The 288,358-nt window shown below is 49.0% G+C and overlaps 1 protein-coding gene and 1 gene segment (V, D, J or C); one reads left to right on the top strand and one right to left on the bottom strand.

The window, feature by feature from the left end:
• Nucleotides 1-49,274: 49,274 nt before the first annotated feature.
• On the bottom strand, nt 49,275-147,391 carry LOC140428510 (cell adhesion molecule CEACAM1-like). Its single transcript, XM_072515067.1, has 7 exons — nt 147,047-147,391; nt 143,336-143,683; nt 87,650-87,994; nt 82,578-82,719; nt 80,058-80,110; nt 75,335-75,378; nt 49,275-50,786 (listed from the first exon to the last, which is right to left on the bottom strand). The coding sequence occupies exons 1-7, from the start codon at nt 147,309-147,311 to the stop codon at nt 50,670-50,672; spliced, it is 1,314 nt and encodes a 437-aa protein (XP_072371168.1). The 5' UTR covers nt 147,312-147,391; the 3' UTR covers nt 49,275-50,669.
• Nucleotides 146,217-286,457, top strand: LOC140428516 (immunoglobulin kappa light chain-like). The segment is given in 5 exon segments: nt 146,217-146,495; nt 279,593-279,943; nt 282,567-282,911; nt 283,864-284,205; nt 286,349-286,457. Coding segments are annotated over 3 exon segments (714 nt in total).
• Nucleotides 286,458-288,358: the final 1,901 nt, after the last annotated feature.

Below are 288,358 nucleotides of genomic sequence, written 5' to 3'. Positions count from 1 at the left end.
ACTGTTGCCAAGTCTGCAGATGATACAAAGATATGTCGAGGGACAGGTCGTATTGAGGAAGCAGGGGGGCTGCTGATGGACTTGGACAGGCTGGGAGAGTGGGCAAAGAAGTGGCAGGTGGAAAACAATCTGGAAAAGAGGTTATGCATTTTGGTAGGAAGAATGGAGGCATAGACTATTTCGAAATAGGGAGATGCTTCGGAAATCAGAAGCACAAAGGGACTTGGGAGTCCTTGTTCACGATTCCCTTAAGGTCAATGTGCATCTTCAGTTGGCAGTTAAGAAGGCAAATGAAATGTGAGCATTCATGTCAAGAGGGCTAGAATACAAGACCAGGGATGTTCTTCTGAGGCTATCTCAGGCTCTGGTCAGACCCCATTTGGAGTATTGTGAGCAGTTTTGGGCCCCGTATCTAAGGAAGGATGTGCTGGTCTTGGAAAGGGTCCAGCGGAGGTTCATAAGAATGTTCCCGGGAATGAAGAGCTTGTCATATGAAGAATGGTTGAGGACTCTCGGTCTACACTCAGAGTTTAGAAGGATGAGGGAGGATCTCATTGAAACTTACAAGATACTGCGGGGCCTGGATAGAGTGGACTTGGAGAGGATGGTTCCACTCGAGGAGTTTCCACGTGGAGAGGAGTTTCAAAATAGCGACAGCGATTGCTTATTCAGTCAAAGAGAGATAATGGCTTCCCAGCCAGGGATTTTCCTGCCCGGCTTGGGCATGCTCCAAAGCATACTTCCCCATCTCATTTCATTTTCATTTCATTTCATTTTCATTTCATTCATTTCATTTCAAGCATACTTCCCCATGGTGAGAAGTAGAATATCGGGACTGAGTTTCGGGTGAGTTCAGGTTGATGAAGGGTGGAAGATGTGAGGCTGGCTTGGAGAGCATTAGGGGCGTTCTATTTGAAAGTGAGCAATGACGAGGGTTTCAGATGGATGGGGGTTGTTGGGGGATTCGGGGGAGGCAGCCAAAGTATGTCCTCAGTTTACAACATCACATTTTCCTTTGCACCACAATTGGGACAATCTGTAAATAAAAAGAGGATCTCTGTCAAGCCTATTTGTCCTTGTATTTCTCTTCAGGAGGCAGTGGTGTAGTGGTATTGTCACTGGACTAGTAAACCAGACACCCAGAGTAATACTGTGGAGACACAGGTTCAAATCCCACCAGATGGAGAAATTTGAATTGAAGGAAATAAATCTGGAATTAAAAATTGAAAGATGTCCATGAAACCATTGTCGATTATCATAAAAACCCATTGGGTTCACTAATGTCCTCGAGGGAAGGAAATCTGCCATCCTTACCTGGTCTGGCCTACATGTGACTCCAGACCCACAGTACTATGGTTGATTCTTTACTGCCCCCTCAAGGGCAATTAATCAATAAATGCTGGCCTGGCCTGCCCCGCCCACATCCTGTGGAATAAAAAAACCTGTTGCCAGACAGACTGCAATGATTGTATATTTTTTAAATGACTTCCTTAAATGTTTCAACGCAGACTTCAGTGGAGAAGTGACAAGGCCAGCAGCATTGTGCACCTTGCTATTGGACAGTCAAATGTGCAGAGGCCACAACTCCACAACCAAAAGCGCGCATTCAGACATGTTCAATCCGAGGAGGTCACAAGGATGATTGATGCAGGTAGGGCAGTGGATGTTGTCTATATGGACTTCAGTAAGGCCTTTGACAAGGTCCCTCATGGCAGACTAGTACAAAAGGTGAAGTCACACGGGTCAGAGGTGAGCTGGTAAGATGGGTACAGAACTGGTTAGGTCATAGAAGGCAGAGAGTAGCAATGGAAGGGTGCTTTTCTGATTGGAGGGCTGTGACGAGTGGTGTTTCGCAGGGATCAGTGCTGGGAACTTTGCTGTTCGTAGCATATATAAATGATTTAGAGGAAAATGTAACTGGTCTGATTAGTAAGTTTGCAGACGACACAAAGTTTGGTGCAATTGCGGATAGCGATGAGGACTTTCAGAGGATACAGCAGGATTTAAATCGTTTGGAGACTTGGGCGGAGAGATGACAGGTGGAGTTTCATCAGGGCAAATGTGAGGCCTGTTCCTGTGCTGTACTTTTCTTTGTTCTTTGTTCAAAAATAAACTCCTGTGGTATTGTTTAAAGTTCAACTTCCCCTTTTACAGCTTCCTCAGTGACATTTCCATCAAGAAGGGGTTTGTGTCCTTTCCATATACGGCCAGCACTGAAAACTGAGTCAGCAACAAACTCGGATGTATTTCTTATCAAAGTTGCTATTCTGGAAGGAAGGTACCTGAATAAAGAGCCAAAAAAAGAACAGTTACATTTCTGTAGCACCTTTCACATCAGCTGGACTTGTCCCAGTACATCACAGCCGCTGTCTGCCGAGTAAAGTAGGAAATTCAGCCGCTCATTTTCACCCAACGGTATCACAATGGCAGGTTTTAAATTGTCATAGAATTGCTACAGTGCACAAGGAGACCATTCGGCCCATCGAGTCTGCACCTAGCCTCTGACTGATCACTCTACCTAGGCCCACTCCCCGCCCTATCCCGTTTTGGGTGAATTGGTTCCACAGCCTGAAGTTTACACAGTGCCTGTGGACCTGGACTTGAGTGGGAGTCACTGGATTCAATAAAAGAGACATTGAAGGGTGATTGGTGCCAATGTGTTTGCCCTCTTGTTCCTGATTTGTGAATTGTATATCAGAGCGCAGTCCCTCTTTCTCTTGTTATTCCTTCCTCTTTCTGTGACTGGTATTCGAGTTACGTGAACAGTAGTGAGAGTCGGTTACATCTGAAACTTCAGCATATCAGATTATACTCGGTGTGAAAGATCAGGGGCGAAATTCTCCCGAAACGGGGCGATGTCCGCCGACTGGCGCACAAAACGGCGCCAATCAGACGGGCATCGCGCCGCCCCAAAGGTGCGGAATGCTCTGCATCTTTGGGGGCCGAGCCCCAACATTGAGGGGCTAGGCCGACGCCGGAGGAATTTCCAACCCGCCAGCTGGCGGAAACTGCCTTTGTTGCCCCGCCAGCTGGCGCGGAAATGACATCCACGGGCAGCGCATGCGCGGGAGTGTCAGCGGCCGCTGACAGTTTCCCACGCATGCGCAGTGGAGGGAGTCTCTTCCGCCTCCGCCATGGTGGAGGCGGAAGGGAAAGAGTGCCCCCACGGCACAGGCCCGCCCGCGGATCGGTGGGCCCCGATCGCGGGCCAGGCCACCGTGGGGGCACCCCCCGGGGCCAGATCGCCCCGCGCTCCCCACAGGACCCCGGAGCCCTCCCACGCCGCCTTGTCCCGCCGTTCAAAAGGTGGTTTAATCCACGCCGGCGGGACAGGCAATTTATCGGCGGGACTTCGGCCCATCCGGGCCGGAGAATCGAGCGGGGGGGCCCGCCAACCGGCGCGGCCCGATTCCCGCCCCCACCAAATATCCGGTGCCGGAGACTTCGGCAACCGGCGGGGGCGGGATTCACGGCAGCCCCCGGCTATTCTCCAACCCGGAGGGGGGATCAGAGAATGACGCCCCAGGAATTTCACCTTTGAAAAATCAGCTTGTTTGAAATGTTTGACTGGATTCTCTCAGCGCTGACTCTGGCCCTCGGTCTCACAATCAGTAAGTAAACACCCAGGGTTGACTTTGTTTGGTGTGGTTATGTTTTGGAATTCGATTTGCTGGTTATTGGTGGGCGACGTGTATTTTGGGTCAGATATTTCTGTTTTGGAAGGTGATAGTTTGGCATTCCTCGCGGTTCGATGGGAAAGTCGGAGATAAGACTGAGTCCCCAGCCCAGTTATCGGCGTGTGTCAGACTGCTGGACTTTGTCACGATATGCAGACATGCACATAATGAGATACAGACAGGCAGCTAATGAACACAGAGAACAGGACATAACTAATCAGCAGGCAGAACACTTGGGGGTGGTTTCCCACTATAAAAGGCACGAGGCACTCACACTCCACCTCTTTCAACTGGGGACATCTACAGAGTGAGTCAGGTGTATATATCACATAACACCTACAGCACATGGCTAAGAGCCAGTCTGGTTCAGTCAGACAGAGTAATCACATTTAGGTTAGCAGAGAGTTGAACTCACAGAGAACTGAGCTAACTGTGTGACAGGTTCAATAAATCAAATTGAACTAACTTCAAGGTCTGGAGTATATTTCAGTTACAGCTGCACCAGTTGCAGCCCGTGTTACCTCAGTGTGCTTAACACGACATGGTACCAGAAGACTGCTATCCCTAGGTTGTTTACCTCAATCTGTTCCGTGACGACCAGCAAATGTATCCCGGTACCATGGAGAAGATCCAGGCTCCTCAACAGCTGCGGACCTCCAGCAATCTCAGTGCCAATTGACGGAATTTCAAGCAAAGGTTTCTGCTGTACATCGAAGCCTCAGACCTCGAGGGTGCGCCTGATACAAGAAAGATCGCGCTTCTCCTCTCAACTGCGGGGGATCAAGCCATCCAACTCTTTAACTTGTTTAACTTCACCGAAGGCCAGTACAAGACAAAGTTTCAGACCATCCTGGACAAGTTTGATAGTCATTGTGAAGTGGACTCCAATGAAATCTTCGAGCGCTAGAGATTCAAACAACGCCTACAAGGTAAAGATGAATCTTTCATCTCCTTCTTAACTAATTTCCGTCTACTAGCGCTGTCCTGCAACTTTGGTGATATTGCTGACTCCATGATCAGAGACCAAATCGTGTTTGGAGTTCACTCTGATCCTCAGAGAGCAGCTCTTGAAAATCAAGCATTTGACCCTGTCGGTCGCGATTGAAACATATACAGTGCATGAGCATGCCAAAAATCGGTATTCCCAATACAAATCGGCTGAAAATGAGAAACTTGCCTCCCACGAGGCAGAGAGTGTACAGGTCATCGCCCGGATGCAGCACCTCAGCATTGAAGACAGCGGCCATCTCGCGCGCTTTTCCTGCAGCCCCACGCATGCGTGATGCGAACGGGTTAACGAAGCGGCCGACACCCACACTGCGCAGGTGCTGATGTCTGCCGACCGCACTGCGCATGTGCGACGACGCAGGGAGCTTAACAACGTCATGACGTGCCCGAACTGCAGCACCGCCCACTTAAAGAAACACTGCCCTGCAAGAGGCAGGTGCTGTTTAAATTGCGGAGAGCCTGGACACTATGCAGCCTTGTGCAGGTCTGCACCACCAGTCAAGGGCCAGCGCTCCCAATTCCAACGCAGGCGCGTTCGGAGTGTCCAGCAAGGTTTACAGGATTCTGATCCTGGCAGTCCAACGCATCCAGAGGACGATTGCCTGGAGTTCCCCTGCCATGTGGGCATCATTACCACACGTGAACATGCCTGACCGACATCATCACGGTGCCTGCCCATCCTCACTGCGGATTCTGCAGACCAATGGCGAGCGGTGATGCAAGTAAATCAATGCTCTATCCAGTTACAGCTGGACACAGGTGCTTCTGCCAATCTCCTTTCACAGGCAGATTTCAACCGCATCAAGAAGCCACCCAAGCTCCTTCCAGCAGCCTGCCAGCTCCTGGATTATAATGGCAATGCCACCACAGCACTGGGATCCTGCCATCTGCTCGTCTCCAACAGGAGCATTCGCGCAAGGTTAAGGTTTGAAATCATCAAGCCAGACATGGCCTCCCTGCCCGACGCATGTGCATGCAAGCAGCTAAACCTTGTGCAGCGGGTCCACACAATGACCTCCCCCAACGTGGATCTTCAAGCCGGCATTGACGACATCCTCACTCAGTATCTGGATGTGTTTGACGGGATGGGCATTCTGCCATATCGGTACAAGATCCTGCTACGGCCTGATGCCACGCCTGTGGTCCACGCACCACGCCGGGTCCCGGCTCCACTGAAGGAGCGTCTGAAGGCTCAGCTAAAGGATCTTCAGGACCAGGGCGGCATCTCCAAAGTTACAGAACCGACTGACTGAGTCAGCTCGATGGTATGTGTAAAAAAGCCTTCGGGGGAGCTGCGCATCTGCATTGATCCCAAGGATCTCAATCAGAATATAATGCGGGAACACTACCCCATCCCGGAGCGGGAGGACACTGACAAGTGAGATGCACACGCCCAGTTTTTCACAAAGTTAGATGCGTCACATGGATTCTGGCAAATCCAGCTGGCTGAGTCCAGCAGAAGGTGTCATAATATAAACCAGTATATCATGGTGCAGACACACACTGATGGACACACAGTGGGACCAATCAACACACACAACACCGCAGCCAATCACCAGTGAGAGCACACGCACTATAAAGACAGGGGCCATCAGAGTTCCCGCTCATTCGAGTTGCAGCTAGCTAGGAGGACAGAGCTCACAGCCTGCAACACAGACATGCACCAGGTGCTGAGTGCATCGACTGCTTAGGACAAGGCAAAGGTCTTTAGTTAAAGCTAGTATCGTATTAACCCACAGTCTAAGTATGTTTGAACATTTAATGATACAATGAAATAGTGTTGCACTATTTCAAGTGTTGGTGACCTGTATGTGATCCAGAACACCCAACACATCAGAAGGCTCTGCACCTTCAACACACCGTTTGGCAGGTACTGCTATAATCGTATGCTGTTCAGCATTGTCTCGGCCTCGGAGATCTTCCATAGAATCATGGAGCAGATGATGGAGGGCATTGAAGGGGTTCGTGTGTATGTGGACAACGTTATCATATGGTCCACAACCCCCGAAGAGCACATCTCTCGTCTCCAGCAGGTATTCCGCCGTGTCCATGCCAATGGCCTCAAGCTGAACAGGGCCAAGTGTTGCTTTGGCATGTCGACACTTAAGTTCTTAAGTGACCAGTTATCACCTCGCCAATGGCTGGGTAAAGCGCAGTGCCCTAAATTCTTCAATGTGAAGGACGGCCTGACGGTGGTTGATGGTATCCTCCTCAAGCTGGACCGCATTGTCATTCCATTCAGTCTCCAGAGCTTGGTGATCCGGCAAATCCACGAGGGACATCTGGGTGTCGAGGAGTGCAGGCGCAGAGCCAGGCAAGCTGCTACTGGCCTGGGATTAGTCAGGACATCTCAATATGGTCCTCAACTGACCGACCTGTCAATGCTTCCAGACAGCACAGAGCAAGGAGACGCTTCAGCAGCACGGAATCGTGACCTCCCCGTGGTCCAAGGTGGGCATCGACCTCTTTCACGCCAATGGTCGTGATTATGTGTTAATCATTGATTAATTTTCCAACTACCCAGAAGCTCTCGGACCTCACATCCAAGACCGTCATCAAGGCCTGTAAGGAGACGTTCTCCAGGTATGGTATTCCACTCACTGTCATGAGTGACAACGGTTCTTACTTCAGCAGCCAAGAGTCGTCAAGATTTGCCCAGTTATATCAGTTTCATCACGTCACTTCCAGCCCACATTCCCCGCAGTCCAACGGGAAGGTTGAGAAAGGGGTGCACATAGTGAAGCAGCTCACCTGCAAGGCCGCGGATTCTGTTTCTGACATCACCCTTGCGCTGCTTGCGTACAGTGCAACCCCTCTGTCTACCAGCATGTCGCCGGCTCAACTCCTGATGAACAGGGACCTGCGGACGACTCTTCCAGCCATCCACTTGCCTGACCTGGATCCCGGTGCTGCAGAAGGTGCAGAAACTCAGGGACCGGCAAAAGCAGGGCTCTGATGCTCATGCCACCGATTTGCCTGTGCTATGCCCGGCGGATGCTGTTCGGATCAAGCTACCTGATGGAGGCTGGTGAGTTCCAGCTGTTGTTGTTCGACAGGCGTATGTTGTGCATGTGGCTGATGGCTCTGTTGTGCGGCGAAACAGACGGGCACTGCGCACAGCTGCCCGCCCGCAACCACATTCTTCGTTGTTTCCATCTGTTATTGTGCCACCTCCTGATACCTCGAACCACGAGGCCACCAGTCAGGCTTCAATCCCGCCTATCAAGGGGCCGTAGTTCCCACCACCACCTCTCCAGCGGTCGACGAGGATCAGACGCAAGTCCCAGAGACTGGACTTATGAACATTTGTTTTGTTTGCTATGTTCTGTTTTCGCACATTGGACACCTGTTTTCACATTTACATATGATCCCATCTGCCATTGTATGTAAATAAGTTTGTTTTTCGGCCGACACATGTAAATACTTTTGTATATGCTACAGAAAAACTTTTCAAACGGGGGGATGTCACGATATGCAGACATGCACAGAATGAGATACAGACAGGCAGCTAATGAACACAGAGAACAGGACATAACCAATCAGCAGGCAGAATTCTTGGGGATGGTTTCCCACTATAAAAGGCACGGGGCACTCACACTCCGCCTCTTTCCACTGGGGACACCTACAGAGTGAGTCAGGTGTATATATCCCATAACACCTGCAGCATGTGGCTAAGAGCTAGTCTGGTTCAGTCAGACAGGGTAATCACACTTAGGTTAGCAGAGAGTCGAACTCACAGAGAACTGAACTAACTGTTAGACAGACTCAATAAATCAAATTGAACTAACTTCAAGGTCTGGAGTATATTTCAGTTATAGCTGCATCCAGTTGCAGCCCGTGATATCTCAGTGTGGTTCACACGACAGACTTGGAGGCCAATCAGCTGCTTTTCAAGCTCGAGAAGCCACCCAAACATTTTCCTGCAGCCTCCCAGAGAACAATCATTTCCACACCAGGGCTGACATCACCTGTCAGCTCAAGCTGATATTAAACTAAAAGGCAGATCCAATCAAAAATGTGAAAAGGAAAGAGATACAGAGCGAGTGAGAGAGAATAGTGAGGAAAGGAATGCAGGAGAAGACTGTGAAGAATGATCGATGAGAAGGAAATGGCAGGTTTGTTCACTGAGAATGTTGCAGTCCTTCAGGAAAACAAATTGGATTTGATACGGGTAAAGGCAGTGACTGTGGAGTAAGTGTTGGGATTTAAGATCGATAAATCTCAAGGACCTGATGGTTTCCATGTCAAGTTATCAAAAGAACAGGTGAGAAAATTGTAAACGTGTTCCTCAGAAGTTTCCAAAGCTCGGGAGACCCAGGGGTAGTATTTGCACTGGAGAGTAACAAATGTCACTCTGGGTGGCATGGTGGCACAGTGGTCAGCACTGCTGCCTCACAGTGCCAGGAACACGGATTCGATTCCGACCTCGGTGACTGTGTGGAGTTTGCACGTTCTCCCCGTGTCTGCGTGGGTTTCCTCCGTGTGCTCCGGTTTCCTCCCATATCCAAAGATGTGGAGGTTAGGTGGATTGGCCATGATCACTGCACGGGCTTGCGGGGGAGTGGGCCAAAGGAAACAATTGGAAGTTGTTCAAACTCTCCTCATTTCCTCTGTTCAGGAGGTTCTTCTTTCACAATCCGTATTCCCCGGATCTGCTCCAAAGCTCAGCTTCTCAGCGATTGCCGGGAAATGTAACTGTGAAGCAATTCTTTAGCAAGAGGAAGTTGTGAAACTGAAGCAAGGAGGATATTGTGAATTCCGGCATAACCACAATATACAACCTGGCCAGCACTCAATTTCCTCTCCCGAGCTCAGGTAGCGGTTGGTCGGGTCGATATCAGAGGGTGTTGGGTGTGGGGCTGGGGGTGCTGGAGAGCAGAGTTGACCATTTCACACTACGATATGTGTTAGTTACTAACCCTGCCCTCCCCACCTCTCCCAGGGGTTAAATACATTTTACATTGGTACCGCTCACAAAGTAAGGAATGGATATTGAGTCATGATGTAAATGGCCAAGTTTCCCGGGCGACAGGTCTGTCTGATCGGTTTCAGCCTTCCAGAGATGTTCCCGGAAACAGCTGTGAGAACAGCTGGTGAGTCAGTTTCAGCGGGAGCATTGCGGAAGGAGGTTGCTGGGAGGTAAGTCAACCTTTAAAAGCACTTGTCTTTGCAGGGGCAGGCCAGTCGATTTCGGCGGGAGAACAGCTGGTGAGTCAGTTTCAGCGGGAGCATTGCGGAAGGAGGTTGCTGGGAGGTAAGTCAACCTTTAAAAGCACTTGTCTTTGCAGGGGCAGGCCAGTCGATTTGGGCGGGAGTGGAGCTGGCTGGTTAGTCAATTTCAGCAGGAGCTGAGAATTTTTCTTTTTTTTTAAATTAGTTTTTTAGGCGGGAACAGGAAGTCGACCCGCGGACGTCTGGGAAGACCCTCACCAATAAATTCTGGTGGAGAGGAAACCCGAGACACTACACGTGTAGTGTCTCCCACCCGCCCTCCTCCTCTGACCTAATAATAAAACCCATTGGTCTGAGGTACCATATTTTATTATATTATTATTATTTTTTATAAAAATTTAATTTAGTTGTTAGCCAGATCTTGGTAGAAAGTTGGAGGAATGGCAGAGAAGGGAGTGCAATGTTCCTCCTGCAGGATGTTTGAGGTGAGGGATGCAGTTAGTGTCCCTGCTGATTTTACCTGCAGGAAGTGCTGCCATCTCCAGCTCCTCCAAGACCGAGTTAGGGAACTGGAGCTGGAGTTGGAAGAACTTCGGATCATTCGGGAGGCAGAAGGGGTCATAGATAGCAGCTTCAGGGAATTAGTTACACCAAAGATTGGAGATAGGTGGGTAACTGTAAGAGGGACTGGGAAGAAGCAGTCAGTGCAGGGATCCCCTGCGGTCGTTCCCCTGAGAAACAAGTATACCGCTTTGGATACTTGTGGGGGGGACGACTTACCAGGGGTAAGCCATGGGGTACGGGCCTCTGGCACGGAGTCTGTCCCTGTTGCTCAGAAGGGAAGGGGGGAGAGGAGCAGAGCATTAGTAATTGGGGACTCTATAGTCAGGGGCACAGATAGGAGATTTTGTGCGAGCGTGAGAGACTCACGTTTGGTATGTTGCCTCCCAGGTGCAAGGGTACGTGATGTCTAGGATCGTGTTTTCCGGGTCCTTAAGGGGGAGGGGGAGCAGCCCCAAGTCGTGGTCCACATTGGCACTAACGACATAGGTAGGAAAGGGGACAAGGATGTCAGGCAGGCTTTCAGGGAGCTAGGATGGAAGCTCAGAACTAGAACAAACAGAGTTGTTATCTCTGGGTTGTTGCCCGTGCCACGTGATAGTGAGATGAGGAATAGGGAGAGAGAGCATTTAAACACGTGGCTACAGGGATGGTGCAGGCGGGAGGGATTCAGATTTCTGGATAACTGGGGCTCTTTCTGGGGAAGGTGGGACCTCTACAGACAGGATGGTCTACATCTGAACCTGAGGGGCACAAATATCCTGGGGGGGAGATTTGTTAGTGCTCTTTGGGGGGGTTTAAACTAATGCAGCAGGGGCATGGGAACCTGGATTGTAGTTTTAGGGTAAGGGAGAATGAGAGTATAGAGGTCAGGAGCACAGATTTGACGTCGCAAGAGGGGGCCAGTGTTCAGGTAGGTGGTTTGAAGTGTGTCTACTTCAATGCCAGGAGTATACGAAACAAGGTAGGGGAACTGGCAGCATGGGTTGGTACCTGGGACTTCGATGTTGTGGCCATTTCGGAGACATGGATAGAGCAGGGACAGGAATGGATATTGCAGGTTCCGGGGTTTAGGTGTTTTAGTAAGCTCAGAGAAGGAGGCAAAAGAAGGGGAGGTGTGGCGCTGCTAGTCAAGAGCAGTATTACGGTGGCGGAGAGGATGCTAGATGGGGACTCTTCTGCCGAGGTAGTATGGGCTGAAGTTAGAAACAGGAAAGGAGAGGTCACCCTGTTGGGAGTTTTTTTATAGGCCTCCTAATAGTTCTAGGGATGTAGAGGGAAGGATGGCGAAGATGATTCTGGATATGAGCGAAAGTAACAGGGTAGTAATTATGGGAGACTTTAACTTTCCAAATATTGACTGGAAAAGATATAGTTCGAGTACAATAGATGGGTCGTTTTTTGTACAGTGTGTGCAGGAGGGTTTCCTGAAACAATATGTTGACAGGCCAACAAGAGGCGAGGCCACGTTGGATTTGGTTTTGGGTAATGAACCAGGCCAGGTGTTGGATTTGGAGGTAGGAGAGCACTTTGGGGACAGTGACCACAATTCAGTGACGTTTACGTTAATGATGGAAAGGGATAAGTATACACTGCAGGGCAAGAGTTATAGCTGGGGGAAGGGCAATTATGATGCCATTAGACGTGACTTGGGGGGGATAAGGTGGAGAAGTAGGCTGCAAGTGTTGGGCACACTGGATAAGTGGGGCTTGTTCAAGGATCAGCTACTGCGTGTTCTTGATAAGTATGTACCGGTCAGACAGGGAGGAAGGCGTCGAGCGAGGGAACCGTGGTTTACCAAGGAAGTGGAATCTCTTGTTAAGAGGAAGAAGGAGGCCTATGTGAAGATGAAGTGTGAAGTTTCGGTTGGGGCGATGGATAGTTACAAGGTAGCGAGGAAGGATCTAAAGAGAGAGCTAAGACGAGCAAGGAGGGGACATGAGAAGTATTTGGCAGGAAGGATCAAGGAAAACCCAAAAGCTTTCTATAGATATGTCAGGAATAAGAGAATGACTAGGGAAAGAGTAGGACCAGTCAAGGACAGGGATGGGAAATTGTGTGTGGAGTCTGAAGAGATAGGCGAGATACTAAATGAATATTTTTCGTCAGTATTCACTCAGGAAAAAGATAATGTTGTGGAGGAGAAGGCTGAGCCCCAGGCTAATAGAATAGATGGCATTGAGGTACGTAGGGAAGAGGTGTTGGCAATTCTGGACAGGCTGAAAATAGATAAGTCCCCGGGACCTGATGGGATTTATCCTAGGATTCTCTGGGAGGCCAGGGAAGAGATTGCTGGACCTTTGGCTTTGATTTTTATGTCATCATTGGCTACAGGAATAGTGCCAGAGGACTGGAGGATAGCAAATGTGGTCCCTTTGTTCAAAAAGGGGAGCAGAGACAACCCCGGCAACTATAGACCGGTGAGCCTCACGTCTGTAGTGGGTAAAATCTTGGAGGGGATTATAAGAGACAAGATTTATAATCATCTAGATAGGAATAATATGATCAGGGATAGTCAGCATGGTTTTGTGAAGGGTAGGTCATGCCTCACAAACCTTATCGAGTTCTTTGAGAAGGTGACTGAACAGGTAGACGAGGGTAGAGCAGTTGATGTGGTGTATATGGATTTCAGCAAAGCGTTTGATAAGGTTCCCCACGGTAGGCTATTGCAAAAAATACGGAGGCTGGGGATTGAGGGTGATTTAGAGATGTGGATCAGAAATTGGCTAGCTGAAAGAAGACAGAGGGTGGTGGTTGATGGGAAATGTTCAGAATGGAGTACAGTCACAAGTGGAGTACCACAAGGATCTGTTCTGGGGCCGTTGCTGTTTGTCATTTTTATCAATGACCTAGAGGAAGGCGCAGAAGGGTGGGTGAGTAAATTTGCAGACGATACTAAAGTCGGTGGTGTTGTCGATAGTGTGGAAGGATGTAGCAGGTTACAGAGGGATATAGATAAGCTGCAGAGCTGGGCTGAGAGGTGGCAAATGGAGTTTAATGTAGAGAAGTGTGAGGTGATTCACTTTGGAAGGAATAACAGGAATGCGGAATATTTGGCTAATGGTAAAGTTCTTGGAAGTGTGGATGAGCAGAGGGATCTAGGTGTCCATGTACATAGATCCCTGAAAGTTGCCACCCAGGTTGATAGGGTTGTGAAGAAGGCCTATGGAGTGTTAGCCTTTATTGGTAGAGGGATTGAGTTCCGGAGTCGGGAGGTCATGTTGCAGCTGTACAGAACTCTGGTACGGCCGCATTTGGAGTATTGCGTACAGTTCTGGTCACCGCATTATAGGAAGGACGTGGAGGCTTTGGAGCGGGTGCAGAGGAGATTTACCAGGATGTTGCCTGGTATGGAGGGAAAATCTTATGAGGAAAGGCTGATGGACTTGAGGTTGTTTTCGTTGGAGAGAAGAAGGTTAAGAAGAGACTTAATAGAGGCATACAAAATGATCAGGGGGTTGGATAGGGTGGACAGTGAGAGCCTTCTCCCGCGGATGGATATGGCTGGCACGAGGGGACATAACTTTAAACTGAGGGGTAATAGATATAGGACAGAGGTCTGAGGTAGGTTCTTTACGCAAGGAGTAGTGAGGCCGTGGAATGCCCTACCTGCTACAGTAGTGAACTCGCCAACATTGAGGGCATTTAAAAGTTTATTGGATAAACATATGGATGATAATGGCATAGTGTAGGTTAGATGGCTTTTGTTTCGGTGCAACATCGTGGGCCGAAGGGCCTGTACTGCGCTGTATTGTTCTATGTTCTATGTTCTATGTACATTCTGACAGTCAGAGATGTGAAGCTCGGTGACTCCGCTGTCTATATCTGTGGGATTTGGGGGAAAATCTTTGGGAAAGGAACCCGGCTGAATGTAACCAGTGAGTAATGTCTATCTTATATTGCTTTTATTCCATATTTGACCATATATTTGAGGAATATGATGGAACATTGCCAGCCTCGGAGGCTGTGACCCAGAGGGAGGAACGATCTGGGAAGAAGCCTGAAGTCTGTGAAGTAAAAATGTACAATTTAAACACACACACAGACGTAAAGCGTCAGCGTGAGTGTAAAGGTGCGACATCAAAGTTTCACCCCTGAAATCTCTCAGAGCTCCAGGGGGTGTTGTCCGGGTCTTTCCCGTTCAGATTCCTGGTGGGGATTCGGTGTGGATTTTGACAGAACTGAAAGTGTGAATTTCTGTCCTCTCTCTCTCTCTGCCTTTCCCCAGCTGATTGGAATTAAACTTTACCGTGCGGGCAGTGTGGGCACTCTGCTGGGCTATGGGCAGGGAAGCTGCTGATGTGGCACCGACAGGTGGGCTACAGAACCTCTGGTCAAACAGGGAAGCTCTTCCACAATGTCCTCCCTGGATGGTTACATCCTGGCCAGCCTCTCTGCCGCTGCCATTGCAAACTCTCTTGTTGACCAGCGTCACACCCCCGCCTCCTGCTCCTGAGGTTACGGGCATATTGGGTGTCTGAGATCCAGAGGTGTTCCAGTGGCCAAACTGTGTCTAGAGTGAAGGCCGTGATTGTCACTGTCTACAGAGGCTGCTGCGTCTCCTGAGCATTCATTCCCAGCATTTTCTGAAATCCTCATTGTCAAAACCTGCAGCACTTTTCTTGCGGTTTATTGTAACAAGTTAGTGCGGATAATACACAATATCCAGGCATCAATACACAGGAACTGGACACAATATTCCAAGTGTGGTCTAACCAAGGTTTTATAAAGTTGCAGCAAAACCTCGCGGCTCTTAAACTCAATCCCCCTGTTAATGAAAGCCAACACACCATACGCCTTCTTCACAACCCTATTAACCTGGGTGGCAACTTTGAGGGAGCTCTGTACGTGGAACCCAAGATCCCTCTCTTCCTCCACGCTTCCAAGAATCCTGCCTTTAACCCTTATTCAGCATTCAAATTTGACCTTCCAAAATGAGTCAAAGGGCCGAATGGCCTCCTTCTGCACTGTAAATTCAGTGATAATCTATGATTAATCTAGGACAAAGGTTCGGCACAACATCGTGGGCCGAAGGGCCTGTTCTGTGCCGTATTTTCTATGTTCTATGTTCTATGAATCACTCCACATTTATCTAGGTTGAACTCCATCTCAGCCCAGCTCTGCATCCTGTCAATGTCCTGTTGTAACCTGCAACCACCCTCAACACTATCTACAACTCCCCCAACCTTCGTGTCGTCGGCAAACTTACTAACCCACCCTTCCACTTCCTCATCCAAGTCATTTATAGAAACCACAAAGAGGTGAGGTCCCAGTACATATCCCAACACTTAGCCTCAGGATCAGAGAATCCCGCCCCCTATCTCTCAGAATCCTGAAGCAAAAATACTGAAGCAAAATATTTATTCAGGGCCTCCGCTATTTCCTCTGACTCTAGGCACAAGTAATAATAATAATAATCGCTTATTGTCACAAGTAGGCTTCAGTGAAGTTACTGTGAAAAGCCCCTAGTCGCCATATTCCGGTGCCTGTTTGGGGAGGCCGGTATGGGAATTGAACCCGCGTTGCTGACATTGTTCTGCATTACAAGCCAGCAGTTTAGCCCACGCTGCTAAACAGCCTCTGTTTCCTCCACTATCCCTGTTCGGCCCTAATCTCACTTTGATCATCCTCTTATTTCTCCGAGTCATGTCCTTGCTTGCTCAACCTCACGTAAATTTCCTTCTTCCTCTTGACTAGAAGCTCCACTTCTCTTGTTATCCAAGGCTCCTTCACCTTTCCATTCCTTCCTCGTCTCAGTGGGACAAAACTATTCAGCACTCGCAGCAAGTGCTCCTTAAACAACCCCCACATTACTGTTGTGCATTTCCCAAGAACAACTGTTCCCACTTTATGCTCCTCAGCTCCTGCCTAATAGCAGTATAATTTCCCCTCCCCCAATTAAATACCTTCCCATACTGTCTGTCCCTATCCCTCTCCATGTCTGGGGTAAAGGTCAAGGAGTTGTGGTCACTGTCACCGAAATGCTCTCCCACCGAGACATCTGACATCTGTCCTGGTTGTCAAATGTTGGGGTCTGGTCCGGATCCTAACAAATGTTGCGGTTTGCTCCGGGATTCTAACAAATGTTGGGGTCTGCTCTGGGATCCTAACAAATGTTGCGGTTTGCTCCGGGATCCTAACAAATGTTGGGGTCTGCTCCGGGATCCTAACAAATGTTGGGGTCTGCTCCGTGATCCTAACAAATGTTGGGGTTTGCTCCAGGATCCTAACAAATGTTGGGGTCTGCTCCGGGATCCTAACAAATGTTGGAGTCTGCTCCGGGATCCTAACAAATGTTGGGGTCGGGTCCGGGATCCTGACGCTGGATGGATTTGACCAGGTGGATTTGAGGTGGTTTATGGATTGAGATTAGATGAAGAGTCAGCAGTCGGGGGCAGATATGTCTGGATGGTTTCTATGAAGAGAGGATTGATGACAATGGTTTTGAATATTTGAGGAAAGCCCCCAGTGTGTGACCCGAGAGTAAACAATGACAAAGTGTCAGGGGAGGTAAGAAATAGAAATTAACGGGGGAGGGGGGCATTTAGGAAATATGGAGAGAGGGATTGGGAGGGAGAATGGGAAGATTCTGCAGTGATAGGGATCACGGAGGAGGAATAGGGAAGTTGGGAATGGTGGGGGGAGTGGCAGAGACAGCTGAACATGTGACCTTAAACAAATAAATCTTTAGCTTTTTCAGATCAGAGCGTTTGATAATTTCTTCACTTTGTCCCCAAGGTAACATCAGCGGATACATTTCTCATTGAAACATTTGCAGATATTTGCAACCTTCAGACTGGTTATAACTTGTTGATATTTTTGTCTCAAAGAGGTGAATGCTCCAGTCCTTATCCAGTCTCCGAGTCTGGAACATGTCACAGAGGGTCAGACTGCACGGTTACACTGCACCATGCGGAACGCCGCAGAGACACACACCGATGTTCACTGGAACCGGGAGCTGCCAGGGAAAGATATGGAGAGGGTTTTAACACATGATATAAAGAACAACACACGACGGAGTCCAGGTTTCACTGAGCGTTTCCATCCTTCCCGAGACACGTCCAATAAAACCTTCACCCTGACAATCAGCAACGTGCAGCCCAGTGACACTGCCGTCTATTACTGCTCCGTGTGGGGAGATATCAGTGGGAATGGATCACAGCTGAATGTAACCAGTAAGTGCATTCACAATGACATCACTCCATAGAGGGGAATCCTGTAACCAAACATTCCCAGTGAAGAGGAGAATGGGCTGGGGAATTGCCATTGTGATGTTATAACCCAATATTCCATGGGACTGTGACTCCTCCCTGGGAGCATGGCATTGTCAAATCTTTCTCCTGTCCCCATATCAGCTCTGAATAGAGGTGGTAACCCCAAAACATTATTTCTGTTATTCAGGTCGGCTTTGCGAATTCCAAAAAAGTTACAAATTGGACATTGCAAAACATTAATACATGAGTGACCATCGCTGATGCAGGTACCATAACCTCCCCGAATACATCACCAGTTCACCCCCAACAACATCAGGTCTGTGTACGTTATGAAACAGCCTTCTTCACTTGTCCTACAGGTTTGAAGGAATGTGCCCGTACCGACCGAGCTCTCTCAGCCCCTGCACCCTGTTTAAAATTGTACCAACTCATTCACATTGCCTCTCCTCATCTTTACCAAACTGAGTCACTTTCCACTTCTTTGTGATAAATTTCATCTGTCCCGACTCTACCTATTTCACCGTTCTGTCAATATTCCCCGGAACCTGACACTGTTCATCTCACTCTTCCCGACATTCCTGAACTTGGAGGGAGCTGTTCACTGGGAAATTCTGCCTCCTCTACTCAAGCCCATTTTAAACATTGAAAAATCTTGCTCATGTCCCCTCTTGCTGAAAATTAACCAGTGTGACAAAATCTGATTGTGTCATCACACCGAGCCTCCCCCATTGTCTGCCTGTCTCTCTGAGGACATGGTGCTGGGCACAGCCCTCTGCACACACTGCTGCCATCACTTTAGTCAGGGTGCATGCGGGAGCTGGACATTACTCTCAGATTCGGGTTGCCTTGTCCCAGCCTTGCCTTGTTATTTTAGGACAATTACATTGAGCAGAAAATGAATGAAACAATTGTTTATAAATCACCTATCACAACTTCAGGGTGTCCAAACACGATTCGCAGACAATTAAATATATTTACACAGGAAAATAGGAATGTAGTTTTGCCACCCCCTGAGCTAGTGTGCGGTCAATTCCAGCCCCACTGGACCCGGAGTCGCAACACAATTGAAATTAACCAATAATTCTTCGAAAAACTCCCAAATTTTTGATTGCCCAATGATTACAATCACCAGGTTTGTAAATCCCAAAACATTAATTTTTATCAATGACAATAACTATAATTAAATATGCAGCAAGTACAACAGGCTAACAAATATATAATTCCTCATCCCCCCCACTTTAATTCACCCCACCCTCTACACACACATACACAAGACAAACAAAAACAGAGGGAAAAGAGGGGTGTATAAATAATGGTGACAGTTATAGGATAAGAGTCCTTGTTGCAGATGGTTGTCTTCTAGCCCACCTTCCTTCACTCCAGGCTTTCAGTTCGAGGTTTCTGCTTTCAGTCTCTAAGGGTTTGCACTGCAGATTCATCCAGGTTCTCTGTAGATTCAGAAATACAGCAGCTGTGCAGCATTTCTGGGGAAAGAGAGAGAGAGAGACTTACACAGTTTCTTCTCTGATTGTTCACAGCCTGACTGTCCTTTCCTTGGTTCTCTGGGAACCATCTCTCTCGGATAGGATCCAATCGCCACCTGTCGCCGGGCAGAATACAGCCTTTTGCCAATTCCTTGGCCACCAAGCAACCAATCGAGCTGAATCCCTCCAATCTCCCTTGGGTGCCAAAATGCCGACTGTTCAAAGGTTAACACAACGCACTAGATTGCAAGCACTTCATCTGCGCGGTTTAAAGGTACATGTCCATTAAACATCCATGGATCGAAAATGATAGTGGCAAAATAAATGAAATGGAAAATAAGGGAATCAACAGGAGTGGCCCTTACAATATGAACAGTAGTAGGCCATTCAGCCCCTCGAGCCTATCCCGCCATTCAATGAGATCATGGCTGATCCGTGCTAACTCCATATACCTACCTTTGGCCCATATCCCTTAATAACTTTGCTGAACAGAAATCTATCTCGGATTTAAATTTCACAACTGAGCTAGCTTCAGCTGCTGTGTGTGGGAGAGAGTTCCAAATCTCGACCACACTTTGAGTGAAGAAATGCTTCCTGACATCTCTCCTGAACGGTCTGGCCCGAATGTCTAGACCATGCTCCCTAATTTTAGAGTCTCCAAACGGTGGGAATAGTTTATCTGTCTTTCCCTGCTTTCTCCTGCTATCGGAATCACTGCTGTAGGGAACACACAAATCCCACACAAACGGCAATGATAGACATGGGCATATAATCTGGTTTAGGGATCTTTAAATAATGGTGTGGGGTATTTCATCTCGAGCTGCAAGGATGGACTTGGCTGAACCCCTCAGTTCAGTGATGGCTCCTCCTAAAGAGCAGCTTCAATACTGTACAGATTGTCTCGATATCTGTGGAACTCTCTGCACTGGAACCAAATCCATGACCTCCTAACTCGGAGGTGTGGTCACTTCCACTAAGTCACACCTGACACACTTCTTCATGTCCATTGCAATCTGTTTGGAAACTCATATATTAAACAACAAGTCATCATATAACTTTATTTAATGAATCGTTAAACTTTAAATGATGGAAAATCGATTTCTTTGCATTGAACTCCATCTGTTTGCTATGCACAGGTCGATTGGCTGACCCAGTCCTTATTCAGTATCCAAACATCAGCAAGGTGCCAGAGGGTGAGACTGTGGAGTTACAATGTGCCATGTGCAATGCCAGTGTGAATGACACTGATGTCCACTGGTATCACCAGAGACCCGGGTACGAGAGGCAATGGACGATGAGCTGGTTTGTAAATGGCACCATCAGCAAGTCCCGGGATTTCCAGGACCGTTTTCAGCATTCCCAGGATTTCAGCAGTAACAGCTACATTCTGGCCATTGTGAATGTGACCCTCAATGATACAGCTGTCTATAGCTGCAGTGTGTGGAGCTACATCCATGGAGCAGGGAGCCAGCTCTATGTCACAGGTAAGTCAATACTGACACACACTGACCGAGTGACAGTAACAATAAGCGGATTGGGAACCTGTTTTACCTCCCACAGCAGAGTAGACACGTGCAAACATACACAGCCACACACAATACTGTAGTGGGCACAGAATGCAGAGTGGCAATGTGGTTTGGAGAGTGAAAGATGCAGGAATTGAACAATGGAGATATGAGAATGGATCAATAACTTTTCAATGATCCATGGGAGTGTCTGTCACTGACTAGGTCAGCGTTTATTGCCCATCCCTAAATGCCCTTGAGAAGATGGTGGTGAACTGCTTTGTTGAACTTCTGCAATCAGAGACGTTTGATACATCTGAGTGTCCTGTTGGGCTATTTCAGAGAGCAGTTACTATCAACAACATTGCTGTGGGTCTGGAGTCACCTACAGGCCAGACAGGGTAAGGATGGCAGATTTACTTCACTGCAGGATATCAGCAAACCAGATGGGTCTTTATAACAATCTGGCAATTTCATTATCACCATTACTGGGAATAACATTTTTATTGTAAATGTATTTAATTAACTGTATTGAAAATCCTCGGGTGCCGTGGTGGGATTTGACCAATGGAAGAAACAAGGACGAGTGTTGGACATACGATGTTCGAAGCTGCTCCAGTATTTAATCTGCTCTTGTCAATCCACTCCATTCCCCCATCCTCTCCCCAACTCCTTTGATTCACTCAGTGAACACAAATTGATCAAATTCAGTCCTGAAAACACCCAACAACAGGACAGAGCTTCCTGTGCTCGAGAATTCCAAAGGTGCACAACTATTTTCCTCCTTATCTCATAATTCTCCTTATTCTGAGATGGTGATTCTCCCATTCGAAACTCCCCAGCCAGGGGAAGCAGCTTCCCAGTTCTCCCCTGCCAAATCCCTCAAGGATTTTCAATGTTTCAATGAGTTTATCTTTAATTTTTCTCAACTCCAGAGATGATAGGCCCTGTCTACTCAATGATAGGCCCTGTCTACTCAATGATAGGCCCTGTCTACTCAATGATAGGCCCTGTCTACTCAATGATAGGCCCTGTCTACTCAATGATAGGCCCTGTCGACTCAATGATAGGCCCTGTCGACTCAATGATAGGCCCTGTCTACACAATGATAGGCCCTGAAACTCAATGATAGGTCCTGTCTACTCAATGATAGGCTCTGTCTACACAATTATAGGCCCTGTCTACACAATGATAGGCCTTGTCTACTCAATGATAGACTCTGTCTACTCAATGATAGGCCCTGTCTACACAATGATAGGCCCTGTCTACACAATGATAGGCCCTGTCTACACAATGATAGGCCTTGTCTACTCAATGATAGACCCTGTCTACACAATGATAGGCCCTGTCTACACAATGATAGGCCCTGTCTACTCAATGATAGGCCCTGTCTACACAATGATAGGCTCTGTCTACACAATGATTGGCCCTGTCTACTCAATGATAGACCCTGTCGACTCAACGATAAGCTCTGTCTACACAATGATAGGCTCTGTCTACACAATGATAGGCCTTGTCTACACAATGATAGGCCCTGTCTACACAATGATAGGCCCTGTCTACACAATGATAGGCCGTGTCTACTCAACGATAGGCTCTGTCTACACAATGATCGTCCCTGTCTACTCAATGATAGGCCCTGTCTACTCAATGATAGGCTCTGTCTACTCAATGATCAGCCCTGTCTACTCAATGATCAGCCCTGTCTACTCAATGATCGGCCCTGTCTACTCAATGATAGGCTCTGTCTCCACAATGATAGGCTCTGTCTCCACAATGATAGGCTCTGTCTCCACAATGATAGGCTCTGTCTCCACAATGGTAGGCTCTGTCTACTCAATGATAGGCCCTGTCTACTCAATGATAGGCTCTGTCTACACAATGAACAAGAACTTACGATGATTGTTTACTTTCCGCTGTGAGGACCTTTTCCAGGATCTGATCCATGCGGAGCTGTATTTCACACTCCAGCAACATCTTTTGGGCAGCGTTACTGATGTAGTTTACATTGATTTTAGTAAGACACATGACAGATCGATCAGTAAATTAGAAAGACCCAAGATAACGTATCATAGAATCGTCGAATCCCTCCAGCGCAGAAGGAGGCCATTTCGCCCATCGAGTCTGCACCGACCCTTCAAATGGGCACTCTATCCCTGTCCAATCCTATCCCCATAAACTAATTGTACTTCCATAATTGTCCTTGTGGAGGTGGTGGTGAGCTGCCTTCTTGAACCGCTGCTGTCCCTGTAATGTAGGTACATCCACAGAGCAGTTAGAGAGGAAGCTCCGGGATTTTGACCCAGCGACAGTGAAGGAACGGATATATTTCCAATCAGGATGGTGAGTGACTTGGAGGGGGGCTTGCAGATGGTGGTGTTCCCAAATGCCTGCTGCCTTTGTCCTTCTGGATGGTAGAGTTTTGAAATTACTGCCAAAGGAGGCTTGATGAGTTTCTGCAGTGTATCTTCTATTGCGATCCTGGACCAGACTGTAACAGTGGCTGGGATATGGGACAGAACCCCCAATATTTTATTTTATTTGTGTAAGAGTTTGAGGAAAGGAGACCTCACTCCAGGAAGGATTTCATGAAGAAATAGGGACATGGTAAACAAACCTCAGAACTAACACAGTATTAAAGTATCTTTCACATCAGACCTGAAAATAGTTTACAATTACGCCTTCAACAATACTACTCAATACAGTGAATACAGTAACCCTTAACTGCTATCTTTGTTCCCACTCAAACTACAAGAAAATACATCTCAGCTCTCAGTCTACCTTCAGTACCTTTAGCTCTCAGGAATACCTGCTCGACAGGGATGCCTGGCTAATCTACTTTGATAAAGAAAGGTGGCTTGACACTGCTTTCAAGGAAAGATCTGACTCCTGTCAGACCCATGCAGAAACTCTGGCTGTATCGCCTTAGAAGCTGTTTCAGCTGGTTTGTTCACCCTTCCAGCCACACAGCTCTCTGACTGCAGACAGAGCTTTTAACTGAACTGCAGAGAACAAACTGCTTAACTTCTGGTCACAGCTTCAGTTAGAACTCCACTGCCCTGCATTCCCTGCAAAATGTCAGATACCCTAGGTCCACCCAGTAATGACATCATCTTACCAAGCTGAAATCTAATTAACTCCACAGGGAATCGCCTTAGTCCAAACAAAACTACATTAGCCCAAGCTTTTTACAATAATTTCATCATTGGGAGCGCTGGCTCCCAATCCTGTGTTGCCTTTCAAACTAGGATTTATTTTGAAACACGCTTACAGCAGTCACACATTCTATCCCAGGTTTATAACCCTTACCCCACCAAGTACATATAATACAATATATCAGAAATTCCAACATTCATCACACTTGTAGATGGTACACACAGCTGTTACTTGCTTTGATGGTGGGGGGACTGAATGTTTAAGGAGGTGGATGGGGTGCCGATCAAGTGGGCTGTTTTCTCCTGGATGGTGTTGAGCTTCTTTTGTGTTGTTGGAGCTGCAGTCATTCAGGCAAGTGGAGAGCATTTCTCACCTGACTGGATGGTGGACTGGCTTTGGAGAGTCAGGAGGTGAGTTACTTACCGCAGGTTTCCTCACCTCTGACCTGCTCTCGTAGCCACACTGTTTATATATTTAATGCAGTTCAGTTTCTGGTTAAGGGTAACCCCCAGGATGGTGATACTGAAGGATTCAGCGATGGTAATGTCCTTGACTGTCAAAGGATGATGGTTAGATTCTCTTTGGTTGGAGATGACCATTGCCTGGCACTTGAGTATCATGAATGTTGCTTTCCACTTGTGAAGCGAGCCTGAATGTTGTGCAGGTCTTGATGCACAGGGACTCAAACTGCTTCAGTATCTGAGGAGTTGTGAATGGTGTTGAACATTGTGCATTCATTGGTGAACATCCGCATTTCTGACCTTACGATGGAAGGAAGGTCATTGATGAAGTAGCTGGAGATGGTTGGGCCGAGGACACTGCCCTGAGGAATTCCTACAGTGATGTCCCGGCACTGAGATGATTGACCTCCAACAACCACAACCATCTTCCTTTGTGCCGGGTTTGAGCCCAACCAATGGAGATGGAGAGTTTTTGACACCAAGAGAACATTTGACTGAGTTTGGCCTCAATGAACCCGAGCAAAACTGGAATCAATCAGAATCAGGAAGAAACGGGTGAGGTGAAAAGTCTGTGATAGATTCATTATGCACGGGCTGTGGAAAGTGATTAACTGAAATGAAAATTGCTTATTGTCACAAGTAGGCTTCAAATGAAGTTACTGTGAAAAGCCCCTAGTCGCCACGTTCGGGGAGGCTGGTACGGGAATTGAACCGTGCTGCTGGCCTGCCTTGGTCTGCTTTAAAAGCCAGTGATTTAGCCCAGTCTGCTAAACCAGTCCCTGGCTAGGTGGAGTCAGATTTGGAGGAGAGTGTACATAGGCTGTGGAAGGATGGGTGTGGTAGTATGCATTAGGGGTCATGTGGGACTGTGAAGCCGTGATGCCATTGGCTAACAGATCCCGGGTCCTGGTTGGCTGTTGATCTCTAGCTCCGCCCTGAAGGCGGAGTATAAGAACCAGGAGTTCTCCCCGCAGCTCCAGTCTGTTGCTGAACTGCGGGGAACAAGTCACGCTTAATAAAGCCTCATCGACTTCATCTCTATTCATCTCTCGTAAGTCATTGTGCGCTACAATGTGTAAATTCCATGATAGATTCTAACCATTGTCGACAGCCCCAGCAGCCCCGGACACACCCATACCCACCGTCACAGCTTCCGAAGTCAGATGGGCTTCGTGAAAGTGAACCCTCGGAAAGCGACGGTTTGGGTCGGGGTCCCTGGTCATGCAGTCACATGCTGCGCGGACTAATGTATTCACAAACATCTTCAACCTCGCCCTACTCCGTTCCAAGGTTCCCACCTGCTTCAAGAAGACCATCACCATACTGGTGTCAAAGAAGAACCAGGCAACGTGCCTCAACAACACGCGAACCCGCCTCTCATCCATTGACCCCCGCTGCCTTGGGAAAGCGGGGAGCATAATCAAAGACCCCTCCCATCCCGCTTATTCACTCTTCCAACTTCTTCCATCGGGCAGGAGATGCAAAGTCTGAGAACACTCACTAACAGATTCAAAGACAGCTTCTTCCCCACTCATACCAGACTCCTAAACGACTCTCTTATGGACTGATCTGACCGCTTCACACATCTTCACTACTGAGTAGTACTGCGCTCCTGTATGCTTCACCCGATGCCTGAGTCTATGTATTTACATTGCGTATTTATACATAGAACAAGAAAATTACAGTAGAGGAGCAGGCCCTTCAGCCCTCCAAGCCTGCACCGACCATGCTGCCCATCTGAACTAAATCCCCCCACTGCTCCGGGGACCAAATCCCTCTCTTCCAATCCAATTCATGTATTTGTCAAGACGCCTCTTAAAAGTCGCTATCGTATCTGCTTCCACTACCTCCCCCAACAGCGAGTTCCAGGCTCCCACCACCCTCTGTGTAAAAAAACCTGCCTCATACATCTCCTTTAAACCTTGCCCCTCGCACCTTAAACCTATGCCCCCTAGTAATTGACTCTTCCACCCTGGGAAAAAGCTTCTGACTATCCACTCTGTCCATGCCCCTCATAATCTTGTAGTCTTCTATCAGGTCACCCCTCAATCTCTGTCGTTCCAATGAGATCAAACCAAGTTTCTCCAACCTCTCCTCATAACTAATGCCCTCCATACCAGGCAACATCCTGGTCAACCACTTCTGTACCACCTCCAAACCTCCACATCCTTATGGTAGTGTGGCGACCAGAATTGAACACCATATTCTCAGTTCAGCCTACCTAAGGTTCTGTAAAGCTGCAACACGGCTTGCCAATTTTTAAACTCAATTCCACGGCCAATGAAGGCAAGCATGCCGTATGCCTTCTTGACTACCTTCTGCACCTGCGTTGCCCCTTTCAGTGACCAATCTACCTGAACACCCAGATCTCTCAGCCTGTCAACACTCTTAAGGATTCTGCCATTTACTGTATATTTCCCATCTGTATTCGTTCTTCCAAACTGCATTACCTCACATTTGTCTGGATTAAACACCATCTGCCATCTCTCCGCCCAAGTCTCCAGCAATCTATATCCTGCTGTATCCTCTGACGGTCCGGTCCTCATCGCTGTCCGCAATTCCACCAACATTGTGTCATCTGCAAACTTACTAATCAGACCAGTTACATTTTCCTCCAAATCATTTATATACATTCCAAATACATGTATGGCCTTTGTATTTTTCATGTACGGAATGATATGTCTGGACTGTAAGCAGAATAATACGTTTCACTGTACCTCGGCACACGTGACAATAAACAAATCCAATCCAATCCAATCCAGTCCAAGATTGGGTCCAGTTTTGCAAAGGAATATAATAGTGGGGTGATCCATAATGGAGTCAACAGGAAATGAATGGCCTCATGTTGTTCAGTGTTTTTATTTCTCTGCTTATCAATGGTCATTTTTTTCAAAATCACCATTGCACGGTTACAGTGCACCATGCGGAACGCCGCAGTGACACACACCGATGTTCACTGGAACCGGGAGCTGCCAGGGAAAGATATGGAGAGGGTTTTAACACATGATATAAAGAACAACACACAACGGAGTCCAGGTTTCACTGAGCGTTTCCATCCTTCCCGAGAGACGTCCAATAAAACCTTCATCCTGACAATCAGCAACGTGCAGCCCAGTGACACTGCCGTCTATTACTGCTCCGTGTGGGGAGATATCAGTGGGAATGGATCACAGCTGAGTGTAACCAGTAAGTGCAGTTTTCATGATTCTAATTGATCCCCATTGGTGTGAGTGGTGGACAGGCTGGGATTCGGGAAACAGGTTTGTGTGTTTATATTTTGTATTGATGACTTAATCAACAGGTCCCTGACTCTGAACACCAGCCCCCCGAGGTCCTACAAGCTGAATTTAGGGAGCTAGGAGTTAAACTAAAAAGTAGGACCTCAAAGGTAGTAATCTCAGGATTGCTACCAGTGCCACGAGCTAGTCAGAGTAGGAATGTCAGGATAGAGAGGATGAATACGTGGCTCGAGAGATGGTGCAAGAGGGAGGGAATCAAATTCCTGGGACGTTGGAACCGATTCTGGGGGAGGTGGGACCAGTACAAACCGGACGGTCTGCACCTGGGCAGGACTGGAACCGATGTCCTAGGGGGGTGTTTGCTAGAGCTGTTGTGGAGAGTTTAAACTAATGTGGCAGGGGGATGGGAACCAATGCAGGAAGTTGGAAGGTAGTAAAACAGGAACAGAAATAAAAGGCAATAAGGGGGAAAGTGTAAGGCAGAGAAGCCATAGTCAAAAATCAAAAAGGGCGACAGTACAAGGTACAGTGACTGAGGGGAGCTCAGTGAATAGGACCAGGAATACTAAAAGGAATAAAACGGGAAGGGAAAACATTAATGGTAAGCGGCGCAGCAGGTTGTTACAGGAAGATATGGGTTCGATGATCAGGAAAATTAGGAGAAAGGTTAAGAGGAAATATAACTTAGGAGAGGTTACTGATCGAGGTGTTAAGATTAAGAACAGAGGTAAAAAAGCCAACATAAGTGCACTTTACCTGAATGCTCGTAGTATTCGGAATAAGGTAAATGAGTTGATGGCGCAAATCATCGTGAATGACTATGATTTAATGGTCATTACTGAAACATGGTTAAAGGATGGTCACGACTGGGAGTTAAATATCCGAGGGTATCAAACTTTTCGGAAGGACAGAGTGGATGGTAAGGGAGGTGGTGTAGCTCTGTTATTTAAGGATGACATCCGGGCAACAGTAAGGGATGACATCGGTGCTATGGAGGATAAGGTTGAATCCATTTGGGTGGAAATCAGGAATAGTAAGACGAAAAAGTCACTGATGGGAGTAATCTATAGGCCACCAAATAGTAACATTATGGTGGGGCAGGCAATAAACAAAGAAATAACAGATGCATGTAGAAATGGTACAGCAGTTATCATGGGGGATTTTAATCTACATGTTGATTGGTTTAACCTGGTCGGTCAAGGCAGCCTTGAGGAGGAGTTTATAGAATGTATCCGCGATAGTTTCCTCGAACAGTATGCAATGGAACCTACGAGGGAACAAGCGGTCCTAGATCTGGTCCTGTGTAATGAGACAGGATTGATTCAGGATCTCATCGTTAGGGAGCCTCTCGGGAGGAGCGATCACAATATGGTGGAATTTAAAATACAGATGGAGGGTGAGAAGGTAAAATCAAGCACTAGTGTTTTGTGCTTAAACAAAGGAGATTACAATGGGATGAGAGAAGAACTAGCTAAGGTAGACTGGGAGCAAAGACTTTATGGTGAAACAGTTGAGGAACAGTGGAGAACCTTCTAAGTGATTTTTCACAGTGCCCAGCAAAGGTTTATACCAACAAAATGGAAGGACGGTAAAAAGAGGGAAAATCGACCGTGGATATCTGAGGAAATAAGGGAGAGTATCAAATTGAAGGAAAAAACATACAAAGTAGCAAAGATCAGTGGGAGACGAGAGGACTGGGAAATCTTTAGGGGGCAACAGAAAGCTACTAAAAAAGCTATAAAGAAGAGTAAGGTAGATTATGAGAGTAAACTTGCTCAGAATATAAAAACAGATAGTAAAAGTTTCTACAAATACATAAAACAAAAAAGAGTGGCTAAGGTAAATATTGGTCCTTTAGAGGATGAGAAGGGAGATTTAATAATGGGAGATGAGGAAATGGCTGAGGAACTGAACAGGTTTTTTGGGTCGGTCTTCACAGTGGAAGACACAAATAACATGCCAGTGACTGATGGAAATGAGGCTATGACAGGTGAGGACCTTGAGAGGATTGATATCACCAAGGAGGTAGTGATGGGCAAGCTAATGGGGCTAAAGGTAGACCAGTCTCCTGGCCCTGATGCAATGCATCCCAGAGTACTAAAAGAGATGGCTAGGGAAATTGCAAATGCACTAGTGATAATTTACCAAAATTCACTAGACTCTGGGGTGGTCCCGGCGGATTGGAAATTAGCAAACGTGACACCACTGTTTAAAAAAGGAGGTAGGCAGAAAGTGGGTAATTATAGGCCAGTGAGCTTAACTTAGGTAGTAGGGAAGATGCTGGAATCTATCATCAAGGAAGAAATAGCGAGGAATCTGGATGGAAATTGTCTCAATGGACAGACGCAGCATGGGTTCATAAAGGGGCAGGTCGTGCCTAACTAATTTAGTGGAATTTTTTGAGGACATTAACAGTGCGGTAGATAACGGGGAGCCAATGGATGTGGTATATCTGGATTTCCAGAAAGCCTTTGACAAGGTGCCACACAAAAGGTTGTTGCATAAGTTAAAGATGCATGGCATTAAGGGGAAAGTAGTAGCATGGATAGAGGATTGGTTAATTAATAGAAAGCAAAGAGTGGGGATTAATGGGTGTTTCTCTGGTTGGCAATCAGTATCTAGTGGTGTCCCTCAGGGATCAGTGTTGGACCCACAACTGTTCACAATTTACATCGATGATTTGGAGTTGCGGACCAAGGGCAATGTGTCCAAGTTTGCAGACGACACTAAGATAAGTGGTAAAGCAAAAAGTGCAGAGGATACTGGAAGTCTGCAGAGGGATTTGGATAGGCTAAGTGAATGGGCTAGGGTCTGGCAGATGGAATACAATGTTGACAAATGTGAGGTTATCCATTTTGGTAGGAATAACAGCAAAAGGGATTATTATTTATATGATAAAATATTAAAACATGCTGCTGTGCAGAGAGACCTGGGTGTGCTAGTGCATGAGTCGCAGAAAGTTGATTTTCAGGTGCAACAGGTGATGAAGAAGGCAAATGGAATTTTGTCCTTCATTGCTAGAGGGATGGAGTTTAAGACTAGGGAGGTTATGCAGCAATTGTATAAGGTGTTAGTGAGGCCACACCTGGAGTATTGTGTTCAGTTTTGGTCTCCTTACTTGAGAAAGGACGTACTGGCACTGGAGGGTGTGCAGAGGAGATTCACTAGGTTAATCCCAGAGCTGAAGGGTTTGGATTACGAGGAGAGGTTGAGTAGACTGGGACTGTACTCGTTGGAATTTAGAAGGATGAGGGGGGATCTTATAGAAACAGATAAGACTATGAAGGTAATAGATAGAATAGATGCGGGCAGGTTGTTTCCACTGGCGGGTGAAAGCAGAACTAGGGGACATAGCCCCACAATAAGGGGAAGTAGATTTAGGACTGAGTTTAGGAGGAACTTCTTCACCCAAAGGGTTGTGAATCTATGGAATTCCTTGCCCAGTGAAGCAGTAGAGGCTCCTTCATTAAATGTTTTTAAGATCAAGATAGACAGTTTTTTGAAGAATAAAGGAATTAAGGGTTATGGTGTTCTGGCCGGAAAGTGGAGCTGAGTCCACAAAAGATCAGCCATGATCTCATTGAATGGTGGAGCAGGCTCGAGGGGCCAGATGGCCTACTCCTGCTCCTAGTTTTATGTTCTTCTGTTCTTATGTCTTACAGAAACATACCATTGAGATCACAGTATATGGACAGAGTCCGTGGCTGGCTTGTCTAACAGAAAATAGAGAGGTTTTAGTGAGCAGAATCTAGTCACATGTGCAGAATGAAATATTGTTTGAAATCTTTTATTATCCTGAAATTAGAATTCCTTACCATGTACATGGCATTGGAATCTCCCAGCTGACCTCCCAGAATACTGCAATAAATTGAAACAAGTGTCCAAAATATTGATATTGTCAGTTGAAGAATTCACTGCCATGACTGTTCCAGCATCAGCTATCACCTCAGTAATTTTCACATTTTGCTGAAATCATTCTTCGAAAAATAATCAGTGTAATGATATGCAAAGTATAGGGAGTGTAAAGGGTTAACAAGATGATGTTCATGTATCTCAACCCTAGGTGGCACCACAGTGTAGTCATATAAATATAATGTGGCTCCTGGGATTCTGGGAGAAGGTGTTAGCAAAAGGTTGAGATCGGGTGTTCATTGTGTGAGAGATAAGAGAACGTAGTTAGATGTTCTAGATTTCTGTAGCAAATATTAAATACTGTTATTCACTTAGAAAGGTGTGCGAATCATTTGAAGTAGTGTAAATAAACTAGCTTTGTTTGTAATACACAGCTTGATGTTCTTTGTCAGCACTACGACTTCTAACCATTTTGAGAGACTCACAGGGAACATCACAGTCAGAGCAAATCAATCAAAGCTTATGTTAAAAAACACAAGATCAAGGACAATCCTGAACTTGATGAAACACAGTCCTGTCACTGGGAACATGTCAAAACGCAGCTGAGAAAGAAGGGTGCTCACATCTGCAGATAAAACCCAGTCAGCAGAGAGAGGGAGGAGCAGTCTGGGAGCAGATTTCACTTTCCCAGTCTGTGACCCACACCACAACAGGAAACGTCAGTCATTTCAAATGTGTCAGAACTGTGGATGTGACGGATTAGATTGGAGACCTTTGCAAACCACCTCATACAGGTGAAGAAATTCAACACATTGTGAGACATGGGGTTCGGGGCCTTTGTTTTTCATGAACCCGTTTGTCAAAACCTTCACTGGTTATGTTTCGTAAAACCAAAAAGTCTCGTTATTGTAATCTCCAAACTGAGCCAGGCGTTGCGGCAATCTGGGTGGGAGCAACATGTGGATGGAGTCCAGGTTCTATCAGAGTGCTTCTCAGCAAAGTTGTGAAGACTGGTTTTATGAAGTGAAATGATTGGAAATAAACACCCACATAGCAGCCAATTAAATGTGGAGTTAGAAACACAGGATTGGGAAATGGGACTGCTGTTTGCCTGGCTGAAATATCCATTATTCCCAGAACTCCAGAGGTACGCCCACTCCTCTCTTCTGTCCTCTGAAGCGGCCCAATTTTAATAACTCCACCACTGGGGACTTTGCCTCAATGGATGAGGCTGAAGTCTACAATTCCCTCCCTACACCCCTCTACATCTTGACCTATCGCTCCGTTTTAAGATGCTGTGTATTACCTACGCTTGTTGACCAAGGTTATGGTCACCGGGAGAATATTTCCTTGTGTGGTGCAGTGTCAGACATTTTTTGATCAAGCTCTTACTGAATCTCTTTGTGTTGTTTACCATGGCAAAGGCGCTATGTAAATGAAAGTCATTGTTTTAATTGTTAGGCTGTTAGATATCACAGCGGCCTTCAGTCCTGCTTCTCCAAAGTACAGCTCACTCCCTCCTCTCAACCCAACAACTTTGGTCGATGTTTGATAGACTTCTAAAACCCAGCAAGTAAGACAGCTTGTGAACCTGGAGGGAAACCTGACGAGGAGCCAGAGACATTCTGACAGGGAGGAATCAAATGGTTTGATGGCTTCAGGTGTTCTTGCTAGGTGCTGAATTGCAGGGTAGATGTGTTTTTACTGAAGTGATTGAAAATGGGAGTCTGATTTGCAAACGGAAGCTTACCATTACCTTGAACAACATTTTATAAGTATTGAGATGCTTTAGAGTACTTTGACCATTTGGAAAAATGCTAGATTGCAATCAAAACTGAAGAAAATGCTGTTTTTGATCCCAGGCACCATGATATGAAGTTATTTAAATGTCCAGAGCCCTTTTGAATTGAAAAGAAAAACCTTAAGGTTTCCTTTGGATTGTCCTGATTTTTGTAAATGTCCATTTTAAAGACGTGGTTCCTGAGGAAGCCCCTTATGGATACTGGAGTGTGTGGCTACATATGAGAATATAGGTAGAGATATAGGGATATAAATTATATAAATGACATGGAGGGGGCAGGTAGGGTGTGGAAGGTGACCAGGGGGTTGATGGGGTCAGGATGAGATGGTATAAAATCATTCTTGGAGAGCTGGCCTGATATCCCAGTGAACTGACACTGGCTTTCTAACCAGCCGGCATCACCAGCTGCCCTGGGCCTCAGGAAACCTGGGCCTTACCAACAGCACCTCCACAAGGTGAAATTCTGTATCTCTGGGCAGAGGTGAGGGGCTCAGGTTTCCAAAGGCAGGAATTGGCCTGGATCACGTTGTCCATCCCAACATGAAAACCCAGTCGATGGTGTCAGGAAACTCAAACCCACCCTCAGATCCATCACATGAGAGAAAGTAACATCCTCAAAAACCAACTGAACTCAGCCGAGTGAGTCCAACTTTCTCATAATCTGCAGCCGTGTTCTGACCATCAGCTGCTCCCGGGGCTGCTGGGAAATGAATTATAAAATCACACCAACATCAGCCACAATATTCATCACATTTATCAGCGGACAACAACATTTCTGTCCTCACCAATTACTTTCCTTTTATAATGGGGTGGGGGATGCACTGACACAGCGATGAGTCATTGCTGAGGCCCAGGCTCATTCTCTGGTGATAAGGTTTCAAATTCCACCATGGCTTCCGGTGAGATTTAAATTCAAGTTTTTAATTAATACAGACTCTGGAATATAAAGCTATTCTCCTCAATGGCGACCTTGAAACCATCTGTGACTGTTGTAAAATCCATTTGATTCTCTGATGTCCTTTAGGGAAGGAAGTCTGCCATCCTTACCTGGTCTGGCCGACATGTGACTGCAGTGTGGTGAATGTAGGAATTTCAGACATGTTGTACTGTGGGTATTTGGTGCAATAAGGGTTAAAATCCGGAGTTAGTGTGTGTGACTGCTGCAGTCATGTTTTTATAAATCCTGGTTTTGGAGCCATGAGTGCAATTAAAGCATCGTAAAAATCTTGGGCGAATGGAGTTTTGTTTGGATTAAGGGGATTCCCTGTGGAGTTCATTAGATTTTAGCTTGGTAAAATAATGTCATTTCTGGGAGGAGCCAAGATATCAGGCATTTTGCGGAGCAGCCGAGTTCAGTTGAGTTTCAGATGGAGATGTGAGCAGGGAGCAAGCATCTCAGTTCAGTTCAAAGATTTGTGTCTGTGACGAGATGAGCACTTTCTTTCCAAGCAGTTCAGAAGGGTGTAATCAGAAGGTGAGCTAAAACAAGCTGAAGTTACTTCTGAAGAAATACAGCCAGACTTTCTGCACGGTTCTGACAGGGTTCTGATCTTGTCTTCAAAGGATCTCACTTCTTCAAAGAACATCTCTGTGAAGCAGGTATTCTTGAGGGCTAACTGTATTTAACAGTGGAGTGCCAGTGCCAGTGAGACAGAGGAGACAGCCAGAGTGAGACAGCAAAGAGTGAGTTTGGGAATTTGAATCGAGGTGGGAATTGAATTGAATTAAATTGAATCAGTAAGGCAGCTCCTTTTAAATTTCAGGAGTTTAAATTAATTTAAATTAAGCGAGTATTGTGCAGTGTAGGTTAACAAGGGCTGCCCCACCCACTCACATAACTGGTTAGCAGTTAAGTGTCAGTCACTTTAATCTACTTTGATCTAAAAGCAGGTGGGGGAGGGGAGTCAATTCAGGACAGTTTAAAAAGAGCCACTTGTAAACTCACTCCCAGTGAGTTCTCCCAGTGAGACAGAGAAGACAGCCAGGAGTGAGACAGCCAAGAGTGAGTTTGGGAATTTGAATCGAGGTGGGAATTCAAAGCTGGGTGGGGAGGAAGTGCTTTTTGTGACTGGTAAGTAGTGTTTCTGTTTTTCTGTTTCTTTTCATTGGCATTTTTTTTTTTTTTTCTTCATTGTTTATTTATTTATTTAAATTTTTTAGGGGGGGAAATTGAAATTGTTGAAGTTAACCAAAGGTTTAAGACATGGCAGGAGATCTCAGACTCGTGTCATGCTCCTCGTGTGCGATGTGGGAGCTAAGGGACACGTCCACTGTCCCTGGCTCCTTCACATGCATGAAGTGTGTCCAGTTGCAGCTCCTGTTAGACCGTTTGACGGCTCTGGAGCTGCGGATGGACTCACTTTGGAGCATCCGCGATGCTGAGGACGTCGTGGATAGCACGTTTAGCGAGTTGGTCACACCGCAGGTGAAAGGTACTGAGGGAGATAGTAAATGGGTGACCAAAAGACAGAGCAAGAGTAGGAAGGCAGTGCAGGTGTCTTCTGCGGTCATCTCCCTGCAAAACAGATATACCGCTTTGGATACTGTTGGGGGAGATGGCTCACCAGGGGAAGGCAGCAGCAGCCAGGTTCATGGCACCGTGGCTGGCTCTGCTGCGCAGCTGGGCAGGAAGAAGAATGGCAGGGCTATAGTGATAGGGGACTCAATTGTAAGGGGAATAGACAGGCGGTTCTGCGGACGCAATCGAGACTCCAGGATGGTATGTTGCCTTCCTGGTGCAAGGGTCAAGGGTGTCTCGGAGCGGCTGCAGGACATTCTGGGGGGGGGGGGGGGAGGGTGAACAGCCAGCTGTTGTGGTGCACATAGGCACCAACGATATAGGTAAAAAACGGGATGAGGTCCTACAAGCTGAATTTAGGGAACTAGGAGTTAAACTAAAAAGTAGGACCTCAAAGGTAGTAATCTCAGGATTGCTACCAGTGCCACGAGCTAGTCAGAGTAGGAATGTCAGGATAGAGAGGATGAATACATGGCTCGAGAGATGGTGCAAGAGGGAGGGATTCAAATTCCTGGGACATTGGAACCGATTCTGGGGGAGGTGGGACCAGTACAAACCGGACGGTCTGCACCTGGGCAGGACTGGAACCGATGTCCTTGGGGGGGGGGGTTTGCTAGAGCTGTTGGGGAGAGTTTAAACTAATGTGGCAGGGGGATGGGAACCAATGCAGGAAGTTGGAAGGTAGTAAAACAGGGACAGAAATAAAAGGCAGTCAGGGGGAAAGTGTAAGGCAGAGAAGCCATAGTCAAAAATCAAAAAGGGCGACAGTACAAGGTACAGTGACTGAGGGGAGCTCCGTGAATAGGACCTGGAATACAAAAAGGAATAAAACGGGAAGTGAAAACATTAATGGTAAGCGGCGCAGCAGGTTGTTACAGGAAGATATGGGTTCGATGACCAGGAAAATTAGGAGAAAGGTTAAGAGCAAATATAACTTGGGAGAGGTTACTGATCGAGGTGTTAAGATTAAGAACAGAGGTAAAAAAGCCAACATAAGTGTACTTTACCTGAATGCTCGTTGTATTCGGAATAAGGTAAATGAGTTGATGGCGTAAATCATCGTGAATGACTATGATTTAGTGGCCATTACTTAAACATGGTTAAAGGATGGTCACGACTGGGAGTTAAATATCCGAGGGTATCAAACTTTTCAGAGGGACAGAGTGGATGGTAAGGGAGGTGGTGTAGCTCTGTTATTTAAGGATGACATCCGGGCAACAGTAAGGGATGACATCGGTGCTATGGAGGATAAGGTTGAATCCATTTGGGTGGAAATCAGGAATAGTAAGGCGAAAAAGTCACTGATAGGAGTAATCTACAGGCCACCAAATAGTAACATTATGGTGGGGCAGGCAATAAACAAAGAAATAACAGATGCATGTAGAAATGGTACAGCAGTTATCATGGGGGATTTTAATCTACATGTTGATTGGTTTAACCAGGTCGGTCAAGGCAGCCTTGAGGAGGAGTTTATAGAATGTATCCGCGATAGTTTCTTCGAACAGTATGTAATGGAACCTACGAGGGAACAAGCGGTCCTAGATCTGGTCCTCTGTAATGAGACAGGATTGATTCAGGATCTCATCGTTACGGATCCTCTCGGAAGGAGCGATCACAATATGGTGGAATTTAAAATACAGATGGCGGGTGAGAAGGTAAAATCAAGCACTAGTGTTTTGTGCTTAAACAAAGGAGATTACAATGGGATGAGAGAAGAACTAGCTGAGGTAGACTGGGAGCAAAGACTTTATGGTGAAACAGTTGAGGAACAGTGGAGAACCTTCCAAGTGATTTTTCACAGTGCCCAGCAAAGGTTTATACCAACAAAAAGGAAAGATGGTAAAAAGAGGGAAAATTGACCGTGGATATCTAAGGAAATAAGGGAGAGTATCAAATTGAAGGAAAAAACATACAAAGTAGCAAAGATCAGTGGGAGACTAGAGGACTGGGAAATCTTTAGGGGGCAACAGAAAGCTACTAAAAAAGCTATAAAGAAGAGTAAGATAGATTATGAGAGTAAACTTGCTCAGAATATAAAAACAGATAGTAAAGGTTTCTACAAATACATAAAACAAAAAAGAGTGGCTAAGGTAAATATTGGTCCTTTAGAGGGTGAGAAGGGAGATTTAATAATGGGAGATGAGGAAATGGCTGAGGAACTGAACAGGTTTTTTGGGTCGGTCTTCACAGTGGAAGACACAAATACCATGCCAGTGACTGGTGGAAATGAGGCTATGACAGGTGAGGACCTTGAGAGGATTGTTATCACTAAGGAGGTAGTGATGGGCAAGCGAATGGGGCTAAAGGTAGACCAGTCTCCTGGCCCTGATGCAATGCATCCCAGAGTGCTAAAAGAGATGGCTAGGGAAATTGCAAATGCACTAGTGATAATTTACCAAAATTCACTAGACTCTGGGGTGGTCCCGGCGGATTGGAAATTAGCAAACGTGACACCACTGTTTAAAAAAGGAGGTCGGCAGAAAGTGGGTAATTATAGGCCAGTGAGCTTAACTTAGGTAGTAGGGAAGATGCTGGAATAGAACATAGAAAATCTATCATCAAGGAAGAAATAGCGAGGCATCTGGATGGAAATTGTCTCATTGGACAGACGCAGCAGGCCCCTTTCAGACCCTGATATTACTGGACACTCCGACCCTGATATTATTGGACACTCAGACCCTGATATTAGTGGTCACTCAGGCCCTGATATTACTGGACACTCACGCCCTGATATTACTGGACACTCAGACCCTGATATTACTGGATACTCAGACCCTGATAGTACTGGACACTCAGATCCTGATGAATGAAATGAAAATCGCTTATTGTCACAAGTAGGCTTCAAATGAAGTTCCTGTGAAAAGCCCCTAGTCGCCACATTCCGGCGACTGTTCGGGGAGGCTGTTACGGGAATCAAACCGTGCTGCTGGCCTGATTTGGTCTGCTTTCAAAGCCAGCGATTTAGCCCTATGCTAAACAGCCCCTGATATTACTGGGCACTCAGACCCTGATATTACTGGACACTCAGACCCTGATATTACTGGACACTCAGACCCTGATATTACTGGACACTCAGACCCTGATATTACTGGACACTCAGACCCTGATATTACTGGACACTCAGACCCTGATATTACTGGACACTCAGACCCTGATATTACTGGACACTCAGACCCTGATATTACTGGACACTCACACCCTGATATTACTGGACACTCACACCCTGATATTACTGGACACTCAGACCCTGATATTACTGGACACTCAGACCCTGATATTACTGGACACTCACACCCTGATATTACTGGACACTCACACCCTGATATTACTGTACACTCACACCCTGATATTACTGGACACTCACACCCTGATATTACTGGACACTCACACCCTGATATTACTGGACATTCAGACCCTGATATTACTGGACACTCAGACCCTGATATTACTGGACACTCAGACTCTGATATTACTGGACACTCAGACCCTGATATTACTGGACACTCACACCCTGATATTACTGGACACTCACACCCTGATATTACTGGACACTCACACCCTGATATTACTGGACACTCACAGCCTGATATTACTGGAGAGACTGAAATTGCCCAAATGCGACACTGTGTTGAGAACATTGTTCATGAAATGAAGTCTGTGATTTGCCTAAGAAGATATTATTTGCTTTGTGAATATTGCTACAACCATTTCTGTCATAAAAGCACATTGCATTTATCATGTCCTTTCATTGAGGGAAGTATTTGTAACGGTTGGTTTTGCCTTGTAGTATTAAGGACTAATAATTGTGAAATATTGGCCAGTGACTAATCCTTTCTACTGGGTGTCAGTGTGGATTGTGGAGAGATTGTTGAGGTATGGATTAGTCTGGGCTCAATTCTAGAGGCCCCGGTGATGGAGAGAAACCTGTGCTCTGCCTCCTCCTGGATCCCTGGGAAGGGGTTTGAATGGGACACGGTGCTGTGGCGAGTGGCCAGAGATCACTGGAGATTTCGGAGCCGGACTGGGGTTGGTGACCAATTTGAAATCAGCTGATGATAGCGCCAAGGAGCGTTTGCAGAACGGAATTCAAATGTGGTCAAAGGGCCAATGACCACAACCCCAGGACATCAGAGTTGTCTCCTAGGCTCAGCCATCTTCCGCTGCTTCAATAATCTCCTGGATCTGTGTCAAATAGGAGGGTATTTGCTAATGATTTCACACTCTCCCTCCACCCCTGCTCATGATGAAGCTGATGCTGGTCTACAATTAGACCTGGTTAACAGCCATTCATCTGGGACAACTGGTTCACCTTCTAACCCCTCACAGCTTCCTCACAATCTAAAAGGCATGTTAGATGTTCACTTGAACACTTGCTCCTTGCCTGGATGGGTCAGCCTGCAGCAACATTTGAGAATCTGGGCACCGGTGGGGACAGAGCAGTTCACTGGGGGTTGGTGGTGTTTCCCATTTCCACCAGCAGCGCACTCTGGTGGCTGGTCTACATGATGCACCGCAGCAGCTCGCTGAAGGTTATTTGGGCCACACTGCCCTCCCCTGGTTTCTCTCCCACCAAGAAACACAGCAGCAGCATCATTGTGGCAACATCTTCAATTCCAAGTTAGCTCCCAGTCACACACCATCCAGATTGTTTATATCAGCCATTCCTTCATCATCCATTCATTGGAATGTGTCACCTATCGGAACATTGGGAATACTGTCAGTACACAGCCTGCAGTGGGCCCAGTGTCACAGATTCACTAGGATTAGGAAAGAAATAAATTCCAGGAATAAAAATACTTGGGATAAATTTATCCACATTATTGGAGAAATATTTTTGAGAGTTTGATATTAAAATGTTGATTGTATACACAGGAAATATTATATACTGATAAATAAAATGGTGGAGAAACTGTTTTGTGTGATTGGCTGGGTTTATTTTTAATTGTTTATTCTTGGCTGGTCTGCAGTGTGAGATGTTTCTGGAAGTTTTTGCCGGTAATTTCCGATTGTTTCTCTCACTTTTGTTTGAAGTGTTACTACATCTCCAACCAGCCAATCAGCAGGATGCGACCATGCAAATAAGGGCCTGGCTTTCACACTGGGGCATTTTTAGTTGAGGGGTGAATGTGAAACAGCACAAATGGACTTCCCGTTGGGTTCCCGCGCACCCTGACCTCTCGGCCATTTTACACTGGGACCGGGGAGGCCGCTCACCCTTTCCCCAAGTCAGGCCCTTAAGTAGCCAATTATTGACCACAAGGGCCATTTAATGCCCAGCTTCAATTGGAGGGTTTCGCACCAATGGGAGAAGCCCAAATATGTTTGGGTCTCGGTAGAAAATGGGGGTTTGGGGGGTGGGTCCCGCGGTGAGGAGGGGCCTCGATCAGAAGCCAACTGTAACTTTGTGTGCCCTCCCCTTAAGGACCGGTTGCTGCTGAATATTCCTGTACCTCCCCCATCCCCACGTCTCACTCAACACCCCAATCCCCCACTCTCCACTCTACAAAATTATGAGAGGTATGGACAGGGTGGATAGCAACAAGCGTTTTCCAAGAGTGGTGGTGTCAATTACAAGGGGTCACGATTTCAAGGTGAGAGGGGGAAAGTTTAAGGGAGATGTGCGTGGAAAGTTTTTACGCAGAGGGTGGTGGGTGTCTGGAACGCTTTGCCAGAGGAGGTGGTAGAGGCGGGCTCGATAGCATCATTTAAGATGCATCTAGACAGATATATGAACGGGCGGGGAACAGAGGGAAGAAGATCCTTGGAAAATAGAAGACAGGTTTAGATAAAGGATCTGGATCGGCGCAGGCTGGGAGGGCCGAAGGGTTCCTGTGCTGTAATTTTCTTTGTTCTTTGTTCTCCCCTCCACCTTCCCTACTCTCCCCACCTTAATTCTCTGAAAATGTCCCTTTACCTGTTTTCCCAGGACCTCGTCCCCAGGGACTGCATGCAATTCCACTTCTGTCCACCGCAGCCTCTGGCGCTGCAGGCATCTGGGCCCAGCCAGCAGATTAGCCAGCAGCTGTCTAAGGCGGGACTTCTTCCCGGGTGAGGGGCGGAGGTCCCACCTCCAGCCAATCAGTGCTCAATGGAGTGTGAAATGGGTGTGGTGTTGGTGGGGATGTGATACCCACCTACACTTTGGATGGCAGAATGGGAAATGTCGCTATTTGAAAACCCCCGTCTAGATCAGAAACTAGAACAATAGAAGTTAGTGTGACATCAGGAAACGTGTGTTACTCACACATTAGTAACAGAACAGTTAATGAGCTCATCACAAAACAATATAGGGTATGAGCTGTACCTTACTGTCTGTGTGAGCTCCTTATCACTGGCACTATCTCTGTCGCTTCCCTGTTATTTGATGTGGAGATGCCGGCGTTGGACTGGGATGAGCACTGGAATGAACCTCTTCATTCACCTGAGGAAGGAGCAGCGCTCCGAAAGCTAGTGACATCGAAACAAACCTGTTGGACTTTAACCTGGTGTTGTAAAACTTCTTACTGTTGTTATTTGATGTTTATATTCTAGATGTTTTCTGTTTTCTCTTCCTTCACTTCCTGTGTTTCTATGGATGGGTTAATGGGAGAATCCATTAAATATTCTTTCTTCCTCTCTCTCATTCATACCCCTCCATCCTTGGATTTCCAGTCCTCTCCCTCACCCTCTCCCCTTCCCGTATTCTGGGCACTCCCAGCAAAGAAGGACCAAGGGATTGATTACGAAGGGGAAAATAAAGTACACGGGGGAACATAAAAACTGACTGTGAAAGTTTCTATAGGTGTGTGAAGAGAAAAATATTGGTGAAGACAAATGTAGGTCCATTACAGTCAGAACCAGGAGAATTTACAACAGGGGCAAAGAAATGGCTGAGCAACTAAACACATACTTTTGTTCTGTCTTCACAAATGAGGACACAAATCAGATACCAGGAATGTTGGGGAATGCAGAGTTTAGTAATAGGGAGGAACTGAAGGACATCAATATGAGTAGAGAAATAGTGTTGGAGAAATTGATGGGATTGAAGGCTGATAAATCCCCTGGGCCTGAGAATCTACATCCCAGAGAACTTAAGGAAGCGGCTCTAGAAATAGTGGATGCATTGGTGGTCATCTTCCGGGATTCTATAGACTCCCCAATAGTTCCTGCAGGTTGGAGGGTAGCTCATGTAACTCCCCTATTTAAAAAAGGAGATAGGGAGAAAACAGGGAATTATAGACCAGGAAGCCTGATGTCAGTAGTGGGGAAATTTCAAGGATCCATAATCAAAGATTTTATAGCAGAGCACTTAGAAAACTGTGGCAGGGTCGGACGGAGTCAGCATGGATTTACGAAAGAGAAATCGTGCTTGACAAATCTACCAGAATTTTTCGAGGATGTAGCTAGTAGAGATGACAAGGGGGAGCCTGTGGATGTGGTTTATTCGGACTTACAGAAGGCTGTTGGCGAAGTCCCGCATAAGAGATTAGTGTAAAATTAAGTGCATGGGATTAGGGATAGAGTATCGAGATGGATACAAAACTGGTTGGCAGACGGGAAACAAAGGCTAGGAATGAACGGGTCTTTATCAAATTGGCAAGTAGTGACTCATGGGGTGTCGCAGGGATCAGTGCTGGGACCCCAGCTATTCACAATATATATCAATGATTTAGATGAAGGAACAAAATGTCAGATCTACAGATTTGCAGCTGACACCAAGTTGGGTGGGAGGGTGAGCTGTGAGGAGGATGCAGAGATACGTCAGTGTGATTTGGACAGGCTGAGTGAGTGGGCAAATGAATGGCAGATGCTGTATAATTTGGAGAAATGCGAGGTTATCCACTTCGGTAGCAAAAACAAGAAGGCAGACTATTATCTGAATGGCCATAAATGAGGAGAGGGGAATGTGCAATGAGACTTGGATGTCCTCATACACCAGTCATTGAAGGTAAGCATGCAGGTATAATAATCTTTATTATTGTCACCAGTAAGCTTACATTAACACTGCATTGAAGTTACTTTGAAAATCCCCTCGTCGCCACATTCCGGTGCCTGTTCGGGTACACCGAGGGAGAATTCAGAATGTCCAATTCACCTAACAGCAAGTCTTTCGGGACTTGTGGGAGAAAACTGGACCACCCTGAGGAACCCCATGCAGACATGGAGAGAGCATGCAGACTCCCCCAGACAGTGACTCACACCAGGAATCAAACCTGGGACCCTGGCACTGTGAAGCAACAGTGCTAACCACTCTGCTGTACCGACTACACAAACGGAACAAACAACAGAAAACGTCTCTGACACTGAAAGGGCATTAAGGAGATTGAAAAGAATAAGGAAACCACACAATAGATTTAATTTGGAGAAACACTAACGACGGCAACTCTGAAAGTGAAATAATGATATGCAAAATGAGTTGAAAGCATTAACTGTATGAAAGCATTCTCAAATATGTCTGTAAAAATTAATGTTATGAAGGATTTCACCCATTTATTTTCTCAAAGAAAGGGGGATGTGACATTATGGAAATGTTCATAATACAAAGGGTTATTGCCATATCACAATTAACCATTAGGTGGAGCTAGATGCAGAACTATATAAAGCACTGACTCTCAGATTTCTGGAGAGGGCTGGGAGAGAGCTGGAGGATAGCGAGAGAGAGCAGTGATGGGGAGGACGGTACAGTTATAGATAGAGTGGAGAGACTAGTGTTAGTTGAGTGCAGATTGTAGATTAATAGACTATTGTTTACTACAGGAGTAAATGGTCAAGCTTAATTAAGTAGTGTAAATAAATGTTAGCTTTGTTAATGAACTTAGCTTCTGTGATCTTTGTGAACATTACAACATCCATCCTCAGAACAAGAATCACAGAGAACACCGCATTCCTCTGGGCCCTTTCCAAGGCCACCACATCCTTCCTTAGATATGGGGCCCAAACCTGCTCGCAATACTCCAAATGGGGTCTGACAAGAGCCTTATACAGCCTCAGAAGTACATCTCTGCTCTTGTATTCTTGCCCTCTTGACATGAATGTGAACATTGCATTTGCCTTCTCAACTGCTGACTGAAGCTGCCCATTAAACTTAGCTCATTTTACACTTGGCTCCTGAGTCCCTTTGTGCTTCTGATTTCCCATTGATAAAATAGTCTCTACCTCCCTCCTTCCTATCAAAGTGCATAACCTCACACTTCCCCACATTATATTCCATCTGCCCCTGCTTCCACAATGCTACCTGTCCCTCTGCATATCATTGTATCATCTGTGGGCAGCACGGTGGTGCAGTGGTTAGCACTGCTGCCTCACGGTGCTGAGGTCCCAGGTTCAATCCCAGCTCTGGGTCACTGTCCGTGTGGAGTTTTCACTTTCTCCCCGTGTTTACGTGGGTTTCACCCCCACAACCCAACGATGTGCAGGGTAGGTGGATTGGCCACGCTAAATTGCCCCTTAATTGGAAAAAATGAATTGGATACTTGAAATTATAAAAACAAATCTTTGTATCAACTGCAAACTTAGCAACAGTTCCTTCAGTTCCTTCTTCCAGATCATTAATGTAAATTGTGAAAAGTTGTGGTCCCAGCACCGACCCCTGAGGCACACCACTAGTCACCGGCTGGCATCCTGAAAAAGACCCCTTTATTCCCACTCTCTGCCTTCTGCCAGTCAGCCAATCCTCTGTCCCTGGCAGTATCTTACCCTGAACACCATGGGCTCTTAAAGATTATTTTTAAAAATAATAAGTTATTATCACAAGTAGGCTTCCATTGCAATGACGTTACTGTGAAAAGCCCTAATCGCCACAATTCAACACCTGTTCGGGTACACAGAGGGAGAATTGAGAATGTCCAAATTACCGAACAGCACGTCTTTCGGGGCAAGTGGGAGGAAACCGGAGAACCCGGAAGAAACCCATGCAGACATGATGAGAGCGTGCAGACTCCGCACAGCCCGTGACCCAAGCCGGGAATCAAACCTGGAACCCTGACGCTGTGAATCAACAGTACTAACCACTGTGCTACCGTGCTGCCCTCAACAGCATCCTATATGGCAACTTGTCAAAGATCTTCTGGAAATGAAAATAGATCACGTCCAATGGTTCTCCTTTGTCTAACTTCCCTGTTATATCCTCAAAGCACTCTAACAGATTTGTCAGACACGACCTCCCCTTGACGAAGCCGTGCCGACTCAGTCCTATTTTATCATGCACTTCCCAATACTCCGCGATCTCATCTTTAATAATGGATCCTGTCACTGGGGTTGAAACAGGGCTGGGGGGTGATTCTGTTCGGGTGGGCAGTGGGACACAGGAGCCACATTTTACTGGAGGGCAGCCACTTAATGTGGTCGTTGCCAGGATGGTGATTCTATTAAAGTTAGCAGCCTGCTCGAAAGAGCGACTGACCAATCAGAGGGTGGCAGCTCAGCAGTGGCTATTTTTTGGGCCTGTGCCTGGAGGATGAGGGCACATCGAAGGGCGCCTGCCTTCAACCTCTGAGGACGCGTGGGCTGGGAAGACAAGCGCCAACGAGAAGGGGGCTGGTTACCAACAGGAGGCAACACCGTTGTTGTGGGGCGGCCGATTCCCCAGACGACGCTCCGCAGGATGCTGGAATTCCCAAAAGGGAAAGCACCTCACATATCCCGCTGGGCGAGCACCAGGGCTGATCTGCCCGTCTCCCCAGGCGATGGTGTGCCCTCCGCACACAGGCAGGAAGTGGCCCTTCATTGGCCACTGAAGTGGTTCAACTGGGCTCAAGGAGTAGTCTCCACCAGCTCCCTTTCCTCCCATTGGGAACGGGGCGCGACAACAGGAAGACATCAGACCCACCAGCGGAACCCAGCGGCAGGCTTTTGCCGGCCTTTCCACCTTGAAGCCAAAGGGCCTGGAAAATTCCAGCCTGGGAGAGTAAACTGCTGGGATCTGCTTTTCCCGCTGCGCTCTTGCAGAAGGCCTTGAATCTTTGAGCTGCTAACTCGAGGCCTGAAGCTGGGGCATGGAGCACTCTGCACTTTGCTCCTTGACACTCACATCTAATCTGGTCACAGCATTCACTTCACAAAAGTATTTTCAGAATTGCACTAACATTTATAAAAACAGGAATTTAAATGGTGGGGAAGAGGCTGAAACACACAAATGTTGGAAGAATTGGAGGTGGTGAGCACGAACTGTTTAATAGCTCACCACAAGAGGAAGTGTTTTATTGCAGAAATGTATCGCTGCAGTTCTCTCTCCGTGTTTATTTTATTCTCTCACAGGATGTGGGCATTGCTGGCGAGGGCAGCATTTATTGCCCATCACTAATTGTCCCTGAGAAGGGGGTGGAGAGCTGCCCACTTGAATCACTGCGGTCCCTGTTGTGTCGGTACACCCAGCACCGAATCACCTGGCTGCCTTTGATCTGTCCCAAATACCTCACACGGTCTTGGATATTGATCCATGTCAAAAGGGAGATGCCAAATTATCACCAGTCTATTGGGAGAGGGAACTGCAGGAAGCCAATCCCAAAGGAAGAGTATTAAGTTCAGGAATTAAAAAAGGAATCTGGAACAGATCCTGTTCAGTGAAGTTAAGAGTGAGGAGCCGAGGGAAGCTCCAGGTTTAAAGTGAGAAGCAGATTTAAAGCAAATGAGTCTGTGAGAAGCCCGGGGGCCAAGGAGACAACTGAAGGTCTGTAACTCCTGACTATTGCCTGTGGAGCAGTGGTGTTCTGTTGGTACAGCTGAGTACCTGAGAGTGTGTGTGGAAGGCAAAGCCTGAATGCACATGGTGATCCAGGGGAGAGGAACATCAGTTATAATTAGCCTTCCCCCAATTTAGCACATTCATCCTAGGACCACTCTTATCCTTGTCCACCAGCACTTTAAAACTTGCTGGATTGTGGTCACTGTTCCCGAAATGCTCCCCTACTGAAACGTCTACCACCTGGCCGGGCTCACTCCCCAATACCAGGTACAGTACCGCCCCTTCCCTAGTTGGACTGTCTACATATTGTTTTAAGAAGCCCTCCTGGATGCTCCTTACAAACTCCGCCCCGTCTAAGCCCCTGGCACTAAGTGAGTCCCAGTCAATATTGGGGAAGTTGAAGTCTCCCATCACCACAACCCTGTTGTTTTTATCTTTTCCAAAATCTGTCTACCTCTCTGCTCCTCTATCTCCCGCGGGCTGTTGGGAGGCCTGTAGTAAACACCCAACATTGTGACTGCACCCTTCTTTATTCCTGATCTCTACCCATATAGCCTCACTGCCCTCTGAGGTGTCCTCCTGCAGGACAGCTGTGATATTCTTCCTAACCAGTAGCGCAACTCCACCACCCCTTTTACATCCCCCTCTATCCTGCCTGAAACATCTAAATCCTGGAACGTTTAGCTGCCAATCCTGCCCTTCCCTCAACCAGGTCTCTGTAATGGCACATTTCAGGTGGAGTATTGTCTAAATCTGGGCATCACACTTGAGGACGACCACCAGGCTCTTGGAGAGGGTGCACAGATGGTTCACCCGAAAGATGCCCGGGATGAGGGACGTCAGTGATGGGCGGAGAGACTGGATGAGTTTGGATTCTTCTCCTTTGGGCAGAGCAGGTATTGAGAATCATGATGTGTTTTCCATGCAGAGGGAGGAACTGTTTCCAATGGCAGGAGGATCAATAACCAGAGAGACACTGATTTAAAATGATTGTCAATTTGGGTTGTGATCTGGAACAGGCAGCCTGGATGGGGCATGGAGCCAGATTCAATAGTGAGTTTCAAAAAGGTGTTTGGAAAACTTCCCCAGGGGGGGAAATTACAGAGCTACGGAAAGAGATCAGGAGCTGGTGTTAATTATTGATCAATTATCCTTCATTGTAGGTGAGTGGAGAGCATCAATTGGGTTTCATTTGGGCACATACAAACTGGAACTGTGCTGGGATTGAGTTAGGAGATGTGTCCTTGTAATGCTTTACTCTGTAAATAAATGCAAGATTGAAAAGAAGTTCGCTTCCGTTTCAGCCCTCGCCAACTCACTTTCAGAGTTAGAGCAGTGGGACTCCATGGATAGCTCTTTCCCAGAGCTCACAGCAGCATCATTGACTGAATGGCCTCTTTGTGCTTTACATTGTCCATCGGTTTATCATGTTCTTTAGTTTATCTGACAGTTTCCGCCAACATTGTCACCGCTCTTTATTTTGCTTCAGTGTATTCAGAACTTTCATACCAAAGTTTGAAATTTGGAACACACACAGGCTATTTATGTGGCCACTGAAAATCATGTGACTTTTGGCATTCTGCGCCAAGCAGTCCTGAATATCAAGCAAATACCTAATTAAATGTGGACATTCACAGGCGTCCGGGAAACACACACATCCCTTTGTTTAAGGATGGACCGTCAACAAAAAGAACTACACCATTTCAGCCGATTCACCTTTCTGGTTCACCATAGACAAAAGACACATCAAAACTCACTGTGGGTCAGATAATGTGAATGGGTCCCCGTCAACCTATCATTTTTGTCCCTCATCCATACCGAAGCTGGATACATTTCAAAGTGTCAAATGAAGATCAGTTGCTCGGATACCGCACAGAACTCCAAACGCTTCTGTTTAAAGTTGTAAAATTGTGAACAAAGAGTATTTCACCCCAGGAGTGGTTCCACTGACAAATAGGGATATATTTAGTTAAAATAAACTTTATTATTAAACAACATTAACATCACAGAAAATAAATTACAGTTAACAGCAAATCAATTCTTAATAAAATAGGGAAACATTTTAACTTCTAACTGATACCTTCTTCATCGCCAATTAAGCAAAGCCCATTACAGGTCAAAAGCCACTTGTAAATAAAGTAAGCAAACAATGGGGACACTTGCTGTCCTCTATGCAGAGATTTGCTTCCAGCAAAGGAGAGACCCTTTCAGTTGAAAGCTGCAAGTCCTTCTGTCTTTTGAGAACCAAAGCTAAATTGCCTGCTGCAGACCTGGCTCCTCCCCTTAATTACATCATCTCTCTCCCACTGACTGTGTTACGACCATCTCACCAAAGCTAATCACCACCACTCAATTATCTAAACCCGAGGGAAACTTATTTCTATGTACTAAAATCCACTAGCCCCATATAGGTAAATAATTAAACAGTTATAATCAACGAATATACCACTTTTACAACATCTTAATTGCACCATTTGCAGAGACAGAGTCTGCATATAAGTTAAACCAGTATTTGTTAAAAATATTATTGCAACAGAATAATATATACCTTAACCCAGGCTTTTAATAGCATTACGCTGACATATATAAAATACGGTCAATATTAAAAATTGTTGCAGTTGTCACACAATTCAGTTTTAAACTTTAAAAAAGTATTAACTTTCTCCCAAGTGCTTCAAACAAATCCCTGATTTAAATCCTCTCTCCAAATTGATTTTTTTCTTCGACCTGGTCACTGACCATTAGAAACATTGAATTGACCGAGGGGCAGTATTCAGGTCATTGTTTCTCTGGTATGTACAGGACCTGAGTCAGCAGGACCCAGCAAATCTATAGCAGCCTAACTGAATCTATCAGTGTAATTAAACACACTAAGGGCCCAGGCTCATGGCCTGGATTTCTAATCAATGATCACATTCTTGTGTTCCAGGACAGATTTATCACATTCACTTTTATTAATTCACCGGCAATAATAGCGGATCTCCGGTGATATTTACGTGGGAAATCAAGTCAAAGAAAGTTGGGAGGACCCAGTGCTGTGCACTCGCCTAACTAGCCCGGGGACAGGGTCCCAGTGCTGTGCTAGCCTCACTATGCCGGGGACAGGGTCCCAGTGCTGTGCACGGGCCTCACTATCCCGGGGACGGGGGCCCAGTGCTGTGCACTGGCCTCAATGTCCTTGGTCTACAGTCCAAGAGGAATCGGCCCCATTGGGGGAATTCAATAATAACTGATGTAAAATGATGCAGACACTGTTGTGAAGATTTGCAGACCGTCACTTGCTGTTGGAGGTGTTAACGACGGCAAACACTGCCTGGCAGCAAAGCAGTTTGAGTTGTTATAGAATTGATTTCAAGTTACTAGGCCCGTTTGACAGCAGCGTACACAGTCGCCTCCTCGACGATCGGTGACATTGGGCGGCTGTTATTCTGACGGAAGAACTGAATATCGGCGTAAAATAATTCTGCCTCTTCCGGCTGCAACAAAATCAGATGCACAGGATATAATGTCACGAGAAAAGACACTTGTCCCCCAACCTAAACACAGAACAAACTAACCCCCAAACTAAACACAGAGCAAACCCACCCCCAAACTCAACACAGAACAAACTAAACACAGAACAAACACCCCCCCAAACTCAACACAGAACAAACCCACCCCAAACTAAACACAGAACAAACCCACCCCAAACTAAACACAGAACAAACCCACCCCCAAACTAAACACAGAATAAACCCACCCCCAAACTAAACACAGAACAAACCCACCCCCAAACTAAACACAGAACAAACCCACCCCCAAACTAAAAACAGAACAAACCCCCAAAACTAAACACAGAACTAACCCACCCCCAAACTAAACACAGAACAAACCCACCCCCAAACTAAACACAGAACAAACCCACCCCCAAACTAAACACAGAACTAACCCACCCCCAAACTAAACACAGAACAAACCCACCCCCAAACTAAACACAGAACAAACCCACCCCCAAACTAAACACAGAACAAACACCCCCCAAACTAAACATGGAACAAACCCACATAAAACTAAACACAGAACAAACCCAACACCAAACTAAACACAGAACAAACCCACCCCTAAACTATACACAGAACAAACACCCCCCCAATCTAAACACAGAACAAACCCACCCCCAAACTAAACACAGAATAAACCCCATCAAACTAAACACAGAACAAACCCACCCCCAAACTAAACACAGAACAAACCCACCCCCAAACTAAACACAGAACTAACCCACCCCCAAACTAAACACAGAACTAACCCACCCCCAAACTAAACACAGAACAAACCCACCCCCAAACTAAACACAGAACAAACCCACCCCCAATCTAAACACAGAACAAACCCACCCCCCAAACTAAACACAGAACAAACCCACCCCTAAACTAAACACAGAACAACCCACCCCCGAACTAAACACAGAACAAACCCACCCCCAAACTAAACACAGAACAAACCCACCCCCAAACTAAACACAGAACAAACCCACCCCCAAACTAAACACAGAACAAACCCACCCCCAAACTAAACACTGAACAAACCCACCCCCAAACAAAACACAGAACAAACCCACCCCCAAACTAAACACAGAACAAACCCACCCCCAAACTAAACACAGAACCAACCCACCCCCAAACTAAACACAGAACAAAACCCCCAAACTAAACGCAGAACAAACCCACCCCAAACTAAACGCAGAACAAACCCACCCCAAACTAAACCCAGAACAAACCCACCCCCAAACTAAACCCAGAACAAACCCACCCCAAACTAAACACAGAACAAACCCCTCCAAACTAAACACAGAACAAACCCACCCAAAACTAAACACAGAACAAACCCACCCCCAAACTAAACACTGAACAAACCCACCCCCAAACTAAACACAGAACCAACCCACCCCCAAACTAAACACAGAACAAACCCGCCCAAACTAAACACAGAACAAACCCACCCCCAAACAAAACACAGAACAAACCCACCTCCAAACTGTACACAGAACAAACCCACCCCCAAACTAAACACTGAACAAACCCACCCCCAAACTAAACACAGAACAAACCCACCCCCAAACTAAACACAGAACTAACGCACCCCCAATATAAACACAGAACAAACCCAACCCAAATAATACACAGAACAAACCCACCCCCAAACTAAACACAGAACAAACCCACCCCCAAACTAAACACAGAACAAACCCACCCCCAAACTAAACACTGAACATACCCACCCCCAAACTAAACACAGAACCAACCCACTCCAAACTAAACACAGAACCAACCCACCCCCAAACTAAACACAGAACAAACCAGCCCAAACTAAACACAGAACAAACCCACCCCCAAACAAAACAGAACAAACCCACCCCGAACTAAAGACAGAACAAACCCACCCCCAAACTAAAGACAGAACAAACCCACCCCCAAACTAAACACAGAACAAACCCACCCATGAACTATACACAGAACAAACACCCCCCCAATCTAAACACAGAACAAACCCACCCCCAAACTAAACAAAGAACAAACCCCATCAAACTAAACACAGAACAAACCCACCCCCAAACTAAACACAGAACAAACCCACCCCCAATCTAAACACAGTACAAACCCTCCCCAAACAAAACACAGAACAAACCCACCCCTAAACTAAACACAGAACAACCCACCCCCGAACTAAACACAGAACAAACCCACCCCCAAACTAAACACAGAACTAACCCAACCCCAAACTAAACACAGAACAAACCCACCCCCAAACTAAACACAGAACAAACCCACCCCCAATCTAAACACAGAACAAACCCACCCCCAAACTAAACACAGAACAAACCCACCCCTAAACTAAACACAAAACAACCCACCCCCGAACTAAACACAGAACAAACCCACCCCCAAACTAAACACAGAACTAACCCACCCCCAAACTAAACACAGAACCAACCCACCCCCAAACTAAACACAGAACAAACCCACCCCCAAACTAAACACAGAACAAACCCAACCCCAAACTAAACACTGAACAATCCCACCCCCAAACAAAACACAGAACAAACCCACCCCCAAACTAAACACAGAACAAACCCACCCCCAAACTAAACACAGAACAAACCCACCCCCAAACTGAACACAGACAAACCCACCCCCAAACTAAACACAGAACAAAACCCCCAAACTAAACGCAGAACAAACCCACCCCAAACTAAACGCAGAACAAACCCACCCGAAACTAAACCCAGAACAAACCCACCCCCAAACAAAACCCAGAACAAACCCACCCCAAACTAAACACAGAACAAACCCCTCCAAACTAAACACAGAACAAACCCCTCCAAACTAAACACAGAACAAACCCACCCAAAACTAAACAAAGAACAAACCCACCCCCAAACTAAACACAGAACAAACCCACCCCCAAACTAAACACAGAACAAACCCACCCCCAAACTAAACACTGAACATACCCACCCCCAAACTAAACACAGAACCAACCCACCCCCAAACTAAACACAGAACAAACCCGCCCAAACTAAACACAGAACAAATCCACCCCCAAACAAAACACAGAACAAACCCACCCCAATCTAAAGACAGAACAAACACACCCCCAAACTAAACACAGAACAAACCCACCCCAAACTAAACAAAGAACAAACCCATCCCCAAACGAAACACTGAACAAAGCCACCCCCAATATAAACACTGAACTAATCCACCGCCAAACTAAACACAAAACAAACCCACCCCCAAACTAAACACAGAACAAACCCACCCCCAAACTAAACACAGAACTAACCCACTCCCAAACTAAACACAGAACAAACCCACCCCCAAACTAAACACAGAACAAACCCACTCAAACTAAACACAGAACAAACCCACCCCTAAACTAAACACAGAACAAACCCTCCCCCAAACTAAACACAGAACAAACCCACCCCCAAACTATACACAGAACAAACACCCCCCCAATCTAAACACAGAACAAACCCACCCCCAAACTAAACACAGAACAAACCCCCCCAAACTAAACACAGAACAAACATCCCCCCAAACTAAACACAGAACAAACACCCCCCCAAACTAAACACAGAACAAACCCACCCTCAAACTAAACACAGAACAAACACTCCCCCAAACTAAACACAGAACAAACCCACCCCCAAACGAAACACATAACAAACCCACTCCAAACTAAACACAGAACAAACCCTCCACCAAACTAAACACAGAACAAACCCACACCCAAACTAAACACAGAACAAACCCACCCCACTCTAAAGACAGAACAAACCCACCCCCAAACTAAACACTGAACAAACCCACCCCCAAACTAAACACTGAACAATCCCACCCCCAAACTAAACACAGAACAAACACACCACCAAACTAAACACAGAACAAACCCACCCCAAACTAAACAAAGAACATACCCATCCCCAAACTAAACACTGAACAAAGCCACCCCCAATATAAACACTGAACTAATCCACCGCCAAACTAAACACAAAACAAACCCACCCCCACACTAAACACAGAATAAACCCACCCCAAACTAAACACAGAACAAACCCACCCCCAAACTAAACACAGAACAAACCCACCCCCAAACTAAACACAGAACTAACCCACCCCCAAACTAAACACAGAACAAACCCACCCCAAACTAAACACAGAACAAACCCACACCCAAACTAAACACAGAACAAACCCACCCCTAAACTAAACACAGAACAAACCCTCCCCCAAACTAAACACAGAACAAACCCACCCCCAAACTATACACAGAACAAACACCCCCCCCAATCTAAACACAGAACAAACCCACCCCCAAACTAAACACAGAACAAACCCCCCAAAACTAACCACAGAACAAACATCCCCCCAAACTAAGCACAGAACAAACACCCCCCCAAACTAAACACAGAACAAACCCACCCTCGAACTAAACACAGAACAAACACTCCCCCAAACTAAACACAGAACAAACCCACCCCCAAACTAAACACATAACAAACCCACTCCAAACTAAACACAGAACAAACCCTCCCCCAAACTAAACACAGAACAAACCCACACCCAAACTAAACACAGAACAAACCCACCCCCAAACAAAACACAGAACAAACCCCCCAAACTAAACACAGAACTAACCCACCCCCAAACTAAACACAGAACAAACCCACCCACAAACTAAACACAGAACAAACCCAACCCAAACTAAACACAGAACAACCCCCCCCTCCAAAACTAAACACAGAACATACACCCCCAAACTAAACACAGAACAAACACCCCCCAAACTAAACATGGAACAAACCCACATAAAACTAAACACAGAACAAACCCAACACCAAACTAAACACAGACCAAACCCACCCCCAAACTAAACACAGAACAAACCCACCCAAACTAAACACAGAACAAACCCACCCTCAGACTAAACACAGAACAAACCCACCCCAAATATAAACACTGAACAAACCCACCCCCAATCTGAACACAGAACAAACCCTCCCCCAAATTAAACACAGAACAAACACACCCCCAAACTAAACACTGAACAAACACCCCCCCAAACTAAACACAGAACAAACCCACCCCAAACTAAACAATGAACAAACCCATCCCCAAACTAAACACTGAACAAAGCCACCCCCAATATAAACACTGAACTAATCCACCGCCAAACTAAACACAAAACAAACCCACCCCCAAACTAAACACAGAACAAACCCACCCCCAAACTAAACACAGAACTAACCCACCCCCAAACTAAACACAGAACAAACCCACCCCTAAACTAAACACAGAACAAACCCACCCCTAAACTAAACACAGAACAAACCCACCCCTAAACTAAAGGCAGAACAAACCCACACCCAAACTAAACACAGAACAAACCCACCCCTAAACTAAACACAGAACAAACCCTCCCCCAAACTAAACACAGAACAAACCCACCCCCAAACTAAACACAGAACAAACACCCCCCCCAAACTAAACACAGAACAAACCCACCCTCAAACTAAACACAGAACAAACACTCCCCCAAACTAAACACAGAACAAACCCACCCCCAAACTAAACACATAACAAACCCACTCCAAACTAAACACAGAACAAACCCTCCCCCAAACTAAACACAGAACAAACCCACACCCAAACTAAACACAGAACAAACCCACCCCCAAACTAAACACAGAACAAACCCCCCAAACTAAACACAGAACAAACCCCCAAACTAAACACAGAACTAACCCACCCCCAAACTAAACACAGAACAAACCCACCCCCAAACTAAACACAGAACAAACCCACCCCCAAACTAAACACAGAACAACCCCCCCCCAAAACTAAACACAGAACAACCCCCCCCCAAAACTAAACACAGAACATACACCCCCAAACTAAACACAGAACAAACACCCCCCAAACTAAACATGGAACAAACCCACATAAAACTAAACACAGAACAAACCCACCCCCAAGCTAAACACAGAACAAACCCACCCCCAAACTAAACACAGAACAAACCCACCCCAAACTAAACACAGAACAAACCCACCCCCAAACTAAACACAGAACAAACCCTCCCCCAAACTAAACACAGAACAAACCCACCCCCAAACTATACACAGAACAAACACCCCCCCAATCTAAACACAGAAAAAACCCACCCGCAAACTAAACACAGAACAAACCCCCCCAAACTAAACACAGAACAAACATCCCCCCAAACTAAACACAGAACAAACCCACCCCCAATCTAAACACAGAACAAACCCACCCCAAACTAAACACAGAACAAACCCATCCCTAAACTAAACACAGAACAAACCCACCCCCAAACTAAACACAGAACAAACCCACCCCCAAACTAAACACTGAACATACCCACCCCCAAACTAAACACTGAACATACCCACCCCCAAACTAAACACAGAACCAACCCACCCCCAAACTAAACACAGAACAAACCCCCCAAACTAAACACAGAACAAACCCACCCCCAAACTAAACACAGAACAAACCCACCCCCAAACTAAACACAGAACAAACCCACCCCCAAACTAAACACAGAACAAACCCACCCCCAAACTAAACACAGAACAAACCCACCCCCAAACTAAACACAGAACAAACCCCCCCAAACTAATCACAGAACAAACCCACCCCCAAACTAAACACAGAACAAACCCACCCCCAATCTAAACACAGAACAAACCCTCCGCAAACTAAACACAGAACAAACCCACGCACAAATTAAACACAGAACAACCCCCCCCCCAAGTTAAACACAGAACAAACCCACCCCCAATCTAAGCACAGAACAAACCCACCCCCAAACTAAACACAGAACAAACATCCCCCCAAACTAAACACAGAACAAACACCCCCCCAAACTAAACATATAACAAACCCACCCCAAACTAAACACAGAACAAACACCCCCCCCCCAAACTAAACACAGAACAAACACACCCCCAAACTAAACACAGAACAAACCCACCCCAAACTAATCGTTCGGAGGAGGAGGAGCAGTCTCTGTCAGGGATAGAACCTGAGAACATCTGAGACACTCAGAAGGTAAGAAGGTAAGTAAGTGATTTTTACTCATTTTTACTTTTATACCTTTTTCAAATTGTGTGTGTCGGGGGGAAACTGAAGTGACATCACAGAAAAGCTGTGACCTGAGTGGCTGGTTGGGAATCTACACAACATTTTAAAAATTAAGCATTGGTAACTAATTAAACATAATTACTTAATTATAATTTAGAGGGGTATCTAAGCCAGAGATCGGAGAGTACTATATTTAGCTTTCGCATTCATATTAGAAATCTAGTGCTAGGAAACAGATCGTTAACAGTAACTTTAAAAAATATATATATATTAAAAAAAAAATTTAAATTTAAATTTTAATTAATTGACGCAACACCAGTTAGAGGTGTGCAGTTCTCTGACTGTGAGATGTGGCAGGTCCGGGAGGCTTCCAGCGTCCCGGATGGCTTCATCTGCATAAAGTGCACCCAACTGGAGCTCCTCACAGACCGCATGGTTTGGTTGGAGCAGCAATTGGATGAACTTAGGAGCATGCAGGTGGAGGAAAGCGTCATAGTTATAAAAATGTGGTCACACCCAAGGTGCAGGCAGAGAAATGGGTGACCACCAGAAAGGGCAGGCAGTCAGTGCAGGAATCCCCTATGGTTGTCCCCCTCTCGAACAGGTATACCCCTTTGGATACTGTCGGGGGGGATAGCCTATTAGGGGAAAACAACAGCAGCAGCCAGAGCAGTGGCACCACGGCTGGCTCTGATGTTCAGAAGGGAGGGTCAAAGCGCAGAAGAGTAATAGTAATAGGGGACTCTATAGTCAGGGGCACAGATAGGTGCTTCTGTGGACGTGAAAGAGACTCCAGGATGGTATGTTGCCTCCCTGGTGCCAGGGTCCAGGATGTCTCCGAACGGGTAGAGGGCATCCTGAAGGGGGAGGGCAAACAGGCAGAGGTTGTTGTACATATTGGTACTAACGACATAGGAAGGAAGGGGCATGAGGTCCTGCAGCAGGAGTTCAGGGAGCTAGGCAGAAAGTTAAAAGACAGGACCTCTAGGGTTGTAATCTCGGGATTACTCCCTGTGCCACATGCCATTGAGGCTAGAAAGAGGAAGATAGAGCAGCTAAACACGTGGCTAAACAGCTGTTGTAGGAGGGAGGGTTTCCATTATCTGGACCACTGGGAGCTCTTCCGGGGCAGGTGTGACCTATATAAGAAGGACGGGTTGCATCTAAACTGGAGAGGCATAAATATCCTGGCCGTGAGGTTTGCTCGTGTCACACGGGAGGGTTTAAACTAATATGGCAGGGGGGTGGGCATGGGAGCAATAGGTCAGAAGGTGAGAGCATTGAGGGAGAACTAGGGAATAGGGACAGTGGGGCTCTGAGGCAGAGCAGACCGGGAGAAGTTGCTGAACACAGCGGGTCTGGTGGCCTGAAGTGCATATGTTTTAATGAAAGAAGTATTATGGGTAAGGCAGATGAACCTAGAGCTTGGATTAGTACTTGGAACTATGATGTTGTTGCCATTACAGAGACCTGGTTGAGGGAAGGGCAGGATTGGCAGCTAAACTTTCCAGGATTTAGATGTTTTAGGCAGGATAGAGGGGGATGTAAAAGGGGTGGCGGAGTTGCGCTACTGGTCAGGGAGAATATCACAGCTGTACTGCGGGAGGACACCTCAGAGGGCAGTGAGGCTATATGGGTAGAGATCAGGAATAAGAAGGGTGCAGTCACAATGTTGGGGGTTTACTACAGGCCTCCCAACAGCCAGCGGGAGATAGAGGAGCAGAGAGGTAGACAGATTTTGGAAAAGAGTAAAAACAACAGGGTTGTGGCGATGGGAGACTTCAACTTCCCCAATATTGACTAGGACTCACTTAGTGCCAGGGGCTTAGACGGGGCGGAGTTTGTAAGGAGCATCTTAAGGAGGACTTCTTAAAACAACACGTAGACAGTCCAACTAGGGAAGGGGCGGTACTGGACCTGGTATTGGGGAATGAGCCCGTCCAGGTGGTAGATGTTTCAGTAGGGGAGCATTTCGGGAACAGTGACCACAATTCAGTAAGTTTTAAAGTGCTGGTGGACAAGGATAAGAGTGGTCTGAGGATGAATGTGCTAAATTGGGGGAAGGCTAATTATAACAATATTAGGGGGGAACTGAAGAACATAGATTGGGGGTGGATGTTTGAGGGCAAATCAACATCTGACATGTGGGAGGCTTTCAAGTGTCAGTTGAAAGGAATTCAGGACCGGCATGTTCCTGTGAGGAAGAAAGATAAATACGGCAATTTTCGGGAACCTTGGATAATGAGAGATATTGTAGGCCTCGTCAAAAAGAAAAAGGAGGCATTTGTCAGGGCTAAAAGGCTGGGAACAGACGAAACCTGTGTGGAATATAAGGAAAGTAGGAAGGAACTTAAGCAAGGAGTCAGGAGGGCTAGAAGGGGTCACGAAAAGTCATTAGCAAATAGGGTTAAGGAAAATCCCAAGGCGTTTTACACGTACATAAAAAGCAAGAGAGTAGCCAGGGAAAGGGTTGGCCCACTGAAGGACAGGCAAGGGAATCTATGTGTGGAGCCAGAGGAAATGGACGAGGTACTAAATGAATACTTTGCATCAGTATTCACCAAAGAGAAGAAATTGGTGGATGTTGAGTCTGGAGAAGTGTGTGTAGATAGCCTGGGTCACATTGTGATCCAAAGAGACGAGGTGTTGGGTGGCTTAAAAAATATTAAGGTAGATAAGTCCCCAGGGCCTGATGGGATCTGCCCCAGAATACTGAAGGAGGCTGGAGAGGAAATTGCTGAGGACTTGACAGAAATCTTTGGATCCTCACTGTCTTCAGGTGCTGTCCCGGAGGACTGGAGAATAGCCAATGTTGTTCCTCTGTTTAAGAAGGGTAGCAAGGATAATCCAGGGAACTACAGGCCGGTGACCCTTACTTCAGTGGTAGGGAAATTACTGGAGAGAATTCTTCAAGACAGGATCTACCCCCATTTGGAAGCAAATGGACGTATTAGTGAGAGGCAGCATGGTTTTGTGAAGGGGAGGTCGTGTCTCACTAACTTGATAGAGTTTTTCGAGGAGGTCACTAAGATGATTGATGCAGGTAGGGCAGTGGATGTTGTCGAAATGGACTTTAGTAAGGCCTTTGACAAGGTCCCGTGTGGTAGACTAGTACAAAAGGTGAAGTCACACGGGATCAGGGGTGAGCTGGCAAGGTGGATACAGAACTGGCTAGGTCATAGAAGGCAGAGAGTAGCAATGGAAGGATGCTTTTCTAATTGGAGGGTTGTGACTAGTGGTGTTCCACAGGGATCAGTGCTGGGACCTTTGCTCTTTGTAGTATATATAAATGATTTAGAGGAAAATGTAACTGGTCTGATTAGTAAGTTTGCAGACGACACAAAGGTTGGTGGAATTGCGGATAGCGATGAGGACTGTCAGAGGATACAGCAGGATTTAGATTGTTTGGAGACTTGGGCCGAGAGATGGCTGATGGAGTTTAATCCGGAAAAATGTGAGGTAATGCATTTTGGAAGGTCTAATGCAGGTAGAGAATGTACAGTGAATGGTAGAACCCTCAAGAGTATTGAAAGTCAAAGAGATCTAGGAGTACAGGTCCACAGGTCACTGAAGGGGGCAACACAGGTGGAGAAGGTAGTCAAGAAGGCATACGGCATGCTTGCCTTCATTGGCCGGGGCATTGAGTATAAGAATTGGCAAGTCATGTTGCAGCTGTACAGAACCTTAGTTAGGCCACACTTGGAGTATAGTGTTCAATTCTGGTCGCCACACTACCAGAAGGATGCGGAGGCTTTAGAGAGGGTGCAGAAGAGATTTACCAGAATGTTGCATGGTATGGAGGGCATTAGCTATGAGAAGCGGTTGAAAAAACTCGGTTAGTTCTCACTGGAACGAAGGAGGTTGAGGGGCGACCTGATAGAGGTCTACAAAATTATGAGGGGCATGGACAGAGTGGATAGTCAGAGGCTTTTCCCCGGGTTAGAGGGGTCAATTACTGGGGAGCATAGGTTTACGGTGAGAGGGGCAAGGTGTAGAGTAGATGTATGAGGCAAGTTCTTTACGCAGAGGGTAGTGGGTGCCTGGAACTCGCTACCGGAGGAGGGGGTGGAAGCAGGGACGATAGTGACATTTAAGGGGCATCTTGACAAATACATGAATAGGATGGGAATAGAGGGATACGGACCCAGGAAGTGTAGAAGATTGTAGTTTAGTCGGGCAGCATGGTCGGCACGGGATTGGAGGGCCGAAGGGCCTGTTCCTGTGCCGTACATTTCTTTGTTCTTTGTAAACACAGAAGAAACCCACCCCCAAACTAAACAAGAACAAACCCACCCCCAAACTAAACACAGAACAAACACCCCCCAAACTAAACACTGAAAAAACCCACCCCCAAACTAAACATAGAACAAACACCCCCCCAAACTAAACACAGAACAAACACCCCCCAAACAAAACACAGAACAAACACCCTCCAAACTAAACACAGAACAAACCCACCCCCAAGCTAAACACAGAACAGACACCCCCAAACAAAACACAGAACAAATCAACCCCCAACTAAACACAGAACACCCCCCCCCCCAAACTAAACACAGAACAAACCCACCCCCAAACGAAACACAGAACAAACCCACCCTCAAACTAAACACAGAACAAACCCACCCCCAAGCTAAACACAGAACAAACCCACCCCCAAAACAAAACACAGAACAAACACCCCTCAAACTAAACACAGAACAAACACCCGAAACTAAACACAGAACAGACCAGCCCCCCAAACTAAACACAGAACAAACACCCTCCAAAGAGAACACAGAACAAACACCCTCCAAACTAAACACAGATCAAACCCAGCCCCAAGCTAAACACAGAACAAACACCTAAAACTTAACACAGAACAAACCCACCCCCAAGCTAAGCACAGAACAAACCCAATCCCAAACTAAAGACAGAACAAACCCACCCCCAAACTAAACACAGAACAAACCCCCACCCAAACTAAACACAGAAAAAACCCACCCCCAAACTAAACACAGAACAAACCCCCCAAGCTAAACACAGAACCAACCCACCCTCAAACTAAACACAGAACAAACCCAGCCCCAAACTAAACACAGAACAAACCCACCCCCAAACTAAACACAGAACAAACCCACCCCCAAACTAAACACAGGACAAACCCACCCCCAAACTAAACACAGGTCAAACCCACCCCAAACTAAACACAGGAAAAACCCACCCCCAAACTAAACACAGTACAAACCCACCCCCAAACTAAACACAGGACAAACCCACCCCCAAACTAAACACAGGACAAACTCGCCCCAAACTCAACACAGGACAAGCCCACCCCCAAACTAAACACAGAATAAACCCACCCCAAACTAAACACAGAACAAACCCACCCCCAAACTAAACACAGAACAAACCCACCCCCAAACTAAACACAGAACAAACCCACCCCCAAACTAAACACAGAACAAACCCCACAAACTAAACACAGAACAAACCCACCCCCAAACTAAACACAGAACAAACACCCTCCAAAGTGAACACAGAACAAACACCCTCCAAACTAAACACAGAACAAACACCCTCCAAAGTGAACACAGAACAAACACCCTCCAAACTAAACACAGAACAAACCCACCCCCAAGCTATGCGCAGAACAAACTCACCCCCAAAGTGAACACAGAACAAACCCACCCCCAAACTAAACACAGAACAAACACCCTCCAAAGTGAACACAGAACAAACACCCTCCAAACTAAACACAGAACAAACCCACCCCCAAGGTAAGCGCAGAACAAACTCACCCCCAAACTAAACACAGAACAAACCTACCCCCAAACTAAACACAGAACAAACCCACCCCCAAACTAAACACAGAACAAACCCGCCCCCCCAAACTAAACACAGAACAAACCTACCCCCAAACTAAACACAGAACAAACACCCTCCAAAGTAAAAACAGAACAAACCCCCTCCAAACTAAACACAGAACAAACCCGCTCCCCAAACTAAACACAGATCAAACCCACCCCCAAGCTAAACACAGAACAAACACCCCAAACTTAACACAGAACAAACCCACCCCCAAGCTAAACACAGAACAAACCGACCCTCAAACTAAACACAGAACAAACCCACCTGCAAACTAAACACAGAACAAACCCACCCCCAAACTAAACACAGGACAAAACCACCCCCAAACTAAACACAGGACAAACCCACCACAAACTAAACACAGGACAAACCCACCCCCAAACTAAACACAGGACAAACACACCCCCAAACTAAACACAGGACAAACACACCCCCAAACTAAACACAGGACAAACCCACCCCCAAACTAAACACAGGACAAACCCACCCCCAAACTAAACACAGGACAAACCCACCCCCAAACTAAACACAGTACAAACCCACCCCCAAACTAAACACAGAACAAATCCACCCCCAAACTCAACACAGGACAAACACACCCCCAAACTCAACACAGGACAAACCCACCCCCAAACTCAACACAGGACAAACCCAACCCCAAACTAAACACAGGACAAACCCACCCCCAAACTAAACACAGGACAAACCCACCCCCAAACTAAACACAGAACAAACCTACCCCCAAAGTAAACACAGAACAAACACCCTCCAAAGTAAACACAGAACAAACCCCCTCCAAACTAAACACAGATCAAACCCACCCCCAAGCTAAACACAGAACAAACACCCCAAACTTAACACAGAACAAACCCACCCCCAAACTAAACAAAGAACAAACCCACCCCCAAACTAAACACAGAACAAACCCACCCCCAAACTAAACACAGAACAAACCCACCCCCAAACTAAACACAGAACAAACCCCCCAAACAAAACACAGAACAAACCCACCCCCAAACTAAACACAGAACAAACCCACCCCCAAACTAAACACAGGACAAACCCACCCCCAAACTAAACACAGGACAAACCCACCCCCAAACTAAACACAGGACAAACTCACCCCCAAACTCAACACAGGACAAACCCACCCCCAAACTAAACACAGAACAAACCCACCCCCAAACTAAACACAGAACAAACCCACCCCCAAACTAAACACAGAACAAACCCCCCAAACAAAACACAGAACAAACCCACCCCCAAACTAAACACAGGACAAACCCACCCCCAAACTAAACACAGGACAAACCCACCCCCAAACTAAACACAGGACAAACTCACCCCCAAACTCAACACAGGACAAACCCACCCCCAAACTAAACACAGAACAAACCCACCCCCAAACTAAACACAGAACAAACCCACCCCCAAACTAAACACAGAACAAACCCCCCAAACAAAACACAGAACAAACCCACACCCAAACTAAACACGGAACAACCCCCCCCCCAAACTAAACACAGAACAAACCCACCCCCAAACTAAACACAGATCAAACCCCCCAAACTAAACACAGAACAAACCCACCCCCAAACTAAACACAGAACAAACCCCCCAAACTAAACACAGAACAAACCCCCCAAACTAAACCCAGAACAACCCCCCCCCCCCCCAAACTCACAGTGTTCAGTTGGGTGGTTGTTTCTGACCGGTGTGGGTGTGATGGGCCGAAGGGCCTTCTCTGTGCTTTGGGCGTCTGTGACTCTCACTGATCTGGGACTTCATACATCCGAGTGAGTGAAGTGCGGGAGGGACAGAGGGCCACCCGGTTAATGGGGAACTGGAGAGGGATTGAGCTCCGCATTTTCCATCCTCACAATTAGCTTTTGTTCAGCAAGAGAATGTTCGAGAACCACCTTGTGTACACAGAGTGGAGACACATATCGACACGGTCTCCGATTGGGACAATTGAAAGGACTGTGCGGCCTGCTGCAGTTCCGATGTTACACCCCCTCCCCCACCTGCCAAATTTAGGGTGCGACCTATTGACCTCGCCGTGCCCGACCCGGGACCTGACAAATCTGGTGAGGAGCCTCTTGTGAGATTTACCGGCCTTGTCACGCCTCACGAGATCTCACGGGGCATTGCGACCGGGTTCCCCCGCATTGAGGTCGGGATTCAGATTTGGATATCCAAGTGAGCAGTTAGTCTCACTGGAATCTGTCCCCGCTGGATCGACCCAGTGCCCGGCATCGAACAACATCGCCTCGGAGACCCGGAGCGGGGCCGTTTAGCACTGGTTTCCACAAACGTGGACAGGCGTATCGGCACTTGGAGAAGGGGGGGTCTCCCAGGCGATCCGGGGACCCTCGGTGGCTGTTCTCTGGGCAGGGTGTTACCCTGGCACCCCCAATTGTACCCAGCACCAAGGCACTGCCAGCCTGTCACCTTGGCAATTCCACCCGGTTGCCACTTTGGCAATGTCACCTGGGAGTCACGCTGGCAGTGACACCTGGGAGCCACTCTGGCAGTGACACCTGGGAGTCACTCTGGCAATGACACCTGGGAGTCACTCTGGCAATACCACCTGGGAGCCACTCTGGCAGTGACACCTGGGAGTCACTCTGGCAGTGACACCTGGGAGTCACTCTGGCAGTGACACCTGGGAGTCACTCTGGCAGTGACACCTGGGAGTCACTCTGGCAGTGACACCTGGGAGCCACTCTGGCAATACCACCTGGGAGCCACTCTGGCAGTGACACCTGGGAGTCACTCTGGCAGTGACACCTGGGAGTCACTCTGGCAGTGACACCTGGGAGTCACTCTGGCAGTGACACCTGGGAGTCACTCTGGCAGTGACACCTGGGAGTCACTCTGGCAATGCCACCTGGGAGCCACTCTGGCAGTGACACCAGGGAGTCACTCTGGCAGTGATACCTGGGAGTCACTCTGGCAATGACACCTGGGAGTCACTCTGCCAATGCCACCTGGGAGTCACTCTGGCAGTGACACCTGGGAGTCACTCTGGCAGTGCCACCTGGGAGTCACTCTGGCAGTGACACCAGGGAGTCACTCTGGCAGTGACACCTGGGAGTCACTCTGGCAATGACACCTGGGAGTCACTCTGGCAATGCCACCTGGGAGCCACTCTGGCAGTGACACCTGGGAGCCACTCTGGCAGTGCCACCTGGGAGCCACTCTGGCAGTGACACCAGGGAGTCACTCTGGCAGTGACACCTGGGAGTCACTCTGGCAGTGACACCTGGGAGTCACTCTGGCAATGCCACCTGGGAGTCACTCTGGCAGTGAGACCTGGGAGTCACTCTGGCAGTGACACCTGGGAGTCACTCTGGCAGTGACACCAGGGAGTCACTCTGGCAGTGACACCTGGGAGTCACTCTGGCAATGACACCTGGGAGTCACTCTGCCAATGCCACCTGGGAGTCACTCTGGCAGTGACACCTGGGAGTCACTCTGGCAGTGCCACCTGGGAGTCACTCTGGCAGTGACACCTGGGAGTCACTCTGGCAGTGACACCTGGGAGTCACTCTGGCAATGACACCTGGGAGTCACTCTGGCAGTAACACCTGGGAGTCACTCTGGCAGTGACACCTGGGAGTCACTCTGGCAATGCCACCTGGGAGCCACTCTGGCAGTGACACCTGGGAGTCACTCTGGCAATGACACCTGGGAGTCACTCTGGCAGTAACACCTGGGAGTCACTCTGGCAGTGACACCTGGGAGTCACTCTGGCAATGCCACCTGGGAGCCACTCTGGCAGTGACACCTGGGAGTCATTCTGGCAATGCCACCTGGGAGTCACTCTGGCAGTGACACCAGGGAGTCACTCTGGCAATGCCACCTGGGAGCCACTCTGGCAGTGACACCAGGGAGTCACTCTGACAGTGACACCTGGGAGTCACTCTGGCAATGCCACCTGGGAGCCACTCTGGCAGTGACACCAGGGAGTCACTCTGGCAGTGACACCTGCTAGTCACTCTGGCAATGACACCTGGGAGTCACTCTGGCAATGCCACCTGTGAGTCACTCTGCCAATGCCACCTGGGAGTCACTCTGGCAGTGACACCTGGGAGTCACTCTGGCAGTGACACCTGGGAGTCACTTTGGCAATGCCACCTGGGAGCCACACTGGCAGTGCCACCTGGGAGTCACTCTGGCAGTGACACCTGTGAGTCACTCTGCCAATGCCACCTGAGAGTCACTCTGGCAGTGACACCTGGGAGTCACTCTAGCAATGACACCTGGGAGTGACTCTGGCAGTGACACCTGGGAGTGACTCTGGCAATGCCACCTGGGAGTCATTCTGGCAATGACACCTGGGAGTCACTCTGGCAATGACACCTGGGAGTGACTCTGGCAATGCCACCTGGGAGTCACTCTGGCAGTGCCACCTGGGAGTGACTCTGGCAATGCCACCTGGGAGTCACTCTGGCACTGCCACCTGGGGGTGACTCTGGCAATGACACCTGGGAGTCACTCTGGCAATGACACCTGGGAGTGACTCTGGCAATGCCACCTGGGAGTCACTCTGGCAGTGCCACCTGGGAGTGACTCTGGCAATGCCACCTGGGAGTCACTCTGGCACTGCCACCTGGGGGTGACTCTGGCAATGCCACCTGGGAGTCACTCTGGCAGTGCCACCTGAGAGTCACTCTGGCAGTGACACCTTGGAGTCACTCTGGCAATGCCACCTGGGGGTCACTCTGGCAGTGACACCTGGGAGTCACTCTGGCAGTGACACCAGGGAGTCACTCTGGCACTGACACCTGGGAGTCACTCTGGCAATGACACCTGGGGGTCACACTGGCAGTAACACCTGGGAGTCACTCTGGCAGTGACACCTGGGAGTCACTCTGGCAATGCCACCTGGGAGGCACTCTGACAGGGACACATGGGAGTCATTCTGGCAGTGACACCTGGGAGTCACTCCGGCAGTGACACCTGGGAGTCACTCTGGCAGTGACACCTGGGGGTCACTCTGGCAGTGACACCTGGGAGTCACTCTGGCAGTGACACCTGGGGGTCACTCTGGCAGTGACACCTGGGAGTCACTCTGGCACTGCCACCTGGGAGTCACTCTGGCAGTGCCACCTGGGAGTCACTCTGTTAGTGACACCTGGGAGTCACTCTGGCAGTGACACCTGGGAGTCACTCTGGCAGTGACACCTGGGAGTCACTCTGGCAGTGACACCTGGGGGTCACTCTGGCAGTGACACCTGGGAGTCACTCTGGCACTGCCACCTGGGAGTCACTCTGGCAGTGCCACCTGGGAGTCACTCTGTTAGTGACACCTGGGAGTCACTCTGGCAGTGACACCTGGGGGTCACTCTGGCAGTGACACCTGGGAGTCACTCTGGCACTGCCACCTGGGAGTCACTCTGGCAGTGCCACCTGGGAGTCACTCTGGCAATGCCACCTGGGAGTCACTCTGGCAATGCCACCTGCGAGTCACTCTGGCAATGCCACCTGGGAGTCATTCTGGCAGTGACACCTGGGAGTCACTCTGGCAGTGACACCTGGGAGTCACTCTGGCAATGCCACCTGGGTGTCACTCTGGCAGTGCCACCTGCGAGTCACTCTGGCAATGCCACCTGGGAGCCACTCTGGCAGTGACACCAGGGAGTCACTCTGACAGTGACACCTGGGAGTCACTCTGGCAATGCCACCTGGGAGCCACTCTGGCAGTGACACCAGGGAGTCACTCTGGCAGTGACACCTGCTAGTCACTCTGGCAATGACACCTGGGAGTCACTCTGGCAATGCCACCTGTGAGTCACTCTGCCAATGCCACCTGGGAGTCACTCTGGCAGTGACACCTGGGAGTCACTCTGGCAGTGACACCTGGGAGTCACTTTGGCAATGCCACCTGGGAGCCACACTGGCAGTGCCACCTGGGAGTCACTCTGGCAGTGACACCTGTGAGTCACTCTGCCAATGCCACCTGAGAGTCACTCTGGCAGTGACACCTGGGAGTCACTCTAGCAATGACACCTGGGAGTGACTCTGGCAGTGACACCTGGGAGTGACTCTGGCAATGCCACCTGGGAGTCATTCTGGCAATGACACCTGGGAGTCACTCTGGCAATGACACCTGGGAGTGACTCCTGCAATGCCACCTGGGAGTCACTCTGGCAGTGCCACCTGGGAGTGACTCTGGCAATGCCACCTGGGAGTCACTCTGGCACTGCCACCTGGGGGTGACTCTGGCAATGACACCTGGGAGTCACTCTGGCAATGACACCTGGGAGTGACTCTGGCAATGCCACCTGGGAGTCACTCTGGCAGTGCCACCTGGGAGTGACTCTGGCAATGCCACCTGGGAGTCACTCTGGCACTGCCACCTGGGGGTGACTCTGGCAATGCCACCTGGGGGTCACTCTGGCAGTGACACCTGGGAGTCACTCTGGCAGTGACACCAGGGAGTCACTCTGGCACTGACACCTGGGAGTCACTCTGGCAATGACACCTGGGGGTCACACTGGCAGTAACACCTGGGAGTCACTCTGGCAGTGACACCTGGGAGTCACTCTGGCAATGCCACCTGGGAGGCACTCTGACAGGGACACATGGGAGTCATTCTGGCGGTGCCACCTGGGAGTCACTCTGTTAGTGACACCTGGGAGTCACTCTGGCAGTGACACCTGGGGGTCACTCTGGCAGTGACACCTGGGAGTCACTCTGGCACTGCCACCTGGGAGTCACTCTGGCAGTGCCACCTGGGAGTCACTCTGGCAATGCCACCTGGGAGTCACTCTGGCAATGCCACCTGGGAGTCACTCTGGCAATGCCACCTGGGAGTCATTCTGGCAGTGACACCTGGGAGTCACTCTGGCAGTGACACCTGGGAGTCACTCTGGCAATGCCACCTGGGTGTCACTCTGGCAGTGCCACCTGCGAGTCACTCTGGCAATGACACCTGGGAGTCACTCTGGCAGTGACACCTGGGAGTCACTCTGGCAGTGCCACCTGGGAGTCACTCTGGCAGTGACACCTGGGAGTCACTCTGGCAGTGACACCTGGGAGTCACTCTGGCACTGCCACCTGGGAGTCACTCTGGCAGTGCCACCTGGGAGTCACTCTGGCACTGCCACCTGGGAGTCACTCTGGCAATGCCACCTGGGAGTCACTCTGGCAGTGCCACCTGGGAGTCACTCTGGCACTGCCACCTGGGAGTCACTCTGGCAGTGCCACCTGCGAGTCACTCTGGCAATGCCACCTGGGAGTCACTCTGGCAGTGACACCTGGGAGTGACTCTGGCAATGTCACCTGGGAGTCACTCTGGCATGCCACCTGGGAGTCACTCTGGCAATGCCACCTGGGAGTCACTCTGGCAGTGCCACCTGGGAGTCACTCTGGCAGTGCCACCTGGGAGTCACTCTGGCAATGCCACCTGGGAGTCACTCTGGCTATGCGACCTGGGAGTCACTCTGGCAATGCCACCTGGGAGTCACTCTGGCTATGCCACCTGGGAGTCACTCTGGCAATGCCACCTGGGAGTCACTCTGGCAGTGCCACCTGGGAGTCACTCTGGCTATGCCACCTGGGAGTCACTCTGGCAATGACACCTGGGAGTCACTCTGGCAGTGCCACCTGGGAGTCACTCTGGCAGTGCCACCTGGGAGTCACACTGGCAGTGCCACCTGGGAGTCACTCTGGCTATGCCACCTGGGAGTCACTCTGGCAATGCCACCTGGGAGTCACTCTGGCAGTGCCACCTGGGAGACACTCTGGCTATGCCACCTGGGAGTCACTCTGGCAGTGACACCTGGGAGTCACTCTGGCAATGCCACCTGGGAGTCACTCTGGCTATGCCACCTGGGAGTCACTCTGGCAGTGCCACCTGGGAGTCACTCTGGCAGTGACACCAGGGAGTCACTCTGGCACTGACACCTGGGAGTCACTCTGGCAATGACACCTGGGGGTCACACTGGCAGTAACACCTGGGAGTCACTCTGGCAGTGACACCTGGGAGTCACTCTGGCAATGCCACCTGGGAGGCACTCTGACAGGGACACATGGGAGTCATTCTGGCGGTGCCACCTGGGAGTCACTCTGTTAGTGACACCTGGGAGTCACTCTGGCAGTTACACCTGGGGGTCACTCTGGCAGTGACACCTGGGAGTCACTCTGGCACTGCCACCTGGGAGTCACTCTGGCAGTGCCACCTGGGAGTCACTCTGGCAATGCCACCTGGGAGTCACTCTGGCAATGCCACCTGCGAGTCACTCTGGCAATGCCACCTGGGAGTCATTCTGGCAGTGACACCTGGGAGTCACTCTGGCAGTGGCACCTGGGAGTCAATCTGGCAATGCCACCTGGGTGTCACTCTGGCAGTGCCACCTGCGAGTCACTCTGGCAATGACACCTGGGAGTCACTCTGGCAGTGACACCTGGGAGTCACTCTGGCAGTGCCACCTGGGAGTCACTCTGGCAGTGACACCTGGGAGTCACTCTGGCAGTGACACCTGGGAGTCACTCTGGCAGTGACACCTGGGAGTCACTCTGGCACTGCCACCTGGGAGTCACTCTGGCAGTACCACCTGGGAGTCACTCTGGCACTGCCACCTGGGAGTCACTCTGGCAATGCCACCTGGGAGTCACTCTGGCAGTGCCACCTGGGAGTCACTCTGGCACTGCCACCTGGGAGTCACTCTGGCAGTGCCACCTGCGAGTCACTCTGGCAATGCCACCTGGGAGTCACTCTGGCAGTGACACCTGGGAGTGACTCTGGCAATGTCACCTGGGAGTCACTCTGGCATGCCACCTGGGAGTCACTCTGGCAATGCCACCTGGGAGTCACTCTGGCAGTGCCACCTGGGAGTCACTCTGGCAGTGCCACCTGGGAGTCACTCTGGCAATGCCACCTGGGAGTCACTCTGGCTATGCGACCTGGGAGTCACTCTGGCAATGCCACCTGGGAGTCACTCTGGCTATGCCACCTGGGAGTCACTCTGGCAATGCCACCTGGGAGTCACTCTGGCAGTGCCACCTGGGAGTCACTCTGGCTATGCCACCTGGGAGTCACTCTGGCAATGACACCTGGGAGTCACTCTGGCAGTGCCACCTGGGAGTCACTCTGGCAGTGCCACCTGGGAGTCACACTGGCAGTGCCACCTGGGAGTCACTCTGGCTATGCCACCTGGGAGTCACTCTGGCAATGCCACCTGGGAGTCACTCTGGCAGTGCCACCTGGGAGACACTCTGGCTATGCCACCTGGGAGTCACTCTGGCAGTGACACCTGGGAGTCACTCTGGCAATGCCACCTGGGAGTCACTCTGGCTATGCCACCTGGGAGTCACTCTGGCAGTGCCACCTGGGAGTCACTCTGGCAGTGCCACCTGGGAGACACTCTGGCTATGCCACCTGGGAGTCACTCTGGCTATGCCACCTGGGTGTCACTCTGGCAATGCCACCTGGGAGTCACTCTGGCAGTGACACCTGGGAGTCACTCTGGCAGTGCCACCTGGGAGTCACTCTGGCAGTGCCACCTGGGAGTCACACTGGCAGTGCTACCTGGGAGTCACTCTGGCAATGCTACCTGGGAGTCACTCTGGCAATGCCACCTGGGAGTCACTCTGGCAGTGACACCTGGGTGTCACTCTGGCAGTAACACCTGGGAGTGACTCTGGCAATGCCACCTGGGAGTCACTCTGGTAGTGACACCTGGGAGTCACTCTGGCAGTGACACCTGGGAGTCACTCTGGCAATGCCACCTGGGAGTCACTCTGGCAGTGACACCTGGGAGTCACACTGGCAGTGCTACCTGGGAGTCACTCTGGCAATGCTACCTGGGAGTCACTCTGGCAATGCCACCTGGGAGTCACTCTGGCAGTGACACCTGGGTGTCACTCTGGCAGTAACACCTGGGAGTGACTCTGGCAATGCCACCTGGGAGTCACTCTGGCAGTGACACCTGGGAGTCACTCTGGCAGTAACACCTGGGAGTGACTCTGGCAATGCCACCTGGGAGTCACTCTGGCAATGCCACCTGGGAGTCACTCTGGCAGTGCCACCTGGGAGTCACTCTGGCAGTGGCACCTGGGAGTCACTCTGGCAATGCCACCTGGGAATCACTCTGGCAGTGACACCTGGGAGTCACACTGGCAGTAACACCTGGGAGTCACTCTGGCAATGCCACCTGGGGGTCACTCTGGCAGTGACACCTGGGAGTCACTCTGGCAGTGACACCAGGGAGTCACTCTGGCACTGACACCTGGGAGTCACTCTGGCAATGACACCTGGGGGTAACACTGGCAGTAATACCTGGGAGTCACTCTGGCAGTGACACCTGGGAGTCATTCTGGCAGTGCCACCTGGGAGTCACTCTGGCAGTGACACCTGGGAGTCACTCTGGCAGTGACACCTGGGAGTCATTATGGCAGTGACACCTGGGAGTCACTCTGGCAGTGCCACCTGGGAGTCATTCTGGCAATGACACCTGGGTGTCACTCTGGCAGTGCCCCAGAGGCATGGCGAGGCTGGCAGGGGTGCTGCCAGGGAGCCAGACCTGCAGTGCCAAGGTGCCCAGGTGGCATCTTACCCATGCTGGGTATCAGGCCCGGGGGTCACGTCCCAGGGTCCCGTTTAATAGCAGGGTCACGTCCCATGGTCCCGTTTAATAGTGGGGTCACGTCCCAGGGTCCCGTTTAATAGCGGGGTCACGTTCCAGGGTCCCGTTTAATAGCGGGGCCACGTCCCAGGGTCCCGTTTAATAGCGGGGTCACGTCCCAGGGTCCCGTTTAATAGCGGGGTCACGCCCCAGGGTCCCGTTTAATAGCGGGGTCACGCCCCAGGGTCCCGTTTAATAGCGGGGTCACGTCCCAGGGTCCCGTTTAATAGCGGGGTCACGCCCCAGGGTCCCGTTTAATAGCGGGGTCACGTCCCAGGGTCCCGTTTAATAGCGGGGTCACGCCCCAGGGTCCCGTTTAATAGCGGGGTCACGTCCCAGGGTCCCGTTTAATAGCGGGGTCATATCCCAGGGTTTAATAACTGGCAGAGCAGAGAAATCCCCGGCTGAATGAGCCCGACACGGGGCTCTGTTTCATTTCCATTAAATCCCATCTTAATGATTCTCTCCGCCCGACACACCTTAAACTGGAACAAGAACAGGAAATGCTGGAAAACCTCAGCAGGTCTGGCAGCAGCTGTGGAGAGAGAGACGGAATTAACGTTCGATTTCTTCAGAATCATTGTGAATTTGAAACGTTAATTCCGTTTCTCTGTCCACAGATGCTGCCAGACCTGCTGAGTTTCTGCAGCATTTAACGTTCTTATTTCAGATTTGCAGCGTCTGTCCTGTTTTGTTTTTAGTTCCAGGGGGAAGAGTGGTGGGATGTGGCTACAGGAAGCTGTGCTGATATTTGGGATCTGTTCCCCAGTGAGAGTCAGCTCCTTCAGAATGGGGACGGCAGATATGTAACTGATCAAACTCTGGTGTGTGGAGTTAAAGAGAAAGAAAGATCTCCAATCAGCAGCATGAGATCTGTGGAAAAGTCCTTACCTCAGCAGAGGTTGAAGCTTCCTCTTTGTTATTCGGCATTTTACCTGGAATAAAACAAGAATTTTGAGGTGATTCTCGCTGCTGATGTGATTGATAATTAGAGAGAAAGTGGAGTGTGTGGGAAGCGTGGAGATGTGTGGCCTCCTATAGCAGCTGGCGAAATGGCTACTGTACAGGGAGCACACATATTTATACTCCGCCTACTGGGTGGAGCCAGCAGGCAGGGACTATCCTCGTACCTGTAGTGCAGGGCCTTACCACACATCAACTAATATATACATCAGTGGTGACTACCACAAGAACTCTAACAGATTTGTCAGACATGACCTCCCCTTGACGAAGCCATCCTCACTCAGCCCTATTCTATCATGTGCATCCAAGTACTCCATGATCTCATCTTTAATAATGGACTCTAAAAGCTTACCAATGACCGAAGTCAGGCAAACCGGCCAATAATTTCCCGCTTTTGCCTCCCTACCTTCTTAGTTATGGAGTGCCGCACTGTCAGAGGGTCAGCCCTGAGGGAGTGTGCACTGTCTGAGGGTCAGTACTGAGGGAGTGCTGCACTGTCAGAGGGCCAGTACAGAGGGAGCGCTGCACTGTCAAAGGGTCAGTACAGAGGGAGCGCTGCCCTGTCAGAGGTTCAGAACTGAGGGAGCGCTGCGCTGTCAGAGGGTCAGTACTGAGGGAGTGCTGCACTGTCAGAGGGTCAGTACTGAGGGAGTGCTGCGCTGTCAGAGGGTCAGTGCTGAGGGAGTGCTGCATAGTCAGAGGGTCAGTACTGAGGGAGTGCTGCATTGTCAGAGGGTCAGTACTGAGGGAGTGCCGCACTGTCAGAGGGTCAGTACTGAGGGAGTGCTGCGCTGTCAGAGGGTCAGTGCTGAGGGAGTGCTGCATAGCCAGAGGGTCAGTACTGAGGGAGCGCTGCATTGTCAGAGGGTCAGTACTGAGGGAGTGCTGCGCTGTCAGAGGGTCAGGACTGAGGGAGCGCTGCACTGTCAGAGGGTCAGTACTGAGGGAGTGCTGCGCTGTCAGAGGGTCAGTACTGAGGGAGTGCTGCATTGTCAGAGGGTCAGTACTGAGGGAGTGCTGCATTGTCAGAGGGTCAGTGCTGAGGGAGTGCTGCATTGTCAGAGGGTCAGTACTGAGGGAGTGCGGCGCTGTGAGTTGGAGCATTACTCTGTGGCTCAACGTCCCTGCAGGAGAGAGGGAGCATTACTCTGCAGGAGAGGGGGAGCATTACTCTGCAGGAGAGAGGGAGCATTACTCTGCAGGAGAGAGGGAGTATGACTCTGCAGGCGAGGGTCAGTACTGAGGGAGTGCTGCATTGTCAGAGGGTCAGTACTGAGGGAGTGCTGCACTATCAGAGGGTCAGTACTGAGGGAGTGCTGCGCTGTCAGAGGGTCAGTGCTGAGGGAGTGCTGCATTGTCAGAGGGTCAGTACTGAGGGAGTGCAGCGCTGTGAGTTGGAGCATTACTCTGTGGCTCAACGTCCCTGCAGGAGAGAGGGAGCATTACTCTGCAGGAGAGGGGGAGCATTACTCTGCAGGAGAGAGGGAGCATTACTCTGCAGGAGAGAGGGAGCATTACTCTGCAGGAGAGGGGGAGCATTACTCTGCAGGAGAGGGGGAGCATTACTCTGCAGGAGAGAGGGAGCATTACTCTGCAGGAGAGAGGGAGCATTACTCAGCAGGAGAGAGGGAGTATTACTCTGCAGGAGAGAGGGAGTATTACTCTGCAGGAGAGAGGGAGTATTACTCTGCAGGAGAGGGGGAGCATTACTCTGCAGGAGAGTGGGAGCATTACTCTGCAGAAGAGAGGGAGCATTACTCTGCAGGAGAGAGGGAGTATTATTCTGCAGGAGAGAGGGAGCATTACTCTGCAGGAGAGAGGGAGCATTACTCTGCAGGAGAGAGGGAGCATTACTCTGCAGGAGAGAGGGAGCATTATTCTGCAGGAGAGAGGGAGCATTACTCTGCAGGAGTGAGGGAGCATTACTCTGCAGGAGAGAGGGAGCATTACTCTGCAGGAGAGAGGGAGCATTACTCTGCAGGAGAGAGGGAGCATTACTCTGCAGGAGAGAGGGAGCATTACTCTGCAGGAGAGAGGGAGTATTACTCTGCAGGAGAGGGGGAGCATTACTCTGCAGGAGAGAGGGAACATTACTCTGCAGGAGAGAGGGAGTATTACTCTGCAGGAGAGAGGGAATATTACTCTGCAGGATAGAGGGAGCATTACTCTGCAGGAGAGAGGGAGTATTACTCTGCAGGAGAGAGGGAGCATTACTCTGCAGGAGAGAGGGAATATTACGCTGCAGGAGAGAGGGAGTATTACTCTGCAGGAGTGAGGGAGCATTACTCTGCAGGAGAGAGGGAGCATTACTCTGCAGGAGAGTGGGAGCATTGCTCTGCAGGAGAGAGGGAGCATTACTCTGCAGGAGAGAGGGAGTATTACTCTGCAGGAGAGAGGGAGCATTACTCTGCAGGAGAGAGGGAATATTACGCTGCAGGAGAGAGGGAGTATTACTCTCCAGGAGTGAGGGAGCATTACTCTGCAGGAGAGAGGAAGCATTACTCTGCAGGAGAGTGGGAGTATTACTCTGCAGGAGAGAGGGAGTATTACTCTGCAGGAGAGAGGGAGCATTACTCTGCAGGAGAGAGGGAGCATTACTCTGCAGGAGTGAGGGAGCATTACTCTGCAGGAGAGAGGGAGCATTACTCTGCAGGAGAGAGGGAGCATTACTCTGCAGGAGAGAGGGAGCATTACTCTGCAGGAGAGAGGGAGCATTACTCTGCAGGAGAGAGGGAGTATTACTCTGCAGGCGAGGGGGAGCATTACTCTGCAGGAGAGAGGGAACATTACTCTGCAGGAGAGAGGGAGTATTACTCTGCAGGAGAGAGGGAATATTACTCTGCAGGATAGAGGGAGCATTACTCTGCAGGAGAGAGGGAGTATTACTCTGCAGGAGAGAGGGAGCATTACTCTGCAGGAGAGAGGGAATATTACGCTGCAGGAGAGAGGGAGTATTACTCTGCAGGAGTGAGGGAGCATTACTCTGCAGGAGAGAGGGAGAATTACTCTGCAGGAGAGTGGGAGCATTGCTCTGCAGGAGAGAGGGAGCATTACTCTGCAGTAGAGAGGGAGTATTACTCTGCAGGAGAGAGGGAGCATTACTCTGCAGGAGAGAGGGAATATTACGCTGCAGGAGAGAGGGAGTATTACTCTGCAGGAGTGAGTGAGCATTACTCTGCAGGAGAGAGGAAGCATTACTCTGCAGGAGAGTGGGAGTATTACTCTGCAGGAGAGAGGGAGTATTACTCTGCAGGAGAGAGGGAGCATTACTCTGCAGGAAAGAGGGAGCATTACTCTGCAGGAGTGAGGGAGCATTACTCTGCAGGAGAGAGGGAGCATTACTCTGCAGGAGAGAGGGAGCATTACTCTGCAGGAGAGAGGGAGCATTACTCTGCAGGAGAGAGGGAGCATTACTCTGCAGAAGAGAGGGAGCATTACTCTGCAGGAGAGAGGGAGTATTACTCTGCAGGCGAGGGGGAGCATTACTCTGCAGGAGAGAGGGAACATTACTCTGCAGGAGAGAGGGAGTATTACTCTGCAGGAGAGAGGGAATATTACTCTGCAGGAGAGAGGGAGCATTACTCTGCAGGAGAGAGGGAGTATTACTCTGCAAGAGAGAGGGAGCATTACTCTGCAGGAGAGAGGGAATATTACGCTGCAGGAGAGAGGGAGTATTACTCTGCAGGATTGAGGGAGCATTACTCTGCAGGAGAGAGAGAGCATTACTCTGCAGGAGAGTGGGAGCATTGCTCTGCAGGAGAGAGGGAGCATTACTCTGCAGGAGAGAGGGAGTATTACTCTGCAGGAGAGAGGGAGCATTACTCTGCAGGAGAGAGGGAATATTACGCTGCAGGAGAGAGGGAGTATTACTCTGCAGGAGTGAGGGAGCATTACTCTGCAGGAGAGAGGGAGCATTACTCTGCAGGAGAGTGGGAGCATTGCTCTGCAGGAGAGAGGGAGCATTACTCTGCAGGAGAGAGGGAGCATTACTCTGCAGGAGTGAGGGAGCATTACTCTGCAGGAGAGTGGGAGCATTGCTCTGCAGGAGAGGGGGAGCATTACTCTGCAGGAGAGTGGGAGTATTACTCTGCAGGAGAGAGGGAGTATTACTCTGCAGGAGAGAGGGAGCATTACTCTGCAGGAGAGAGGGAGTATTACTCTGCAGGAGAGAGGGAGCATCACTCTGCAGGAGAGTGCGAGCATTACTCTGCAGGAGAGAGCGAGAATTACTCTGCAGGAAAGAGGGAGCATTACTCTGCAGGAGAGAGGGAGTATTACTCTGCAGGAGAGAGGGAGTATTACTCTGCAGGAGAGAGGGAGCATCACTCTGCAGGAGAGTGGGAGCATTACTCTGCAGGAGAGAGGGAGCATTACTCTTCAGGAGAGAGGGAGCATTACTCTGCAGGAGAGAGGGTGCATTACTCTGCAGGAGAGAGGGAGTATTACTCTGCAGGAGAGAGGGAGTATTACTCTGCAGCTCACTGTCCAATACCGTGATGTCGGTGTTAAGTGATTGAAACAGGAAAGTCTCCATTTTTCTGGGATAACAATGGTGAGGACAACATTCATCCAACTGATGTTTAGAAACAATCCTGAACAATAAATATGATTTAGAATGGTGAGTTTGTGACATACTTCAATGGTTTCTTACCACAGACACTTGCGTATACTGTGTTCAGTTCACCTTCAGGGGTTCTCGGCAAACTGTACAGAAAAAAGTCAGTGATTTATTACAGCAGAAATATCAGGTGACCATCTCAATAAAACAATTAACACCGGGTCTGCATTGAGGAAAGAACATCGACTCCTGTTCCTTGTTCGTGTGTTTGTAACTGCAAAGAATATCTCTTACTCGTCACAATAAAACTCTACACGTTATCATTGGTCGGTTGGTTTGATATCAGCTCTTTGAGGTGACTTTGACAGGTTTGGATAAGACAAGGAACAGCTTTCCCCATTGGCGGACGGCACCAGGACTGGGAGACAGATTTAAGATATTAGGGAAGAGACGTACGGATGGTGGGGAGAGGGCGATATGGCCGGGGTGGGGGGGAGCTGGGGTTGGGGGGGGTGAGTGGGGGAGATGGGGGTCAATGAGCTGGAACTTGCTGCCCACGAGGGTGGTGGAAGCAGAGACGATGATTGATTTCAAAAGGAAATTGAATGAGCACTTGAGGAAATTAAATTTCCGACCTCAGTGAATAAGTAAGTAGAATTCGACGAACTGAATTCCTCTGCAGAGTGCTAGCATAGTCACAACGGGCAGAATGGCCTCCATCTGTGTTGTAATTTGCTGATGGCACCACTGTTGTGGGTCGGATTTCAAACAATGACGAGACAGAGTATAAGAATGAGATAGAGAATCTGGTGAACTGGTGCGACGACAATAATCTCTCCCTCAATGTCAACAAAATGAAGGAGATTGTCATCGACTTCAGGAAGCGTCTTGGAGAACATGCCCCTGTCTACATCAATGGGAACGAAGTAGAAAGGGTCGAGAGCTTCAAGTTTTAAGGTGTACAGATCACCAAAGCCTGTCCTGATCCCCCCATGCCGACACTCTCGTTAAGAAAGCCCACCAACGACTCTACTTTCTCAGAAGACTAAGGAAATTTGGCATGTTAACTACGACCCACAACAACTTCTACAGATGCACCATAGAAAGCATTCTTTCTGGTTGTATCACAGCTTGGTATGGAGCCTGCTCTGCCCAAGACCGCAGGAAACTACAAAAGGTTGTGAATGTCGCCCAGTCCATCACGCAAACCAGCCTCCCATCCATTGACTCTGTCTATAATTCCCGCTGCCTCAGAAAGGCAGCCAGCATAATTAAGGACCCCACGCACCCTGGGCATACTCTCTTCCACCTTCTTCCGTCAGGAAACAGATACCAAAGTTTGAGGTCACGTACCAACCGACTCAAGAACAGCTTCTTCCCGACTGCCATCAGACTTTTGAATGGACCTGCCTTGTATTAAGTTGATCTTTTCTCTACACCTTGCTATAACTGTAACATTATATTCTGCAGTCTCTCCTTCCTTCCCCATGTACGGTCTGCATTGTTTGTACAGCATGCCAGAAACAATACTTTTCACTGGAGACTAATATGAGGGATTCAACCAATTGTGACCAAGTTTCCTTAAAGATGAAGCAGAGTTCGATATTCACAGATAAGAGAGCAGCAATCTCTGGCAGCTGAGTTAGTGCAGGAGTCAGTGATGTTCAGAGTTTATTTTCGGGATGGGGGCCAGGATTGTAAATTAATTGCTGCATCTTGTGCCGTCTCTGTTGCTGACAGTTACAATGAGCTGAGGGAACAGGACTCCAAGGCTGGTGTGTGTCTCTCAGGAGCCACCATCCTCGGCTGGCTTCACCGTCATGAGTGTCGGCTTGGTGAACTGGCTGGAAATGTAGCAATGTGGACATTCAGCTGCGTGGTTTGCTGGTCACTGACCCCCGCACCGAGGATTTGGGAACCCCTGGCAGGCCAGGAGAAAGTGCGGAGGGTCCAAGATGGGCCCGTGGCTGCCAAAAGTAATGCCTGAACTTTGACCAACTCTGTGATGGGGAAACTGGCAGAATTAATAAATCACAATAAGGTCACAGTATGATGACGAAGAGCGACATGTTAGGAACACAGGAATGATAGCGCGACCGGCACCATTGAACCATTTCTACCCGGTGAAGATAAACCTTTCCTGACAACTAATTTTCCTCCCACATTGTCCTATTTTTCTTCCTCGTGCATTATCTATCTTCCCTGAATTATCAATTCCCTTTTGCAATGTCTTCATCAGCACTCGTGTCGCGGTGTTCTGCTGTGATAGCTGTCTCCCCAATCTCAGGCTGGGGTTTACGTTGTGATCAGGGCCGCGTGTCTTTGGTGTCCCTGCCAGTGGAAACTGTCTGTCTGCGTCCATCTGATTTCTCAGTGCGTCCCTTCCACTAACTCTTACAAAAGGGCTGTGGGGGGGGGGAGCACCCCGCCCCCTCCCTCCCCCCCTCCGTAAACTCCAGCCCACTCTTTATGCTTCTCTCTGTACCTGTGCAGGAAGGGAGAATCATTTCAATCAAAGCTTCCTCACCCTGACCCATTGGCTGATTGCATCCCTCCACATAACCTCAATGTGACATGATCATCACAACAGACAGGAAATTCAATTCCATTTACCTTTCTGGCTTTAACCTGCTTTGAAAACATGCCCATTTTTTCACACACAGTATTGTGATGCTCAATATGCTGAGCAAGAGGGCGAATGCCAGGGTGCCGGTTATAATACCCGTGAGAGGCGGCAACTGGTTTTCAGGAAGTTCTGCAAAATATCAAGAATTTTTGTGAAGTTTAACATGAGTAAAATGAAGAAGAAGAATTGACTTCCTGTCCTTCATAAACGAGGTTAGCTGCACGATTGAGAGCGACAGAGAGGGGGGGGGCAGTCCACCCGGGGATCAACCAATCCCCATTTAAGGGTCTTTTCCCGTCACTGCTGGGAACAATGTCAGGAATTGTAGTCGGGTCGGCTGCGGGAGCCACTGGGCTTTTCCTGGATATTTGTAACCAGCCCATCCCTGGCATCACCATCACTCACTCCCCCCACTATCACCATTCTGGGGGTTACCATTGACCACAATCTGAACTGGGCCAGCCATATCAGTGAGCTTTCTGCTTGAGCTGTAGAGAACCCCTCCTGAGTCAGACACAGCCCGAGTGAATGGGGTTCTGGGGAATTCAGTGCAGAGTGGAAACTCGGTGCACAGGGCCAAGACGTCCCCTTTTGCTTTCAAACTTTTTCACTCTTCAGAGAGTGGACTTACCCCACTGCAGCAGTAAAGGCTACAAGGGAGAGAGCTGATTGGTAAGTAGAGGGGAGGGCCGGGTAAGTATTGACTACTTTTATCACCTATAGCTTGTCCAGTACTATTTTGTGGTCTATAGTTTGTAAGGGCTCCATTCCATAGTAACGAGGACCAGCAAAGAAGGGCTCCAGAATAATTGATATTATCTGATATTAAGCATCTTCCAAAGGTTTAATTTAAAGGCACGAGAGCTCAAAGCCGTGCTTTGCTCCTCTTGCTCCATGTGGGAAGCTGGGAACAGTTCCAGTGCCCGAGGTCAGCACGTGTGCGGGACGTGTCTCCAGCTGGAGCTCCTGGAAGCCCGGGTTTCTGAGCTGGAGCGGCGGCTGGGGACCCTCTGTAGCATCCGCGAGTCGAAGAGCATCGTAGATAGCACGTATAGAGAGGTGGTCACACCGCAGGCTCAGAGCCCGCAGGTAGGAAGGGAATGGGCGACCACCTGGCAGAGTAAGAGAGTGAGGCAGGCAGTGCAGGAATCTCCTGTGGCCATGCCCCTGCAAAACAGATATACCGTTTTGGATACTGTTGAGGGGAATGGCCTCTCAGGGGAAAGCAGCAGCAGCCAAACTCGTGGCACCGCGGTTAGTTCTGCTGCAGAGGGGAGGAGTAACAAGTGTGCCAGTGCAATAGTTATCGGGGATTCACTTGTCAGGGGAATAGACAGGTGTTTCTGTGGCTGCAAACGAGACTGCAGGATGGTATGTTGCCTCCCTGGTGCTTGGGTCAAAGTCTCGGAGCGGGTACAGGACATTCTGGAGGGGGAGGGTGAACAGCCGGTGGTCGTGGTCACATCGGTACCACAGACATCGGTAAAAAAAGGGGATGAAGTCCTGAGAGCAGAATCCAGGGAGTTAGGAAGGAAGATGAGAACTCGGACCTCAAATGTAGTGATCTCAGAACGACTCCCAGCGCCACCTGCTGGTCAGAGTAGAAATAGCAGGATGTATCGGATAAATACGGAGCGGAAGGGTTGGGGTGAGAGGGAGGGTTTCAGATTCCTGGGGCATTGGGACCGGTTCTGGGGGAGGTGGGACGGGTTACACCTGGGCAGGACCGGGACTGATTTCCTCGGGACAGATGTTGGGGAGGGTTTAAACTAAAATGGCAGCGGGATTGGAACCTATGCAAGGAGTCAGAGGAGGAGGAATCAAGAACGAGAACAACAGACAGAAAGAGGAATAAGAAAAGTGATAGGCAGAGAAATCAGTGGTCAGAATCATACAGGGCCACAGGGGCATGAGAACCTAAGGAGGGTGATAAGGGAAAGAGAAACGAGGGTGTAACAAAATAAAGAACAGTAAAATGGAAAGCAGGAGTCAGGGTAATCAAGGGCCAGGGGAAATAGGGCCACAGAACAAAGAAAAGTTAGGGTGATCAAAAATGTCAAAGAGGCAAGTCTAAAGGCTTTGTATCTTAATGAGCGAAGCATTGGGAATAAGGTAGACAAACTGACGGAGCAAATCGAGGTAAATGGATATGATCTCATAGTCATTCCGGAGACATGGTCACAAGGAGATCAACACTGGGAACTTTATTTACAGGAATGTTTGACCTTTCGGTGATACAATAGTATTAGACAAACTCATGGGGCTAAAGACAGATAAATCCCCTCACCCGAATGGCTTTCATCCTAGGATCCGAAAAGAAGTAGCCACAGAGATAGTGGAGACATTGGTTGTAACTTTCCAAAAATGTTTACATTCTGGGGAAGTATCAGAGGATTGGGAATCTGCCAATGTGACACCTCGATTCAAAAAGGGAGGAAAGCACAAATCAGGAACTATCGGCCAATTAGCCTGACGTTGATTGTTGGAGAAATGTTGGAATCAATTATTAAGGAAGTAATAGCAGCACATTTGTAAAATCATAATCTAATGGAGCAGAGCCAGCATGGCTTCAGGAAAGGGAATCGGCTCTGACTCATTCCTTAGAGCTTTTTGAGGAAGTCTCAATCAGAGTGGAGAGAATGGAATCAGTGGATGTTTTATATTCGAAATTCCAGAATGTACTTGACAAGATACCTCACAAAGGGGCAGCAGGTAATCAGGAAGGGTAATGGAATGTTGGCCCTGATTTCACTGGGGTGCAGTATAAGAGTCGGGAGGTCTTGCTGCAACTGTACAAGGTGCTGGTGAGACCACATCTGGAGAGCTGTGAATAGTTTTGGTCCCTTATTTAAGATGAGATATTATTCCATTGGAGGCGGTTCAGGGAAGGTTGACACGGGTTGGAGGGATTGTCTTTGCAGCAAAGGTTAATCTGGTTGTTGGGACACTACTTGTTGGAAGTTGGAAGAATGAAAGGTGATCTCAGTGAATCTTATTCTGAATGGGCTTGACAAGGACAATGGTGAGAGGCTGTCCGCAGCCAGCACGCCAGCTTCCTGATCGCTGGGACCACACGCGGCCCGCTCCGTCAGGAACTCGGCCCATCGGAGGCGGAGCATCGCGGGTGGGCCGGCTGATGACATGGCAACGGCGTTCTGACTGCGCGCGGCATGCGTCCTGATGAAGCCGATTCGGAGGGGGAGGAGCATAGCGAGCCGGAGTCAAACCGGCGCCTGCCCCGATTCTGCCGACGGGGGTCATTCTCCGCCCAATCGCCATTCTCGATTTCAGCGTCGGGAAATTCCGGAGAATTCCGCCCATGGAATAGATTCTGTGGAACAGGAGATGGATTTAAGCAGAGACAAGTGGTTACTCGGGAAGTGCATGGATCCAATGGGAAAGTGAAAATGAAAGCAAATTACTGCGGATGCTGGAATCTGAGACAAAAACAGGAAATACTGGACAATCTCAGCAGGTCTGGCAGCATCTGTGGAGAGAGAAGGGAGCGAACGTTTCCAGTCTGAGTGACTCTCTCCCAATGGGAAGCTTGTTGACCACAACAGCTGTTCCTGAAAAGTCTGATGATCTGATTGAACCACAATCATTAACGTGATACCAGGAAACAGAAATTGGCCGAGGTTTGAACACACACAAAAAAACAAATCCACACGGATATTGTATGGTACTGCTGGAATATATTTAGAGATTAATGAGCTTCATTTTGCAGAACCTGTCTTTCGCAGAATAAAGGTAAATCAAGTGCACGTTAAGAAAGGTGGTTTACGAACGGTGAAGGTTTAACTGTGTGGGTAGCAGGGCTGACAGAGTCGAGGGTTTATTAACCTCTCTGTCAGGGCCAGTGGGGGGGGGGGAGGGGCTGTTCAGAGTCAGGGGCCTGTTGTACAACGGTCCCCACACTGTGTCAGTGAAATATTCTTCATTGTCAGTGATCGGGGGGCTCTGTCAATTGAGAACAAGACACTGTTGCAAACCTATCATCCACCTTCACAGTCTGAGCCACGATCAATTTGACTGGAGACAAAGTTGAATCCAAACTGAGGCTTTATTAGTATCAGATGTGAGGCCTCCCACAGCAGCTGGTGAAATGGCTGCGAGCTGGAGGCCACGCATATTTATAACCCGGCTCCTGGGCGGAGCTAGCATGCAGGGGCCCAGGTGAACCTGTAGTGCAGGTTCTACCGTACAACCTCTAATATCAGAACAGTGGTTTACCACACAGTCACAGCCAATCCTCCATTGGAGGGTTTTGTTGTGGTCAGACTGAGAGGCGGTGGGCAGGGTGGGCAGGGGTTACATGCGGGGGTACAGTTCTCCATTGGAGGGTTTTGTTGTGGGCAGACTGAGAGGCGGTGGGCAGGGTGGGCAGGGGTTAGATGCGGGGGTACAGTTGGTGAGAGGGTAGAGTGGTCCCTAAAATATCACAGGTTTTACAGAAGGTTCAATGACAGGTTTTAAACAAATGCAGAGGGAGGAGGGGGGAGGGTGCTTGGTGGGGGTGGGGCAGAGAACAATTGGGAATGTTTGGGACAGTCTGGGGGACAGGGGAGGTGAATGGACAACAGACCCATTCCCAGCACTGACTGTCGGAGGAAATGGGAGCAGTGAAGTTGATCTGAAATCACTGAGCTCAGCATGAGTTTGGAACGCTGGAACATTCTGAAGCACACGATGAGATGCTTTTCCTCACGTTTACATTGAAACAGTGTGTGAGGCTGAGGGCAGAGGGCAGAGGGCAGAGTGCGAGAGGGAATTCAAATGCGAAGTGACGGGGTGTGGCGGGAATGAATGGAGGAAGTCGGGAAATCTGTCTCCCTGTCAGAATTGTCTGTCCAATGAGGAGGGGGCAACATTGACAAATATTGGTTTCAGCGTCAGTCTGAAGCCCTGAAAAGCTGGTGAAAAGTAGATGGTTCAATTTGTTTGAGATGTTTTAAGTCATCAATACAAAATATAAACACACAAACCTGCTTCCCGAATCCCAGCCTGTCCACCACTCACACCAATGGGGATCAATTAGAATCATGAAAACTGTACTTACTGGTTACACTCAGCTGTGATCCATTCCCACTGATATCTCCCCACACGGAGCAGTAATAGACGGCAGTGTCACTGGGCTGCACGTTGCTGATTGTCAGGATGAAGGTTTTATTGGACGTGTCTCGGGAAGGATGGAAGCGCTCAGTGAAACCTGGACTCCATTGTGTGTTGTTCTTTATATCATGTGTTAAAACCCTCTCCATATCTTTCCCTGGCAGCTCCCGGTTCCAGTGAACATCGGTGTGTGTCACTGCGGCGTTCCGCATGGTGCACTGTAACCGTGCAGTCTGACCCTCTGTGACACGTTCCAGACTCGGAGACTGGATAAGGACTGGAGTATTCGCATCTAGAAAAAGATGTTGACAGTACAATAATAATAATAATCGCTTATTGTCACAAATAGGCTTCAATTAAGTTACTGTGAAAAGCCCCTAGTCGCCACATTCTGGAACCTGTTCGGGGAGGCCGGTACGGGAATTGAACCCGCGCTGCTGGCATTGTTCTGCATTAGAAGCCAGCTGTTTAGCCCACTGTGCTAAACCAGCCCCGATGTATGTGAACCAATCTGCAAACTTCAAATTGTCCTGAATGTTTCAGTGGAAAGATCGTACAGCATAGATTATATCAGTAAAGGATTCCAATAATACATCAGCAGCATTGACATAATATCTTAGATTGAAGCATGGGATCATTTTCTAATGCTCTGCACCCTGACCTTTCCATTCAGAGTTCAGCAGTGTGGGAATATTTCTATTATCTTCCCTCACATTAGAAATCTGTCATGACTTCCAAACGGCCTTTGATAAGGTGCCTCACGGGAGACTGCTGAGTAAAATAAGGGCCCATGGTATTCGAGGCAGGGTACTAACATGGATTGACGACTGGCTGTCAGGCAGAAGGCAGAGAGTTGGGATAAAAGGTTCTTTTTCGGAATGGCAACCGGTGACGAGTGGTGTCCCGCAGGGTTCAGTGTTGGGGCCACAGCTGTTCTCTTTATATATTAACGATCTAGATGACGGGACTTTGGGCATTCTGGCTAAGTTTGCCGATGATACAAAGATAGGTGGAGGGGCAGGTAGTATGGAGGAGGTGGGGAGGCTGCAGAAAGATTTAGACAGTTTAGGAGAGTGGTCCAAGAAATGGCTGATGAAATTCAACGTGGGCAAGTGCGAGGTCTTGCACTTTGGAAAAAAGAATAGAGGCATGGACTATTTTCTAAACGGTGACAAAATTCATAATGCTGAAGTGCAAAGGGACTTGGGAGTCCTAGTCCAGGATTCTCTGAAGGTAAACTTGCAGGTTGAGTCCGTAATTAAGAAAGCAAATGCAATGTTGTCATTAATCTCAAGAGGCTTGGAATATAAAAGCAGGGATGTACTTCTGAAGCTTTATAAAGCATTAGTTAGGCCCCATTTAGAATACTGTGAGCAATTTTGGGCCCCACACCTCAGGAAGGACATACTGGCACTGGAGCGGGTCCAGCGGAGATTCACACGGATGATCCCAGGAATGGTAGGCCTAACATACGATGAACGTCTGAGGATCCTGGGATTATATTCATTGGAGTTTAGGAGGTTGAGGGGAGATCTAATAGAAACTTACAAGATAATGAATGGCTTAGATAGGGTGGATGTAGGGAAGTTGTTTCCATTAGCAGGGGAGACGAGGACCCGGGGGCACAGCCTTAGAATAAAAGGGAGTCACTTTAGAACAGAGATGAGGAGAAATTTCTTCAGCCAGAGAGTAGTGGGTCTGTGGAATTCATTGCCACAGAGGGCGGTGGAGGCCACGACGTTGAGTGTCTTTAAGACAGAAGTTGATAAATTCTTGATTTCTCGAGGAATTAAGGGCTATGGAGAGAGAGAGAGGGTAAATGGAGTTGAAATCAGCCATGATTGAATGGTGGAGTGGACTCGATGGGCCGAATGGCCTTACTTCCGCTCCTATGTCTTATGGTCTTATGGTACTGTTGATTGAGATGAAATATATATAAAAATACTTCAAGTTAGGTCATCATTCTCAGATAGAAAATGTGTTTGAAAAAAATTCCCATTGATAAGCAGAGAAATAAAAACACTGAACAACAGGAGGACAGATCATTCCATATATGAAAAAAACAAAGGGCATACATATATTTGTAATATATATAAATGATTTGGAGGAAAATGTAACTGGTCTGATTACTAAGTTTGCAGACGACACAAAGTTTGATGGAATTGCAGACAGCGGTGAGGATTGTCAGAGGATACAGCAGGAAATAGATCATTTGGAGACTTGGGCGGAGAGATGGCAGATGGAGTTTAATCCAGACAAATGTGAGGTAATGCAGTTTGGAAGAACGAATACAGATGGGAAATATACAGTAAATGTCATAATGCTTAAGAGTTTTGACAGGCTGAGAGATCTGGGTGTTCAGGTAGATAGGTCACTGAAAGTGGCAACGCAGGTGGAGAAGGTAGTCAAGAAGGCATACGGCATGCTTGCCTTCATTGGCCAGGGCATTAAGTTTAAAAATTGGCAAGCTGTGTTGCAGCTTTACAGAACCTTAGGTAGGCTGAACTTGGAATATGGTTTTCAATTCTGATCACCGCACCTCCAGAAGGATGTGGGGGCTTTGGAGAGGGCACAGAAAAGATTTACCAGGATGTTGCCGGGTATGGAAGGCATTAGTTACGAGGAGGGGTTGATTAAACTCGGTTTGTTCCCACTGGAACGGCGGAGGTTGTGGGGCGACCTGATAGAAGACGACAAGATTATGAGGGGCATAGACAGAGTGAATAGGCAGAAGCTTTTTCCCAGGGTGGATGAGTCAATAACTAGGGGGCATAGGTTTAAGGTGCGAGGGGCAAGGAGTAAAGGAGATGTATGAGGCAGGTTTTTTACACAGAGGGTGGTGGGAGCCTGGAACTCGCTGTTGGGGGAGGTAGTGGAAGCAGATACGATAGTGACTTTTAAGGGGCATCTTGACAAATACATGTATAGGATGGGAACAGAGGGATACGGACCCAGGAAGTGTAGAAGATTTTAGTTTGGATGGGCAGCTTGGTGGCACAGCCTTGGAGGGCCGAAGGGCCTGTTCCTGTCCTGTACTTTTCTTTGTTCTTTGTTCTTTGGTGTAAAAACTGTTACTCTCCATCTCCATTGGTTGGGCTCAAACCCGGCACAAAGGAAGATGGTTTTGGTAGTTGGAGGTCAATCATCTCAGTCCCAGGACATCACTGTAGGAATTCCTCAGGGCAGTGTCCTCGGCCCAACCATCTCCAGCTACTTCATCAATGACCTTCCTTCCATCGTAAGGTCAGAAGTGCGGATGTTCACCAATGAATGCACAATGTTCAACACCATTCACAATTCCTCAGATACTGGAGCAGTTTGAGTCCCTGTGCATCAAGACCTGCACAACATTCAGGCTCGCTTCACAAGTGGAAAGCAACATTCATGATACTCAAGTGCCAGGCAATGGTCATCTCCAACCAAAGAGAATCTAACCATCATCCCTTGACAGTCAAGGACATTGCCATCGCTGAATCCTTCAGTATCACCATCCTGGGGGTTACCCTTAATCAGAAACTGAACTGCATTCATATAGAAACAGTGTGGCTACGAGAGCAGGTCAGAGGCGAGGAAACCTGCGGCAAGTAACTCACCTCCTGACTCACCAAAGCCCGTCCACCATTCAGTCAGGTGAGAAATGCTCTCCACTTGCCTGAATGACCGCAGCTCCAACAACACAAAAGAAGCTCAACACCATCCAGGAGAAAACAGCCCACTTGATCGGCACCCCATCCACCTCCTTAAACATTCAGTCCCCCCACCATCAAAGCAAGTAACAGCTGTGTGTACCATCTACAAGTGTGATGAATGTAGGAATTTCTGATATATTGTATTATATGTACTTGGTGGGGTAAGGGTTATAAGCCTGGGATAGAATGTGTGACTGCTGTAAGCATGTTTCAAAATAAATCCTAGTTTGAAAGGCAACACAGGTTTGGGAGCCAGCGCTCCCAATGATGAAATTATTGTAAAAAGCTTGGGCTAATGCAGCTTTGTTTGGATTAAGGAGATTCCCTGTGGAGTTAATTAGATTTCAGCTTGGTAAGATGATGTCATCACTGGGTGGACCTAGGGTATCTGACATTTTGCAGGGAATGCAGGTCAGTGGAGTTCTAACTGAAGTTGTGACCAGAAGTTAAGCAGTTTGTTCTCTGCAGTTCAGTTAAAAGCTCTGTCTGCAGACAGAGAGCTGTGTGGTTGGAAGGGTGAACAAACCAGCTGAAACAGCTTCTGAAGAGATAGAGCCAGAGTTTCAGCATGTGTCTGACAGGAGTCAGATCGTTTCTTTAAAGCAGTGTCAAGAGATCTTTCTTTATCAAAGTAGATTAGCCAGGCATCCCTGTCGAGCAGGTATTCCTGAGAGCTAAAGGTACTGAAGGTAGACTGAGAGCTGAGATGTGTTTCTTGTAGTTAGAGTGGGAACAAAGATAGCAGTTAAGGGTTACTGTATTCACTGTATTGAGTAGTATTGTTTGAGGGGTAATTGTAAACTATTTTCTGGTCTGATGTGAAAGATATTTTCTGGTCTGATGTGCTAGTAATGAGTTTGTTTACTGTGTCCCTATTTCTTCATGAAATCCCTCCTGGAGTGAGGTCTCCTTTCCTCACACTCTTACACAATTAAAATAAAACATAAGGAGCAAGAGGGTAACGAGAGAAAGGGTTGGCCCACTCAAGGACAAAGGAGGAAAGTTATGCGTGGAGTCAGAGAAAATGGGTGAGATTCTTAACGAGTACTTTGCATCGGTATTCACCGAGGACTTGGGGCTTGTTTAGCACAGGTCTCAAGAACTGGCTTTTAAAGCAGACCAAGGCAGGCCAAAAGCGCGGGTTCAGTTCCTGTACCAGCCTCCCCGAACAAGCGCCGGAATGTGGCGACTAGGGGCTTTTCTCAGTAACTTCATTTGAAACCTACTTGTGACAATAAACGATTTTCATTTTTCAGGAGAGTGACATGACGGATGTTGAGGTTAGGGATAGATGTTTGATTACTCTAGGTCAAGTCGGCATAAGGAGGGAGGACGTGTTGGGTATTCTAAAAGGCATTAAAGTGGACAAGTCTCCAGGTCCAGATGGGATCTATCCCAGGTTACTGAGGGAAGTGAGAGAGGAAATAGCTGGGGCCTTAACAGATATCTTTGCAGCATCCTTGAACACAGGTGAGGTACCGGAGGACTGGAGAATTGCCAATGTTGTCCCCTTGTTTCAGAAAGGTAGCAGGGATAATCCAGGTAACTTGATTATCATGGAGATATCCCAGTGAGCCTGACGTCAGTGGTAGGGAAGCTGCTGGAGAAGATACTGAGGGATAGGATCTATTCACATTTGGAAGAAAATGGGCTTATCAGTGGTAGGCAACATAGTTTTGTGCAGGTAAGGTCAATCTTACTAACTTAATAGAATTCTTTGAGGAAGTGACAAAGGTGATTGATGAGGGAAGGACTGTAGATGTCATATACATGGCCTTCAGTAAGGCATTTGATAAGGTTCCCCATGGTAGGCTGATGGAGAAAGTGAAGTCTCATGGGGTCCAGGGTGTACCAGCTAGATGGATAAAGAACTGGCTGGGCAACAGGAGACAGAGAGTAGTAGTGGAAGGGAGTTTCTCAAAATGGAGAACTGTGACTAGTGGTGTTCCACAGGGATCCGTGCTGGGACCATTGTTGTTTGTGATATACATAAATGATCTGGAGGAATGTATAGGTGGTCTGATTAGAAAGTTTTCAGATGACACTAAGATTGGTGGAGTAGAAGATAGGGAAGGGGACTGTCAGAGAATACAACAGAATATAGATAGATTGGAGAGTTGGGCGGAGAAATGGCAGATAGAGTTCAATCCAGGCAAATGCGAGGTGATGCATTTTGGAAGGTCCAATTCAAGGGCGAACTATACGGTAAATGAAAAAGCCCTGGGGAAAATTGATGTACAGAGAGATCTGAGTGTTCAGGTCCATTGTTCCCTGAAGGTGGCTCTGCAGGTCGATAGAGTGGTCAAGAAGGCATACGGCATGCTTTCCTTCATCGGAAGGGGTATTGAGGACAAGAGTTGGCAGGTCATGTTACAGTTGTATAAGACTTTGGTTCATCCACATTTGGAATACTGTGTACAGTTCTGCTTGCCACATTACCAAAAGGATGTGGATGCTTTGGAGAAGGTGCAGAGGAGGTTCATCAGGATGTTGCCTGGTATGGAGGGCACTAGCTATGAAGAGAGGTTGAGTAGATTAGGATTATTTTCATTAGAAAGACGGAGGTTGAGGGGGGACCTCATTGAGGTCTAAAACATCATGAGGTATAGACAGGGTGGCTAGCAAGAAGCTTTTTCCCAGAGTGGGGGACTCAATTACTAGGGGTCACGAGATCAAGGTGAGAGGGGAAAGGTTTCACGGAGATATACGTGGAACGTTCTTTACACAGAGGGTGGTGGGTGCCTGAAACGCATTGCTAGCGAAGGTGCTGGAGGCAGGCACGATAGCGTCATTTAAGATGTATGTAGACAGATACATGAATGGGCAGGGAGCAGAGGGAAACAGATCCTTAGAAAATAGGCAACCGTTTTAGATAGAGGATCCGGATCGGCGCAGGCTTGGAGGGCTGAAGGGCCTGTTCCTGTGCTGTAATTTTTCTTTGTTCTTCTTCTACTTCTTTGTTCTGTCCCATATCCCAGCCACTGTTACAGTCTGGTCCAGGATCGCAATAGAAGATACACTGCAGAAACTCATCAAGCCTCCTTTGGCAGTAATTTCATAACTCTACCATCTAGAAGGACAAAGGCAGCAGACATTTGGGAACACCACCATCTGCAAGTTCCCCTGCAAGTCACTCACCATCCTGATTGGAAATATATCCGTTCCTTCACTGTCGCTGGGTCAAAATCCTGGAGCTTCCTCTCTAACTACTCTGTGGATGTACCTACATTACAGGGACGGCAGCGGTTCAAGAAGGCAGCTCACCACCACTTCCACAAGGACAAATATGGAAGGACAATTAAGTTATGGGAATAGGATTGGACAGGGGTGGAAACATAGATCTAGGAAAAACAGAGTTATTGGGCGCGATTCTTTGACCCCCCCACCGGGTCGGAGAATCGCGGGGGGCTGGCATGAATCCCGCCCCCGCCGTGTCCCAAATTCTCTGCCACCAGAGATTCGGTGGGGGCGGGAATTGGGCCCGCCAGTCGGCGGGCCCACCCCCGGCGATTCTCCGGCCTGCGATGGGCCGAAGTACCGCCGCTGTCAGTCCTCTCCCGCCGGCGTAGATGAAACCACCTTTTGAACGGTGGGACAAGGCGGAGCGGGCAGGCTCCGGGGTCCTGGGGGGGGGGGGGGCGCGGGGCGATCTGGCCCCGAGGGGTGCCCCCACGGTGGCCTGGCCCGTGATCGCGGCCCATCGGTCCGCGGGCGGGCCTGTGCCGTGGGGGCACTCTTTTTCTTCCGCCTTCGCCATGGTCTGCACTGTGGCGGTGGCGGAAGAGACCTCTTCCACTGCGCATGCGCGGGGATGACGTCAGCAGCCGCTGACGCTCCCGCGCATGCGTCGCCTCGGCGCTGGCTGGCGTGGCGCCAAAGGCCTTTCCCGCCAGCCGGCGGAGCGGAAACCACTCAAGGTGTGGGCTTGGCCCCTAAAGGTGCGGAAGTGGGCGGACCGACGCCGGAGTGGTTCCCGCCACTCCATTACGCCGGAACCCCCCACCCAACCGGGTAGGGGAGAATCCCGCCCCAGATCTCTGGGTTGTTACCCGTGCCACGTGCGAGTGAGACGAGGAATAGGGAGAGAGAGGAGTTGAACACATGGCTACAGGGATGGTGCAGGAGGGAGGGTTTCAGATTTCTGGATAATTGGGGCTCATTCTGGGGTCGGTGCGACCACTACAAATGGGATGGTCTACACCTGGACCAGAGGGGTACCAATATCCTGGGGGGGGCGGAATTTGCTAATGCTCTTCGGGAGGGTTTAAACTAGTTCAGCAGGGGATTGGGAACCTGAATTGTAGCTCCAGTATACAGGAGGTTGAGAGTAGTGAGATCATGAGTAAGGTTTCAAAGTTGCAGGAGTGTACCGGCAGGCAGGAAGGTGGTTTAAAGTGTGTCTTCTTCAATGCCAGGAGCATCCGGAATAGGGTGGGTGAACTTGCGGCATGGGTTGGTACCTGGGACTTCGATGTTGTGGCCATTTCGGAGACATGGATAGAGCAGGGACAGGAATGGTTGTTGCAGGTGCCGGGGTTTAGATATTTCTGTAAGCTCAGGGAAGTTGGTAAAAGAGGGGGAGGGGTGGCATTGTTAGTCAAGGACAGTATTACGGTGGCAAAAAGGACGTTTGATGAGGACCCGTCTACTGAGGTAATATGGGCTGAGGTTAGAGACAGGAAAGGAGAGGTCACCCTGTTGGGAGTTTTCTATAGGCCTCCGAAAAGTTCCAGAGATGTAGAGGAAAGCATTGCAAAGATGATTCTGGATAGGAGCGAAAGCAGCAGGATAGTTGTTATGGGGGACTTTAACTTTCCAAATATTGACTGTTTTTGTCCAATGTGTGCAGGAAGGTTTCCTGACACAGGATGTAGATAGGCCAACGAGAAGCGAGGCCATATTGGATTTGGTACTGGGTAATGAACCAGGACAGATGTTAGATTTGGAGGTACGTGAGCACTTTGGTGATAGTGACCACAATTCGATTACATTTACTTTAATGATGGAAAGGGATAGGTATATACCGCAGGGCAAGGGTTATATCTGGGGGAAAGGCAATTATGATGCGATGAGGCAAGACTTAGGATGCATCGGATGGAGAGGAAAACTGCAGAGGAGATGGGCACTATGGAAATGAGGAGTTTGTTCAAGGAACAGCTACTGCGTGTCCTTGATAAGTATGTACCTGTCAGGCAGGGAGGAAGTGGTCGAGCAAGGGAACCGTGGTTTACTAAAGCAGTCGAAACACTTGTTAAGAGGAAGAAGGAGGCTTATGTAAAGATGAGACATGAAGGTTCAGTTAGGGCGCTCAAGAGTTACAAGTTCGCTAGGAAGGACCTAAAGAGAGAGCTAAGAAGATCCAGGAGTGGACATGAGAAGTCTTTGGCAGGTAGGATCAAGGATAACCCTAAAGCTTTCTATCGATATGTCAGGAATAAACGAATGACTAGGGTAGGAGTAGGGCCAGTCAAGGACAGTAGTGGGAGGTTGTGCGTGGAGTCCGAGGAGATAGGAGAGGTGCTAAATGAATATTTTTCGTCAGTATTCACACAGGAAAAAGGAGAATACTGAGATTCAGGCTACTAGACTAGAAGGGCTTGAGGTTCATAAGGACGAGGTGTTAGCAATTCTGGAAAGTGTGAAAATAGATAAGTCCCCATCGGCCAGATGGGATTTATCCTAGGATTCTCTGGGAAGCTAGGGAGGAGATGGTTGAGCCTTTGGCTTTGATCTTTACGTCATCTTTGTCTACAGGAATAGAACCAGAAGACTGGAGGATAGCAAATGTTGTCCACTTGTTCAAGAAGGGGAGTAGAGACAACCCCGGTAACTATAGACCAGTGAGCCTTACTTCTGTTGTGGGCAAAATCTTGGAAAGGTTTATAAGAGATCGGATGTATAAACATCTGGAAAGGAATAATTTGATTAGAGATAGTCAACACGGTTTTGTGAAGGGTAGATCACGCCTCACAAACCTTATAGAGTTCTTTGAGAAGGTGACCAAACAGGTGGATGAGGGTAAAGCAGTTGATGTGGTGAATATGGATTTCAGTAAAGCATTTGATAAGGTTCCCCATGGTAGGCTACTGCAGAAAATACAGAGGCATGGAATTCAGGGTGATTTAGCAGTTTGGATCAGAAATTGGCTAGCTGGAAGAAGACAAAGTGTGGTGGTTGATGGGAAATGTTCAGACTGGAGTCCAGTTACTAGTGGTGTACCACAAGGCTCTGTCTTGGGGCCATTGCTGTTTGTCATTTTTTTAAATGACCTGGAGGAGGGCGTAGAAGGATGGGTGAGTAAATTTGCAGATGGCACTCAAGTCGGTGGAGTTGTGGACAGTGCGGAAGGATGTTACAAGTTACAGAGGGACATAGATAAGCTGCAGCGCTGGGCTGAGAGGTGGCAAGTGGAGTTTAATGCAGAAAAGTGTGAGGTGATTCATTTTGGAAGGAATAACAGGAAGACAGAGTACTGGGCTAATGGTAAGATTCTTGGCAGTGTGGATGAGCAGAGGGATCTCGGTGTCCATGTACATAGATCCCTGAAAGTTGCCACCCAGGTTGAGAGGGTTGATAAGAAGGCATACGGTGTGTTAGCTTACACAGAAGGGTGTTTCTGGAACAGACCTCTTCATTCACCTGAGGAAGGAGCAGCGCTCCGAAAGCTAGTGACATCGAAACAAACCTGTTGGACTTTAACCTGGTGTTGTAAGACTTCGTACTGTGCTCACCTCAGTCCAACGCCGGCATCTCCATATCATTAGCTTTTATTGATCGAGGGATTGCGTTTCGGAGCCATGAAGTCATGTTGCAGCTGTACAAAACTCTGGTGCGGCCGCATTTGGAGTATTGCGTGTAATTCTGGTCGCCGCATTATAGGAAGGATGTGGAAGCATTGGAAAGGGTGCAGAGGAGATTTACCAGAATGTTGCCTGGTTATGGAAGGAAGATCTTATGAGGAAAGGCTGAGGGACTTGAGGCTGTTTTCATTAGCGAGAAGAAGGTTAAGAGGTGACGTAATTGAGGCATACAAGATGATCAGAGTATTGGATAGGGTGGACAGTGAGAGTCTTTTTCCTCGGATGGTGATGTCTAGCATGAGGGGACATACCTTTAAATTGAGGGGAGATAGATATAAGACAGATGTCAGAGGTAGGTTCTTTACTCAGAGAGTAGTGAGGGCGTGGAATGCCCTGCCTGCAACAGTCGTGGACTCGACAACACTAAAGACATTCAAATGGTCATTGGATAGACATATGGATGATAAGGGATTAGTGTAGATGGGTTTTAGAGTGGTTTCACAGGTCGGTGCAACATCGAGGGCCGAAGGGCCTGTACTGCTCTGAAATGTTCTATGTTCTATGTTCTATGCTCATTTGAAGGGTCGGTGCAGACTCGCTGGGCGAAATGGCCTCCTTCTGCGTGATGTCCCGGAGGACTGGAGAATAGCCAATGTTGTTCCTCTGTTTAAGAAGGGTAGCAAGGATAATCCAGGGAACTACAGGCCGGTGAGCCTTACTTCAGTGGTAGGGTAATTACAGGAGAGAATTCTTCAAGACAGGATCTACTCTCATTTGGAAGCAAATGGACGTATTAGTGAGAGGCAGCATGGTTTTGTGAAGGGGAGGTCGTGTCTCACTAACTTGATAGAGTTTTTCGAGGAGGTCACTCAGATGATTGATGCAGGTAGGGCAGTGGATGTTGTCTATATGGACTTCAGTAAGGCCTTTGACAAGGTCCCTCATGGTAGACTAGTACAAAAGGTGAAGTCACACGGGATCAGGGGTGAGCTGGCAAGGTGGATACAGAACTGGCTAGGTCATAGAAGGCAGAGAGTAGCAATGGAAGGATGCTTTTCTAATTGGAGGGCTGTGACCAGTGGTGTTCCGCAGGGATCAGTGCTGGGACCTTTGCTGTTTGTAGTATAGAAATGATTTGGAGGAAAATATAACTGGTCTGATTAGTAAATTTGCAGACGACACAAAGGTGAGTGGAATTGCGGATAGCGATGAGGACTGTCAGAGGATACAACAGGATTTAGATTGTTTGGAGACTTGGGCGGAGAGATGGGAGATGGAGTTTAATCCGGACAAATGTGAGGTAATGCATTTTGGAAGGTCTAATGCATGTCGGGAATATAAAGTGAATGGTAGAACCCTCAAGAGTATTGAAAGTCAGAGAGATCTCGGAGTACGGGTCCACAGGTCACTGAAAGGGGCAACACAGGTGGAGAAGATAGTCAAGAAGGCATACGGCATGCTTGCATTCATTGGCCGGGGCATTGAGTATAAGAATTGGCAAGTCATGTTGCAGCTGTATAGAACCTTAGTTAGGCCACATTTGGAGTATAGTGTTCAATTCTGGTCGCCACACTACCAGAAGGATGTGGAGGATTTAGAGAGGGTGCAGAAGAGATTTACCAGAATGTTGCCTGGTATGGAGGCAATTAGATATGATGAGCGGTTGAATAAACTCGGTTTGTTCTCACTGGAACGACGGAGGTTGAGGGGCGACCTGATAGAGGTCTACAAAATTATGAGGGGCATAGACAGAGTGGATAGTCAGAGGCTTTTCCCCAGGGTAGAGGGGTCAATTACTAGGGGGCATAGGTTTAAGGCGAGAGGGGCAAGGTTTAGAGTAGATGTACGAGGCAAGTTTTTTACACAGAGGGTAGTGGGTGCCTGGAACTCGCTACCGGAGGAGGTGGTGGAAGCAGGGACGATAGTGACATTTAAGGGGCATCTTGACAAATACATGAATAGGATGGGAATAGGGAGATACGGACCCAGGAAGTGTAGAAGATTGTATTTTAGTCGGGCAGCATGGTCGTCACGGGCTTGGAGGGCAGAAGGGCCTGTTCCTGTGCTGTACATTTCTTTGTTCTTTGTTCTTTGTTTGCGTTGGAGGGATTCTATGATTCTATGATACGTTATCTTGGGTCTTTCTAATTTACTGATCGGTCTGTCATGTGACTTGCTAAAATAAACGTAAACTACATCAATAGCGCTGCCCAAAAGATGTTGCTGGAGTGTGAAATATAGCTACGCATGGATGAGAGCCTGGAAAAGGTCCTCACAGCGGAAATTAATCAATCACCATAAGTTCCTGTTCATTGTGTAGACAGGGCCTATCATTGAGCAGACAGGGCCTATCATTGTGTAGACAGGGCCTTTCATTGTGCAGACAGGGCCTATCATTGTGTAGACAGGGCCTATCATTGAGCAGACAGGAACTCTCATTGTGCAGACAGGGCCTATCATTGAGTAGTCAGGACCTATCATTGAGCAGACAGGGACTCTCATTGTGCAGACAGGGCCTATCATTGAGTAGACAGGACCTATTATTGAGCAGAAAGGGCCTATCATTGAGTAGACAGGGCCTTTCATTGAGTAGACAGGGTCTACTATTGTGTAGCCAGGGCCCATCATTGAGTAGACAGGGTATATTCTTGTGGAGACAGTCCTATCATTGTGTAGACAGGGCCTACCATTGAGTAGACAGGACCTATCATTGTGTAGACAGGGCCTATCATTGTATAGACAGGGCCTATTATTATGTAGACTGGGCCTATCAATGTGTAGACAGGGTCTATCATTGAGTAGACAGGGCCTATCATTGCGAAGGCAGGGCTGAACATTGAGTAGACATGGCCTATCATTGAGTAGACTGGGCCTATCATTCAGTAGACAGGGCCTATCATTTTGTAGAAAGGGCCTATTAATGAGTAGAAAGGGCCTATCATTGAGTAGACAGGCCCTATCGTTGAGAAGACAGGGCCTATCATTGAGTAGACAGAGCCTATCATTGTGTAGACAGGGCCTACCATTGAGTTGACAGGGCCCATCATTGAGTAGACAGGGCCTACCATTGAGTAGACAGGGCCTATCATTGAGTAGACAGGGCCCATCATTGAGTAGACAGGGCCCATCATTGAGTAGACAGGGCCTATCATTGTGTAGACAGGGCCTACCATTGAGTAGACAGGGCCTATCATTGTGTAGACAGTGCCTATCATTTTGTAGAGAGGGCCTATCACTTTGTAGACAGGGCCTATCGTTGTATTGACAGGACATATCATTGTATAGACAGGGCCTATCATTGAGTTGACAGGGCCTATCATTGCGTAGACAGGGCCTATCATTGAGTAGACATGGCCTATCATTGAGTAGACAGGGTCTTTCGTTGTGTAGACAGGGCCTATCATTTTGTAGAGAGGGCCTATCATTGAGTAGACAGGGCCTACCATTGAGTAGACAGGGCCTTTCATTGCGTAGACAGGGCCTATCATTGAGTAGACAGGGTCTTTCGTTGTGTAGAGAGGGCCTATCATTTTGTAGAGAGGGCCTATCATTGAGTAGACAGGGCCTACCATTGAGTAGACAGGGCCTTTCATTGCGTAGACAGGGCCTATCATTTTGTAGAGAGGGCCTATCATTTTGTAGACAGGGCGTATCATTAAGTAGACAGGGCCTATCATTGTGTAGACAGGGCCTATCATTGAGCAGACAGGAACTCTCATTGTGCAGACAGGGCCTATCATTGAGTAGTCAGGACCTATCATTGAGCAGACAGGGACTCTCATTGTGCACACAGGGCCTATCATTGAGTAGACAGGACCTATTATTGAGCAGAAAGGGCCTATCATTTAGTAGACAGGGCCTTTCATTGAGTAGACAGGGTCTACTATTGTGTAGCCAGGGCCTATCATTGAGTAGACAGGGTATATTCTTGTGGAGACAGTCCTATCATTGTGTAGACAGGGCCTACCATTGAGTAGACAGGACCTATCATTGTGTAAACAGGGCCTATCATTGTATAGACAGGGCCTATTATTATGTAGACTGGGCCTATCATTGTGTAGACAGGGTCTATCATTGAGTAGACAGGGCCTATCATTGCGAAGGCAGGGCTGAACATTGAGTAGACATGGCCTATCATTGAGTAGACGCGGCCTATCATTCAGTAGACAGGGCCGATCATTTTGTAGAAAGGGCCTATTAATGAGTAGAAAGGGCCTATCATTGAGTAGACAGGGCCTATCGTTGAGAAGACAGGGCCTATCATTGAGTAGACAGAGCCTATCATTGTGTAGACAGGGCCTACCATTGAGTTGACAGGGCCCATCATTGAGTAGACAGGGCCTACCATTGAGTAGACAGGGCCTATCATTGAGTAGACAGGGCCCATCATTGAGTAGACAGGGCCCATCATTGAGTAGACAGGGCCTATCATTGTGTAGACAGGGCCTACCATTGAGTAGACAGGGCCTATCATTGTGTAGACAGTGCCTATCATTTTGTAGAGAGGGCCTATCACTTTGTAGACAGGGCCTATCGTTGTATTGACAGGACCTATCATTGTATAGACAGGGCCTATCATTGAGTTGACAGGGCCTATCATTGAGTAGACAGGGCCTATCATTGAGTAGACATGGCCTATCATTGAGTAGACAGGGTCTTTCGTTGTGTAGACAGGGCCTATCATTTTGTAGAGAGGGCCTATCATTGAGTAGACAGGGCCTACCATTGAGTAGACAGGGCCTTTCATTGCGTAGACAGGGCCTATCATTGAGTAGACAGGGTCTTTCGTTGTGTAGAGAGGGCCTATCATTTTGTAGAGAGGGCCTATCATTGAGTAGACAGGGCCTACCATTGAGTAGACAGGACCTTTCATTGCGTAGACAGGGCCTATCATTTCGTAGAGAGGGCCTATCATTTTGTAGACAGGGCGTATCATTAAGTAGACAGGGCCTAACATTGAGTAGACAGGGCCTCGCGTTGTATACACAGGGCCTATCATAGTGTAGACAGGTCCTGTCATTGAGTAGACAGGGCCTATCATTTTGTAGACAGGGCCAATCATTGAGTAGACAGGGTCTATCATTGAGTAGACAGGGCCTATCATTGAGTAGACAGGGCCTATCATTGAGTAGACAGGGTCGACCATTGAGTAGACAGGGCCTATCATTGAGTAGACAGGGTCGATCATTGGGTAGACAGGGCCTATCATTGAGTAGACAGGGCTTATCATTGAGTAGACAGGGCCTATCATTGTGTAGACAAGGCCTATCATTGAGTAGACAGGGCCTATCATTTTGCAGACAGGGTCTATCATTGAGTAGACAGGGCCTATCATTGTTTAGACAGGGTCTATCATTGAGTTGACAGGGCCCATCATTGAGTAGACAGGGTCTATCATTGAATAGACAGGGCCTATCATTGTGTTGACAAGGCCTATCATTGAGTAGACAGTGCCTATCGTTTTGCAGACAGGGTCTATCATTGAGTAGACAGGGCCTATCATTGTTTAGACAGGGTCTATCATTGAGTTGACAGTGCCTATCATTGTTTAGACAGGGTCTATGATTGAGTAGACAGGGTGTATGATTGAGTAGACAGGGCCTATCATTGAGTAGACAGGGTCGACCATTGTGTAGACAGGGCCTATCATTGAGTAGAGAGGGCCTATCATTGTGTAGACAAAGCCTATCATTGAGTAGACAGGGCCTATCATTTTGTAGACAGGGTCTATCATTGAGTACACAGGGCCTATCGTTGTGTAGACAGGGCCTATCATTGTGTAGACAGGGCCGATCATTGTGTAGGCAGAGCCTATCATTGTGTAGACAAGGTCTATCATTGAGTAGACAGTGCCTACATTGTGTAGACAGCGTCTATCATTTTGTACACAGAGCCTATCATTGTGTAGACAAGGCCTATCATTGAGTAGACAGTGCCTATCATTGTGTAGACAGCGTCTATCATTTTGTAGACAGGGCCTATCGTTGTGTAGACAGGGCCTATCATTTTGTAGACAGGGCCTATCGTTGTGTAGACATGGCCTATCATTTTGTAGACAGTGCCTATCATTGTGTAGACATGGAATATCATTTTGTAGACAGGGCCTATCATTCTGTAGACAGGGCCTATCATTGAGTAGACAGGGCCGACTATTGTGTAGATAGGGCCGATCATTGTGTAGACAGGGCCTATCATTGTGTAGACAGGACCGATCATTGTGTAGACAGGGCCTATCGTTGTGTAGACAGGGCCTATCGTTGTGTAGACAGGGCCTATCGTTGTGTAGACAGGGCCTATCATTTTGTAGACAGTGCCTATCATTGTGTAGACAGGGCCTATTATTGAGGGGAAAGGGCCTATCATTAAGTAGACAGGGCCTATCATTGTGTAGACAGGGTCTATCATTGAGTTGACAGGGCCTATCATTTTGTAGACAGGGCCTATCATTGAGTAGGCAGAGCCTATCATTGAGTAGACAGGGCGTATCATTGATTAGACATGGCCTATCATTTTTGTTTATAATTTTAAAGTACCAAATTTATTTTTTCCAATTAAGTGGCTATTTAGCGCGGCCAATCCACCTATCCTGCACATCATTTGGGCTGTGGGGGCGAAATCCACGCAAACACTGAGAGAATGTGCAAACTCCACATAGACAGTGACCCAGAGCTGGGATCGAACCTGGGACCTCGGCGCCATGAGGCAGCAATGCTAACCACTGTGCACCATGCTGCCCAACAGGGCCTATCGTTGAGTAGACAGGGCCTATAATTGAGTAGGCAGACCCTATTATTGAGTAGACAGGGCCTGTCATTGTTTGGAAGGTGTCTATCATTGTGTAGGCAGCGTCTATCATTGAGTAGACAGGGCCTACCATTATGTAGACAGGTTCTATCATTGAGTAGACAGGGCCTATCATTGAGTAGACAGGGCCTATCATTGTGTAGACATGGCCTATCATGGAGTAGACAGGGCCTATCATTGTGTAGACAGGGCCTGTCAGTGTGTAGGGAGAGCCTATCATTCGGTATAGAGGGCCTATCATTGAGTAGACATGGCCTATCATTGTGTAGATAAGGCTTATCATTGTGAAGGCTGGGCCTATCATTGTGTAGACAGGGCCTATTATTGAGTAGACAGGGCCTATCGTTGAGTAGACAGGGCCTATCATTGTGTAGAAAGGGCCTATTAATGATTAGAAAGGGCCTATCATTTTATAGACAGGGCCTATCATTGAGTAGGCAGGGCCTATCGTTGTGTAGACAGGGCCTATCATTGTGTAGACAAAGCCTATCATTGAGTAGACAGGGCCTATCATTTTGTAGACAGGGTCTATGATTGAGTAGACAGGGCCTATCATTGTTTAGACAGGGTCTATCATTGAGTAGACAGGGTGTATCATTGAGTAGACAGGGCCTATCTTTGAGTAGACAGGGCCTATCATTGAGTAGACAGGGTTGATCATTGAGTAGACAGGGACTATCGTTGAGTAGACAGGGCCTATTGTTGTGTAGACAGGGCCTATCCTTCAGTAGACAGGGCCTACCATTATGTAGACAGGCTCTATCCTTGAGTAGACAGGGCCTATCCTTGAGTAGGCAGGGCCAATCATTGTGTTGACATGGCCTATCATGGAGTAGACAGGGCCTATCATTGTGTAGACAGGGCCTATCGTTGAGTAGACAGGGTCTATCATTGTTTAGAGAGTGTCTATCATTGTCTAGGCAGCGTCTATCATTGAGTAGACAGGGCCGATCATTGTGTAGACAGGGCCTATTATTGGGGGGAAAGGGCGTATCATTGAGAAGACAGGGCCCATCATTGAGTAGACAGGGTCTATCATTGAGTAGACAGGGCCTATCGTTGAGTAGACAGGGCCTATCATTGTGTAGAAAGGGCCTATTAATGATTAGAAAGGGCCTATCATTTTATAGACAGGGCCTATCATTGAGTAGACAGGGCCTATCGTTGTGTAGACAGGGCCGATCATTGTTTAGAGAGTGTCCATCATTGTCTAGGCAGCGTCTATCATTGAGTAGACAGGGCCGATCATTGTGTAGACAGGACCTATCATTGAGTAGACAGGGCCTATCATTGTGTAGACAGGGCCTATCATTGTGTAGAAAGGGCCTATTAATGATTAGAAAGGGCCTATCATTTTATAGACAGGGCCTATCATTGAGTAGACAGGGCCTATCGTTGTGTAGACAGGGCCGATCATTGTTTAGAGAGTGTCTATCATTGTCTAGGCAGCGTCTATCATTGAGTAGACAGGGCCGATCATTGTGTGGACAGGACCTATCATTGAGTAGACAGGGCCTATCATTGTGTAGACAGGGCCTATCATTGTTTAGACAGGGCCTATCGTTGTGTAGACAGGGTCTATGATTGTTTAGAGAGTGTCTATCATTGTCTAGGCAGCGTCTATCATTGAGTAGACAGGGCCGATCAGTGAGTAGACAGGGCCTATCATTGAGTAACAGGGTCGATCATTGTGTAGACAGGGCCTATCATTGAGTAGACAGGGCCTATCATTGTTTAGACAGGGTCAATCATTGAGTTGACAGGGCCTATCATTGTTTAGACAGGGTCTATCATTGAGTAGACAGGGTGTATCATTTTGTAGACAGGGTCTATCATTGAGTAGACAGGGCCTATCATTGTTTAGACAGGGTCTATCATTGAGTAGACAGGGCCTATCATTGTTTAGACAGGGTCTATCATTGAGTTGACAGGGCCTATCATTGATTAGACAGGGTCTATCGTTGAGTAGACAGGGCCTATCACTGTGTAGACAAAGCCTATCATTGTTTAGACAGGGCCTATCATTGTGTAGACAGGGCCTATCACTGTTTAGACAGGGCCTATCATTGAGTAGACAGGGCCTACTATTGTGTAGACAGGGCCTATCATTGAGTAGACTGGGCCTATCATTGAGTAGACAGGGCCTATTATTATGTAGACAGAGCTTATCGTTGAGTAGACAGGGCATAGGATTATGTAGACACGGCCTATCATTGCGGAGCCAGGGTCTTTCATTGGGTAGACAGAGCCTATCATTGTTTAGACAGGGCCTATCATTGAGTAGACAGGGCCTATCATTGTTTAGACAGGGTCTACCATTGAGTTGACAGGGCCTATCATTGATAGACAGGGCCTATCATTGAGTAGACAGGGCCTATCATTGTTTAGACAGGATCTATCATTGAGTAGACAGGGCCTATCATTGTTTAGACAGGTTCTATCATTGAGTTGACAGGGCCTATAATTGAGTAGACAGGGTCTATCATTGAGTAGACAGGGCCTATCATTGTGTAGACAAAGCCTATCATTGAGTAGACAGGGCCTATCATTTTGTAGACAGGGCCTATCATTGAGTAGACAGGGCCTATCATTGTTTAGACAGGGTCTATCATTGAGTAGAAAAGGTGTATCAGTGAGTAGACAGGGCCTATCATTGAGTAGACAGGGTCGATCATTGAGTAGACAGGGACTATCATTGAGTAGACAGGGCCTATCGTTGTGTAGACAGGGCCTATCATTGAGTAGACAGGGCCTACCATTATGTAGACAGGCTCTATCATTCAGTCGACAGGGCCTTTCATTGAGTAGGCAGGGCCAATCATTGTGTAGACAGGGCCTATCATGGAGTAGACCGGGCCTATCATTGTGTAGACAGGGCGTATCGTTGTGTAGACAGGGTCTATGATTGTTTAGAGAGTGTCTATCATTGTCTAGGCAGCGTCTATCATTGAGTCGACAGGGCCGATCAGTGAGTAGACAGGGCCTATCATTGAGTAACAGGGTCGATCATTGTGTAGACAGGGCCTATCATTGAGTAGACAGGGCCTATCATTGTTTAGACAGGGTCAATCATTGAGTTGACAGGGCCTATCATTGTTTAGACAGGGTCTATCATTGAGTAGACAGGGTGTATCATTTTGTAGACAGGGTCTATCATTGAGTAGACAGGGCCTATCATTGTTTAGACAGGGTCTATCATTGAGTAGACAGGGCCTATCATTGTTTAGACAGGGTCTATCATTGAGTTGACAGGGCCTATCATTGATTAGACAGGGTCTATCGTTGAGTAGACAGGGCCTATCACTGTGTAGACAAAGCCTATCATTGAGTAGACAGGGCCTATCATTTTGTAGACAGGGTCTATCATTGTGTAGACAGGGCCTATAATTTTCAATTAAGTGGCTATTTAGCGCGGCCAATCCACCTATCCTGCACATCATTTGGGCTGTGGGGGCGAAATCCACGCAAACACGGAGAGAATGTGCAAACTTAACATAGACAGTGACCCAGAGCTGGTATCGAACCTGGGACCTCGGCGTCATGAGGCAGTAATGCTAACCACTGTGCACCATGCTGCCCAACAGGGCCTATCGTTGAGTAGACAGGGCCTATAATTGAGTAGGCAGACCCTATCATTGAGTAGACAGGGACTGTCATTGAGTAGACAGGGCCTATCATTGTGTAGATAAGGCTTATTATTGTGAAGGCTGGGCCTATCATTGTGTAGACAGGGCCTATTATTGAGTAGACTGGGCCTATCGTTGAGTAGACAGAGCCTATCATTGTGTGGAAAGGGCCTATTAATGATTAGAAAGGGCCTATCATTTTATAGACAGGGCCTATCATTGAGTAGGCAGGGCCTATCGTTGTGTAGACAGGGCCTATCATTGTGTAGACAACGCCTATCATTGAGTAGACAGGGCCTATCATTTTGTAGACAGGGTCTATCATTGAGTAGACAGGGCCTATCATTGTTTAGACAGGGTCTATCATTGAGTAGACAGGGTGTACCATTGAGTAGACAGGGCCTATCATTGAGTAGACAAGGTCGATCATTGAGTAGACAGACTATCATTGAGTAGACAGGGCCTATTGTTGTGTAGCCAGGGCCTATCATTGAGCAGACAGGGCCTACCATTATGTAGACAGGCTCTATCATTCAGTAGACAGGGCCTATCCTTGAGTAGGCAGGGCCAATCATTGTGTTGACATGGCCTATCATGGAATAGACAGGGCCTATCGTTGAGTAGACAGGGCCTATCATTGTTTAGACAGGATCTATCATTGAGTAGACAGGGCCTATCATTGTTTAGACAGGTTCTATCATTGAGTTGACAGGGCCTATAATTGAGTAGACAGGGTCTATCATTGAGTAGACAGGGCCTATCATTGTGTAGACAAAGCCTATCATTGAGTAGACAGGGCCTATCATTTTGTAGACAGGGCCTATCATTGAGTAGACAGGGCCTATCATTGTTTAGACAGGGTCTATCATTGAGTAGAAAAGGTGTATCAGTGAGTAGACAGGGCCTATCATTGAGTAGACAGGGTCGATCATTGAGTAGACAGGGACTATCATTGAGTAGACAGGGCCTATCGTTGTGTAGACAGGGCCTATCATTGAGTAGACAGGGCCTACCATTATGTAGACAGGCTCTATCATTCAGTCGACAGGGTCTATCATTGAGTAGACAGGGCCTATCATTGTTTAGACAGGGTCTATCATTGAGTTGACAGGGCCTATCATTGATTAGACAGGGTCTATCGTTGAGTAGACAGGGCCTATCACTGTGTAGACAAAGCCTATCATTGTTTAGACAGGGCCTATCATTGTGTAGACAGGGCCTATCATTGTTTAGACAGGGCCTATCATTGAGTAGACAGGGCCTACTATTGTGTAGACAGGGCCTATCATTGAGTAGACTGGGCCTATCATTGAGTAGACAGGGCCTATTATTATGTAGACAGAGCTTATCGTTGAGTAGACAGGGCATAGGATTATGTAGACACGGCCTATCATTGCGGAGCCAGGGTCTTTCATTGGGTAGACAGAGCCTATCATTGTTTAGACAGGGCCTATCATTGAGTAGACAGGGCCTATCATTGTTTAGACAGGGTCTACCATTGAGTTGACAGGGCCTATCATTGATAGACTGGGCCTATCATTGAGTAGACAGGGCCTATCATTGTTTCGACAGGATCTATCATTGAGTAGACAGGGCCTATCATTGTTTAGACAGGTTCTATCATTGAGTTGACAGGGCCTATAATTGAGTAGACAGGGTCTATCATTGAGTAGACAGGGCCTATCATTGTGTAGACAAAGCCTATCATTGAGTAGACAGGGCCTATCATTTTGTAGACAGGGCCTATCATTGAGTAGACAGGGCCTATCATTGTTTAGACAGGGTCTATCATTGAGTAGAAAAGGTGTATCAGTGAGTAGACAGGGCCTATCATTGAGTAGACAGGGTCGATCATTGAGTAGACAGGGACTATCATTGAGTAGACAGGGCCTATCGTTGTGTAGACAGGGCCTATCATTGAGTAGACAGGGCCTACCATTATGTAGACAGGCTCTATTATTCAGTCGACAGGGCCTTTCATTGAGTAGGCAGGGCCAATCATTGTGTAGACAGGGCCTATCATGGAGTAGACCGGGCCTATCATTGTGTAGACAGGGCGTATCGTTGTGTAGACAGGGTCTATGATTGTTTAGAGAGTGTCTATCATTGTCTAGGCAGCGTCTATCATTGAGTCGACAGGGCCGATCAGTGAGTAGACAGGGCCTATCATTGAGTAACAGGGTCGATCATTGTGTAGACAGGGCCTATCATTGAGTAGACAGGGCCTATCATTGTTTAGACAGGGTCAATCATTGAGTTGACAGGGCCTATCATTGTTTAGACAGGGTCTATCATTGAGTAGACAGGGTGTATCATTTTGTAGACAGGGTCTATCATTGAGTAGACAGGGCCTATCATTGTTTAGACAGGGTCTATCATTGAGTAGACAGGGCCTATCATTGTTTAGACAGGGTCTATCATTGAGTTGACAGGGCCTATCATTGATTAGACAGGGTCTATCGTTGAGTAGACAGGGCCTATCACTGTGTAGACAAAGCCTATCATTGAGTAGACAGGGCCTATCATTTTGTAGACAGGGTCTATCATTGTGTAGACAGGGCCTATAATTTTCAATTAAGTGGCTATTTAGCGCGGCCAATCCACCTATCCTGCACATCATTTGGGCTGTGGGGGCGAAATCCACGCAAACACGGAGAGAATGTGCAAACTTAACATAGACAGTGACCCAGAGCTGGTATCGAACCTGGGACCTCGGCGTCATGAGGCAGTAATGCTAACCACTGTGCACCATGCTGCCCAACAGGGCCTATCGTTGAGTAGACAGGGCCTATAATTGAGTAGGCAGACCCTATCATTGAGTAGACAGGGACTGTCATTGAGTAGACAGGGCCTATCATTGTGTAGATAAGGCTTATTATTGTGAAGGCTGGGCCTATCATTGTGTAGACAGGGCCTATTATTGAGTAGACTGGGCCTATCGTTGAGTAGACAGAGCCTATCATTGTGTGGAAAGGGCCTATTAATGATTAGAAAGGGCCTATCATTTTATAGACAGGGCCTATCATTGAGTAGGCAGGGCCTATCGTTGTGTAGACAGGGCCTATCATTGTGTAGACAACGCCTATCATTGAGTAGACAGGGCCTATCATTTTGTAGACAGGGTCTATCATTGAGTAGACAGGGCCTATCATTGTTTAGACAGGGTCTATCATTGAGTAGACAGGGTGTATCATTGAGTAGACAGGGCCTATCATTGAGTAGACAGGGTCGATCATTGAGTAGACAGACTATCATTGAGTAGACAGGGCCTATTGTTGTGTAGCCAGGGCCTATCATTGAGCAGACAGGGCCTACCATTATGTAGACAGGCTCTATCATTCAGTAGACAGGGCCTATCCTTGAGTAGGCAGGGCCAATCATTGTGTTGACATGGCCTATCATGGAATAGACAGGGCCTATCGTTGAGTAGACAGGGTCTATCATTGTTTAGAGAGTGTCTATCATTGTCTAGGCAGCGTCTATCATTGAGTAGACAGGGCCGATCATTGAGTAGACAGGGCCTATCATTGAGTAGACAGGGTCGATCATTGTGTAGACAGGGCCTATCATTGAGTAGACAGGGCCTATCATTGTTTAGACAGGGTCTATCATTGAGTTGACAGGGCCTATCATTGTTTAGACAGGGTCTATCATTGAGTAGACAGGGCCTATCATTGTTTAGACAGGGTCTATCATTGAGTTGACAGGGCCTATCATTGAGTAGACAGGGTCTATCATTGAGTAGACAGGGCCTATCATTGTGTAGACAAAGCCTATCATTGAGTAGACAGGGCCTATCATTTTGTAGACAGGGTCTATCATTGAGTAGACAGGGTCTATCATTGTTTAGACAGGGTCTATCATTGAGTAGACAGGGTGTATCATTGAGTAGACAGGGCCTGTCATTGAGTAGACAGGGTCGATCATTGAGTAGACAGGGACTATCATTGAGTAGACAGGGCCTATCGTTGTGTAGACAGGGCCTATCATTGAGTAGACAGGGCCTACCATTATGTAGACAGGCTCTATCATTCAGTAGACAGGGCCTATCATTGAGTAGGCAGGGCCAACCATTGTGTAGACATGGACCTATCATTGTTTAGACAGGGTCTATCATTGAGTAGACAGGGTGTATCATTGAGTAGACAGGGCCTATCATTGAGTAGACAGGGTTGATCATTGAGTAGACAGGGCCTATCATTGAGTAGACAGGGTCGATCATTGAGTAGATAGGGCCTATCATTGAGTAGACAGGGCTTATCATTGAGTAGACAGGGCCTATCATTGTGAGACAAGGCCTATCATTGAGTAGACAGGGCCTATCATTTTGCAGACAGGGTCTATCATTGAGTAGAGAGGGCCTATCATTGTTTAGACAGGGTCTATCATTGAGTTGACAGGGCCTATCATTGAGTAGACAGGGTCTATCTTTGAGTAGACAGGGCCTATCATTGTGTAGACAAGGCCTATCATTGAGTAGACAGGGCCTATCGTTTTGCAGACAGGGTCTATCATTGAGTAGACAGGGCCTATCATTGTTTAGACAGGGTCTATCATTGAGTTGACAGGGCCTATCATTGTTTAGAAAGGGTCTATCATTGAGTAGACAGGGCCTATCATTGAGTAGACAGGGCCTATCATTGAGTAGACAGGGTCAATCATTGTGTAGACAGGGCCTATCATTGAGTAGAGAGGGCCTATCATTTTGTAGACAAGGCCTATCATTGAGTAGACAGGGCCTATCATTTTGTAGACAGGGTCTATCATTGAGTAGGGAGGGTCTATCATTGTTTAGACAGGGTCTATCATTGAGTAGACAGGGTGTATCATTGAGTAGACAGGGCCTATCATTGAGTAGACAGGGTCGATCATTGAGTAGACAGGGACTATCATTGAGTAGACAGGGCCTATCTTTGTGTAGACAGGGCCTATCATTGTGTAGACAGAGCCGATCATTGTGTAGACAGAGCCTATCATTGTGTAGACAAGGCCTATCATTGAGTAGACAGTGCCTATCATTGTGTAGACAGGGTCTATCATTTTGTAGACAGGGCCTATCGTTGTGTAGACAGGGCCTATCATTTTGTAGACAGGGCTTATCGTTGTGTAGACAGTGCCTATCATTTTGTAGACAGTGCCTATCATTGTGTAGACAGGGCATATCATTTTGTAGACAGGGCCGATCATTGTGTAGACAGGACCTATCATTTAGTAGACAGGGCCGATCATTGTGTAGACAGAGCCTATCATTGAGTAGACAGGGCCTACCATTGTGTAGACAGGGCCTATCATTGAGTAGACAGGGCCTATCCTTGAGTAGAAAGGGCCTATCATTGTGTAGACAGGGCCTATCATTGAGGAGACAGGGCCTATAGACAGAGCTTATCGTTGAGTAGACAGGGCGTAAGATTCTCTAGACCGGGCCTATCATTGCGGAGCCAGGGTCTTTCATTGGTTAGACAGAGCCTATCATTTTTTAGACAGGTTCTATCATTGAGTTGACAGGGCCTATCACTGAGTAGACAGGGCCTATCATTGAGTAGACCGGGCCTATCATTGTTTAGACAGGGTCTATCATTGAGTTGACAGGGCCAATCATTGAGTAGACAGGGCCTATCATTGAGTAAACAGGGCCTGTCATTGTTTAGACAGGGTCTATCATTGAGTTGACAGGGCCTATCATTGAGTATACAGGGTCTATCATTGAGTAGATAGGGCCTATCATTGTTTAGACAGGGTCTATCATTGAGTAGACAGGGTGTATCATTGAGTAGACAGGGCCTATCATTGAGTAGACAGGGTCGATCATTGTGTAGACAGGGCCTATCATTGAGTAGACAGGGCCTATCATTGTTTAGACAGGGTCTATCATTGAGTTGACAGGGCCTATCATTGAGTATACAGGGTCTATCATTGAGTAGATAGGGCCTTTCATTGTTTAGACAGGGTCTATCATTGAGTAGACAGGGTGTATCATTGAGTAGACAGGGCCTATCATTGAGTAGACAGGGCCTATCATTGAGTAGACAGGGTCGATCATTGAGTAGACAGGGCCCATCATTGAGTAGACAGGGCTTATCATTGAGTAGGCAGGGCCTATCATTGTGAGACAAGGCCTATCATTGAGTAGACAGGGCCTATCATTTTGCAGACAGGGTCTATCATTGAGTAGAGAGGGCCTATCATTGTTTAGACAGGGTCTATCATTGAGTTGACAGGGCCTATCATTGAGTAGACAGGGTCTATCTTTGAGTAGACAGGGCCTATCATTGTGTAGACAAGGCCTATCATTGAGTAGACAGGGCCTATCGTTTTGCAGACAGGGTCTATCATTGAGTAGACAGGGCCTATCATTGTTTAGACAGGGTCTATCATTGAGTTGACAGGGCCTATCATTGTTTAGAAAGGGTCTATCATTGAGTAGACAGGGCCTATCATTGAGTAGACAGGGCCTATCATTGAGTAGACAGGGTCGATCATTGTGTAGCCAGGGCCTATCATTGATTAGAGAGGGCCTATCATTTTGTAGACAAGGCCTATCATTGAGTAGACATGGCCTATCATTTTGTAGACAGGGTCTATCATTGAGTAGAGAGGGTCTATCATTGTTTAGACAGGGTCTATCATTGAGTAGACAGGGTGTATCATTGAGTAGACAGGGCCTATCATTGAGTAGACAGGGTCGGTCATTGAGTAGACAGGGACTATCATTGAGTAGACAGGGCCTATCGTTGTGTAGACAGGGCCTATCATTGTGTAGACAGGGCCGATCATTGTGTAGACAGAGCCTATCATTGTGTAGACAAGGCCTATCATTGAGTAGACAGTGCCTATCATTGTGTAGACAGGGTCTATCATTTTGTAGACAGGGCCTATCGTTGTGTAGACAGGGCCTATCATTTTGTAGACAGGGCCTATCGTTGTGTAGACAGAGCCTATCATTTTGTAGACAGTGCCTATCATTGTGTAGACAGGGCATATCATTTTGTAGACAGGGCCTATCATTGTGTAGACAGGGCCTATCATTGAGTAGACAGGGCCGACCATTGTGTAGACAGGGCCGATCATTGTGTAGACAGGGCATTTTTATTGTGTAGACAGAACCGATCATTGTGTAGACAGGGCCTATCGTTGTGTAGACAGGGTCTATCATTGTGTAGACAGGGCCTATTATTGAGGGGAAAGGGCCTATCATTAAGTAGACAGGGCCTATCATTGTGTAGACAGGGTCTATCATTGAGTTGACAGGGCCTATCATTTTGTAGACAGGGCCTATCATTGAGTAGGCAGAGCCTATCATTGAGTAGACAGGGCGTATCATTGATTAGACATGGCCTATCATTTTTGTTTATAATTTTAAAGTACCAAATTTATTTTTTCCAATTAAGTGGCTATTTAGCGCGGCCAATCCACCTATCCTGCACATCATTTGGGCTGTGGGGGCGAAATCCACGCAAACACTGAGAGAATGTGCAAACTCCACATAGACAGTGACCCAGAGCTGGGATCGAACCTGGGACCTCGGCGCCATGAGGCAGCAATGCTAACCACTGTGCACCATGCTGCCCAACAGGGCCTATCGTTGAGTAGACAGGGCCTATAATTGAGTAGGCAGACCCTATTATTGAGTAGACAGGGCCTGTCATTGTTTGGAAGGTGTCTATCATTGTGTAGGCAGCGTCTATCATTGAGTAGACAGGGCCTACCATTATGTAGACAGGTTCTATCATTGAGTAGACAGGGCCTATCATTGAGTAGACAGGGCCTATCATTGTGTAGACATGGCCTATCATGGAGTAGACAGGGCCTATCATTGTGCAGACAGGGCCTGTCAGTGTGTAGGGAGAGCCTATCATTCGGTATAGAGGGCCTATCATTGAGTAGACATGGCCTATCATTGTGTAGATAAGGCTTATCATTGTGAAGGCTGGGCCTATCATTGTGTAGACAGGGCCTATTATTGAGTAGACAGGGCCTATCGTTGAGTAGACAGGGCCTATCATTGTGTAGAAAGGGCCTATTAATGATTAGAAAGGGCCTATCATTTTATAGACAGGGCCTATCATTGAGTAGGCAGGGCCTATCGTTGTGTAGACAGGGCCTATCATTGTGTAGACAAAGCCTATCATTGAGTAGACAGGGCCTATCATTTTGTAGACAGGGTCTATCATTGAGTAGACAGGGTCTATCATTGTTTAGACAGGGTCTATCATTGAGTAGACAGGGTGTATCATTGAGTAGACAGGGCCTATCTTTGAGTAGACAGGGCCTATCATTGAGTAGACAGGGTCGATCATTGAGTAGACAGGGACTATCGTTGAGTAGACAGGGCCTATTGTTGTGTAGACAGGGCCTATCCTTCAGTAGACAGGGCCTACCATTATGTAGACAGGCTCTATCATTCAGTAGACAGGGCCTATCCTTGAGTAGGCAGGGCCAATCATTGTGTTGACATGGCCTATCATGGAGTAGACAGGGCCTATCATTGTGTAGACAGGGCCTATCGTTGAGTAGACAGGGTCTATCATTGTTTAGAGAGTGTCTATCATTGTCTAGGCAGCGTCTATCATTGAGTAGACAGGGCCGATCATTGTGTAGACAGGGCCTATTATTGGGGGGAAAGGGCGTATCATTGAGAAGACAGGGCCCATCATTGAGTAGACAGGGTCTATCATTGAGTAGACAGGGCCTATCGTTGAGTAGACAGGGCCTATCATTGTGTAGAAAGGGCCTATTAATGATTAGAAAGGGCCTATCATTTTATAGACAGGGCCTATCATTGAGTAGACAGGGCCTATCGTTGTGTAGACAGGGCCGATCATTGTTTAGAGAGTGTCCATCATTGTCTAAGCAGCGTCTATCATTGAGTAGACAGGGCCGATCATTGTGTAGACAGGACCTATCATTGAGTAGACAGGGCCTATCATTGTGTAGCCAGGGCCTATCATTGTGTAGAAAGGGCCTATTAATGATTAGAAAGGGCCTATCATTTTATAGACAGGGCCTATCATTGAGTAGACAGGGCCTATCGTTGTGTAGACAGGGCCGATCATTGTTTAGAGAGTGTCTATCATTGTCTAGGCAGCGTCTATCATTGAGTAGACAGGGCCGATCATTGTGTGGACAGGACCTATCATTGAGTAGACAGGGCCTATCATTGTGTAGACAGGGCCTATCATTGTTTAGACAGGGCCTATCGTTGTGTAGACAGGGTCTATGATTGTTTAGAGAGTGTCTATCATTGTCTAGGCAGCGTCTATCATTGAGTAGACAGGGCCGATCAGTGAGTAGACAGGGCCTATCATTGAGTAACAGGGTCGATCATTGTGTAGACAGGGCCTATCATTGAGTAGACAGGGCCTATCATTGTTTAGACAGGGTCAATCATTGAGTTGACAGGGCCTATCATTGTTTAGACAGGGTCTATCATTGAGTAGACAGGGTGTATCATTTTGTAGACAGGGTCTATCATTGAGTAGACAGGGCCTATCATTGTTTAGACAGGGTCTATCATTGAGTAGACAGGGCCTATCATTGTTTAGACAGGGTCTATCATTGAGTTGACAGGGCCTATCATTGATTAGACAGGGTCTATCGTTGAGTAGACAGGGCCTATCACTGTGTAGACAAAGCCTATCATTGTTTAGACAGGGCCTATCATTGTGTAGACAGGGCCTATCATTGTTTAGACAGGGCCTATCATTGAGTAGACAGGGCCTACTATTGTGTAGACAGGGCCTATCATTGAGTAGACTGGGCCTATCATTGAGTAGACAGGGCCTATTATTATGTAGACAGAGCTTATCGTTGAGTAGACAGGGCATAGGATTATGTGGACACGGCCTATCATTGCGGAGCCAGGGTCTTTCATTGGGTAGACAGAGCCTATCATTGTTTAGACAGGGCCTATCATTGAGTAGACAGGGCCTATCATTGTGTAGACAGGGTCTACCATTGAGTTGACAGGGCCTATCATTGATAGACAGGGCCTATCATTGAGTAGACAGGGCCTATCATTGTTTAGACAGGATCTATCATTGAGTAGACAGGGCCTATCATTGTTTAGACAGGTTCTATCATTGAGTTGACAGGGCCTATAATTGAGTAGACAGGGTCTATCATTGAGTAGACAGGGCCTATCATTGTGTAGACAAAGCCTATCATTGAGTAGACAGGGCCTATCATTTTGTAGACAGGGCCTATCATTGAGTAGACAGGGCCTATCATTGTTTAGACAGGGTCTATCATTGAGTAGAAAAGGTGTATCAGTGAGTAGACAGGGCCTATCATTGAGTAGACAGGGTCGATCATTGAGTAGACAGGGACTATCATTGAGTAGACAGGGCCTATCGTTGTGTAGACAGGGCCTATCATTGAGTAGACAGGGCCTACCATTATGTAGACAGGCTCTATCATTCAGTCGACAGGGCCTTTCATTGAGTAGGCAGGGCCAATCATTGTGTAGACAGGGCCTATCATGGAGTAGACCGGGCCTATCATTGTGTAGACAGGGCGTATCGTTGTGTAGACAGGGTCTATGATTGTTTAGAGAGTGTCTATCATTGTCTAGGCAGCGTCTATCATTGAGTAGACAGGGCCGATCAGTGAGTAGACAGGGCCTATCATTGAGTAACAGGGTCGATCATTGTGTAGACAGGGCCTATCATTGAGTAGACAGGGCCTATCATTGTTTAGACAGGGTCAATCATTGAGTTGACAGGGCCTATCATTGTTTAGACAGGGTCTATCATTGAGTAGACAGGGTGTATCATTTTGTAGACAGGGTCTATCATTGAGTAGACAGGGCCTATCATTGTTTAGACAGGGTCTATCATTGAATAGACAGGGCCTATCATTGTTTAGACAGGGTCTATCATTGAGTTGACAGGGCCTATCATTGATTAGACAGGGTCTATCGTTGAGTAGACAGGGCCTATCACTGTGTAGACAAAGCCTATCATTGAGTAGACAGGGCCTATCATTTTGTAGACAGGGTCTATCATTGTGTAGACAGGGCCTATAATTTTCAATTAAGTGGCTATTTAGCGCGGCCAATCCACCTATCCTGCACATCATTTGGGCTGTGGGGGCGAAATCCACGCAAACACGGAGAGAATGTGCAAACTTAACATAGACAGTGACCCAGAGCTGGTATCGAACCTGGGACCTCGGCGTCATGAGGCAGTAATGCTAACCACTGTGCACCATGCTGCCCAACAGGGCCTATCGTTGAGTAGACAGGGCCTATAATTGAGTAGGCAGACCCTATCATTGAGTAGACAGGGACTGTCATTGAGTAGACAGGGCCTATCATTGTGTAGATAAGGCTTATTATTGTGAAGGCTGGGCCTATCATTGTGTAGACAGGGCCTATTATTGAGTAGACTGGGCCTATCGTTGAGTAGACAGAGCCTATCATTGTGTGGAAAGGGCCTATTAATGATAAGAAAGGGCCTATCATTTTATAGACAGGGCCTATCATTGAGTAGGCAGGGCCTATCGTTGTGTAGATAAGGCTTATTATTGTGAAGGCTGGGCCTATCATTGTGTAGACAGGGCCTATCATTGAGTAGACAGGGTCGATCATTGAGTAGACAGACTATCATTGAGTAGACAGGGCCTATTGTTGTGTAGCCAGGGCCTATCATTGAGCAGACAGGGCCTACCATTATGTAGACAGGCTCTATCATTCAGTAGACAGGGCCTATCCTTGAGTAGGCAGGGCCAATCATTGTGTTGACATGGCCTATCATGGAATAGACAGGGCCTATCGTTGAGTAGACAGGGTCTATCATTGTTTAGAGAGTGTCTATCATTGTCTAGGCAGCGTCTATCATTGAGTAGACAGGGCCGATCATTGAGTAGACAGGGCCTATCATTGAGTAGACAGGGTCGATCATTGTGTAGACAGGGCCTATCATTGAGTAGACAGGGCCTATCATTGTTTAGACAGGGTCTATCATTGAGTTGACAGGGCCTATCATTGTTTAGACAGGGTCTATCATTGAGTAGACAGGGCCTATCATTGTTTAGACAGGGTCTATCATTGAGTTGACAGGGCCTATCATTGAGTAGACAGGGTCTATCATTGAGTAGACAGGGCCTATCATTGTGTAGACAAAGCCTATCATTGAGTAGACAGGGCCTATCATTTTGTAGACAGGGTCTATCATTGAGTAGACAGGGCCTATCATTGTTTAGACAGGGTCTATCATTGAGTAGACAGGGTGTATCATTGAGTAGACAGGGCCTGTCATTGAGTAGACAGGGTCGATCATTGAGTAGACAGGGACTATCATTGAGTAGACAGGGCCTATCGTTGTGTAGACAGGGCCTATCATTGAGTAGACAGGGCCTACCATTATGTAGACAGGCTCTATCATTCAGTAGACAGGGCCTATCATTGAGTAGGCAGGGCCAACCATTGTGTAGACATGGACCTATCATTGTTTAGACAGGGTCTATCATTGAGTAGACAGGGTGTATCATTGAGTAGACAGGGCCTATCATTGAGTAGACAGGGTTGATCATTGAGTAGACAGGGCCTATCATTGAGTAGACAGGGTCGATCATTGAGTAGATAGGGCCTATCATTGAGTAGACAGGGCTTATCATTGAGTAGACAGGGCCTATCATTGTGAGACAAGGCCTATCATTGGGTAGACAGGGCCTATCATTTTGCAGACAGGGTCTATCATTGAGTAGAGAGGGCCTATCATTGTTTAGACAGGGTCTATCATTGAGTTGACAGGGCCTATCATTGAGTAGACAGGGTCTATCTTTGAGTAGACAGGGCCTATCATTGTGTAGACAAGGCCTATCATTGAGTAGACAGGGCCTATCGTTTTGCAGACAGGGTCTATCATTGAGTAGACAGGGCCTATCATTGTTTAGACAGGGTCTATCATTGAGTTGACAGGGCCTATCATTGTTTAGAAAGGGTCTATCATTGAGTAGACAGGGCCTATCATTTAGTAGACAGGGCCTATCATTGAGTAGACAGGGTCGATCATTGTGTAGACAGGGCCTATCATTGAGTAGAGAGGGCCTATCATTTTGTAGACAAGGCCTATCATTGAGTAGACAGGGCCTATCATTTTGTAGACAGGGTCTATCATTGAGTAGGGAGGGTCTATCATTGTTTAGACAGGGTCTATCATTGAGTAGACAGGGTGTATCATTGAGTAGACAGGGCCTATCATTGAGTAGACAGGGTCGATCATTGAGTAGACAGGGACTATCATTGAGTAGACAGGGCCTATCTTTGTGTAGACAGGGCCTATCATTGTGTAGACAGGGCCGATCATTGTGTAGACAGAGCCTATCATTGTGTAGACAAGGCCTATCATTGAGTAGACAGTGCCTATCATTGTGTAGACAGGGTCTATCATTTTGTAGACAGGGCCTATCGTTGTGTAGACAGGGCCTATCATTTTGTAGACAGGGCTTATCGTTGTGTAGACAGTGCCTATCATTTTGTAGACAGTGCCTATCATTGTGTAGACAGGGCATATCATTTTGTAGACAGGGCCGATCATTGTGTAGACAGGACCTATCATTTAGTAGACAGGGCCGATCATTGTGTAGACAGAGCCTATCATTGAGTAGACAGGGCCTACCATTGTGTAGACAGGGCCTATCATTGAGTAGACAGGGCCTATCCTTGAGTAGAAAGGGCCTATCATTGTGTAGACAGGGCCTATCATTGAGGAGACAGGGCCTATAGACAGAGCTTATCGTTGAGTAGACAGGGCATAAGATTCTGTAGACCGGGCCTATCATTGCGGAGCCAGGGTCTTTCATTGGTTAGACAGAGCCTATCATTTTTTAGACAGGTTCTATCATTGAGTTGACAGGGCCTATCACTGAGTAGACAGGGCCTATCATTGAGTAGACCGGGCCTATCATTGTTTAGACAGGGTCTATCATTGAGTTGACAGGGCCAATCATTGAGTAGACAGGGCCTATCATTGAGTAAACAGGGCCTGTCATTGTTTAGACAGGGTCTATCATTGAGTTGACAGGGCCTATCATTGAGTATACAGGGTCTATCATTGAGTAGATAGGGCCTATCATTGTTTAGACAGGGTCTATCATTGAGTAGACAGGGTGTATCATTGAGTAGACAGGGCCTATCATTGAGTAGACAGGGTCGATCATTGTTTAGACAGGGCCTATCATTGAGTAGACAGGGCCTATCATTGTTTAGACAGGGTCTATCATTGAGTTGACAGGGCCTATCATTGAGTAGACAGGGTCTATCATTGAGTAGACAGGGTCTATCATTGAGTAGACAGGGCCTATCATTGTTTAGACAGGGTCTATCATTGAGTAGACAGGGTGTATCATTGAGTAGACAGGGCCTATCATTGAGTTGACAGGGTCGATCATTGAGTAGACAGGGCCTATCATTGAGTAGACAGGGTCGATCATTGAGTAGACAGGGCCCATCATTGAGTAGACAGGGCTTATCATTGAGTAGGCAGGGCCTATCATTGTGAGACAAGGCCTATCATTGAGTAGACAGGGCCTATCATTTTGCAGACAGGGTCTATCATTGAGTAGAGAGGGCCTATCATTGTTTAGACAGGGTCTATCATTGAGTTGACAGGGCCTATCATTGAGTAGACAGGGTCTATCTTTGAGTAGACAGGGCCTATCATTGTGTAGACAAGGCCTATCATTGAGTAGACAGGGCCTATCGTTTTGCAGACAGGGTCTATCATTGAGTAGACAGGGCCTATCATTGTTTAGACAGGGTCTATCATTGAGTTGACAGGGCCTATCATTGTTTAGAAAGGGTCTATCATTGAGTAGACAGGGCCTATCATTGAGTAGACAGGGCCTATCATTGAGTAGACAGGGTCGATCATTGTGTAGCCAGGGCCTATCATTGATTAGAGAGGGCCTATCATTTTGTAGACAAGGCCTATCATTGAGTAGACATGGCCTATCATTTTGTAGACAGGGTCTATCATTGAGTAGAGAGGGTCTATCATTGTTTAGACAGGGTCTATCATTGAGTAGACAGGGTGTATCATTGAGTAGACAGGGCCTATCATTGAGTAGACAGGGTCGATCATTGAGTAGACAGGGACTATCATTGAGTAGACAGGGCCTATCGTTGTGTAGACAGGGCCTATCATTGTGTAGACAGGGCCGATCATTGTGTAGACAGAGCCTATCATTGTGTAGACAAGGCCTATCATTGAGTAGACAGTGCCTATCATTGTGTAGACAGGGTCTATCATTTTGTAGACAGGGCCTATCGTTGTGTAGACAGGGCCTATCATTTTGTAGACAGGGCCTATCGTTGTGTAGACAGGGCCTATCATTTTGTAGACAGTGCCTATCATTGTGTAGACAGGGCATATCATTTTGTAGACAGGGCCTATCATTGTGTAGACAGGGCCTATCATTGAGTAGACAGGGCCGACCATTGTGTAGACAGGGCCGATCATTGTGTAGACAGGGCATTTTTATTGTGTAGACAGGGCCGATCATTGTGTAGACAGGGCCTATCGTTGTGTAGACAGGGTCTATCATTGTGTAGACAGGGCCTCTTATTGAGGGGAAAGGGCCTATCATTAAGTAGACAGGGCCTATCATTGTGTAGACAGGGTCTATCATTGAGTTGACAGGGCCTATCATTTTGTAGACAGGTCCTATCATTGAGTAGGCAGAGCCTATCATTGAGTAGACAGGGCGTATCATTGAGTAGACATGGCCTATCATTTTTGTTTATAATTTTAAAGTACCAAATTTATTTTTTCCAATTAAGTGGCTATTTAGCGCGGCCAATCCACCTATCCTGCACATCTTTTGGGCTGTGGGGGCGAAATCCACGCAAACACGGAGAGAATGTGCAAACTCCACATAGACAGTGACCCAGAGCTGGGATCGAACCTGGGACCTCGGCGCCATGAGGCAGCAATGCTAACCACTGTGCACCATGCTGCCCAACAGGGCCTATCGTTGAGTAGACAGGGCCTATAATTGAGTAGGCAGACCCTATCATTGAGTAGACAGGGCCTGTCATTGTTTGGAGAGTGTCTATCATTGTGTAGGCAGCGTCTATCATTGAGTAGACAGGGCATACCATTCTGTAGACAGGTTCTATCATTGAGTAGACAGGGTCTATCATTGAGTAGACCGGGCCTATCATTGTGTAGACATGGCCTATCATGGAGTAGACAGGGCCTATCATTGAGTAGACAGGGCCTGTCAGTGTGTAGGGAGAGCCTATCTTTGGGTATAGAGGGCCTATCATTGAGTAGACATGGCCTATCATTGTGTAGACAAGGCTTATTATTGTGAAGGCTGGGCCTATCATTGTGTAGAAGGGACTATTATTGGGGAGAAAGGGCCTATCATTGAGAAGACAGTGCCTATCATTGAGTAGACAGGGTCTATCGTTGAGTAGACAGGGCCTATCATTGTTTAGACAGGGTCTATCATTGAGTTGACAGGGCCTATCATTGAGTAGACAGGGCCTATCGTTTTGCAGACAGGGTCTATCATTGAGTAGACAGGGTCTATCATTGAGTAGACAGGGTGTATCATTGAGTAGACAGGGCCTATCATTGAGTAGACAGGGTCGATCATTGAGTAGACAGGGACTATCATTGAGTAGACAGGGCCTATCGTTGTGTAGACAGGGCCTATCATTGTGTAGACAGGGCCGATCATTGTGTAGACAGAGCCTATCATTGTGTAGACAAGGCCTATCATTGAGTAGACAGTGCCTATCATTGTGTAGACAGGGTCTATCATTTTGTAGACAGGTCCTATCGTTGTGTAGACAGGGCCTATCATTTTGTAGACAGGGCCTATCGTTGTGTAGACAGGGCCTATCATTTTGTAGACAGTGCCTATCATTGTGTAGACAGGGCATATCATTTTGTAGACAGGGCCTATCATTGTGTAGACAGGGCCTATCATTGAGTAGACAGGGCCGACCATTGTGTAGACAGGGCCGATCATTGTGTAGACAGGGCATTTTTATTGTGTAGACAGGGCCGATCATTGTGTAGACAGGGCCTATCGTTGTGTAGACAGGGACTATCGTTGTGTAGACAGGGCCTATCATTTTGTAGACAGTGCCTATCATTGTGTAGACAAGGTCTATCATTGTGTAGACAGGGCCTCTTATTGAGGGGAAAGGGCCTATCATTAAGTAGACAGGGCCTATCATTGTGTAGACAGGGTCTATCATTGAGTTGACAGGGCCTATCATTTTGTAGACAGGGCCTATCATTGAGTAGGCAGAGCCTATCATTGAGTAGACAGGGCGTATCATTGAGTAGACATGGCCTATCATTTTTGTTTATAATTTTAAAGTACCAAATTTATTTTTTCCAATTAAGTGGCTATTTAGCGCGGCCAATCCACCTATCCTGCACATCTTTTGGGCTGTGGGGGCGAAATCCACGCAAACACGGAGAGAATGTGCAAACTCCACATAGACAGTGACCCAGAGCTGGGATCGAACCTGGGACCTCGGCGCCATGAGGCAGCAATGCTAAGCACTGTGCACCATGCTGCCCAACAGGGCCTATCGTTGAGTAGACAGGGCCTATAATTGAGTAGGCAGACCCTATCATTGAGTAGACAGGGCCTGTCATTGTTTGGAGAGTGTCTATCATTGTGTAGGCAGCGTCTATCATTGAGTAGACAGGGCATACCATTCTGTAGACAGGTTCTATCATTGAGTAGACAGGGCCTATCATTGAGTAGACCGGGCCTATCATTGTGTAGACATGGCCTATCATGGAGTAGACAGGGCCTATCATTGAGTAGACAGGGCCTGTCAGTGTGTAGGGAGAGCCTATCTTTGGGTATAGAGGGCCTATCATTGAGTAGACATGGCCTATCATTGTGTAGACAAGGCTTATTATTGTGAAGGCTGGGCCTATCATTGTGTAGAAGGGCCTATTATTGGGGAGAAAGGGCCTATCATTGAGAAGACAGTGCCTATCATTGAGTAGACAGGGTCTATCGTTGAGTAGACAGGGCCTATCGTTGAGTAGACAGGGCCTATCATTGTGTAGAAAGGGCCTATTAATGATTAGAAAGGGCCTATCATTTTATAGACAGGGCCTATCATTGAGTAGACAGGGCCTATCGTTGTGTAGACAGGGCCGATCATTGTTTAGAGAGTGTCTATCATTGTCTAGGCAGCGTCTATCATTGAGTAGACAGGGCCGATCATTGTGTAGACAGGACCTATCATTGAGTAGACAGGGCTTATCATTGTGTAGACAGGGCCTATCATTGAGTAGACAGGGCCTACCATTGTGTAGACAGGGCCTATTATTGAGTAGACAGGGCCTATTACTGAGTGGACAGGGCCTATCATTGAGTAGACAGGGCCTATCATTGTGTAGACAGGGACTATCATTGAGGAGACAGGGCCTATTATTATGTAGACAGAGCTTATCTTTAAGTAGACAGGGCATAAGATTATGTAGACAGGGCTTTTCATTGCGGATCCAGGGTCTTTCATTGGGTAGACAGAGCCTATCATTGTTTAGACAGGGTCTGTCATTGAGTTGACAGGGCCTATCATTGAGTAGACAGGACCTATCATTGAGTAGACAGGGTGTATCATTGAGTAGACAGGGCCTATCATCGAGTAGACAGGGTCGATCATTGTGTAGACAGGGCCTATGATTGAGTAGACAGGGCCTATCATTGTTTAGACAGGGTCTATGATTGAGTTGACAGGGCCTATCATTGAGTAGACAGGGTCTATCATTGAGTAGACAGGGCCTATCATTGTTTACACAGGGTCTATCATTGAGTAGACAGGGTGTATCACTGAGTAGATAGGGCCTATCATTGAGTAGACAGGGCCTCTCATTGTGTAGACAGGGCCTATCATTGTTTAGACAGGGTCTATCATTGATTAGACAGGACCTATCATTGAGTAGACAGAGCCTATCATTGAGGAGACAGGGTCTATCATTGGGTAGACAGGGCCTAGTGTCGAGTAGGCAGGGCCTATAATTGAGTAGACAGGGCTTATCATTGTGTAGACAGGGCCTATCATTGAGTAGACAAAGCATACGATTGTGTAGACACGGCCTATCATTGAGTAGACAGGACCTATCATTGAGTAGACAGGGCCTATCATTGTGTGGACAGGGTCTATCATTGTGTAGACATGGCCTATCATTGAGTAGACAGGGCATAAGATTGTGTAGACAGGGCCTATCATTGAGTAGACAGGACCTATCATTGAGTAGACCGGGCCTATCATTGAGTAGACGGGGCCTGTCATTGAGTAGACAGGGCCTATCATTGAGTAGACAGGGACTATCATTGTGTAGACAGGTTCTATCATTGTGTAGAGAGGGCCTATCATTGTGTAGACAGGGCATAAGATTGTGTAGACAGGGCCTATCATTGAGTTGACAGGACCTATCATTGAGTAGACAGGGCCTATCATTGTGTAGACAGGGTCTATCATTGTGTAGACAGGACCTATCATTGAGTAGACAGAACCTATCATTGAGTAGACAGGGCATAAGATTGTGTAGACAGGGCCTATCATTGTGTAGACAGGGTCTGTCATTGAGTAGACAGGGTGTATCATTTGGTACACAGGGCCCATTGTTGAGTAGACAGGGCCTATAATTGAGTAGCCGGACACTATCATTGAGTAGACAGGGTATATCATTGTTTTGACAGTGTCTATCATTGAGTAGACAGGGCCTATCATTGTGTAGACAGGGCCTATCATTGAGTAAACAGGGCCTATCATTGAGTAGACAGGGCCTATCATTGAGCAGACAGGGTGAATTATTGTGTAGAAAGGGCCTATCATTGAGTAGACAGGGCCTATCATTGAGTAGACAGAGCCTATCATTGTGTAGACAGGGTCTACCATTGAGTAGACAGGGCCTATCATTGAGTAGACAAGTCTTATTATTGGCGGAAAGGCCTATCATTGAGTAGACAGGGCCTATCATTGTGTAGACAGGGCCTATCATTGAGTAGACAGGACGTATCTTTGTGTAGAACGGGCCTATTAATGATTAGAAAGGGCCTATCATTGAGTAGACAGGGCCTATCGTTGAGTAGACAGGGCCCATCATTGAGTAGACAGGGCCTATCATTGAGCAGACAGGGTGAATTATTGAGTAGACAGGGCCTATCATTGAGTAGACAGGGCCCATCATTGTGTAGAAAGGGCCTATCATTGAGTAGACAGGGCCTATCATTGAGTAGACAGAGCCTATCATTGTGTAGACAGGGTCTACCATTGAGTAGACAGGTTCTATCATTGAGTTGACAGGGCCTATCACTGAGTAGACAGGGCCTACCATTGAGTAGACCGGGCCTATCATTGTTTAGAGAGGGTCTATCATTGAGTTGACAGGGCCAATCATTGAGTAGACAGGGCCTATCATTGAGTAAACAGGGCCTGTCATTGTTTAGACAGGGTCTATCATTGAGTTGACAGGGCCTATCATTGAGTATACAGGGTCTATCATTGAGTAGATAGGGCCTATCATTGTTTAGACAGGGTCTATCATTGAGTAGACAGGGTGTATCATTGAGTAGACAGGGCCTATCATTGAGTAGACAGGGTCGATCATTGTGTAGACAGGGCCTATCATTGAGTAGACAGGGCCTATCATTGTTTAGACAGGGTCTATCATTGAGTTGACAGGGCCTATCATTGAGTAGACAGGGTCTATCATTGAGTAGACAGGGTCTATCATTGAGTAGACAGGGTCTATCATTGAGTAGACAGGGCCTATCATTGTTTAGACAGGGTCTATCATTGAGTAGACAGGGTGTATCATTGAGTAGACAGGGCCTATCATTGAGTAGACAGGGTCGATCATTGAGTAGACAGGGCCTATCATTGAGTAGACAGGGCCTATCATTGAGTAGACAGGGCTTATCATTGAGTAGGCAGGGCCTATCATTGTGAGACAAGGCCTATCATTGAGTAGACAGGGCCTAGCATTTTGCAGACAGGGTCTATCATTGAGTAGAGAGGGCCTATCATTGTTTAGACAGGGTCTATCATTGAGTTGACAGGGCCTATCATTGAGTAGACAGGGTCTATCATTGAGTAGACAGGGTCGATCATTGTGTAGCCAGGGCCTATCATTGAGTAGAGAGGGCCTATCATTTTGTAGACAAGGCCTATCATTGAGTAGACAGGGCCTATCATTTTGTAGACAGGGTCTATCATTGAGTAGAGAGGGTCTATCATTGTTTAGACAGGGTCTATCATTGAGTAGACAGGGTGTATCATTGAGTAGACAGGGCCTATCATTGAGTAGACGGGGTCGATCATTGAGTAGACAGGGACTATCATTGAGTAGACAGGGCCTATCGTTGTGTAGACAGGGCCTATCATTGTGTAGACAGGGCCGATCATTGTGTAGACAGAGCCTATCATTGTGTAGACAAGGCCTATCATTGAGTAGACAGTGCCTATCATTGTGTAGACAGGGTCTATCATTTTGTAGACAGGGCCTATCGTTGTGTAGACAGGGCCTATCATTTTGTAGACAGGGCCTATCCTTGTGTAGACAGGGCCTATCATTTTGTAGACAGTGCCTATCATTGTGTAGACAGGGCATATCATTTTGTAGACAGGGCCTATCATTGTGTAGACAGGGCCTATCATTGAGTAGACAGGGCCGACCATTGTGTAGACAGGGCCGATCATTGTGTAGACAGGGCATTTTTATTGTGTAGACAGGGCCGATCATTGTGTAGACAGGGCCTATCGTTGTGTAGACAGGGACTATCGTTGTGTAGACAGGGCCTATCATTTTGTAGACAGTGCCTATCATTGTGTAGACAGGGTCTATCATTGTGTAGACAGGGCCTCTTATTGAGGGGAAAGGGCCTATCATTAAGTAGACAGGGCCTATCATTGTGTAGACAGGGTCTATCATTGAGTTGACAGGGCCTATCATTTTGTAGACAGGGCCTATCATTGAATAGGCAGAGCCTATCATTGAGTAGACAGGGCGTATCATTGAGTAGACATGGCCTATCATTTTTGTTTATAATTTTAAAGTACCAAATTTATTTTTTCCAATTAAGTGGCTATTTAGCGCGGCCAATCCACCTATCCTGCACATCTTTTGGGCTGTGGGGGCGAAATCCACGCAAACACGGAGAGAATGTGCAAACTCCACATAGACAGTGACCCAGAGCTGGGATCGAACCTGGGACCTCGGCGCCATGAGGCAGCAATGCTAACCACTGTGCACCATGCTGCCCAACAGGGCCTATCGTTGAGTAGACATGGCCTATAATTGAGTAGGCAGACCCTATCATTGAGTAGACAGGGCCTGTCATTGTTTGGAGAGTGTCTATCATTGTGTAGGCAGCGTCTATCATTGAGTAGACAGGGCATACCATTCTGTAGACAGGTTCTATCATTGAGTAGACAGGGCCTATCATTGAGTAGACCGGGCCTATCATTGTGTAGACATGGCCTATCATGGAGTAGACAGGGCCTATCATTGAGTAGACAGGGCCTGTCAGTGTGTAGGGAGAGCCTATCTTTGGGTATAGAGGGCCTATCATTGAGTAGACATGGCCTATCATTGTGTAGACAAGGCTTATTATTGTGAAGGCTGGGCCTATCATTGTGTAGAAGGGCCTATTATTGGGGAGAAAGGGCCTATCATTGAGAAGACAGTGCCTATCATTGAGTAGACAGGGTCTATCGTTGAGTAGACAGGGCCTATCGTTGAGTAGACAGGGCCTATCATTGTGTAGAAAGGGCCTATTAATGATTAGAAAGGGCCTATCATTTTATAGACAGGGCCTATCATTGAGTAGACAGGGCCTATCGTTGTGTAGACAGGGCCGATCATTGTTTAGAGAGTGTCTATCATTGTCTAGGCAGCGTCTATCATTGAGTAGACAGGGCCGATCATTGTGTAGACAGGACCTATCATTGAGTAGACAGGGCTTATCATTGTGTAGCCAGGGCCTATCATTGAGTAGACAGGGCCTACCATTGTGTAGACAGGGCCTATTATTGAGTAGACAGGGCCTATTATTGAGTAGACAGGGCCTATCATTGAGTAGACAGGGCCTATCATTGTGTAGACAGGGACTATCATTGAGGAGACAGGGCATATTATTATGTAGACAGAGCTTATCTTTGAGTAGACAGGGCATAAGATTATGTAGACAGGGCTTTTCATTGCGGATCCAGGGTCTTTCATTGGGTAGACAGAGCCTATCATTGTTTAGACAGGGTCTGTCATTGAGTTGACAGGGCCTATCATTGAGTAGACAGGACCTATTATTGAGTAGATAGGGTGTATCATTGAGTAGACAGGGCCTATCATCGAGTAGACAGGGTCGATCATTGTGTAGACAGGGCCTATCATTGAGTAGACAGGGCCTATCATTGTTTAGACAGGGTCTATGATTGAGTTGACAGGGCCTATCATTGAGTAGACAGGGTCTATCATTGAGTAGACAGGGCCTATCATTGTTTACACAGGGTCTATCATTGAGTAGACAGGGTGTATCACTGAGTAGATAGGGCCTATCATTGAGTAGACAGGGCCTATCATTGTGTAGACAGGGCCTATCATTGTTTAGACAGGGTCTATCATTGATTAGACAGGACCTATCATTGAGTAGACAGAGCCTATCATTGAGGAGACAGGGTCTATCATTGGGTAGACAGGGCCTAGTGTCGAGTAGGCAGGGCCTATAATTGAGTAGACAGGGCTTATCATTGTGTAGACAGGGCCTATCATTGAGTAGACAAAGCATACGATTGTGTAGACACGGCCTATCATGGAGTAGACAGGACCTATCATTGAGTAGACAGGGCCTATCATTGTGTAGACAGGGTCTATCATTGTGTAGACATGGCCTATCATTGAGTAGACAGGGCATAAGATTGTGTAGACAGGGCCTATCATTGAGTAGACAGGACCTATCATTGAGTAGACCGGGCCTATCATTGAGTAGACGGGGCCTGTCATTGAGTAGACAGGGCCTATCATTGAGTAGACAGGGCCTATCATTGTGTAGATAGGTTCTATCATTGTGTAGAGAGGGCCTATCATTGTGTAGACAGGGCATAAGATTGTGTAGACAGGGCCTATCATTGTGTAGACAGGGCATAAGATTGTGTAGACAGGGCCTATCATTGAGTTGACAGGACCTATCATTGAGTAGACAGGGCCTATCATTGTGTAGACAGGGTCTATCATTGTGTAGACAGGGCCTATCATTGAGTAGACAGAACCTATCATTGAGTAGACAGGGCATAAGATTGTGTAGACAGGGCCTATCATTGTGTAGACAGGGTCTGTCATTGAGTAGACAGGGTGTATCATTTGGTACACAGGGCCCATTGTTGAGTAGACAGGGCCTATAATTGAGTAGCCGGACACTATCATTGAGTAGACAGGGTATATCATTGTTTTGACAGTGTCTATCATTGAGTAGACAGGGCCTATCATTGTGTAGACAGGGCCTATCATTGAGTAAACAGGGCCTATCATTGAGTACACAGGGCCTATCATTGAGCAGACAGGGTGAATTATTGAGTAGACAGGGCCTATCATTGAGTAGACAGGGCCCATCATTGTGTAGAAAGGGCCTATCATTGAGTAGACAGGGCCTATCATTGAGTAGACAGAGCCTATCATTGTGTAGACAGGGTCTACCATTGAGTAGACAGGGCCTATCATTGAGTAGACAAGTCTTATTATTGGGGGAAAGGCCTATCATTGAGTAGACAGGGCCTATCATTGTGTAGACAGGGCCTATCATTGAGTAGACAGGACGTATCTTTGTGTAGAACGGGCCTATTAATGATTAGAAAGGGCCTATCATTGAGTAGACAGGGCCTATCGTTGAGTAGACAGGGCCTATCATTGAGTAAACAGAGCCTATTACTGGGTAGAAAGGGCCTATAATTGTGTAGACATGGCCTATCATTTTTGTTTATAATTTTAAAGTACCCAATTTATTTTTTCCAATTAAGGGGCAATTTAGCGCGGCCAATCCACCTATCCTGCACAGCTTTTGGGCTATGGGGGCGAAATCCACGCAAACACGGAGAGAATGTTCAAACTCCACATAGACAGTGACCCAGAGCTGGGGTCGAACCTGGGACCTCGGTGCCATGAGGCAGCAATGCTAACCACTGTGAACCATGCTGCCCAACAGGGCCTATCGTTGTGTAGACAGGGCCTATAATTGAGTAGGCAGACCCTATCATTGAGTAGACAGGGCCAGTCATTGTTTAGAGAGTGTCTATCATTGAGTAGACAGGGCCTATCATTGTGTAGACAGGGCCGATCATTGAGTAGACAGGGCCTATCATTATGTAGACAGGTTCTATCATTGAGTAGACAGGGCCTATCATTGTGTAGACATGGCCTATCATTGAGTAGACAGGGCCTCTCATTGAGTAGACAAGTCCTATCATTGTGTAGACAGGGCCTATCATTGTGTAGACAGGGCCTATCAGTGTGTAGGGAGAGCCTATCATTGGGTATAGTGGGCCTATCATTGAGTTGACAAGGCCTATCATTGTGTAGACAGGGCCTATCATTTTGTAGACAGGGTCTATCATTGTGTAGACAGGGCCTATCATTGTGTAGACAGGGCCTATCATTGTGTAGACAGAGCCTATCATTGAGTAGACAGGGTCTATCATTGTGCAGACAGGACTTATCATTGAGTAGACAGGGCATAAGATTGTGTAGACAGGGCCTTTCATTGAGAAGACAGGACCTATCATTGAGTAGACAGGGCCTATCATTGTGTAGACAAGGCCTATCATTGAGTAGACAGGGCCTATCATTTTGTAGACAGGGCCTAACGTTGAGTAGATAGGGCCTATCATTGTTTAGACAGGGTCTATCATTGAGTTGACAGGGCCTATCATTGAGTAGACAGGGTCTATCATTGTGTGGACAGGGCCTAGCATTGTTTAGACAGGGTCTATCATTGAGTAGACAGGGTGTATCATTGGGTAGACAGGGCCTATCATTGAGTAGACAGGGTCGATCATTGTGTAGACAGGGCCTATCATTGAGTAGACAGGGCCTATCATTGAGTAGACAGGGTCTATCATTGAGTAGACAGGGCCTATCATTGTTTACACAGGGTCTATCATTGAGTAGACAGGGTGTATCATTGAGTAGACAGGGCCTATCATTGAGTAGACAGGGTCGATCATTGTGTAGACAGGGCCTATCATTGAGTAGACAGGGCCTATCATTGTTTAGACAGGGTCTATCATTGAGTTGACAGGGCCTATCATTGTTTAGACAGGGTCTATCATTTAATAGACAGGGTGTATCATTTTGTAGACAGGGTCTATCATTGAGTAGACAGGGCCTATCATTGTTTAGACAGTGTCTATCATTGAGTAGACATGGCCTATCATTGTTTAGACAGGGTCTATCATTGAGTTGACAGGGCCTATCATTGAGTAGACAGGGTCTATCATTGAGTAGACAGGGCCTATCATTGTGTAGACAGGGTGTATCATTGAGTAGACAGGGCCTATCATTGAGCAGACAGGGTGAATTATTGAGTAGACAGGGCCTATCATTGAGTAGACAGGGCCCATCATTGTGTAGAAAGGGCCTATCATTGAGTAGACAGGGCCTATCATTGAGTAGACAGAGCCTATCATTGTGTAGACAGGGTCTACCATTGAGTAGACAGGGCCTATCATTGAGTAGACAAGTCTTATTATTGGGGGAAAGGCCTATCATTGAGTAGACAGGGCCTATCATTGTGTAATCAGGGCCTATCATTGAGTAGACAGGACGTATCTTTGTGTAGAACGGGCCTATTAATGATTAGAAAGGGCCTATCATTGAGTAGACAGGGCCTATCGTTGAGTAGACAGGGCCTATCATTGAGTAAACAGAGCCTATTACTGGGTAGAAAGGGCCTATAATTGTGTAGACATGGCCTATCATGGAGTCGACAGTGTCTATCATTGAGTAGACAGGACCTATCGTTGTGTAGACATGGCCTATCATTTTTGTTTATAATTTTAAAGTACCCAATTTATTTTTTCCAATTAAGGGGCAATTTAGCGCGGCCAATCCACCTATCCTGCACAGCTTTTGGGCTATGGGGGCGAAATCCACGCAAACACGCAGAGAATGTTCAAACTCCACATAGACAGTGACCCAGAGCTGGGGTCGAACCTGGGACCTCGGTGCCATGAGGCAGCAATGCTAACCACTGTGAACCATGCTGCCCAACAGGGCCTATCGTTGTGTAGACAGGGCCTATAATTGAGTAGGCAGACCCTATCATTGAGTAGACAGGGCCAGTCATTGTTTAGAGAGTGTCTATCATTGAGTAGACAGGGCCTATCATTGTGTAGACAGGGCCTATCATTGAGTAGACAGGGCCTATCATTATGTAGACAGGTTCTATCATTGAGTAGACAGGGCCTATCATTGTGTAGACATGGCCTATCATTGAGTAGACAGGGCCTCTCATTGAGTAGACAAGTCCTATCATTGTGTAGACAGGGCCTATCATTGTGTAGACAGGGCCTATCAGTGTGTAGGGAGAGCCTATCATTGGGTATAGTGGGCCTATCATTGAGTTGACAAGGCCTATCATTGTGTAGACAGGGCCTATCATTTTGTAGACAGGTCCTACCATTTTGTAGACAGAGCCTATTACTGAGTAGACAGGACCTATCATTGAGAAGACAGGGCATAAGATTGTGTAGACAGGGCCTATCATTGAGGAGACAGGGTCTATCATTGTGTAGACAGGGCCTATCATTGAGTAGACAGGGCCCATCATTGAGTAGCCGGACACTATCATTGAGTAGACAGGGTTTATCATTGTTTAATTGTTTAAACAGTGTCTTTCATTGAGTAGACAGGGCCTATCATTCAGTTGACAGTGTCTATCATTGATTTGACAGGGCCCATCATTGTGTAGTCAGGGCCCATCATTGTGCAGAAAGGGCCTATTATTGAGTAGTCAGGGCCTATCATTGAGCAGACAGGGCCTATCATTGAGTAGTCAGGGCCCATCATTGTGTATAAAGAGCCTATTATTGAGTAGACAGGGCCTATCATTGTGTAGAAAGGGCCTATCATTGAGTAGAAAGGGCCTATCATTGTGTAGACAGGGCCTATCATTGTGTAGAGAGGGCCTATCATTGTGTAGACAGGGCCTATCATTGAGGAGACAGGGTCAATCATTGTGTAGACAGGGCCTATCATTGAGTAGACAGGGCATATCATTGAGTAGCCGGACACTATCATTGAGTAGACAGGGTTTATCATTGTTTAAACAGTGTCTATCATTGAGTAGACAGGGCCTATCATTGAGTTGACAGGGTCTATCATTGATTTGAAAGGGCCCATCATTGCGTAAACAGGGCCTATTATTGGGGGAAAAGGACCTATTAATGAGTGGTCAGGGCCTATCATTGAGTAGTCAGGGACCATCATTGTGTAGAAAGGGCCTATTATTGAGTTGTCAGGGCATCTCATTGAGCAGACAGGGCCTATCATTGAGTAGTCAGGGCCCATCATTGTGTAGAAAGGGCCTATTATTGAGTAGACAGGGTTTATCATTGAGTAGACAGGGCCGATCATTGAGTAGACAGGGCCTATCATTCAGTAGACAGGACCTATCATTGAGTAGACAGGGCCTATCATTGTGTAGACAGGTTCTATCATTGTGTAGACAGGGCCTATCATTGAGTAGACAGGGCCTATCATTGAGTAGAAAGGGCCTATCATTGAGTAGACAGGGCCTATCATTGTGTAGACATGGCCTATATTTGAGTAGACAGGGCCTATCATTGTGTAGACAGAGCCTATCATTGAGTAGACAGGGCCTATCATTGTGTAGAGAGGGCCTATCATTGTGTAGACAGGGCATAAGATTGTGTAGACAGGGCCTATCATTGAGTAGACAGGACCTATCATTGAGTAGACAGGGCCTATCATTGTGTAGACAGGGTCTATCATTGTGTAGACAGGGCCTATCATTGTGTAGACAGGGCCTATCATTGTGTAGACAGAGCCTATCATTGAGTAGACAGGGTCTATCATTGTGCAGACAGGACTTATCATTGAGTAGACAGGGCATAAGATTGTGTAGACAGGGCCTTTCATTGAGAAGACAGGACCTATCATTGAGTAGACAGGGCCTATCATTGTGTAGACAAGGCCTATCATTGAGTAGACAGGGCCTATCATTTTGTAGACAGGGCCTAACGTTGAGTAGATAGGGCCTATCATTGTTTAGACAGGGTCTATCATTGAGTTGACAGGGCCTATCATTGAGTAGACAGGGTCTATCATTGTGTGGACAGGGCCTAGCATTGTTTAGACAGGGTCTATCATTGAGTAGACAGGGTGTATCATTGGGTAGACAGGGCCTATCATTGAGTAGACAGGGTCGATCATTGTGTAGACAGGGCCTATCATTGAGTAGACAGGGCCTATCATTGAGTAGACAGGGTCTATCATTGAGTAGACAGGGCCTATCATTGTTTACACAGGGTCTATCATTGAGTAGACAGGGTGTATCATTGAGTAGACAGGGCCTATCATTGAGTAGACAGGGTCGATCATTGTGTAGACAGGGCCTATCATTGAGTAGACAGGGCCTATCATTGTTTAGACAGAGTCTATCATTGAGTTGACAGGGCCTATCATTGTTTAGACAGGGTCTATCATTGAGTAGACAGGGTGTATCATTTTGTAGACAGGGTCTATCATTGAGTAGACAGGGCCTATCATTGTTTAGACAGTGTCTATCATTGAGTAGACATGGCCTATCATTGTTTAGACAGGGTCTATCATTGAGTTGACAGGGCCTCTCATTGAGTAGACAGGGTCTATCATTGAGTAGACAGGGCCTATCATTGTGTAGACAGGGTGTATCATTGAGTAGACAGGGTGTATCATTGAGTAGACAGGGCCGATCATTGAGTAGACAGGGTCGATCATTGAGTAGACAGGGACTATCATTGAGTAGACAGGGCCTATCGTTGTGTAGACAGGGCCTATCATTGAGTAGACAGGGCCTACCATTATGTAGACAGGCTCTATCATTCAGTAGACAGGGCCTATCATTGTATAGACATGGCCTATCATGGAGTAGACAGGGCCTATCATTGTGTAGACAGGGCCTACCGTTGTGTAGACAGGGTCTATCATTGTTTAGAGAGTGTCTATCATTGTCTAGGCAGCGTCTATCATTGAGTAGACAGGGCCTATCATTGAGTAGACAGGGTGTATCATTGAGTAGACAGGGCCTATCATTGAGTAGACAGGGTCGATCATTGTGTAGACAGGGCCTATTATTGAGGGGAAAGGGCCTATCATTAAGTAGACAGGGCCTATCATTGTGTAGACAGGGTCTATCATTGAGTTGACAGGGCCTATCAATTTGTAGACAGGGCCTATCATTGAGTAGGCAGAGCCTATCATTGAGTAGACAGGGCGTATCATTGAGTAGACATGGCCTATCATTTTTGTTTATAATTTTAAAGTACCAAATTTATTTTTCCCAAATAAGTGGCTATTTAGCACGGCCAATCCACCTATCCTGCACATCTTTTGGGCTGTGGGGGCAAAATCCACGCAAACAAGGAGAGAACGTGCAAACTCCACATAGACAGTGACCCAGAGCTGGGATCGAACCTGGGACCTCGGCGCCATGAGGCAGCAATGCTAACCACTGTGCACCATGCTGCCCAACAGGGCCTATCGTTGAGTAGACAGGGCCTATAATTGAGTAGGCAGACCCTATCATTGAGTAGACAGGGCCTGTCATTGTTTGGAGAGTGTCTATCATTGTGTAGGCAGCGTCTATCATTGAGTAGACAGGGCATACCATTCTGTAGACAGGTTCTATCATTGAGTAGACAGGGTCTATCATTGAGTAGACCGGGCCTATCATTGTGTAGACATGGCCTATCATGGAGTAGACAGGGCCTATCATTGAGTAGACAGGGCCTGTCAGTGTGTAGGGAGAGCCTATCTTTGGGTATAGAGGGCCTATCATTGTGTAGACTGAGCCTATCATTGAGTAGACAGGGTCTATCATTGTGTAGACAGGACTTATCATTGAGTTGACAGGGCCTATCATTGTTTAGACAGGGTCTATCATTGAGTAGACAGGGTGTATCATTTTGTAGACAGGGTCTATCATTGAGTAGACAGGGCCTATCATTGTTTAGACAGTGTCTATCATTGAGTAGACATGGCCTATCATTGTTTAGACAGGGTCTATCATTGAGTTGACAGGGCCTCTCATTGAGTAGACAGGGTCTATCATTGAGTAGACAGGGCCTATCATTGTGTAGACAGGGTGTATCATTGAGTAGACAGGGTGTATCATTGAGTAGACAGGGCCAATCATTGAGTAGACAGGGTCGATCATTGAGTAGACAGGGACTATCATTGAGTAGACAGGGCCTATCGTTGTGTAGACAGGGCCTATCATTGAGTAGACAGGGCCTACCATTATGTAGACAGGCTCTATCATTCAGTAGACAGGGCCTATCATTGTATAGACATGGCCTATCATGGAGTAGACAGGGCCTATCATTGTGTAGACAGGGCCTACCGTTGTGTAGACAGGGTCTATCATTGTTTAGAGAGTGTCTATCATTGTCTAGGCAGCGTCTATCATTGAGTAGACAGGGCCTATCATTGAGTAGACAGGGTGTATCATTGAGTAGACAGGGCCTATCATTGAGTAGACAGGGTCGATCATTGTGTAGACAGGGCCTATTATTGAGGGGAAAGGGCCTATCATTAAGTAGACAGGGCCTATCATTGTGTAGACAGGGTCTATCATTGAGTTGACAGGGCCTATCAATTTGTAGACAGGGCCTATCATTGAGTAGGCAGAGCCTATCATTGAGTAGACAGGGCGTATCATTGAGTAGACATGGCCTATCATTTTTGTTTATAATTTTAAAGTACCAAATTTATTTTTCCCAAATAAGTGGCTATTTAGCACGGCCAATCCACCTATCCTGCACATCTTTTGGGCTGTGGGGGCAAAATCCACGCAAACAAGGAGAGAACGTGCAAACTCCACATAGACAGTGACCCAGAGCTGGGATCGAACCTGGGACCTCGGCGCCATGAGGCAGCAATGCTAACCACTGTGCACCATGCTGCCCAACAGGGCCTATCGTTGAGTAGACAGGGCCTATCATTGTGTAGACATGGCCTATATTTGAGTAGACAGGGCTTATCATTGTGTAGACAGAGCCTATCATTGAGTAGACAGGGCCTATCATTGTGTAGAGAGGGCCTATCATTGTGTAGACAGGGCATAAGATTGTGTAGACAGGGCCTATCATTGAGTAGACAGGACCTATCATTGAGTAGACAGGGCCTATCATTGTGTAGACAGGGTCTATCATTGTGTAGACAGGGCCTATCATTGTGTAGACAGGGCCTATCATTGTGTAGACTGAGCCTATCATTGAGTAGACAGGGTCTATCATTGTGTAGACAGGACTTATCATTGAGTAGACAGGGCATAAGATTGTGCAGACAGGGCCTATCATTGAGAAGACAGGACCTATCATTGAGTAGACAGGGTGTATCATTGGGTAGACAGGGCCTATCATTGAGTAGACAGGGTTGATCACTGTGTAGACAGGGCCTATCATTGAGTAGACAGGGCCTATCATTGTTTAGACAGGGACTATCATTGAGTTGACAGGGCCTATCATTGAGTAGACAGGGTCTATCATTGAGTAGACAGGGCCTATCATTGTTTACACAGGGTCTATCATTGAGTAGACAGGGTGTATCATTGAGTAGACAGGGCCTATCATTGAGTAGACAGGGTCGATCATTGTGTAGACAGGGCCTATCATTGAGTAGACAGGGCCTATCATTGTTTAGACAGGGTCTATCATTGAGTTGACAGGGCCTATCATTGTTTAGACAGGGTCTATCATTGAGTAGACAGGGTGTATCATTTTGTAGACAGTGCCTATCATTGTGTAGACAGGGTCTATCAATGTGTAGACAGGGCCTATCATTGTGTAGACAGGGCCTATCATTGTGTAGACAGGGTCTATCATTGTGTAGACAGGGTCTATCATTGAGTAAACAAGGCCTATCATTGAGTATACAGTGCCTATCATTGTGTAGAATGGGTCTATCATTATGTAGACAGGGCCTATCATTGTGTAGACAGGGCCAATCATTTTGTAGACAGGGCCTATCGTTGAGTAGACAGGGCCTATCATTTTGTAGACAGTGCCTATCATTGTGTAGACAGGGTCTATCAATGTGTAGACAGGGGCTATCATTGTGTAGACAGAGCCTATCATTGTGTAGACAGGGCCTATCATTGAGTAGGCACGACCTATCATTGTGTAGACAGGGCCTATCATTGAGTAGACAGGGCATATAATTGAGTGGACAGACCCTATCATTGTCCAGATAGGGCCTATCATTGAGTAGTCAGGGTCTTCCATTTTGTAGACAGGGCCTATCGTTGTGTAGACAGGGTCTATCGTTGTGTAGACAGGGCCTATAATTTTTGTTTATAAATTTAAAGTACCCAATTTATTTTTTCCAATTAAGGTGCAATTTAGTGTGACCAGTTCACCTACCCTGCACATTGTTTGGGCTGTGGGAACGAAACCCACGCAAACACAGGGAGAATGTGCAAACTCCACACGTACAGTGACCCAGAGTCGGGATCGAACCTGAGACCTCGGCGCCATGAGGCAGCAATACTAACCACTGTGCCACCAAAAGAAACAACTTTTAACAGAAGCACATCAGGTTTACATTCACTACTGAAAATGCACCAAATGATCAAGAGATAGTTTTTTCATGGCAGAGAGATCAACAGTACACCTGCTTTGTCTGGCTTCAGCTCCAACACTGAAAATGGAACTAAAACACACCTTGCCGCAAACAGCCTAAAATGAAAGTAAAAAGCTGAGAGACAGCCCAGCTCCACCCGCACTCTGACATCATTGATAAACACCCATTTCTTAAAGGTACATTTCTTAAACACACATTTCTTATATGTACTCTCACATGACAGTCTCCTTACCTGAGAAAGGACGTACTGGCGCTGGAGGGTGTGCAGAGGAGATTCACTCGTTTAATCCCAGAGCTGAAGGGGTTGGATTATGAAGAGAGGTTGAATAGACTGCGACTGTACTCGTTGGAATTTAGAAGGATGCGGAGGATCTGACAGAAACATGTAAAATTATGAAGGGAATAGATAGGATAGATGCGGGCAGGTTGTTTCCAATGGCAGGTGAAAGCAGAAGTAGGGGGCATAGCATCAAATTAAGGGGAAGTAGATTTAGGACTGAGCTTAGGAGGAACTTCTTCACCCAAAGGGTTGTGAATCTATGGAATTCCTTGCCCAGTGAAGCAGTTGAGGCTCCTTCATTAAATGTTTTTAAGATAAAGATAGATCGTTTTTTGAAGAATAAAGGGATTAAGGGTAATGGTGTTCGGGCCGGAAAGTGGAGCTGAGTCCAGAGAAGTTCATCCATGATCTCATTGAATGGCGGAGTAGGCTCGAGGGGCCAGATGGCCGACTCCTGCTCCTAGTTCTTATGTTCTTATGGTCTTATGTTCTTATGTTCTTATGTCTACTCTGCTGTGGGAGGTAAAACAGGTTCCCAATCTGGTTATTGTTACTGTCACTCTGTCAGTGTGAGTCAGTATTGACTTACCTGTGACATTGAGCTGACTCCCTGCTCCATGGATGTAGCTCCACACACTGCAGCTATGGACAGCTGTATCATTGAGGGTCACATTCACAATGGTCAGAATGTAACTGTTCCTGCTGAAATCCTGGGAATGCTGAAAACGGTCCTGGATATCCGGGAACATCCTGATGGTGCCATTTACAAACCAGCTCATCGTCCACTGCCTGTCGTACCCGGGTCTCTGGTGATACCAGTGGACATCAGTGTCATTCACACTGGCATTGTACATGGCACATTGTAACTCCACAGTATCACCCTCTGGCACCTTGCTGATGTTTGGATACTGAATAAGGACTGGGTCAGCCAATCGACCTGTGCATAGCAAACAGATGGAGTTCAATGCAAAGAAATAGATTTTCCATCATTTAAAGTTTAACGATTCATTGAATAAAGTTATATGATGACTTGTTGTTTAATATATGAGTTTCCAAACAGATTGCAATGGACATGATGAAGTGTGTCAGGTGTGACTTAGTGGAAGTGATCACACCTCCGAGTTAGGAGGTCATGGATTTGGTTCCAGTGCAGAGTTCCACAGATATCGAGACAATCTGTACAGTATTGAAGCTGCTCTTTAGGAGGAGCCATCACTGAACTGAGGGGTTCAGCCAAGTCCATCCTTGCAGCTCGAGATGAAATACCCCACACCATTATTTGAAGATCCCTATACCAGATGATATGCCCATTTCTATCATTGCCGTTTGTGTGGGATTTGTGTGTTCCCTACAGCAGTGATTCTGATAGCAGGAGAAAGCAGGGAAAGACAGATAAACTATTCCCACCGTTTGGAGATTCTAAAATTAGGGAGCATGGTCTAGACATTCGGGCCAGACCGTTCAGGAGAGATGGCAGGAAGCATTTCTTCACTCAAAGTGTGGTCGAGATTTGGAACTCTCTCCCACACACAGCAGCTGAAGCTAGCTCAGTTGTGAAATTTAAATCCGGGATAGATTTCTGTTCAGCAAAGTTATTAAGGGATATGGGCCAAAGGTAGGTATATGGAGTTAGCACGGATCAGCCATGATCTCATTGAATGGCGGGATAGGCTCGAGGGGCTGAATGGCCTACTCCTGTTCATATTGTAAGGGCCACTCCTGTTGATTCCCTTATTTTTCATTTCATTTATTTTGCCACTATCATTTTCGATCCATGGATGTTTAATGGACATGTACCTTTAAGTCGCGCAGATGAAGTGCTTGCAATCTAGTGCATTGTGTTAACCTTTGAATAGCAGATGTTTTGGCACCCAAGGGAGGTCGGAGGGATTCAGCTCGATTGGTAGCTTGGTGGCCAATGAATTGGCAAAAGGCTGTATTCTGCCCGACGACAGGTGGTGATTGGATCCTATCCGAGAGGGATGGTTCCCAGAGAACCAAGGAAAGGACAGTCAGGCTGTGAACACTCAGAGAAGAAACTGTGTAAGTCTCTCTCTCTCTCTCTCTTTCCCCAGAAATGCTGCACAGCTGCTGTATTTCTGAATCTACAGAGAACCTGGATGAATCTGCAGTGCGACCCCTTAGAGACTGAAAGCAGAAACCTCAAACTGAAAGCCTGGACTGAAGGAAGTTGGGCTAGAAGACAACCATCTGCAACAAGGACTCTTATCCTTTAACTGTCACCATTATTTATACACCCCTCTTTTCCCTCTGTGTTTGTTTGTCTTGTGTATGTGTGTGCAGAGGGTGGGGTGAATTAAAGTGGGGGGATGAGGAATTATATATTTGTTAGCCTGTCGTACTTGCTGCATATTTAATTATAGTTATTGTCATTAATAAAAATTCATGTGTTGAAATTTACAAACCTGGGGCGGGATTCTCCCCTACCCGGCGGGGCGGGGGGTCCCGGCGGGATGGAGTGGCGTGAACCGCTCAGGCGTTGGGCCGCCCCAAAGGTGTGGATTTCTCCGCACCTTTAGGGGCCAAGCCCTCACTCCGCGCCGGAGTAGTTGCCGTCCCGCCGGCTGGCGTGGAAGGCCTTTGGCGCCACACCAGCCGGGGCCGAAGGGACTCCACGCATGCGTGGGAGTGTCAGCGGCTGCTGACGTCATCCCCGCGCATGCGCAGGGGGGAGGTCACCTACGCATCGGACATCACGGAGACCTACACTGCCGAGGTGGAGGGGAAAGAGTGCCCCCACGTCACAGGCCCGCCTGCGGATCGGTGGGCACCGATTGTGGGCCAGGCCACCGTTGGGGCACCCCCTGGGGCCAGATTGCACCGCGCCCCCCCCCCCAGGACCCCGGAGCCCGCTCGCGCCGCCAGGTCCCGCCGGTAAGGGACCTGGTTCAATTCACGCCGGCGAGACTGGCATAGCAGCAGCGGGACTTCTGCCCATTGCGGGCCGGAGAATCGCCGGGGGGGGGGGGGCCCGCCAAACGGCGCGGCGCGATTCCCCCCCCTGCTGAATACTCGGTGCCGGAGAATTCGGTGGCTGACGGGGGCGGGATTCACGCCGCTCCCCGTCGATTCTCTGACCCGGCGGGGGGTCGGAGAATCCCACCCCTGGTGACTGTAATCATTGGGCAGTCAAAGATTTTGGGAGTTTTTCGAAGAATTATTGGTTAATTTCAATTATGTTGCGACTCCGGGTCCAGTGGGGCTGGAATTGACCGCACACTAGCTCGGGGGGGGGGATAAAACTACATTCCTATTTTCCTGTGTAAATATATTTAATTGTCTGCGAATCGTGTTTGGACACCCTGAAGTTGTGATAGGTGATTTATAAACAATTGTTTCATTCCTTTTCTGCTCAATGTAATTGTCCTAAAATAACAAGGCAAGGCTGGGACAAGGCAACCCGAATCTGAGAGTAATGTCCAGCTCCCGCATGCACCCTGACTAAAGTGATGGCAGCAGTGTGTGCAGAGGGCTGTGCCCAGCACCATGTCCTCAGAGAGACAGGCAGACAATGGGGGAGGCTCGGTGTGATGACACAATCAGATTTTGTCGCACTGGTTAATTTTCAGCAAGAGGGGACATGAGCAAGATTTTTAAATATTTAAAATGGGCTCGAGTAGAGGAGGCAGAATTTCCCAGTGAACAGCTCCCTCCAAGTTCAGGAATGTCGGGAAGAGTGAGATGAACAGTGTCAGGTTCCGGGGAATATTGACAGAACGGTGAAATAGGTCGAGTCAGGACAGATGAAATTTATCACAAAGAAGTGGAAAGTGACTCAGTTTGGTAAAGATGAGGAGTGGCAATGTGAATGAGTTGGTACAATTTTAAACAGGGTGCAGGGGCTGAGAGAGCTCGGTCGGTACGGGCACATTCCTTCAAACCTGTAGGACAAGTTAAGAAGGCTGTTTAATAACGTACACAGACCTGATGTTGTTGGGGGTGAACTGGTGATGTATTCGGGGAGGTTATGGTACCTGCATCAACGATGGTCACTCATGTATTAATGTTTTGCAATGTCCAATTTGTAACTTTTTGGGAATTCTCAAAGCCGACCTGAATAACAGAAATAACGTTTTGGGGTTACCATCTCTATTCAGAGCTGATATGTGGACAGGAGACATATTTGACAATGCTGTGCTCCCAGGGAGGAGTCACATTCCCATGGAATATTGGGTTATAACATCACTATGGCAATTCCCCAGCCCATTCTCACCTTCACTGGGAATGTTTGGTTACAGGATTCCCCTCTATGTAGTGATGTTATTGTGAATGCACTTACTGGTTACATTCAGCTGTGATCCATTCCCACTGATATCTCCCCACACGGAGCAGTAATAGACGGCAGTGTCATTGGGCTGCATGTTGCTGATTGTCAGGATGAAGGTTTTATTGGACGTGTCTCGGGAAGGATGGAAACGCTCAGTGAAACCTGGACTCCGTCGTGTGTTGTTCTTTATATCATGTGTTAAAACCCTCTCCATATCTTTCCCTGGCAGCTCCCGGTTCCAGTGAACATCGGTGTGTGTCACTGCGGCGTTCCGCATGGTGCAGTGTAACCGTGCAGTCTGACCCTCTGTGACACGTTCCAGACTCGGAGACTGGATAAGGACTGGAGCATTCGCACCTTTGAGAGAAAAATATCAACAAGTTAAACACCAGTCTGACGGTTGTGAATATCTGCAAATGTTTCAATGAAAAATGTATCCGCTGATGTTACCTTGGGGACAAAGTGAAGAAATTATCAAACACACTGATCTGAAAAAGCGAAAGATTTATTTGTTTAAGGTCACATGTTCAGGTGTCTCGGCCACTCCCCCACCCTTCCCAACTTCCCTATTCCTCCTCCCTGATCCCTATCACTGCAGAATCTTCCCATTCTCCCTCCCAATCCCTCTCTCCATATTTCCTAATTGCCCCCCTCCCCCGTTAATTTCTATTTAGAACATAGAACATAGAACAATACAGCGCAGTACAGGCCCTTCGGCCCACGATGTTGCACCGAAACAAAAGCCATCTAACCTACACTATGCCATTATCATCCATATGTTTATCCAATAAACTTTTAAATGCCCTCAATGTTGGCGAGTTCACTACTGTAGCAGGTAGGGCATTCCACGGCCTCACTACTCTTTGCGTAAAGAACCTACCTCTGACCTCTGTCCTATATCTATTACCCCTCAGTTTAAAGTTATGTCCCCTCGTGCCAGCCATATCCATCCGCGGGAGAAGGCTCTCACTGTCCACCCTATCCAACCCCCTGATCATTTTGTATGCCTCTATTAAGTCTCCTCTTAACCTTCTTCTCTCCAACGAAAACAACCTCAAGTCCGTCAGCCTTTCCTCATAAGATTTTCCCTCCATACCAGGCAACATCCTGGTAAATCTCCTCTGCACCCGCTCCAAAGCCTCCACGTCCTTCCTATAATGCGGTGACCAGAACTGTACGCAATACTCCAAATGCGGCCGGACCAGAGTTCTGTACAGCTGCAACATGACCTCCCGACTCCGGAACTCAATCCCTCTACCAATAAAGGCCAACACTCCATAGGCCTTCTTCACAACCCTATCAACCTGGGTGGCAACTTTCAGGGATCTATGTACATGGACACCTAGATCCCTCTGCTCAGCCACACTTTCAAGAACTTTACCATTAGCCAAATATTCCGCATTCCTGTTATTCCTTCCAAAGTGAATCACCTCACACTTCTCTACATTAAACTCCATTTGCCACCTCTCAGCCCAGCTCTGCAGCTTATCTATATCCCTCTGTAACCTGCTACATCCTTCCACACTATCGACAACACCACCGACTTTAGTATCATCTGCAAATTTACTCACCCACCCTTCTGTGCCTTCCTCTAGGTCATTGATAAAAATGACAAACAGCAACGGCCCCAGAACAGATCCTTGTGGTACTCCACTTGTGACTGTACTCCATTCTGAACATTTCCCATCAACCACCACCCTCTGTCTTCTTTCAGCTAGCCAATTTCTGATCCACATCTCTAAATCACCCTTAATCCCCAGCCTCCGTATTTTTTGCAATAGCCTACCGTGGGGAACCTTATCAAACGCTTTGCTGAAATCCATATACACCACATCAACTGCTCTACCCTCGTCTACCTATTCAGTCACCTTCTCAAAGAACTCAATAAGGTTTGTGAGGCATGACCTACCCTTCACAAAGCCATGCTGACTATCCCTGATCATATCATTCCTATCTAGATGATTATAAATCTTGTCCCTTATAATCCCCTCCAAGACTTTACCCACTACAGACGTGAGGCTCACCGGTCTATAGTTGCCGGGGTTGTCTCTGCTCCCCTTTTTGAACAAAGGGACCACATTTGCTGTCCTCCAGTCCTCTGGCACTATTCCTGTAGCCAATGATGACATAAAAATCAAAGCCAAAGGTCCAGCAATCTCTTCCCTGGCCTCCCAGAGAATCCTAGGATAAATCCCATCAGGTCCCGGGGACTTATCTATTTTCAGCCTGTCCTGACACTTTGTCATTTCTTACCTCCCCTGACACTTTGTCATTGTTTACTCTCGGGTCACACACTGGGGGCTTTCCTCAAATATTCAAAACCATTGTCATCAATCCTCTCTTCATAGAAACCATCCAGACATATCTGCCCCTCGACTGCTGACTCTTCATCTAATCTCAATCCATAAACCATCTCAAATCCACCTGTTCAAATCCATCCAGCGTCAGGATCCCGGACCAGACCCCAACATTTGTTAGGATCCCGGAGCAAACCCCAACATTTGTTAGGATCCCAGAGCAAACCCCAACATTTGTTAGGATCCTGAAGCAAACCCCAACATTTGTTAGGATCCTGGAGCAGACCCCAACATTTGTTAGGATCCCGGAGCAAACCCCAACATTTGTTAGGATCCTGAAGCAAACTCCAACATTTGTTAGGATCCCGGAGCAAACCCCAACATTTGTTAGGATCCCGGAGCAAACCCCAACATTTGCTAGGATCCCGGAGCAGACCCCAACATTTGTTAGGATCCCGGAGCAGACCCCAACATTTGTTAGGATCCCGGACCCGACCCCAACATTTGTTAGGATCCCGGAGCAGACCCCAACATTTGTTAGGATCCCGGAGCAGACCCCAACATTTGTTAGGATCCCGGAGCAAACCCCAACATTTGTTAGGATCCCGGAGCAGACCCCAACATTTGTTAGGATCCCGGACCCGACCCCAACATTTGTTAGGATGTTGGAAAAGAACCCAAAACATTTCTTTTTGATTTGTAAAGCTGTGAGGAAAATATACTTCACCTCAGGAGTGATGAGCCTGACCAATAGGCACCTTTTATGTTTCAACAAACATTAATTTAAACACAGAATGAACCACATCAACACCAAAGAAATAGATTTACAATTAACACTTAAACAGTTCTGAAATAAATGGCAAAACATTAACTTCGTATCTATGTCTGTTATTGACTAGAATTAAGCAACCTAATACTGTTCAAATGCCTCTTATAAATAAAATTAACAAGCAGATTATTTGCTCAGCTATATCATAGAATCATAGAATTTACAGTGCAGAAGGAGGCCATTCAGCCCATCGAGTCTGCACCGGCTCTTGGAAAGAGCACCCTACCCAAGGTCAACACCTCCACCCTATCCCCATAACCCAGTAACCCCACCCAACACTCAGGGCAATTTTGGACACTAAGGGCAATTTATCATGGCCAATCCACCTAACCTGCACATCTTTGGACTGTGGGAGGAAACCAGAGCACCGGAGGAAACCCACGCACACACGGGGAGGATGTGCAGACTCCGCACAGACAGTGACCCAAGCCGGAATCGAACCTGGGACCCTGGAGCTGTGAAGCAATTGTGCTATCCACAATGCTACCATGCTGCCCCAAAGACACGATATGAAGACTTTTGGAGAGAAATCCTTTCAAGAGAAGATTCAGCACACTTCTGTTCAAACCAGCAGCATTTGCCAAAACTGCTGAAAACTACAGACAGACCTGGCTTCTCCCATCAATTAAATGATCTGTATCCCACTGAGTTCCATGACCTCCTCAGCTCAGATGATACACCACTCATCGATAAAGTATCTACACTCCAGGGAATCCCCAGCAATCAAAGCATGATTCCATTAGCCCTTCATCTGTAATCAAGAAAATGTTTGGATTCAATCACCGTTTACTACTCCTTCATTACAGCTTTAGTAGACACGCTGTCTGCATGTATTTTGAACTAGGGTTTTTTCTTTATAACATTATTGCCACAGATATGAATATAATAATTTCTACATTCATCACAGCAGATTAACTCCCAGCTCACCGCATCGAGCTCAGTGCCTGCTCATTCATCATAGGGGTCAAAGAACAAGAACAAAGAACTGCACAGGAACAGGCCCTTCAGCGCTCCAAGCCTGTACTGGTTATGATTCCACCCTTGGCCAAAACCCTCAGCACTTCCTTGTGCCGTATCCCTCTATACCCATCCTATCCATGTATCTTGCCAGATGCCTTTTTAACGCCGTTAATGTATTTGCTTCCACAACCTCCCCTGGCAACGCGTTCCAGGCACTCACCGCCCTCTGTGTAAAAAAACTGCCTCGTACATCTCCTCTAAACTTTACCCCATGGACCTTTAACCTATGCCCCCTGGTGACTGAACCCCCCCTGCCCTGGAAAAGAGTGCCTGCCCATCCATTCTATCCATGACGCCACTCCGCATAGTTAACACTCTTCAGACCAGGCAACATCCTGGTAAACCTCTGCTGCACCCTCGCCAAAGCCTCCATATCCTTCTGGTAGTGTGGCGACCCGCATTGTGCGCAATATTCCAAGTGCGGCCTTACCAAGGTTCTATACAACTGTAGCATGACTTGCCAATTTTTATACTCGATGTCCCGTCCAATGAAGGCAAGCATTCCGTATGTCATAACCAACGCATTTGTCTCGCAATTCACCTAATAGATAGCATGTTTTCATCTTCAAATCTCCATCTAGTCATATCCCACCCTAGCTCTCCACCTTCTTCCAGACCCGGAATGCCAATGCTCCTTGCTGTTCTAACTCTGGATTCTTTCCCTGAGTTGAGGAGCTCAATGTCCATCAGTTGTGTGGGTGAAATCCATGGACACACATTTTGTCTCCTCACTGCCTGCCCTCTTCACACAGTTCGGCCACTGGAACACCTCTGGATCTCAGACACCCAATATTCCCGTAAACTCAGGAGCAGGAGGCGGGGATGTGACAAGGGAGGAGCTCACGCTGGTCAACAAGAGGGTTTGCAATGGCAGCGGCAGAGAGGCTGGCCAGGATGTAACCATCCAGGGAGGACATTGTGGACGAGCTTCCCTGTTTGACCAGAGGTTCTGTAGCCCACCTATCGGTGCCACATCAGCAGCTTCCCTTCCCATAGACCAGCAGAGTGCCCACACTGCCCGCACGGTAAAGTTTAATTCCAATCAGCTGGGGAAAGGCAGAGAGAGAGAGAGGACAGAAATTCACACTTTCAGTTCTGTCAAAATCCACCCCGAATCCCCACCGGGAATCTGAACGGGAAAATCCCGGACAACACCCCCTGGAGCGCTGAGAGATTTTAGGGGTGAAACTTTGATGTCGCACCTTTACACTCACGCTGTCGCTTTACGTCTGTGTGTGTGTTTAAATTGTACATTTTTACTTCACAGACTTCAGGCTTCTTCCCAGATCGTTCCTCCCTCTGGGTCACAGCCTCCGAGGCTGGCAATGTTCCATCATATTCCTCTAATATATGGTCAATTTGGAATAAAAGCAATATAAGATAGACATTACTCACTGGTTACATTCAGCCGGGTTCCATTCCCAAAGATTTTCCCCCAAATCCCACAGATATAGACAGCGGAGTCACCGGGCTTCACATCTCGGACTGTCAGAATGTAGCTGTTACCGGGAACATCTCTGGAAGGCTGAAACCGATCAGACAGACCTCTCGCCCGGGAAACACGGCCATTTACATCATGACTCAATATCCATTCCTTACTTTGTGAGCGGTACCAATGTAAAGTGTATTTATCCACTGTGTAATCTACATGCTCGCTCTGTAAGTCACACAGAAACGTCACTGTTTCACCCTCAGGCACTTTCACAACGTGAGGGGATTGGATAAGAACCGTCCCTGTCACATGACCTGTGAACAGAAAATAACTGAAGATCAGAACAGATACGAAAATACAAAATCGAAGCTGAGAGCAGGTTATAAAGTCTCCTGTGTATTGATGTGTGGATATTGTGTATTATCCGCACTGACTTGTTCAAATTAACCCCAAGCAAAGTGCTGCAGAGTTTGACAATCAGGATTTCAGAAAATGCTGGGAATGAATGCCCAGGAGACCCAGCAGCCTCTGTAGACAGAGAGACAGTGACAATCAGATCACCATGCCCGTGTTGAATGGTGGAACAGACTCGAGGGGCCCAGGGGACTCTGTAGACAGTGAGACAGTGACAATCAGATCACCATGACCGTGTTGAATGCTGGAACAGACTCGAGGGGCCCAGGGGACTCTGTAGACAGCGAGACAGTGACAATCAGATCACCATGACCGTGTTGAATGATGGAACAGGCTCGAGGGGCCCAGGGGACTCTGTAGACAGCGAGACAGTGACAATCAGATCACCATGCCCGTGTTGAATGCTGGAACAGGCTCGAGGGGCCCAGGGGACTCTGTAGACAGCGAGACAGTGACAATCAGATCACCATGCCCGTGTTGAATGATGGAACAGGCTCGAGGGGCCCAGGGGACTCTGTAGACAGCGAGACAGTGACAATCAGATCACCATGACCGTGTTGAATGCTGGAACAGGCTCGAGGGTCCCAGGCACCTCCTGCTGCTCCGAATTCATACACTGGCAAAACGTTTCAAACTGACAACCCTGCATCAGAACTTACCGACTCTTTCACATTGCACTGTACTGACCAACAGTCCCTCAGGATGAAGTTAACCCCACAAAACACACACTGCAATAAAGAGAATGCAGTTTCCAGGGCAAGGTCAGTACTTGTCAGGGAGGAAGTTAAAGAAATCCCAGAACAGTAGTTTCAGATATAGTCAGGACCAATGCACACAGGGTGTGTATGAACTCAGTGCTGCCATTAACCCAGTATCCAGTGATGTTTACATTTTAAACAGTATTCTGGCTTCACCTGGTAATGCATTCCAATTTCTTAACATCACCTTTATAGGAATCAGTCCTGGACTCGCCCCTTACCATCTCGACCCTGTCTGCTTTGGTCCGGATTATATCTGAAAATATTCTTCTGGGATTTGTTTAAATTCTTTCTCAACAAACACTGTCTTCTCCCTGGAGATTGAATTCCCTCTGTTGTGTTACCTGCGTGGTCGATAACACGTGTTACTCAATCCTGGGTTGATGGTGAGGTCCTTTGAATCTTGTTGAAGACTCAAACTCGTCCAGTAACAACAAAGATTTATTGAGTAACTATAACTATTCATGCATGAGTTCTTTACCTTAACATGGAAACTAGGAATTGGTTAACAAGATTTAACAACAATAACTAAACGTAACTCCACTAACTATCTCTGTGATTCTGATGTTTCCCTGTTTCCAGTGCACCCACGAGAGAGAGCGAGACCCCGTGTGGCTGCTTTTTTATACCCCTGTTGGTCCAGCCCTCTAGTGATCATGTGGTGCTGCTATCTACCCATTAACCCCTTGTGTGCATGCACCTACAGAAATCACTACATCTCCCCCTTTTTAATGTGTTACAGATTTTCTGTATGGTGTAACGAAAATTGGAACAATCAGAATGAATTAAGTCAACTGGGAACAAATAAAACAAGTAATGCTATGTACAGAATGGGATGGTATTAATCATAGAAGAATAGAATCATAGAAGTTTACAGCATGGAAACAGGCCCTTCGGCCCAACCAGTCCATGCCGCCCAGTTTTTACCATTAAGCTAGTCCCAGTTGCCCGCACTTGGCCCATAACCCTCTATACCCATCTTACCCATGTAACTATCTAAATGCTTTTTAAAAGACACAATTGTACCCGCCTCTACTACTACCTCTGGCAGCACATTCCAGACACTCACTACCCTCTGAGTGAAGAAATTGCCCCTCTGGGCCCTTCTGAATCTCTCCCCTCTCACCTTAAACCTATGCCCTCTAGTTTTAGACTCCCCTACCTTTGGGAAAAGATGTTGACTGTCTACCTTATCTATGCCCCTCATTATTTTATAGACCTCTATAAGATCACCCCTAAGCCTCCTACGCTCCAGGGAAAAAGGTCCCAGTCTATCCAGCCTCTCCTTATAACTCAAACCATCAAGTCCCGGTAACATCCTAGTAAATCTTTTCTGCACTCTTTCTAGTTTAATAATATCCTTTCTATAATAGGGTGACCAGAACTGCACACAGTATTCCAAGTGTGGCCGTACCAATATCTTGTACAACTTCAACAAGACGTCCCAACTCCTGTATTCAATGTTCTGACCAATGAAACCAAGCATGCCGAATGCCTTCTTCACCACCCTGTCCACCTGCGACTCCACCTTCAAGGAGCTATGAACCTGTACTCCTAGATCTCTTTGTTCTATAACTCTCCCCAATGCCATACCATTAACTGAGTAGGTCCTGGCCTGATTCGATCTGCCAAAATGCATCACCTCACATTTATCTAAATTAAACTCCATCTGCCATTCGTCGGCCCACTGGCCTAATTGATCAAGATCCCGTTGCAATCCTAGATAACCTTCTTCACTATCCACTGTGCCACCAATCTTGGTGTCATCTGCAAACTTACTAACCATGCCTCCTAAATTTTCATCCAAATCATTAATATAAATCACAAATAACAGTGGACCCAGCACCGATCCCTGAGGCACACCACTGGTCACAGGCATCCAGTTTGAAAAACAACCCTCTACAACCACCCTCTGCCTTCTGTCGTCCAGCCAATTTTGAATCCAATTGGCAACCTCACCCTGGATCCCGTGAGCTTTAACCTTCTGCAACAACCTACCATGCGGTACCTTGTCAAAGGCTTTGCTAAAGTCCATGTAGACAACGTCTACTGCACTGCCCTCATCGACCTTCTTGGTCACCCCCTCAAAAAACTCTATCAAATTTGTGAGACATGATTTTCCATGCACAAAGCCATGCTGGCTGCCCCGAATCAGTCCTTGCCTCTCTAAATGCTTGTAGATCCTGTCTCTCAGAATACCTTCTAGCAACTTACCTACTACACTGGTAGTACAAAGTCAATCAACGTTTAACAAGTCCAATCCTAACGAGAAACTTTGTGAGTCCAGACTGGATGAGTTTTATCAGGTGGGTTGCTCCCTTCGCCTGTCCATCAGTGTTTATGTGTGTACGTGAGGACATCACGAGACATCGGAATGGTCGAATCACTTTGTTGTCTGATTTATACTTTCTTTTTTTTTTGCTTGTGGTAGCGATTCTGTGTTGCATCTTTCTGGAAAGCTGGTTTGCTGGTTTGTTGTGGAGCAAATGCGACTTTGTGAGATTTGTTGCCATGCCATGGCATGTTTGTACTCTTGTTGCGCTCAATGTGTGTTCCGTGTGGATAATTTGAATAATTGTCACAGTTATTGGTGTCAGTTACATTGAGTGTTTCTTTTTGAGAATTGTGAGAATGATCTGATGTCGTATTGATGTTGGTGACATCAGTCATTTGTGGTGGATTTGATTGTTCCTCTTTGCTGCCTCGGTGCTTCTCTGATGGAGACATTTCCGGTACATTTGAATCATCTCTTTATGCTCCTCTTCAGGAGTTAAAACCTTCAAGATTTCAATTGACGTGGTTTCACTGGGCCCAAGAGTAGTCTTACTCTGTGCTTCTGTACAGACGAGCTGAGATCTGTCAGTCTCGCTGCGATCCTGCACACTCGGTATGTCGAGTGTGATCGCTTTGTCACTATTTTCACATACAGTGGGTAGACATTCAGTGCCTCCTTGCCGATTCACGGCTGTCGCTCTGGAGTCGTTGCTTGCGGGCATTCTGGAGCCTGTCAACGAACTCGCTATGGAGGCCGGTATCGCTCCCTCAGTGGAGTCAATCTGTGCTCTCTGCGTGGCGTCGCCTTCTGCTAGGATATGTGACATGTGGTTGTCATCCATTTTGTCGACGAGCTGCCGTGTCGTCATGGTACTGGATTCTCCCACCATGAGACCCATATGGGACTTGGCACCCATGTTGCTGCTGTAATAGCCATCAGATCCGGAGAACTGATCCATGGGTGAGTGGCGTTCGTCAGCGAGCAAATCATCGCTTCTTGTCAAGGATGTGTCATGGTGCTCTACTTGTCCAATGAGGAACTCACCTCCAGAGTAATCATCGTCAATGAACAAATCTTTTGCTATGGATTTGTCATTGTGCTCTTCTCTTTGCGTGTTGCAAACTGCTTGTTCCAGGGTGTTGTGAAAGTTATTTTCAGCTGCTGGTGTAAGTTCGGGCATTGTTCTGTCTTTTGAGGTAAAAAAACTGGGGTTTACAGCTTTAAATTTATTTTTGTTCATTTTCGTGCATTTCCCTTTAAGTGGGCGTGGTCCTCTGACGTCATGGCGCTCGTGACGTCATGGGTAGGAGTCGATTGCGCATGCGCAATCTGAGTTTCCTGTACTGTGCGCTCTTTTGCAACTGCACATGTGCGGCTCCTTCCTCAAGATGGCTGCCGCTCAGAACTCCCGCCTGCTTCTGTTTTAGCCCTGCCTCGTGGTCAGTTTTGGTGCCGTGGTTTCTTTGGATAAATTGAAGGTACTGATTTTTTTTCTTGTTCATGCACTGTGCACGGTTTAATCGCGATTTCTAGAGTTAGATACTGTTGTTGTGAAAGTTTTTTTGTTAAATTTTGATCAGATAGTCCATAAATTAATTGACCTATCAGCATAGCATCTCTGAAACCAGCATAACTACAGCCTTGTGCTAGTATCTGGAGGTCTGCAATAAAATCAGTGATTGACTCTCCCAATCTCTGGCACCTATTACGAAATTTAAGTCTTTCCGGCGTCTCACCAGACTGATTTTTACAGTGCTGTTCAAATTTTACGATAATTACTTTAAATTTAGTTTTGTCTTCACCTTCCAAGAAATTGAATGAATTATATATCTCCAGGGCTTGTGCCCCCACCGCCAATAAGAGGGAGGCTATTTTTTTAGAATCTGGCACAGCGGTTATGTCCTTAATTTCCAGAAATAGATTAAAGTGTTGAAGGAAAATTTTCCAATTATACTGGAGATTACCCGAGGTTCTGAGGGGTTCTGGAGCTGGAAGTGAGTCCATCTTACCGGTGTTTTTCTTGCCCGAGAGGTCCGACTGCTGCGATGCCTTCCGTGGTCGAATATCTATCCACATTTTTTATTTTTCTTGGTTGTCGAACCTAATCTAGCTAGTTTCTGTTTTTGTTGTTGAGGCCAACACTCCTCGGTACCATGTTGTGTTACCTGCGTGGTCGATAACACGTGTCACTGAATCCTTGGTTGATGGTAAGGTCCTCGGAATCTTGTTGAAGAAGACTCAAACTCGTCCAGTAACAACAAAGATTTATTGAGTAACTATAACTATTCATGCATGAGTTCTTTACCTTAACATGGAAACTAGGAATTGGTTAACAAGATTTAACAATAATAACTAAACGTAACTCCACCAACTATCTGTGATTCTGATGTTACCCTGTTCACAGCGCACCCACGAGAGAGAGCGAGACCCCGTGTGGCTGCTTTTTTATACCCTTGTTGGTCCAGCCCTCTAGTGATCATGTGGTGCATTACCCCTTGTGTGCATGCACCTACAGAATCACTACACCCTCCATTTTCACATCCGGCACTTTTCATTTCTTCACACTGAATTCAATTCATCCCCCAGGTGTGAGCTGTGACAGTAATTCTCCGAACCGGATATTCAAAGTTGGGGAATGAGTAGTGGGGGGGGGGGGAGCACGTTTAGGTCAGAGAACTCTGAGGGAGATAGGAAATAAAAAACAGCAGCTGAAAGGTAGCAATCTCAGGATTGCTCCCAGTGCCACATGCTGGTCAGATCCGGAGTAGAATAGGCCGGATGAATGAGTGGTTGGAGAGATGGTTTCGGAGGGAGGGATTTGAATTGCTGAGACATTGGGACTGATTCTGGGACGATGGGTTCTGTACCAGCTGGATGCATTGCACCCCAGCAGGGCCCCAATATCCTCACGGGGGTATTTCCTAGTGCAATAGGGAAAGTCAGGAAAATAAAGGTAGTTTTAAGGAATTAATATTTGTATTGGCAACATTATAAACTATATTTTTAAGTGGGTTTGTGTAATGTTTCTGTGCCTGGAAGAGTAAAACCTATAGTTAGATTCATGCTGGACAAAGGTGTTTGTATGTGTAGGGGTTGATTTCAATTCCAAAACTGTCTCGATTGTGTTTAGAGAGAGTTACAGCATGAAGAGTAAACAGAAGTAACAGGAGGTCACTTTTCAGAGAGAGGTTCTTCCCTTTGTTCTGCTGGAATAGTTGGTTTTATGGCTAAAGTTCATACATTCATAAGTTGATAAGATACCGGAGCAGAATTAGTCCATTTGGCCCATAGCGTCTGCTCCCCCATTCAATCTCACCCTGGCCATAACACCCCCATCCTGCCCATTCTCCATAACCCTTCAACCCATTACCAATTAAAAATCCCCCTAACTCCTCCTTAAATTTACTCACTCTTCCAGCATCCACTGCACTCTGGGGCAGTGAATTCCACAGATTCACAATCCTGTGGGAGAAATAGTTTCTCCTCAACTCTGTTTTAAATCTGCTCCCTCTTATCCGAAGACTATGACCTCTCATTCTAGAATGTCCCACAAGAGGAAGCACCCGCTCCACGTCTACTTTATCCAAACCTTTTATCATCATACATATCTCAACTTGATCTCCCCTCATTCTTCTAAACTCCAGAGAGTATTGGCCTGAACTCTTCAATCTCTCTTCATACGATAAATCCATCATCTCTGGAATTAACCTCCTAATGGGCGGCAAGGTAGCACAAGTGGAGAGCACTGTGGCTTCACAGCGCCAGGGTCCCAGGTTCGATTCCCCATTGGGTCACTGTCTGTGTGGAGTCTGCACGTTCTCCCCATGTCTGCGTGGGTTTCCTCCGGGTGCTCCGGTTTATTCCCACAGTCCAAAGACGTGCAGGTTAGGTGGATTGGCCATGATGAATTGCCCTTAGTGACCAAAAATGTTAGATGGGGTAGTTGGGTTACGGGGATAGGGTGGAAGAGCGGGCTTAAGTGGGTCGGTGCAGGCTCGATGGGCCAAATGGCCTCCTTCCGCATTGTATGTTCTATGTTAACCTCCTCTGAACTGCCTCCAATGTCACTTCATCTTTCGTCAAATAATGGGACTGAAACGTTGCACAATACTCCAGGTGCGGTCTTACCAATGCCTTGTACAGTTGGAACAACACTTCCTTACCTTTATACTCAATTCCCTTCGCTATAAATGCCAACATTCCATTCACATTTCCAATATCTGCTGCATCTGCATGCTTGTTTTCTGTGACTCCTGCACGAGGACCCCCAGATCCCTCTGCATCGGAGCTCCCCGAAGTCTCTCCCCATTTAGATAATAAGTTGCCTTCCCATTTTTCTGACCAAAATGCATGACCTCACACATATCCACGTTAAACTGCATCTGCCACATGTTGGCCCACTCTCCTCACCTATCTGTATCCATTTGTAAGGTCCTTCTTTCCTCATTGCAACTTACTGTTCCACCTATTTTTGTATCATTTGCGAATTTGGCTACAGAACCTTCTATCCCTGTATCCAAGTCATTAATATAGATTATAAATAGCTGGGCCCCAAGGACTGAACCCTGTGGCATCCCACCAGTTACATCTTGTCACCCAGAAAAAGACCCATTTATCCCGACTCTCTGGCTCCTGTCCGTCAGCCAGTCTTCAATCCCAGCTAATAAATTACCCCTAATCCCATGTGGTATAACCTTGTGAATCAACCTTCTGTGCGGCACATTATCAAACACCTTCTGGAGGTCCAGGTATACTACATCTACAGGAGTCCCATTATCCACTTTGCTTGTTACATCTTCGAAGAACTCTAGCAAATTAGTCAAACATGATTTTCCCTTCATAAAACCAAGCTGACTCTGATGGGTAGCATTTTGACTTTCCAAATGTCCTGATATTACATACATAGATACATAGAAGATAGGAGCAGGAGGAGACCTTTTGGCCCTTCGAGCCGGCTCCGCCATTTATCACGATCATGGCTGATCATCCAACTCAATAGCCTAATCCTGCTTTCTCCCCATAGCCTTTGATTCCATTCTCCCCAAGTGCTGTATCCAGCCGCCTCTTGAATATATTCAAAGTTTTAGCATCAACTACTTCCTGTGATAATGAATTCCACAGGCTCACCACTCTTTGTGTGAAGAAATATCTCTCTCCATCTGTCCGAAATGGTTTACCCTGAATTCTCAGACTGTGACGCCTGGGGCGAAATTCTCCCCCAACGGCGCGATGTCCGCCGACTGGCGCCAAAAACGGCGCCAATCAGACGGGCGTCGCGCCGGCCAAAAGTGCGGAATGCTCCGCATCTTTGGCGGCCTAGCCCCAACATTGAGGGGCTAGGCCAACGCCGGAGGGATTTCCAACCCGCCAGCTGGCGGAAATGGCGTTTGCTGCCCCGCCAGCTGGCGCGGAAATGCGGCGCATGCGTGGGAGCGTCAGCGGCCGCTGTCAGTTTCCCGGCGCATGCACGGGAGCATCAGCGGCCGCTGTCAGTTTCCCGCGCATGCGCAGTGGGGAGAGTCTCTTCCGCCTCCGCCATGGTGGAGGCCGTGGCGGAGGCGGAAGGGAACGAGTGCCCCCATGGCACAGGCCCGCCCGCAGATCGGTGGGCCCCGATCGCGGGCCAGGCCACCGTGGGGGCACCCCCGGGGTCAGATCGCCCCGCGCCCCCCCCAGGACCCCGGAGCCTGCCCACGCCGCCTGGTCCCGCCGGTAAATACCAGGTTTGATTTACGCCGGTGGGACAGGCAATTTCTGGGCGGGACTTCGGCCCATCCGTGCCGGAGAATCCAGCGGGGGGTCCCGCCAACCGGCGCGGCCCGATTCCCGCCCCCGCCCAATCTCCGGTACCGGAGACTTCGGAGGGGGCGGGAGCGGGATTCACGGCGGCCTGCGGCCATTCTCCGACCAGGCGGGGGGTTGGAGAATGACGCCCCTGGTTCTGGACACACCCATCATTGGGAACATCGTCCCGACATAAGACCATAAGACATCGGAGCAGAATTAGGCCACTCGGCCCATCGAGTCTGCTCCGCCATTCAATCATGCCTGATATTTTCTCATGACCATTCTCCTGCCTTCTCCCCATAACCCCTGATCCCCTCATTAATCAAGAACCTATCTATCTCTGTCTTAAAGACACTCAGTGAATTGGCCTCCACAGCCTTCTGCGGCAAAGAGTTCCACAGATTCACCACCCTCTGGCTGAAAATATTCCTCCTCATCTCTGTTTTAAAGGATCGTCTCTTTAATCTGAGATGGTGTCCTCTGGTTCTAGTTTCCCCTACAAGTGGAAACATCCTCTCCAAGTCCACTCTATCCAGGCCTCGCAGTACCCTGCACGTTTCAATAAGATCCCCATTCATCCTTCAAAACTCCAACGAGTACAGACCCAGAGTCCTCAAACATTCCTCATACGACAAGTTCTTCATTCCAGGGATCATTCTATTGAGACTGTTTAGCACCGGGCTGAATCGCTGGCATTAAAAGCAGACCAAGGCAGGCCAGCAGCACGGTTCAATTCCCGTACCAGCCTCCCGGAACAGGCGCCGGAATTTGGCGACGAGGGGCTTTTCACAGTAACTTCATTTGAAGCCTACTTGTGACAATAAGCGATTTTCATTTCATTTCATTTTGTCATTTCATTTTCATTCTTGTGAACCTCCTCTGGACCCTTTCCAAGGCCAGCACATCCTTCCTTAGATATGGGGCCCAAAACTGCTCACAATACTCCAAATGGGGCCTGACCAGAGCCTTATACAGCCTCAGAAGTACATCCCTGGTCTTGTATTCTAGCCCTCTTGACGTGAATGCTAACATTGCATTTGCCTTCTTAATTGCCGACTGAACCTGCACATTAACCTTAAGAGAATCGTGAACAAGGACTCCCAAGTCCCTTTGTGATTCTGCTTTCTGAACCATTTCCCCACTTAGAAAATAGTCTAAGCCTAGATTCCTCCTCCCAAAGTGCAAAACCTCATACTTTTCCACATTGTATTTCATTTGCCACTTCATCTACCCTGTCTAGACCCGTTAAAATTTTATAAGTCTCTGTGAGATCCCCCCTCATTCTTCTGACCTCCAGCGAGAACAATCCCAACCTAGTCAATCTCTCCTCATATGACAGCCCCAACATCCCTGGAATCAGTCTGGTAAACCTTCGCTGCTCTCCCTCGAGAGCAAGAACATCCTTCCTCAGAAAAGGAGATCAAAACTGCACACAACCCTCCACGGTAGCATTGTGGATAGCACAATTGCTTCGCAGCTCCAGGGTCCCAGGTTCGATTCCGGCTTGGGTCACTGTCTGTGCGGAGTCTGCACATCCTCCCCGTGTATGCGTGGGTTTCCTCCGGGTGCTCCTGTTTCCTCCCACAGTCCAAAGATGTGCAGGTTAGGTGGATTGGCCATGCTAAATTGCCCTGAGTGTCCAAAATTGCCCTTAGTGTTGGGTGGGGTTACTGGGTTATGGGGATGGGGTGGAGATGTTGACCTTGGGTAAGGTGCTCTTTCCAAGAGACGGTGCAGACTCGATGGGCCGAATGGCCTCCTTCTGCACTGTAAATTCTATGAATTCTATGAGGTGTGGCCTCGCCAAGGCCCTGTATAATTGCAGCAACACATCCCTGCCTTCTTAACTGCCGACTGAACCTGCACGTTAACCTGAAGAGAATCGTGAACAAGGACTCCCAAGTCCCTTTGTGCACCTGATTGCATTTCCCCATTTAGAAAATAGTCTAAGCCTCCATTCCTCCTTCCAAAGTGCATAACATCATACTTTTCCACATTGTATTTCATTTGTCACTTCACTAAATCACGTCCACTGGTTCTCCTTTGTCTAACTTTCCTGTTACCTCCTCAAAGAACTCGAACAGATTTGTCAGACACGACCTCCCTTTGACAAAGCTGTGCTGACTCAGTCCTATTTTACCATGCACTTCCAAGTGCTTTGCGATCTCATCTTTAATAACAGACTCTAAAATCTTACCAATGACTGAAGTCAGGTTAACGGGCCTATAGTTTCCCATCTTCTGCCTCCCTCCCTTCTTAAACCGCGCAGAAGGAAGCCATTCGGCGCATTGAGACTACACCAATCGCGCCCTCAGTTGGAGCCTTCAAGTTGCAGCGTCTCAAAAGTGTATCCAAGTAAATGTGGTTTGGATTTCTGTCTCTGCCACCCTCTCAGGCAGTGGGTTCCAGTGGTTTGGGCAGTTCCCAGCATGTCCATTAACTAGCTGTTAACCCCTGGGAGAGGTGGGGAGGGCAGGGTTAGTAACTAACACATATCGTAGTGTGAAATGGTCAACTCTGCTCTCTGGCACCCCCAGCCCCACACCCAACACCCTCTGATATCGACCTGACCAACTGCTATCTGAGCTCGGTAGAGGAAATTGAGTGCTGGCCAGGTTGTATATTGTGGTTATGCCGGAATTCACAATGTCCTCCTTGCTTCAGTTTCACAACTTCCTCTTGCTAAAGAATTGCTTCACAGTTACATTCCCCGGCAATCGCTGAGAAGCTGAGCTTTGGAGCAGATCCGGGGAATACGGATTGTGAAATAAGAAATTAAATGAAAATCGCTTATTGTCACAAGCAGGCTTCAAATGAAGTTACTGTGAAAGCCCCTAGTCGCCACATTCCAGCGCCTGTTCGGGGAGGCTGGTACGGGAATTGAACCGTGCTGCTGGCCTGCCTGGGTCTGCTTTAAAAGCCAGCGATTTAGCCCAGTGTGCTAAACCAGCCCCCAGAAGAACCTTCTGAACAGAGGAAATGAGGAGAGTTTGAACAACTTCCAATAGTTTCCTTTGGCCCACTCCCCCGCAAGCCCGTGCAGTGATCATGGCCAATCCACCTAACCTGCACATCTTTGGACTGTGGGAGGAAACCGGAGCACCCGGAGGAAACCCACACAGACACGGGGAGAACATGCAAACTCTATACAGTCACCCGAGGTCGGAATCGAACCCGTGTCCCTGGCACTGTGAGGCAGCAGTGCTAACCACTGTGCCACCGGGAGTGACATTTGTTACTCTCCAGTGCAAATACTACCCCTGGATCTCCCGAGTTTTGGAAACTTCTGATGAACACGTTTGCAATTTTCTCACCTGTTCTTTTGATAACTTGACATGGAAACCATCAGGTCCTTGAGATTTATCGATCTTAAATCCCAACATTTACTCCACTGTCACTGCCTTTACCCGTATCAAATCCAATTTGTTTTCCTGAAGGACTGCAACATTCTCAGTGAACAAACCTGCCATTTCCTTCTCATCGATCATTCTTCACAGTCTTTTCCTGCATTCCTTTCCTCACTATTCTCTCTCACTCTCTCTGTATCTCTTTCCTTTTCACATTTTTTATTGTATCTGCCTTTTAGTTTAATATCAGCTTGAGCTGACAGGTGATGTCAGCCCTGGTGTGGAAATGATTATTCTCTGGGAGGCTGCAGGAAAACGTTTGGGTGGCTTCTCGAGCTCGAAGAGCAGCTGATTGGCCTCCAAGTCCAGCAGTCTGACACACACCGATAACTGGGCTGGGGACTCAGTCTCATCTCCGACTTTCCCATCGAACCGCGAGGAATCCCAAACTATCACCTTCCAAAACAGAAATATCTGACCCAAAATACACGTCGCCCACCAATAACCAGCAAATCGAATTCCAAAACATAACCACACCAAACAAAGTCAACCCTGGGTGTTTACTTACTGATTGTGAGACCGAGGGCCAGAGTCAGCGCTGAGAGAATCCAGTCAAACATTTCAAACAAGCTGATTTTTCAAAGGTGAAATTCCTGGGGCGTCATTCTCCGCCCCCCCAGAGGGTCGGAGAATGGCCGTTGGCCGCCGTGAATCCCGCCCCCGCCCCCTCCGAAGTCTCCGAAGGGAGAAAGGTCGGCGGGGCGTTAATGGCGTCGCTGCCGCGGAGAATGTCACGGGTCTGCGCAAGGCAGCCGATTTTCGGCCTGCCGATATTCTCCCTTCCGGATGGGCCGAAGTCCCGTCGACGTGATGACCGTTCACGTCGACGTGAATCAAACCTCCTTTTCATCGGCGTGACCCGGTGCTCCAGGCTCACGCCGACCAGCGTGGAGGTGAGTGACGGCCTGGGGGGTTGGCTCTGGGCAGGCAATGGCGTGGCCGCAGTCTGATTGCGTGAGGAGAGGTGTGTCTCGGGTTGTGTGTGTGTGTGTGCGGCGGGGGGAGGGGGGGCGGGTTGGTTAGAGTAGGCTGGGCTCCGGGGGAGTGCCGGGAGGGGGTCCGTGCCGGGGTGGAGGTTGGGGTTTGGGGGGGGTCTGTGCTGGGGTGGAGGTTGGGGGGGGTCCGTGCTGGGGTGGAGGTTGGGGGGGGGGTCCGTGCCGTGCCGGGGTGGAGGTTGGGGGGGGGTTCCGTGCTGGGGTGGAGGTTGGGGGGGGTCCGTGCCGTGCCGGGGTGGAGGTTGGGGGGGTCTGTGCCGTGCCGGGGTGGAGGTTGGGGGTTGGGGGGGGTCCGTGCTGGGGTGGAGGTTGGGGGGGGGTCCGTGCTGGGGTGGAGGTTGGGGGGTGTCCGTGCCGGGGTGGAGGTTGGGGGGGATCCGTGCTGGGGTGGAGTTTGGGGGGGGTCCGTGCCGGGGTGGAGGTTGGGGGGGGGGTCCGTGCTGGGGTGGAGGTTGGGGGGGTGGTCCGTGCTGGGGTGGAGGTTGGGGGGGAGTCCGTGCCGTGCCGGGGTGGAGGTTGGGGGTTCGGGGGGGGGTCCGTGCCGGGGTGGAGGTTGGGGGGGTGTCCGTGCTGGGGTGGGGGTTGGGGGGGTCCGTGCCATGCCGGGGTGGAGGTTGGGGGGGGGGTCCGTGCTTGGGTGGAGGTTGGGGGGGGTCCGTGCTGGGGCGGAGGTTGGGGGGGTGTCCGTCCTGGGGTGGTGGTTGGGGGGGGTCCGTGCCGGGGTGGAGGTTGGGGGGGTGTCCGTGCTGGGGTGGAGGTTGGGGGGGGTCCGTGCCGGGATGGAGGTTGGGTGGGTGTCCGTGCTGGGGTGGAGGTTGGGGGGGGGGTCCGTGCTGGGGTGGAGGTTGTGGGGGGTCCGTGCCGTGCCGGGGTGGAGGTTGGGGGTTGTGGGGGGGTCCGTGCTAGGGTGGAGGTTGTGGGGGGGGTCCGTGCTGGGGTGGAGGTTGGGGGGGGTCCGTGCCGGGGTGGAGGTTGGGGGGGGGTCCATGCTGGGGTGGAGGTTGGGGGGGGGGTCTGTGCAGGGGTGGAGGTTGGGGGGGGGGTCCATGCTGGGGTGGAGGTTGGGGGGGGTCCGTGCCGGCGTGGAGGTTGGGGGGGGTCCGTGCTGGGGTGGAGGTTGGGGGGGGGTCGGTGCCGGGGTGGAGGTTGGGGGGGGGTTCCGTGCTGGGGTGAGGTTGGTGGGGCTCCGTGCTGGGGTGGAGGTTGGGGGGGCTCCGTGCTGCGGTGGAGGTTTGGGGGGGTCCGTGCTCGGGTGGAGGTTGGGGGGGTCCGTGCCGTGCCGGGGTGGGGGTTGGGGGGGGGTCTGTGCTGGGGTGGAGGTTGGGGGGGGTCCATGCCGGGGTGGAGGTTGGGGGGGGGGGGTTCGTGCTGTGGTGGAGGTTGGGGGGTTCCGTGCCGGGGTGGAGGTTGGGGGGGGGTCCGTGCTGGGGTGAGGTTGGGGGTGGTCCGTGCTGGGGTAGAGGTTTGGGGGGTGTCCGTGCCGGAGTGGAGGTTGGGGGGGGTCCGTGCTGGGGTGGAGGTTGGGGGGGTCCGTGCCGGGATGGAGGTTGGGTGGGTGTCCGTGCTGGGGTGGAGGTTGGGGGGGGGTCCGTGCTGGGGTGGAGGTTGGGGGGGTCCGTGCTGTGCCGGGGTGGAGGTCGGGGGTTGGGGGGGGTCCGTGCTAGGGTGGAGGTTGTGGGGCGGCTCCGTGCTGGAGTGGAGGTTGGGGGGGGTCCGTGCCGTGCCGGGGTGGAGGTTGGAGGGGGGGTCCATGCTGGGGTGGAGGTTGGGGGGGGGTCTGTGCAGGAGTGGAGGTTGGGGGGGGTCCGTGCTGGGGTGGAGGCTGGGCGGTGTCCGTGCCGGGGTGGAGGTTGGGGGGGGGTCCGTGCTGGGGTGGAGGTTGGGGGGGGTTCCGTGCCGGGGTGGAGGTTGGGGGGGTTCCGTGCTGGGGTGAGGTTGGTGGGGCTCCGTGCTGGGGTGGAGGTTGGGGGGGCTCCCTGCTGGGGTGGAGGTTTGGGGGGGTCCGTGTTGGGGTGGAGGTTGGGGGGCCCGTGCCGTGCCGGGGTGGAGGTTGGGGGGGGGTTCGTGCCGGGGTGGAGGTTGGGTGGGGGTCCGTGCCGGGGTGGAGGTTTGGGGGGTCCGTGCTGGGGTGAGGTTGGGGGTAGTCCGTGCCGGGGTAGAGGTTTGGGGGGTGTCCGTGCCGGGGTGGAGGTTGGGGGGGGTCCGTGCCGTGCCGGGGTGGAGGTTGGGGGTTGGGGGGGGGGTCCGTGCTGGGGTGGAGGTTGGGTGGGGGTCCGTGCTGGGGTGGAGGTTGGGGGCGGTCCGTGCTGGGGTGGAGGTTGGGGGCATCCGTGCCGGGGTGGAGGTTGGGGGGGGGTCCGTGCTGGGGTGGAGTTTGGGGGGGGCCCGTGCCGGGGTGGAGGTTGTTGGGGGGCCGTGCTGGGGTGGAGGTTGGGGGGGTCCGTGCTGGGGTGGAGGTTGGGGGGGGTCCGTGCCGTGCCGGGGTGGAGGTTGGGGGTTGGGGGGGTGGGTCCGTGCTGGGGTGGAGGTTGGGGGGGGGGGTCCGTGCTAGGGTGGAGTTTGGGGGGGGTCCGTGCTGGGGTGGAGGTTGGGGGGGGTCCGTGCCGGGGTGGAGGTTGGGGGGGGGGGTCCGTGCTGGGGTGGAGGTTGGGGGGGGTCCGTGCTGGGGTGGAGTGTGGGGGGGGGTCCGTGCCGTGCCGGGGTGGAGGTTGGGGGTTGGGGGTGGGTCCGTGCTGGGGTGGAAGTTGGGGGGGGGTCCGTGCTGGGGTGGAGGTTGGGGGGGGTCCGTGCCATGCCGGGGTGGAGGTTGGGGGTTGGGGGGGGGGGTCCGTGCTGGGGTGGAGGTTGGGGGGGGGGACCGTGCTGGGGTGGAGGTTGGGGGGGGTCCGTGCCGTGCCGGGGTGGAGGTTGGGGGTTGGGGGGGGGGTCCGTGCTGGGGAGGGGGTCCGTGCCGAGGAGGGGGTGGGAGGGCAAGTGAGTTGGTCCACCTGGCCAGGTGCCAGCCTCCAACAGTTGGACCCATGCGGTCCATGCCACCTGGCTGGGGGGAGGCGGGGATATGGGCAATGATGACATGTCGTCGTTCCCCTCCCCCCCACCAGGCCGTCATGTTTTCAGATCATCCAGCGATGTGGCAGCCGCTCATGTCTATGTTGCCCTGGATGAGGAGGAGGAGGAGGAGGAGCGTGCCAGAGAGGCGGCGCAGGCTGCCGCAGAGGGGCAGGCGGCAGCCGCCCAGGCTGGAGGGACACCTGACCGACAGGACGAGGAGGGGTAGGAGGACGTCGCGGCCCCACTGCAACGGAGGCACCCGAGGGCGCCCCGTGTGTACCGGCCCCGGCAGTCATACCAGGTCCTCACGGACCGGGAATGCAGGAGGAGACTCCGGATGAGCCGGGAAACCGTGGCACACATCTGCCACCTGCTGGGAAACCTGTCACCGCGTGGCACTGGCGGGGGACAGCCTCTCCCCGTGTCCATCAAGGTTACGGTAGCCCTGAACCTTTATGCAAACGGGGTCATTCCAGGCACCGAGTGGGGACCTGTCCGGCATATCGCAGACATCGGTGCACCGGTGCATCCGGGCAGTGACAGATGCCGTATATGCCATGGCGCACCGCTACATCCGCTTCCCCGTGGACCGGGCCAGCCAAGATGCCCGGGCCGTGGGCTTCTCTGCCGTTGCCGGGTTCCCCATGGTCCAGGGCGCGTTCGATGGGATGCACGTCGCCGTGCGGCCACCTGCAGATAACAGGGCCGTGTTCACTAATAGTAAGGGGACCTATTCGATGAACGTACAGGTGGTCTGCGACCACCGCATGATGATCCTGCACGTCTGAGCCCGTCACCCAGGCAGTGTACACGACTCATTCGTGTTGTCGCGGTCATCCATCCCCGGCATGTACGAGGGACGCCATCCCCGGCTGAGGGGCTGTTTGCTGGGCGACAGGGGCTACCCATTGCGATCGTGGCTGATGACGCCTATACGGAGGCCACGCAATGAGGCGGAGAACCGCTACAATGATGCCCATGTAGCGACAAGGGGAGTGATAGAGAGGTGCTTTGGCGTGCTGAAGATGCGTTTCAGGTGCCTGGACCTCTCTGGGGGCGCCCTCCAGTATCGGTCAGATAGGGTCGGCCGCATCATTGTGGTGTGCTGCGTCGTGCACAACATAGCCCAGCAGAGGGGCGATGTGCCGCAGGCAGAGGAGGGCGGAGCGGAGGAGCAGCAGGAAGAGGCACAGTCCTCCTCAGATGAGGGGGATGGGGGCAATGGTCAGGGCAGACGGGGTAGACACAGGCGGGTGGCTGTCCACCGTTACCGGCTGGCCCAGCGGGCACGGGACAGAATGATAGACGCGCGCTTCACTGACTAGATGGGCGTGGGAATCGGGTAGTATGGCCACAGACCGCACACCATGGCAACAGCCGACCACCCACACCCCCCACCCATCCACCCACCCAGCACCCTCAACCCCCCTCCCCAACCCCACCCACCCCACCCGCATGCACACCACCCCCCCCCCCCCCCATTGCCGATCCACCTGCGGCACAACGGGCCGGGCTCACACAGTTGCGGGTGGACGCGTGTCTATCGCAGGCCATGGAGGATGATGACAACCCGCCCTGCGATGAGCTCCTGGCTCCACATCGTTGGACTATGTCTGACCCATGGCCACAGTACCACCATCCACCCGGACCATCCCTGCATGCGGCTGTGACACTGCAGCGCACGGTCCCGTCCTCTGCCCGGGGGATGTTGATGGCGGCCCAGGGGGAAGGGGGCAGACTCACCTGGGGCTGAGGTAAGACCACCCCTCACACACACACTTGCGCTCAACGTACATGACACCCCCGCACACTTTGGACAGAGCACAAAGGCAGCTTCGGTAGGTGTAACATTGACTTTAATAACCAAACGAGTTCATGCACGTGCCCTTGCCCCGAAAACTCATCTGTGCCCTGCACCCGTGCCAACTTACTCAGTGTCTAATTGTTTGGCCTTACGGGCCCTTTGACTACGTCTACGTGGTTCCCCAGACGGTACAGCAGAACTGGAGGTGGACTCCTGTGATTCCTGCCCTCTGACACTGGATCCCTTTGGCGGCCGTTTCCTGGGGCGTCCTGGCCTAGATGGGCCAGGCTGCGGCCCGGGCGACTGGGATGGCGAGCTGCCAGCCTGTCCTGCCCGTTGCCCACCCGATGCACCTGGGACGGAAGGGGGGGGAGTCCGAGGTGTCGCGGTGTACCGGGACCTCCCCTACAGAGGGAGCCGGGATGGACCACACCACCTCCTCCTCCCTCGGGGTGCCCGATGGCCCCCAGGCCTCTACATGGGTGGGGGATGCGAACGGACTGGCCATCCGACGCCCCCCCGACATCTGGCGCTGCCAGTCCTGGAGGCCCGTGCTAGTATCGACAGGGGTCTGCAGGTTTGCAGCCATGGAGCCCAGGGGGTTGGCAAACCCTGTCCGTGACAGTGCGACGCCGGCTCGCACATGGCCACTGGCGCCGATGCCCTCAGCGATGGCCTGCAGAGACTGGGCCATGGCCTGCTGAGACTGGGCCATAGCCTGCAGAGACTGGGCTATGGCGTTGAGCGCCTCTGCCATCTGGAGCTGGCACTGGCTCATGGCCTCCTGTGAGAGGGCAGCCATTTCCTGGGCCACAGACGCCGCCTGCACGGAAGGCCCCAGGCCTCGCAAACCGTTCCCCATGTCTGACACCGTCGCACCCATTGCCTCCACCGCGGACGCCACCCGTGCGGTGTCAGCCTGGGTGGCATGCATGACCGGCACCACTCCCAGCTCCTGGACGCGGGTGGACTCCTCCACCTGCGACCGCAGCCGCCCCAAGCCGCCCGTCACCCTCTTCGCTCGTCTCCGGGTCGGTGGTTGCATCGGATCTATGTGTGGGTGTGGTAACTGTAGGAACCCGGGATCCATCTGGGCGGCAGATGTTCGCTTGGGCTGGGCTGCCCTCCGACCGCCCGGTCCCTCTGCTGCTCCTACCTCCACCTGCTGTACCGGGACGGCTGTGTTGTGCGCACCAGTGAATGTACCAGACGCCTCATCACTAAAGTGCCCAACCGTGGTGAGTGTTTCTGCGATGGTGGAGGGTGTTGGTGACAGCAGTGGCGTTGTGTCGTGCTCTTCGTCCCACTCTGAGTCCATGGCACTTTGGGGTGGGGGTTCGTCTCCACCCATCCACTCTGAGTCACTGTCCGGTATTTCGTCTTCCTGGGTAGTGCTGTCCCGGGTAGTGCTGTCCCGAGTAGGGGTGTCCTGGGTAGGGGTGTCCTGGGTAGTGGTGTGCTGGGTAGTGGTGTCCTGGGTAGTGGTGTCCTGGGTAGTGCTGTCCCGGGTAGGGGTGCCCTGGGTAGTGGTGTCCTAGGTAGTGGTGTCCTGTGTAGTGGTGTCCTGGGTAGTGGTGTCCTGGGTAGTGGTGTCCTGGCTCGGATGTGACGGGGGCCTTGTGGCTGCCCCCCTCATCGCTGGGTGGTCGCTCCCTCACGTGATGGGGGTGTCGTCTCCCTGTTGCTCCAGGTCTCTCCGTCTCCCGTGGTGTGCGAGGGGCATCCTGCGGGCGTCGCATGCTGGAGGGTCCGGGTCTCTCCGCCTCCCGTGGTCTCCGAGGGGCATCCTGCGGGCGTCGCATGCTGGAGGGTGCGGGTCTCTCCGTCTCCCGTGGTCTCCGAGGGGCATCCTGCGGGCGTCGCATGCTGGAGGGTGCGGGTCTCTCCATCTCCCGTGGTCTCCGAAGGGCATCCTGCGGGCGTCGCATGCTGGAGGGTGCGGGTCACTCCGTCTCCTGTAGTCTCCGAGGGGCATCCTGCGGGCGTCGCATGCTGGAGGGTGCGGGTCTCTCCGTCTCCCGTGGTCTCCGAGGGGCATCCTGCGGGCGTCGCATGCTGGAGGGTGCGGGTCTCTCCGTCTCCTGTAGTCTCCGAGGGGCATCCTGCGGGCGGTCTGCATCTGCGGGGATGGGTGCCTGGACGTTTGGTCCTGCGATACACAATGAAGCATGCATGGTTAGACATCAGGCAGTGATCAGGTGATACAGGGGAGGGGGATATAGGGGAGGGGGGATAAGGGGACGGGCTGTCGGTGGCTCACTCGCCAGTATGCCCCCGACCTCTGCATCAGCAACCTCCCGGTCCTCAGGTCCGGCAGCCAGTTCCAGGGCTCTTTCCTCGTGTACGGTCAGTGGCCTCTCATCAGCGGGCCCTCCTCCAGTCCTCACATGCTCCCCATTGTTGTGTGTGCGCTTCTCCTGTGGGGGGGGGGGGGCAGGGGTAAAAGGCAACAGTGTTAGGCAGGTATATGAATGCACGCCATCGGTTGCGCGTGCATTGCAGAGGTTAAGGTTAGGGCTGGATTCACTTGGGGATATGGGGGATATGGGGGAGGGGGGGATATGGGGGATATGGGGGAGGGGGGGATGTGGGGGAGGGGGGATATGAGGGATATGGGGGAGGGGGGGATATGGGGGAGGGGGGATATGGGGGAGGGGGGATATGGGGGATATGGGGGAGGGGTGATATGGGGGAGGGGGGATATGGGGGATATGCGGTAGGGGGGATATGGGGGAGGGGGGATATGGGGGATATGGGGGAGGGGGGATATGGGGGAGGGGGGATATGGGGGATATGGGGGAGGGGGGATATGGGGAGGGGGGATATGGGGATATGGGGGGGATATGGGGGAGGGGGGGATATGGGGGAGGGGGGATATGGGGAGGGGGGATATGGGGATATGGGGAGGGGGATATGGGGGAGGGGGGATATGGGGAGGCTCACCCTGCCTGCTCTGATGAGGTTGTTCACCTTCTTGTGGCACTGGGTGCCTGTCCATGATGTCAGGGCCACAGCGGTGACGGCCTCTGCCACTTCCCTCCACAGACGCCGGCTGTGGCGTGGGGCAACTCTGCGGCCGTGCCCGGGATACAGGGCCTCCCTCCTCTGCTCCACCGCGTCCAGGAGCGCCTCCACATCGCGTGACTCGAACCTCGGGGCTGAGCGACGGCCAGCCATCCAATCGGGTGTTGCGGTCGGGTGTTGCGGTCGGGTGGGGGGGGAGCAGCGCGGCCTTATGAGCCGTCACGCCGTGCAGCGCGTATGACGCTGCATGGCGTGAACCACTGCGCAAGCGCGAATCCCGTTACGTCGCTGCTAGTTCATTTCGAGCCGGAGACTATCGACCCATTTTTCTGACGTGACGCAAGTGGGATTTGCGCCGTTTTTTGCGCCGATCGGCGGACCTTCCGCCGATAACGGAGAATTTCGCCCCTGATCTTTCACACTGAGTATAATCTGATACTGCTGAAGTTTCAGATGTAACTGAATCTCACTACGGTTCACGTAACTCCAATACCAGTTACAGAAAGAGGAAGGAATAACAAGAGAAAGAGGGTCACCCCTCTGATATACAATTCACAAATCAGGAACAAGAGGGCAAACAGATTGGCACCAATCACCCTTCAATGTCTCTTTTATTGAATCCAGTGACTCCCACTCAAGTCCAGGTCCACAGGCACTGTGTAAACTTCAGGCTGTGGAACCAATTCACCCAAAACGGGATCAACACAGCAGTGATTTCAAAGCAGTTAATTAAGTGAGTTATTATAATGTACTGGCATAAAAAATATCCCAACACTAAATCGACATGGAAAGCAGATGAGCCATGAGAGTTAGAACTGTCAGATAGAGATGGACAGCGCGGAGCGAGTGTTGATCTCTCTCACTTACGGTGGCAGCCTGTACGCTCCAATCGAAGTGTAAAGAAGCTCTTCTCCCGTCTCCATCACTCTATCCCATCACCCTCACTCTACCCAGAGTCTCTCTCAATCTCCCTCATTCCTCCTCACTCTATCCCATCACCCTCACTCTACCCCGAGTCTCCCTCAATCTACCTCATTCCTCCTCACTCTATCCCATCACCCTCACTCTACCCCGAGTCTCCCTCAATCTCCCTCAGCCCTCCTGACTCTACCCCCATCCCTCCTCACTCTACCCTGAGTCTCCCTCAATCTCCCTCAGCCCTCCTCACTCTACCCCGAGTCTCCCTCAATCTCCCTCAGCCCTCCTCACTCTACCCCCATCCCTCCTCACTCTACCCTGAGTCTCCCTCAATATCCCTCATCCTTCCTCACTCTACCCCCATCACCCTCACTCTACCCTGAGTCTCCCTCAATCTCCCTCATCCCTCCTCACTCTACCCCCATCACCCTCACTCTACCCCGAATCTCCCTCAATCTCCCTCATCCCTCCTCACTCTACCCCGAGTCTCCCTCAGCCTTCCTCACTCTACCCCATCACCCTCACTCTACCCCAAGTCACCCTCAACCTCCCTCAGCCCTCATCACTCTTAACCCAATGTCACTCTATCTGAGTCTCCCTCACTCTTCCCTGTCTCCCTCACTCTTCCCATCTCCCTCATTTCCCTCATTCTTCCCTCATCTTCCTCACTCTTCCCTGACTCCCTCACTCTTCACTCAACTCATTGGGTCACTGTCTGTGCGGAGTCTGCACGTTCTCCCCGTGTCTGCGTGAGTTTCCTCCGGGTGCTCCGGTTTCCTCCCACAGTCCAAGATGTGCAGGTTTGGTGGGGTTACGCTGATAGGGCGGGGAGTGGGCCTAGGTAGAGTGATCAGTCAGAGGCTAGGTGCAGATTCGATGGGCTGAATGGTCTCCTTGTGCACTGTAGCAATTCTACGACAATTTAAAACCTGCCATTGTGATACCGTTGGGTGAAAATGAGCTGCTGAATTTCCTACTTTACTCGGCAGACAGCGGCTGTGATGTACTGGGACAAGTCCAGCTGATGTGAAAGGTGCTACAGAAATGTAACTGTTCTTTTTTTGGCTCTTTATTCAGGTACCTTCCTTCCAGAATAGCAACTTTGATAAGAAATACATCCGAGTTTGTTGCTGACTCAGTTTTCAGTGCTGGCCGTATATGTAAAGGACACAAACCCCTTCTTGATGGAAATGTCATTGAGGAAGCTGTAAAAGGGGAAGTTGAACTTTAAACAATACCACAGGAGATTATTTTTGAACAAAGAACAAAGAAAAGTACAGCACAGGAACAGGCCCTTTGGCCCTCCAAGCATGTGCCGACCATGTTGCCCGTCTGCTCTAAAATCTTCTACACTTCCGGGGTCCGTATCCCTCTATTCCCATCCTATTCATATATTTGTCAAGATGCCCCTTAAATGTCACTATCGTCCCTGCTTCCACCACCTCCTCCGGCAGCGAGTTCCAGGCACCCACTACCCTCTGTGTAAAACACTTGCCTCGTACATCTCTTCTAAACCTTGCCCCTCGCACCTTAAACCTATGCCCCCTAGTAATTGATCCCTCTACCCTGGGGAAAAGTCTCTGACTATCCACCCTGTCTATGCCCCTTTTGTAGACCTCTATCAGGTCGCCCCTCAACCTCTGACATTCCAGTGAGAACAAACCGAGTTTATTCAACCGCTCCTCATAGCTAATGCACTCCATACCAGGTAACATCCTGGTAAATATCTGCTGCACCCTCTCTAAAGCAGCCACATCCTTCTGGTAGTGTGGCGACCAGAATTGAACACTATACTCCAAGTGTGGCCTAATTAAGGTTCTACACAGCTGCAACATGACTTGCCAATTTTCATACTCAATTCCCCAGCTAATAAAGGCAAGCATTCCGTATGCCTTCTTGACTACCTTCTCCACCTGTGTTACCCCTTTCAGTGACCTGTGGACTTGTACACCTAGATCTCTCTGACTTTCAATACTCTTGAGGGTTCTACCATTCACTGTATATTCTCTACCTGCATTAGACCTTCCAAAATGCATTACCTCACATTTGTCCGGATTAAACTCCATCTGCCATCTCTCCGCCCAAGTCAACAAACAATCTAAATCCTGCTGTATCCTCTGACAGTCCTCATCGATATCCGCAATTCCACCAACCTTTGTGTCGTCTGCAAAATTACTAATCAGACCAGTTACATTTTCCTCCAAACCATTTATATATACTACAAACTGCAAAGGTCCCAGCACTGATCCCTGCGGAACACCACTGGTCACAGCCCTCCAATTAGAAAAGCATCCTTCCATTGCTACTCTCTGCCTTCTATGACCTAGCCCGTTCTGTATCCACCTTGCCAGCTCACCCTGATCCCGTGTGACTTCACCTTTTGTACTAGACTACCATGAGGGACCTTGTCAAAGGCCTTACTGAAGTCCATATAGACAACATCCACTGCCCTACCTGCATCAATCATCCTTGTGACCTCCTCGGACTGAACATGTCTCAATGCGCGCTTTTGTTTGTGGAGTTGTGGACTCTGTACATTTGACTGTCCAATAGCAGGGTGCACAATGCTGCTGGCCTTGTCACTTCTCCACTGAAGTCTGCGTTGAAACATTTCAGGAAGTAATTTAAAAAATATACAATCATTGCAGTCTGTCTGGCAACAGCTTTTTTATTCCACGGGATGTGGGCGGGGCGGGCTGGGCCAGCATTTATTGATTCATTGCCCTTGAGGGGGCAGTAAAGAATCAACCACGGTACTGTGGGTCTGGAGTCACATGTAGGCCAGACCAGGTAAGGACGGCAGAATTCCTTCCCTCAAGGACATTCGTGAACCAGGTGGGTTTTTATGATAATCGACAATGGTTTCATGGACATCGTTCGATTTTTAATTCTAGATTTATTTCCTTCAATTCAAATTTCTCCATCTGCCCTGGTGGGATTTGAACCTGTGTCTCCACAGTATTACTCTGGGTGTCTGGTTTACTAGTCCAGTAACAATACCACTACACCACTGCCTCCTGAAGAGAAATACAAGGACAAATAGGCTTGCCAGAGATCCTCTTTTTATTTACATCTTGTCCCAATTGTGGTGCAAAGGAAAATGTGATGTTGTAAACTGAGGACATACTTTGGCTGCCTCCCCCGAATTCCCCAACAACCCCCATCCATCTGAAACCCTCGGCATTGCTCACTTTCACATAGAACGCCCCTAATGCTCTCCAAGCCAGCCTCACATCTTCCACCCTTCATCAACCTGAACTCACCCGAAACTCAGTACCGATATTCTATTTCTCACCAAGTGCCGTTCAATTTTCAACTGATCAGAGAGATCATAAAACCATAAAACATCGGAGCAGAAGTAGGCCATTCAGCCCATCGAGTCTGCTCCGCCATTCAATGATATCATGACTGATCTGATGTGATAATCCTCAACTCCCTTTCCCGCCTTAACCCCAGAACTCTCGATTCCCTTGCTGATTAAAAGTCTGTCTATCTCAGTCTGAAACATACCTTACGACCCAGCCCCTGCAGCTCTCTGCGGGAAAGAATTCCACAGATTCACTCCCCTCTGGGAGGAGAAATTCCTCCTCATCTCTGTGTTAAAATCCGAGACTCTCCCACAGGGGAAAAGAACAAGCGAGTCAGTGTGGATGTGTAAAGGGTTGGTCATGCCTGACAAAAGTGATTGAACTTTTGAAGAAGTGGCTAACACAGTGGAATGTCAGTGGATGGGGGGGAAATTGGGGGGAGAAGGAAAGTCGGAATGATTGGGGACTCGATTTGGCCGAATGTGATGGATGTGTCCCACAATAATCTGTGTTGGGAACTCAACTATTCACCAAATGTATCAACAACTTAGATGATGGGACGGAAAGCTACAAATTTCCACACGGTGTTGACAAGTAATTGTCTTGTCAACAAGCCCCTGGAATGAAAGGAACAGTCGTGGTGTGGGGATGAAGTTGGGAATATTGTGGGAAATTGTCACTTTGATGATGAGAATGGAAAGGAGAATATTTTGTAAAAGGCACGAAGCTTCCAGATGTTGTTGTTCAGAGGGAGTCTGAAGGGATGTGGGCGTCGCTGGGCTGGGCCAGCATTTGTTGCCCATCCCTAATTGCCCTTGAACTGAGCTTGCTCGGCCACCTCTGTGGGGGGCAGTAAAGAGTCAATCCCATTGCCGGGTGGGTCTGGACTCACACGGAGGCCAGGCCGGGTTAAGTTGGCAGATTCACTTCCCAAAAGGACACAGTGAACCAGATGGGTTTCTATGTTAATCAACACTAATATTGCAGATGACACCAAGATTGGTGGCACAGTGGATAGTGAAGAAGGTTATCTAGGATTGCAACGGAATCTTGATCAATTACGCCAGTGGGCCGACGAATGGCAGATGGAGTTTAATTTCGATAAATGTGAGGTGATGCATTTTGGCAGATCGAATCAGGCCAGGACCTACTCAGTTAATGGTATGGCGTTGGGGAGAGTTATAGAACAAAGAGATCTAGGAGTACAGGTTCATAGCTCCTTGAAGGTGGAGTCGCAGGTGGACAGGGTGGTGAAGAAGGCATTCGGCATGCTTGGTTTCATTGGTCAGAACATTGAATACAGGAGTTGGGACGTCTTGTTGAAGTTGTACAAGACATTGGTACGGCCACACTTGGAATACTGTGTGCAGTTCTGGTCACCCTATTATAGAAAGGATATTATTAAACTAGAAAGAGTGCAGAAAAGATTTACTTGGATGTTACCGGGACTTGATGGTTTGAGTTATAAGGAGAGGCTGGATAGACTGGGACTTTTTTCCCTGGAGCGTAGGAGGCTTAGGGGTTATCTTATAGATGTCTATAAAATAATGAGGGGCATAGATAAGGTAGACAGTCAACATCTTTTCCCAAAGGTAGGGGAGTCTAAAACTAGAGGGCATAGGTTTAAGGTGAGAGGGGAGAGATTCAGAAGGGCCCAGATGGGCAATTTCTTCACTCAGAGGGTAGTGAGTGTCTGGAATGTGCTGCCAGAGGTAGTAGTAGAGGCGGGTACAATTGTGTCTTTTAAAAAGCATTTAGATAGTTACATGGGTAAGATGGGTATAGAGGGTTATGGGCCAAGTGCGGGCAACTGGGACTAGCTTAATGGTAAAAACTGGGCGGCATGGACTGGTTGGGCCGAAGGGCCTGTTTCCATGCTGTAAACTTCTATGATTCTATGATTCTAACACTGGTTTCATGGTCATCATTAGAATTCTCATTCCAGATTCTTTTATTGAATGCACATTTTACCATGGGCCCTGGTGGGGTTGGAACCCGGAACCCCAGAGCATTACCCTGGGTGTCTGGGTTACTCGTCCAGTGGGGATACCACTGCACCACTGCCTCTCCCCAAAGAGACTTAATAATGTGTCACTGGCGAATGTGGAGATGGGGAAGTATGCTTTGGAGCATGCCCAAACCGGGCAGGAAAATCCCTGGCTGGGAAGCCATTATCTCTCTTTGACTGAATAAGCAATCGCTGTCGCTATTTTGAAACTCCTCTCCACGTGGAAACTCCTCGAGTGGAACCATCCTCTCCAAGTCCACTCTATCCAGGCCTCGCAGTATCCTGTAAGTTTCAACGAGATCCCCCCTCATCCTTCTAAACTCTGAGTGTAGACCGAGAGTCCTCAACCATTCTTCATATGACAAGCTCTTCATTCCAGGGATCATTCTTGTGAACCTCCGCTGGTCCCTTTCCAAGGCCAGCACATCCTTCCTTAGATACGGGGCCCAAAACTGCTCACAATACTTCAAATGGGGTCGGACCAGAGCCTTATATAGCCTCAGAAGAACATCTCTGGTCTTGTATTCTAGCCCTCTTGACATGAATGCTAACATTTCATTTGCCTTCTTAACTGCCAACTGAAGATGCACATTGACCTTAAGAGAATCGTGAACAAGGACTCCCAAGTCCCTTTGTGCTTCTGATTTCCGAAGCATCTCCCTATTTCAAAATAGTCTATGCCTCCATTCTTCCGACCAAAATGCATAACCTCTTTTCCAGATTGTTTTCCACCTGCCACTTCTTTGCCCACTCTCCCAGCCTGTCCAAGTCCATCAGCAGCCCCCCTGCTTCCTCAATACGACCTGTCCCTCGACATATCTTTGTATCATCTGCAGACTTGGCAACAGTGCCTTCAGTTCCTTCTTCCAGATCGTTCATGTATATTGTGATGTGGACTAAAAGCAAGGATGGTCTAGTGAACCTTTATAAATGACGGGTCCAGTCTCAATGGAGGTTTGCGTCTAGCTCTGGGCACCACACTTTAGAAAGGATGTGAAGGCATTGGAGAAAATGCAGAAAAGATTGACAGAAATGGTTTGAGGATGAGGAACTTCACTGGGGGGTGGGGGCAGGGGGGTGTGGGGAAGAGCTTGGGGGCATTGCCCAGATAGGCCCAATGGGGCAGAAAGGAGGAGCCCCCTCGCTCGCCAGCAGCCCACCCAATGAAACCTGCCCGGCTGCAGGTCAGCATTGGATTTCTCCTGCTGCTGGTTCAATGCCAGTGGTGGCAAAATGTTTGGCCAATTAATGGCCTCTATTGGTCCAGTGGACAGGTCGGCCTCCCGATATTACCCTTGCCATGGGTATAATTGTGACGGGGTCAGGGTGGGTGGGCAGGTGGTGGGCACGGTGCCCATGGACTATAAACAGAAAATGCTGGATAACCTCAGCAAGTCTGGCAGTGTATTTGGAGAGGGAAACACGTTTCGGATCTAGAACAAAGAACAAAGAACAAAGAAATGTACAGCACAGGAACAGGCCCTTCGGCCCTCCAAGCCCGTGCCGACCATGCTGCCTGACTAAACTACAATCTTCTACACTTCCTGGGTCCGTATCCCTCGATTCCCATCTTATTCATGTATTTGTCAAGATGCCCCTTAAATGTCACTATCGTCCCTGCTTCCACCACCTTCTCCAGTAGCGAGTTCCAGGCACCCACTACCCTCTGCGTAAAAAACTTGCCTCGTACATCTACTCTAAACCTTGCCCCTCTCACCTTAAACCTATGCCCCCTAGTAATTGACCCCTCAACCCCGGGGAAAAGTCTCTGACTATCCACTCTGTCTATGCCCCTCATAATTTTGTAGACCTCTATCAGGTAGCCCTTCAAACTCCTTCGTTCCAGTGAGAACAAACCGAGTTTATTCAAACGCTCCTCATAGCTAATGCCCTCAATACCAGGCAACATTCTGGTAAATCTCTAAAGCCTCCACATCCTTCTGGTAGTGTGGCGACCAGAATTGAACACTATACTCCAAGTGTGGCCTAACTAAGGTTCTATACAGCTGCAACATGACTTGCCAATTCTTATACTCAATGCCCCGACCATTGAAGGCAAGCATGCCGTATGCCTTCTTGACTACCTTCTCCACCTGTGTTGCCCCTTTCAGTGACCTGTGGAGCTGTACTCCTAGATTTCTTTGACTTTCAATACTCTTGAGGGTTCTAACATTCACTGTATATTCCCTACCTGCATTAGACCTTCCAAAATGCATTACCTCACATTTGTCCGGATTAAACTCCATCTGTCATCTCTCCGCCCAAGTCTCCAAACAATCTAAATCCTGCTGTATCCTCTGGCAGTCCTCATCGCTATCCGCATTTCCACCAACATTTGTGTCGTCTGCAAACTTACTAATGAGACCAGTTACATTTTCCTCCAAATCATTTATATATACTACAAACAGCAAAGGTCCCAGCACTGATCCCTGTGGAACACCACTGGTCACAGCCCTCCAATTAGAAAAGCATCCTTCCATTGCTACTCTCTGCCTTCTATGACCTAGCCAGTTCTGTATCCACCTTGCCAGCTCACCCCTGATCCCGTGTGACTTCACCTTTTGTACTAGTCTACCATGAGGGACCTTTTCAAAGGCCTTACTGAAGTCCACATAGACAACATCCACTGCCCTACCTGCATCAATCATCTTAGTGACCTCCTCGAAAAACTCTATCAAGTTAGTGAGACACGACCTCCCCTTCACAAAACCATGCTGCCTCTTACTAATACGTCCATTTGCTTCCAAATGGGAGTAGATCCTGTCTCGAAGAATTCTCTCCAGTAATTTCCCTACCACTGACGGAAGGCTTACCGGCCTGTAGTTCCCTGGATTATCCTTGCTACCCTTCCAAAACAAAGGAACAACATTGGCTATTCTCCAGTCCTCCGAGACCGTGCACCAGCAGACAGTGAGGATGCAAAGATTTCTGTCAAGGCCTCAGCAATTTCCTCAGTTGCCTCCTTCAGTATTCTGGGGTAGATCCCATCAGGCTCTGGGGACTTAATATATTTCAAGACTCCCAACACCTCATCTTTTTGGATCTCATTGTGACCCAGGCTATCTACACATCCTTCTCCACACTCAACATCCACCAATTCCTTCGCTTTAATGAATAGTGATGCAAAGTATTAATTTAGTATCTCGCCCATTTCCTCTGGCTCCACACATAGATTCCCTTGCCTGTCCTTCAGTGGGCCAACCCTTTCCCTGGCTACCCTCTTGCTTTTTATGTCCATGTAAAAAGCCTTGGGATTTTCCTTAACTCTATTTGCCAATGACTTTTCGTGACCTCTTCTAGCCCTCCTGACTCCTTGCTTAAGTTTCTTCCTACATTCCTTATATTCCACACAGACTTCGTCTGTTCCCAGCCTTCTAGCCCTGACAAATGCCTCCTTTTTCTTTTTGATGAGGCCTACAATTAACCCAATCAGCATGAAGTTTAAAGTCACCCATTAATAATAATTATAATAATAATAATCTTCTAATAATAAAAATAATCTGGTTTAGCACAGTGGGCTAAATAGCTGGCTTGTAATACAGAACAATGCCAGCAGCACCGATTCAATTCCGGTACCGGCCTCCCCGAACAGGCGCCGGAATGTGGTGACTGGGGGCGTTTCACAGGAACTTCATTGAAGCCTACTAGTGACAATAAGTGATTATTATTATTATTGTTACAAGAAGGCTTCCATTAACACTGCAATAAATTTACTGTGAAAAGCCCCTAGTTGTCACAATCCGGTGCCTGTTCGGGCATACTTAATGAAGAATTCAGAATGTCCAAATTACCTAACAGCACATCTTTCGGGACTTGTGGGAGGAAACCGGAGCACCCGGAGGAAACCCATGCTGACTCGGGGAGAATGTGCAGACTCCGCACAGACTGTGACAAAGCCGGGAATCGAACCTGGGACCCTGGAACTGTGAAGCAACAGTGCTAAGCACTGTGTTACCGTGCCGGCCGTGTGTTTGTGTCATCCGCAAACTTTGATACTGTCCCCTGCACACCAAGATCTCGATCATTCATGTGCATCAGGAAAAACAATGTCCGTCACGGTGGCACAGTGGTTAGCACTGCTGCTTCACATCGCCACTGACCTCTCAGCCCTGCAATTGAGGCCCCAGGGTTTGACCCACAGTCGCTAACCATCAGGGTCCATTCCCAGAATCTCAAGCTTCCCCCCTTGTTACTTGTTTGTGCCCCCAGCAGCCAGACTGGCTGTCCGTCTGGGTGGGTTTCCTGTGGATTTAGTCATGAATAATGGGACAGCTTTAATTAATCATCTGACTGTAAGGGACATTCAGTAAACACTGACCATAACATGGTAAAGTTTGATATTAAGTTGAGACAAAGGTCACACACAAACAAAGCCTTAAATTCAGTTCAGGCTGCCTTTGATGAAAAGTGGCAGAAGGAGAATGTGTTAAACTGGGAAGTTGAGTCAAGCTATTGACTCATAAACCTACAGAAAAACAGTGGGAAGTGTTGAAATAAATGCCCAGTACAATATAATGCAATAGATAACCGTAACAACAAGAATGCCCACTGACAAAGTTAAGCAACCATTTGTATAAAGCTAAAGGAAGAAGCTGACACACAGACCAGGGAAACAAAATGTGAGAAGTATAAAAAACGGCAATAGAATTAAAATAATGTCGGCATCGCTGTCTCGGCCAATATTTATTGCCCGTTTCTCATTGTCCTTCAGAAGGTGGTGGTCAGCTGCTTTCTTGAACCGCTGCAGTCTGTCTGAGGTAGGGGCACCCACAGTGCGGTTAGGAAGGGGATTCGCTGGTAGAGGTCGTGGGTTTGGAAGATGCTGTTTAAGGCGTCTTGGTGAGTTGGTGCAGTGCATCTTGTCGGTGGTGCACTCGGCTGCCAGTGTGTGTCGATGGTGGAGGGAGTGAATATTGAAGGTGGTGGATGGGGTGGGTGCCCACCAAGTGGGACCTCTTTGACCTTCATGGTGTCAAACCTCTTGAGTGTTGTTGGAGCTGCACTCACCCAGGCAAGTGGAGAGTATTCCATCACACTCCTGACTTGTGCCTTGTAGATGGTGGAGAGACTTTGGGGAGTCAGGAGGTGAGTTACTCACCACAGGATTCCTGTCCCCTGACTCTCCATCGTATTTATATAGTTATATAGCTCACCACCCCCTTCCCAAAGGCAGAGAGATGGACAATTAACATTGGTCTGACAACGATGACCCTGTAGCATGAAAGATAGAAACACTCGTGAAAGGACTAATCAATAATTTTGTTGTACAAGAACCTTCAGGGAAAAGTGACCAAAAGTGACCATAAGGGCAGCATGGTAGCATTGTGGTTAGCACAATTGCTTCACAGCTCCAGGGTCCCGGGTTCGATTCCGGCTTGGGTCACTGTCTGTGCGGAGTCTGCACATCCTTCCCGTGTGTGCGTGGGTTTCCTCCGGGTGCTCCGGTTTCCTCCCACAATCCAAAGATGTGCGGGTTAGGGGGATTGGCCATGATAAATTGCCCTTAGTGACCAAAATTGCCCTTGGTGTTGGGTGGGGTTACTGGGTTATGGGGATAGGGTGGAGGTGTTGACCTTGGGTAGGATGCTCTTTCCAAGAGCCGGTGCAGACTCAATGGGCCAAATGGCCTCCTTCTGCACTGTAAATTCTATGATAAATTCTATGATAATTTTACATAAAGTTTGAAAGTGATGTTGTTCATTCTGAAACTACGGCCTTAGATCTTAACAAAGGAAACTGTGGAGGTATGAGGGGGAATTGGCAGTGTAGGATTAGAAAACTACAGTAAAAGGTCTGGCAGTAAATAAGTAATGATGACCGTTTAATGAATTATTACACGGTTGTAAGAAATTTCCATTATTTTGAGGCACAAAACCCAATGGGAAATGTAATCAACCATTGCTAAAAAAGGTGAAAGATTGTATTATCACAATGTTACAATGATAGAGAGAAAAACTTGGGGTTATACATGGAAATATTGGACTTTAAGAGGACTTGAGTTGTATATTTTTTTTAATGGACACGAGACATGGAAGAGGCTGATGAACAGCCCATTATCCACGATCAGATCACGAGGTCTCGACAGAACAATGGGATGTCTTCCTGGGCTCCCACACAACTCAAGGTTCTTGTAAAAAACTTTCTCAGACTGATTACCATCCCTGGAAGACAAAGGGACATAATAGAACATAGAACATACAGTGCGGAAGGAGGCCATTCGGCCCATCGAGTCTGCACCAACCCACTTAAGCCCTCTCTTCCACCCTATCCCCGTCACCCAATAACTCCTCCTAACCTTTTTGGTCACTAAGGGCAATTTATCATGGCCAATCCACCTAACCTGCATGTCTTTGGACTGTGGGAGGAAACCGGACCACCCGGAGGAAACCCACGCACACATGGGGAGAACATGCAGACTCCGCACAGACATTGACCCAGCGAGGAATCGAACCTGGGACCCTGGCGCTGTGAAGCCACAGTGCTATCCACCTGTGATACCATGCTGCCCCCTCTCTTCACAAAATGCTTTAAAGCTTTAAAATTAGGTAAGGTCCTCGGGGTTATACAGTGACCAGGGCAGGGCCGACAATTGATTGCAGCTGGAAAAAGAACTGAAACTTCTCTATCGAGCTACAGGGGAGCTGAACCGAAGATTCAACTCTTCATCAGCAGAAGACAACATTACAGAAATCTATTAGTCACGGCTGCAACACGACATCATCGACAACTCATAACTCAAGGACCTCCCTATAACGTTTTCTTTCTATCTGTTTCTAATCGATATGAATGTAGATACATGTGTTCCACCATTTCAACTGAGCTTCTTTTCTGGTTAATTAGCTTACTCTGTCTGAACTCAAGAAAAGCTGGTTGAATTGGCTCCTTTTCAAACAGATCTATTGGGTCTGGAAAAGGTGCTGACGGGAAGGGAACCTTGTTAAATTAAACCTTTGTTGTTCCCAGCAGAGGGTGGGTTGGATAAAGACATGGAACCAGCCTTCCCCCCTCACCCGGGTTTGTGACAATTAGCGGGTATCACAGCCGGATGCTGATCAATCGAGGGGTCTCACCCCGATCAATAACTTTTGGGGAACTCCACCTGCTGGTCATGACAACACACAAAGCAATTCCAATCCTCATTCAGCCTGTCCATTATTTCTCTGAGGAACAGATTCAAGTTTACCAGACACCATTTGCCTTTCACAAATCTATCCTGGCTGTCATTTATTCACCAGATTCATCCAAGTGACGATGAATTCCCTCCTGGATTATGATTTCTGGACATGTTTCCATCATGTCCATTGGGTGACTGACCTGGATTTACCTGGTTTATTTCCCTTTCTCTATTTCAATGAGGGTGTAACTTCCTCTGGCACCAGTTCATAAACATGGAATATCGGGAGATTGTGGTCAGAATCTCCAGTTTATCCACAATAACTTGCTTTAACGAGCGATACTGTTCTCTGGTTACAGCCAGTCAAGGTTACAGCCACAGTCACGGGAAAAGAAGGTACAGCCGATTTTGTTACAATATCACCACATTTATGGCCACAGTCAGCTTCGGTAAGTCCTCATATTACACGTCAGGTCCACGACCAGTACCATGCCAGGGATATGGGGCGAATGGTCAGCATCTTACCGCAGCTCGTCAGAATAGGTATGAGATATACCTTTTGAACAATCCACGTCTGACATTTAAATACTGTACTACTATCAATCCAGCCTGTTTTCTTAGTGGTCCCCCTGTCCATGAAGACGCACCTGGCCACGACTGTTTAGCCTTGATTCAGGAAACTACCACAATAAGGGGCGATTTGAGTGACATTTCGTCAGAACAACCTGACATGATTATGTGTGGTCAAATATCCCACCGGGGTTTAGTTAATGACCTACTGCAGGCCCTCCTTATGCCCGCGCAGATTTCTGTTATTAAATGCGCTGCCCACACGAATGGTACAACCCCAGTTGACGTTGGTAATGAACGAGCAGATTGTGCAGCGCGGACAGCCGCGCAAATTCAGCAAGTGATGGTGCCTAAGATGTTAAGTCAGACTAAACAATCTACTATGAATATGTCTGCTTCTGACAAGTCAATGCCAACCATCCAAGTGTTCATAAGGTTACAGGAGGACGCTCCTGAGAGTGATAAACAAATGTGGAAACGGTTAGGTTGTACATATGATTCTGTTTCCTCTTTATGGACCACGCCAGCACATCAGACTTGTATGTCTGATGTGCTGGCTTTATGGGTCATTGAATGTGTACACTTTGCAACTCATTGTGGGGCTCGAGGGACTAGTGATTTGTTGCTGGACACTTGGTGGCACCCTAAAATGCAGGGGTTGGCCCAAAGTATCAGTAATCGGTGTTTGATTTGTCAGCAATATAACACCGGAAAAGGTATCCCTTGTGGGAAGGGGCAAACCCCGTTGCCCAGTGGTCCCTTTGAGACGCTCCAAATGAATTACATTGAGTTGGAAAGGTGTCAATGTTACAAATATGTTTTGGTCATTGTGGATGTGTTCAGCAGATGGGTCGAGGCGTATCCGACTATCTATAGTAAAGCTGCTACTGTGGTTAAAGTCTTGATGAGGGAAATCATTCCCCGGTACGGTATACCAGCTCAGTTAAGTTCTGATAATGGGCCTCATTTTATTGGACAAATTAACAAGGAGTTTTGCTCCCAGTTGGGCATACGCCAGCAGTTACACTGTGCTTACAGACCGCAGGCGGCCGGGTTGGTTGAGAGACACAATCAGACCCTCAAAACTAAATTGGCTAAATTAAGAGCAGACACGGGACTGACATGGCTTAAGTTGCTCCCCGTTGCCCTCTTCCAGCTGCGGGTTACACCTGCGGGACCAGCCCGGCTCTCTCCCACCGAGATTCTTTATGGCAGGCCTCTTAGAACTCCTTGGAGCCTGCAGGTTCCCAGACGGGTTCAGTTTCATCAGATGACTGAAGAAATGACCGCCTATGTTCTAGCCCTTACGCAAGTGCTCAAGGAACTCCATGGCCAAGTCCGCGCGGCTCACCAGCTATTGCCCCAGTACCTAGCTCACTTTCAGTCCAGCCCGGTAGTTATGTCATGGTCAAAAATTGGACTAGGAAGGGGTCGGAGCCGCGATGGGACGGGCCCTTCCAAGTTCTCCTTACCACCCCCACAGCAGTTAAAGTGGAGGGGCGAAGTGCTTGGTTCCACCTACATCACTATAAATTGAGTCCATCTCCACTACTGTAAAAGGTCGGATACTAACCTGCCTCCCTTCTCCAGTGCTATTTTACAGGTGTGGAGCATGATGGAGTGGCTACGCATCGTCTGTCTGATATTTGGCCTCACTTCGCTTGGCGTGTTATTGGCGATGGACATGGAAAAGGGGAATATTATGTATCTGTGTAGCCCCAACCAATCTACAAGGATACATCACCTATGCAAAGGTGATGTTCTTCGCTGCCCCCATATACGAGGACATGGTATCGACTCATGGAAGGTCATCAAAGTTAAGGAGAATGCAGGAGTCATGAAGCAGCTGCACCGGTCCCGGCGATGGGAAGGGAACATTATATGGACATTGCCTTGTTTTTGGAATACATGTAAATTTGAATTTGGATGTGTTAAGTGTGGTACAATAAAGGTAAAATCAGGCTGTCAGAAGAGTGTAGGAAGAGACCATGAGAAAGAGAAAGGGACTAGAGAGAGGACGGGGCGTATGAGAAGGGAAGTACAGCTAGAACGTAGGTTACCGGGAGATACACTTAAGTTAGTTAAAGGCCAAACTGAGGAAAACCCGGGTAGTAAACCTTGGGAGCCCTCGGGGCAATAACCAAGGAGTTGTCTCAGCTACGGTTGTTTGCAATGCAGAACCGGTATGCTCTTGACTATCTTCTGGCCCATGAGGGTGGGGTATGCGCCATAGTACAGGGCAAGTGTATCATGGGTGTTCAGGACTTGACCGCTAACATTACTAAATTTATGGATCGCATACGGGATCACTTGGACGGGATGCAGGATCCTGGCTCTTGGGGTAACTGGGGATTTGGAGGATGGAAGGACTGGTTGATAAATATGGCCATGTATCTAGTGGTAGCTATCGGCTGCATCTTTGTGGGCCTGGCCATCCTTAAATGTGTGATGGGTAGAATGCGGGGTGCACTAGATCAGATCACCGCCCCAATCACCGGAAAAAAAATTTAACTGTTAAAATCCATGAGGGTGAGGCAGATGAAGGGGGGCTAAGACAGGAATTGGAAATGCAGCGACAGATCTTTTTAGATGAGGAACCGTAGCTATGGATTGGATAGTTCGGTTATCATGGAATGATAAAAGGAGGGAATGACGAATGTGATATAAAATAGTTACTTTAGAGATACTAGTTAATGTAATGTAGAAATAAGCCACTTTGATTCTGGCAGTTAGGGACAAAGGGGTTTGAGACCGCATGGAAAAAGCAGGAAGAGGTGTGTCTATGAGAGTGATGCTGCATTGATAGGGGCCAGAGAAAGGGATTGGAAGTGAGCCAATCAGAATAGATCGAACAGGTCAGGAGGGACATAGGCTGACCTATGTCCGTCGAGTATGTGAAACTTGATACCATTTGAATTGATTTGCAGAGATCCCTTTGTTTCTTTGTTCATTCGCTTTCTGGGATATAGGAAACTGGATGTCTCTTATATTTCTATGAAATGAATCAAGCTTGCAAGCTAAATAAATAACTTCTTTTTACGTGCAAATCCGTCTCAACTTTTATTGAGGCCAGACTGACAGAGAAAGAAATTTGGGGATCAACAATGTGATGTGAGAAAAAGCTTTTCACACGGCGAGTGTCTGGGGTCTGGAATGTTCGGCCTGGAATGGTGGTGGAGGCAGGTTCAATCGATGGGGAATTAGATGATTGTTTGAATAGAAACAAAATGTACAGGATTATGGGGAATAGGCAGGGGGAAGGCACTAAGTCACGATGCTCGTTTGGAGGGCCATGCAGAGACGATGGGCCGAATGGCCTCCTTCTTCACGGTAACAATTCTGTGATCCTGTGATCGGGGCTGCTGCTTGACTGGGAGACCACGTAGGTGAGTGAGCACAGGGTGATTGGTGAACAAGAGTGGAGTGAGGAAGATCGTGGCAGCAGAATTCGGCAACAGCTCAAGGTCATGGAGGGACGAGTGTGGGAGACAAACCTGGAATGTGTTGGAATAATCAAAACTAAAACTAACAAAGTCACGGGTGAGACTCCCAGCAGCTGAGCAGCTGTGGTTGGGGTGGAGTGGGGCAATGTGAGAGGTGGAAATAGACAGTCTCAGTGATGGGGCAGATATATGGTCAGAGGTTCACCTGCGAGACAAAGGTGATGAATCTGAAACAAGAACAGAGAATTCCGGAAATATTCAGCAGGCCTGGCAGCATCAATTAGGAGAGAAAGTCCCGGAAACATTGAGTCCTTTTAGCATTATTCCCATTTATCTGTTAGACACGTTCCTAATGAAAGGCAAGGGAATATCGAATGAATGGTCGGACCCTCGGAAGTACAGAATGTCAGTGAATGAAGATATATTTTTCCCACCCCCATCTCTACAGGACACTGTGGAGGGTCCACACTCTGCAATCACCCTTGGATCATCACAATATCACAAGGACAGTGAGGCTCCACTTTGATGCAGAAAATGGTGCTTCCCCTTTCTGGCCCGGTTTGCACTTCTTGTTCTGAGAAGGCAGGACTGAACTCTGGAAGATTAACCAATCCCATTCCCGGCAGAGAGCCTGTCCCTTTGATCGGCAGGTTGGGAGATGATGAGGATGTTCCTCACTGTATTCTGTCTGTGAAACAGAGATGGGGCTGGATTGTCCTGCGGCTAAACGCCGGCTCAAACAGAGAATCCGCCGGAGGTTCACGTCACCGAAATTGGCGTGAACCCCTCACCGATTCCGGTACCGGTGAGGGGCGAGCGCCGGCATCGACTGAAACTCCCGCCTACCGCGCCGGAAATGTCCGGAGAATGGCCGGGTCACGGGCCGAGCATGCACACGTCTGACAACCTGCAGCTGTCGCATCGTACAACATCCGTGACCCCACAGCCCACCCCCTGCCCACCCCCTGGCCACCCCATGACCGCCCCCCACCAGTCCCCCAGCCCTCGCAGAAGCCCCCCCCCGGCCAGCGACACGGGTCCCGGCAGAGTGTGGCGGCCCTGGACACAGTCTGCAGCCGGCACGCCAGGTTCACGCTTTGTGGGACCACACGTGTCCCGCGCCATCGGGAACTTCGCCCATCAGGGGCAGAGCATCAGGGTCGGGCTGCCGGTGAGGCACCAATGGCTTTGCGACTGTGCGCGGTGCACGTCAGGATGATGTCAGTCCGGAGGGGGCGGAGCATCGGTGACTGGCATCAAACTGGCACCGGCCCCGATTTCAGCGTCGGAGCCCATCCTCCGCCCAATCGGCAAACATGATTTTGCCGTCCGGCTGCAGAGAATCCCGCCCACGGTGAGGGCACAGGCCGACATTCTACAGCAGCAGTGAAGCTCATGTGTCAGCCTGGCTCAGTTTGGGGCACTTGTATCCCTCAGTCAGAAAGCGGTGGTTTTAGCTGCCTTTTCAGGAACTGGAGCTCTCAATTAAAGCTGCCATTCTGGGAAATGAGAGAGAGAAAAGCATTGTGTCATCGTTCAGATGTGTTGCTGCATTGAGACAGCGACATTGAGCTGACCGATTGGGTGATTCAGTCCAATATTAAACACCACAAACAATAATTTTAAAATGAACAGGACACGCCCTCGATCTCCTGCCCATCTTTTGTCCGTCAGTTAAAACCCTCACACAGCACCTGAACTGTCATTTAACACATTAATCTCTGGGGAAAGTTACTGAAATTCAATAGCTACAGGGTTTGGTGTCACAACAGAGCCAGAACTTCAAACTGATTCATTGCGTGTCGAGTAATGGAAGAGTTATATTTTGACAAATGAAATGTTATTGATGAAAGAAAATTGTTTTGTGTGTCTGCTTGTCTCAATTGGTAGAACTCAGCTCTGAATCACAACGTTATAAACACAGCTTTGAAAAAAATCTGGAGGTAACCTTCAAATCCATCCCTAATACACCCACTCAATGTACAGATTAATTAAATTCACTCCAAATACACCCACTTAATGTACAGCTTAATTCAATCTACCCAAATACACCCACTTAATGTACAGATGAATTCAATCCACTCCAAACACACCCACTTAATGTCCAGACTGTCACTCAAACCCATTGTTACATTAAATGAGTAACAGAGAGGAATGGGAAAACCGAGTTTTCTGACCCGTGTTCCCAGTCTGTGTAACTCTGTGTCAGGTGCACTGAACATTCTCAATGTGGTGATAAATTCTGCTGAAACTCTCATGTCCAGTTTGAATGTTCTAACTCTAGAATTCACACAAGTTACAGGTGCAGAGACACCGCAGCACAAACCAGGGAGAGTTCTTTTAGAACAAGTTAAACTTCTCCAAACCAAACTAAAACTTGTACTTACCCCCAGAAACACAGAGTGACAGAGTCACAACAAAAAGAGTTTTACTGATCATCTCAACAGAATAACAATCCTCTTTATCCACACCGTTTATTGCAGGTCCAGTAAATACATTGAAACACAAAGTGTCCCAGTCGACAGAAGCTTGTTCAATATCCTTTTTCACAGGGGGCAATGACGTTGAAGAGGAAGCAGTGACAGAGGGTGCAGTTGATGTCGTTTTCATGGATTTCGGCAAAGTCTTTGGCAAGGTCACACAAGGGAGACGTATTAAGGAGACAAATGCACAAGGGATACAGGGGAACGTGATAAGGTGGTGTCATGAGAATGTCGCTTTAAGAAATGTTTGGCTGCTCATGTTACTGCAGTGATGTCAGAGTGTGGGTGGAGCTGAGCTCTGGTTCTGCTATTTAGTTTCACTTTGAGAAAAGCTTGGGTCTGGGTATTTTTGGTTTCGTTTTTCAGTGTGTTGCAGCAGAAGTCAGACAAAGCAGCTGTACTGTTGAGCTCTCTGCCATGAAGGACTATCTCTGGATCATTTGGTGAATTCAGAATTATAAGTATTTTCAGTCGTGAATGTAAACCCTGATGTGCTTCTGTTTAAAGGTTTGTTAAGTCTTCGGGGTGTTAAAAGGACAGCTTACAGATTACTTAGTGTTGTATTCTTTGGGGGGGGTATTTGATTTACTGGTTGCTAAGATGTTCACTGTTTGTTTCAGAAAGGTTAACTTGTATTCATAGAATAAACATTGTTTTGCTGCCTTAAAAAGAACTTTTCTATTTCTGAAATACCACTCTTGTAGAACAAAGAACAATGAAAAATTACAGCACAGGAACAGGCCCTTCGGCCCTCCAAGCCTGCGCTGATCCAGATCCTCTATCTTAAACTGTCGCCTATTTTCTAAGGATCTGTATCCCTCTGCTCCCTGCCCATTCATGTATCTGTCTGGGCAGCACGGTAGCACAAGTGGATAGCACTGTGGCTTCACAGCGCCAGGGTCCCAGCTTCGATTCCCCGCTGGGTCACTGTCTGTGCTGAGTTTGCACGTTCTCCCCGTGTCTGCGTGGGTTTCCTCTGGGTGCTCCGGTTTCCTCCCACAGTCAAAGACATGCAGGTTAGCTGGATTGGCCATGATAAATTGCCCTTAGTAACCAAAAGAGGTTCGGAGGGGTTATTGGGTTATGGGGATAGGGTGGAAGAGAGGGTTTAAATGATTCGGTGCAGATTCGATGGGCCGAATGGCCTCCTCCTGCACTGTATGTTCTATGTTCTAGATACATCTTAAATGACGCTATCGTGCCTGCATCCACCACCTCCGCTGGCAATGCGTTCCAGGCACCCACCACCCTCGATGTAAATAACTTTCCACGCATATCTCCCTTAAACTTTTCACCTCTCACCTTGACCTCGTGACCCCTAGTAATTGAGGCCCCCACTCTGGGAAAAAGCTTCTTGCTAGCCACCCTGTCTATACCTCTCATGATTTTGTAGACCTCAATGAGTTCCCCCTCAACCTCCGGCTTTCTAATAAAAATAATCCTCATCTACTCAACCTCCCTCCATACCAGGCAACATCCTGGTGAACCTCCTCTGCACCTTCTCCAAAGCATCCACATCCTTCTGGTAATGTGGTGACCAGAACTGTACGCAGTCTTCCAAATGTGGCCAAACCAAAGTCTTATACAATTATAACATGACCTGCCATGTGGGCTGTGTGCTCCCCAAACCACAATCTATTAAAATTTGTGGGTCAAGTGAACTCCATGATAAACTTTGGGGTTCTCTAAACCCTGGCCCATAACAGTGGATTGAAATCTGGCTGAGCTGTGGGAGACAGAGGGTGATGACAGACGGCTGCGTTAGTGACTGGAAGTCAGTGTCCAGTGGGGTACCACCGGGATCTGTGCTGGGTCTCCTATTATTCGTCATTTATATAAATGACTGAGATGACTATGTAGGGGGTCGGATCAGTAAGTTTGCGGATGACACAAAGATTGCCCGGGGGGTTAACAGTGAGGCTGAGGGTCTTGGGGTACAGGAAGATGTAGACGGGATGGTCAAATGGGGAGAAAAGTGGCAGATGGAATTTAATCCTGGAAAGTGTGAGGGGTTACACTTTGGAATGAGTAATTTGACAAGGAAATATTCAATGAATGACACCGCACTGGGAAGACCTGAGGAACAAAGAGACCTTGGCGTGTTTGTCCATAGATCTCTGCGTGCAGAAGGGCAGGTTAATCAGGAGGTGAAAAAGGAATGCGGGACACTTGCCTTTATCAATCGTGACATAGATTACAAAGGGGCTGTTTAGCACAGGGCTAAATCACTGGCTTTGAAAGCAGACCAAGGCAGGCCAGCAGCACGGTTCGATTCCCGTAACGGTCTCCCTGAACATTTGCTGGAATGTAGCGACTAGGTTTTTCACAGTAACTCCATTTGAAGCCTACTTGTGGAAAAAAGCGATTTTCATTTTCATTTCATTTCAAAAGCAGGGAGGTCATGTTGGAGTTTTATAGAACTTTGGTGAGGCCACAGCTGGAGCACTGTGTGCAGTTCTGGTCGCCACATTATAGGAAGGATGTGATTGCACTGGAGGGGGTGCAGAGGAGGTTCACCAGGATGGTGCCTGGGGTAGAACAGTTCAGTGATGAAGAGAGTGAAGGGGGTGTCCTGAGATGAGTCCCCTTAAAACTGAATAGCTCGGAGTAAGAGTTCAATTTAATTGTCCTGTTTCTCAGTTAAAAGTTTGTGTCTGATTGGCTGAAGCTGTCCCCACCCTAATTGCTGAGTGGCAGTTATCTGTCAATCACCTGGGTCGCAATTCTGCGACCGCCCACCGTGTTGGAGAATCGCCGGGGGCTGGCGTGAATCCCACCCCTGCCGTGTCCCGAATTCTCGGCCACCAGAGATTCGGCGGGGGCGAGAATCGCGCCGCGCCGGTCTGCGGAAATCGCGCCGGTCGGCGGGCCCACCCCCGGCGATTCTCCAGTCCGCGATGGGCCGAAGTCCCGCCGCTGTCAACCCATCCCAGCCGGTGTGGATTGAACCACTTTTCGAACGGTGGGACAAGGTGGCGGGCTCCGGGGTCCTGGGGGGGGGCGTGGGGCGATCTGGCCCCGGGGGGTGCCCCCACGGTGGCCTGGCCCGCGATCGGGGCCCACCGATCCGCGGGCGGGCCTGTGCCGTGGGGGCACTCTTTTCCTTCCGCCTTCGCCATGGTCTTCACTATGGCCGACGCGAAGAGACCCCCTTCACTGTGCATGCGCGGGGATGCCGTGAGTGGCCGCTGACGATCCCGCGCATGCGTCGCTCGGCAAAGTCATTTCCGCGCCAGCTGGCGGGGCACCAAAGGCCTTTCCTGCCAGCCGGCGGAGCGGAAATCACTTGACGTGGGCCTAGCCCCTCAAGGTGAGGGCTCGGCCCCTCAAGGTGCGGAGAATTCCGCACCTTTGGGGCGGCGCGATGCCGGACTGATTTGCGCCGTTTTTGGCCCCGGACATCGTGCCGATTGTAGAGAATCCCGCCCCTGAAGCCTGATTTAGAGGCAAAGGTTTAAATTGGATTCCTCTGTTTGAAGCTTAACCTGTGTGAGTCATCTCAGTTTAGCTGGGTTCTATATAAAAGAGAGGTATAAAGCGCACACTCAGTAAGCTTAGCGCACGGTGAAGTTGAGACAGCCTGAGTGAGTGAGAGAGCCCGAGTGAGGATTGGAACTTGGTCATTTGGAGCAGGGCGGTAATTCAGTGCAGAGTGGGAGGAGGCGCTTTTCCCCTTTCATTTTGTTTTCTTTCTTCGGGCTTTTCTGGAGCGGAGCGGAGACGAGTGGTTGGAGCAACGGCATCTTGGGAAGGTCAGCGGGTCGACGGTAAATCTGAGGTTCAGACTGGGAGAAACTGAAGAGTGAGGTCACAGAAGGGCTGTGATTAGATTTGCCAAGAGGGGACCTGCTAAATTTTAATCGATTGGCCAGTAGTGGTGATTGGTCAGTAGTTTTTCTTTTCTTTTTATTTGTCTTTATTTTTTCATTTGTTTTTCGGCATTGTCGTTGTATAAGTTAATCTAAGGTTTAAGACATGGCAGCAGATCCCAGACCCATGTCATGCTCCTCGTGTGCGATGTAGGAGCTCAGGGACACGTCCACTGACCCTGGCTCCTTTACGTGCAAGAGGTGTGTCCAGCAGCAGCTTCTGTTAGACCGCTTGACGGCTCTGGAGCTGCGGATGGATTCACTTTGGAACATCCGCGAAGCTGACGACATTGTGGATAACACGTTTAGCGAGTTGGTCAGACCGTAGATAAGAGTACTGAGGGAGATAGGAAATGTGTGACCATCAGACAGAGGAAGAGCAGGAAGGCAGTGCAAGAGTCCCCTGCGGTTATGTGCCTCCAAAACAGGTGTACCAATTTGGGATACTGTTAGGGAGATGGCACACCAGAGCATAGAACATAGAACATAGAACATTACAGCGCAGTACAGGCCCTTCAGCCCTCGATGTTGCGCCGACCTGTGAAACTACACTATTCCCTTATCATCCATATGTCTATCCAATGACCATTTGAATGTCCTTAGTGTTGGCGAGTCCACTACTGTTGCAGGCAGGGCATTCCACGCCCTTACTACTCTCTGAGTAAAGAACCTACCTCTGACATCTGTCCTATATCTATCTCCCCTCAATTTAAAGCTATGTCCCCTCGTGCTAGACATCACCATCCGAGGAAAAAGGCTCTCACTGTCTACCCTATCCAATCCTCTGATCATCTTGTATGCCTCAATTAAGTCACCTCTTAACCTTCTTCTCTCTAACGAAAACAGCCTCAAGTCCCTCAGCCTTTCCTCATAAGATCTTCCCTCCATATCAGGCAATATTCTGGTAAATCTCCTCTGCACCCTTTCCAATGCTTCCACATCCTTCCTGTAATGCGGCGACCAGAATTGCATGCATTACTCCAAATGCGGCCGCACCAGAGTTTTGTACAGCTGCAACATGACCTCATGGCTCCGAAACTCAATCCCACTACCAATAACAGCTAACACACCATACGCCTTCTTAACAACCCTCTCAACCTGGGTGGCAACTTTCAGGGATCTATGTACATGGACACTGAGATCTCTCTGCTCATCCACACTGCCAAGAATCTTACCATTAGCCCAGTACTCTGTCTTCCTGTTATTCCTTACAAAATGTATCACCTCACACTTTTCTGCATTAAACTCCATTTGCCACCTCTCAGCCCAGCGCTGCATCTTGACTATGTCCCTCTGTAACTTGTAACCTCCTTCCGCACTGTCCACAACTCCACCGACTTTAGTGTCATCTGCAAATTTACTCACCCATCCTTCTACGCCCTCCTCCAGGTCATTTATAAAAATTACAAACAGCAGTGGCCCCAAAACAGATCATTGTGGTACCCTACTGGTAACTGGACTCCAGTCTGAACATTTCCCATCAACCACCACCCTTTGTCTTCTTCCAGCTAGCCAATTTCTGATCCAAACTGCTAAATCACCCTGAATCCCATGCCTCCGTATTTTCTGCAGTAGCCTACCGTGGGGAACCTTATCAAACGCTTTACTGGAATCCATATTCACCACATCAACTGCTTTATCCTCATCCACCTGTTTGGTCACCTTCTCAAAGAACTCAATAAGATTTGTGAGGCACGACCTACCCTTCACAAAACCGTGTTGACTATCTCTAATCAAATTATTCCTTTCTAGATGATTCTACATCCTATCTCTTATAAACCTTTCCAAGATTTTGCCCACAACAAAAGTAAGGCTCACTGGTCTATAGATACTGGGGTTGTCTCTACTTCCATTCTTGAACAGCGGACAGCATTTGCTATCCTCCAGCCTTCTGGCACTATTCCTGTAGACAAAGATGACTTAAAGATCAAAGCCAAAGGCTCAGCAATCTCCACCCTAACTTCCCAGAGAATCCTAGGATAAATCCCATCCGGCCCAGGGGGCCTATCTATTTTCACACTTTCCAGAATTGCTAACACCGCCTCCTAATGAACCTCAAGTCCTTCTAGCCTAGTAGCCTGAATCTCCGTATTCTCCTCGACAACATTATCTTTTTCCTGTGTGAATACTGACGAAAAATATTCATTTAGCACCTCTCCTATCTCCTCGGACTCCACGCACAACTTCCCACTGCTGTCCTTGACTGGCCCTACTCTTACCCTAGTCATTCTTTTATTCCTGACATATCTATAGAAAGCTTTTGGGTTATCCTTAGTCCTACCTGCCAAAGACTTCTCATGTCCCCTCCTGGCTCTTCTTAGCTCTCGCTTTAGATCCTTCCTAGCTAACTTGTAACTCTCGCGCGCCCTAACTGAACCTTCATGTCTCATCTTTACATAAGCCTCCTTCTTCCTCTTGACAAGTGTTTCAACTGCTTCAGTAAACTATGGTTCCCTTGCTCGACCACATCCTCCCTGCCTGACAGGTACATACATATCAAGGACACGCAGTTGCTGTTTGAGGGGCTGGTTTAGCACAAGGCTAAATCACTGGCTTTGAAAGCAGACCAAGGCAGGCCAGCAGCACAGTTTGATTCCCGTACCAGCCTCCCCGAACAGGCGCCAGAATGTGGCGACTAGGTGCTTTTCACAGTGACTTAATTTGAAGCCCACTTGTGACAATAAGCGATTTATTCTTTTATTATTTATCCTTTCCTTGAACAAGCTCCACATTTCCATTGTGCCCATCCCCTGCAGTTTTCCTCTCCATCCGATGCATCCTAAGTCTTGCCTCATCGCATCATATTTGCCTTTCCTCCAGATATAACTCTTGCCCTGCGGTATATACCTATCCCTTTCCATCACTAAAGTAAATGTAATCAAATTGCGGTCACTACCAGCAAAGTGCTCACCTACCTCCAAATCTAACACCTGTCCTGGTTCATTACCCAGTACCAAATCCAATCTGGCTTCGCCTCTCTTTGGCCTATCTGTATACTGTGTCAGGAAACCCTCCTGCACACATTGGACAAAAACGGACCCATCTAAAGTACTCAAACTATAGCATTTCCAGTCAATATTTGGAAAGTTAAAGTCCCCCATAACAACTATCGTGTTGCTTTCGCTCCTATCCAGAAGCATCTTTGCAATCCTTTCCTCTACATGGCACCGTGGCTGGCTCTGCTGTGCAGGAGGACAGGAAAAAGAGCGATAGAGCTATAGTGATAGGGGATTCGATTGTAAGGGGAGGTAGACAGGCATTTTGGTGGACGCAAATAAGACTACAGGAATGTATGTTGCTTCCCGGGTGCAAGGGTCCTGGATGTCTCAGAGCGGCTGCAGGACAGTCTAAAGGGGGAGGGTGAACAGCCAGCTGTCGTGGTGCATATAGGCACCAACGATACAGGTAAAACAACAGGATAAGGTCCTACATGCTGAATTTAGGGAGTTAGGAAATGAACTAAAAAGTAGGACCTCAAAGGTAGTAATCTCGGGATTGCTATCAGTGCCATGTGCTAGTTAGAGTCGGAATGATAGGATAGGCAGGGTGAGTGCGTGGCTTGAGAGAATGTTGCAGGAGGGAGGGATTCAGATTTTTGGGACATTGGAACCGATTCTGGGTGAGGTGGGACCATTACAAATTGGACGGTCTACACCTGGGCAGGACTGGAACCAAAGTCCTGGGGGGGTTGATTGCTAGCCCTGTTGGGAAGGGTATAAACTAATATGGCAGAGGGATGGGAACCAATGCAGGAGGTCGGAGGGTAATAAAGAGAGGATTGAAACACAAGTCAGTCAGGAGAAAAGTGGAAGGCAGATAAACAGATTGAACTCCATTTATTTCAATGCAAGAGGCCTAACGGGCAAGGCAGATGGACTCAAGGCATGGATAGGTACATGGGACTGGGATATTATAGCTGTTACTGAAACATGGCTAAAGGAGGGGCAGGACTGGCAGCTCAATGTTCTGGGGTACAGATGCTGTAGGAAAGATAGAACAGGAGATAGGAGAGGAGGGGGAGTTGTGTTTTTGATTAGGGTCAGTATCACGGCAGTACAGAGAGAGGATATATCCGAGGGTTCACCCACTGAGTCTATATGGGTAGAACTGAAAAAAAAGAAGGGTGAGATCACTTTGATAGGACTGTACTATAGGACCCCAAATAGTCAGCGGGAAATTGGGGAGAAAATGTGTCAAGGGTTTACAGATAGCTGCCGGAATAACAGGGTGGGAATAGTTGGGGACTTTAACTTTCCCAACATTAACTGGGGCAGCCATAGCATAAGGGGTTTGGATGGGGAGAAAGTTGTCGAGTGTATTCAGGAAAAATTCCTCTTTCAATATGTGGATGGCCCGACCAGAGAGGGGGCAAAACTTGACCTCCTCTTGGGGAATAGGGAAGGGCAGGTGACGGAAGTGATAGTGAGGGATCACTTTGGGACCAGTGACCATAATTCCATTAGTTTTAAGATAGCTATGGAGCATGATAGTTCTGGCCCAAAAGTTAAAATGTTAAATTGGGGCAAGGCCAATTTCGAAGGTATTAGGTGGGAAATTTCAAAAGTTGATTGGGGAGCCTATTTGCAGGCAAGGGGACAGCTGGCAAGTGGGTATCTTTCAAAAAGGTGTGAACCAGGGTTCAAGGTGAGCACATTCCTCTGAGAGTGAAGGGCAAGGCTGGTAGAAGGAGGGAACCCTGGATGACTCGGGATATTGAGGCCTGGGCTAAAGGAAGAAGGAGGCACAGGACAAGCATCGGCAGCTGGGATCAAGTGGATCCCTTGAAGAGTGTAGGGCTTGTCGGAGTAGAGTTAAGAGAGAAATCAGGAGGGCACAAAGGGGACATGAGATTGTCTTGGCAGATAAGGCAAAGAAAAATCCCAAGAGCTTTTACAGATACATAAAGGGGAAAAGGGTGACTCGGGAGAGGGGAGGGTCTCTTAAAGATAAACAAGGTCATCTATGTGCGGATCCACAAGGGATGGGAGAGGTTCTAAATGAATATTTCTCGTCGGTATTTCCTGTTGAGAAAGGTACGAATGTTGGGGAAATTGGGCAAATAAATGGTGATGTCTTGAGGAGTGTACATATTACAGAGAAGGAGGTGTTGGAGGTATTAAAGCGCATCAAGATAGATAAATCCTCGGGGCCTGATGAAATGTATCCCAGGACGTTGTTGAAGGCTAGGGAGGAAATTGCCGCCGCCCGAGCTGAGATATTTGAATCATCGACAGCCACAGTAGAGGTGCCTGAAGATTGAAGGGTAGAAAGTGCTGTGCCCTTGTTTAAGAAGGGCTGTAGGGGTAAGCCTGGGAACTACAGACCGGTGAGCCTTACTTCTGTAGTAGGTAAATTGTTTGAAAGTATTCTGAGGGACAGGATCTCCAGGCATTTAGACAGGCAAGGGCTAATTAGGGAAAGTCAGCATGGCTTTGTGAGGGGAAAGTCATGTCTCACGAACTTGATTGAGTTTTTTGAAGGGGTAACCAAGAAGGTAGATGAGGGCAGTGCGATCAACGTTGTCTACATGGACTTTAGCAAGGCCTTTGGCAAGTTACCGCATGGTAGGTTGTTGCAAAAAGTTAAATCTCACGGAATCCATGGTGAGGTAGCCAATTGGATACAAAATTGTCTTGGCGACCGAAGATAAAGGGTGGTTGTGGAGGGTTGTTTTTCAAACTGGAGGCCTGTGACCAGCGGTGTGCCTCGGGAATCGGTGCTGGGTCCACTGTTACTTGTTATATATATTAATGATTTGGATGAGAATGTAGGAGGCATGGTGAGTAAGTTTGCAGATGACACCAAGATTGGTGGCATAGTGGATAGTGAAGAAGGTTATATAAGATTGCAACAGGATCTTGACCAATTGGACCAGTGGGCCGATGAGTTTAATTTGGATAAATGTGAGGTGATGCATTTTGGTCGATCAAATCAGGGCAGGACCTACTCAGTTAATGGTCGGGAGCTGGGGAGGTGGGGAGGGCAGACTAAAGACAAGTCGGAAATGGCAGCTGTTATACTCCCTCCCTCCCTGAGGAGGAAGGAGGACAGGGGGAAGTAGAAGGGGGCAGTTTAGCTGATGAAGCAGCCCAGTACAATGACTATCCATCCCCCCATGACTCAAAATCCCACCCGCTCCCATGGCACCATTTCAAACTACATTAAAACCCACCGCGAGAGGGAGAGAGACCACAACGGTCACTCAAGCAATGGTGCTGACTACTGCGCGGAAACAACTGTTCATGGACAGACCCGGCCCATTGTGCCAAAACCATACTAATTCAGCCTTTTGGGAGACCATGGGCGAATTAAGGGAAACCCATGATCTAACCCTGGAAGACGTGAGACTGTTAATAAAGGGGAAATGACCTGGTCCGGGCTGGCAGACGTTACCCGTCAATGTACAAGGCAGGGACTGGATAACGGCAGACGGCAGAACAGACCAGCAGAAATATGACAATTTTAAACGGGACCTGGAGGGGCCGTCGGAGGCAGTAGTGCTAATTGGACAAAGGTGACACTTGTGAAGCAAGTTCCCAAAGAAACAGCAGAGGAATACGGGGAACGGAAGTTCGCAATTTATGCAGATGAGGAGGGTGTAGCCAACCACCGGAAAGATGATGAACTATTTCTAAATCTGTTAAAGGACGGGTTTAGTCCAGCCCTCACTAAAATAATAGAAATGGGTCTCCCGGTAGGAAATACATCTCAGGAAATTATGAATTGGGCCATGAAAACCGAGGCAAATAGTCAGAACCCCCCCAAATTAGCCGCAATTCAAACTGGGGAATTCCAACCCCAAGCAAAAGGGGAATGTTTTTTATGTGGGAGGAAAGGGCACTTTGCGAGGGAATGTCAGAGCAGGGCCACAGGGAGAGGAACTCGGATTGCTGGCGAAAGGGGGGGGGAAAGGGCACTTTGCGAGGGAATGTCAGAGCAGGGCGCAGGGAGAGGAACTCGGATTGCTGGCGAAAGGGGGGGGGAAAGGGCACTTTGCGAGGGAATGTCAGAGCAGGGCCACAGGGAGAGGAACTCGGATTGCTGGCCGAAAGGTGTGGGGGAAAGGGCACTTTGCGAGGGAATGTCAGAGCAGGGCCACAGGGAGAGGAACTCAGATTGCTAGCCGAAAGGTGGGGGGGGAAGGAAGGACAGGGACCATAACAAGCAAAGACTGGCACAGAGCTCCTCCCCAGCAGCCCCCTCTCAGCGCAGCCTCAGCCAAATGATTGCATCTGAATTACAGAAGTTGGGGCTGGTTCAGCACACTGGGCTAAATAGCTGGCTTGCAATGCAGAACAAGGCCCGCAGCGCAGGTTCAATTCCCGTACCAGCCTTCCCGAACAGGCGCCGGAATGTGGCGGCTAGGGGATTTTCACAGTAACTTCATTGAAGCCTACTTGTGACAATAAGCGATTATTATTATTGTTATGTTATTGGGACAGAAATGACAGTCAGCAGCCTGGGAACGCAGGGCAGAGACCCTCTGATGGAGGAGGACACGTGTTGGTTAACACCGGGACAGCCGTATCCATCACAGATTTACCCTTACCAGCAACTAATCATGGGGGTGGGGCTCGAGATAAAGAAAGGAACTGTACTGCGATGTATGAAAGATCTGGTAAACCGCCTGCATGTCCTTAAGGGTCAGGTAATTGCACAGCAACAGCATAGAGATTGGACCAAACTACTGGAATGGATACCCCAAAACTACCAACACCAGGGGATAGGGTCATGGTCAAACTCATGACAGGTAAAAAGGGACTCGGGGTTCGATGGGAGGGACCCGATGCAGTAATCATTGCTGGACAAACATGTGCCTTAATAGACGAGAAACCCAGTCCGCAGTGGCGGCACTGGACACAGTGAAACCATCCCCTCATGAGTAGTCCCATAGTCACAAAGACTGAGAGAACCCTCCGGTGGGTCAGCGGATCCAAGGAGCAGGCGGTCGCCATGGCATTGGCAGCTGCTGCACTTGTACCAGGAATTATCTGGGTTTGTAGCTGGGCCACCAGAGTGTCTCAGGATATGGGACAAAGGCACGGAGAGGATGTATTCCAGGGAGGAGGGGAAATGATGGGAATGATAGAATACTAATTGAGCGCCGGAAAGCATTTGTTTGTCCCCACAGGATTCTATTGCTAGCACACTTTAGGGCCCCACTTCATCTCTGGTTACGACCATCGACATCGACCTCCTCACCATGGACACGGAAGGAGCCGGACATCACTGACACAAAAACAATGATCGCATGTATACTAATGTCCCGAGGGTGTGTCGGGCTGCTGTAAATGTTGTGAGAGACGCAAGGGAAGGAGTGGTATAGGTTTATATTATGACGGGACTAAGGATGTCTACACAAACGGGATTCTATACGTCCCTGGAGGCAGCTTATACAAATTATTGCAATTCCGAAATATCTTGGCCCTTTCTCAGTTGGGAACCCAGGATCATGGGAATTCCCGGTGATACGGAACGCTGGGATGCAGGACCTTTGCCCCCAGGCAGGATGACATTGGTTTTTAAAATGACCCATCAGAAAACGTTAAATGCCCTCGATGGCCCGAATCGCCCGATTGTGAAATATAAAGTTATAGGGAACCGCCTGGAGATTCACTGTCTGGATCCCTGCCACGCACCTCACCGCAATGAAAATCATGAGATGATATGTGATAGATTAACAGTTTTGTATCAGGGAAGTGAGGTAGGCAGCCAGTCAGCACAGGAGCCCGAGGGTGGGGACCAGGCAGAAACCGACCACCACCACTGTGACACCGGCGAGCTCCGGCTCGGTCACAACCGCAAGTCCAAGGATGACCCCCAGGCCCGAATGTGCTGAGCATATCACTGGCCACACTGTGGGTCACGGGTTAGTTCTGACCCTCACTGACGAATCAGTAATGATAGTACCAGGATATGAACATGTAAAAGTTATGATTAATCTCGCCAGCCTACACTTACCAGCCTATTGCTATGGTCAGGGATTATTTGCAGCCCTGGAGAGGGAGATTTTGGAGGGGAGTGGATTGGAAACACGTAAGCGACAACAGAGAGACACAGTGGAACTGACGGTTGGAGGATATTGGGCAGGAGTTTTGATTGTTAACGTCCTTGACATGGCAGAGATAAGTGAAGAGAGGTTATGAAAGGACCAATGAGAGCTGCAGTTAAGGACATATACCAGGATGCCGGAAGGCTTCAGACCTTAGCCAGCAAGTCAACCAGTTTGTGTGGAAGGAACTTAAACAGTTGCAGCCATATCAGACAACAATTAATGAGTTAATTGCTAGGCTATCAATTGCTATCGAGTGCTGTCTTGAAGGAACTGCACATGGTGCAGGCATGTAATATGTATGCAACACACTTATTCCAAATCCTCCAGGTCAGCCTACTCCAGCTGGATTTACACCGAGTACCTAACTGGGTGAGCAATGATCAATTGAAGGCTTGGATAAAAACGACTGAAGGGAATTGACGTTGGCCAGTCGCGTTCCCTTTGCCAGTGATAGCCACACCCTCCTAGTGGGAATGATGTTATATATTCCCATGGCGGGGAGAACAGCACTCATGAACTTCTCCAGGTGAACAATTTGGGCCACTATGGGAATGGTGTGTTAATCAAACTAAAGGATGCCCCTGAACATGCAACCCAAAAGGCAGATAGGTATACTCTGCCGACCTCCGGGTGTGCAAAGGAGGGGGCAATAACTGGTTGTGCCCGGAGAAGGCCATGAATATGGAAGATATCTGCGGATACACTACATATGAGAACTGCACGTTAGCAGTCGATGTAAACAACCAGATTGTATTTAATAGTGCTCAGTACTTGACCAATTACGACATTGCGGTGTCGTATAGCAATTATACCAACCGAGGCATTGTGTGTGAATTGCCTGGGCATAATGTATCTGAGTCAACTACCATTGCCCATCATGAACTGACCCCACACAGAGATGTGTCCATCGTGGAAGCTCGTGACCTCGAGCGAACAGATGATGACCGACAGATTCGCCGATACGTCGAGAAGGGACTTCCATGCATCCCGCACTTGTGGGCCGACTGGGAATGACTTAAGAAGGAGGCAATATCCTGTCCTAGAGAATCCATGGTGGAAAGAGGAAACCAGCTTTGGCATCCTGCCCCTCGATGAACAATGAGGTGTAATCAACAGGTGACAGAATGGGGTTAAATGAGCTGATCACAAGTCATCATTTTGCTTGAAGTAAATTTCACTTGCCAATATAAAAGTGACAGCTCCAAGAATTGGGTCAAGTCCAACTGGGGTGGGCTATTGATTTTTGGGAAATCCTATAAGTGCTACGTTTTTACCAGTGTCAGACAAATTGATTTTAGCATTTAACCAGATGTTTCTCCCATGTACATGGACCAAGCTTGGAATAAAAAGGCATCTTAACCAAGTTGATGTGTGTCTGCTGAGCTGTGGATTAAGCTGAGCCATAACTAGGAGGGAGGAACCCTCGACACGTAAAAGGTGGCTCAATACTCAGGTCTTGGAAAGGCTCCTACACCAGCAATTTATGTTTCGATACTTAATTGGCAGCAACTGAACAGAGTTACAGGACTGCCGATGAACATTTAACAAAAGAATAAAACATTTATTAATTTCTGCCAACTCCACCAACCCACCGATATCATCTTTGAGCTGACAGCTATCCTGTACACCATCTACTGCACGGACAATTTTTGTGTCGTCTGCAAATTTCCCAATTCTGCCCCCACCACCATGTGTTCAAGTCCAAATCATTAATATATAAAACAAACAGCAGGGGTGCCAACACCGAGCCCTGCGGAACACCAGTTGAAACAACTTCCCATTCATAAGGGCAGCCATCGACCATTGCCCTTTGTTTCCTCACCTGAGGAAGGAGCAGTGCTCCGAAAGCTAGTGTTTGAAACAAACCTGTTGGACTTTAACCTGGTGTTGTAAGACTTCTTACTGTGCCCACCCCAGTCCAACGTCGGCATCTCCACACCTTTGTTTCCTGTTACTGAGCCAACTTTTGATCTGTGTTCTCACCAAGGATCCACCTCCAGGGTTCCAAACTCTCCTTCAGGTATTCCCCTGCCCTGGATTGTCACGTGGCTTCAAACTTTCACACAATTCCCCAGGTTCCCAGCTGTGCCAACAGAATGCCACTTTTTCACAGGCTGTATAAGTTGTTACCAACCATCTCGCAAGCCGCCATGCCCCAGGTCTGCACCTTAACTGGGAGCCTTTCTCTCTGCTCCTGACTTCACTGAACAGAACCTTTATCCAGATTCCTCTTCATCTTCCCTTTGCCTTCACAGTATTCCTGGAACCCTGTTCTTTCCCAATCCCTGGTTTCTAGGACTTGCTGTTCTTTATCTTGGGAGTGTCTTTCTGTCCCTGTGTATGGTGCTGTCTGTTCCAGCCGTTTTTGTGAAATCTGTTTACTCCCTGTTTACTTTCTTTCTCCTGAACTAACTGCTCTCACTGTCTTTGTCTGGGCCCCTGGTTACTGAGCAACAGCCTAGTTTTTGTTCACTGTTTTGTAAAACCATCATTACAATGCAGGCATCGAAACCAACCGACAGATTTTCAGGCAACTTTTAAGAAATGAGATTAAAATTGAAGTTTTATTTCATTTTTAGCACACAAAAACAGAAACACCAAATTCAGCTTATTTGAAACTATAACTTACTTTGTATCCCCACAAATACAAATAACTTGGAACAATCTCTATTTCCTAATTGAAGCAAGTGGCAGAGAAACAGTTTTGGGGAAGTGAAGTAAACAAATAAGGATCAGGCAGGATATGTTGATGGTTTGATGGGAAAGGATTGCAGGAGGTTCAAATCGAGCATAAATACCGGCATGGACTGTTATTTAAATACTTTCACACCATGTGGGTGTTGCCGACTAGGCCAGCATTTATTGCCCATCCCTAACTGCCCCTTGTGAAGGTGGGGGTGAGCTGCCTTCTTCAACCGCTGCAGTCCATGTGGAGGAGGTACACCCACTGTGCTGTTAGGGAGGGAGTTCCAGGATTTTGACCCAGCGACAGTGAAGGAACAGCGATATATTTCCAAGTCAGGATGGTGAGTGACTTGGAGGGGAATTTGCAGATGGTGGTGATCCCAGGTATCTGCTGCTCTTGTCCTTCTAGATTGTAGAGGTCACAGGTTTGAAACATGCTGTCAAAGGAGCCTTGGTGAGTTGCTGCGTGCAAGGGGCTGGTTTAGCACAGGGCGAAATAGCTGGCTTTTAAAGCAGACCATGGCAGGCCAGCAGGGCGGTTCAATTCCCGTACCAGCCTCCCCAAACAGGCACCGGAATCTGGCGACTAGGGGCTTTTCACAGTAACTTCATTTAAAGCCTACTTGTGAGAACAAGCGATTTTCATTTCATTTCATTTTTTCATTTTTCATCTTGTGGATGGTACAGACGGCTGCGACTGTGTGTCCGTGCTGGGGAAAGGATATGTTGAGGCTGCTGGCTGGGGTGTAAATCAAGCGTGCTGCTTTGTCTTGGAAGGTCTTCGGTTTTCTCAGTGTTGTTGGAGCTGCTCTCATCCAGGAAAGTGGAAAGTATTCCATCACACTCCTGACTTGTACCTTGTGGATGAAAGACAAGGTTTGGGGAGCCAGGAGGTGGGTTTCTCGCTGCTGAATTCAGTCTCTGACCTGCTCTGGTAGCCACAGTATTTATATGGCTGATCCAGTTCAGTTTCTGGTCAATGGTAACCCCCAGGATGTTGATAGTGGGGATCAGTGATGGTGATGCCATTGACTGTAAAGGGGCGATGGTTAGATTCTCTCTTGTTGGAGATGTTCATTGACTGGCACTTGTGTGGTATAAATGTAACTTGCCACTTGTCAGTCCAAGCCTGGATATTGTCCAGGTCTTGCTGCATTTGGACATGGACTGCATGGGTTCATTGTGCTGAATGATCTGTTTCTGGGCCGTATATTCGACACAACATGATGTAATCAGACGTACACTGCACACTTGGATCTTCCACTCACAATCTGGTACAAACTGACTGAAAAATCTAAAATAAACTGAAAAACTATGGGCTGAGAATGAGGCCTAAACACTGAACTTTACTGTAATAAACAGCACCTAGAATTTCTTAAATTTCCACACAAACGTCCGCTATCCTATTGACCATCTGACCACACTTCTGGTGTCAGTAATCCCACACCCTTCCGATCTCTTCCCACTCAATGAATCATTTGGATGTAGTCATGCCAGGTCACTCAGTTACTCTGAGCCACAACTGGCAGTGCTCAAGGAGTCAAAATTAGGAGCAAGAAAGGATCGCCTGGCAGATTATTTTTGAGCTAAACCAGAATAGAAAGTGGAATGAAGTGTAGAGAGTGTGGGGGACAGGCACGAGCTGGGGTTAATGGGCAGAAATCATTGAAAGTGGCAGGACAGGTGGAGAGAGCAGTTACTGAAGCACAGGAGAAACCTTTTCACACAGCGAGTGGTTAGGATCCGGAATGTTCTGTCTGAGAGTTTGTTGGAGGTAGATTCACACAGCGAGTGGTTAGGATCCGGAATGTTCTGTCTGAGAGTGTGGTGGAGGCAGATTCACACAGCGAGTGGTTAGGATCCGGAATGTTCTGTCTGAGAGTGTGGTGGAGACAGATTCACACAGCGAGTGGTTAGGATCCGGAATGTTCTGTCTGAGAGTGTGGTGGAGGCAGATTCACACAGCGAGTGGTTAGGATCCGGAATGTTCTGTCTGAGAGTGTGGTGGAGGCAGATTCACACAGCGAGTGGTTAGGATCCAGAATGTTCTGTCTGAGATTGTGGTGGAGACAGATTCACACAGCGAGTGGTTAGGATCCGGAATGTTCTGTCTGAGTGTGTGGTGGAGGCTGATCCACAGAGCGAGTGGTTAGGATCCGGAATGTTCTGTCTGAGAGTGTGGTGGAGACAGATTCACACAGCGAGTGGTTAGGATCCGGAATGTTCTGTCTGAGAGTGTGGTGGAGACAGATTCACACAGTGAGAGGTTAGGATCCGGAATGTTCTGTCTGAGTGTGATGGAGGCAGATTCATACAGCAAGTGGTTAGGATCCGGAATGTTCTGTCTGAGAGTGTGGTGGAGACAGATTCACACAGCGAGTGGTTAGGATCCGGAATGTTCTGTCTGAGATTGTGGTGGAGACAGATTCACACAGCGAGTGGTTAGGATCCGGAATGTTCTGTCTGAGAGTGTGGTGGAGACAGATTCACACAGCGAGTGGTTAGGATCCGGAATGTTCTGTCTGAGAGTGTGGTGGAGACAGATTCACACAGCGAGTGGTTAGGATCCGGAATGTTCTGTCTGAGAGTGTGGTGGAGGCAGATTCACACAGCGAGTGGTTAGGATCCGGAATGTTCTGTCTGAGAGTGTGGTGGAGGCAGATTCACACAGCGAGTGGATAGGATCCGGAATGTTCTGTCTGAGAGTGTGGTGGAGACAGATTCACACAGTGAGAGGTTAGGATCCGGAATGTTCTGTCTGAGTGTGATGGAGGCAGATTCACACATCAAGTGGTTAGGATCCGGAATGTTCTGTCTGAGAGTGTGGTGGAGACAGATTCACACAGCGAGTGGTTAGGATCCGGAATGTTCTGTCTGAGAGTGTGGTGGAGGCAGATCCACAGAGTGAGTGGTTAGGATCCGGAATGTTCTATCTGAGAGTGTGGTGGAGGCAGATTCACAGAGCGAGTGGTTAGGATCTGGAATGTTCTGTCTGAGAGTGTGGTGGAGGCAGAGCCACACAGCAAGTGGTTAGGATCTGGAATGTTCTGTCTGAGAGTGTGGTGGAGGCAGAGCCACACAGCAAGTGGTTAGGGTCTGGAATGTTCTGTCTAATTTTATGGGCCAGGGCTTAGAAATTCCAAAGTATATTGTGAAGTCCACCTGACCTACAACCGTTTGTTGAATTTGGCAAGGTTGAGCACAAGAGCCTTCCCTTCGGGTGTGATTCATCAGTCTTCCCAGACACTTTAATCAAAACAAGCTTTGTTCTCAGAACTTAGTTAACATTTATATATAAACACACAGCAAGAATTTTTATCAATTACAAACATAAAGACACCACACAGCGACAGTAATCTATGTATACCCCTGAATGAATTCCCCCTTAACTGTTCCAATTCAAAAACACAATCCAATAACCCAAAAAACCCTTTTGAAGAGCGTGGCCCAGCACTCTGCATTCACACTTGAATAAGGCTGGCTTTTCCTGAGATTCTGACCCTGCCTCTCCTGCAGTTTTAAACTCCTTCCGGAAAGCTGGCTATAACTTTTAAATTACCAAAGGGACGGGGACAAAGGGAGATAGATTGGGGAGAAGCTGATAGTTCAGCCTGGGGAAATGGAAAAAGATGGTGGGTTGAATTGGGGATGTGGGAAGAATGTGAGTGTAAGGAGTTGCTCTCTGAAATAAGGACACTGTTTTGATCATGTTCCTAATCGTCCTTATGCTCCTGGCCTCGGAATGGTGTCATATTGAAGGATATTTTCTGTAGTTCAGGAGCCGGGAGCTTGTCTATTGCCTGTTCAAACAAAATTAAAAATAGATTAGTTTCCAAAACTCAAGCTGCAGCCAACGTGAGAATAAAGGATAATTTCAGCTCCTCTGAGGAGTTTATCCAGATTGTAACTCTGTTCTTAATGACGGGAAACTCCCAGACTCCATCTCCAGCCTGCACACTGTGAGCTGATCCCAGATGGAATGACAGTCGGGGCTACAGTTGGTCTGAACACCGAGTGGATATGAAAGGAAAATTGTTCAGTATTCCCACTCCATACACTGGGAATCATGGCTGGAAATGTGTGTGTACACGTTATTAAATATCGTTGTGTAAGTATATGTGAACGTGGACACGTGTCTGTATGTCTGTGTGTCGATGTACATTTGGGAATGTGTGTCTGTTTGTAGACATTTAGGTCTATCTTTGTGTCTGTGAAGGTGTGTGTGTTGTTTATATATTACACACAGTATTAAATGTATTACCACACGGGGCTAATAATGGTCCATTCCACGCTGGACTCACTGCTCTCTATCCATTCTCTGCAGTGTTGCTGATATGGGTCCATTTTGAGTCAGGCTTTCCCACAGTTTCACCATTTATACAGAAAGTTACAGAATCCACCTGCTTTTCCTGAACCTCTGTTCAGTGCGATAGAAACATACCTTTAATCTCACTGTATACAGATGAAGTTGGTTGCTGTAATGCCTCAGGGAAAATAGAGACATGTTAGAAATTGTGATTGTGTAACACGTGCACAATGAGAGGCTTATTTGAAAATGTTCCACATTCTAATCATCGCGGCTTATGGGAAAAAGGGATTTATTTTATTATATGTCGTAAGAGGAAACTTTGATCCTGTGGTGAATGTTGATCACCAGACATATCCCAGTTTGTTGTAGTGAGAGATATTTACCGTGTACGTTGGGTCAGAATCTGCTGGAGAATCTTCCAAATTCAGTAATAAAATGTAAACAGTGAAGATTGGGTTTAGTAGCTGTTGTGAAAATGAGAATTTACTAAAACCTGATTCTAAAGTGTCAGGAATTATAGTCTGGGAAGGTTTATATTTCCATGACGGTGCCCGATTTCTGAAACAGTTTAATTCAGCAGGAGGTAAAGTACAAAGAACAAAGAACAAAGAAATGTACAGCACAGGAACAGGCCCTTCGGCCCTCCAAGCCCGTGCCGACCATACTGCCCGACTAAACTACAATCTTCTACACTTCCTGGGTCCGTATCCTTCTATTCCCATCCTATTCATATATTTGTCAAGATGCCCCTTAAATGTCCCTATCGTCCCTGCTTCCACTACCTCCTCCGGTAGCGAGTTCCAGGCACCCACTACCCTCTGCGTAAAAAACTTGCCTCGTACATCTACTCTAAACCTTGCCCCTCTCACCTTAAACCTATGCCCCCTAGTAATTGACCCCTCTACCCTGGGGAAAAGCCTCTGACTATCCACTCTGTCTATGCCCCTCATAATTTTGTATACCTCTATCAGGTCGCCCCTCAACCTCCTTCGTTCCAGTGAGAACAAACCGAGTTTATTCAATCGCTCCTCATAGCTTATGCCCTCCATACCAGGCAACATTCTGGTAAATCTCTTCTGCACGCTCTCTAAAGCCTCCACATCCTTCTGGTAGTGTGGCGACCAGAATTGAACACTATACTCCAAGTGTGGCCTAACTAAGGTTCTGTACAGCTGCAACATGAATTGCCAATTCTTATACTCAATGCCCCGGCCAATGAAGGCAAGCATGCCGTATGCCTTCTTGACTACCTTCTCCACCTGTGTTGCCCCTTTCAATGACCTGTGGACCTGTACTCCTAGATTTCTTTGACTTTCAATACTCTTGAGGGTTCTACCATTCACTGTATATTCCCTAACTGCATTAGACCTTCCAAAATGCATTACCTCACATTTGTCCGGATTAAACTCCATCTGCCATCTCTCCGCCCAAGTCTCCAGACAATCTAAATCCTGCTGTATCCTCAGACAGTCCTCATCGCTATCCGCAATTCCACCAACCTTTGTGTCGTCTGCAAACTTACTAATCAGACCAGTTACATTTTCCTCCAAATCATTTATATATACTACAAACAGCAAAGGTCCCAACACTGATCCCTGTGGAACACCACTGGTCACAGCCCTCCAATTAGAAAAGCATTCCTCCATTGCTACCCTCTGCCTTCTATGGCCTAGCCAGTTCTGTATCCACCTTGCCAGTTCACCCCTGATCCCGTGTGACTTCACCTTTTGTACTAGTCTACCATGAGGGACCTTTTCAAAGGCCTTACTGAAGTCCATATAGACAACATCTACTGCCCTACCTGCATCAATCATCTTAGTGACCTCCTCGAAAAACTCTATCAAGTTAGTGAGACACGACCTCCCCTTCACAAAACCATGCTGCCTCTCACTAATACGTCCATTTGCTTCCAAATGGGAGTAGATCCTGTCTCGAAGAATTCTCTCCAGTAATTCCCCTACCACTGAAGTAAGGCTCACCGGCCTGTAGTTCCCGGGATTATCCTTGCTACCCTTCTTAAACAGAGGAACAACATTGGCTATTCTCCAGTCCTCCGGGACATCCCCTGAAGACAGCGAGGATCCAAAGATTTCTGTCAAGGCCACAGCAATTTCCTCTCCAGCCTCCTTCAGTATTCTGGGGTAGATCCCATCAGGCCCTGGGGACTTATCTACCTTAATATTTTTTAAGACACCCAACACCTCGTCTTTTTGGATCACAATGTGACCCAGGCTATCTACACCCCCTTCTCCAGACTCAACATCTACCAATTCCTTCTCTTTGGTGAATACTGATGCAAAGTATTCATTTAGTACCTCGCCCATTTCCTCTGGCTCCACACATAGATTCCCTTGCCTATCCTTCAGTGGGCCAACCCTTTCCCTGGCTACCCTTTTGCTTTTTATGTACGTGTAAAAAGCCTTGGGATTTTCCTTAATCCTATTTGCCAATGACTTTTCATGACCCCTTCTAGCCCTCCTGACTCCTTGCTTAAGTTCCTTCCTACTTTCCTTATATGCCACACAGGCTTCGTCTGTTCCCAGCCTTTTAGCCCTGACAAATGCCTCCTTTCTCTTTTTGACGAGGCCTACAATATCACTCGTCATCCAAGGTTCCCGAAAATTGCCGTATTTATCTTTCTTCCTCACAGGAACATGCCTGTCCTGTATTCCTTTCAACTGACACTTGCAAGCCTCCCACATGTCAGATGTTGATTTGCCCTCAAACATCCGCCCCCAATCTATGTTCTTCAGTTCTCGCCTAATATTGTTATAATTAGCCTTCCCCCAATTTAGCACATTCATCCTCGGACCACTCTTATCCTTGTCCACCAGTACTTTAAAACTTACTGAATTGTGGTCACTGTTACCAAAATGCTCCCCTACTGAAACATCTACCACCTGGCCGGGCTCATTCCCCAATACCAGGTCCAGTACCGCCCCTTCCCTAGTTGGACTGTTTACATATTGCTTTAAGAAGCCCTCCTGGATGCTCCTTACAAACTCCGCCCCGTCTAAGCCCCTGGCACTAAGTGAGTCCCAGTCAATATTGGGGAAGTTGAAGTCTCCCATCACCACAACCCTGTTGTTTTTACTCTTTTCCAAAATCTGTCTACCTATCTGCTCCTCTATCTCCCGCTGGCTGTTGGGAGGCCTGTAGTATACCCCCAACATTGTGACTGCACCCTTCTTATTCCTGATCTCTACCCATATAGCCTCACTGCCCTCTGAGGTGTCCTCTCGCAGTACAGCTGTGATATTCTCCCGAACAAGTAGCGCAACTCCGCCTCCCCTTTTACATCCCCCTCTATCCCGCCTGAAACATCTAAATCCTGGAACGTTTAGCTGCCAATCCTGCCCTTCCCTCAACCAGGTCTCTGTAATGGCAACAACATCATAGTTCCAAGTAGTAATCCAAGCTCTAAGTTCATCTGCCTTACCCGTAATGCTCCTTGCATTAAAACATATGCACTTCAGGCCACCAGACCCGCTGTGTTCAGCAACTTCTCCCCGTCTGCTCTGCCTCAGAGCCACACTGTCCCTATTCCCTAGTTCTCCCTCAATGCTCTCACCTTCTGACCTATTGCTCCCGTGCCCACCCCCCTGCCATACTAGTTTAAACCCTCCCGTGTGACACTAGCAAACCTCGCGGCCAGGATATTTATGCCTCTCCGGTTTAGATGCAACCCGTCCAACTTATACAGGTCACACCTGCCCCGGAAGAGCTCCCAGTGGTCCAGATAACGGAAACCCTCCCTCCTACACCAGCTGTTTAGCCACGTGTTTGTCTGCTCTATCTTCCTATTTCTAGCCTCACTGGCACGTGGCACAGGGAGTAATCCCGAGATTACAACCCTCGAGGTCCTGTCTTTTAACTTTCTGCCTAGCTCCCTGAACTCCTGCTGCAGGACCTCATGCCCCTTCCTGCCTATGTCGTTAGTACCAATATGTACAACGACCTCTTCCTGTTTGCCCTCCCCCTTCAGGATTCCCTCTACCCGTTCGGAGACATCCTGGACCCTGGCACCAGGGAGGCAACATACCATCCTGGAGTCTCTTTCACGTCCACAGAAGCGCCTATCTGTGCCCCTGACTATAGAGTCCCCTATTACTATTACTCTTCTGCGCTTTGACCCTCCCTTCTGAACATCAGAGCCAGCCGTGGTGCCACTGCTCTGGCTGCTGCTGTTTTCCCCTGATAGGCTATCCCCCCCGACAGTATCCAAAGGGGTATATCTGTTCGAGAGGGGGACAACCACAGGGGATTCCTGCACTGACTGCCTGCCCTTTCTGGTGGTCACCCATTTCTCTGCCTGCACCTTGGGTGTGACCACATTTACATAACTGCGATCTATGACGCTTTCCGCCACCTGCATGCTCCTAAGTGCATCCAATTGCTGCTCCAACCGAACCATGCGGTCTGTGAGGAGCTGCAGTTGGGTACACTTTCTGCAGATGAAGCCATCCGGGACGCTGGAAGCCTCCCGGACCTGCCACATCTCACAGTCAGAGCACAGCACCCCTCTAACTGACATTGCGTCAATTAATTAAAATTTGTCTTTTTTTTTTTAAATACTTTTTTTTTTTAAATTGCAAAGTTACTGTCAACTATCTGTTTCCTAGCACTAGATTTCTAATAGAAATGCGATAGCGAAAGATTCCACTCAGAATCTTTCACACAATCTTCCCAGTGCAGAAAGAGGCCCCTCGGCCCATCAGGTCTGCACTGGCCCTCTGGAAGAACATTAGACCGAGACCCACACCCCTGCCTTATCCCCGGAACCTTGCACAGTCTCACTTTCCAGATAACAATCCAATTCCCTTTTGAACACCTCGATTTGACCTCCCTCCACCTCCCTCACAGGAAGTTCCTTCAACCTCGGGCTCACTTCTCCTTTTGCTCATTATTGTGAATGTGTGCCTGATGCACAATCAATACTCTTGAGACCACGAGGAGTCATATTGATTCAGCTTTAATCAGATAGAACTGTACCCAGCAGCGATGTTACAGAAGTAAAGGCTGCTGGGATGGCATCGGTTCTTATACCCCGCCTCTCAGGGCGGGGCTATGAACATTATCAATGGTAGACCCCGTGGTCTAGCCAATGGTCATTCACCTTTCAGGTACTGCAATACCTGGCATTACCACAGTGCCCTCTAGTGCTTGATGTACGTTTGAGTGGGAACAGTTTCTCCTGCACCTACCCTGTCCTTTCAGAATGTCCAATTCACCTAACAAGCACGTCTTTCGGGACTTGTGGGAGGAAAGTGGAGCACCCGGAGGAAACCCACGCAGACACGGGGAGAACGTGCAGACTCCACACAGACAGTGACCAAAGCTAGGAATCGAACCGGGGTTCCTGTGAGGCAACAGTGCTAACCACTGTGCTACCGTGCCACCCATATGCGGCCCTCATTTCCCTTTCACACATTCCCAATTCCCGCTGGGATACAATGGGAGAGAGAGAGCCTTCCCTATACTGAGGGTGCATTGTGGGTGGCAGTAGAGTTCCCTGAGAGACACAGGTGTCCGGGACTGCCCACCAAAAGAGAAAATTACAGATGAGTCTTTCCAACCTGTTCCCAATCCCTCCCAATGAGTGTTGCCGAGGAATATGTAGAAAGCTGGGATCAGATCTCCTGCTCTCTCTCTGTATGTCACTGAGTGACGGTCCAATCACATGCATTGTATTCGTTGAGAAAATGCAATGTTGGTGTGTGCAGAAGAAATGGATCTGAAATCACAAACTGACATGGACACCAGCTCCCCCGGTGGGCCCTTTGCTGTTACACAAAGACAGACAGTAAGAAACAGAGAATCTCACCCATCGGGGTCCTGTCCAACGAGGGTTTCTGTCACCTGCAGCCTGGCTCTGATCACCAGCTCTCCCTGATGAAGCTGTGAAATAAATGGTCAAAATCACCATGAAGCCAGTGTTATATTGTTGACAACATTACCCTGAATGTTAAACACTTCTGAAAGCAAAGGTTAGAAAAATGATTGGAACATCAGCCTGATGGGAACAGGAGCCGGCCATTCTGCCCCTTCTGCCCATTCCACCCATTTAATGAGATCATGGTTTATCTGTCACCTAACTCCATATTTCTGTCATTTCACCACATCCATTGGATCACAAAAATCTCTGAGGCGCGATCTCCCGGAAAGTTTCTCAGTGTGATTTGTGGTGTGTTTTGGTGGGAGTTTCTCCCTGGCTCTGTCAGTGAGTTCCCCACCGCTATCTAACCACACTTAGGGCGGGATTTACCGGCTGGTCACACCGGCGGGATATTCCGGTCCCACGCCGGCCCATGGGTTTCCCGGTGACGAGGCCGGCACCCCACCCTTCATACCCCCCTTCACCCTCCTTTCATGGGCATGGCCCCCATCAGTCCCTGGCCCTGGGTAGTACCACCCGGGCACCCTGGGAATGCTCCTGCCGGCTTGTCGGTGCCACCCGGGCACCTTGGCAGTGCCAGCTTGGCAGAGATACGGTGCCAGCCAGTCAGTGCCAAGATGCCCACATTCCAGGGGAAGGGCCAGGGGGCCACTCTGCACTATTCCTGGCCACCCAGAGATCTCCAATGGCCAAGGAGCCCCACTGGGTGCCATTCCGCCTGGTCTACGTTTGTGTGGACCAGGACTGAACGGTGCCCGGCTGAGGCCTCCCTGGGGAGACCAGTAGATCCGGAGAGGCCGGTAGATCACGGGGACACTCAAGTAGTTTAAAACTGACTTTTGCGCGCACATTGTGGGAGAGATTCTGGTCGTGCCACCTCACAGGACGTGGGTTGATCCCACGAGGCGCAGTGGCGGCTGGTAAGCCCTAGGGAGGCCTCATCCAACATCTACCGTTCACCTCACGCTCCCGGCTGGGCGCGATGTGGCCGGTTGATCACACCCTTCATCTCAGATTTAAAGTTAATAATTGATCTCGCATCAATTGGATTTGTCGAAGTGCGTTCCAAACTTCACCCTTGGTGAAGGGATGCGAGGTCGAACAGCCATCAAAAATGGCAAAGGATGCTGGGAGAATTGGCCAAGTATGAGGACAAGCTGGCTGCAGTTTAAATACACATTGATGAGAAAGCTGCAGCCCAGACATCGCAATACACAGGAAATAGGCCATTTTCAGGCCATCCACGGTCAGTAGAACTGCCCAGTCAATCCCGCTTGTTTACCAGGACACAGCGGCACCTACACTTCTTATTTGGAAAGGCCTACATGCCCCCAACACCTGCTGGCATGTCCGATCAGTGCTCTCCCCCGAAATCGGTGTGACAGCCCCTGATTGGACTTAACTGATCAGGGTGATCGAACCATGATCAAGAGACCACCCAAAAGGGCGCAGAACGGAAGGAGGAGCAGAGACAGAGCATCAGACCAGACCCAGGATGGAACATCGAGGACTACAGGAGGCAGCACACAGATAAAGGACAATATCTGTCTGCTACTTGCTCATCACTCTGAAGTTAAGTTAAGGTCCAGTATGAACACATCATGTGGGTGTTGCCGACTAGGCCAGCATTTATTGCCCATCCCTAACTGCCCCTTGTGAAGGTGGGGGTGAGCTGCCTTCTTCAACCGCTGCAGTCCATGTGGAGTAGGTACACCCACCGTGCTGTTAGGGAGGGAGTTCCAGGATTTTGACCCAGCGACAGTGAAGGAACAGCGATATATTTCCAAGTCAGGATGGTGAGTGACTTGGAGGGGAATTTGCAGATGGTGGTGATCCCAGGTATCTGCTGCTCTTGTCCTTCTAGATTGTAGAGGTCACAGGTTTGGAAAGAGCTGCCAAAGGAGCCTTGGTAAGTTGCTGCTGTGCCTCTTGTGGATGGTACAGACGTCTGCGACTGTGTGTCCGTGCTGGGGAAAGACAATGTTGAGGCTGGTGTCTGGGGTGTAAATCAAGCATGCTGCTTTGCCTTGGAAGGTCTTCGGTTTGCTCAGTGTTGTTGGAGCTGCTCTCATCCAGGAAAGTGGAAAGTATTCCATCATACTCCTGACTTTTACCTTGTGGATGAAAGACAAGGTTTGGGGAGCCAGGAGGTGGGTTTCTCGCTGCTGAATTCAGTCTCTGACCTGCTCTGGTAGCCACGGTATTTATATGGCTGATCCAGTTCAGTTTCTGGTCAATGGTAACCCCCAGGATGTTGATAGTGGGGATCAGTGATGGTGATGCCATTGACTGTAAAGACGCGATGGTTAGATTCTCTCTTGTTGGAGATGTTGATTGACTGGCACTTGTGTGGTATAAATGTAACTTGCCACTTGTCAGTCCAAGCCTGGATATTGTCCAGGTCTTGCTGCATTTGGGCATGGACTGCATGGGCTCATTGTGCTGAATGATCTGTTTCTGGGCCTTATATTCGACACAACATGATGTAATCAGACGTACACTGCACACTTGGATCTTCCCCTCACAATCTGGTACAAACTGACTGAAAAATCTAAAATAAACTGAAAAACTATGGACTGAGAATGAGGAGGCCTAAACACTGAACATTACTGTAATAAACAGCACCTAGAATTACTTAAATTTCCACACAAACCTCCGCTATCCTATTGACCATCTGAACACACTTCTGGTGTCAGTAATCCCACACCCTTCCGATCTCTTCCCACTCAATAAATCATTTGGATGTAGTCATGCCAGGTCACTCAGTTACTCTGAGTCACAACTGGCAGTGCTCAAGGAGTCAAAATTAGGAGCAAGAAAGGATCGCCTGGCAGATTATTTTTGAGCTAAACCAGAATAGAAAGTGGAATGAAGTGTAGAGAGTGTGGGGGACAGGCACGAGCTGGGGTTAATGGGCAGAAATCATTGAAAGTGGCAGGACAGGTGGAGAGAGCAGTTACTGAAGCACAGGAGAAACCTTTTCACACAGCGAGTGGTTAGGATCCGGAATGTTCTGTCTGAGAGTGTGGTGGAGGCAGATTCACACAGCGAGTGGTTAGGATCCGGAATGTTCTGTCTGAGAGTGTGGTGGAGGCAGATTCACACAGCGAGTGGTTAGGATCCGGAATGTTCTGTCTGTGAGTGTGGTGGAGGCAGATTCACACAGCGAGTGGTTAGGATCCGGAATGTTCTGTCTGAGTGTGATGGAGGCAGATTCACACAGCGAGTGGTTAGGATCCGGAATGTTCTGTCTGAGAGAGTGGTGGAGACAGATTCACACAGCGAGTGGTTAGAATCCGGAATGTTCTGTCTGACAGTGTGGTGGAGGCAGATTCACACAGCAAGTGGTTAGGATCCGGAATGTTCTGTCTGAGAGTGTGGTGGAGACAGATTCACACAGCGAGTGGTTAGGATGTGGAATGTGCTGCCTGAGAGTGTGGTGGAGACAGATTCACACAGCGAGTGGTTAGGATCCGGAATGTTCTGTCTGTGAGTGTGGTGGAGACAGATTCACACAGCGAGTGGTTAGGATCCGGAATGTTCTGTCTGTGAGTGTGGTGGAGGCAGATTCACACAGCGAGTGGTTAGGATCCGGAATGTTCTGTCTGAGAGTGTGGTGGAGACAGATTCACACAGCGAGTGCTTAGGATCCGGAATGTTCTGTCTGAGAGTGTGGTGGAGGCAGATTCACACAGCGAGTGGTTAGAATCCGGAATGTACTGTCTGAGAGTGTGGTGGAGACAGATTCACACAGCGAGTGGTTAGGATTCGGAATGTTCTGTCTGAGAGTGTGGTGGAGGCAGATTCACACAGCGAGTGGTTAGGATTCGGAATGTTCTGTCTGAGAGTGTGGTGGAGGCAGATTCACACAGCGAGTGGTTAGAATCCGGAATGTTCTGTCTGAGAGTGTGTTGGAGGCAGATTCACGCAGTGAGTGGTTCGGATCCGGAATGTTCTGTCTGAGAGTGTGGTGGAGGCAGATTCACACAGCGAGTGGTTAGAATCCGGAATGTTCTGTCTGAGAGTGTGTTCGAGGCAGATTCACGCAGTGAGTGGTTCGGATCCGGAATGTTCTGTCTGAGAGTGTGGTGGAGGCAGATTCACACAGCGAGTGGTTAGGATCCGGAATGTTCTGTCTGAGTGTGATGGAGGCAGATTCACACAGCGAGTGGTTAGGATCCGGAATGTTCTGTCTGAGAGTGTGGTGGAGACAGATTCACACAGCGAGTGGTTAGGATCCGCAATGTTCTGTCTGAGAGTGTGGTGGAGACAGATTCACACAGCGAGTGGTTCGGATCCGGAATGTTCTGTCTGAGAGTGTGGTGGAGACAGATTCACACAGCGAGTGGTTAGGATCCGGAATGTTCTGTCTGTGAGTGTGGTGGAGACAGATTCACACAGCGAGTGGTTAGGATCCGGAATGTTCTGTCTGAGAGTGTGGTGGAGGCATTTCACACAGCGAGTGGTTAGGATCCGGAATGTTCTGTCTGAGAGTGTGGTGGAGGCAGATCCACAGAGCGAGTGGTTAGGATCCGGAATGTTCTGTCTGAGAGTGTGGTGAAGACAGATTCACACAGCGAGTGGTTAGGATCCGGAATGTTCTGTCTGAGAGTGTGGTGAATGCAGAGCCACACAGCGAATGGTTAGGATCCGGAATGTTATGTCTGTGAGTGTGGTGGAGACAGATTCACACAGCGAGTGGTTATGATCTGGAATGTACTGTATGAGAGTGTGGTGGAGACAGATTCACACAGCGAGTGGTTAGGATCCGGAATGTTCTGTCTGAGAGTGTGGTGAAGACAGATTCACACAGCGAGTGGTTAGGATCCGGAATGTTCTGTCTGAGAGTTTGGTGGAGGCAGATCCACAGAGCGAGTGGTTAGGATCCGGAATGTTCTGTCTGGGAGTGTGGTGAAGACAGATTCACACAGCGAGTGGTTAGGATCCGGAATGTTCTGTCTGAGAGTGTGGTGAATGCAGAGCCACACAGCGAATGGTTAGGATCCGGAATGTTATGTCTGTGAGTGTGGTGGAGACAGATTCACACAGCGAGTGGTTATGATCTGGAATGTACTGTATGAGAGTGTGGTGGAGACAGATTCACACAGCGAGTGGTTAGGATCTGGAATGTTCTATCTGAGAGTGTGGTGGAGACAGATTCCCACAGCGAGTGGTTATGATCTGGAATGTACTGTATGAGAGTGTGGTGGAGACAGATTCACACAGCGAGTGGGTAGGATCCAGAATGTTCTGTCTGTGAGTGTGGTGGAGACAGATTCACACAGCGAGTGGGTAGGATCCAGAATGTTCTGTCTGAGAGTGTGGTGGAGACAGATTCAAACAGCGAGTGGTTAGGATCCGGAATGTACTGTCTGAGCGTGTGGTGGAGACAGATTCACACAGCGAGTGGTTAGGATCCAGAATGTTCTGTCTGAGAGTGTGGTGGAGACAGATTCACACAGCGAGTGGTTAGGATCCGGAATGTACTGTCTGTGAGTGTGGTGGAGACAGATTCACACAGCGAGTGGTTAGGATCCGGAATGTACTGTCTGTGAGTGTGGTGGAGACAGATTCACACAGCGAGTGGTTAGGATCCGGAATGTTCTGTCTGAGAGTGTGGTGGAGGCAGATTCACACAGCGAGTGGTTAGGATACGGAATGTTCTGTCTGAGAGTGTGGTGGAGGCAGATTCACACAGCGAGTGGTTAGGATCCGGAATGTTCTGTCTGAGAGTGTGGTGGAGACAGATTCACACAGCGAGTGGTTAGGATCCGGAATGTACTGTCTGTGAGTGTGGTGGAGACAGATTCACACAGCGAGTGGTTAGGATCCGGAATGTACTGTCTGTGAGTGTGGTGGAGACAGATTCACACAGCGAGTGGTTAGGATCCGGAATGTTCTGTCTGAGAGTGTGGTGGAGGCAGATTCACACAGCGAGTGGTTAGGATACGGAATGTTCTGTCTGAGAGTGTGGTGGAGGCAGATTCACACAGCGAGTGGTTAGGATCCGGAATGTTCTGTCTGAGAGTGTGGTGGAGACAGATTCACACAGCGAGTGGTTAGGATCCGGAATGTTCTGTCTGAGAGTGTGGTGGAGAGATTCACACAGCGAGTGGTTAGGATCCGGAATGTTCTGTCTTTGCAAGCTAATGGGGCTAAAGGTAGACAAGTCTCCTGGCCCTGATGGGATGCATCCCAGAGTGCTAAAAGAGATGGCTAGGGAAATTGTAAACGCACTAGTGATAATTTACCAAAATTCACTAGACTCTGGGTGGTCCCAGAGGATTGGAAAGTAGCAAACGTGACACCACTGTTTAAAAAAGGAGGTCGGCAGAAAGCGGGTAATTATAGGCCGGTAAGCTTAACTTCGGTTGTAGGGAAAATTCTGGAATCTATCATTAAGGAGGAAATAGCGGGGCACCTGGAGGGAAATTGTCCCATTGGGCAGGCGCAGCATGGGTTCAGAAAGGTTAGGTCGTGTCTGACTAATTTGGTAGAATTTTTTGAGGACGTTACCAGTGCAGTAGATAACGGGGAGCCAATGGATGTGGTATATCTGGATTTACAGAAAGCTTTTGACAAGGTGCCACACAAAAGGTTGCTGCATAAACTAAAGATGCATGGCATTGAGGGTAAAGTGGTAGCATGGGTAGAGGATTGGTTAACAAACAGAAAGCAGAGAGTGGAGATAAATGGGTGTTTCTCTGGTTGGCAACCTGTAACTAGTGGGGTCCCTCAAGGATCAGTGTTGGGCCCGCAGTTGTTCACAATTTACATAGATGATTTGGAGTTGGGGACCAAATGCAATGTGGCAAAGTTTGCAGACGACACTAAGATGAGTGGTACAGCAAAAAGTCCAGAGGATACCGGAAGTCTGCAGTAGGATTTGGATAGGTTAGGTGAATGGGCTAGGGTCTGGAAGATGAAATTCAATGCTGCTAAGTGTGAGGCTATCCATTTTGGGAGGAATAACAGCAGAATGGATTATTATTTAAACGGTAAGATGTTAAAACATGCTGCTGTGCAGAGGGACCTGGGTGTGCTGGTGCACGTGTCGCAAAAAAGTTGGTGTGCAGTTGCAACAGGTGATTAAGAAGGCTAATCGAGTTTTGTCTTTCATTGCTAGAGGGATGGAGTTCAAGACAAGGGAGGTTATGCTGCAATTGTATAAGGTGTTGGTGAGGCCACATCTGGATTATTGTGTTCAGTTTTGGTCTCCTTACCTGAGAAAGGACATATTGGCACTGGAGGGAGTGCAGAGGAGATTCACTAGGTTGATCCCAGAGTTGAGGGGATTAGATTATGACGAGAGGTTGAGTAGACTGGGACTGTACTCATTGGAGTTTAGAAGGATGCGGGGGGATCTTATTGCAACATGTAAAATTATGAAGGAAATAGATAGGATAGATGCGGGCAGGTTGTTTCCACTGGTCGGGGAAAGCAGAACTAGGGGGCATAGCCTCAAAATAAGGGCAGTAGATTTAGGACCGATTTTAGGAGGAACTTCTTCACCCAAAGGGTTGTGAATCTCTGGAATTCCTTGCCCAGTGAAGCAGTTGAGGCTCCTTCGTTAAACATTTTTAAGAAAAAGATAGATACCTTTCTAAAGAATAAAGGGATTCGGGGATATGGTGTACGGGCCGGAGAGTGGAGCTGAGTCCACAAAGATCAGCCATGATCTCATTGAATGGCGGAGCAGGCTCGAGGGGCCAGATGGCCTACTCCTGCTCCTAGTTCTTATGTTCTTATGTTCTTGTGTTCTTGTGTTCTTATGTCTGAGTGTGGTGGAGGCACAGCCACACAGCGAGTGGTTAGGATCCGGAATGTTCTGTCTGAGAGTGTGGTGGAGGCAGATTCACACAGCGAGTGGTTAAGGTCTGGAACATTCTGTCTGAGAGTGTGGTGGAGGCAGATCCACACAGCGAGTGGTTACGATCCGGAATGTTCTGTCTGAGAGTGTGGTGGAGGCAGATTCACACAGCGAGTGGTTAGGATCCGGAACGTTCTGTCTGAGAGTGTGGTGGAGACAGATTCACACAGCGAGTGGTTAGGATCTGGAATGTCCTGTCTGAGAGTGTGGTGGAGACAGATTCACACAGCGAGTGGTAAGGATCTGGAATGTTCTGTCTGAGAGTGTGGAGGAGACAGAGCCACACAGCGAGTGGTTAGGATCTGGAATATTCTGTCTGATTTTATGGACCAGGGCTTAGAACTCCAAAGTATATTATGAAGTCCACCTGACCTACAACTTTTCTGTTGAATTTGGGAAGGTTGAGCACAAGAGCCTTCCCTTCGGGTGTGATTCATCAGTCTTCCCCGACACTTTAATCAAAACAAGCTTTATTCTCAGAACTTAGTAAACACACAGCAAGAATTTTTATCAATTACAAACATAAAAACACCACCCAGCGACAGTAATCTATGTCTAACCCTGAATGAATTCCCCCTTAACTGTTCCAATTCAAAAACACAATCCAATAAACCAAAAAACCCTTTTCAAGAGCGTGGCCCAGCACTCTGCATTCTCACTTGAATAAGGCTGGGTTTTCCTGAGATTCTGACCCTGCCTCTCCTGCAGTTTTAATCTCCTTCCGGAAAGTTGGCTATATCTTTTAATTACCAAAGGGACGGGGACAAAGGGAGATAGATTGGGGAGAAGCTGATAGTTCAGCCTGGGGAAATGGAAAAAGATGGTGGGTAGAATTGGGGATGTGGGAAGAATGTGAGTATAAGGAGTTGATCTCTGAAATAAGGACACTGTGTTGATCATGTTCCTAATCGTCCTTCTGCTCCTGGCCTCGGAATGGTGTCATATCGAAGGATATTTTCTGTAGTTCAGGAGCCGGGAGCTTGTCTATTTCCTGTTCAAACAAAATTTAAAATAGATTGGTTTCCAAAACTCAAGCTGCAGCCAACGTGAGAATAAAGGATAATTTCAGCTCCTCTGAGGAGTTTGTCCAGATTGTAACTCTGTTCTTAATGACGGGAAACTCCCAGACTCCATCTCCAGCCTGCACACAGTGAGCTGATCCCAGATGGAATGACAGTCGGGGCTACAGTTGGGCTGAACACCGAATGGATATGAATGGAAAATTGTTCAGTATTCCCACTCCATGCACTGGGAATCATGGCTGGAAATGTGTGTGTACACGTTATTGAATATCTGTGTGTAAGTATATGTGAACGTGTCCACGTGTCTGTCTGTCTGTGTGTCTATGTACATTTGGGAATGTGTGTCTGTTTGTAGACATTTAGGTCTATCTTTGTACCTGTGAAGGTGTGTGTGTTGTTTATATATTACACACAGTATTAAATGTATTACCACACGGGGCTAATAATGGTCCATTCCACGCTGGACTCACTGCTCTCTGTCCATTCTCTGCAGTGTTGCTGATATGGGTCCATTTTGAGTCAGGCTTTCCCACAGTTTCACCATTTGTACAGAAAGTGACAGAATCCACCTGCTTTTCCTGAACCTCTGTTCAGTGCGATAGAAACATACCTTTAATCTCACTGTATACAGATGAAGTTGGTTGCTGTAATGCCTGAGGGAAAATAGAGACATGGTAGAAATTGTGATTGTGTAACACGTGCACAATGAGAGGCTTATTTGGAAATGTTCTACATTCTAATCATAGCGGCTTATGGGAAAAAGGGATTTATTTTACTCTATGTCGAAAGAGGAAACTTTGATCCTGTGGTGAATGTTGATCACCAGACATATCCCAGTTTGTTGTAGTGAGAGAAATTTCCGTGTACGTTGGGTCAGAATCTGCTGGAGAATCTTCCAAATTCTGTAACAAAATGTAAACAGTGAAGATTGGGTTTAGTAGCTGTTGTGAAAATGAGAATTTACTAAAACCTGATTCTAAAGTGTCAGGAATTATAGTCTGGGAAGGTTTATATTTCCATGATGGTGCCCGATTTCTGAAACAGTTTAATTCAGCAGGAGGTAAAGTACATTCCACTCTGAATCTTTCACACAATCTTCCCAGTGCAGAAAGAGGCCCCTCGGCCCATCAGGTCTGCACTGGCCCTCTGGAAGAACATTAGACCGAGACCCACACCCCTGCCTTATCCCCGGAACCTTGCACAGTCTCACTTTCCAGATAACAATCCAATTCCCTTTTGAATACCTCGATTTGACCTCCCTCCACCACCCTCACAGGAAGTTCATTCAACCTCTGGCTCACTTCTCCTTTTGCTCATTATTGTGAATGTGTGCCCTCTAGTTCTTGATGTACGTTTGAGTGGGAACAGTTTCTCCTGTACCTACCCTGTCCTTTCAGAATGTCCAATTCACCTAACAAGCACGTCTTTCGGGACTTGTGGGAGGAAACCGGAGCACCCGGAGGAAACCCACGCAGACACGGGGAGAACGTGCAGACTCCACACAGACAGTGACCCAAGCTAGGAATCGAACCGGGGTTCCTGTGAGGCAACAGTGCTAACCACAGTGCCACCATGCCGCCCTATACGGTCCTCATTTCCCTTTCACACATTCCCAATTCCCGCTGGGATACAATGGGAGGGAGAGCCTTCCCTATACTGAGGGTGCCTTGTGGGTGGCAGTAGAGTTCCCTGAGAGACACAGGTGTCCGGGACTGCCCACCAAAAGAGAAAATTACAGATGAGTCTTTCCAACCTGTTCTCAATCTCCCCCAATGTGTGTTGCCGAGGAATATGTAGAAAGCTGGGATCAGATCTCCTGCTCTCGCTCTGTATGTCACTGAGTGACGTGTGAAAGTGTACAATCTCAGCAATAGCATGATGGGAAAAATAGCCAACTTATGTAACCAAGTGTGAGACAGCTGTGTCAGCTAGTGCCAAGATCAGACCCTGACAAACTAGACAAAGCTAAGAATCCGCATAATTGTATCATACAAGGCCAGAAGAGGGAAGATAGTGCCTGACCTTATTAAAACCTGATAACAAAGCCACGATCTAGGAATGTCCTAATAACACAACTTCCTCATGACCTAGGTCCATTTGCGTCAAGGCATCATGAGGGCAGAGGTAAAAACAAAATAGGACCACGTCTTAAACCCTCTAAAGACAAAATACTGCAAATAAGCTGAGTCAGGGTCTTTCCATGACAACATGTTTGATCAGAAGTTATGACTGTATTGACATTTTTGAACAAGGTCTGTTTTTGAAAAATGATACAGCTTTTGTATAAATATTGAACGTTTTCTCCATGTCTTTGCGAGCTTGAGAAAGAATGAGCAGGTTTACCTTAACAGCTCTCTCTCTCTCTAACCTGTAGCCATCTGCATCCAGACTTTGGTCAATAAAGACAAAGTTATTTATTTCGAAACAGAGTTGTAAAGTTGTTTTTTTCACAGTCTTGAAGTAGGAAAGATTTTAAAAGACGACAGTGGCGCTGCGAGCCCTCACCAATACCCTGAGTGGCTTCCGCGGGGGACCGAACAAGTGATCGAGCACGAACCCGGAGAACGGAGACGGACGGCGCAACAAGGTAAGCTTTAACCTTGGTCTCGCTCTCTCTCTAGGGTCGGTGCTGTGACCCCTCGTCCCTGACTGATAACGCTGACAGGTGACGGTGTTCGAATCTAAATTTGGCTGTGAGTAATGTTCTTAGTGTCTGGGACCCGGTTGTCGTTCAAAGCCTAAGGTCAGAGACCACCTGCTCTTGTTTTTTTTCCCCCCCCAGGACAGGGATACACAGGCTTGGCTAGGGTCAGGGACCAGATTTGGATTTTTGACATTTAAATTTACAAGGCAGTTTTTCCCCATTTTTTTTCTCTTCTCTCTCTCTTTTAATTTTTTTTCCACTCCTTAAAAGTCATGGGCCAGAGCCTGGACAAAACGGAGGCAGATTAAAAATCAGGAGGATCCTCCCACTACCTCTGGCATGCCGTTGTTTCCCTATTTGATTGATACAGAGGAGGAGGAGGAGGAGGAATTAAATCCCACGATGCCCCCATGGCCACCTCTTCCCAGCTCCACGGTGCAGCAGCCCCGTTCTCACCCTCCCCCTTGTAACAACCTTGCTGCCGATAATCTCCCTGCTCCTATTTACTTCCATTGCAACACGCACTCGCTCAAAAGCACCAACCACCTTCCTCGATCAGCCCGTTACCTCTGTTAATCAGGCTTTCCAAAAATTAACTATCAGTACAGCACCGGTAGAGGAGCCTTTTCCACCACCGCCTCCCCCTGCAAATTTTCCAATCCGACATCTCGTTAACCCTCTAGCGACTGATGACGACGACCAATTTATTGAGACATGGCAGGCTTTTAAACCTCAGGAGCTCTGTTTGATCATGGCTCACTGTCCGTCACATAAAACGGACCCAGAGGGCTTTACTGAATACCTGAGGAGAACTGCGACTGTGTATGGTGCTACCCCTAGGGATCAGTATTCCCTTATTTTTTCATCCCTTCCCCCAGATTTAGGTGAGAAATGGAAACGGGAATTAGGGGATCATGGGACCACATGGGATGCATTTAAAACCAACAATCCATCAGATGAGGCTCAACTCGCTTTAATGTTCCCAGCACTTAAGCGTGCTCTCTGTAAACCTGTAGATATCTCCAAAATTCTTGATTGTACACCCACTCCTAAGGAGGAGGGTCCTGAATTTTTTGACCGCTTTTGTGGAATTTACACTCTTTATTCCGGTGATGAGACTTTTAATGCGGGCTTGAAATCTCCCCAGTTCAATGCGCTGCGTCTGCAGGTCGTGCCTGACCGCATAGCGACCAGTATTAAAACTAATAATATGGATTGGTCTGATAGCTCCAAATCCCACATGCGACATGCTATCTCTTATTACTGGAGCAATGGCCGTGACAGAGAAGCTTTCGGAAGGGACCCTCCTACACCCAAAATAAAGTTGGAGTTTGTCCAGCGACCCCCTCGCAGGAACCCCCCACCCTATGAACGTCACCATGGCCCTCCCCGGCTTGTCCTCCAACCCGAGACAGTGTCACTTGCTTTAATTGCAGACGGACGGGTCACTATGCTAGGGATTGCCTTGCTTCACGCAGAGACAGGGCACCCCCTCCACGGCGGTATGCTCCCTTCACTGACTCCCACCCCTATAGACTGGCCCGCTCCAATTTCCCGGTTCTCTCTGGCGACCACTCTGAGGAACCCACAGCTACAATTCACATTGAGGGTATTCCCGTCCCCTTCCTCATTGACACAGGGGCAACTGCTTCTACGTTGAATTTGACGTTAGTTAAACAGTATTGTTTTCCTCTCTCAGACGAATATATGGAACTTTCTGGTTTTATGGGTGAGAGGGCTATATACCAACTCACGAAACCCCTTCTGGTTCAATTTAATGACCGTCAATGTTGTATTCCCTTCACTGTCACGCGTACCCTCGGTGTTAATCTTGCTGGCCGTGATCTGTTATGTCCCTTACAAGTTGAGATTGTTTGCCTTGACGACGGCGTCACGACCTCCACGGCTCCACAAGTCCAGCCTCGAAATGTACCCCTTTTTTTTCACTCCCCAATGGTGGTCCGTTGATTTTGATCCCTCCAATTTTTCACCTCCCTTGCATGTTCCTCATCCACACGTGACCCTTTGCTATGACCACACGGGGTGCTCGCCCGATTTGGAGACCATCTACCAGGACTCCCTCGGGTCCACGGTGGCGGTTACTTTCATCGCTCATGCTGAGGGAAAAGAGGGCTCTGCATTTCTTGTTGAAGTGCCCCTCGTATTCTGGAAACAGTCTGGACTAGTGGCACCTCACGTTACCCTCACTGTCAATGCAGACTACAGTGCCAGGTCACTGGGCTTTCTGGTTGCTACCCTCCAAGGAAAATGTGATCCTTTTTATACTGGACGACAGACCTTCCCTGAAGGCACGTTACAGTATTTTTCACAGCCCTTTTGTGTTGATGGTACATTGAACCACCATCGGACCAACCGTTCCCCGTCCCCAGAGATTCCTGCAGACTTATGGGCTGCGTCCAAACACGAAGTTGGTCTTACTAATGTGCCTCCAGTTCTCATTAAGGTAAAGTCCGGTGTGCCCCTGCCCTCCATTTCTCAGTACCCTATTCGCCCTGACGCTGAGGAAGAAATCTCCAGCATGATACAGTCCTTCCTTCACCAGGGAATTTTGGTTCTGTGCCAATCGCCCTGTAACACCCCTATTCTTCCGGTTCCTAAGGTTGGGCGGCCGTCTGAATGGCGTTTGGTCCAGGACCTCCGCCGCATCAATCAGATCGTTGAACCCTTGCATCACCTTGTCACTAACCCGGGTATCCCCTGGTCACTAACCCGGCTACAATCCTCAGTAATATCCCGCCTGAGGCAGCTGTCTTTATCCTTGTGGACTTACAACATGCCTTTTTTGCGATACCCCTTGCCGCTGAATCCCAGTATTTGTTTGCCTTCACATTCAAAGGGCACCAGTACACTTGGACTAGGCTACCGCAAGGTTTCATTCATTCACCGACACTCTTCTCACAGGCACTGCACTCCCAATTAGTTACTTTGACACCCCCGGGGGGGTCTACTATTATACAGTATGTCGATGACTTACTCCTTGCTAGCCCTGACTTTGCTTCTAACGAACGCGACTCCATTTATCTGCTCACCCGTCTCCATTCCTGGGGATATGTAATACCGCCTAATAAAGTACACAAAGGACAGAGGCAGGTTAAATTTCTGGCCGTTCTGATAAGCGCTACTGAACGTTCCCTTACGCAGGATCGTATTACTCCCATTTTACAAACCGCACTTCCTACCTCGCCAAAGCAGATGAGAGCCTTTTTAGGATTAGTGAATTTTTGCAGACAATGAATTCCGAATGTTACTGCTCATACCAAGGAGCTTACTCCTTATTCCTCCCAGAATTCACCCCTTAAGTTTGAACTACCCGATTTAGCTCAGCAATCTTTCGTTACTCTCAAGAACGCGCTGGCTTCCGCCCCGGCTCTAGGACAACCTCTTTATGACAGGCCCTTCCAGTTGTATGTTAATGTCCTTGACCTATGTGCCACGGGCGTCTTGAACGTCCGGTTGCCTATTATTCTACTAAATTGGATCCAGTAGCTTGTGGTTTGCCCCCCTGTACTCAAATTCTCACTGCTGTACATGTGTTAGCTCAGGCAGCCCCTAATCTAACCCTTCATCAGCCCGTGCATGTGTATACCTCACACTCTGTTGTGGCTCTCCTTACATAGAACATAGAACATAGAACATAGAACAATACAGCGCAGTACAGGCCCTTCGGCCCACGATGTTGCACCAAAACAAAAGCCATCTAACCTACACTATGCCATTATCATCCATATGTTTATCCAATAAACTTTTAAATGCCCTCAATGTTGGCGAGTTCACTACTGTAGCAGGTAGGGCATTCCACGGCCTCACTACTCTTTGCGTAAAGAACCTACCTCTGACCTCTGTCCTATATCTATTACCCCTCAGTTTAAAGTTATGTCCCCTCGTGCCAGCCATATCCATCCGTGGGAGAAGGCTCTCACTGTCCACCCTATCCAACCCCCTGATCATTTTGTATGCCTCAATTAAGTCTCCTCTTAACCATCTTCTCTCCAACGAAAACAACCTCAAGTCCATCAGCCTTTCCTCATAAGATTTTCCCTCCATACCAGGCAACATCCTGGTAAATTTCCTCTGCACCCGCTCCAAAGCCTCCACGTCCTTCCTATAATGCGGTGACCAGAACTGTACGCAATACTCCAAATGCGGCCGTACCAGAGTTCTGTACAGCTGCAACATGACCTCCCGACTCCGGAACTCAATCCCTCTACCAATAAAGGCCAACACTCCATAGACCTTCTTCACAACCCTATCAACCTGGGTGGCAACTTTCAGGGATCTATGTACATGGACACCTAGATCCCTCTGCTCATCCACACTTTCAAGAACTTTACCATTAGCCAAATATTCCGCATTCCTGTTATTCCTTCCAAAGTGAATCACCTCACACTTCTCTACATTAAACTCCATTTGCCACCTCTCAGCCCAGCTCTGCAGCTTATCTATATCCCTCTGTAACCTGCTACATCCTTCCACACTATCGACAACACCACCGACTTTAGTATCGTCTGCAAATTTACTCACCCACCCTTCTGCGCCTTCCTCTAGGTCATTGATAAAAATGACAAACAGCAACGGCCCCAGAACAGATCCTTGTGGTACTCCACTTGTGACTGTACTCCATTCTGAACATTTCCCATCAACCACCACCCTCTGTCTTCTTTCAGCTAGCCAATTTCTGATCCACATCTCTAAATCACCCTCAATCCCCAGCCTCCGTATTTTTTGCAATAGCCTACCGTGGGGAACCTTATCAAATGCTTTGCTGAAATCCATACATCTCAGCAGACCCAGCATCTGACACAGGCCCGCTTGAGCCGATATGAGGTCTCACTATTACAGAACCCATATCTGTCTTTCCATTACTGTTCCACTTTAAATCCCGCAGCATTCCTCGAACATCCCCCTGATGTACTTGTTGATCCACCACATGATTGTTTGCTTAGGAATCACTTCCTTACCGCACCTCGTCCCGATTTAACTGACCACCCTCTTGATAATCCTGATCTCACTTTTTATGTTGATGGCAGTTCTTCTATTTCCCAAATGGGTGTCCCGCAATCGGGATATGCCATTGTTACAGACACTGACATTCTGGAAGCAGCTGCTTTCCAGATTCCAGTCTCGGCGCAGAAAGCCGAGCTATTCGCCCTTACTAGAGCTTGTGTTCTGGCCAAAGACCAAAGTGCGAATGTGTACACAGACTCTAGGTACGCTTTTGGTGTCACCCATGATTTTGGCCGCCTCTGGCAGCAACGTGGATTCCTTACCTCTGCAGGCTCTCCCATTCTAAATGCTCTTTGGATTAAAAATCTCCTCGTTGCTATTCAACTTCCTCGTCAATTGGCTATCATTAAATGTGCTGCGCACACTTCCGGGGACACTCCTGTGCAATTAGGAAACGCCCGTGCGGATTCAGCCGCTAAGGCAGCGTCTGCATCAGCCTCTATGATTGTTCCCGCAGGGGGTACACAGGCTTTAAATCAGCTACCTATTCTAGCAAAAAAGGGCATGCCAGAGTTAGCTGAAATTCAAAGGTTACAGAGGGACGCCTCTGATTCTGAGCGCACACTATGGAAGTCAATGGGGTGTTCGCACTCGTTGACACAAAACCTCTGGCTTACCCCAGTAGGTCAAGTTTGTGTTCCAGATTCGTTATTGCCGATACTTATTGATTATTTGCATTCTTGTACACATCTTGGCAAGGAGGGAATGGTGCAGCTACTTTTGAAAACTTGGTGGCACCCAGATCTGAATACAGCAGCACAAATGCGGCTGGATCAATGTCTCATTTGCATGAAAAATAATAAGGGTAAAGGCGTTAAATGCCCTCCCGGAACAACCCCCTTGCCAGATGGTCCTTTTGCCTGCATACAGCTTGATTTTATTGAATTACCTAAAGTACAATGCTATAAATATTGTTTAGTGATCATTGATGTATTTAGTAAATGGATTGAAGCCTTCCCCACCACCAACTGTACTGCACATACGGTGGTAAAATTACTATTGACAGAAATTATTCTCCGATTTGGGATCCCCAGAACGATGAGCTCAGACAATGGGACACATTTTGTGGCTCGAATCAATTCTGAATTATGCGAAGCACTCAAAATTAAACAACAACTGCACTGCGCGTATCATCCACAGGCAGCAGGAATTGTAGAAAGAGCAAATGGGACCTTAAAAGAAAAATTATCTAAATTGACCGAAGAAACTGGATTAAATTGGCTAAAGGTATTGCCTTTGGCACTGTTTCACATGAGGGTTACTCCACATTCGCGGTCCGGACTGTCAGCTGCAGAGATAGTCTACGGTCGGCCAATGAGGACTCCCTGGGATGCCCATGAAGAACCCCTAGAGGGAGTAGACCTCCACGTTATGGGAGATAAAATGCTGAGTTATTTGAAGCAATTAACATTTTCTTTAAAGTTTCTCCACTCGCAGGTAAAACAGGCCCATCTCCCAGCAGCAGCCGGAACAAAGATCCCTCGATATCCAGTAGTCAAACCAGGAGACTACGTGCTGATAAAGAATTGGGACAGAGAGAAGTTAGGGCAACGCTGGAGCGGCCCTTTTCAAGTATTGCTGACTACACCGACTGCCGTTAAACTCGAAGGACGTTCGAGTTGGGTACACCTATCGGATTGTAAGAAGATTGGTTTCAGCCCCAACGAGGACGCAGAATGAGGATCTTCATTATCACATTTGGACTATTTGGACTAATTGGTCTTAATGGCCATTCGACAGTAAGCGAACAAACTGACAAAGAGCTCCGTGCTAATAGCTTTCTATATATGTCATATATTTATGCTGACAGATTGAATGTCAGTAACTGTTGGGTTTGTACCCGTATCCCCATCCATTCCAAGGAGGGGCTACCTCTCCAATCACTCCCATTCCACTTAGCAGAAACAGTTGAGTGGATACTGCGTCAAAACCGAACACAGGGGTTCGGTGGAGATATGAAAATTTGGAGATCGGCTGGCTATGGGATGACTAGATTTTTAGCCTGGTATCAACCTGGATATCCCCATGTTTCGAATCCCCCTGCCCTTACCATCCCATCGAGCACTGCGCAAGGATCCCTGTGTTTTAGTAAATCAGGAGCAGGACCATCAATGGGGCAGAGTAGGTGTAATCTTACAACTGAATGGCAGGGACCAATACCAAACCTCTCCAACAAGGGTATGTTTGTTCTTGATTGGTCCAGGGTGTGGAATAAAACATCAAATAGCTCATGAACGCATAATTCCCAGGTACCCTGGATGACAATGGCTGAGAATTTTACGGCCTATAACGGGACCTATTTCATATGTGGCACTAAAGCATACTCCTGGCTTCCCAGAAATTGGACAGGGTCCTGTTATCTAGGATATGTCGTACCCTGCATGCACCACCTACGCTCCCTTAAACAACTCTCCTCACGAATCAGGAGGACCATTAGTAAAACCGAGGAGTTCTTTATGATCGCCTCTCCACAATACGGAACAGGCAAGGCAGCAAACGAACTGATCCTTATGGCCTCGGCATTGGAACAACTGTCGAACATAACTGCAGCAGAATCCAGGGCAACCGGACGGGCACTCGCCGAGGTCTTGGCTGAGCTGGTTGCTGTCCGGACTGTGGCATTACAAAATCGAATGGCTCTGGATTATCTGTTAGCCTCGCAGGGCGGAACGTGTGCCATTATAGGTCAGGAATGCTGTACTTATATCCCAGATGCCTCTGAAAATATTACCAACCTAGCTGACCATATAAGAAGACAGGCGGATCAACTTCAAGAAATTGGCCAAGAATTTCACGATTATAACCCACCAGGTTGGTTAGGTTGGCTGGGACACGGATTGTTCGATTGGATCTTTAAGGCCTTCATATTATTACTATTATTACTATTAGCAATAGGATTGCTTGGATGCTTGTGTCAATGTATTTACACCCGTCTCCTGAATATCCCTATTTGAACAAATTGAGTGGTTGTCCTGATGGGACAACAGGAGGGAATGTGAAAGTGTACAAACTCAGCAATAGCATGATGGGAAAAATAGCCAACTTATGTAACCAAGTGTAAGACAGCTGTGTCAGCTAGTGCCAAGACCAGACCCTGACAAACTAGACAAAGCTAAGAATCCACATAATTGTATCATACAAGGCCAGAAGAGGGAAGATAGTGCCTGACCTTGTTAAAACCTGATAACAAAGCCACGATCTAGGAATGTCCTAATAACACAACTTCCTCATGACCTAGGTCATTTGCGTCAAGGCATCATGAGGGCAGAGGTGAAAAGCAAAATAGGACCACGTCTTATTTCCTCTAAAAACTACTGCAAATAAGCCGAGTCAGGGTCTTTTCCATGACAACATGTTTGATCAGAAGTTATGACTGTATTGACATTTTTGAACAAGGTCTGTTTTTGTAAAATGATACAGCTTGTGTATAAATATTGAACGTTTTCTCCATGTCTTTGCGAGCTTGAGAAAGAATGAGCAGGTTTACCTTAACAGCTCTCTCTCTCTCTAACCTGTAGCCATCTGCATGCAGACTTTGGTCAATAAAGACAAAGTTATTTATTTCGAAACAGAGTTGTAAAGTTGTTTTCTTCACAGTCTTGGAGTAGGAAAAATTTTAAAAGACGACATTGTGTTACCTGCGTGGTCGATAACACGTGTCACTGAATCCTTGGTTGATGGTGAGGTCCTCGGAATCTTGTTGAAGAAGACTCGAACTCGTCCAGGAACAACAAAGATTTATTGAGTAACTATAACTATAAATGCATGAGTTCTTTACCTTAACATGGAAACTAGGAATTGGTTAACAAGATTTAACAATAATAACTAAACGTAACTCCACGAACTATCTCTGTGATTCTGATGTTACCCTGTTCACTGCGCGCCCACGAGAGAGAGCGAGACCCCGTGTGGCTGCTTTTTTATACCCTTGTTGGTCCAGCCCTCTAGTGATCATGTGGTGCATTACCCCTTGTGTGCATGCACCTACAGAATCACTACACCCTCCATTTTCACATCCAGCACTTTTCATTTCTTCACACTGAATTCAAATCATCCCCCAGGTGTGAGCTGTGACAGTAATTCTCCGAACCGGATATTCAAAGTTGGGGAGTGAGTAGTGGGGGGGGGGAGAACACGTTTAGGTCAGAGAACTCTGAGGGAGATAGGAAATAAAAAACAGCAGCTGAAAGGTAGCAATCTCAGGATTGCTCCCAGTGCCACATGCTGGTCAGATCCGGAGTAGAATAGGCCGGATGAATGAGTGGCTGGAGAGATGGTTTAGGAGGGAGGGATTTGAATTGCTGAGACATTGGGACTGATTCTGGGACGATGGGATCTGTACCAGCTGGATGCGTTGCACCCCAGCAGGGCCCCAATATCCTCACGGGGGTATTTCCTAGTGCAATAGGGAAAGTCAGGAAAACAAAGGTAGTTTTAAGGAATTAATATTTGTATTGGCAACATTATAATCTATATTTTTAAGTGGGCTTAGTTTAATGTTTCTGTGCCTGGAAGGGTAAAACCTATAGTTAGATTCATGCTGGACAAAGGTGTTGATATGTGTAGGGGTTGATTTCAATTCCAAAACTGTCTCGATAGCGTTTAGAGAGAGTTACAGCGTGAAGAGTAAACAGAAGTAACAGGAGGTCACTTTTCAGAGGGAGGTTCTTCCCTTTGTTCTGCTGGAATAGTTGTTTTTATGGCTAAAGTTCATACATTCATAAGTTGATAAGATACCGGAGCAGAATTAGTCCATTTGGCCCATCGCGTCTGCTCCCCCATTCAATCTCATCCTGGCCATAACACCCCCATCCTGCCCATTCTCCATAACCCTTCAACCCATTACCAATTAAAAATCCCCCTAACTTCTCCTTAAATTTACTCACTGTCCCAGCATCCACTGCACTCTGGGGCAGTGAATTCCACAGATTCACAATCCTGTGGGAGAAATAGTTTCTCCTCAACTCTGTTTTAAATCTGCTCCCTCTTATCCGAAGACTATGACCTCTCATTCTAGAATGTCCCACAAGAGGAAGCACCCGCTCCACGTCTACTTTATCCAAACCTTTTATCATCATACATATCTCAACTTGATCTCCCCTCATTCTTCTAAACTCCAGAGAGTATTGGCCTGAACTCTTCAATCTCTCTTCATACGATAAATCCATCATCTCTGGAATTAACCTCCTAATGGGCGGCAAGGTAGCACAAGTGGATAGCACTGTGGCTTCACAGCGCCAGGGTCCCAGGTTCGATTCCCCGTTGGCTCACTGTCTGTGCGGAGTCTGCACGTTCTCCCCGTGTCTGCGTGGGTTTCCTCCGGGTGCTCCGGTTTATTCCCACAGTCCAAAGACGTGCAGGTTAGGTGGATTGGCCATGATGAATTGCCCTTAGTGACCAAAAATGTTAGATGGGGTTGTTGGGTTACGGGGATAGGGTGGAAGAGCGGGCTTAAGTGGGTCGGTGCAGGCTTGATGGGCCAAATGGCCTCATTCTGCATTGTATGTTTTCTGTTAACCTCCTCTGAACTGCCTCCAATGTCACTTCACCTTTCGTCAAATAAGGGGACTGAAACGTTGCACAATACTCCAGGTGCGGTCTTACCAATGCCTTGTACAGTTGTAACAACACTTCCTTACCTTTATACTCAATTCCCTTCGCTATAAATGCCAACATTCCATTCACATTTCCAATATCTGCTGCACCTGCATGCTTGTTTTCTGTGACTCCTGCACGAGGACCCCCAGATCCCTCTGCATCGGAGCTCCCCGAAGTCTCTCCCCATTTAGATAATAAGTTGCCTTCCCATTTTTCTGACCAAAATGCATGACCTCACACATATCCACGTTAAACTGCATCTGCCACATGTTGGCCCACTCTCCTCACCTATCTATATCCATTTGTAAGGTCCTTCTTTCCTCATTGCAACTTACTGTTCCACCTATTTTTGTATCATTTGTGAATTTGGCTACTGAACCTTCTATCCCTGTATCCAAGTCATTAATATAGATTGTAAATATCTGGGCCCCAAGAACCCTGTGGCACCCCACCAGTTACATCTTGTCAACCAGAAAAAGACCCATTTATCCCGACTCTCTGGCTCCTGTCCGTCAGCCAGTCTTCAATCCCAGCTAATAAATTACCCCTAATCCCATGTGGTATAACCTTGTGAGTCAACCTTCTGTGCGGCACATTATCAAACACCTTCTGGAGGTCCAGGTATACTACATCTACAGGAGTCCCATTATCCACTTTGCTTGTTACATCTTCGAAGAACTCTAGCAAATTAGTCAAACATGATTTTCCCTTCATAAAACCAAGCTGACTCTGATGGGTAGCATTTTGACTTTCCAAATGTCCTGATATTACATACATAGAAGATAGGAGCAGGAGGAGACCTTTTGGCCCTTCGAGCCGGCTTCGCCATTTATCACGATCATGGCTGATCATCCAACTCAATAGCCTAATCCTGCTTTCTCCCCATAACCCTTGATTCCATTCTCCCCAAGTGCTATATCCAGCCGCCTCTTGAATATATTCAAAGTTTTAGCATCAACTACTTCCTGTGATAATGAATTCCACAGGCTCACCACTCTTTGTGTGAACAAATACCTCTCTCTATCTGTCCGAAATGGTTTACCCTGAATTCTCAGGCTGTGACCCCTGGTTCTGGACACACCCATCATTGGGAACATCTTCCCTACTTAAGACCATAAGACATAGGAGCAGAATTAGGCCACTCGGCCCATCGAGTCTGCTCTGCCATTCAATCATGGCTGATATTTTCTCATGCCCATTCTCCTGCCTTCTCCCCATAACCCCCAATGTCATCCCCACATTGATCAAAAACCTATCTATCTCTGTCTAAAAGACACTCAGTGATTTGGCCTCCACAAAGAGTTCCACAGATTCACCACCCTCTGGCTGAAAAAAAATCCTCCTCATCTCTGTTTTAAAGGATCGTCCCTTTAATCTGAGATGGTGTCCTCTGGTTCTAGTTTTTCCTACAGTGGACGTCCACTCTATCCAGGCCTCGCAGTATCCTGCACTTTTCAATAAGATCCCCTCTCATCCTTCGAAACTCCAACGAGTACAGACCCAGAGTCCTCAAACATTCCTCATACGACAAGTTCTTCATTCCAGGGATCATTCTATTGAGGCTGTTTAGCACTGGGCTAAATCGCTGGCTTTGAAAGCAGACCAAGGCAGGCCAGCAGCACGGTTCAATTCCCGTACCAGCCTCCCTGAACAGGTGCTGGAATGTGGCAACTAGGGGCTTTTCACAGTAACTTCATTTGAAGCCTACTTGTGACAATAAGCGATTTTCATTTCATTTCATTTTGTCATTTCATTTTCATTCTTGTGAACCTCCTCTGGACCCTTTCCAAGGCCGGCACATCCTTCCTTAGATATGGGGCCCAAAACTGCTCACAATACTCCAAATGGGGCCTGACCAGAGCCTTATACAGCCTCAGAAGTACATCCCTGGTCTTGTATTCTAGCCCTCTTGACGTGAATGCTAACATTGCATTTGCCTTCTTAACTGCCGACTGAACCTGCACATTAACCTTAAGAGAATCGTGAACAAGGACTCCCAAGTCCCTTTGTGCTTCTGCTTTCTGAACCATTTCCCCATTTAGAAAATAGTCTAAGCCTAGATTCCTCCTCCCAAAGTGCAAAACCTCATACTTTTCCACATTGTATTTTATTTGCCACTTCATCTACCCTGTCTGGACCCATTAAAATTTTATAAATCTCTGTGAGATCCCCCCTCATTCTTCTGACCTCCAGCGAGAACAATCCCAACCTAGTCAATCTCTCCTCATATGACAGCCTCAACATCCCTGGAATCAGTCTGGTAAACCTGCACTGCACTCCCTCGAGAGCAAGAACATCCTTCCTCAGAAAAGGAGATCAAAACTACACACAACCCTCCACGGTAGCATTGTGGATAGCACAATTGCTTCGCAGCTCCAGGGTCCCAGGTTCGATTCCGGCTTGGGTCACTGTCTGTGCGGAGTCTGCACATCCTCCCCGTGTGTGCGTGGGTTTTCTCCGGGTGCTCCTGTTTCCTCCCACAGTCCAAAGATGTGCAGGTTAAATTGCCCTTAGTGTCCAAAATTGCCCTTAGTGTTGGGTGGGGTTACTGGGTTATGGGGATGGGGTGGAGATGTTGATCTTGGGTAAGGTGGTCTTTCCAAGAGCCGGTGCAGACTCGATGGGCCGAATGGCCTCCTTCTGCACTGTAAATTCTATGAATTCTATGAGGTGTGGCCTCGCCAAGGCCCTGTATAATTGCAGCAACACATCCCTGCCTTCTTAACTGCCGACTGAACCTGCACGTTAACCTTAAGAGAATCGTGAACAAGGACTCCCAAGTCCCTTTGTGCACCTGATTGCATTTCCCCATTTAGAAAATAGTCGATGCCTCCATTCCTCCTTCCAAAGTACATAACCTCATACTTTTCCACATTGTATTTCATTTGTCACTTCACTAAATCACGTCCACTGGTTCTCCTTTGTCTAACTTTCTTGTTACCGCCTCAAAGAACTCGAACAGATTTGTCAGACACGACCTCCCTTTGACAAAGCTGTGCTGACTCTGTCCTATTTTACCATGCGCTTCCAAGTACTTTGCGATCTCATCTTTAATAACAGACTCTAAAATCTTACCAATGACTGAAGTCAGGTTAACCGGCCTATAATTTCCCATCTTCTGCCTCCCTCCCTTCTTAAACCGCGCAGAAGGAAGCCATTCGGCGCATTGAGACGACACCAATCGCGCCCTCAGTTGGAGCCTTCAAGTTGCAGCGTCTCAAAAGTGTATCCAAGTAAATGTGGTTTGGATTTCTGTCTCTGCCACCCTCTCAGGCAGTGGGTTCCAGTGGTTTGGGCAGTTCCCAGCATGTCCATTAACTAGCTGTTAACCCCTGGGAGAGGTGGGGAGGGCAGGGTTAGTAACTAACACATATCGTAGTGTGAAATGGTCAACTCTGCTCTCCGGCACCCCAGCCGCACACCCAACACCCTCTGATATCGACCCGACCAACTGCGATCTGAGCTCGGGAGAGGAAATTGAGTGCTGGCCAGGTTGTATATTGTGGTTATGCCGGAATTCACAATGTCCTCCTTGCTTCAGTTTCCCAACTTCCTCTTGCTAAAGAATTGCTTCACAGTTACATTCCCCGGCAATCGCTGAGAAGCTGAGCTTTGGAGCAGATCCGGGGAATACGGATTGTGAAATAAGAAATGAAATGAAAATCGCTTATTGTCACAAGCAGGCTTCAAATGAAGTTACTGCGAAAGCCCCTAGTCGCCACATTCCTGCGCCTGTTCGGGGAGGCTGGTACGGGAATTGAACCGTGCTGCTGGCCTGCCTGGGTCTGCTTTAAAAGCCAGCGATTTAGCCCAGTGTGCTAAACCAGCCCCCAGAAGAACCTCCTGAACAGAGGAAATGAGGAGAGTTTGAACAACTTCCAATTGTTTCCTTTGGCCCACTCCCCCGCAAGCCCGTGCAGTGATCATGGCCAATGCACCTAACCCGCACATCTTTGGATATGGGAGGAAACCGGAGCACCCGGAGGAAACCCACGCAGACACGGGGAGAACGTGCAAACTCCATACAGTCACCCGAGGTCGGAATCAAACCCGTGTCCCTGGCGCTGTGAGGCAGCAGTGCTAACCACTGTGCCACCGGGAGTGACATGTGTTACTCTCCAGTGCAAATACTACCTCTGGATCTCCCGAGCTTTGGAAACTTCTGAGGAACACGTTTACAATTTTCTCACCTGTTATTTTGATAACTTGACATGGAAACCATCAGGTCCTTGAGATTTAGCGATCTTAAATCCCAACACTTACTCCACTGTCACTGCCTTTACCCGTATCAAATCCAATTTGTTTTCCTGAAGGACTGCAACATTCTCAGTGAACAAACCTGCCATTTCCTTCTCATCGATCATTCTTCACAGTCTTTTCCTGCATTCCTTTCCTCACTATTCTCTCTCACTCGCTCTGTATCTCTTTCCTTTTCACATTTTTTATTGGATCTGCCTTTAAGTTTAATATCAGCTTGAGCTGACAGGTGATGTCAGCCCTGGTGTGGAAATGATTATTCTCTGGGAGGCTGCAGGAAAACGTTTGGGTGGCTTCTCGAGCTCGACGAGCAGCTGATTGGCCTCCAAGTCCAGCAGTCTGACACACACCGATAACTGGGCTGGGGACTCAGTCTTATCTCCGACTTTCCCATCGAACCGCGAGGAATCCCAAACTATCACCTTCCAAAACAGAAATATCTGACCCAAAATACACGTCGCCCACCAATAACCAGCAAATCGAATTCCAAAACATAACCACACCAAACAAAGTCAACCCTGGGTGTTTACTGACTGATTGTGAGACCGAGGGCCAGAGTCAGCGCTGAGAGAATCCAGTCAAACATTTCAAACAAGCTGATTTTTCAAAGGTGAAATTCCTGGGGCGTCATTCTCCGACCCCCAGAGGGTCGGAGAATGGCCGTTGGCCGCCGTGAATCCCGCCCCCGCCGAAGTCTCCGAAGGGAGAAAAGTCGGCGGGGCGTTAATGGCGCCGCTGCCGCGGAGAATGTCACGGGTCTGCACAAGGCAGCCGATTTTCGGCCTGCCGATATTCTCCCTTCCGGATGGGCCGAAGTCCCGTTGACGTGATGACCGTTCACGTCGACATGAATCAAACCTCCTTTTCATCGGCGTGACCCTGTGCTCCAGTCTCACGCCGACCAGCGAGGAGGTGAGTGACGGCCTGGGGGGTTGGCTCTGGGCAGGCAATGGCGTGGCCGCAGTCTGATTGCGTGAGGAGAGGTGTGTCTCGGCTTGTGTGTGTGTGTGTGTGCGGCGGGGGGGGGCGGGGTGGTTAGAGTAGGCTGGGCTCTGGGGGAGTGCCGGGAGGGGGTCCGTGCCGGGGTGGAGGTTGGGGGGGGGGGGGGGTCCGTGCCGGGGTGGAGGTTGGGGGTTGGGGGGGGTCCGTGCCGGGGTGGAGGTTGGGGGTTGGGGGGGGTCCGTGCTGGGGTGGAGGTTGGGGGTTGGGGGGGGTCCGTGCTGGGGTGGAGGTTGGGGGTTGGGGGGGGTCCGTGCTGGGGTGGAGGTTGGGGGTTGGGGGGGGTCCGTGCTGGGGTGGAGGTTGGGGGTTGGGGGGGGTCCGTGCTGGGGTGGAGGTTGGGGAGGGGGTCCGTGCCGGGGTGGAGGTTGGGGAGGGGGTCCGTGCCGGGGTGGAGGTTGGGGGGGCTGGGGTCCGTGCCGGGGTGCAGGTTGGGGGTTGGGGGGGTCCGTGCTGGGGTGGAGGTTGGGGAGGGGGTCCGAGCTGGTGTGGAGGTTGGGGGGGGGTCCGTGCTGGGGTGGAGGTTGGGGAGGGGGTCCGTGCTGGGGTGGAGGTTGGGGGTTGGGGGGGGGGGTCCGTGCTGGGGTGGAGGTTGGGGAGGGGGTCCGTGCCGGGGTGGAGGTTGGGGAGGGGGTCCGTGCCGGGGTTGAGGTTGGGGAGGGGGTCCGTGCCGGGATGGAGGTTGGGGAGGGGGTCCGTGCCGGGATGGAGGTTGGGGAGGGGGTCCGTGCCGGGGTGGAGGTTGGGGAGGGGGTCCGTGCCGGGGTGGAGGTTGGGGGTTGGGGGGGGGTCTGTGCTGGGGTGGAGGTTGGGGGGGGTCCGTGCTGGGGTGGAGGTTGGGGAGGGGTTCCGTGCCGGGGTGGAGGTTGGGGAGGGGGTCCGTGCCGGGGTGGAGGTTGGGGAGGGGGTCCGTGCCGGGGTGGAGGTTGGGGAGGGGGTCGGTGCCGGGGTGGAGGTTGGGGGGGGGTCTGTGCCGGGGTGGAGGTTGGGGGTTGGGGGGGGGTCCGTGCTGGGGTGGAGGTTGGGGGGGGGTCCGTGCCGGGGTGGAGGTTGGGGGGGGGTCTGTGCCGAGGAGGGTGATGGGAGGGCAAGTGAGTTGGTCCACCTGGCCAGGTGCCAGCCTCCAACAGTTGGACCCATGCGGTCCATGCCACCTGGCTGGGGGGAGGAGGGGATATGGGCAATGATGACATGTCGTCGTTCCCCTCCCCCCCACCAGGCCGTCATGTTTTCAGATCATCCAGCGATGTTGGCCGCCGTGGTGGCAGCCGCTCATGTCTATGTTGCCCTGGATGAGGAGGAGGAGGAGGAGGAGGAGGAGCGTGCCAGAGAGGCATCGCAGGCTGCCGCAGAGGGGCAGGTGGCAGCCGCCCAGGCTGGAGGGACACCTGACCGACAGGACGAGGAGGGGGAGGAGGACGTCGCGGCCCCACGGCAACGGAGGCACCCGAGGGCGCCCCGTGTGTACCGGCCCCGGCAGTCATACCAGGACCTCACGGGCCGGGAATGCAGGAGGAGACTCCGGATGAGCCGGGAAACCGTGGCACACATCTGCCACCTGCTGGCACACCTGTCACCGCGTGGCACTGGCGGGGGACACCCTCTCCCCGTGTCCGTCAAGGTTACGGTGGCCCTGAACTTTTATGCAACGGGGTCATTCCAGGCACCGAGTGGGGACCTGTCCGGCATATCGCAGACATCGGTGCACCGGTGCATCCGGGCAGTGACAGATGCCCTTTATGCCATGGCGCACCGCGATATCCGCTTCCCCGTGGACCGGGCCAGCCAAAATGCCCGGGCCGTGGGCTTCTCTGCCGTGGCCGGGTTCCCCATGGTCCAGGGCGCGATCGATGGGATGCACGTCGCCGTGCGGCCACCTGCAGATAACAGGGCCGTGTTCACTAATAGGAAGGGGACCTATTCGATGAGCGTACAGGTGGTCTGCGACCACCGCATGATGATCCTGCACGTCTGCGCCCGTCACCCAGGCAGCGTACACGACTCATTCGTGTTGTCGCGGTCATCCATCCCCGGCACGTACGAGGGACGCCATCCCCGGCTGAGGGGCTGGTTGCTGGGCGACAGGGGATACCCATTGCGATCGTGGCTGATGACGCCTATACGGAGGTCACGCAATGAGGCGGAGAACCGCTACAATGATGCCCATGTAGCGACAAGGGGAGTGATCGAGAGGTGCTTTGGCGTGCTGAAGATGCGTTTCAGGTGCCTGGACCTCTCTGGGGGCGCCCTCCAGTATCGGTCAGATAGGGTCGGCCGCATCATTGTGGTGTGCTGTGTCCTGCACAACATAGCCCAGCAGAGGGGCGATGTGCCGTAGGCAGAGGAGGGCGGAGTGGAGGAGCAGCAGGAAGAGGCACAGTCCTCCCCAGATGAGGGGGATGGGAGCAATGGTCAGGGCAGACGGGGTAGACACAGGCGGGTGGCTGTCCACCGTTACCGGCTGGCCCAGCGGGCACGGGACAGACTGATAGACGCCCGCTTCACTGACTAGATGGGCGTGGGAATCGGGTAGTATGGCCACAGACCGCACACCATGGCAACAGCCGACCACCCACACACCCCACCCATCCACCCACCCAGCACCCTCACCCCCCTCCCCAACCCCACCCACCCCACCCGCATGCACACCACCCCCCCCATTGCCGATCCACCGGCGGCACAACAGGCCGGGCTCACACAGTTGCGGGTGGACACGTGTCTATCGCAGGCCATGGAGGATGATGACAACCCGCCCTGCGATGAGCTCCTGGCTCTACGCTCCTGGCTCTACATCGTTGGACTATGTCTGACTCATGGCCACAGTACCACCATCCACCCGGACCATCCCTGCATGCGGCTGTGACACTGCAGCGCACGGTCCCGTCCTCTGCCCGGGGGATGTTGATGGCGGCCCAGGGGGAAGGGGGCAGACTCACCTGGGGCTGAGGTAAGACCACCCCTCACACACACACTTGCGCTCAATGTACATGACACGCCCGCACACTTTGGACAGAGCACAAAGGCAGCTTCGGTAGTTGTAACATTGACTTTAATAACCAAAGGAGTTCATGCACGTGCCCTAGCCCCTAAAACTCATCTGTGCCCTGCACCCGTGCAAACTTACTCAGTGTCTAATTGTTTGGCCTTACGGGCCCTTTGACTGCGTCTACGTGGTTCCCCAGACGGTACAGCAGAACTGGAGGTGGACTCCTGTGATTCCTGCCCTCTGACACTGGATCCCTTTGGCGGCCGTTTCCTGGGGCGTCCTGGCCTAGATGGGCCAGGCTGCGGCCCGGGCGACTGGGATGGCGAGCTGCCAGCCTGTCCTGCCCGTTGCCCACCCGATGCACCTGGGACGGAAGGGGGGGGGGGGGGGGGGGGAGTCCAAGGTGTTGCGGTGTACTGGGACCTCCCCTACAGAGGGAGCCGGGACGGACCACACCACCTCCTCCTCCCTCGGGGTGCCCGATGGCCCCCAGGCCTCTACATGGGTGGGGGATGCGAACGGACTGGCCATCCGACGCCCCCCCGACATCTGGCGCTGCCAGTCCTGGAGGCCCGTGCTGGTATCGACAGGGGTCTGCAGGTTTGCAGCTATGGAGCCCAGGGTGTTGGCAAACCCTGTCTGTGACAGTGCGATGCCGGCTCGCACATGGCCACTGGCGCCGATGCCCTCAGCGATGGCCTGCTGAGACTGGGCCATGGCCTGCAGAGACTGGGCCATGGCCTGCTGAGACTGGGCCATGGCCTGCTGAGACTGGGCTATGGCCTGCAGAGACTGGGCTATGGCGTTGAGCGCCTCTGCCATCTGGCGCTGGCACTGGCTCATGGCCTCCTGTGAGAGGGCAGCCATTTCCTGGCCCACAGACGCCGCCTGCACGGAAGGCCCCAGGCCTCGCAAACCGTTCCCCATGTCTGACACTGTCGCAACCATTGCCTCCACCGCGGACGTCACCCGTGCAGTGTCAGCCTGGGTGGCACGCATGTCCGGGACCACTCCCAGCTCCTGGACGCGGGTGGACTCCTCCACCTGCGACCGCAGCCGCCACAAGCCGCCCGTCACCCTCTTCGCTCGTCTCCGGGTCGGTGGTTGCATCGGATCTATGTGTGGGTGTGGTAACTGCAGGAACCCGGGATCCATCTGGGCGGCAGATGTTCGCTTGGCCTGGGCTGCCCTCCGACCGCCCGGTCCCTCTGCTGCTCCTACCTCCACCTGCTGTACCGGGACGGCTGTGTTGTGCGCACCAGTGAGTGTACCAGACGCCTCATCACTAAAGTGCCCAACCGTGGTGAGTGTTTCTGCGATGGTGGAGGGTGTTGGTGACAGCAGTGGCGTTGTGTCGTGCTCTTCGTCCCACTCTGAGTCCATGGCACTTTGGGTTGGGGGTTCGTCTCCACCCATCCACTCTGAGTCACTGTCCGGTATTTCGTCTTCCTGGGTAGTGCTGTCCCGGGTAGTGCTGTCCCGGGTAGTGGTGTCCTGGGTAGTGGTGTCCTGGCTCGGATGTGACGGGGGCCTGTGGCTGCCCCCCTCATCGCTGGGTGGTCGCTCCCGCACGTGACGGGGGTGTCGTCTCTCTGTTGCTCCAGGTCTCTCCGTCTCCCGTGGTGTGCGAGGGGCATCCTGCGGGCGTCGCATGCTGGAGGGTCCTGGTCTCTCCGTCTCCCATGGTGTGCGAGGGGCATCCTGCGGGCGTCGCATGCTGGAGGGTCCGGGTCTCTCCGTCTCCCGTGGTCTCCGCGTCTCCCGTGGTCTCCGAGGGGCATCCTGCGGGCGTCGCATGCTGGAGGGTCCGGGTCTCTCCGTCTCCCGTGGTCTCCGAGGGGCATCCTGCGGGCGGTGTGCATCTGCGGGGATGGGTGCCTGGACGTTTGGTCCTGCGATACACAATGAAGCATGCATGGTGAGGCATCAGGCAGTGATCAGGTGATACGGGGGAGGGGGATATAGGGGAGGGGGGATATGGGGACGGGCTGTCGGTGGCTCACTTGCTGGTGGGCCCCCGACCTCTGCATCAGCAACCTCCCGGTCCTCAGGTCCGCCAGCCAGTTCCAGGGCCCTTTCCTCGTGTATGGTCAGTGGCCTCTCATCAGCGGGCCCTCCTCCAGTCCTCACATGCTCCCTATTGTTGTGTGCGTGCTTCTCCTGTGGGGGGGGGGGGGCGGTGGTGGCAGGGGTAAAAGGCAACAGTGTTAGGCAGGTATATGAATGCACGACATCGGTTGCGCGTGCATTACAGAGGTTAAGGTTAGGGCTGGATTCACTTGGGGATATGGGGGATATGGGGGATATGGGGGATATGGGGGATATGGGGGATATGGGGGATATGGGGGATATGGGGGATATGGGGGATATGGGGGATATGGGGGATATGGGGGATATGGGGGATATGGGGGATATGGGGGATATGGGATATGGGGGATATGGGGGATATGGGGGATATGGGGGATATGGGGGATATGGGGGATATGGGGGATATGGGGGATATGGGGGATATGGGGGATATGGGAGATATGGGGGATATGGGGGATATGGGGGATATGGGGGATATGGGGGATATGGGGGATATGGGGGATATGGGGGATATGGGGGATATGGGGAAGGGAGCGATATGGGGGATATGGGGAGGGGGGGATATGGGGAGGGGGGGATATGGGGAGGGGGGGATATGGGGGAGGGGGGATATGGGGGAGGGGGGATATGGGGGAGGGGGGATATGGGGGAGGGGGGATATGGGGGAGGGGGGATATGGGGGAGGGGGGATATGGGGGAGGGGGGATATGGGGGAGGGGGGATATGGGGGAGGGGGGATATGGGGGAGGGGGGATATGGGGGAGGGGGGATATGGGGGAGGGGGGATATGGGGGAGGGGGGATATGGGGGAGGGGGGATATGGGGGAGGGGGGATATGGGCGAGGGGGGATATGGGCGAGGGGGGATATGGGCGAGGGGGGATATGGGCGAGGGGGGATATGGGCGAGGGGGGATATGGGCGAGGGGGGATATGGGCGAGGGGGGATATGGGCGAGGGGGGATATGGGCGAGGGGGGATATGGGCGAGGGGGGATATGGGCGAGGGGGGATATGGGCGAGGGGGGATATGGGCGAGGGGGGATATGGGCGAGGGGGGATATGGGCGAGGGGGGATATGGGCGAGGGGGGATATGGGCGAGGGGGGATATGGGCGAGGGGGGATATGGGCGAGGGGGGATATGGGCGAGGGGGGATATGGGCGAGGGGGGATATGGGCGAGGGGGGATATGGGCGAGGGGGGATATGGGCGAGGGGGGATATGGGCGAGGGGGGATATGGGCGAGGGGGGATATGGGCGAGGGGGGATATGGGCGAGGGGGGATATGGGCGAGGGGGGATATGGGCGAGGGGGGATATGGGCGAGGGGGGATATGGGCGAGGGGGGATATGGGCGAGGGGGGATATGGGCGAGGGGGGATATGGGCGAGGGGGGATATGGGCGAGGGGGGATATGGGCGAGGGGGGATATGGGCGAGGGGGGATATGGGCGAGGGGGGATATGGGCGAGGGGGGATATGGGCGAGGGGGGATATGGGCGAGGGGGGATATGGGCGAGGGGGGATATGGGCGAGGGGGGATATGGGCGAGGGGGGATATGGGCGAGGGGGGATATGGGCGAGGGGGGATATGGGCGAGGGGGGATATGGGCGAGGGGGGATATGGGCGAGGGGGGATATGGGCGAGGGGGGATATGGGCGAGGGGGGATATGGGCGAGGGGGGATATGGGCGAGGGGGGATATGGGCGAGGGGGGATATGGGCGAGGGGGGATATGGGCGAGGGGGGATATGGGCGAGGGGGGATATGGGCGAGGGGGGATATGGGCGAGGGGGGATATGGGCGAGGGGGGATATGGGCGAGGGGGGATATGGGCGAGGGGGGATATGGGCGAGGGGGGATATGGGCGAGGGGGGATATGGGCGAGGGGGGATATGGGCGAGGGGGGATATGGGCGAGGGGGGATATGGGCGAGGGGGGATATGGGCGAGGGGGGATATGGGCGAGGGGGGATATGGGCGAGGGGGGATATGGGCGAGGGGGGATATGGGCGAGGGGGGATATGGGCGAGGGGGGATATGGGCGAGGGGGGATATGGGGGAGGCTCACCCTGCCTGCTCTGACGAGGTCGTTCACCTTCTTGTGGCACTGGGTGCCTGTCCGTGGTGTCAGGGCCACAGCGGTGACGGCCTCTGCCACTTCCCTCCTCAGACGCCGGCTGTGGCGTGGGGCAACTCTGCGGCCGTGCCCGGGAGACAGAGCGTCCCTCCTCTGCTCCACCGCGTCCAGGAGCGCCTCCACATCGCGTGACTCGAACCTCGGGGCTGAGCGACGGCCAGCCATCCAGTCGGGTGTTGCAGTCGGGTGTTCCGGTCGGGTGGGGGGGAGCAGCGCGGCCTTATGAGCCGTCACGCCGTGCAGCGCGTATGATGCTGCACGGCGTGAACCACTGCGCAAGCGCGGATCCCGTTAAGTCGCTGCTAGGCCATTTCGGGCCGGAGACTATCGACCCATTTTTCTGACGTGACGCAAGTGGGATTTGCGCCGTTTTTTGCGCCGATCGACGGACTTTCTGCCGATAACGGAGAATTTCGCCCCTGATCTTTCACACCGAGTATAATCTGATACTGCTGAAGTTTCAGATGTAACTGACTCTCACTACGGTTCACGTAACTCGAATACCAGTCACAGAAAGAGGAAGGAATAACAAGAGAAAGAGGGACTGCGCTCTGATATACAATTCACAAATCAGGAACAAGAGGGCAAACAGGTTGGCACCAATCACCCTTCAATGTCTCTTTTATTGAATCCAGTGACTCCCACTCAAGTCCAGGTCCACAGGCACTGTGTAAACTTCAGGCTGTGGAAGCGATTCACCCAAAACGGGATCAACACAGCAGTGATTTCGAAGCAGTTAATTAAGTGAGTTATTATAATGTACTGGCATAAAAAATATCCCAAAACTAAATCGACATGGAAAGCACATGAGCCATGAGAGTTAGAACTGTCAGATAGAGATGGACAGCGCGGAGCGAGTGTTGATCTCTCTCACTTACGGTGGCAGCCTGTACGCTCCAATCGAAGTGTAAAGAAGCTCTTCTCCCCGTCTCCATCACTCTATCCCATCACCCTCACTCTACCCAGAGTCTCCCTCAATCTCCCTCATTCCTCCTCACTCTATCCCATCACCCTCACTCTACCCAGAGTCTCCCTCAATCTACCTCATTCCTCCTCACTCTATCCCATCACCCTCACTCTACCCCGAGTCTTCCTCAATCTCCCTCATCCCTCCTCACTCTACCCCGAGTCTCCCTCAATCTCCCTCATCCCTCCTCACTCTACCCCCATCACCCTCACTCTACCCCGAATCTCTCTCAATCTCCCTCATCCCTCCTCACTCTACCCCGAGTCTCCCTCAGCCCTCCTCACTCTACCATTCACCCTCACTCTACCCCAAGTCACCCTCAATCTCCCTCAGCCCTCCTCACTCTTAACCCAATGTCACTCTATCTGAGTCTCCCTCACTCTTCCCTGTCTCCCTCACTCTTCCCATCTCCCTAATTTCCCTCATCTTCCTCACTCTTCCCTGACTCCCTCACTCTTCACTCAACTCATTGGGACACTGTCTGTGTGGAGTCTGCACGTTCTCCCCGTGTCTGCGTGAGTTTCCTCCGGGTGCTCCGGTTTCCTCCCACAGTCCAAGATGTGCAGGTTTGGTGGGGTTACGCTGATAGGGCGGGGAGTGGGCCTAGGTAGAGTGATCAGTCAGAGGCTAGGTGCAGACTCGATGGGCCAAATGGTCTACTTGTGCACTGTAGCAATTCTATGACAATTTAAAACCTGCCATTGTGATACCGTTGGGTGAAAATGAGCGGCTGAATTTCCTACTTTACTCGGCAGACAGCGGCTGTGATGTACTGGGACAAGTCCAGCTGATGTGAAAGGTGCTACAGAAATGTAACTGTTCTTTTTTTGGCTCTTTATTCAGGTACCTTCCTTCCAGAATAGCAACTTTGATAAGAAATACATCCGAGTTTGTTGCTGACTCAGTTTTCAGTGCTGGCCGTATATGGAAAGGACACAAACCCCTTCTTGATGGAAATGTCATTGAGGAAGTGATAGGCGCTTCTGTGGATGTGAAAGAGACTCCAGGATGGTATGTTGCCTCCCTGGTGCCAGGGTCCAGGATGTCTCCGAACGGGTAGAGGGAATCCTGAAGGGGGAGGGCAAACAGGCAGAGGTCGTTGTACATATTGGTACGAACGACATAGGCAGGAAGGGGCATGAGGTCCTGCAGCAGGAGTTCAGGGAGCTAGGCAGAAAGTTAAAAGACAGGACCTCGAGGGTTGTAATCTCGGGATTACTCCCTGTGCCACGTGCCAGTGAGGCTAGAAATAGGAAGATAGAGCAGACAAACACGTGGCTAAACAGCTGGTGTAGGAGGGAGGGTTTCTGTTATCTGGACCACTGGGAGCTCTTCCGGGGCAGGTGTGACCTGTATAAGATGGACGGGTTGCATCTAAACCGGAGAGGCATAAATATCCTGGCCGCGAGGTTTGCTAGTGTCACACGGGAGGGTTTAAACTAGTATGGCAGGGGGGTGGGCACGGGAGCAATAGGTCAGAAGGTGAGAGCATTGAGGGAGAACTAGGGAATAGGGACAGTGTGGCTCTGAGGCAGCGCAGACGGGGAGAAGTTGCTGAACACAGCGGGTCTGGTGGCCTGAAGTGCATATGTTTTAATGCAAGGAGCATTACGGGTAAGGCAGATGAACTTAGAGCTTGGATTACTACTTGGAACTATGATGTTGTTGCCATTACAGAGACCTGGTTGAGGGAAGGGCAGGATTGGCAGCTAAACGTTCCAGGATTTAGATGTTTCAGGCGGGATAGAGGGGGATGTAAAAGGGGAGGCGGAGTTGCGCTACTTGTTCAGGAGAGTATCACAGCTATACAGCGAGAGGACACCTCAGAGGGCAGTGAGGCTATATGGGTAGAGATCAGGAATAAGAAGGGTGCAGTCACAATGTTGGGGGTATACTACAGGCCTCCCAACAGCCAGCGGGAGATAGAGGAGCAGATAGGTAGACAGATTTTGGAAAAGAGTAAAAACAACAGGGTTGTGGTGATGGGAGACTTCAACTTCCCCAATATTGACTGGGACTCACTTAGTGCCAGGGGCTTAGACGGGGCAGAGTTTGTAAGGAGCATCCAGGAGGGCTTCTTAAAACAATATGTAAACAGTCCAACTAGGGAAGGGGCGGTACTGGACCTGGTATTGGGGAATGAGCCCGGCCAGGTGGTAGATGTTTCAGTAGGGGAGCATTTCGGTAACAGTGACCACAATTCAGTAAGTTTTAAAGTACTGGTGGACAAGGATAAGAGTGGTCCGAGGATGAATGTGCTAAATTGGGGGAAGGCTAATTATAACAATATTAGGCGGGAACTGAAGAACATAGATTGGGGGCGGATGTTTGAGGGCAAATCAACATCTGACATGTGGGAGGCTTTCAAGTGTCAGTTGAAAGGAATACAGGACAGGCATGTTCCTGTGAGGAAGAAAGATAAATACGGCAATTTTCGGGAACCTTGGATGACGAGTGATATTGTAGGCCTCGTCAAAAAGAAAAAGGAGGCATTTGTCAGGGCTAAAAGGCTGGGAACAGACGAAGCCTGTGTGGCATATAAGGAAAGTAGGAAGGAACTTAAGCAAGGAGTCAGGAGGGCTAGAAGGGGTCATGAAAAGGCATTGGCAAATAGGGTTAAGGAAAATCCCAAGGCTTTTTACACTTACATAAAAAGTAAGAGGGTAGCCAGGGAAAGGGTTGGCCCACTGAAGGATAGGCAAGGGAATCTATGTGTGGAGCCAGAGGAAATGGGCGAGGTACTAAATGAATACTTTGCATCAGTATTCACCAAAGAGAAGGAATTGGTAGATGTTGAGTCTGGAGAAGGGGGTGTAGATAGCCTGGGTCACATTGTGATCCAAAAAGACGAGGTGTTGGGTGTCTTAAAAAATATTAAGGTAGATAAGTCCCCAGGGCCGGATGGGATCTACCCCAGAATACTGAAGGAGGCTGGAGAGGAAATTGCTGAGGCCTTGACAGAAATCTTTGGATCCTCGCTGTCTTCAGGGGATGTCCCGGAGGACTGGAGAATAGCCAATGTTGTTCCTGTGTTTAAGAAGGGTGGCAGGGATAATCCCGGGAACTACAGGCCGGTGAGCCTTACTTCAGTGGTAGGGAAATTACTGGAGAGAATTCTTCGAGACAGGATCTACTCCCATTTGGAAGCAAATGGACGTATTAGTGAGAGGCAGCACGGTTTTGTGAAGGGGAGGTCGTGTCTCACTAACTTGATAGAGTTTTTCGAGGAGGTCACTAAGATGATTGATGCAGGTAGGGCAGTAGATGTTGTCTATATGGACTTCAGTAAGGCCTTTGACAAGGTCCCTCATGGTAGACTAGTACAAAAGGTGAAGTCACACGGGATCAGGGGTGAACTGGCAAGGTGGATACAGAACTGGCTAGGCCATAGAAGGCAGAGGGTAGCAATGGAGGGATGCTTTTCTAATTGGAGGGCTGTGACCAGTGGTGTTCCACAGGGATCAGTGCTGGGACCTTTGCTCTTTGTAGTATATATAAATGATTTGGAGGAAAATGTAACTGGTCTGATTAGTAAGTTTGCAGACGACACAAAGGTTGGTGGAATTGCGGATAGCGATGAGGACTGTCTGAGGATACAGCAGGATTTAGATTGTCTGGAGACTTGGGCGGAGAGATGGCAGATGGAGTTTAACCTGGACAAATGTGAGGTAATGCATTTTGGAAGGGCTAATGCAGGTAGGGAATATACAGTGAATGGTAGAACCCTCAAGAGTATTGAAAGTCAAAGAGATCTAGGAGTACAGGTCCACAGATCACTGAAAGGGGCTACACAGGTGGAGAAGGTAGTCAAGAAGGCATACGGCATGCTTGCCTTCATTGGCCGGGGCATTGAGTATAAGAATTGGCAAGTCATGTTGCAGCTGTATAGAACCTTAGTTAGGCCACACTTGGAGTATAGTGTTCAATTCTGGTCGCCACACTACCAGAAGGATGTGGAGGCTTTAGAGAGGGTGCAGAAGAGATTTACCAGAATGTTGCCTGGTATGGAGGGCATAAGCTATGAGGAGCGATTGAATAAACTCGGTTTGTTCTCACTGGAACGAAGGAGGTTGAGGGGCGACCTGATAGAGGTATACAAAATTATGAGGGGCATAGACAGAGTGGATAGTCAGAGGCTTTTCCCCAGGGTAGAGGGGTCAATTACTAGGGGGCATAGGTTTAAGGTGAGAGGGGCAAAGTTTAGAGTAGATGTACGAGGCAAGTTTTTTACGCAGAGGGTAGTGGGTGCCTGGAACTCACTACCGGAGGAGGTAGTGGAGGCAGGGACGATAGGGACATTTAAGGGGCATCTTGACAAATATATGAATAGGATGGGAATAGAAGGATACGGACCCAGGAAGTGTAGAAGATTGTAGTTTAGTCGGGCAGTATGGTCGGCACGGGCTTGGAGGGCCGAAGGGCCTGTTCCTGTGCTGTACATTTCTTTGTTTGTTCTTTTGAAGCTGTAAAAGGGGAAGTTGAACTTTAAACAATACCACAGGAGAATATTTTTGAACAAAGAACAAAGAAAAGTACAGCACAGGAACAGGCCCTTCGGCCTGTGCCGACCATGCTGCCCGCCTGATCTAAAATCTTCTACACTTCCGGGGTCCGTATCCCTCTATTCCCATCCTATTCATATATTTGTCAAGATGCCCCTTAAACATCACTATCGTCCCTGCTTCCACCACCTCCTCTGGCAGCGAGTTCCAGGCACCCACTACCCTCTGTGTAAAACACTTGCCTCGTACATCTCTTCTAAACCTTGCCCCTCGCACCTTAAACCTATGCCCCCTAGTAATTGATCCCTCTACCCTGGGGAAAAGTCTCTGACTATCCACCCTGTCTATGCCCCTTTTGTAGACCTCTATCAGGTCGCCCCTCAACCTCTGACATTCCAGTGAGAACAAACCGAGTTTATTCAACCGCTCCTCATAGCTAATGCCCTCCATACCAGGCAACATCCTGGTAAATATCTGCTGCACCCTCTCTGAAGCAGCCACATCCTTGTGGTAGTGTGGCGACCAGAATTGAACACTATACTCCAAGTGTGGCCTAACTAAGGTTCTACACAGCTGCAACATGACTTGCCAATTTTCATACTCAATTCCCCAGCTAATAAAGGCAAGCATGCCGTATGCCTTCTTGACTACCTTCTCCACCTGTGTTGCCCCTTTCAGTGACCTGTGGACTTGTACACCTAGATCTCTCTGACTTTCAATACTCTTGAGGGTTCTACCATTCACTGTATATTCTCTACCTGCATTAGACCTTCCAAAATGCAGTTCCTCACATTTGTCCAGATTAAACTCCATCTGCCATCTCTCCGCCCAAGTCTCCAAACAATCTAAATCCTGCTGTATCCTCTGACAGTCCTCATCGATATCCGCAATTCCACCAACCTTTGTGTCGTCTGCAAAATTACTAATCAGACCAGTTACATTTTCCTCCAAATCATTTATATATACTACAAACACCAAAGGTCCCAGCACCGATCCCTGCGGAACACCACTGGTCACAGCCCTCCAATTAGAAAAGCATCCTTCCATTGCTACTCTCTGCCTTCTATGACCTAGCCCGTTCTGTATCCACCTTGCCAGCTCACCCCTGATCCCGTGTGACTTCATCTTTTGTACTAGTCTACCATGAGGGACCTTGTCAAAGGCCTTACTGAAGTCCATATAGACAACATCCACTGCCCTACCTGCATCAATCATCCTTGTGACCTCCTAGGACTCAACATGTCTCAATGCGTGCTTTTGATTAAGGAGTTGTGGCCTCTGCACATTTGACTGTCCAATAGAAGGGTGCACAATGCTGCTGGCCTTGTCACTTCTCCACTGAAGTCTGCGTTGAAACATTTCAGGAAGTCATTTAAAAAATATACAATCATTGCAGTCTGTCTGGCAACAGGTTTTTTTATTCCACAGGATGTGGGCGGGGCAGGCCGGGCCTGCATTTATTGATTCATTGCCCTTGAGGGGGCAGTAAAGAATCAACCACGGTACTGTGGGTCTGGAGTCACATGTAGGCCAGACCAGGTAAGGACGGCAGATTTCCTTCCCTCAAGGACAATCGTGAACCAGGTGGGTTTTTATGATAATCGACAATGGTTTCATGGACATCGTTCGATTTTTAATTCCAGATTTATTTCCTTCAATTCAAATTTCTCCATCTGCCCTGGTGGGATTTGAACCTGTGTCTCCACAGTATTACTCTGGGTGTCTGGTTTACTAGTCCAGTGACAATACCACTACACCACTGCCTCCTGAAGAGAAATACAAGGACAAATAGGCTTGACAGAGATCCTCTTTTTATTTACATATTGTCCCAATTGTGGTGCAAAAGAAAATGTGATGTTGTAAACTGAGGACATACTTTGGCTGCCACCCCCGAATCCCCCAACAACCCCAATCCATCTGAAACCCTCGTCATTGCTCACTTTCAAATAGAACGCCCCTAAAGCTGTCCAGGCCAGCCTCAAATCTTCCACCCTTCATCAACCTGAACTCACCCGCAACTCAGTCCCGATGTTCTATTTCTCACCAAGTGCCGTTCAACTTTCAACTGATCAGAGAGATCATAAAACCATAAAACATCGGAGCAGAAGTGGGCCATTCAGCCCATCGAGTGTGCTCCGCCATTCAATGACATCATGACTGATCTGATGTGATAATCCTCAATTCCCCTTTCCCGCCTTAACCCCAGAACCCTCGATTCCCTTGCTGATTAAAAGTCTGTCTATCTCAGTCTGAAACATACCTTACGACCCAGCCCCTGCAGCTCTCTGCGGGAAAGAATTCCACAGATTCACTCCCCTCTGGGAGGAGAAATTCCTCCTCATCTCTGTGTTAAAATCCGAGACTCTCCCACAGGGGAAAAGAACAAGCGAGTCAGTGTGGATGTGTAAAGGGTTGGTCATGCCTGACAAAAGTGATTGAACTTTTGAAGAAGTGGCTAACACAGTGGAATGTCAGTGGATGGGGGGGAAATTCGGAGGAGAAGGAAAGTCGGAATGATTGGGGACTCGATTTGGCCGAATGTGATGAATGTGTCCCACAATAATCTGTGTTGGGGGCTCAACTATTCACCAAATGTATCAACAACTTAGATGATGGGACGGAAAGCTACAAATTTCCACACGGTGTTGACAAGTAATTGTCTTGTCAACAAGCCCCTGGAATGAAAGGAACAGTTGTGGTGTGGGGATGAAGTTGGGAATATTGTGGAAAATTGTCACTTTGATGATGAGAATGGAAAGGAGAATATTTTGTAAAAGGCACGAAGCTTCCAGATGTTGTTGTTCAGAGGGAGTCTGAAGGGATGTGGGCGTCGCTGGGCTGGGCCAGCATTTGTTGCCCATCCCTAATTGCCCTTGAACTGAGCTTGATCGGCCATCTCTGTGGGGGGCAGTAAAGAGTCAATCCCATTGCCGGGTGGGTCTGGACTCACACGGAGGCCAGGCCGGGTTAAGTTGGCATATTCACTTGCGAAAAGGACACAGTGAACCAGATGGGTTTTTATGTTAATCAACACTGGTTTCATGGTCATCATTAGAATTCTCATTCCAGATTCTTTTATTGAATTCACATTTCACCATGGGCCCTGGTGGGGTTGGAACCCGGAACCCCAGAGCATTACCCTGGGTGTCGGGATTACTCGTCCAGTGGGAATACCACTGCACCACTGCCTCTCCCCAAAGAGACTTTATAATGCGTCACTGGCGATTGTGGAGATGGGGAAGTATGCTTTGGAGCATGCCCAATCCGGGCAGGAAAATCCCTGGCTGGGAAGCCATTATCTCCCTTTGACTGAATAAGCAATCGCTGTCGCTATTTTGAAACTCCTCTCCACATGGAAACTCCTCGAGTGGAACCATCCTCTCCAAATCCACTCTATCCAGGCCTCGCAGTATCCTGCAAGTTTCAATGAGATCCCCCCTCATCCTTCTAAAGTCTGAGTGCAGACCTTGTGAACCCTGGACCCTTTCCAAGATCAGCACATCCTTCCTTAGATACGGGGCCCAAAACTGCTCACAATACTCCAAATGGGGTCTGACCAGAGCCTTATATAACCTCAGAAGAACATCCCTCGTCTTGTATTCTAGCCCTCTCGACATGAATGCTCACATTTCATTTGCCTTCTTAACTGCCGACTGAAGATGCACATTGACCTTAAGAGAATCGTGAACAAGGACTCCCAAGTCCCTTTGTGCTTCTGATTTCCGAAGCATCTCCCTTTTTCGAAATAGTCTATGCCTCCATTCTTCCTACCAAAATGCATAAACTCTTTTCCAGATTATTTTCCACCTGCCACTTCTTTGCCCACTCTCCCAGCCTGTCCAAGTCCATCAGCAGCCCCCCTGCTTCCTCAATACGACCTGTCCCTCGACATATCTTTGTATCATCTGCAGACTTGGCAACAGTGCCTTCAGTTCCTTCTTCCAGATCGTTCATGTATATTGTGATGTGGACTAAAAGCAAGGATGGTCTAGTGAACCTTTATAAATGACGGGTCCAGTCTCAATGGAGGTTTGCGTCTAGCTCTGGACACCACACTTTAGAAAGGATGTGAAGGCATTGGAGAAAATGCAGAAAAGATTGACAGAAATGGTTTGAGGATGAGGAACTTCACTGGGGGGTGGGGGCAGCGGGGTGTGGGGAAGAGCTTGGGGGCATTGCCCAGATAGGCCCAATGGGGCATAAAGGAGGAGCCCCCTCGCTCGCCAGCAGCCCACCCAATGAAAGCTGCCCGGCTGCAGGTCAGCTTTGGATTTCTCCTGCTGCTGGTTCAATGCCAGTGGTGGCAAAATGTTTGGCCAATTAATGGCCTCTATTGGCCCAGTGGACAGGTCGGCCTCCCGATATTACCCTTGCCATGGGTACAATTGTGACGGGGTCAGGGTGGGTGGGCAGGTGGTGGGCACGGTGCCCATGGACTACAAACAGAAAATGCTGGATAACCTCAGCAAGTCTGGCAGTGTATTTGGAGAGGGAAACACGTTTCGGATCTAAATGACCTTTTTACAGAACTGGAATGTGGATCTGATTCCAGAGGAGTACATCTCTGTGACGGCCTCCTCCAGGAACCACAGACAGCACACGCATAACTCTGGATACTACAGGAGATATGGAAAATGCTCCCTGACCACCCAGCATGGATAAGACTACCTGCTACGAGACTTTCTGTCTCAAAGCACACAGCACTTCCGGAAACTCCGAGTCAGGAGAAAATAAGCAGCAATTAATTTGTCAATGATTGTTGAACCCAATCATTGTCTCTGGTGGTGATTGAAGGAGTCTTCCTGTTGTTGAACCCATGTTCAGCGCCACCTGCGGAGGTGGTGGTCCGGATTGGTTCTGTGTCAGCTGGGCATTGGAGTGGTCCTTCTGGCCTCCGCTGATGACATGTCCTCATGTTCATGAACCCTGCTGACCTGCAGCGGAAGCTGCGTCTCCTCCCTGGATCCACTAGGCCGAGTGCTCCCGACTCCGGGTTGTTCCGGGGCGGGTGGACATCCCTCCCAGAGGAGATCAGGCCTTTCACCTGGAGCAGGACCAGCCTGCTCTACTTGGGTGTCCATCTTTGTCCGGCTGAGGAATCCTGGCCGGCTAACTGGCAGGAGCTGGAGGCCAAGGCCACCGCTCGCCTGAGAGAGTGGACAGGACTGCTCCGAGTGCTGTCTTACAGGGCCGAGTTCTGGTCATAAACCAGCTGATTGCCTCCATGTTGTGGTACCGGCTGGACACATTGGCCCCTCCCCATGACTCTGTCACAGAAATCCAGAGAATGTTCATACAGTTCCTCTGGGAAAAACACTGAGGATTCCCGGACACCTAAATCCCGACTGTATACCATGGCACCACCACCTCTGCTGGGTGTGACCTGTCGGTGAGACAGGTCATATTGAAGGATGGTGACAGTGTCTGGGGTCTGTCAGTATCACCGTGTCAGGCTGCTGTTTGACCAGTCTGTCAATTCCCTCTCCTAATTTTGGCTCCTGAATGTTAGGAAGGGGATTTTGTGGTGCCGGGGTCGATGCCGGCCGCCGGGGTCGATGCCGGCCGCCGGGGTCGATGCCGGCCGCCGGGGTCGATGCCGGCCGCCGGGGTCGATGCCGGCCGCCGGGGTCGATGCCGGCCGCCGGGGTCGATGCCGGCCGCCGGGGTCGATGCCGGCCGCCGGGGTCGATGCCGGCCGCCGGGGTCGATGCCGGCCGCCGGGGTCGATGCCGGCCGCCGGGGTCGATGCCGGCCGCCGGGGTCGATGCCGGCCGCCGGGGTCGATGCCGGCCGCCGGGGTCGATGCCGGCCGCCGGGGTCGATGCCGGCCGCCGGGGTCGATGCCGGCCGCCGGGGTCGATGCCGGCCGCCGGGGTCGATGCCGGCCGCCGGGGTCGGTGCCGGCCGCCGGGGTCGGTGCCGGCCGCCGGGGTCGGTGCCGGGTGCCGGGGTCGGTGCCGGGTGCCGGGGTCGGTGCCGGGTGCCGGGGTCGGTGCCGGGTGCCGGGGTCGGTGCCGGGTGCCGGGGTCGGTGCCGGGTGCCGGGGTCGGTGCCGGGTGCCGGGGTCGGTGCCGGGTGCCGGGGTCGGTGCCGGGTGCCGGGGTCGGTGCCGGGTGCCGGGGTCGGTGCCGGGTGCCGGGGTCGGTGCCGGGTGCCGGGGTCGATGCCGGGTGCCGGGGTCGATGCCGGGTGCCGGGGTCGATGCCGGGTGCCGGGGTCGATGCCGGGTGCCGGGGTCGATGCCGGGTGCCGGGGTCGATGCCGGGTGCCGGGGTCGATGCCGGGTGCCGGGGTCGATGCCGGGTGCCGGGGTCGATGCCGGGTGCCGGGGTCGATGCCGGGTGCCGGGGTCGATGCCGGGTGCCGGGGTCGATGCCGGGTGCCGGGGTCGATGCCGGGTGCCGGGGTCGATGCCGGGTGCCGGGGTCGATGCCGGGTGCCGGGGTCGATGGCGGGTGCCGGGGTCGATGGCGGGTGCCGGGGTCGATGGCGGGTGCCGGGGTCGATGGCGGGTGCCGGGGTCGATGGCGGGTGCCGGGGTCGATGGCGGGTGCCGGGGTCGATGGCGGGTGCCGGGGTCGATGGCGGGTGCCGGGGTCGATGCCGAGTGCCGGGGTCGATGCCGAGTGCCGGGGTCGATGCCGGGTGCCGGGGTCGATGCCGGGTGCCGGGGTCGATGCCGGGTGCCGGGGTCGGTGCCGGGTGAATGTTTGGCACCACGTTTACCCCTTTGCGTCTCAGATATGCTGATCAAACACCCAGCTCTCTGAAATCATGTTCACGGTGCTCCACCGACAGATAATTCAACCTGTCCCATTCAACACTGGACACCAGAGGGAGGGCCTCACCTGGCGAGCCGCACTTCACTCACAACTTTGGGGTTGGGGATTTAAATGTTTTTATATTTATTTACGGGGCATCGCTGGTTAGGCCGGCATTTATTGCCCATCCCTAGTTACCCTTCAGAAGGTGGGGGTGAGTTGCCTTCTTGAATCGCTGCAGTCCCTGGCGTGGAGGTGCACCCACTGTGCTGCTAGGGAGGGAATTCCAGGATGTTGCCCCAGTGACAGCGAAGGAACGGTGATATATTTCCAAGTCAGGGTGGTGAGTGACTTGGAGGGGAACCTCCAGCTGGTGGGGTTCCCAGGTATTGTGGACTGGTTTTGGGGGTCAGGCGGTGAGTTACTCAACATAGGATTCCTAGCCATTGACCTGTCCTGGTAGCCACAATATCAATATTGCTAGTCCAGTTCAGATTCTGATGAATGGTAACCCCCAGGATGTTGACTGTGGGGGATTCAGCGATAGTAATGCCATTGAATGTCCAGGACCGATGGTTAGATCCTCTCTTGTAGGAGACGGTCATTGCCTGGCACTTGTGTAGCGCAAATGTTATTTGCCAATTGTCAGCCCATTTAACCTGAGGATCACCACACCTCAGGCGAGGGGCAAGGTTGAGAAGGAGAGGCCTGAATGTATAACCTCAGCTGGTACAGGAATTGAACCCGCGCTGCTGGCCTCGCTTGGGTAAGAGGACCAATCTCTGTCTTACAAAGGAAATTAGGGCTAGTATCCGATCCAAGGATGAAGCACACAGATTGGCCAAGAAAAATAATAAGTCTGAGGATTGGGAGCAGTAAAGAATTCAAGAAAAAAGGATCAAGAGATTGATTAACAAGGGGAAAATACAGTCCGAAAGTAAGCTTGCAAGGAACATAAAGACAGACTATAACAGTTTCTATAATACATAAAGAGAAAGAGATGGGTAAAGACAAATGTCGGCCCCCTACAGACAGAAATGGGGGAATGTATAATTGGTGACAAAGAAATGGCTGAGCCATGGAATACATACTTTGGTTCTATCTTCACAAAAGAGGACAAATTAGATACCAGATATGTTGGAGATTGAAAGGCTGAGTGAGAGGGAAGAACTGAGGGAGATCAATATTAGGAGAGAAATGGTGTTGGGGAAATTGATGGGACTGAAGGCGGATAAATTCCCAGGGTCTGATAATCTACATCCCAGAATACTGAAGGAAGTGGCTCTGGAAATAGTGGATGCATTGGTGGTCATCTTCCAGGATTCTATAGATTCTGGAGCAGTCCCTGCTGATTGGAGGGTGGCTAATGTCACTCCAATATTCAAAAAGGGAGGCAGAGAGAAAGCAGGGAATTATAGACCAGTAAGCCTAACATTGGCAGTGGGGAAAATTCTCAAATCCATTATCAAGGACTTTGTAGCGGGACATTTAGAAAGCAGTGGCAGGATCAGTCAGAGTCAGCATGGATTTATGAAGGGGAAATCATGCTTGACAAATCAAATGGAATTCTTTGAAAATGTATGTAGTAGAGTTGACAAGGGGCCTGTCGATGTGATATATTTGGACTTGCAGAAGACATTTGACAAAGTCCCGCATCAGAAATTATCGTGCAATATTAAAGTGCATGGAATTGGGGAAGTGTATTGAGGTGGATAGAAAACTGGTTGGGAGAGCAGAAACAAAGAGCACGGATTATTGGGTCCTTTTCAAATTGGCAGGCAGTAACTAGTGGGGTACCACACGGATCGATACTGGGACCCCAGCTATTCACAAGAGATATTGATGATTTGGATGAGGGAACAAAATGTAACGTCTCAATGTTTGTCGGTGACACCACGTTGGGTGGGAGGGTGAATTGTGATGAGGATGCAGGGATCCTACAGCGTGATCCGGACAGGTTGGGCGAGTGGGCAAATCAATGGCAGATGCAGTATAATTTGGATAAGTGTGAGGAAGCAAAAACAGGAAGGCAGATTTCTCCCTGAATGGTTGTAAATTGGGAGAGGGGAGTGTGCAGCGGGACCTGCGTGTCCTTGTGCACCATTCGCTGAAGGTAAGCATGCAGGTACAGCAGGTGGTAAAGGAGGCGAATGGCATGTTGACCTTCATTGCGAGAGGTTTCGAGTACAGGAGCAGGAATGTGTTTTTGCAATTATACAGGGCCTTGGTGCGGCCACACCTAAATATTGTGTGTAGACTTCCAGTAGCGGCCATGACCTGCTAGGTCACGCGAACGGCAGCTCCCGCCGGGATCGGTGTTTTGGGCCACTAAAAGGAGCGGCGGCGGCAATTAACAGGAGGGACCGGCATGGGAACAGACGTGGGAGAGCCCCCCCCCCGCTGGTGCATGGAGAGGACCAGGAGCGGAGCCGGCAGATGCGCGAACCCGGGGAAGAAGGTCGAGAAGATCCGGGAGGACAAAATGGCGGCCGGAGTATATCGGGAGGTGTGGGCCCAGTGGGCCAGACAACAGCAGGAGCTCCTGAAAAACTGCTTCATGGAGCTGAAAAGGGAGATGCTGGCCTCAATGGAGAGAATTGTGGTGACCCAGAAGGCGCAGGAAAAGGAGATCAAGGAGGTGAGGAGGAAGGTGGCGGAGAACGAGGACGAGATCCTGGGCCTGGCGGTGAAAGTGGAGGCGCATGAGGCGCTCCATAACAGATGGCAGGAGAGGCTGGATGGCTTTGAGTGCAGATCTCGGTGCCACAATCTGCGGATCCTGGGCCTTCCTGAAGGAGCGGAGAGGGAGGACGCGAGCACGTACGTGGCCACAATATTGGGGATGCTGATGGACGTGGGGACCTTCCCACGGCCCTTGGAGCTGGATGGGGCGCACAGGGTTCTCGCTGGAAAGCCGAGGGTAAACGAGCCACCGAGGGCGATGGTGATACGGTTTCAGCGCTTGGCAGACCGGGAGAGAGTCCTGCGTTGGGCGAAGAAAGAGCGGAGCAGGAAGTGGGAGAATGGCGAGATCCGAATTTCCCAGGACCTGGGAGCTGAGCTGGCGATGAGGCGTGCAGGTTTTAACCGGGCGAAGGCGGTCCTCCATGGTAAAGGGATGAAGTTTGGGCTCCTGCACCCGGCGAGACTGTGGGTAACATACCAGGACAGGCAACACTATTTTGATACCCCAGACGAGACGTGGTCGTTCATCAGGCAGGAGAAGCCGGACCTGAACTAAGGGACTGTTGTATGGGGGTGAAGTGTGCGGGTGGGGAGGGGCCGAGGGGAGGACTGCGGGTAAAGCATAAGTTTATGGGCACGTCTGCCCTAGATTGGTTGGGGTTTGTTGTTTGTTTTGCTTGTTTTCCAGGTGTTTTGTTTTACAGGTGTTCGGTGCTAGGGGGTGGGAATCGCCCGGGACGGGCTGTCCGGGGCACGGGGAGGTCCCAGATGGCGCTTGCCCCTCTACCCTGTGGGGGAGGGGGGGGGATAGGGTGGCCCGAAGGGGGCAACAAGTTAAGGGTGGATATATAGAGGCGGGAGCGGCCGGGGTCAGCATGGGTGAGCTGACTCACGGAAGCAAAATGGGGGGGAAACCAGAGCTAAGCGGATGCTTGGTCGGGGGGGGGAGTTTGTGGGGGGGAAGCGGGGTTTGGGGGGGGAAGGGGGGAGGGGTGCTGCTTTGCTGACTGAAGGAGAGCCAGGTGAGGGGTATGGCTGGAGAGTCGGCCGGGGGGAGAGCTGGAGGAGGGAGGCCGGGGCACGCGGTTGGCCGAAAAAGGGAGATGGCTAGTCGGCGGGATGGGGGGATGGTTACCCCCCCACCCCCCCCCCCCCAAGCAGGCTGATCACATGGAACGTGAGGGGCCTGAATGGGCCGGTTTTGCAGTCCCGCGTGTTCTCGTATTTGAAGGGGTTGAAGGTAGACGTGGCCATGTTGCAAGAGACGCACTTAAAGCTCGCGGACCAGACGAGGCTAAGGAAAGGATGGGTTGGACAGGTGTTTCACTCGGGGTTAGACTCAAAGACCAGTGGAGTGGCTATTTTGGTCAGTAAATGAGTGGCGGTTGAGACGGGGAGTATCGTGGCGGACAAGGGGGGCAGGTATATATTGGTGAGTGGCAAGCTGCAGGGGGCTCGGGTGGTGTTAGTGAATATATATGCCCGGAACTGGGTCAATGCGGACTTTATGACGCGTGTACTGGGTAGGATCCCGGACTTGGAGATAAGTCAACTGATTATGGGAGGGGACTTTAATACGGTCTTTGATCTGGGCTTGGATCGTTCCAAATCCAGAACGGGAAAGAGGCCGGAGGCGGCCAGGGAGTTCATGGACCAGATGGGGGGAGTGGACCCCTGGAGGTTTACATGGCCAAGGATGAAGCAGTTTTCCTTTTTCTCCCATGTCCATAAAGTCTATTCACGAATAGACTTCTTTGTGTTGAGTTAATCCCGAGGGTGGAGGGGGTAGAAAGATCGGCCATTGCGGTCTCGGACCATGCCCCGCATTGGGTGGACCTGCGACTGGGGTGGAACGGGGTCAGCGCCCTCTCTGGCGACTGGATGTGGGGCTGCTGGCGGACGAAGAGGTGTGCGGGTGGATAAGGAGGAGTATTGAGAATTATGTGGGAACGAATGACACAGGAGAGGTGACGGTGGCAGTGGTTTGGGAGGCTCTGAAGGCGGTCAGTAGGGGAGAGTTAATCTCCATTAGGTCCCACAGAGAGAAGAAGGAGAGGGCGGAGAGGGAGAGACTGGTGGGAGAGATACTCAGGGTAGATAGGAGGTACGCGGAGGCCCCAGAGGGGGGCTGTTGAACGTGCGCCGGAAATTACAGGCGGAGTTTGACTTGCTGTCCACAGGGAAGGCGGAGGTGCAGCTGAGGAAAGCGAAGGGGGCAGTTTGAGTATGGGGAGAAGGCGAGTAGGATGCTGGCGCACCAGCTGCGCAGGAGGGAGGCGGCCAGAGAGATTGGGGGAGTGCGGGATAGGGAAGGCAACATGGTGCTGAGCCCAGAGGGGGTCAATGAAGTCTTCAGGGAGTTCTATGGAAGGTTATACAAGTCGGACCCCCCCCCTACATCCCCCTGGGGAGGGGGAAGGGATGAGACGGTTCATGGACCGGTTGAGGTTCCCAAGGGTGGAAGCAGAGCGAGTGCAGGGACTGGGGGCCCAGATTGGGTAGGAGGAGGTAGTCAGGGGGCCGGCAGGCAGGCAGACGGGCAAGGCCCCAGGCCCGGACAGCTTCCCCGTAGAATTTTATAAGAAGTTCTCGGAGCTGTTGAGCCCGCTCCTGGTGAGAACCTTCAATGAGGCAAAGGAGAAAGGGATCCTCCCTCCGACAATGTCGCAGGCATTGATCTCGCTTATCCTGAAGAAGCAGAAGGATCTGCTTCAGTGTGGGTCCTACAGGCCGAGATCGCTCCTGAACGTGGATGCCAAGCTGTTGGCAAAAATTCTGGCCACCAGAATAGAGGATTGTGTCCCGGGAGTGATTGGGGAGGACCAGACGGGGTTTGTTAAGGGCAGGCAGCTGAACGCGAATGTGAGGAGGTTCCTGAATATTATCATGATGGCTTGAGGGGGGGTGGGGGGGGGGGGGTGGGGGGAGGTGGTGGCTGCGATGGACGCGGACAAGGCCTTTGACAGGGTGGAGTGGGAGTATCTGTGGGACGCACTAGGCAGGTTTGGATTTGGGGAGGGATTTATAGGGCGTGTCAAGCTGCTGTATCAGGCCCTTGCAGCGAGTGTGTCCACAACCCGGCTAAGGTCGGAATATTTCAGTCTGCACCGGGGGACGAGACAGGTGTGTCCCCTGTCCCCATTGCGGTTTGCCCCGGCAATTGAGCCATTGGCCATTGCGCTCAGGACTTCGGGGGTTTGGAGAGTGCTGGTCCGTGGAGGGGAGGATCACCGGGTTTCCCTCTACGTGGATGACCTGCTGTTGTATATTTCGGACCCGTTAGAGGGGATGGGGGATGTCATGCGGATCCTGGGGGACTTCGGGAGGTTCTCGGGGTGTAAGTTAAACGTGGGGAAGAGTGAGCTGTTCGTGGTCCATGGTAGGGGCCAGGAGGAGAGACTGAGGGAGCTCCCGCTCATGTTAGTGGAGAGGAGCTTTCGGTCCTTGGGGATACAAGTGGCCAGGAACTGGGATGCCCTGCACAGTCTCAACTTAACACGGCTAGTGGAGCAGATGGAGGGAGAGTTTAAAAGGTGGGTTATGCTCCCACTTTCCTTGGCGAGATGGGTGCAGACTGTGAAGATGACCGTTCTCCCCAGGTTCCTATTTGTATTTCAGTGCTTCCCCATTTTCATCCCCAAGCCCTTCTTTAAGCGGATGAATAGGATTGTGACGGGATTTGTGTGGGTGAATAAAACCCCGCAAGTCACAAGTGTATTCTTGGAGCGTAGCCGGGGCGGAGTGGGGGGGGGGGGCGGGGGTGTGTGGGTGGACTGGCTCTGCCGAACTTCTGCAGTTATTACTGGGCGGCCAATGTGGCCATGATCAGGAAATGGATGATGGAGGAGGGGGCGGCGTGGGGGCGGTTGGAGGTGGTGTCGTGTAGAGGCACCAGTCTAGGGGCACTTGTTACGGCTCCGCTGCCGTTCTCTCCGGCGCGATACACCACTAGTCCGGTGGTGACAGCAGCAATGAGGATCTGGGAGCAGTGGAGGAGACACAGGGGAGAGGAGGGGGCCTCGGTGTGGACCCCGATACGGAATAACCACAGATTTGCTCTGGGTGGGTTGGATGGGGGATACCAAGGCTGGTATAGGGCAGGTATTAGGAGGATGGAGGACCTGTATATGGACGGGACTTTCCCTGGCATGCAGGTGCTGGAGGAGAAGTTCGGCCTGCCCCCGGGGAATGCGTTCAGGTACCTCCAGGTTCAAGACTTTCTTAGAAAACAGGTGGGGACATTTCCGCTGCTACCCCCTCGTAGGATCCAGGACAGGGTGGTGTCTGGCAGCTGGGTCGGGGAGGGGAAGGTGTCGGACATATATCAGGAGCTGCAGGAGGTGGAGGAAGCCTCAGAGGAGTATTTGAAGGGCAAGTGGGAGGAGGAGCTGTGTGAGGAGCTGGATGAGGGTCTATGGGCCGGCGCGCTGAGCAGGGTGAACTCCTCCTCATCATGTACCAGGCTCGGATTAATCCAGTTCAAGGTGGTGCATCGGGCGCATATAACGGCGGGAAGAATGAGTACGTTTTTTGGGGTGGAGGACAGTTGCTCGAGATGTGCAGGGAGTCCGGTGAAACATGCCCATATGTTTTGGGCATGCCCGGCACTTAAAGAACTCTGGCAGGGGTTTGCGAGGGTGATGCCCAGGATTTTGAACACTCGGGTGAAGGCGAGTCCAACAGTAGCGATATTTGGGGTGTCGGAGGATCCGGGAGTGCAGGAAGCGAAAGAGGCCGAGGTACTGGCCTTTGCCTCCCTGGTAGCCCGGTGACGGATCTTGCTAATGTGGAGGGACTCAAATCCCCCGGGTGTGGAGACCTGGGTTAGCGATATGGCGGGGTTCCTCAGTCTGGAGCGAATAAAGTTCACCTCGAGAGGGTCCTTGATGGGGTTCTCCCGGCGGTGGCAACCTTTCCTTGACTTTCGAGGGGAGCCGTAAGTGTCAGCAGCAGCAGCATCCTGGGGGGGAGGGGCGGGGGGTTCAGGTGGGGGTACTGTTGATACAATGTGAGTTGGGCATGGAGACAAAACCCACCTTGTTCTGTTTTTTTTTAATTCTGTTGTGTCAGTAGTTTCACTGTAAACTTTGGGATATGTTTCTTGTTATTGTTTATTACTATCTGTATTCCTATTTTTGTTATGTAAAACGTTCATTGGAAAACTTTAATGAAACATTTATTAAATGTTGTGTAGTTTTGGCCTCCTTTTCTGAGGAAGGATGTTCTTGCTCTCGAGGGTGAGCAGTAAAGGTTTACCAGACTGATTCCAGGGAGTTTTTTTCAAATAAACTTTTAAAACCCACACAAACACAGGGAGAATGTACAAACTCCACACGGACAGTGACCCAGAGTCGGGATCGAACCCGGGTCCTTGGCGCCGTCAGGCAACAGTGCTAACCCACTGTGATACCGTGCTGTCCCTCACCCTGATGGTGTTGACCTCACTGTGGGGAGTGATCCCACAGGTGGCATCAGTCTTCCAATAACTCTTTTCAATAACTGTTCCTCGTCACTGAACCGGGACAATGTGATGTTTTAAACATGAAGACTGAGACAATTGTGTCTGTGGATTGCCGCCCGCTCAAGTTTCAGAGTGGGATCACTGAGCTGGGGGCTCAGTGTTGTCTCTGACACTGTATTTTCCCATTGAACCATGAGAACCCCAAACTATCCCAACTCTTAAACAGGAAAATCTGACTAAAAATACACATCACCCCCAATATCCAGAAAATCAACTCAAAAACATAACGATGTGCAAGCAGCCCCAGGTTACTTACCCACCGCCATACAGAGGGTGAGAGTCAGAGCTGAGAGAGCTGAGCAAAACATTCCAAACAAAGTCCTTTTGCAAATGTACAATTCTATTCTTTCTTCCTGTATTCTCGGGTCAGTGGTTCACAGGTAGCTCATTGTCACGCACTTCCTTGTGTTCAAGTTCAAGGTGGACCACAGAAAGGGAAGGTGAGGGGGTAATGGTCGGGTTAAAAGGTCTCGGGTGTTTACTCATTTGCGGACGCTCCGCGCAGAAGTAGTCTTCTTGCAGGAGACATATTTGCCAATTAGGGATCAGACGAGACTGAGGAAAGGGTGGGAGGGGCAGAGGTTCCATTCAAATATTCATTCAAGGTTCAGAGGAGTTACGATCTCGATCAATAAGATGGCATTTACAGCGACTAGAATTAGATAAATAGAATTTTATAAGTCTCTATGAGATCCCCCCTCATTCGTCTGAACTCCAGCGAAAACAATCCTAACCTAATCAATCTCTCCTCATACGTCAGTCCTGCCATCCCTGGAATCAGGAGGGCAGCACGGTGGCGCAGTGGTTAGCACGTTGCCGAGGTCCCAGGTTTGACCTTGGCTCTGGATCACTGTCCGTGTGGAGTTTGCACATTCTCCCCGTGTTTGCGTGGGTTTCACCCCCACAACCCAAAGATGTGCAGGGTAGGTGGATTGGCCACGCCAAATTGGCCCTTTATTGGAAAAAATGAATTGGGTTCTCAAAATTTATTTTTTAAAAACACCATCAGAGTGAGGGGATCGAGACCATTTTCTATAGAATAAAATGGAGCCATTTCCACTGGTCAGTACTGACGAGCTCTCCGAGTATCTGTGGAGACGCAGGGTGAACCTTGCTGAAGTCTGCTGCAGGGGCCCCTAAATTATCATCCCCAAAACTACTTTAATGTCCCTCACTAACCCAATCTGTTCCATGGGAATGAATCAGAGAATCACAGAAACATTCCCGACAGTGCAGGAGGAGGCCATTGGGCCCATTGAGTCTATACTGACCCTGTGAACGAGCCCCCCGCCAAGGCCCACTCCTCCACACTTAATTTTGTTTTTTAATAATCTTTATTGTCCCAGGTAGGCTTACGTTAACACTAGTCGCCACATTCCGGAGCCTGTCCAGGTACACAGAGGGAGAATTCAGAATGACCAATTCACCAACAACACGTCTTTCGCGGCTTGTGGGAGGAAACCGGAGCACCCGGAGGAAGCCCACGCAGACACGGGGAGAACGTGCAGACTCCGCACAGACAGTGACCCAAACCTGGGACCCTGGAGCTGTGAAGCAACAGTGCTACCCACTGTGCTACCGTGCCGCCCAACTTCTATCCCCATGTCACCATGTAAGCTTTTGAATAGTACGGGCAATTTAGCATGACCAATCCACCTCCCCTGCACATCTTTAGACACTGAGGGACAATTTAGCATGGCCAATACACCTAACCTGCATAGCCTTGGACACTAAGGGACAATTCAGCATGACCAATCCACCTAACCTGTGCATCTTTTCTCTGTGGAATGAAACCGGAGCACCCGGAGGAAACCCACGCAGACACGGGGAGAATGTACAAATTCCACACAGTCACCCAAGACTGGAATTGAACTTGTGTCCCTGGCGCTGTGGGACAGCTGTGCTGACCCGGGTCCCTGGCACTATGAGACAGCTGTGCTGACCCGGGTCCATGGCACTATGAGACAGCCGTGCTGACCCGGGTCCATGGCACTGTGAGATAGCAGCTGACCCGGGTCCCTGGCACTGTGAGGCAGCATTGCTAACCCGGGTGACTGGCGCTGTGTGGCAGCAGTCATAACCTCAATGTCACCGTGCTGTCACACCTCTAGAAGTAAAAATAGGAAGTAATATTGAGACATCCCGGAATCTTTCACAGCAACATCGAATAGAAGAGTGTGTGAAAGAAACAAGAATTGTGTGTTTGCAAAAGGACTTTGTTTGGAATGTTTTGCCCAGCTCTCTCTGCTCTGACTCTCACCCTCTGTATGGCGGTGGGTAAGTAACCTGGGGCTGCTTGCACATCGTTATGTTTTTGAGTTGATTTTCTGGTTATTGGGGGTGATGTGTGTTTTAGTCAGATTTTCCTGTTGAAGAGTTGGGATAGTTTGGGGTTCTCATGGTTCAATGGGAAAATACAGCGTCAGAGACAACACTTAGCCCCCAGCTCAGTGATCCCACTCTGAAACTCGAGCGGCCGGCAATCCACAGACACAATTGTCTCACTCTTCATGTTTAAAACATCGTTGGACGGCACGGTGGCACAGTGCGTAGCACTGCTGCCTAGGGAGCTGAGGACCTGGGTTAAAACCCGGCCCCGGGTCACTGTCTGTGTGGAGTTTGCTCATTCTCCCAGTGTCTGTGTGGGTTTCACCCCCACAATTCAAAGATGTGCAGGGTAGGTGGATTGTCCATTCCAAATTGCTCCTTGGGTACTCTAAATTTGATTTAAAAATTAACAAAACCTCGTTAATTCTTTAATTCCCATTTCTCCTGATTTGCGGGATGATTTTCATTGGATTATTTTCCGTCCTGGAATGTTAAATGGAGGGAATTAATTTGCCAGCGGATTTCTTCCTCAAATCCACCATTCATAAACTGCTCCTGAATTATCATCCCAGAATCCTCCAGACCCCTTTCATGTCCGTGAGGAGCCTGATCCGTCTCATAGGAACAGTCACCCCCTTGAAGCCTTTCCCCCAAACTTGTGTGCCCCTATTTACTGCTGTCTGTGTGAATGGGAATGGGAGGTGTAGGGATAGCTGAGGGGGTCAGCACACTGAGGAGGATGTTTAATGTACAGATGCTGAAGGCTGAAGTGACTCTGACACAACTCCAGGCATTTTGCTGTGTCAATGCTTCAGTCAGGAATTTTGTGAGCATGTTTCCTGATCTAATTAGTGTGAGTGATCCGAGCTTCCCAATGGGAATCCTGTGGTGATGTTGAGGGGGATGTGAAGAGGTCCCACTCGGTGCCTCAGCAGAGTTGACAATCTCAGAAAGCCACCTTGGAATGTTCTGGAACCAGAGGGTCAGAACCCTGCCCCTTGCGTTGAGGCTCCTGAATCCAGTCACGTTGCCGCAGGCTGCAGGGGGCGTTGGGAACTCAAAGGGGTCAGAAATTCTCGAGATCCAGTTTGATTGTTGGACGATCGTTGGGTCAGGAGATCAGTTTACCCATCGTGCCCAATGGGAGATGATTATTTTATCAATTTTCATAGACTTTTGGATTTTATCTTTCTCAGCTTCTGATAGGATCCTTAATGCGAAACCACAAGAAGCCAGGAAAGAGAGTGAAGTCAGACAGGAAATGACACCCAACAAAGTGATTAGAAATCTCAATTAAAATAAAATTAAGAGAAATGTTGCACTTAAGAAAGGAAATATAACATGTCCTGGGAATTATAGACAATTTGGTATCACATAAGTTGTATGAAACATAATGGAATTCCTACTAAAAAAATCTAGACTCTAAAAAACAAACAGAAGAATGAATAGTCAACATGGACTTGAAATGGACGTGTCATTCTTGACCAAATCAATTCATAGACTCAGAGAATCCCCACAGTGCAGAAGGAGGCCATTCAGCCCATCCAGCCTGCACCGACCCTCTGAAAGAGCACATGACACAGGGTCAGGCCCCCACCCTATCCCCGCAACCGAACACTAAGGGGCAATTTTCCATGGCCAATCTATTTAACCTGTATATCTTTATACTGTGGGAGGAAACCGGAGCACCCGGAGGAAACCCACACAGACACGGGAAGATGATGCAAACTCCATACAGACAGTCACCCGAGGCCAAAATTGAACCTGGGTCCCTGGTGCTGTGAGGCAGTAGTGCTAACCTCTGTGTTACCATGCCACTGAACAGAATTCTTTGAAGAGCTAACTAAGAGAGTCGACATAGGTAAACTTGTAGATGTAATATATTTAGATTTCCTTTGATAAGGTAATAAACAAATGAATGAGAGAAGACGGGAATTGGAGCTCTACAATGTTCTGTGCTGGGATGACTCTTGTTTACCATTTATATCAATAATTTAAACTTGGACCACGCTTAACAGAGGAAACTGCACTGCTCCTGGCTGAATACATTCTGCTCCTGGCTCTAAGGCCTGCAAGCAGCCATTCATAACTCCAGCACACATTTGGTCAATCTGACCCACCTCCAGGACATCGTTCTATCCCTCAAATCCTCCCCACTGTGTACATCTTGGCTCAGTTCAAATCTCACTTGAGACGCGAGGCTTTGAGCACAAAATGCTGGGCTGACATTATTGGTCAGTACAGTGCGATGTGAGACAGTGAAGTTCAGGGTGTGGATAAAACAACTGGGCTACAAGTTACTGATGACAATGCACAATATTAATTCCTGATCTACACGGGATTTTATAATAACTTGTGTTTCAGCTTCTATTCTGTATTTTCTGATTTGTTCTGATCTTCAGTTATTTTCTGTTCACAGGTCATGTGACAGGGTTGGTTCTTATCCAATCTCCTCACGTTGTGAAAGTGCCTGAGGGTGAAACAGTGACGTTTCTGTGTGACTTACAGAGCAAGAATGTAGATTACACTGTGGATAAATACACTGTAAATTGGTACCGCTCACAAAGTAAGGAATTGATATTGAGCCATGATGCAAATGGCGAAGTTTCCCGGGTGGGAGGTCTGTCTGATCGGTTTCAGCCTTCCAGAGATGTTCCCGGTAACAGCTACATTCTGACAGTCAGAGATGTGAAGCACGGTGACTCCACTGTCTACGTCTGTTCGATTTGGGGAATAGTCTTTGGGAATGGAACCCGGCTGAATGTAACCAGTGAGTAATGTCGATGCTTTATTGCTTTTATTCCAAATAGTGTTATTGCACAAAGACTGAGTTTAAAAACAGTGAGTTGACCGCCCAGAACTTGAATCTTGATGAAAAGAGAGAGATGTTGCTGAAGTTTGATACAGATGAGAATGTGGAGGGAGGATCAGTACTGGGCGCGATTCTCCACTACCACGCCGAAGTGGCCGCGCCGCCGTGAACGCCGTTGAGGTTCACGACGGCGCAGAACGACCCCGGTCCCGACCGATTTGGGCCCTGACAATGAGCCAGGATCGGGGCCGCGTCATGTAGACGCGCCAGGTCTTGTCGCCCGCGTAAAAGCGGCGCCGCATAGATGACGCGGCCAGCGCCGCATAACGGGCGTCATCCACGCATGCGTGGTTGCCGTCCACTCTAAGTCCGCACGCAAGAAGATGGGCGACGGCTCTTGCGGGGCCGCGGAAGGAAGGAGGTCCTCCTTCCGAGACGACGGCTCGATGATCGGTGGGCACCGATCACGGGCCACACCACATTTCAGGTAAAGCCCGGTGCAGGATCCCGCCCTCGCCCCCCCCCCCCCACAGGCCGCCCCCCCCAGTGTTCACGCACCGCTCACGACGGGAGCGACCAGGTGTGAACGGCGCCGGGGGGAACCCGTTGTTTTAGCCTGGCCGCTCGGCCCATCCGGGCCTCAGAATAGCAGGGGTGCCGGAGAATCGCCATTTTCGGTGTCTCCGGCGATTCTCCGGCCTGCGGACCTCGACGGGGCCGATCCCACCGCTTGGGAGAATCGCAGGAGGGAGTCGGACCGGCGTCCCCGGAAACTTTGGTGGCCCAGGCGATTCTCCCAACCGGCGTGGGAGTGGAGAATCGCGCCCAGCAAATTTGTGAAAGACACAAATATTGAGCTGGTGGTTAATAGTGAGGAAGAAGGTTTCAGGTTGCAGGGGGTGGGGGAGGGGGGGGGTGTAGCACAGCACGGGGGTGGGGGGAGGGTAGAGAATGGGAACGGGTCTGTCGCCCGCGCCGATCCCAGCGAGTTTCCCGATCTCAGCGGCCCGGAGCGAGAATCCCGGCCGATGTCCCCGTGGATTGTTCCTAAAATGAAGGAATTTGGGAAATTTGTAACGAGTGCATTCTCTAAATCTGCATCGATCTCTTTTAGAATCACAGGGTGTGGGCCATCAAGTGTGTGAGATTTTCCAGCTTGCTGTCTTTGCCCTCCCCTCCCGGAGGTGGGAACTCTTCCTGAGCTTTGTTCCCTGCAGTCCTGGCCACACAGATTGGTGGCATCGACAATGATTTATTAAACTATTGAGCAGCTCAATGCTCACTTTCCAATCATCAATGAGAATTGCTGGAATGTGGACTAAAGAAACAAAGGTTTGTTCTTGAATTGAGCAACTCCTTCAGCTAATAGGACAAGGGCCACAAAATAGTTGCCCCAGACTTTGAATGTGAGTGAGGAACACATTAACTGGCGGCTTCAGTGCGGCCGGGACAATGGGTGGAATCTTGTGGAGGTGATGGGAACTCAGCGGGTGGCTGTAGAGGCAGCCACACCCCCACATCATGGGCGAGATTCTCCACTCCCGCAACGGTTGGGAGAATTGTCTGGGCCACCAAAATTTCCCGCGACGCCGGTCCGACGCCCTCCCCCGATTCTTCCAAGCGGTGGGATCGGCCCCGTCGAGTTCCGCGGCCCGCAGGCCGGAGAATCGCCAGAGACACCCAAAATGGCGATTCTCCGGCACCCCCGCTATTCTCAGGCCCGGATGGGGCGAGCGGCCAGGCCGAAACGGCGGGTTCCCCGTCCACACCTGGTTGCTGCCATCGGGGACAGCACGGGAACCCTGGGGGGTGCGGCCTGTGGGGGGAGGGAGGGGAGATCCTGCACCGGGGGTACCTCAAATGTAGGATGGACCGCGATCGGTGCCCACCGATCGTCGGGCCATCCTCTCTGAAGGAGGACCTCCCTCCTTCCGCGGCCCCGCAAGATCCGTCCGCCATCCTGTTGTGGGGCGGACTCGGAGAGGACGGCAACCACGCATGCGCGGGGGACGCCAGTCATGCGGCGCCGGCCGCGTCATGTATGCGGCGACGCCTTTACGCGGTGACAAGGCCTGGCGCGTGTAGATGACGCGGCCCCGCTCCTAGCCCATTATCGGGCCCTGAATCGGTCCTGATCGGTGCAGTTTCCTGCCGTCGTGAACCTCGACGGTGTTCACGTCGGCGTGGGCACTTCGGCGCGGGAGTGGAGAATCCCGCCACATTTCTTTTTGGGAAGCTCCATTGGATTATGTGAGCATGGAGGGATTGACAGGTCAATAACGGGTCTGACCCTGTGATCGAGGACCCCCGAGTCTCTGACCGGAGGGTGGCACTTCTACTAAAAGCAGAAAGAAAGGCTGCAATTCTCTGGCCGTTGCGATTGCTGCCGGCAGTGCCCCCTCGCCCGGGGCTTTCCCTGTGGCGTGGCTTCAATGGAAATCCCATTGACAAGCGGGAAGGCAGAGTCGCGCTGCCTGGGAACAGCGCGCCACCGAGAAACACGCGGCTGGGAAAGCGGAGAATCAGCCCAGACTGCAACCTCAGCACCTGTTTATAAATTGTTGATATTTTTCTCTTAAAGGTAAGATACCTCCAGTCCTTATCCAGTCTCCGAGTGTGGAACGTGTCCCAGAGGGTCAGACTGCACGGTTCCACTGCTCCATGCAGAACGCCGCAGTGAGATACACAAAAGTTTCTTGGTACCGGGAGCTGCCAGGGGAAGAGAGGGAGAAGATTTTAGCACTTGATGAAAAGAATTATGTAGACCGGGATTCAGGTTTCTCTGAGCGTTTCCTGCCTTCCAGACACATGGACTCCAACAGCTTCATCCTGACAATCAGCAACGTGCAGCCCAGTGACACTGCCGTCTATTACTGCTCAGTGTGGGGAGATATCAGTGGGAATGGAACGCAGCTGAATGTAACCAGTAAGTACAGTTTCCATGAGTCTCATTAATCTTCACCACATATTCTGTCTTGTGGTTCTCAGAAGTCTCAAATGTTCACAATTTTTTGGACACAAAGCCCGCTTCTTGATACAGGTGATGGGGTCTCTCACTCACTGGCCTGAGATCCAGGGAAAGGCTCATGTTGCTTCCTTTGTGAAGGATCAGGCACATACATAGACATCGGTGGGCCTTCCACATGGCCATGGTGCCTGTGACAGGGAGCTGCACATTGCAAACACCAGTCAAACCAGTGGCCCACAACAAGCTCAGGCTGAGGGAGTCGGACCAAAGGTGATTGTGGGAGGGTTTGGGGTCATAGGTTGAGATTGTGGGAAGAGGGGTTAGCAACCTGGACAGGGTGGTAGCTCTTCACAGGCCCCCCGCCCCCTTCCTGATGTCATGGCAACCAGTACTTGACAATGAGGAACTCCCCCAGGTCACCATTAGAAACACAAAGTGGGTTCGTTTTTATCCAAATGGGGAGACCCCCTCCTGATGCTGGTGGTGGAATGCGGTCTTCAAATGGGTATTGGTGCCAATTTAAGGATTTTGTTTGGATGGTGGGGGAGTGTCCGAGGAAGGGTGCTCTTCCAGAGGGTTTGTGCAGACTGGATGGGCTGAATGGCCTCTTTCTCCACTGCAGTGATTCTGTGTTTTTTTTTTTACAATTTCAAGTACCCAATTCATTTTTTCCAATTAAGGGCCAATTTGGCGTGGCCAATCCACCTACCCTGCACATCTTTGGGTTGTGGGGGTGAAACCCACGCAGACACGGGGAGAATGTACAAACTCCACACGGACAGTGACCCAAAGCTGGGATCGCACCTGGGACCTCGGCGCCGTGAGGCACCAACGATTCTATGGTTAACTACCATAGCTACTTTGTAAATCCAAAATACTCTTTTAAATTATGAATATTGTTTCTCCAAAGGTGCAGATGCCCCAGTGGTTATCCAGTCTCCTGCCCCAGAACCTATCAGACAGGGTCAGAGTGCACGGTTACAATGCATCCTGTATAACGCCGCTGTGACACATTCTGATGTTCATTGGTACCGACAACAACCAGCTTACATCGAGTGGATTTTAACAGATGAGATACTGAACAACACACGATGGGGTCCTGGCTTCTCCGAGCGTTTCCAGTCTTCTCGAAACATGTCCAGTAACAGCTTCATTCTGACAATCAGCAACATTCAGCCCAGTGACGCTGCCATCTACTATTGTGAAGTGAGGGGAGATATTGATTGGAATGGAACCCAGCTCACTGTAATAAGTAAGGACAAGTTACATTTTCCAACTTCACAGACACGAGCACATAATCTAGTGCAGGACATACTGATTGATGGATTTCTAGGTGCCAATGATATTGAGGGTTATGGGGATAGTGAGGGAAAATGGTGCTGAGGTCAACACTCAGCCATAGCCCAGTTGAATAACACAGAGGGCTCGAGGGGCTGAATGGCCTACTCCTGCTGCTCTGCTCTGACAAAGGGAATTGCCCACAATGTCCATACAGAGTGAACACACTGGAATTGAAGATGAAAGGGAAAAGGATATGTGAGGAGAGCGGTTGAACTGGTTGGGGATTGGCTGTTGGGGAAAGATCCCTTGGAAACAGCTCTGGGCTGGGAGTAGGTGATGTTTGAATCAACCATCCAGGCAGTCTGGAAATGTATTGGACTGTGAAAAGCAGTTTCTGAAGGTCTTTGATTTTCACATTTGAGTGCAACGTGGTTTGAGAGATCATGTGGGATACTTTTAGTCAAGTTACAGCAGTTGTGCCTCAGTTAATATTAACTGGATTTTGATATTTAAACATATATTAGGGAGTATTGCCTGGAAGAATTTTATTTATGAGTCTGATCAATTAGGGAGTCTTTTGGGGGAACATATTGTGAAATCAATTTTAACTGTGTAATTGTAATTGTGTGTGGTTAAATTTTCTTTTCTTCTCAATAAATCTTGGAGGTTTACATTTAAAAACTCCAAAATCGCCACTGGACTGCCCCTTTCTGCGAACACTGCTACTTACCATCAATGCAGTTCCTGGAACATTGTCTCAGGCACAGTGCTGCAGTACCTCTTACAGCCACTGTAGCGCTGTGCATGGAGGGACTGGGACTTCTTTCCAAATGCGGACCGGAGTTCATTTGAGCAGGAAATGGCAGCAATGTTGTCGAGTCGTCCCCGCCGACTCTCCGAATGATTAGCAAGGAACTCTCACCATCCATAAAATCCAAGCCATACGGACCTTTACTGACATCTCCAGTTGTCCCAAAGTGCTTTACAACCAATTAAACCCTTTGTAAAGCTTGGGCCCTATTTAAATGTAGGAAATGTATCGGCCAATTTGTGCACAGCAAGCTCCCTAAATAACAATGTGATAATGGCCCGATAATATCATCTTTGTCGTGTTGAAGAATGAATATCACAAGTCGGAATAGTTTGTCTCAATTTGCTTCAGCAAAATGATTGAGAATTCGGAACAATTCTATCAGAGGATGATCAGACGAGACTTTAAACCAAGCCCTGGTCCGCTCTCTATGGGAGATGCAGGAGGCCACATGACAGTAGCTTAAGAAGAGCAGGAGAGTTCACCCCAGTCAGTAACTCGAGGGAATAAACTAAACAAAACCCATCCCATTAGCTCCCTTTCAGCCTGGCACGCTGCCCATCACAGCCAACATTGGCAATGACCTGAATCAACACAATTACTCTGAACTTTAGTCCCAATCCCACTCACACATTTAAGTCACTTTTTTGAATAGGTTAATTCTCTTTGGAGGGTGTTCCATTAATCTAAAACTCTCTACATTCTTCCTTGTTAATTTTGCAATCACAATCTTTTAGACAAACTCCATCTTGCTAACTGATGTGTCATTGACATTTCCTCTTCCAATATAGAGAACTTTACCTTCATCTCAGTCCCCATTGCTCTGCCTTTCCTCAACTCAACTCCTCCATGTTTAAAAACAAACTTCATCTTGTTTATACGGATCGCCTGGTCACATTAGTGGTGTCGGTCACACAATACACACCACCTATCCAAAAGTCACTCCCCTACAGTGTAATGTTGGTGTGGACGGAGGAGGATACAGAACGGAACTCACTGGGGATCTGTTGGTGGTTTTCTTTCCATCTGTGGAACTTTGCTGCACTGTTACCAAGTCAGCCAGAATGGCCAGCAAGTGGTCAGTGTGTGATATAAGATTGGCCTGCCGCATTATCAATAAATCAAATTGATCTGAGTTTAAACTGACATTGTTATTCCAGGTGTCCAGCAGATAGAAATATCTGCTCAGTCTGAATTCCACCTGCTTTCATGTCTCTACTTTACCATTTCAAATGTCACCGACTGACGAGAATCAAATTCATTCCCCGTCCTTTAACCGTAAACATGTGATTTCCTTTCACAGACCCGGCTGACGCTGAGAAGACAAAGCTTGTCTGGATCATTGTGGGAACTCTTACGGGATTTGCAGGACTTAGTTTGCTCATCGGATTCATAGTGCTTCGGAAATAACAATCCCGTAATTTTCACAGAATAATTCAGTTTCTCTCGGTTATTGTGTATAGTTTGTTTTGTTTGTTTATGGGATGTGGGCATTGTTGGCAAGATCAGCATTTATTGCCAATCTCTAATTTCCCTTGCGAGCAATTAACAGTCAACCCCATTGCTGAGGATCTGATGTTACAATCCCAGACCAGACGAAAACAGTGGATGAGATACGGGACAGGAACCCCAATATTTGATCTTAATTTGGTAAAACTGTGATGAAATGACACCTCACACCAGGAGTGATTTGGGGAAAAATAGGGATATGGTGTAATAAACAAACTTGACTACTTAGAGTACTAAATTATATTTTACATCACACCAGGAAATAGCTGACAATCGCCACGTAAACAATGCAAATCAATACAGTGAATACAGTAACCCTTAACTGCTATCTTTGTTCCCACTCAAACAATTAAAAATCCCATCTCAACTCTCATAAGAGCATAAGAACTAGGAGCAGGAGTAGGCCATCTGGCCCCTCGAGCCTGCTCCACCATTCAATGAGATCATGGCTGATCTTTTGTGGACTCAGCTCCACTTTCCGGCCCGAACACCATAACCCTTAATCCCTTTATTCTTCAAAAAAACTATCTATCTTTGTCTTAAAAACATTTAATGAAGGAGCCTCTACTGCTTCACTGGGCAAGGAATTCCATAGATTCACAACACTTTGGGTGAAGAAGTTCCTCCTAAACTCAGTCCTGAATCTACTTCCCCTTATTTTGAGGCTATGCCCCCTAGTTCTGCTTCCACCCGCCAGTGGAAACAACCTGCCCGCATCTATTCTATCTATTCCCTTCATAATCTTATCTGTTTCTATAAGATCCCCCCTCATCCTTCTAAATTCCAACGAGTACAGTCCCAGTCTACTCAACCTCTCCTCGTAATCCAACCCCTTCAGCTCTGGGATTTACCTCGTGAATCTCCTCTGCACACCCTCCAGTGCCAGTATGTCCTTTCTCAAGTAAGGAGACCAAAACTGAACACAATACTCCAGGTGTGACCTCACTAACACCTTATACAATTGCAGCATAACCTCCCTAGTCTTAAACTCCATCCCTCTAGCAATGAAGGACAAAATTCCATTTGCCTCCTTAATCACCTGTTGCACCTGAAAACCAACTTTCTGCGACTCATGCACTAGCACACCCAGGTCTCTCTGCACAGCAGCATGTTTTAATACTTTATCATATAAAGAATAATCCCTTTTGCTGTTATTCCTACCAAAATGGATAACCTCACATTTGTCAACATTGTATTCCATCTGCCAGACCCTAGCCCATTCACTTAGCCTATCCAAATCCCTCTGCACACTTCCGGTATCCTCTGCACTTTTTGCTTTACCACTTATCTTAGTGTCGTCTGCAAACTTGGACACATTGCCCTTGGTCCCCAACTCCAAATCATCTATGTAAATTGTGAACAGTTGTGGGCCCAACACTGATCCCTGAGGGACACCACTAGCTACTGATTGCCAACCAGAGAAACACCTATTAATCCCCACTCTTTGCTTTCTATTAATTAACCAATCCTCTATCCATGCTACTACTTTCCCCTTAATGCCATGCATCTTTAACTTATGCAACAACCTTTTGTGTGGCACCTTGTCAAAGGCTTTCTGGAAATCCAGATATACCACATCCACTGGCTCCCCGTTATCTACCGCACTGTTAATGTCCTCAAAAAATTCCACTAAATTAGTTAGGCACGACCTGCCCCTTTATGAACCCATGCTGCGTCTGTCCAATGAGACAATTTCCATCCAGATGCCTCGCTATTTCTTCCTTGATGATAGATTCCAGCGTCTTCCCTACTACCTAAGTTAAGCTCACTGGCCTATAATTACCCACTTTCTGCCTACCTCCTT

This window comes from Scyliorhinus torazame, chromosome 1 (assembly GCF_047496885.1).
Source record: "Scyliorhinus torazame isolate Kashiwa2021f chromosome 1, sScyTor2.1, whole genome shotgun sequence".
Taxonomy (NCBI): Eukaryota; Metazoa; Chordata; class Chondrichthyes; order Carcharhiniformes; family Scyliorhinidae; genus Scyliorhinus; species Scyliorhinus torazame.
Note: the sequence above shows the minus strand (reverse complement) of the source record. Positions and strands in the feature narration are given on the sequence as shown.

Coding starts and splice junctions, on each gene's coding strand:
- LOC140428510 (XM_072515067.1), bottom strand. CDS start 147,311: ATGCGGAACGCCGCAGTGACACACACCGATGTTCACTGGAACCGGGAG. Junction 82,720..87,649: donor ATCACAGCTGAGTGTAACCA/GTAAGTACAGTT, acceptor GATATTTTGCAG/AACTTCCTGAAAACCAGTTG. Junction 80,111..82,577: donor AGCAGGTTAAAGCCAGAAAG/GTAAATGGAATT, acceptor TTTTCTGTACAG/TTTGCCGAGAACCCCTGAAG.